This window comes from Cryptomeria japonica, chromosome 11 (genome assembly GCF_030272615.1).
Source record: "Cryptomeria japonica chromosome 11, Sugi_1.0, whole genome shotgun sequence".
NCBI classification, from domain to species: Eukaryota; Viridiplantae; Streptophyta; class Pinopsida; order Cupressales; family Cupressaceae; genus Cryptomeria; species Cryptomeria japonica.
In genome coordinates, this window is record NC_081415.1 from 623,255,631 (window position 1) to 623,543,988 (window position 288,358).

The following is a 288,358-nucleotide window of genomic DNA, read 5'->3' on the forward strand; positions in this document are numbered from 1 at the left end:
ACATTCTGCATTGCATTTCTCCTTAAGCACTTAATTAATCAAATTAATTAGGTCTAAGGTCCTATTTCATCATTCCTTACATCATAAAATTGGGCCCTTTTTACTAAAGCGTGCCCTTCGCATTTTATTCCTCCAATACACCACTTAATCAAAAACCCTAATTAAGTCCTATTTCAAACTTGGGGCCTTGGTTTTGGGGTCAAAACATCTTGAAATCACCTGTAACTTCGGGATTCTCTCTAAAATCATCATATCCGACGGCCCTGAAAATTTGGTGAAAAGTTGTTGGGACCGTGGCACCTGGAGTGCAACATGGTCCCGGACATTTTTCCCAAAATTTTAGGAGCGCGATCCAATCATAAAATAAAGCTTAACCCCAAGAAATTGCCAGGATATTCAATCTCTAGGTCGGCCAAAATACGAATTTACGACCTAGGGTTTCATACATAAAAGCTCTCTTTCCTCATTTGAAGGGATCCGATTTTTGTTTTCTAGGAACTTCATATGCAGTGAAAGAGCAGATCTTTGAAGACTTCAACATCTTACAACATCCTTCTATCAAGAATCTATCAAATTCATTCATCCACTTAGGGCTTGGAAGACATTGAAGAACAATAGGAGATTACCGACTGAAGATTGGCTTGTACTCCTCCCTTGAGGGTTGGGTATGATTTCATGTTGTTTTCATATCTTTACATAAGCTTTAATACATCATTTATTCATTCTTTAGATCACATTGCATCTTGATTTAGAGCATTTACACTATCATTTACAAGCAATTAGGGTTTACTTTCTACGTTGCTCTAGTTTGCTTTCTTGCATTTTTGGACCTTGCACACACACTAGGTCTGCACACACAATACATTATACAAAACAACTTGGCTATTCGTGGAGGTGGAAATCACCGAAGTGGGGGTTTGACTAAGGCAAAACCCTATATAGCCACCCCTCCCCCTTTTCAGATATTATTGCAGGTTTCGGGATTCGGACGACGCCGCGAGATACAGATCCGGAGAGAGAAGGTCGAGACAGCACTCTGTGTGAAGTTGCACAGCAGAAGACTGGGACAGGGGTGCTGGGCGCCTTGGTCCTGCTAGGACAGGGGCGCTGGGCGCCCTGGTCCCTGGGACAGAGGCACTGGGCGCCCTGGTCCTCTGGACAGACAGCTTTCAGACAGTTTCCAGACAATGTTTCAGGGTGGAGAACAGTGGTTTCCGGTGTAGTTTTCAGGACAGTGGCGCCCGCGCTCCCGTCCTGAACATTTTCAGTCCGATTTTGACTCCGGGTACATATCTACATTCTTATTTCATCTTTGTATTTACAGCTGTTCATTGTTTAATCTCAATTCTGCAATCTTGTTATTAGTTTATACTTGCATTTTGGGATTAGGGTTTGAACTTGTATTACTTGATCTTACAATTTCAACAAGGGAATAGAAATCCTAATAGATATCCCGTGGCTCTCTCTTTCACCAAAAGAAGTAGCCAATCGTGCGATATCTCTAGGCTCTTTCGTATTCCGTAATGTGTGTCAAAAGGTAGGATTAGGGCATGATTAACCTAGTCTCACTTTTTTCCCTCACACATTTTGGTGAACCCAACATGAATCTATCATTGCTTCCTCTTGCATTACATTTGTTAGATCTAGATCTAGATTTAGTGTGTTTTCATTTCATTTTCATTTTAAAAAAAAAAAAAAAAGAAAAAAAAAAAAAAGTGTGTTTCTTTGCATTGTGTGTTTAAATTTTATACAATCTTTTCAAAATGTCAGATTTTTATTTGCAAAATGTTCATGCTTTTGATGATTATTATGAGTATAGCCAAGATGAATTAGATGAAGCTTTAGATGAGTTTTTAAACCCTAAAGATGCCAAACCTTCATTTTACCAAAAACTCATAAACCTTGTTACTATGCCATTTAGGTGTGATGAGAAAGATAAGTTGAATGATTCCTCTCAAGGATACATTCCTATCAACTCTTCCCCTAAATCTAGTAACATGGTTGTTTTCGATAATCCCCTCTATGAGGAGATGTCTCCTTTTGAATCAAATGACAAACCTTTTAACCGATATGATCATGCTTTGTTGGATGATGCTCTTGATGACTTTGTGGCTTTATCGAAATCTTTAAACAAGAACAAGGCCTCTAAATTGGTTAACATGATAAACTTGAATGAACATAATAAGCCTCTCTTTGAAGTCCAAGGTGCTTATCCTTCTCCCACCTTTAAAGTTCTTAAATCACCTCTCCTTACTATCCAAGGAAGGTATGATCATGATTCCTTTCGTACCCCGAATAAACCAATCATCACCGTGCAAGGAAGAAAACCTGTAAGTCCTTACAGTTATTCTAAACAAATAACTAGAGAGAGTTATCATGTGGTTGCCCATACTTATCATACTAGAAATAATAGGCAACCTAATCCTCCTCCTGTTATTCCAGTTTCCCTTCCTAATCCTCAACCAATTCTTCCTCAAGCTCCCCGTATTTCGCAAGTTATGGGTAAGGAATATGATCTCATAGAACAACTTAAAGCTACCCCTGCTAAGATATCCCTTTGGGATTTGATTCAAACTTCTTCCGCTTATCATGGAATGTTACAAGATGCCTTGAAAGATTTGAATGTTCCTCCACCGAATACATCTAGTAATATAGCATCTTTTGTTAACTCTGTGATGAATCCTAAAGCTCAAATTGTGTTTACCCAAGATGAGTTGCCTACTAGTGAAATTCAACAACAATATGATCCCTTGATGATTGTGGTTATCATGAAAGACACTGCTATAAGACGAACACTAGTAGATAATGGCTCTGGCCTTAATGTGTGTAGCATTAATTTATTGCATAAGATGAATGTGGATACATCTCTTATTGAGCCTGACTCTCGTCCCATTCGTGGCTTTGACAATGTGGCTAAGACTTCATTAGGTATCATCACCTTACCTCTCATAGTGGGACCTGTTACTTTGCCTACTCCTATCCATGTTATGCCGGGAAATTTAACATATAACTTGTTATTAGGGAGGCCTTGGATTCACAGCATGCAAGCTGTCCCCTCTACATTGCATAGACAAGTTAAATTCATTTATAACAATAAGACATACACTTTGATGGGTGATACTAATTTTCAAGCTTGTCTACAAACATCTACTTCCAAAGGGAGTTCTTCTAAGCCATCCTTGTCTAGTGATGACTCTTTAAACAAGAAACCTATCGATGAATCCTCACTCTCCGATGATCGGAATTCTTTGGATGAGTCTAGAGCTCCTGAAGAAGATCCTTCTCGACTTGAAACTACACATAAAAAGGATTTTGATCCTAAGAAGGTTCTCGCAGAGGATGATTGGGGATCCCTTGATTTTAACCCTACCTTTGTAGGTGAATATAAGGTTCCTTCTGGAGAAATTAAAATTGAAAAGAGGGAATAAGCTGAAAATCATAAAGTTGAAAAGAAAGAAGAAGTTAAAAATCAATCAACCTTACCTGAATCTATGAGTAATAATTTTGTGGCCACCTCTCAAACTTCTTCTCCTCACATCTATAATTATGAAGGGTTTGATTCTTTGTCTTATGAAAAACCACCTTCTCTTCCTGAAATGGCTGATCGTTATGGTCGTGGTTTTCGCAGTTTTGCTAAGCATGGGTATCATGGAAAAGGTTGTGGTGCTCATGAACAAGGGATAAGAGTTGCTCTAGAGACTAATTTTCACAATTATGCCTTTGGACTTGGCTATAATCCCTGCAGACGTACTAAAGCTTTTAAAAGACCATGCATTAGTGTTAATGCTATTTCTACATCTCTATCAATGCAGAACCCTGAGTATATTGATGGGGATCCTTCGGGTGACTGTGCTTTGGATATCTTCCCTACCGATGATGCTTTAGCTGAGTTCTTGGGAGCCTATGACACTCTTCCTCGTTATCATCACAATAGGGGACTCCCTTATTGTTTGAACACCAAAGCCTATTTTGGAAAAGAGATTGATAATGATGAGATTGTGAAAGAATTCCCTCAGTTAAAGGACACTCCTCAACAAAGTAATCTTCTCATAAGTGATACCACTGATGTTAAGATAGACCTTTGCAATAAAGAGAAAGTTATTAAAATTGGAAAGTATTTGGATGAAGAGGAACAGAAACAATATGAAGAACTATTGCATGAATTCCCTGAGATCTTTGCTTGGACATATTCTGACATGCCTTGTATAGATCCTAAGATTGTTACTCATAATATTGTCTTAGTTCCTGATGGTAAGCCCGTGAAACAAAAAATTCAAAAAATGAATCCTAAGGTGGCTCTGCTTGTTAAGGCTGAGATTGAAAAATTATTGGACGCTGGATTTATCCACCCTATTGACTATTCCCCATGGATTTCAAATATTGTCGCTGTGGCTAAACCAGATAACAAAATAAGAATGTGTACTGACTTTCGAGATTTGAATAAAGCTTCCTTGAAAGATGATTTCCCTCTTCCAAACATTGACATGATAGTTGATTCTACGGCAGGACATGCCTTGTTAACCTTCATGGATGGTTTTTCAGGTTACAATCAAATTTTTATTAACCCTCAAGATCAATTCAAAACTGCTTTCACCACTCCTTGGGGTACGTTTTGTTGGATAATGATGCCTTTTGGACTTAAAAATGCCGGTGCAACTTATCAACGAGCGATGACCCTTATCTTTCATGATTATATGCATAAGATTTTAGAGGATTATGTTGATGATATTTTGGCCAAATCCTTTCTTCGCATGGATCATGTTAAAGTCCTTCGTCAAATCTTTGAAAGAATTCATAAATATCACATGCGCTTGAATCCTCGAAAATGTGTTTTTGGTGTGGATAGTGGAAAACTATTAGGGTTCATAGTTTCGCATCGTGGGATTGAGGTGGATACTAAGAAAATAGATGCTATTGTCAACATGCCACCTCCTAGAAATGTGTCTCAACTTAAAAGCTTACAAGGAAAGATTCAAGCTATTCGTAGGTTTGTGTCTCAGCTTGCGGATTGTCCCTTTCCTTTTACTCAACTTCTTAAAAAGGATATCACTTTTCAATGGAATGAGGATTGTCAGCAAGCATTTGAAGATTTAAAAGTGTATTTGGCTAGTCCTCCTATTCTTCAACCTGCCGAACCTTCTAAACCCTTCCTTCTGTATACAACTGCTTCCTCTCATGCTCTCGCAGCATTGTTGGCACAACATGATAAAGATGGTAAGGAATGTCCGGTTTATTACATAAGTCGTACCTTACTTGATTATGAGACCCGATATTCTGCGATAGAAAGACAATGCTTGGCCTTGGTATTTGCGACTCAAAAATTGAGACATTATCTTTTGAATTCAGAAGTCCATGTCATGGTAAAGTTTGATCCTTTGAAGCATCTTTTCTCTAAAACTGATTTATCAGGACGTCTAGCTAAGTGGGTTATGATGTTAACTGAATTTGACCTTAAATTTGTTTCACAAAGAGCAATTAAAGGACAAGCGTTGACCGATCACTTAGTTGAGGCCCCTTCACCTTTTTCCTTCCCTAACCCTGAGTCCTTTCCTGACGACTTCATTCTTTCTATAGAGAAAGATGAAACTTGGGAGTTATACTTTGATGGCTCTAAGTGTCGTACGGGATCGGGGGCAGGTGTTGTTCTGATTTCTCCTACAAAGAAGTCCATTCCTTTATCATATCGTCTAAATTTCTTGTGTACCAATAACATTGCTGAGTATGAGGCTCTTATAGTGGGAATAAAAGAAGCCTTAGCTCTGAATATAAAACACATACATATCTATGGAGATTCACAATTGATTATAAGACAAGTAACCGGAATATATCAAGCAAAACAAGACAAATTATCACAATATAAAGACCTTGCTGTCTCTTTATTACAAAATTTCGATTCTTATACTATGGAACCCGTTCCTCGAAAAGATAATCGACATGCGGATGCAATGGCATGTGTGGCTTCTCTGGTATCTTTAGAGGACCCTGTGGTCGATCTTAAATTTGTTATTCACAATCTTATTTCTCCAGCTATTGTAGATGATTCTAGCCTAGTAACATGTTGTGACTTTGTAGACTCAGACGAATGGTACTCGCATATCGTAAGATATTTGATTGATGGTACCTTTCTTGATTCCGCTAATAGGAACACTAGGGCTAGAATCCACAAGCTGTCTGCTAGGTATATCATTCTTTCTAATGTCCTATACCGGAGGGGTTATGATGGTCTTCTCCTTCATTGTCTTAACAAGTCGGAAATCCCTGTTGCTCTTGAAGAGGCACATTCAGGTGCCTGTGGGGGGCATTTTGGGGGCAAATCCTTGGTTCATAGATTGCTTCGTATGGGATACTATTGGCAAACTATGCAGAAGGATTCCTTTTCATTTGTTAAAAAATGTCATCAATGTCAACAACACAATAATCTGATTCATGCTCCTGCCCAAGAACTCCGTTCTCAAGTAGCTTCTTGGCCTTTCTCCGCATGGGGTTTGGATCTTATTGGAAAAATATCTCCTCCTTCATCTCAAGGACACACCTTCATTATAACCACAACAGATTACTTTACAAAGTGGGTAGAAGCTATTCCCCTTCGCTCTACTACTGCTGAGGTGATTTGTCAATTTCTTCTAGAAAACATTATTTCTCGATTCGGGATACCTTCCACTATAATCTCAGATAATGGGACATCATTTAAGAACAAGGACGTGAAGAAATTCCTCGAGAAGTATCATATCAAACATCGATTTTCTACACCATACTATCCTCAATCAAATGGCCAAGTCGAATCATCCAATAAGATAATTGAACAAATTCTATGCAAAACCGTGAACAAGCATGGTAAGGATTGGAGTAACCAGCTGATCTATGCTCTTTGGGCTTACCGAACGAGTGTACAAATTGCTACGGGAACTACTCCTTATAATCTTGTTTATGGTGCTGATGCTATTATGCCCTTAGAATTAGAGATTCCATCACTTAGGGTTTCTCTCAAAGGTGTAGTAGATGATGACTCTTATAGAGAACAACGACTTCAACAGCTTGAGATGCTTGATGAACAGCACATAAACGCTCTTGAGCATATTCAAGCGTATCACAAAACTCTACAACGAAGCTATAATGATAAGGTCATTCAACATTCCTTCTCAGTAGGCGACTTAGTCCTTTATGAGAATCAGTGCAATGTGAGTGCCTTACCTGCAGAAAAGGGAAAATTTAGTCCTAATTGGCTTGGACCATATATCGTTATTGAGGATTATGGATCAGGTGCTTACAAAATAGCGGATGTAGACGGTGCGCCTCTTAAAGAACCTATTAATGCTATGCACTTGCGTAGATATTATGCTTAATTCTTCATTCTTCATCTATCTTCTTTTTTTCAATTCTTCAACATTGGATAATATGTTAGTATCTCTTAATTAAAGCAAAATAGAATTAAATGTTATGTTGTTTGATCTATATTGCTTCGTTCCTGACAAGCGTGTCTTCTTACCTTATGGTTTGTCTTGAATTCATTTATGTAAATTGTGAAAGATTTACATTCCTATTATGCTAGCATATTATACAGTGTCTTTATGTGTTAAGTAGAATCGTATCATGTTGTGTTTAAATTCAGAATTAAATCACATTAGTTATATGATTCTTAGACTTAATGCATATGTCTTCCTTATCATCAATGTAGTACTTGATTAAATATTTAATTAAGTCACACATGTATCAATTTAATCATGGGGCATTGAGAAATTAATCACATGGAAATTAAATTCTGAACATACATGTACATTTACCAAATGAATTAGATTTAATCAAAACAAAATATACATTGTTTTAAGCATTAAAGATAACACATTTGAGACAAAGAGAAGCATGTATATATACATATATATATGTGGATCGTATACAAAAAATAGGTCACTGTATATCCAAAATGTGACCTCTCTTTTACATCATAAAATCATCTCCTGTCCCTAGGGCTAGTGGCTGGAGAGTGTCGACTGGATGCTCCCTCCTGATCTGGCCATGAAGGTGGACCCATGGGTGTGTAGCGTGATACAGACCGTGAGTGACTCCGAGAGGAACTCCTACGATCCCTATCCATAAGGATCGCGCGATAGGTGGTAGCCTCGGCCTGAGCTGCTACTAGATCTCACCGCGCCTACTAGAGGTCCTCTGATAGGACTCTCTCTCTCTGCTACGCCCGCTGGACGTCCTCTGATAGGACTCTCTCTCTCCCCCTCCATATATCTACCTATACTCGAAATGGGGAAAACAAGTCCTCATGCCGACCCGCATTCCCCTGAGGCCTATAGGCAATCTGTGAGGAACTGGGGATCTATGCTATCATGGAAATATCTGTCATTGCCTGCTGAATCAGGGAACGCCATTCCTGCACATTAGCTATGGTAGTAGAACAAATTTTTGTTAGTACCATTCTATATCATCAAAACATTAATCAATCAATATAAAATTACTATACCTGGATCTCCCTCACGCCAGTAGGGATCATGATATGGTACTATCTGTGCCTGGGCACCACTAGGCTCCCCTCGCTCAAATAATCTGTGCACCATGGGTGTAGGCTGGATGGTACTAGGAACAGGTCTCCGTATCGCCTCATGTTCCCCCCATTGGGGAATAAGAGGTGGATCCAGAGCTATGGTATCATCTCCTGAATGGTGGGGAGCTGCATCCGATTCCTCCTCATCATCTCTATCCTCCTCCTCGTCATCCTCATCCTCATCTGCATCATCACCTGCATCTCCCTCATCCTCCTCTCTATCTGTATCCTCCTCCTCCTCCTCCTCGGCACTGGATTGATCGCCTGTAGGTGGATCAGGATCTCCCGCCTCCTCATGATCCTCTCCCTCCTCTGGCTCCTCTGACCTGGATCCCTGGTCCTCGTCTTGGTCTCCATGTCTCCATGGGCTTGGATAGCCTGTCGGATGATCTAGTGAAAAGATAGGACCTGGATATGATCTCATAAACCATGAGACGTACCTGCGCTGTGCTCCAGGCTCTGCAGAGTAGTCAGTGACTACATCCTGATCAGATCCCTCTAAGTCTGTAGTCTCAATGTCATCTACCGTCGGCCTCGCTACTGCTCTAGGTCTGGGAAGGACCCGCGAGTGTCGAGTATAGATGGGCACATCGGCTGGAACACACTGCTCTAGCCCGAACTGCCTCCGTACTCGGTCGAAGTAGAAAGGGACTATGATGTGTGCATATCGTCCTCGCAGTAGGTGGTTCCTCTGTAGGCATGCCAACTGTCTCTCCATACCATCCCATCTGTGCATCTGTAGGTAAGGTCTCCACACTATCACCTCGGCTGTCAATCTATCAAAAATCACTCTCCAATATAACAAATCTCCAAATCTCCACTCACTGGTAAGTGGATAAGTGAACACCCTAGGTCGCTCGCTCGCTGTACTCAGCGGAAAGCCGACGGGCCTGGTGCATGTGAAGTGCTCTAAAATCCACACCTGTAGAAGTGTGCATGTCATCAAACTGAACCCCTGTCCGAATACATACTCCTCAAGGTCATGATAGAGATGTGCAAGCATACTCCGACCCCAAGCATACACTCTCCTATGTCTCTCCATCACTCTGATACACCATGTGAGACCCCCATGCATGTGTGTCCCTCACCCATTAGGGCAGACGGCTAGTGCTATGATGGCTATCATAAGGCGTCTCAGAAGGGGGACCTCCCCTGTAGGATGTAAGAGCCAGCTGACCATGATGCGACCTCTCGTCTCGCTCGGCATGACTCTCCCTATGCAATACACCTGCTTTCTCTGATGATCCTCCACTGATCGATCGATCGTGTATATAACTGTCGCTCCTCTGATAGGAAGATGAAGTATACGGTATACATCCTTGAGTGTGACCGTCAGCTCTCCTACTGGAAGGTGAAAAGTGCATGTGTCAGGATCCCATCGCTCCATCAAGGCCATCAGCATCGTAGGATGAAATCGAATGGCCGGCATGAGAATCACAGACCACAATCCCACAATCGATAGTGTGTCTCTCTCTGACTGAGTCAGCCGTGGAATCTGATCTCGCAAAGTGCGAAGAATATGTCCCGCTGTATGCTCTCTCATGTACGGGAGACACTGCAACATCAAAACATGACTGTAATCAGTACTCGATCATCAAAAACGCTAATGCAAACTGTCGTACATTGTATGCTAGCCTTGTAACCCCTCACCAGGCCCTGATTAGGGACCATGGCGCCCTGTCAGGGACCATGGAGCCCTATCAGGGACCATGGCACCCTGAGGGGACCATGGCGCCCTGTCAGGGACCATGGCGCCCCTGTCAGGGACCATGGCGCCCTGGGGGGACCAGGGCACCCCACAGGGACCATGGCGCCCTAGGTGGGCCCCGGTCAGCCTTCAAGGCCCGCATACGATCACAAAAAATTCAAACATGCGAAAAATCAAAAGTCAAACGTTCAGTCAACTCACCTCGTCTAGTGGCTCGTCGTCGACCACGGCCTGGCGCAGGATCTCGATCCTCGTGGGACGCTCCGGTCATCGTGAAGGCATGATGATGGCTATGTGGGCTCCATTGCACTGAATAGTATTCTGAAATCAACAAAGTGACGAATACAAGTGTCACTTTCGAGGTATATACTCTCGTTTGCTTATTCTTACTTTTTGAAACCCTAATTCTCCTCTGTCATTCATTTTATCATAACTTGAGTTTGGGAGATGCGATTTTCGAACCGTTTGTTGCGTTGGAATCGTATTTTCCTTCCCTTACTCTCGGGATGTTCCAAAAAGTGCTCTAATGAAGCCTATTTAGTGAACACCCCTCATCAATACTCTCTTACATAATTTGTCACAAGTAAACATGCTAGCCTATTTCACCTCCCTAATAAGCAAGTCGAAACAGGGGGGGACATATAGCTACTCACAGATTTCATCACTTTCCCTAGTAAGCATTAGGTGATTTTGTGATCTAACGTGTGTTTTGTAGGGTGCGGTTCCTAACTGTGTACTGCAGATATCGCTGGGGGCTTCGTCGGACAACTTATGGATATATCCTTTTTCAAATAATGTTTACTTTTTTGTACTTTAGCTTGCATATGCACGTAGTACTCATATGACCGCTAAAGTGGGGGCTAAATGTAGCGTCGTAAATTGTACACACTTGCTAGGGTGGTACAATTTCACACCTAGTTTAGCACCCGCCTTAGTGCATTTTACATTCTGCATTGCATTTCTCCTTAAGCACTTAATTAATCAAATTAATTAGGTCTAAGGTCCTATTTCATCATTCCTTCCATCATAAAATTGGGCCCTTTTCACTAAAGCGTGCCCTTCGCATTTTATTCCTCCAATACACCACTTAATCAAAAACCCTAATTAAGTCCTATTTCAAACTTGGGGGCTTGGTTTCGGGGTCAAAACATCTCAAAATCACCTGTAACTTCAGGATTCTCTCTAAAATCATCATATCCGACGGCCCTAAAAATTTGGTGAAAAGTTGTCGGGACCGTGGCAACATGGTCCCGGACATTTTTCCCAAAATTTTAGGAGTGCGTTCCAATCATAAAATAAAGCTTAACACCAAGAAATTGGCGGGATATTCAATCTCTAGGTCGGCCAAAATACGAATTTACGACCTAGGGTTTCATACATAAAAACTCTCTTTCCTCATTTGAAGGGATCTGATTTTTGTTTTCCAGGAACTTCATATGCAGCGAAAGAGCAGATCTTTGAAGACTTCAACATCTTACAACATCCTTCTATCAAGCATCTATCAAATTCATTCATCCACTTAGGGCTTGGAAGACATTGAAGAACAATAGGAGATTACCGACTGAAGATTGGCTTGTACTCCTCCCTTGAGGGTTGGGTATGATTTCATGTTGTTTTCATGTCTTTACATAAGCTTTAATACATCATTTATTCATGCTTTAGATCACATTTCATCTTGATTTAGAGCATTTACACTATCATTTACAAGCAATTAGGGTTTACTTTCTAGGTTGCTCTAGTTTGCTTTCTTGCATTTTTGGACCTTGCACACACACTAGGTCTGCACACACAATACATTATACAAAACAACTTGGCTATTCGTGGAGGTGGAAATCACCGAAGTGGGGGTTTGACTAAGGCAAAACCCTATATAGCTGCCCCTCCCCCTTTTCAGATATTATTGCAGGTTTCGGGATTCGGATGACGCCGCGGGATACAGTTCCGGAGAGAGAAGGTCAAGACAGCACTCTGTGTGAAGTTGCAGAGCAGAAGACTGGGACAGGGGCGCTGGGTGCCCTGGTCCTACCAGGACAGGGGCGCTGGGTGCCCTGGTCCTGCCAGGACAAGGGCGCTGGGTGCCCTGGTTCCTGGGATAGAGGCGCTGGGCGCCCTGGTCCTCCGGACAGACAGCTTTCAGACAATTTCCAGACAGTGTTTCAGGGTGCAGAACAGTGGTTTCCGGTGCAGTTTTCAGGACAGTGGCACCCGCGCTCCCGTCCCGAACATTTTTAGTCCGATTTTGACTCCGGGTACATATCTACATTCTTATTTCATCTTTGTATTTACAGCTGTTCATTGTTTAATCTCAATTCTGCAATCTTGTTATTAGTTTATACTTGCATTTTGGGATTAGGGTTTGAACTTGTATTACTTGATCTTACAATTTCAACAAGGGAATAGAAATCCTAATAGATATCCCATGGCTCTCTCTTTCACCAAAAGAAGTAGCCAATCGTGCGATATCTCTAGGCTCTTTCGTATTCCGTAATGTGTGTCAAAAGGTAGGATTAGGGCATGATTAACCTAGTCTCGCTTTTTCCCCTACACACTGACGTGATTCTCTAGTCCTTAGGTGCAAAAGAGAATTCTCCACTGCAGTGTCAATTATTATCTGCACTAAAACATAAACAATATACAAGGAAATGCATATGTATCTTACTTAACTAATACATTCATTAACTTACATATGAAATCATCCTAAATAATCTGCATATCACAGGGACAAACCATTTGGCGAATAAATTGGCATGGCTGCAGGAATTAACAAACAAGGTTCAAACACGATTTCTTAAGTTTAGTTTTAAAACATGGATTACATATAGACAATTCACAATATTTTACTATCACAATGCAACCCAAAAGATACCAAAAACCTAAGAGTCCTGATAAAAAACATGTCAATACACCGACTTATCACTAAGTATGCTAGGGAATTGTTGAAGAAATTTGGTATGGTAGGCTCTAAATTGGTAAGTACTCCTATGGTTACAAGTGAAAAATTGACAACAAAAGATGAATCTGCACTAGTAAATCCTACAAGATATAAGTCTATGATTCGAGGTTTTCTATATTTGACTCAGACTAGGCCTAATATAATGAATGTTGTTTGTATTGCATAAAGATACCAAAGTGATCCTAGAGAAAATCATGAGTGTAGTGAAAAAGAGCTTAGATGCTTGCAAGGTATAGCTGAATATGGTTTGTGGTACCCTAAGGATGATGACTTTACTTCATGTATATATACCAATGCAAATTGGGCAGGTGATGTTGATGAGTGAAAAAGTACTTTCGGTGGAGCTTTCTTTCTTCGAAAGAAGTTGGTTTCATAGATCAACAAGAAAAAATCATCTAACTCTTTATCTACTACTGAAGATTAGTATGTTGCTGATGCTACTAACTGTACACAAGTCTTATGGATGAATAAAATGTTAAAGGACATTAAAGTCCATTGCATTGGACCAGTAGTTATTCACTGTGATAACTCTGCTTCTATTGACATATCAAAGAATCCGGTATTTCACTTGAAGACAAAACACATATCTTTCAAGTATAACTTTTTGAAGGAGAAGGTGGAAGAAAATGAGGTTAAACTAGTTTATGTGAACATTAAAGAGAAGATTACAAACATTTTCACTAAACCTTTGCCTAAAGAATCATTTGAGTACCTGAGAGACAGATTAGAGTTTTTTGCCCTGTTGGTAGAGAATTGATTGATATTATTTAGAATCAGCCCAGTATGTATTATCAGAGATATCATTCTTTCTGGATTGATGTGGGGATGCTACTACTCAAGGGGAGTAGTTAGCTTTGTGATGCAATGGTTTTTGTTTTTTCTTTGATATTATTGTTAGATTTCTGGCATTGATGTCAAAGGGGGAGAGATATATGTGAAAAAACAGAGCTTTACAAAGATATCATTCATAGGGGGAGTTTGGTCTTTATTTCAGAACTTCATTGCTATATCTTTGTGTGGGAGATTGTTGGTTGTCTTCCATTGGGGGAGACTTGTTTGACATTTCTTGGCACTTGGATTTTTTTCACATCTAGTGTTGCCATCAATGCCAAAAGGGGAGATTGTTGGCCATTTGGAGGAGTTGATTATGTGTTGCATTGATGTTTTGTCATTGATGTCAACACTAGCTATTTTGGCTACTTCACTGGTATCCTTCTGGTCCCAGTAGATTGTTTGGTTTCTGGTTGGATTAGATCATGATGATCTGGTATGCTCCAGTATGTTTGGGTTATGGAATTGGCATATTCATGCTACTCAGATTCAAGTTCACTTAGTTAGTTTTGATCGAGTGGTTGGATGTTATCTTGTATACTGGAAAGCTTGGTTTGTTGTTCTGGTGAGGGTTTCACCAGTAGAGCTTTGTTGAAGATATTTGATGATATGCATAAGTGGTGTTGATGCGGCTTCTATTGGAGATTCAAGATGCTGATGGTGATCATTTTTGAGACTTAGTAGATTGGAATCATTGCTTTAGTGTGTGTGGACCTAAATTGGGTCCCGGTTTATCTAGGTTATGGACCGACTTAATTTAATGTGTGCATTGGACCTCTTGATGTGTTTTTGGGATGTCTTATGGGTTGGATATTATTTGTTTGTTCTTTGGACAACATATTTTATAATTATGTAATTATTTTATTGTCTAGTGGCCGAGCTTATTGTTTGTGGTCGAGGGTTTGTATATCTATGATGTAAGATCTCATTGTAGATCATAGGTATAGGATAAGGATATGTATGGAGAAAATAATATAATAATCATTCAAGAAGAGGATTTGGTTTATCATTGATGATCAAGTTGGGTTTATGTAAGAGGTTTTAGTCCTTCGGTATTGAGCTTAACTGGAACTGTAGTCAGGCATAAGAGATGCTATCTTTGTAGTTCATTCTTTCCTCCAGATTATAGTCTAGATTTCTATGTAGTTAGTGAGACTCCTTTTGTGATGAGTAGTGTGTTGTAGGTTGTTAGCCTTCCTGCAAATGCAAGCCCCTAAATTGTAATCACATACTTACTGCAAAATTATTATCTGACTGTGGGTAGGCTTCCCACCATGGTTTTTCCCTTTACCGATTTTTCCACGTACAAATCTTGGTGTCATGTGGATGGTATTTATTCTTTGATTGTTGTTTATGCTTAATTGGTTTATCTGATATTTTGGTATTTGGTTTATGCATTTCAGTATTGATCTTTTGGGTTATGGTATTAAAGTTTTAATTACTTAAGGTTCCAGTAATCTAGTCACAAATCCCACCTCTCAGTTGTCTTCGGGTTATTTGAACTGTCTAACAATAGCTAATGATGAAAAATCATGTGTGCATATTCATTCATGGATGTCACATGCAAGTGTAATGGTAATTTTGTGTATGCAATACATGGAAATATTGATGATCATTATGTGTCTACAGTGTAATGGTTGTTTATCTATATTTTTCATTGAATGAGTCTGACGATTTTTTCATCTATTGAAAAATTACCACTTTAATAAAACCTTAGGGAATCTTGAAAAACCATGATAGGATTTTGTAGGGACCCCTCTCATGGCCCCATAGGTTCAAACAAATTGTTTGTAGGTTCCATGGATTTCGAGTTAGGGCCCGTCAAAGTTTGACAATTTTTAACACTTAGGGCACTCAAAGGACGACATCGGTAGGGTATGACCCCAAGAGTTCAACCAAGTGGAGGGGAAAAATAGGAGCATTCATAGGGTAATAATGCCTAAGTAGACATGTAAAAACCAACGGTTTGTGATCATGATGAGCAGAACAAGAAATTGGGCATGCGACAACATTTGATTGAATGAGACTAACGATTTTTTGCCTACTGAAAAAATGTTGCCCCAATAAAACCAGAGGGAATCTTGAGAAAATGAGATAGGATTTTGTATGGACCCCTCTCATGGCCCCGTAGGTTCAAACATATCATTCACAGGTTCCACGAATTCTAGGTTAGGGCTCATCAAAGTTTGACAATTTTTAGCACTTCGGGTGCTCAAGGGATGACACTAGTAGGGTATGACCTCGAGCGTTCAACCAAGTGGGGTGGAAAAATATGAGCATGCATAGGTTAAGAATGCCTAACTGGACATGTCAGAACTAATAGTTCATGATCATGATGAGAAGCATGATGAGAAGAATGAGAAATTAGCCACACGACAACATTTGATTGAATGAGACTGACGATTTTTATCCCTACTGAAAAAATGTTGCCCTAATAAAACCATAGGGAATATGAAAAAAATGAGATAGGAGTTTTTATGGACCCCTCTCATGGCCTTGTAGGTTCAAACAGATCATTCACAGGTGACATGGATTCTGAGTTACGGTCTGTCAAAGGTTGATAATTTTTAGCACTTAGGGAGCTCAAGGGACGACGTCAGTAAGGTATGACCCTGAGCGTTTGACCAAGTGTGGGGGAAAAATAAGAGAATGCATATGATAAGAATTCCTATCTAGACATGTCAGAACTAACAGTTTGTGATCACAATGAGCAGAACAAGAAATTGGCGACACGACAACATTTGATTGAATGAGATTGAAAATTTTTTCGCCAACTGAAAAAATGCTTCCCTAATAAAACTATAGGGAATCTTGAAAAAATGAGATAGGATTTTTTAGGAACCCCTCTCATGGCCTCGTATCTTCAAACAGATCCTTCAGAGATGCCACGGATTCTAAATTAAGGCTCCTCAAAGTTTGACAATTTTAAGCACTTAGAATGCTCAAGGGACGATGCCGGTAGGGTATGACCGCGAGTGTTCGACTGAGTGGGGGGGGGGGAGGGAAATAGGAGCATGCATAGGGTAAGAATGCATAAATTGACTTGTCAGAGCCAATAGTTCATGATCACAACGAGAAAAATGAGAAATTGGCCACACAACAATATTTGATTGAATGAGACTAATGATTTTTTTGCCAACTGAAAAAATGCTGCCCTAATAAAACCATAGGGAATCATAAAAAATAGAGATAGTATTTTGTAGGGACCCCACTCATGGCCCATAGGTTCAAATAGATCATTCGCAGGTGCCACAGATTCTGAGTTAGTCCCTGTCAAAGTTTGACAATTTTTAGCACTTAGGGTGCTCAATGGACGATGTTAGTAGGGTATGACCTCGAGCATCCAATTGAGTGGGGAGAGGGGGGGAAATAGGAGCATGAATAGTGTAATAATTTCTAACTAGACATGTCAGAATTGATGGTTCATGATTATGATGAGAAAAGTAAGAAATTGATCATGCGACAACAATTGATTGAATAAGATTGGCGATTTTTGCACCAACTGAAAAAATGCTTCCCTAATAAAATCATAGGGAATATTGAAAAATGAAGATAGTATTTTGTAGGGACCTCTCTCATGGCCCCGTAGGTTCAAACAGATCATTCGGAGGTGCCACATATTTTGAGTTAGGGCCCATCGAAGTTTGACAATTTTTAGCACTTAGGGCACTCAAGGGACGATGTCGGTAGGGTATGAACCCAAGTGTTTGACCAAGTGGAGAGGGGGGGGGGAGCATGCATAGGGTAATAATTCCTAACTGGACATGTTGAAATTGATGGTTTGTGATCATGACGAGCAAAACGTGAAATTGGCCATGCGACAACATGTGATTGAATGAGGCTAATGATTTTTTCACCAACTGAAAAAATGTTGCCCTGGTAAAACTGTAGGGAATATTGAGAAAATGAGATAGAAATTTTTAGGGACCCTTCTCATGGCCTCATAGGTTCAAACCAATCATTCACATGTGCCACAAATTCTGAGTTAGGGCCCATCAAAGTTTGACAATTTTAGCACTTAGGGCGGTCAAGGGACGATGTTGGTAGGGTATGACCCTGAGCGTTCGATCGAGTGGGGTGGGAAAAATAGGAGAATTCATAGGGTAAGAATACCTAATTGTACATGTTGGAACTGATAGTTCATGATCACAACGAGAAAAATAATAAATTGGCCATGGGACAACATTTGATTGAATGAGACTGGTGATTTTTCACCAACTGAAAAAATGCTACCATAATAAAACCATAGGGAATATTTAAAACCCAAGATGAATAATTTCTACACATGAATCCCCCATTGACAAATTTTTACAACTTTTCAGCAATCTTGAGCAATTTTGCCAATATGAGTAACCTATGACTGGACATAACAAATATTGGTCTAGATGACCTTATTATATAAAAAATGATTATATTTCACCTTATTTACATTGAGAATCCATAAAAACACTTTTCTTCCAAATTTGACCTTGTGGAGGCCTAATGAGAAAGGAGGTCATTAAATTTTGTGAAGTTTCCAAACACAACCAAATTTAACACTCATGATTTAGATGAAATGAATTATATATAATTTGAAGATTGTACAAACAACACTTACCATGAAATGAAATGAATTCTATTGTACATTAAATAACCATTATTAACCATTGTTAATTATTGGATTGAAGATTAAAGTTTAAAATGATAACACCACACATGAGCAACAATTTATATGATCAAATATCAACTTCTGTATATATATGAAAATGTCAAATGATTACAAGTGTATGTCTATACATAAATATGGTATAAACGCCAACTCAAAAAAAATGTATATCTATATATGTGAATGTATGTTCATATACAAAATATACATGCCAACTAGACATGTAAGCATCCCAAAACTATCTATAACATCCTAAGTTACTAACGGATTATCAAAATCGACCCTCTTTTCTGCATTTCTCGACTTTGAAGGATCCTGCACAAGAAAAAACAAACCACAATTAATATTAGCTATATTACATAACTCACATTTGAAAAGTTAACATAAAAATGAACTATAATTGGAATATTCTTGTTTGCCTCATCTCCATGTTTTCTCTTCAACTTTGGAGGACTCTTGATGCATGTCTTTGGTAGAGGAGGTATGTTTTCAATATTTTCATACACAACCTACATATGTTCACAAACATGACATTGATACAAGTTAGCATATAATTGTCACTCATAATAATGAATTATATCTACTAAAAAAAAACAAAAAACACATGTACCTGAGGCATCTCTTCTTCTTCTTCTTCATCTTCATGTATAGTGGGTGTAGTGAACAAGGATGTGAAGCCAATAATTTTCTATATATATACACAACAAGTATGTGAAACTATCAATCTATGTCTAGACGTGTATAATCATTATAAGTTATTTAAACTATTTATTCAATCATATTTGCATTTAATTACGTTTCCCTTGTCCCCAACTACACTACTAGATCCTGAATCAAACAACCCCACACTCGTGCTACTTGTGCCTTACAAGAGTAAAATAAGATATACATGCAAGTCACTACATAATCTAATTAATGCCAATATAAATGATGAGCATGTGTGTACAATAAAATACAAACGACTAGGTACAATACTATATGTACCATAAAGCTATCAAGGCCAAATGAAATGGCTATCAAGGTACCCTCCTGGATCCGAATCAACTCTTCCTCTGTCATCAATTGTATGTAAATAAACATTAGTACTTAATATTATCTAAATTATAAATATTCAATTAAAGTATAGAATGAACTGTGAAAATACAAATCTTACCACTACATCGTGAACATATGATGAAGGTCCCTCCTCACCACTTGTATGCAAGGACTCTCCAGGGTATCCTCCAGTCCTTGTCATAACATTTGGTGCATCGTGCATCTCATGCACCTCATAATCTATAGTGTGTGTAGGAGGATCAACAGGTTGTCCAACTAGAGCCAACAATAGGTGCCCACACATGACACAACTATGGGGAATGGAAATGTGTGGAGCTGAGAAGGACATGTCACCACCATCAGATACACTCCTACCATCAAAAGAAGGTTGAGCTATTGCCCTAGCCTAAGAAACCAAAAGGCTACTCAAAGAGTGAATAGTTGATATGGTCTGTGATGCTGCTTCACAGATGATATCTGGATGCTGCACTGGACGTGAGGGATAAATAGGAGGAGGGGGGACATATGGGCATTAGAATACTTTGATTTCCCCAGGTCTATTTTGGGGCATTACCTAAACCAACACCCTGGAAATGTTTGATGTCAAAGTAGTTCACATGTTTTCCTAAAACAAACTCAGGATACAATTTTTCAATGAAGTAGAAGGGGACATCAAGATTGTTGTTGGGTGGTTTATCTAAAACCATCAACGAACGATCCCAAAAGTTTGTCACAATATCATCATTTGTGCACCATTTAATAGAAAGTTTTATTTTTTGGGGGTCTATGGGTTGACCAGTGCGGGGATTCACAAACAATGCGGCGATAACGACTTTGGATATCTTGTTATCCTTGATCTCCTTATAGGACAAGCCATTCACATATATTTCCCTCATATAATCTCACCACAAAAGAGAGGCATTGGGCTCCTCAATGACAATTTCTATACTCTTTATGATGGATGTGAGGAGATCAAACGTTAGGTTTAGGCGAGGGATCCTACAATATAAATTTACTATCCCCCTCAATTTGTTCAAATTTTATGCAATTAAATCCTAAATTAAGGTGGGGTTTGGTTGTTATGGTTGTGGTTGATTAATGTTTTCACTATTATCCCCCATTTTTAACCTAATTGAATGTAAACAAATGAATTTAGTTAACTAATTTGAACAATTTTGTATTTGATTTAAAAAACCTAGTTTTCATGAAAAAAACATATTTTGAATGAAAAAATAAATAAGCATTAAAAAAAAAGTAAAAATTTGAATGAAAATGATGAAAAACAATAAAAATCCTACCTTTTATAAATTTGGGTCACAAAATTGGATATCGGGTCCAACCGGATATAATATTTCCTTGAATTCGTGCACCTCATGGGTAAAAAATAACCCACGGGGTGTCACAGTCCTCTTTTATTGTCTGAGAGAAATCGGATATCCAATTTTTATAGTTAAATTATTTTAAAATAATAATATATTGTATAATATATATATAATTTTTTTTATATGTAAAATATATATTTAATTTAATTGAGATATAAGCATTACAACTTCAGAAATATAATGAACTATCAAAAAACTCCCAAAACAAGACATCCATGACATTGCCATCACAACCCTTCCAAAAGATGGATTTCAAAGTGAGTAGCCAACACCCACTCATCCACCCCTCATACTTAAAAGTACGAAAAAACTTATTACATCTTACCTATCAAAAAATAGGCATTTCAACTTGAAGTTTAAAGTTCAATTGTAAAATTTAACTGCAAAGAGAGAAAAGAAAAATGGCACCTATGGGTACCATGCCTATAATAACCTATTCATGATTCCTCTTCACGACTCTTACAACTAAGGCACTCGATTCACCAACCACCCAATTATGGTTAGAGCCTCCTCTTCCGGCAATTTTTTGCCTCCTTCCTCCTGCTTTCTTACTCTCTGCACCTTGTTGGCTCGAAGAAACCACCCTGCCATCCCGTCTACCTTCTGCATCATCTCCTGCCTGTTTAGCTAGTTTTGCGGATAGTCTCCTTTTTATTTTCCTCCTAGGGCTCATGTTCTCCACCACTCCCCTGCCACCCTCGTGCCTGATCATATCTCCTATCTCCATAATCTGGACAAAGATTAAAATCCCTTCCCAACCTCTCTTCACGTCATCCTTGAAACACAATTTAACTTCCTCACGACATCGAAGAAAATGAATGCATGAGTGATGCTCCCTCATCTCCTCATTTTCCTCTAGGACACCTTCTACAAGATTAAATCCCCATCCTGACACCACCCACTCTAGCAGAGATTCCAAATTTAATAGACATTCTCCTGGAATTAGTCTCTGCAACACATTTTGCACCTCTTCAACTGTGTGTCCCATCTCTAGACCCCAAGCCATGAGCATTGAGTAGATTTATGCTTTACACCTGTAACGGTGACCAATGAGAACCACCTCTTCTCTTAAAACTAGGTGAACTGCTTTTAAAAGCTGTGGGTCTTTAACAAGAAACATTCTCTCAAGTTTCTTTGATGGAATAGGACCACAAAATGCCGACATTAGTTGGGAAGATTCCAAGGTGAAATTAGATTCCATTTCTGAGCTTTATGAAAATTTATAGATATATCTGATAAAACAAGATTTGAAACTAGTTTCACCAACTTGCCAGATCTATTCATTATTAGTGCGGGCATTACGAAATTGGCATTTAATGCACGGCTCTCCACCATCACCACCAATTCAGAGCATGTTGCAATAACTGCTCATTAACTCACACTTGTGTGGAAAAAAACCATCTTTTGAAAAGGGATTTGAATTTAATGTCATACCAACTTGGCAATGCATCTTAACTCCATTTAACAGTTTCATTTCTGTCATTCCACCACCTCACCTCCCCTGGCTCGAGTCCACATGCTTCATTTGATAGCTCATCTACAAGAGTGTTTCCCTCTCTTTTCACATGTGAGATGCAATAATTATTGAACATTTTCAATTTTTCACTTATTATATTTACATATTTATTTAATTTCCAACACCAAGTATGTCCATTAACCAAATCCTAGACAAAAATTTGGGAATCACCCTCTAAATGTTATTTTGACACCTTCAGATTAGCTTCTAAATCAACTGCAAGAAGAGTCGCCTGAACTTCCACCTCATTATTAGTGTCATCCTAAAGTCTTCTAGCTCCCTTACACATGACCTTTTCTTCATCATCACAAGCCACACATCCCACTCTTGAGATCTGTGGATTTCCTTTTGAAGCTCCATCAAAATATATTTTCACTCACCCCTTCTCTGGTTTTGACCATTTAAACATCTCTCTCTATCCAAATGGTCACTAGCCAGATTAACCCTGGGGAACCCATAAACAGGTCTGGGAGTGATAAGAGGCCACCTAGCAAGAATTAAACTATTTGTCAAACTATATGGATGTTTCACAAAATTGTGGTTGTGTGTTGCCAATGAGACAATTTTAGAAAATACCTCATTCAATTCTCCCATAGAGTTTGTCTAATCCTTCCCACTTATCTTGAAATATTTGTTTGTTTCTTTCCTTCCACAATTCCCAAATTACCATAGAGGGCGAGATTGTCCATACACTCGAAAGAACAGATTTGCCCTTTTCTTCAAACTAGCTTCGGAGGAGGTCAGTACAATTATCTGGAAGAGGTAATCACCATCTTAATTTATTCAAGACAAACCTCCACATTGTTGGCATTATAATAGACAAGAAGATGATTGGCATTCCAATTACAATGAGAGATTGTTAGCATTTCAATAAGGATATTGAGAAGGTTGTTGATGACTATGGATATAACTAATTAAGGATGATTACTATCTTAATATTATTATTTTGTCATTGATGTCAAGAAATTGATTTTCTAATTTACTATGATCTTGCCATATCTTAAGAAGTATGATTTGATGAGTATAAAGATGTCGGTAAAAGAAACAGAAAGATTATGATGAATAAGGGGATAAGTTACTCAATGGGCAACTATTACCGAGTTAGACAATGATGAGATCATGATGTTTAGATTGTTTTGATATCCTAAATATGCTATTGTTTGAAAGGTTAATACTATACTATGTTACCAAGCAAAGAACCTAGTCGATAAACCCTAAGGTTATCGCTATCAGTTAATGAAGGAAGAATGTCTACCGAGTGAAGTTTAGTATTTACCGAGTTACAACCGAGATATAAAAGAATGCATTAAATGTTTACATGTGATATTTAAATGAAGGAAGCTGATGAGCTGGATCAAATTAAATGATTGGTAAGCTATGTATGAAGATTGTTAAAGAATCTATGGTAAAGAAAGATCGGTGGGAAGATCTATAGCTCCGATTGAACCGCAATACCCTATGCAAGTTCCAAGGTGAATATGCAAGTTCCAAGGCAGGGTAAAACATTTTCAGATCAAAGGATACAATGAACCTAGACAAGATTGAAGATCTGATGGCTATGATTGATCATGGGAAATGTGATCAAGGAGATTAAGCGGTTAGAAGATTGTTTATAAATAGGAAATTGTTGATAAACAATGTATGTGGGCAAGTGTATGCACAAGGATGCTACATAGTGATTATCGAGCATAGAAGCTTGAAGACATGTTTTGATAACAGAGTATAGAGACTGATAGAGGGACAAGATAAGTCCTATGAATTGATTGTATTGAGAAAATAAGAATCTGCTTTAGCATTTTTAGATGTGAAGTTGCAAACATATTTTTATTACTGTTATTTTGAGAAGTAGCAGAAAATCTCTTAACCGAGTGGACTTAACAGTCTTATATGTAAATCCTCTAGCAAGGTGACATTCTTATTGAGTGTTTGAAATCCTTTATCAAGGTCACTTCTAACAAAGTGAAGATCCTAACAGATCTGAGGGAAATCCCTTAACCAGGTCACATCTAGCAATGTGTTTGTAATCTTTAACATGATTTGCTTTTAACCGAGCATACTCTAGAAGAGTATATTTCTTAGTGGGTCCGAAATCCCACAGTGGTTTTTCCCTATTTGGGTTTCCACGTTAAATCTGGTGTTATGAGGTTTATATTGTTCATATGCTTTTGATTTTTCATGTTTGATAGTTTTGGTTATATGACTAATATATATGTTACCGAGGTTGAATCTGATGTTTTTATGGATGATTAAGTTTGTATGATTCACCCCCCCCACCCCTCTTATCTTGTTGGCTATTGGATCTATACTTACATTAAGTATCAGAACTATCAATTAGTATCAGAGCTTTGGACTTTGGAAGAATTTTAAAGGCACTTGAGTTAAAGATCCAAAGATGTATAAGAGGGATGCACCGAAGCTGAATAAGTCAAGTTTCTCTACATGGCATAAAAGGATGAAGCTGCATCTATCAAGAATTGGAAAATATGTTGTCTATTATCTAGAGAATGATTTCATCACACTGAGCACCTATCTATTGACAATGGAAGAGATAAAGGCAAAGCAAGAACATATTCAAGCAATGATTGAAATAACATCTGCATTGACTGACTCAGAGTTTAATGATCTAGAAGGTTGCAATGATGCAAAGGCAATGTGGACTAAGCTCATATTTGTATATGGAGGAGATGAACATGTTCAAAGAGAAAAAGTGGATAGTTTAAGAGGAAAACTTGAATCTATGAGGATGAATGAAGGTGAGAACATAACCCAGTATAGTACAAAACTAAAGGAGATTGTAAATCAAATCAAAGGAGCAGGAGGAACTATTGAAGAAAAGGATGTAACAAGTAAGTTGTTAAGAACCCTTCTACTTGCCTATGCAATCTAAGTCTCTGCAATCAATGAATTGAGGTCTGTACCCAATATGCCAGTTTCTTTAGATGCTACTATTGGTAAGCTACATGCATTTGAGTTAAGTAGCTTTGATAACAGCGGGTCATCAGTAAATAAAGTGGAACCTACATTCAGTTCTTTTCATATTGATGAAACTGATGATTACAATGATAGAAAGTATAAGTACTCTGAAGGGAATCATAGTGGAGCAAGTGAAAGATTTCACAAAAACATGGAGGAGGTACACAAACTGTATGAGGAAATCAGAAAGCAAGAAGAATTTGAAGCACTATTAGCCAAAAGGCTACCGAGAGGAAAAGGTAAGTATAAAGGAAAGCTACCTTTAAAATGTTTCAATTGTGATAAGATAGGACATATGGCTTCTAACTGTCCTAACAAAGAATCTAGTGAAAAGAGAGATTACTGAGATGACAGACAGAAAGATAATCATTACAGAGGACATCGAGACTTCAAGAGAAGAGATAAAAAGACATGCCTAATAGCTGATGAGGAATCTAATGATGATTAATTAGATGAAACTGATACAAAGGAAGTTGTTTATGTGGCTATTAAAGATGGATCAGATGAAGAAAGGTATGAAGAAAAAGTTTTAATATCTCATATAAATACTAATGATTCTTGGATCATATATAGTGGTTTCTCACATCACATGATAGGTGATAAACAAAAGTTTATTAATTTAGATGATTATGATGGAGGCTATGTAAGATTTGGTAATGATGCACCATGTTCAATAAGAGGTAAAGGATCCATAACACTTCTTGACAATGCTAAATGTAATGATGTTTATTGGGTTGAAGGTTTTAAATACAATTTGTTGAGTGTAGCACAACTAAACAACATAGGTTACTGAATAGAGTTTGAAAAAGGAATTGTCAAAGTTCATGACAAGCATGGAAAGTCAGCTGCTACCGGGACACAAACAAGAGGTAATACATTTCATCTTGACTCAACTCGGAATAAATGCCTTTATGCAAGGATAGATGATACCTGGTTATGGCATAAAAGGTTTTGTCATGTTAATTTTGATAATCTGATCAAAATAAGTAAGAAGCACCGAGTAAGAGGTCTACCAAGTCTTGAAAAACCTAAGAATGCTATGTGTCGAGGATGCTATATGGGTAAGATGACAAGATCAAGCTTTACAAGTAAGTGCTACACTTCTAAGGGAATTTTAGATCTTGTGCATACTGATCTTTGTGGTCCTATGAAAGTTTAGAGTTATTATGGTGATAAATATTTCATATTATTTGTGCATAATTACTCAAGGATGATGTCAGTAATGTTTTTAAAAGAAAAATCAGAAGCTTTTCAAATGTTTAAATGGTACAAGGCTAGAGTTGAAAATGAAATAGGAAGACAACTGAAATGTCTCAGATCAGATAGAGGAGGAGAGTTTACATCTGATGAGTTCAACTTATTTTGCAATGATCATGGTATAAAAAGACAAGTCTCTGCACTGAGAACTCTACAACAGAATGGGATAGCTGAGAGAAGGAATAGATCTATTGTGGATTGTGCTAGAACCTTGATGATTGAAAAGAAAGTTCCACAAATATTTTGGAGAGAAGCAATAAGAATAGCTATTTACACCTTGAACCGAGTTCAATTGAAGAAAGGTACTTTGAAGACACCTTATGAAATCTGGTATGACAAGAAACCTAATGTAAGTTATTTTAAAATCTTTGGGAGTAGATGCTATGTTCATAAAGATGATAGAAATGGTAAGTTTGATCAAAAAAGTGAAGAAGGAATGTTTCTACGTTATTCTTCTAGAAGCAAAGCATTTAAATGTTTGATCAAATCATCTAACAAAATAGTAGAAAGTGCAAATGTGAAAATTAATGAATTTGCAGAAAGAAATGATGAAGGAAACTCCAAACAACCAGAAGATTATGAAGGATTTGTCTATGTGCAACTGAGAAGTCCTACCAAGATAACTATTGAAGAAAATGAAGAAAACATCCCGTTACCAAGTGATGAAGAAGATCATACAGAGCCTACCAAGCCTATATTAGCCAAGTATGTCAGAAGACATCATGCACCAAGTCAGATTATAGGAGATAAGGATGATCCAGTGATGACAAGGAACAAATTGAGATAGAACACATGTTTGATATCTAAATTTGAACTGAGAATAGTGAAAGAGGCATTTAACAGTGAAGATTGGATAAATACTATGACAGAAGAGATTGATCAAATCAAGAAGAATGACTCATGGACACTGCTCCCAAGACCAAAGAACAAAAAAGTAATCAGTACAAAGTGGATCTTTAGAAACAAGCTAAATGAAAAGGGTGAGGTCATTCAGAATAAAGCAAGATTAGTTTGCAAAGGTTATGCCCAAGAAGAAGGAATTGATTATGGTGAGACTTTTGCACCTGTGGCAAGACTTGAAGGAGTAAGAACATTGTTGGCATATGCTGCTTACAAGAATTTCAAGGCATATCAAATGGATGTCAAATCTGCATTTCTGAATGGTATATTAGAAGAAGAAGTTTTCATTGAACAACCTGAAGGATTTGTTGAAGGAGAAAATAATGATCAGGTATGTAAATTGAGCAAAGCTTTATATGGTCTGAAACAAGCACCTAGAGCATGGTATGAGAGATTGAACTCATATTTGATCGAAATTGGTTTTATAAGAATAAGTGAAAACAACAATATGTATATGAAGAATGAAGAAAATGGAATACTAATCTCAGCCATATTTGTTGATGATATTATCTTTAGTGGAAATGACTCTCTATGCAAGAACTTTGGAAATGAAATGAGTAAAGAATTTGAGATGTCATTAATTGGTGAGATAAAATATTTTATAGGTCTGTAGATACTGCAAATGAAAGATGAGACTTTCATTACCCAATCTAAGCACATAAAGGAAATCTTGAAGAAATTTGGAATGGAGGATTCAAAACCAGTAAGTACTCCTATGACTACCAACTGTAAACTATCAAAGAATGATGAATCTACATCTGTTGATGAGACACTTTACTGATCTATGATTGGAAAGTTGCAATATGTTGTTCACAGCAGGCTAGATATAGCACATGCAGTAGGTATTGTTGCAAGATTTTCTGCAGATCCTAAGGAAACACACATGATGGCAATCAAAATAATTTTCAGATACTTAAAAGGCACTGAAGATTATAGTTTAGTATATCAAAAAGGAAATGAGTTTGATTTAAAAGTTTATACTGATGCTGACTGGGTAGGCAGCATTGATGACAGGAAAAGCACAAGCGGAGGAGCTTTCTTTTTAGGAGAAAGACTAGTGAGTTGGCTTAGCAAGAAACAAGGATGTGTTTCTCAGTCAACAGTAGAAGCTGAATATGTTGCTGCAACACTAAATCGCACCAATATAGCATGGATCAAACAACTGTTGGAAGGGATAAATGAGCAAGTTACCGAGCCAGTAACTATATTTTGTGATAACACTAGTGCCATTAACATTTCAAAGAATCATGTTATGCACTCTAAGACAAAGCACATCTCTATCAAATATCATTATCTTAGAGAAGAAGTTCAAGAGAAGAAAATGGTGTTGGAATATGTTAGTACAAAGGAGAAAATAGTAGATATCTTCACGAAGCCACTGCCAAAGGACACTTTTGAATATCTCAGAAGTTAGTTAAGGGTCCTACCCCTATCTTCCATTCATTGACCGAGTTCGGTGAAAGCATCAATTTGATGACTCTACAGAATATCTTTTAGGAGTTGATGCTGATTTACACACTCTAGGAGGTTTTCTAAAGGTGTGCAGGAAACAATAAATAGGGAATAGGAATTGAAGACAAATGCTTTGACCGAGACTCAGTTGATACACAATAGCATCAAATAACTTCTTACATGAAAGAAATTATGTTTTTTAGTTATTTTCTTTTTGGCATTGTTGTCAAAGGGGGAGAATACCTATGAAAGGGGGAGAATACATAAGAAGCCCAGACTAAAGATTGGAAAGAAGACTGAGAAAACATGAGAAGTCTAATGTATGGGGGAGAGCATTTCAGCATTTCAGAATCACAACAATCTGAATCTATTGAGGTCAAATCAATTGGTTTTGCCATCAATGCCAAAGGGGGAGATTGTTGGCATTATAACAGACAAGAAGATGATTAGCATTCCAATTACAATGAGAGATTGTTGGTATTTCAATAAGGATATTGAGAAGGTTGTTGATGACTATGGATATAACTGATTAAGGATGATTACTGTCTTAATATTATTATTTTGTCATTGATGTCAAGAAATTGATTTTCTAATTCAGTATGATGTTGCCATATCTTAAGAAGTATGATTTGATGAGTATAAAGATGTCAGTAAAAGACACAGATAGATTATGATGAATAAGGGGATAAGTTATTCAATGGGCAACTATTACCGAGTTAGACAATGATGAGATCATGATGTTTAGATTGTTTTGATATACTACATATGCTATTGTTTGAAAGGTTAATACTATACTATGTTACCGAGCAAAGAACCTAGTTGGTAAACCCTAAGGAACCTAGTCGGTAAACCCTAAGGTTATCACTATCGGTTAATGAAGGCAGAATGTCTATCGAGTGAAGTTTAGTATTTACTTAATTACAACCGAGCTATAACAGAATGCATTAAATGTTTACATGTGATATTTAAATGAAGGAAGCTGATGAGCTGGAGCGAATTAAATGATTGGTAAGCCATGTATGAAGATTGTTAAAGAATCTATGGTAAAGAAAGATCGGTAGGAAGATCTATAGCTCAGACTGAACTGCAATACCCTATGCAAGTTCCAAGCTGAATATGCAAGTTCCAAGGTGGGGTTAAACATTTTTAGATTGAAGGATACATTGAACCTGGACAAGATTGAAGATCTGATGGCTATGATTGATCATGGGAAATGTGATCAAGGAGATTAAATGGTTAGAAAATTGTTTATAAAAAGGAAACTATTGATAAACAATGTATGTGGGCAAGTGTATGCACAGGGATGCTACATAGTGATTACCGAGCATAGAAGCTTGAAGACATGCTTTGATAATAGAGTATAGAGCACAACAAAGGGACAAGATAAGTCCTATGAATTGATTGTATTGAGAAAATAAGAATTTTCTTTAGCATTTTTAGATGTGAAGCTGCAAACATATTTTTATTACTGTTATTTTGAGAAGTAGCAGAAAATCTCTTAACCGAGTGGACTTAACAGTTTTATATGTAAATCCTCTAGCAAGGTGACATTCTTATTGAGTGTTTGAAATCCTTTAACAAGGTCACTTCTAAAAAAGTTAAGATCCTAACAGATCTGAGGGAAATCGCTTAACGGAGTCACATCTAGCAATGTGTTTGTAATCTTTAACAGGACTTGCTTTTAACCAAGCATACTCTAGAAGAGTATATTTCTTAGTGGGTGCAAAATCCCACAGTGGTTTTTCCCTATTTGGGTTTCCACGTTAAATCTGGTGTTATGAGGTTTATATTGTTCATATGCTTTTGAGTTTGCATGTTTGATAGTTTTGGTTATATGACTGATATATATGTTATCGAGGTTGAATTTGATGTTTTTATGGATGATTAAGTTTGTATGATTCACCCCCCCCTTCTCATCTTGTTGGCTATTAGATCTGTACTTACATTAAGTATCAGAACTATCACACACTCCTTGAGCCACATCACAGTTTAATAAAAGATGATCTAAGGATTCCTCATTCTTTTTGCATGTGACACATTGAAAAGGCCTGTTGAAACCCAGGCGCACCATCCTATCTCTTGTCAAGATCCTCCTTTTAAAGACCAACCAAGTGAAGACTCCTGCCTTTGGGAAGCACTTGGAACTCTAACATAGTTGAGTAGGCCAGTTCATCTAAAGATTTGCATTCTCAATAAGATTATATCCAATTTTTACTGAATATCCACTTGATTTTGACCCACACCAATTGATAGATTCTTCCTTTGAAGTGAGAACTAGGGAGTATTCTTCTAGAATATTTTTAAAACATTTCTTTTGCTGAGGAGATAGAGGCAGCTCCTCCATATTTTTCCATTGCCAAACCTCAATTCCATTGGATCTCTCTACCTATACATAATCCTTAACTATAGTCCCCCAACAATCCTCATTGATCTATTTGATACTTTCAATATTTTCCCTCAAATTTAGAGTTGGTCGGCAATCCTAAGAGTCTATCAAAAATTTATCTTTCTCCCCATTTTCCACTTTCCAAGTTATATGTTCTGTAATCAATTTCCTATAATATAATAAGAAATTCTAGATTACAGAGCCATGGGGGGGTTCTCGAATAGTAAAAATCCTCTCCGCCTCTGATGAATCCAGATATTTAAGTTTTAGGATCTGCACCCATTTTTGGTATGGTTTTGCATACATCTGCCAGACCAACTTTATTCCCAAAGCTTCATTTAAAGAGGACCACTTTCTCAGGCTAGCCCCTCCCGCCTGATGAGGTTGACATATTTTATCCCAAGAAACCAAGGGAATTTTTTCCTGGTTCCTTTTTCCCATTCCAGAATAATTTTTGCATCAATTGGTTAATATTGCTAGAGATCTTATTTGGAATTTTAAAACATGTCATGGAGTATATGGGAATTGCTGACAAGACTGATTTTAAAAGTAAAAGTCTACCCGCAGAAGTGAGCCATTTAATTTTCTAGTCCTCTAACTAGTTAACACAACTATCAAATAATATTTGTCACAAATGAGTCCTATTGGGCCCCCCAAATAAAGGCGTTCTCAGAAATCTCCCAAGAAGGGTGCCAACTTTCACACCCAAAATTTTGATAATTTCTCTCTATTTCGTAGGATCTGTATTAAAGAAGAAAATATCAGATTTTTTCTAGTTTACTTGTTCCCCAAAAATTACAAAAATTGCCCAAAGTTCTTTTAATAGTGCAGGCCTCTTGCAAGGAAGAGTCTCCAAATAGAATTGAATCATCTACAAACTATTGATGTGTAATTGGGTCCACACCCTTAGCTACCCAAACACTCTTCCATTTATCCTCACTTTTTAGATTTTGAATGTATCATCCCAAGGCTTCCTCCAGGATTATAAAAACAAAAGGGGACAGTGGATCTCCCTACCTTAATCCCCTAGAGTCTTGAAAGAATCCTTCAGGACTACCATTGACGAGAATTGATAACCAAGGTCCATCTATGCAAGCTTTTACCCATTTTATCCAATAGGATGAGAAACCAAAATTTTCCAGGACACGAAACAAAAATTCCCTATCTACCATGTCATATGCGTTCCAGATATCTAATTTGATGAGCATTCGATCCACCTTTGCTTTCCTGATTGAATCACTGGCTTCATGTGCTATAATAATTCCTTCCACAATTGACCTCCCAGGAACAAAACCACTTTGCTCTTCTGACACTATATATTTGAGCAAGGGTTTCAAACCACTCACAATAACTTTGGTAATTACCTTGTAGATCACATTGCAAAGAGAAATTGGCCTAAAGTCACCAAAGGAGGAAGGCTTCTCCACTTTATGAATTAGAGTGAGGAATGCACAGTTCAACTCTTTCTCCACTTTAAGACTTGCTCTCACTTCTTCCACCACTTGCCATAGTTCCTAACCCACAATGCCCCAGAATTGTTGATAAAAAAGGGTGGGGAAACCATATGGTCCTAGAGCTTTATCATCACCCAGTGAAAAAACAACTTGTTTTACTTCCTCCATAGAGACAGGCTTGCACAAAAACTGATTTTAGTTTTTTGAAATAATATTTGGAATGTTTGTTAGAAGAGTTTATTGATTTTGAGAATATAAGTCCCGATTCTTTGATAATAGCTCAATGAAGAAATCCACTTCTTTGTTGATATCCTCCAAGTCATTTAAGACCTCATTATTCCTATTCTTAATACTCATCACCTTATTCCAAGACCTTCTAACTTTGACTGAATTGCTGAAGAATTTTGTGTTCTTGTCAGCTTAATTTAACCAACCTTCTCTTGATTTCTACTTCCACTAGACTTCTTCCCTTGCTAACATTTCATTTAATTTTAATTTTAAGCTCTTCTCCTTATTAAAAGCATCCAGTGTCATTCCATGATTCAAAATCAAACACTCCTGGTCTTTTAACTCTGCTTCAACCCTACTTCTACTATCAAAGATGTTCCTAAACTTAATTTTGTTCCATTCCTTTAACTTGCTTTTGAGGTATTGAAGATTTTTTAAAAATATGAAAGCCTCCAAGCCTGATCTCACAGGAGCCTCCCCCCATGTTGACACAACAAACTCTTTCAAAGAAGGGTCCCTTAACCACATTTTCTTGAACTTGAATGGACACTGAATCATAGCACAATCTAAACAAATGAGAATTTCAATTGGAAAATGATCAGATCCTGCCAAGGGTAAAACCATGGCTTCAAAAAGGAGGGGTCTAGCAAGCTAGTTCCACCCAGAAAAAATCTATCCAACTTCTCAACAATGTGTTCTCTGCCAATCCTCCTATTCGACCAAGTATAAGATCCTTTATTAGTCTTAACTTCTTGTAAGCCATTATCAGAAATGAAATTTTGAAAGCTCAGTTGGGATGCCATGATACCCAAGCTTCCCCCTATCTTGTCACTAGAATCTTCTTCATCAAAAAAACACCAATCTTCTTCCTCTTCTTCCACATCCCAAGAGCTGTCTGTATTCTCTTCTTCCAAATTATCTGCCTCAGTGTTCCTGACTTCAAAATTCTCCTGCATATGTAGTTCCTTTCACTCTAAAGGACTAAGCCCCTTTGAGCCCCCCATACTTGCATCTATTACATTCATAGTAGCCTCCATCTTATTTCATGCTTCCTCCACTAACTATGTAGCATCCAAATAGGTTGTTTGGATTGCACCTCCCAAAATATCATCCATCTTTGCATTCTCTACTGGAGGTGCCAGATTCACCACCTCTATCAGAAGTTTATGTAGTTCCCCTGCATTGGAATAGTTTGATTGTTCATCCTCTCACTTTATCTTAACAAAGTGTTTAACTCTCACTTCCAAAGGATCATCGATCTGTTTTCCTTTTGGGCCTATCAAAAAAACCTCTTTCGAATGGTCGTCTTTATTGCAGATTGAACATTTCTCCATATTTTTCTCAACCTCCACCTTCTGCATCTAGCTCCCCGCATTTGTGTTGATTTCAATCCATGTTGGGAGTTTTATATCTGGTAAAATCCTCTTTAGAAATAGGTTCATCCAACTTAAGGTAAAAACTTATTTTGTTCCCAATCAAATAGAAAAAAAACTCATTCCAATACTCCCTGGGAAGATTATATAAATGTAACTAGTCCAGGACCTCCTTCATTGAGGCTTTGATAGGGTTAAAATTTGGTTTCCCAATCCCTTATTGACACTCCTTGTCATCCCAAGAAAAATGGGCCATTTTGAAAGACCCATTTCTTGTCATTGTTCTTTATCTCCATCTTGAAGGGCCACATTTCTTTACACCACTTCTTCACATGACTAAAGGCCGAGTAATCTCCAAAAAATTTCAAGAAAAAAACTTTGTCTTTGAAAAAAGCCACTAAATCACTCCAACTTTTACTGTCCAGAAAAAATGACACCTTGTGTGTGTCATCCGGTTTGGGTTTCAGTTTTACAATCGGTCCAGATCTTGAAATCTACTTAGGTCGCCATTCTTTCTCCCACACCCTTTGCTAGTCCTTGTTTGCCCTAAAATTTGTAGTGTTGCGTTCTCTAGGGTATAGTCAAAAGTCCCCTTTGGGTCTTGGGAAATATCTCTGCCATTTTTCTTGGTTTCTTAAATCCAACTCAAAACCTACGGGTATGTTCTGATCCTCCCATAGCCATTTCGGTTTCAACCACGATCTGAAAACCTGGGTTCATGAAGAGTTTTGGTCTGTCATTTTGCCTGAAATCCCTAAACTCCCTGGTTGCAGACCCAATCTCCTTCGTGATGACATTTTTTCACAAAAAACCATTTATATTGTTATATTATATAATATTATAATATATTATATAATATATAATATAATATAATAATATATTATATAATATATAATATAATAATATATTATATAATATATAATATAATATAGTAATATATTATATAATACGTATTATATAATATATAATATAATATTATAATATATTATATATTACATATTATATAATATATAAATTATTTTTTAATTTAAGATTACCTATAAAAATCGGATATCTGATTTTCCTAGGTGAAGCAAAAAGTCAACCTGGATTTTCGCATTTTTAGGCGAATGGAAAAGGATATTTTTTCACATCACCACTTTTTGGCCCCCATGATCCTGCACTAACCCAATAGGTCTAGGTGAAATGAGTAGGTCATAATAGGAATTTGTAGAGCAAATAAAATGGGTTTCACGTCTTAGTTTGTTGCAAGTTCTTGAAGGAGTTATATGTAATATAATTTGTAACAAAAATAGCTTATCAAATGAATGAAAGTATTGTTCGAGTTCATTTTCTCTAGTGTATGACTCTATTATGATTTTGAATTAGTAAGATCAAAGGTTTTTCTTGTTCATTGCATTGTTGTGATGCATATTTCTTCTATCTTATGCTTTGACCTAAGGGGTCGGTTAAACTAATTAGATAGGACATGCAGACTAATGCGGCTTATACAGGGATTCTGATAAGTATTTTGGGTTGGGATAGACAGATGAGATACATTGTAAGGCAGTGTTATCTTGAGATCTTTAGCTATTAGATTAAGGTTTTTGTTGCATTTTTATTTTGCATTCTATAAATTATAGTTGCCCAATGGATAAAACAATAATTTCTACTTATAGTGATTTTTCTATAAAATTTATTTACTCATAACTCATCGACAACTTGGTATAGCATTGATAGTATTAGAGTATCTTTTCATTTTCTATGTATAATTATATTTGTCAAAAAGTCATCTCGCACTCCAAAGGAGGTTGACGATCATTGAGAGCTAGCCACTCTATAGCATTATCCATCTTTGTTGAGCCCCCTCTTAGGAGTAAGACCATCTACTTTGTTTTAATGTCACTTGCAAGTGTGGTGCAGAGATTGTAGAAGCATTAAGGGAACACCCTCACGGGTTTTGCAGAGCTCGAAATGTAGAACGATAATCAAAACACCCTTTTTATATTGATGGTCCAAGTCCCTTGATAGTTTTGATACTAAATGTAAGTACAAATCCAATAGCCAACAAGATGAGAGTGGGGGGGGGGGGTGAATCATACAAACTTAATCTTCATAAAAACAATAGATTCAACCTCGGTAATATATATTTCAGTAATATAACCAAAACTGTTAAACATGCAAACTCAAAAGCATAGAAACATTATAAACCTCATAACACCAGATTTAACGTGGAAACCCAAATAGGGAATGTTGTCTTCAAAATCTGATTCCCTTTAACATCCTTAAGATAATATGATTAAACTTGGAGCAGAAGAGACATCAAAGATAAGGAAATTCTCAAGACAACATATGACCAGGTTTGATTGAACCTTCTACACTTCGGACTTACTCAGAGCCTAGGTGGGTATACCTTTGTGAATTGAATTCACACTTTCAAACATAAACCCACAACAAACAAGTACAGAAAACTAGTGGATCTATTCACCTTGAAATCAACTGAAAACAAAGAATGGAAACTATACTTAAATTCAGCATTTCGATCAACAAAACATGCAATAAACCACTTCAATCAATACCAGTGCCTTATCCAAGATAAAAGAGTCATCTAAACTCAGATAATACTCCTCAAACAAAACATCTTTATGTGTCCTGTTGGCTTGGTTTCTATTAGTCCTTGTATATGCCTGACACCTACAAGAATTTATGCATTCCAAATTAAGCTATGATCATCAAAATTCAAAGTCTCTTCCAAAGAGTATACTAGTATGAGTGATCCCCACATCTTTAATTTCCCTCCTAAAGAGAAAAGCTAACGAACACTTCTACTAAAATTGCTTTGCAATTCCATTCAAAAAGAACAACCCTGGATTATTCAGAATGAAAATAGTAAACAAATTTGTAAACACACTTGAAGACAACATAAAGCTTCACTCAAAACCGATGGTCTATATATTGATATTTAGTTCAAGAAATATTACAAGAAATTTTGAGTATTCTCCATTAGACTTAGAAAAGCTCAGATAAATTTCTGCAGCATTTTCTTATAATTCTTTGCGATCCCTTTTCCTGTAGTCCTAGTATCCATTTATAACAACATGGATGCACAAAGCTTCAGACTTCTCGACGAGAGTTTGTTACAATCATTTCTTTCAAAATAAAGAGGTTACAAGCTTTTTGTAAAAACAGTTACAAGCTCTTTTCGGCCTCTGCAGTTTCTTCAACAAGTTGTTCAGTTGCAACCTCTTGTACCTTTTCAGGGGCACTTTCCAACTATTCCGGATCATGGGTGGCATATTTAGTTGACCACTCACCATACACCTCTTCTATCGGCCATGAGAAATTAATCACTTTATCCCTGGTCTTAGTCAACCTTTTCCAAGAATTTCTCATTTTGTTGACTTCTGAATTGAGAAAACCATAATGTGACTTAATTTTCTCTATCTCTTGTATTGTCAAAACAAAGAAAGAAGCATCATCTAGATCAATAATTCCGTTAACTCTTGCTGACAATTTAGCTTCTATCTCCTTAAGCCACATTTATTTGTCCTTTAATTGATTCGGGCTAGCAAAAACTCCTGGGAGCAACTAAAAAACTTGATCAGTGTACTCCTTTTCGCACAAACTAACCTTCCTATCCACATTATCCACCTTTGCTACTAATTCTACTAAGACTTTAGCGACATCGGAAGTAGATTTGATGATGGGATTGGCCCTTGCTTCATCGCAGGATACACACATAAACTCTAAATCTTGCTCCTTAGGCCTCCATTTGTCAAAAATAGGTGTCAAAATGGTGTTGTCTCTCATGAGCTCATTCCATATATCCATAATTTTACCTACATTGTTGTGGAGCAATAAGGCATAATCTAGAAATTGTAGCCCTTACTCTCTCCTCATACTTCATTGCATATAAGGCCTGAGCCTGTTTCAAGTTTTCTAATTCTTGAGGAGTAATTTCAACCATTTGAGAACTGGAGGGTGCCGGAGATGGTGGAAAATGAATGATAGGGCTAGTAGGTGGAGGTCTTGCAGGAGAAGAGGAGATCATCAGTTTTGAAGACTCACCTTGATGGTATTGTCGAGTCAACTGGCTCTGCAACTTGGCAATGATGCTATCCTAACCTCTTACCTCCTCCTTGGCATTGTTATAGGCCTTCAAAACTGTCTCCAACTTAACTTGGAGGGCCTCTTTCTCTTTATCTTGTTTCTCTGCTACTGCAACACTAAATTTTGTAGTCTCTAACACAGTGCTAGCAACCTCCACTACCATTGTACTCTACACTCTCTTCACCATCATCCCACCAAGGTAACTTGACCCTGGGGTGTCTTTTCTTTTCTTACTCTCATTTCTCTTGAGAGACCACATGATGAGTGCAACATTATCCTTATTGAAAGTAATCACTTCCATGGGTTTAGTCTCTTTTCTCACTGCATCTAGTACCAGGGCGTCTGCTATATCCCATTCGGGTAAAATAAACACTCCAGCTTGTGCTACCATATCTCTTCCTTACTTAGGGGTGATGGTTTTGAATTCTTCCATCATCTCTTGCTTTATTTCCTCTTCTACCATGGCTGGATCTTTATTGGGTTGCTCAGCCTTTCTCTTTTCACATCTAGCATTATATTTATCTATGTGTTGTTTCCATATAAACTGCATAAATGCTTCTAATGTGACATAATTGTTATTAGCTAAGAAGGCATTACTTGCCTGCTTTATCTCAGGATCCCACTCCTGGCCTTTGAGTTCAGTGGTAGTGGTATCCATTTCAGCAGCAATGGGTTCTTCTGGCATTCCTTCCTCAACTTCATTATAAGTGGAGGCAATTTCCCCTAGGCTACCTAACTGTAGGAGTTGCTTAGCTGCTGCTTGCTCATTTCCTATATGGATAGGGGATTGGGATGGGGAATACAAAGGTGTATCTAATTGTGCTTCTTTCCTAACCCTTTGCTTCTTTGGGCTTTCTTGGATGTCAATGACATCTTGGATCTTCCTCTTTCCTTTGGAGGTAGAGGGCTCCCCTGTTTTAGGCATCAACACACTATAACTAGATTTCTTATGCAGTGTATAATCACCAGGAGGGATTGCTTTACTAGAAGCTGACCTACTTAGGATCATTCTTGCCTTCTTAGGGTTGCTTTTGATTACAACTTCCCTCTTCTCCTTCAGGGTCTGCATCACATCTTCAAAACAAAAAATCAAAAACTTTATTTTCTCCTGCAGAGGGAAAAAGCTAGACAATGAGTCATAGCTAGCATCAAACTGATGCACAAAATCCAAAGCTTTCTTATAAGCCACCCACTTCTCTTTCCTTAGCTCCTACTCATCTAGGTCAAAACCATTTCTGATGAGGTCTTCAAGAAATTGGAATTGATGAGGCCTACCTCTACATGCTACCTTCTTTTTAAACATACCGTTGAAGAAGTCTTTTGGATCAGCACACCTAGACACTGCAATGGACAAATGATAAGGCTTGAGGAAATCTTCAAAGCAATTCCAGCCTCCCTTTGTTATTACAAACTGGTGGGCTATGGTAGTTGTAGGGAAAATAGTCGCTTTACCCCTGCCTGTCAACTCTGCCTCTTTTAAGCCACCAATTTGTCTAAGGATCTCTGCAATTCTCACTTTGAGAGGGACTTGATAAGGTAGCAAAAATGGGGTGCCTCTGAAACCAAACACTCTGAAAACTGTGGAGACTGGATACAAGTAAATGTCACCCTAGTTATGGACAATTTTTATGTTCTGTGCGAATTCTTTTGGTCTTATGAATTCCAGAAGAACTTTGGGGATTCTTGGGTTCTCAGAGTAGAGGAGAGTCCTTATCTTGGATGCAAAATATTTATCAAACTTCAAAAAACTGGCATCCTCTCTATCGTATGACAACACAGTACTCCATAATTGTACCAACATTTTTTCTCCTTCTTTCTCCTTAACAAGGTCCAGTCCACTAGCAAAGTAATCACCACCTTTGAAGAGAAAAAGATGCATCAGGAGTGAGTACCATCCAAAAGGCCTATCCACCTTTCCATTCTTGATTCCTATTAAACCTCCATCAATAGCATCAGCAACGAAAGAGGCATAATCAAATGTAATTGCAAGAGAAGGATTCAAAATCTGAGCAATCATTAGTAGGTAATGATTTGGCATATTTGCTTCAGCATCTTCTCCCAAAACTTGGCAAAGTGTCCAATACATTCCTTTAGCCCTCAAGGTGAACATACTGAATTAAAAGGGCTCTTGTGTGTTGGGTCCTACAACTGTTAACCCTCCTATCTTCACAAAAAACTCCTTGAGAGTCCCGTTCCTGAGATGACTCCTCTGTGCACCGTAAATTTGGGCTAATGATGTGAAATTTATAGGTTCTATAAAATTGGTGAACTCATTAAGCCCAAAAGATTTCCTGAATTCTTAAGCATTAATCTCAACAAGGGTTTTCCCATTTATATCCCAAATGCTTCTTGTGACTGGATCATAGTTGAGCGCAATTTGGGTCAATAAATCTATGTCCATAAATACCCCTGGGACTACTAATTTTCCTAACATCTAATTCCCAGATACTGTTTTGCGGGGTAGGAGAATTTTTCATTCCGAATCCAATTTTAAACAACCCCAACCCAAACAATCCAATCTGTGGGTCTCTCAACTAGTTACCCTTGTCATATAGTCCTTCTCCTATCTTTAAACGGGGAGCCTTGGGCACTAATTCTTTTGCCTTTGATGCTTGATTAGTTGACAACGTCAACTGTTCTAAAAAATCATCATAGACACTCCTTTCTGAATAGTTAACTTTGCCAGAAAATTCTCTTTAAGGAGCCATTTTGAAAATGTAAGAAATGAATACCAGTCTTAAACAATTCTGTGATGAATCAATTATCTTATGTAAAACAAGGATTGCTACACAAGAATACGAGAGAACCTGTTCTTCACTTGAAGGAATTTTCTCTGCAACTGAACTGACTTGCTCTGTACCTGAAGAAAAACACTCTGCATCCGCTATTCTACAAAATTCTTTAAAAGATATCTTCACCTAGTTGATAGGAAATCAAATATTGTACTCAGGGCCTTAACTACAACATTGATTCTGCATGCTTTGGCCATCCCTTCAAAATTGAATTCATATGAGAATTCATATTTTTCGCTCCAACGGGTCACAACATTCCTGCAAGTGTTTTATTTTGCTCTTTCACGACTTCGTGAAGCATAACTATTAGGCAGCTTGGTCCTGCAAAATAGCGCCGACTGTCCGATCAAAAGAAACTTGATCGAGCGTTAGATTAAATAATAGCTTTGGCTCCATGCTGGGTCCCGCTTCTTTATTGGCTACATGATACCATGTGGCGCCCAACCACTGACCTTGAAGTTTCCTTCGCATTCCACTTGATACTGGCCACGTGTCTTTCCTTGATTCCATCGGTTCCACCTTGGTGGGCCCACAACTTTCTTCTTAGACCATGTGTTGCCGGACACGTGGATGGCTCTCATTCACTCTCACTATTTCATGGGGTATAAAGAATGAGCATCTTACCCTTGCGAAATAGCGTAGGCCGTCGGATGATCTTTTAAGTTGATCGGCATTTAACCGTCTGAAAAGGCTTTCAGGAGGGGTGGGCTTGCTGACTCACTGTGAACACCTGGCGTCCAGTCATCATTGGAGCTGGCTTGTCACTTTGTTATACGCCGAAAGGAAACCACGAGGCCTCAATTTATTCTTGATAGCTATATCCACCAGGCTATCTATCAGAACATGTGGACAGCTCTCATTCACTCTTGCTATTTTGTGGGGTATAAAGAACGAGCAACTTACCCTTGCGAAATAGCACGAGCCGTCGGATCATCTTTTAAGTTGATCGACATTTAACCATCTGAAAAAGGCTTTCGGGAGGGGCGGGCCCTCTGACTCACTATGAACACCTAGCGTCCAGTCATCTACAGTGCTGACATGTCACTTTTTTATACGTTGAAAGAAACCGTAGGGCCCCAACAAACTCTTGATAGCTGTACCCGCTAGGTCATCTCCTAACTGCGACCTGACTCACCTCTAGGGCCTGCCTTTTAGCCTTTAATCCTGACCCACTGACTGTTGTGACTTGTGCCACGTGCCACCATTTTAATCTCTATCATCAACCAGCTGGACCATCTATGTGGCATGCCATGTCATTTTTGCAACTTCGCTGGTTTTAAACTATGCGCAACTTCGCCTAGCGAAATAGCGAAAGCCGTAGATCCATCCGCGAGATGCGCACTAGTTACTGGGCCCGACAACTTTAAGAGAAAAACATATAAGGCATAAATTTTTTGATTAATTAACATAACCGCCCAGGCAAACAACAAGGGGGGACACTTCCTACGACCCCATGACCCATTACTTAAGTGAATAAAGTAACGAAAGATTAGAAACCAAAGGGTTTAAAAAAAACACAAGAGGATCTAAAATCAAAAACCCTTAAACCCTTGAGGTCTAAAACAAAGCTGAAGCATTTGAAACTGCATCCTATTCAAAAATTCAACAAACCATAGCCAATCATGGGGAAGAAAAACCCATTTTTAATCAATGATAACAGCGGCTCTGACTGGGGATGGTTGATCGCAAGGTCAACACAAGAAAACTCAGAAACTCTGGAGAAACAGACCAAAACATAGACCAAAATAGGAAGGCAGGAAAGGAATAAAATATGTACAAACAAAGGACCTACCGAGCATGGACATTAAGAGAAATAATGCTTCAGGAATTGTCCATGCACTAGAAATTCCTGCATTTCATCATCCATATTCTTCAAGAAATATGAATTCTTGCCATTTAAGTCACAAACCACAAAAGGGCCAATCCATAGTGATTCAAATTTCTTATGCTTTCCCTTATCTTGTCCTTTAGCATTCCATTGAAGAACCATGTCATCAATTTGAAAGTTCCTTAGTGATGTCCTTTTGTCAAAAAGATACTTTGACTGCAACTGGATCTTCTGATTTTTCTTATGGGTAGAAGTCCTAAGCTCCTCCATTTCTACAATTTGGATCATTCTGTTTTCCATTGGTTCAGATACCTCCATGTTCTCATTTTGCAAAAACTTATACACTGGAAGAAGGTTATTTATCGGCAATCTGGCTTGGGTACCATAAACTAATTCAAAAGGTGACATTCCAATGGATTTCTTAATTGTTATTCTATCTGCCCATAGAGCTAACTTCAGCTTTTGATCCCAAGATCTCTTATTCTCTTTTATGATTTTCTTGATGATATTCAACAAGCTTTTATTACTGGATTCTGCTTGTCCATTCCCCTGAGGGTGATAAGGTGAAGAGTATGACATGAGTATACCATGACTAGTACAAAAGCCTACAAATTCTTTTGTTCTGAAACACATGGCATTATCCATCACCAATTTTGCAGGTGTTCTAAATCTAGTTACAATATTATCCATTAGGAAATCAATGACAACTTTACTAGTAGCTCTTCTTGTAGGGATGGCTTCTATCCATTTGGTGAAATAATCAGTGGCCACTATGATCCATCCATGACCTCTCCCTGACTTCTCAACAATTTCTCCAATAAAATCAATGCCCCACTAGACAAAAGGAGCTTCTATAGAGACTGGATTTAGGGGTAAGGCTCCTTCATACTTGAGCTTGGATGAGAATCTCTGACATGGGTCACATCTCCAAACATATGCATGGGTATCTTTAAATAAGGTGGGCCAATAATACCCAGTCTGGATTATCTTACCAGTAGTAGTCTTAGCAAAATAGCGACCTCCACATACTCCATCATGCATTTCAATCAACACCTATTTAGCTTTAAATTCATCCAAACACATTAGTAACTCTCCATCTCTTTTCCTCCAGAAAAGATCACCCTAAATGAGCACATATTTTTGGGACTTGAGTTTCAGAGTTCTTTACTGATTGTATGTCATTTCTTCTGGGAGTGTATCACCTCTCAAAATTTGGATTATCTCTATGTACCAGGGTTGCCTCTCAATACTAGTGACCAAAGCATCTCTAACCTCAACATTGTGTATTTCTACATTCATGAGATTAGACTTAGTCATGAGCTTAGCCAAACTTAAACCTCTCACCAATTTGGTGATCTTTATCTCCAAGTTGAATTCCTGAATTCTATTAATCCATCTGCATCTCTTCCCATTAACCTTAGACTGAGACAAAATATCTTTAACTACAGCATGTGAGACATAGGCAATGATATTTGGACTCACTAAATATGGCCTAAAAAACTTAACAGCTTTAACTAGGGCATAAGCTTGTTTCTCCATGGTTTCATATTTTAGTTCTGCCTCCTGCAAAGACTTACTGTAGAAGGCTATGGGATGTTCATATCTTTCATTGTCCTTTTGTAGTAATACTGCAGCCACCATATGATATGAAGCAAAAGAAAATAGAGAAAAAGGCTTACTATAATCAGGAGATTTCAACACTGGTGCCTCCTGGATTGCCTTCTTAATCTCAACAAAATCTTTTGAAGCTTCTTGATCCCAATAAAATTTTGTATCCTTCTTAAGCAATTTGACGATAAGCTTCACTATCTCTACGAAGTTTGCAATGAATCTCCTGACAAAATTTACTTTACCTAAAAAGGATTGGATACCTTTCACATTTTTAGGTTCAGACACCTTATTGATTGCTTCAATTCTCTCAGGGTCTATTCTTCCCCCCTCCTTGGAAACTATGTGTCCTAGTAACTTTCCCTCAGTGACCCCAAAATGACATTTCTTGGGATTTGGTGATACACCAAATTCCAAGGCTTTATTGAACACCTTCTCTAGATGTCCACAATGATCATCATCTTTCTTAGAGAAACAAATTAGATCATCTTGATAAACCACCATGATGATGTTTATGAATTCTTTGAAAGCTACATCCATAGCTCTCTGAAATGTAGCTCCTGCATTTTTTAATCCAAATGGCATTCTCACATATACATAGGTTCCCCATGGAGTAGTGAAAGTTGTCTTAAAATTTTCAGACTCCTTTACCAACACTTGATTATATCCTAAGAAACCATCCATCATGGATAAAAGATCACATCCTATCACTCTTTGTAGCATGGCTTCCATATTTGGGGATGAGTAGTTATCTTTCAAGGAAGCAACATTTAGATTCCTAAAATCTACACACAATCTGATGTCTCCATTCTTCTTCCTCACTGGGACCAAATTGGAGACCCATGAAGAATGCCTTATTGGTTTGATAATCCCCCCTTCTCTCAATTTGGTCAACTCTTGTTGCATTTTAGTTTCTAACAAGGGATTGATAGGCCTCTGTTTCTGTTTGAAAGGCTTAGCATCTGGAAGTAAACGAACTTCATGCTGAAAAAGATCTTGTCTATATACATTTAGGTCTTCATAAGACCAAGCAAAGACATGCTTATACCTTTTCAATAAATTAATAAGGTTAGTCCTGACATGAGGGGGTAGTTTCTTTCCAATATATACCAACTTAGGGGATGATTCTGTCCCCAGGTTTACCTCCTCTAACTCTTCCAACTTGGTGGTAGACTGCTGATGTAAATGACTATCATTATAACTAAACATGCTCTCCAGCTCCACCAACCCTTTAGGTATTTCATTGGTTTCCAACTGGACCACATCATTTCCAAACATTGTCTCTCTGTTGTCTACCACTTCCACCAATGCATTACAATCAATATTTTGTCCATCATAATCATCAACACATTGGATAAACCTAAGAATGTCTTCATCATCAGCAAAAACTTGCCAATTGTACACATTATCAGGAATAGCAGGCCTAGATTTTATTTCCACAGTGGAAATACCGGTTAGCATTGCATCATCATTTTTCAAAACAACATTAGCTAGGAAATCTGCCATAATATTTTTTGCTCGCTCTATCCAATTAATAGAAAATGCATCAAAATGCTCAATAACATCCCAAATAGCATGCTTATACTACTTTAATCTATCATTCTTGGATGCATATTTAGATCTCACTTGAGAAACAACCAATTCTGAATCCCCCATTACTTTCAGCAGTTGGATTCCATGCTTTTTTGCAACCTCAAGTCCTAGAAATAGGGCTTCATACTCTGCAGTATTATTTGTGCACTAGAACGCCAATAAAAATGAGTATTTAAAAGTTATACCTGATGGGGACACAAGAACAACCCCCACTCCAGATCCTTCTTTGGAGCAAGCTCCATCAAAATACATCTGCCACAACCCATACTGTTGTGCCTGTAGCTCAACCACAATAGGGTTAGTATTCTTCAATTGAGGTGAAATTGGTTGAAGTCTAAAGTTATCTAAATCTACATCGATCATACAATTAAGCATACTAGGGTCTACATTTTCAATTACCCTAGGAGCTCATGGCTCTCTGTATAATTTGACCTAATTTCCACTAATAGGAATGGTAGCATAAGATTAGTCCAGTTGAACATTTCCCCCTACTGTTGCTGCCCACTACCTAGAAAGTAACATACCATAGTGGGGTTTAGTGTTAGTAACAATAACATCCATTTTGTAAGTGGCTTCAGGGAATGCTGCTATTTTTACTTCTACATCTTTCATTGTACCTATCACAGGTACTTCTTTGTTATCCATGGCATAGCATTTCCCATACACAGTGGTTATTGATAACCCTAATTCTTTCATAACACCATAGGGCATTACATTAGCAGTGGCTCCTGAATCTATCATGTAGTTTTTAATCAACCGGTTATTGGCTAACAAGGTAACATAGAAGGGATCTACCTAAGAAGGCTCTTGAGTGATAGTGGTTCCAACATAAACCTCTGGGGTTTGGAACTCTTGATCCTTTCCAACTTTAGCTAAACCGGTGGGTAATACTGTGTCACTATCAGATATACTAGAGAATAAAGACTAAGCTGCATCCTTATGTTATTTAATCTTTAGCAATTCTACTAATGGAACAGTGACCTTCATTTGAGTTAAAGCTTGGGCCATTTCAAATGTAGAACTATTGCATTTTTTAGTATTAACCCTAACCTTTTGCGTTTTGAATTGACTTGCCCTTTTCACCATCTCTGCTCCTTATACATCACCAACATTTTTATCATATTTGCCTTTATGTACATCCTTAACTTGTTCCCCCTTTTCTTGACTGACCTTAGGGATAGTAGTAGCACTACTTGATGCCCCCCTTTTTGTAACTTTCTTTACAAACATAGAACTCAGCTCACCCTGATCAGTGTCTCTCTTAGTGCTTCTTAGATTATAGTTATGCTTTGCTTTGGCATTTGCAGCCTTAGTGAGATTTCTAACTTCTTCCTCACTAGGCCTCCTAAGATGAACCTCTTCATCTTCAATTGTTACCACATTCAATGTAGGATCCCAACCTAAGGCTAACTGTCCTTGCACTAGCGTTTCACTATCCAGCACATCACTGTATTCACTTTGCACAGATTTCTCATCACTTTCTACGATGGTTTCAAACATATTAATGTCAGGCTCTGCTTCTGGTCTCATAGATTCTTTAAGAGCTTGAGCCACTGCACACTGATGAGGAGAATGTGGTCCATCACAAGCAATACACCAAGGAGTTTTTTCTATATTGTGAATAGTTTTCCCTTTCAAAGGATCTGGTGTGTCTTGACTTTGGATAATTTTGGGCTTCTCAATTTGGGGTTTACCATCCTTCCAATTGGTATTATATGGCATATCATGTAATCTAGGGGGTCTATCTTACCAGTTATAATGAGGTTTATCATTTTTGTTAACCTTGGCAGTCAAATCTTTCATAGTAGTAACCAATTTCTCTATTTTATCATCCTCTTTAGCAACATTATTAGGTTGTTGTTTGGTTTCTTGCCATAATCTACCATATGTCCTTCCTAATTTTCCAGATGCTTTTCTGTTACTTTCTACATTTATGAAAATTCTAAAAGCATCTCTCAAGTTATGGGGATTTTTATCTCTCAAGATATAGGCCATTTTGGAATCAAATGCATTGTAATATGTATTAAGACACGTCTTATCATCTAGCCTCATCACTTGATACAATCTGTGCATGGCTTTCTGGATTCTGGCATTGAAATCAGTGACCATTTCATTTTCAGATTTTATAATATTGTTGAACTCTTTAGCATGAAACTCACATTAGTCTTGTCACCATACTGCTCTTGAAAACAATTTTTAAAATCTTCCCATGAACCTATGCTATTGACTGGAAGACCTTTGTACCAATCTCTTGCATCATCAACCAGGGATTGAACAAACAGTTTCATAATAACATCTTCATCTACTATCTCATAATCATTTATTAGATCCCCAAAAGATTTCAGATGTTCCTCAGCACTAATTGCATTGTTCCCAGCAAATTTATGAAGTCTGTCTCTTAACTCAGTGGGAACATGATTTGGATATCCTGAGATCCCATCAAAGAACAATTGTCTATATTGTTCTAGATTGATTGGTCTTCTTTGAAAATGGGTAATAGCACTATTATTTCCCATGGTCATTTTAGCTTTTGGGATTGGAGATTGAGGTGCTTGGGTGTACTGTTTATTCATGGGTATTTGGCTTACTGAGGCAATATTAGCTTGTATTGCAGGCTGAGTATTAACCTGAGGAAAGGAAATGTGTTGGGGATTAGGCTTGCTAAGATCTTCTGATGGGAATGTAATAGGGGGAGCCTTTAGGTAATTAATATTTCTGTTTACTTCCTAATTCGCTGCTTCTAACTCAGCCTTTTCCAGTTCCATTTGGAGATCTTCCTTTTCCTTCCTCATCCTTTCCATCTCTCTTTCATGTGCTAGAATCCTATGAGAGATCTCTTCTGCAGTTTTAGATTCTATTCCATCATCTACCCATTTCTATTTTCCTTTATCTAGATTGGCTTTAGGAAACAGGGAGTCATTAAATACTTCCCTAGTTGGCTGGGCTACTGACTTACAAGCTTGTTTAGTTTTGGGGATTAGAATTTCTCTAATCACAGGGCCTTCCTCATCACTTTTTTCTTTCTCTTTAGCAAGTACTTCAAGATCAGCTATTTGTCTAAGAAGCCTATCTCTTTCCATTAGTTTGGCTTTAACTTCCTTCTCCTTATTTGCCTCCTTTTGGGCTCTTAGGGATATTAAATGATGGACTCTTCTATTTAAATCTTCAATCTCTCGAGACACTTTATCCTCATCAGGGAAGTTTTCTTTAGAGTCTGAGGCATTAACTTGATCTATGTCAATCAGACTAATGTTCCCATCAATTGTCCTAGGAATAGAGTGCCTAATTGCGTTTGAACTGGTTCTATCTTTTGCAGAAACACTAACATGAGATAGATCTTGATTTAAAATAGGTGCATCATTAATATTTCCAAACAATCCCGAATGGAAACCTAAAATATCATGCTCTGAATCTCTGGAAGATGAATTAGACTTTGCATAAACAGGTCGATCAGGCATCTTACCAGCACTATTGTTTTTGTGCACCCAAGCAGCATTTGCTGGCTCATGCAACAAAGATCTCTTCTAGCCTCTCCGTGACTATTCTGGCAGACCTTCTTGCAAAGTTTCGCGAGGATGTTTCTTCATGAATGATCTTGTGTTTTTTTTTCCTTGCATCTCGCTTGTCTTCCTTTTAGAAAAAATTGTATCTCACAAGGACTGGTTAAAAAGTAACAGAGTCACCACCCACAAAACTATGGGAATTATGAAAACAAGCAGTCTTATCCATAAACACACAATAATTTTCTTTACAAGCCTCAACACAGATCTGTGTTTATATCTTTATTGTAACTTTCCCTAGTAGAGTTGCCACTTTTATTGTCTTCAAAATCCAATTCCCTTTAACATCCTTAAAATAATATGATTAAACTCGGTGCAGAAGAGACATCAAAGATAAGGAAATTCTCAAGACAACATATGACAAGGTTTGATTGAACCTTCTACACTTCGGACTTACTTAGAGCCCAGGTGGGTATACCTTTGTGAATTGAATTCACACTTTCAAACATAAACCCACAACAAACCAGTCCAGAAAATCAGTGGATCTATTCACCTTGAAATCAATTGAAAACCAAGAATGGAAACTATACTTAAATTCAGCATTTCGATCAACAAAACATGCAATAAACCACTTCAATCAATACCAGTTCCTTATCCAAGGTCACAGAGTCATCTAAACTCAGATAATACTCCTCAAACAAAACATCTTTATGCATCCCATTGGCTTGGTTTCTATTAGTCCTTGTATATGCCTGACACCTACAAGAATTTATGCATTCCAAATTAAGCTATGATCATCAAAATTCAAAGTCTCTTCCAAAGAGATTACTGGTATGAGTGATCCTCGCATCTTTAATTTCCCTCCTAAAGAGAAAAGCTAATGAGCACTTCTACTAAAATTGGTTTGCAATTCCATTCAAAAAGGACAACCCTGGATTATTCAGAATGAAAATAGTAAACAAATTTGTAAACACACTTGAAGACAACACAAAGCTTCACTCAAAACCGATGGTTTGTATAATGATATTTAGTTCAAGAAATATTACAAGAAATTTTGAGTGTTCTCCATTAGACTTAGAAAAGCTCAGATAAATTTCTGCAGCGTTTTCTTACAATTCTTTGTGATCCCTTTTCCTCTAGTCCTGGTATCCATTTATAACAACATGGATGCACAAAGCTTCGGACTTCTTGACGAGAGTTTGTTACAATCATTTCTTTCAAAAAAAAGAGGTTACAAGCTTTTCACAAAAACAGTTACAAGCTCTTTTCGGCCTCTGCAGTTTCTTCAACAAGTTGTTCAGTTGCAACCTCTTCTACCTTTTCAGGGGCACTTTCCAACTGTTCCGGATCATGGGTGGCATATTTAGTTGTCCACTCACCATACACCTCTTCTATCGGCCATGAGAAATTAATCACTTTATCCTTGGTCTTAGTCAACCTTTTCCAAGAATTTCTCATTTTGTTGACTTCTGAATTGAGAAAACCATAATGTGACTTAATTTTCTCTATCTCTTGTATTATCAAAACAAAGAAAGAAGCATCATCTAGATCAATAATTCCTTTAACTCTTGCTAACAATTTAGCTTCTATCTCCTTAAGCCACATTTGTTTGTCCTTTAATTTATCCGGGCTAGCAAAAACTCCTAGGAGAAACTCAAAAACTTGATCAGTGTACTCCTTTTTGCACAAACTAACCTTCCTATCCACATTATCCACCTCTGCTACTAATTGTACTAAGAATTTAGCGACATCGGAAGTAGATTTGATGATGGGATTGGCCCTTGCTTCATCGCAGGATACACACATAAACTCTAAATCTTGCTCCCTAGGCCTCCATTTGTCAAAAATAGGTGTGAAAATGGCCTTGTCTCTCCTGAGCTCATTCCATATATCCATAATTTTACCTACATTGTTGTGGAGCAATGAGGCATTTATTGTATCTACAAAACTGGAAATTGTATCCCTTACTCTATACTCATACTTCTTTGCATATAAGGCTTGAGCCTATTTCAAGTTTTCTAATTCTTGAGGAGTAATTTCAACCATTTGAGAACTGGAGGGTGCTGGAGATGGTGGAAACTGAATGATAGGGCTAGTAGGTGGAGGTCTTGTAGGAGAAGAGGAGATCATCAGTATTGAAGACTCACCTTGATGGTATTGTCTAGTCAACTGGCTCTGCAACTTGGCAATGATGCTATTCTAACCTCTTACCTCCTCCTTGGCATTGTTATAGGCCTTCAAAACTATCTCCAACTTAACTTGGAGGGCCTCTTTCTCTTTATCTTGTTTCTCTACTACTGCAACACTAAATTTTGCAGTCTCTAACATAGTGCTAGCAACCTCCACTACCATTGTAATCTACCAAGTTAACTTGACCCTGGGGTGTCTTTTCTTTTCTTACTCTCATTTCTCTTGAGAGACCACATGACGAGTGCAACATTATCCTTATTGAAAGTAATCCCCTCCATGGGTTTAGTCTCTTTTCTCACTACATCTATTACCAGGGCATCTGCTATATCCCATTCGGGTAAAATAAACACTCCAGCTTGTGCTACCATATCTCTTCCTTGCTTAGGGGTGATGGTTTTGAATTCTTCCATCATCTCTTGCTTTATTTCCTCTTCTACCATGGCTGGATCTTTATTGGGCTGCTCAGCCTTTCTCTTTTCACATCTAGCATTATATTTATCTATGTGTTGTTTCCATATAAACTGCATAAATGCTTCTGATGTGACATAATTTTTATCAGCTAAGAAGGCATTACTTGCCTGCTTTATCTCAGGATCCCAGTCCTGGCCTTTGAGTTCAGTGGTAGTGGTATCCATTTCAGCAGCAATGGGTTCTTCTGGCATTTGTTCCTCCACTTCATCATAAGTGTAGGCAATTTCCCCTAGGCTACCTAACTGTAGGAGTTGCTCAGCTGCTGCTTGCTCATTTCCTTTATGGATAGGGGATTGTGATGGGGAATACAAAGGTGTATCTGATTGTGCTTCTTTCCCCACCCTTTGCTTCTTTGGGCTTTCTTGGATGTCAATGACATCTTGTATCTTCCTCTTTCCTTTGGAGGTAGAGGGCTCCCCTGTTGTAGGCATCAACACACTATAACTGGATTTCTTATGCAGTGTATAATCACCAGGTGGGACTGCTTTGCTGGAAGCTGACCTACTTAGGATCATTCTTGCCTTCTTAGGGTTGCTTTTTATTACAGCTTCCCTCTTCTCCTTTAGGGTCTGTATCACATCTTCAAAACAAACATTCAAAAACTTTATTTTCTCCTCCAAAGGGAAAAATCTAGACAATGGGTCATAGCTAGCATCAAACTGATGCACAAAATCCAAGGCTTTCTTATAAGCCACCCACTTGTCTTTCCTTAGCTCCTACTCATCTAGGTCAAACTCATTTCTGATGAGGTCTTTAGGAAATTGGAATTGATGAGGCCTACCTCTACATGCTACCTTCTTTCTAAACATACCATTAAAGAAGTCTTCTGGATCAACACATCTGGACACTGTAGTGGACAAATGATAAGGCTTGAGGAAATTCTCAAAGCTATTCCAGCCTCCCTTTGTTATTACAAATTGGTGGGCTATGGTAGCAAGAGGGAAAATAGTCCCTTTACCCCTGTCTGTCAACTTTGCCTCTTGTAAGCCACCAATTTGTCTAAGGATCTCTGCGAATCCCACTTTGAGAGGGACCTAGTAAGGTAGCAAAAATGGGGTGCCTCTCAAACCAAATAGTTTGAAAACTGTGGAGACTGGATACAAGTAAATGTCAACCTAGTTATGGACAATTTTTATGTTCTCTACGAATTCTTTTGCTCTTATGAATTCCAGAAGAACTTTGGGGATTCTTGGGTCGTTAGAGCAGAGGAGAGTCCTTATCTTGGATGCAAAATATTTATCAAACTTAAAAAAACTGGCATCCTCTCTATCCCATGACAACATAGTACTCCATAATTGTACCGGCATTTTTTCTCCTCCTTTCTCCTTAACAAGGTCCAGTCCACTAGCAAAGTAATCACCACCTTTGAAGAGAAAAAGATGCATCAGGAGTGAGTACCATCCAAAAGGCCTATCCACCTTTCCATTCTTGATTCCTATTAACCCTCCATGAATAGCATCAGCAATGAAAGAGGCATAATCAAATGTAATTGCAAGAGAAGGATTCAAAATCTGAACAATCATTAATAGGTAATGATTTGGCATATTTGCTTCAGCATCTTCTCCCAAAACTTGGCAAAGTGCCCAATACATTCCTTTAGCCCTCAAGGTGAACATACTTAATGAAAAGGGCTCTTGTGTCTTGGGTCCTACAACTGTTAACCCTCCTATCTTCACAAAAAACTCCTTGAGAGGCCCGTTCCTAAGATGACTCCTCTGTGCACCATAAATTTGGGTTAATGATGTGAAATTTATAGGTTCTAGAAAATTGGTGAACTCATTAAGCCCAAAAGCTTTCCTAAATTCTTCAGCCTTAATCTCAACAAGGGTTTTCCCATTTATATCCCGAATGCTTCTTGTGACTGGATCATAGTTGAGCGCAATTTGGGTCAACAGATCTATGTCCATAAATACCCTTGGGACTACTAATTTCCCGACATCTAATTCTCAGATACTGTTTTGCGGGGCAGGAGAATTTCTCATTCCGAATCCAATTTTAAACAACCCCAACCCAGACAATCCAACTTGTGGGTCTCTCAACCAGTTACCCTTGTCATATAGTCCTTCTCCTATCTTTAAATGGGGAGCCTTGGGCACTAATTCTTTTGCCTTTGATTCCTGATTAGCTGACAATGTCAACTATTCTAAAAAATCATCACAAACACTCCTTTTTGAATAGTTAACTTTGCCAAAAAATTCTCTTTAAGGAGCCATTTTGAAAATGTAAGAAATGAATACCACTCTTTAACAATTCTATGACAAATCAATTATCTTATCTAAAACACTACACATGAATTGCTACACAAGAATATGAGAGAACCTGTTCTTCACTTGAAGGAATTTTCTCTGCAACTGAACCGACTTGCTTTGTACCTAAAGAAAATAACTCTGCATCCGCTCTTCTACAAAATTCTTTAAAAGATATCTTCACCCGGTTGATAGGAAATCAAATATTGTACTCAGGGCCTTAACTACAACATTGATTCCGCATGCTTCGGTCATCCCTTGAAAATTGAATTCATATGAGAATTCATATTTTTTGCTCCAATGGGTCACAACGTTCCTGCAAGTGTTTCATTTTTCTCTTTCGCAACTTTGTGAAGCATAACTATCGGGCAGTTTGGTCCTGAGAAATAGCGCTGACCGTCTGATCAAAAGAAACTTGATCGAGCGTTAGATTAACTAACAGCTTTGGCTCCGTGCTGGGTCCCACTTCTTTATTGGCTACATGATACCATGTGGCACCCAACCATTGGCCTTGAAATTTCCTTTGCATTCCACTTGATACTGGCCGCGTGTCTTTCCTTCATACCGCTGGTTCCACCTTGGCAGGACCACAACTTTCTTCTTAGACCACGTGTCGCCAGACACGTGGACGGCTCTCATTCACTCTCACTATTTCATGGGGTATAAGGAAGGAGCATCTTACCCTTATGGAATAGCACGGGTCATCAGAAGATCTTTTAAGTTGATCGGCATTTAACCATCTAAAAAGGCTTTCGGGAGGGGTGGGCCCGCTGACTCACTATGAACACTTGGCATCCAGTCATCATCGGAGCTGACTTGTCACTTTGTTATATGCTGAAAGAAAACCACAGGGCCTCAATTTATTCTTAAGAGCTGTTTCCGCTAGGCTATCTGTCATGACACGTGGATGGCTCTCATTCACTCTCGCTATTTCGCGAGGTATAAAGAACGAGTATCTTACCCTTGCGAAATAGCGAGGGTCATCGGATCATCTTTTAAGTTGATCGAGAATTAACCATCTGAAAAGGCTTTCAGGAGGGGTGGGCCCGCTGAGTCACTGTGAACACCTGGCGTCCAGTCATCTGCAACACTGACATGTCACTTTTTTATATGTTGAAAGAAACCGCAGGGCCCCAACAAACTCTTGATAGCTGTACTCGCCAGGTCATCTCCTCTTTAATCTTGACCCACTAACTGTTGTGACTTGTGCCGTGTGCCACCATTTTACTCGCTATCATCAACCAGCTGGACCGTCTATGTGGCATGCCATGTCATTTTCACAACTTTGCTGGTTTTAAACTACGCACAACTTCGCCTAGTGAAATAGTGAAAGCCGTAGATCCATCTGCGAGATGTGCACTAGTTATTGGGCTTGACAACTTTAAGAGAAAAACATATAAGGCATAAATTTTTTGATTAATTAACATAACCGCCTAGGTAAACAACAAGGGGGGACACTTCCTATGACCCCATGACCCATTACTTAAGTGAATAAAGTAACAAAAGATTAGAAACTAGAGGGTTTAAAACAAACACAAGAGGATCTAAAATCAAAAACCCTTAAACCCTTGAGGTCTAAAACAAAGCTAAAGCATTTGAAACTGCATCCTATTCAAAAATTCAACAAACCATAGCCAATCATGGGAAAGAAAAACCCATTTTTAATTAGTGATAACAGGGAAAAACCACTGTGGGATTTCAAACCCACTAAGAAATATACTCTTCTAGTGTATGCTCGGTTAAAAGCAAATCCTGTTAAAGATTACAAACACATTGCTAGATGTGACCCGGTTAAGGGATTTCCCTTAGATCTGTTAGGATGTTCACCTTGTTAGAAGTGACCTTGTTAAAGGATTTCAAACACTCAATCAAAATGTCACCTTGCTAGAGGGTTTTACAAATAAGACTGTTAAGTCCACTCGGTTAAGAGATTTTCTGTCACTTTCACAAAATAATAGTAATAAAATCTATCTGCAACTTCACATCTCAAATGCTAAAGCAGATTCTTATCTATACAATACAATCTAGACATAGAACTAATCTTGTCTATCTGCTGGGCTTCTATACTCTATTATTCAAACAGGTCTTCAAGCTTATGTGCTCGGTAATCATTATGTAGCATCCCTATGCATACACTTGCCCGCATACATTGTTTATCAATAGTTTCCTATTTATAAACAATTAGGTAATCGTATCAGATCTTTGATCTTGTCCAGGTTCAATGCATCTTTCGATCTGAAAACATTTTACACCACCTAGGAACTTGCATATATTTCTTGGAAATTGTGCTAGGGTATTGTAGTTCAATCTGCACTGTAGATCTTCATGTTGACTTTCTATTGCCGTAGATTCATTAACAAACTTCATGCATGGCATACCAATCATTTAATCAATTCTAGCTCATCAGCTTCCTTCATTAAATAACACATGCAAACATTTAATGCATTCTGTTATAGCTTGGTTACAACTCGGTAACAACTCGATAAATACTAAACTTCACTTGGTAGACATTCCACCTTCATTAACCGATAGTGATAACCTTAGGGTTTACCGACTAGGTTCTTTGCTTGATAACATAGTATAGTATTAACCTTTACAATTTACAACATATGTATGATGTTAAAACATTCTAAAACATCATGATCTCACCATTGTCTGACTCAGTAATAGTTGCCCATTGAATATCTTATTCATCCCCTTATTCATCATATTCTTTCCTGTGTCTTTTACTGATATTGTTATATTCTTCAAATCATACTTCTCAAGATATGGCAACATCATACTAAATTAGAAAATCAATTTCTTGACATCAATGACAAAATAATAATATCAAGATAGTAAACATCCTTAATCAGTTATATCCATAATCATCAACAACCTTCTCAATATCCTTATGAAATGCCAATAATCTTTCATTGTCTATTATAATGCTATATTGCCAACATCCTTGAGTATTCTAAATGGTCTAGAGGTTGGGCTCTCCATGCATTATTCAAGGGCCCGACTTGGTTTCTATCCTTGGGGCAGTGCGAAAACCCCGCCAAGTGCGTTTTGGGCAGCCAACAAAAACTGGCAACTTTGCTATGGAAAGTCATCTATAATTTTAGGTTAGTAAAAGGTGATGTGGTCATAGTGGTTGAGATTACCCTATCCAAGCCAATAACAAAAAATATCCCCTATCCACTAGAGAATGTTTGCACAAAAGTCATGAGCATATAGTAATCCAAATCTTTGTCATTAGAGTCAATTCTCATAAATGTTTCTTGGGAACTTATTGTAATTTGTCTTTCAATGTAAGTTTTGTCAAGATTTATCCATATTACAAGAAAATACCTCACAAATTGTGGGTGGTGACTCTGAGATCTTTGTACCAATGTGCATTATTTGAAGAAGAACTAGGAAGAACTAAGGAGTTTGCAGTAGAGGTGAAGCAGATTTGAGCTCTTATGATGAAGTAGCTTGACAAGATGAGGAAAGAATTCACATGACAAAGAGGAAGTCGTTGTAATACTGGATCAGATTTGACCTCAAAACCTAGAAAGGATGCACAAATTATTCAGATCTATCAATATAGCAAACCAGTAAAGCTGATTTCTAGCCATTACACTACTTCCAAATACTTTAGATTTTCATGAGTCAAGTGTATTTTCATGAAGGTCATTTGTAGGAAATACTTCCCTATTAAGTGAGATAAGCACTGAGGAAGGGACTAATAGTAATCTTGTTACATACTTCTGAAAATTAATTTACAAATTTTGTAATAAGTTGAGTGAAGTATGTTTCTAACTCATACATTGTAATATTGTAAAACTGTTGAATAAATGAATTGTTTCTTGCATATCCCTAAGAATTATTTAGTATAAATATGCAACATATGCAGTCATTGTCAAGCCATAACATAATGTTTTTTGTTGGAAGATATAGACCATTAATTTTTAATGGTATCCAAGGTTTCCCAAACTATTTTCCTGCTAATGTTAGGGAGAATTTACCAAGTTTTAATGGGAAAGGATCATAATCAACACGTCAACACCAGTAGAGGTTTTATAATTTGATAGGAGATTTTGAGATAAGTTAGGAAGATGTTTGCATGAAGATTTTTGTTCAATCTTTGAAAGGAAATGCTAGCAATTGGTTTTCATATTTGTCAATAGGTTTTATCTCTTCATGGGATGAGTAGAGTGCATTCTTTTGGAGCAATTTGGTGAAAAGGATAATATCAGTTCATCTATAAAGGGATTCATGGCTACTAAAAGAACATAGGATGAATTGCTCCTTGTTTTCAATCTCTGATTTGCAAGAACATTGGATGACATTCCTAGAAGTTATAGGCCAAATAATGTAGCATGCTTGGTTGTTTACTTAGCTGCATTTGATGAAGAAATGGGTTACATAATAAGGGATAAGGATCCTCTAACCCTATACTAGGCCTATAGGATAGTAATGGATATTGGGAAAAAATTGAAATATGGAATCCCTAAGGGTTATTTCGCTACAAGAGCTTGATATCCAGAGATACCAGATATTGAAGAGATGTGTGAGTCAAGAGTTGAAGATCAACATAAAAGCACTGACACTTTTGTTGACCATAGAAGATATGTTAAAACCTATGGTTCAGATCAAAATGTGACTAAAGAGAACTTGTCTCAGACAGTGGTTATTCCTCAAATTAATGAAGACAAGGTTAAAGAAAATTTATATGATACAAATGATACAAAGATGGAAGTAATTTTAGTGGCTACACCAGGTGATAGAATTAATACTCCTTTCAGTAAGGATGCCACACAAAGGGTCTATCTTCAATCTTATGGTTCAGATGGATCTGATAGCTTCTATCAAGAAGAATTGGAAGGTTGTACATCTGATGAAGATAATGATAAGATGGAAGGTTTTGGTGAGATAGATTCATTTTCTCAGGGATTAGCTATGTGTAATGATGAAACCTTGAACATTGTCACACCATTCTTTATTAATTATGTTTATAAACCAGAGAATTCCATGGTATGTTCCAATGAAGAAAATATGCTTCAGTCTGTGCTTATGCCATGTCAATATATTCATAGTGATGAATGTGAAGAGCTAGTATTGGTAGATATGCTTGAAACATATATTATAAGGAATAATATACTACCTATCCCATTACAAGTAACACTCTATGCAGTTGATCAAATTGTTCCTGAACTCTCTAATCATGAGGACACATGTAAGCTAGCAGATGCGGTTGGAAAAGATGAAGGAAAGGGCCAGTGCAGTCATGATGATTTTTGTTGAAGCCTATGAGAGTTACAACATTGAATATTATGATGCTGAAGGTTGTTATAGCTCAAATTATGATTAGCTTATGCCTAATAAGGGTCAGCGTGAATTCGAGGTGGGCGATAGTTTTAATGAAGTTTTTAATACACTATTTGATGAGGATACAAATATAGATCAACCTATGCTCTGCCTAAATATTTATGAGGAAGGTTTTCATATGATTTCCAATCCTTTGTATGAGGAGGAGGTTGAAAACCAAGAAATGGTGAAGATTGACCAAAATGTGAATGCTGAATTAATTTCCTGTAATGAAGATCATTTTCCTTCCATGACTATTTATGATGGTAATGTTGAAGGTGTCTCTGATGCCTATGTGGATGGTATTTGTAATAAGGAAGGGGCCATCCAAGCTGATCAAGGAATTTTATTTCTCTGTCAATACTGGTGTGCAAAATCCTAGGTCATAATTTCTGGTTTCATATCAATTGAGTGAATATTTGATTAGAGAAGGCTTGGCTAATATCAAATGCAGGGATAGCCCACAGTCTATAAATATTTCTATTGGTGGTCAACATGTATAGGTAATATTTTTAATTCATTGATTACATGTGTGGATGAGAATCAAATTTTTGATAAGGGAAAACACTGATGCTTCTTTAATTATGGCCTTGGGCCATTAGTCAAAGTTTTACTTCTTCAGAATGCAATATAGGGTGCAGGGAAAGGGGATTAACTTTACAATCCAATGGACATGTACAAGTGTTTTCTTAGTTGTGCAGGTAACATAAAAACTAAATACAGTTGAGGGTTGAAGCTTTGGTGAGTTAGAATGGACTTGGAAAATAAGTTAATACCAAAATGATGAATTACAAATGTAGGTTATGAAACTTGTACAAGGAGTAATTCTAATGAGTTTTTAGATAAAGTTTTTGATCATGATATGGAGTGACATGAAGGAAGACTAAGGAAGGCATGGTAAGTTGATGTCATCTGCTTAAGATCGTATCTTATACAAGACAAGAGGGGAGATAATTTTCATTTGATAACCTCTCCAAGAAATGATAGATGTATTCCTTGAACAACCTATTCATGGAGAATTCTTGGAATTTTATTTCTTTGTGAAGTATTTTTATTCCATGAGCAGTAGATTAGGCCTTGTACTTATCATAATAGGTTTCTTTTTCTATTTTGGGCTAACTTGTCTAGGTAGTTTTCTTTTGGTTTGCTTTGTAGTTGGTCTACTCCACCTAAGATTCTAGATCCTTGTATCATCCCAGAGTGATGATCGTCTCCAATTAGAGTCACTGATAGTCTTGAAAATGACTTTGCAAAAATGTCATGTTCTTGACATGATTTTGGTAATTCTGAATCACTATTGCTCTCTATTTTTTCCCTTAGGGTTTAGGGTTTTTAAGTTTTTATGTTCCCAGATGAGATTTTTGTTTTAAAAATACCTAGACCTATTATAAACTCACGTTAGCTTTTTATTTTAAGCATTAGGGTCTATTCCATTGTCAAAAGGGGGCTACATTCTTTTCCTAGGTGTTATCTTCTATCAACCTTTCTAGGCCTTTTCTATTATGGTTGGTTCCCCTTCTTTACGTTTCTGTGGGTTTTCATTTTCCCTAAGTGTGGCTTTAATATTTTGGCTTATATTTCCATAATTAAATATTGAGCAACTAAAAGTCTCATAAATTTGTATGTGTTTCAAATAGACAGAGATATTATGACCCAAGCGGAAAAGATGTTTGATGGATAATGAAAAGTATTGCATGGAATTTGTAAGCTACACATAATGATCGAGAAGATCAAACTATCCTCACAGTCTCATGATGAAAGATGCAAGGAGGTTAAGGACCAAAACATCATGACATGATGCCACGTGTCCCAAGCAGGTTGAACAAGTCTGATAGAAAGGCAACTTAAAGAGAAAGTACTCAAGGATGATTTGGCAGTGCTTTGTCAAGTTTTAACAGGCCCACTTGCTATGTTGGAAGGTCAATATCAGTATTGACTAATGGTGATCATGTGATATGCCAGGCTAGACAAATCAATGGTGGAAGCATAATTTTTTTTCAAAAGGAGTCTTTCAAATTGTTTCATTGTTGTTCATGTGGGAAAGTAAAGGAAGAAGGAAATAGGCCTATTGACATGGAATAAACAGAGACAAGTGGATGTTGACCGACTCTCAAAATGCCAATTTGAGAGGTGTTGTATTAGGTTGAGTCATATTTGCAAGACAAAACTAGTAATACCTGAGGTGGCAACATCTACAAGTTTTCATTTCCACCATGGAAAGAAATTCAGATCCTCAGAGAGATGAAATGGATAAGGATGATTTATGAGCTAGAAGCAAGGTGATCAAGGACTTGTCAACAAAATCATAGGATGCATATTGTCAGAGATTCTCATAATGAGGCAAAAAATTAAGAAATCAAGAACAAAATCGTCACGTAAGGTTAACTTGGTCAGAAGGTAGTGAATTGGCAATTTGAGTCTGATGATGTTCTTGATTCGATGGATATGTTTTTATAAATCCATTTGTTGTAAGGATGAGTAGAAAATAATTGGAATGATGAATTTTTCCCATGCATGAACACTACCAAGAGAGGTATTTTTATTATAAATATAGTTGTGTGGTGTCTTCAATTGGTAGAAAGAATAGAGAATTCATTATCTTCTTAGAAGGTTTTGATCCAGATGGAAATGATCTTTGAGCAGTATTGTGCCAGGAATTACACTAAGCTTTAGGATATTGAGTGGAATTCCTTTGGTAGTGAATATGCTTATAGTCGATGTATTCTTGAAAATGGGGAGGATAGTCGACGGAGGCTTGAAACCAATTTCTTATCAGAACAAGCCCTTCATGACTCATCCTTCATCTCTCCTCTACCACTCATTGGTAGAGGGTTAAAGAAGGATCCATATAGAGGAAAATGAGCAGAACAAAGTTGGGATTGGGGTGACAACCTATCATCTCAGCATGGGCATGGAAGATGCAACACCTTCCCTTCACTTTATATTCCTCTATGAGATCCTCTTTCCATTTTCTCTAATTCTCGGCATGAAGGTTTAATCTATTCCTCTAGTTTAGGGGTGATTTTAATTCTTGTTAGGATCTAATTCCACTTCTTGTAGGGGAATGCTCTGCAGAACAAAGATGATGTATCTCACGATCCATTTGGAAGCATCTACAATGATAATGGCATGGCTCAAAATGTTTTTGTTTATACCAAAATACAGTTGGGAATGTTGGTTCTACTTCATAATGACTGTCAGCATGGATAGTCTTTTGGGAGACTGAGGAATATTTTCTAACAAAGTAACAAGTGATCTTATAAGCTTGTGACAGGTGTCTCCTCTGGCCTGAATCTTTTTTCTCCCTTGTTTCTATAAAAGGGAAATCAAGGCCATGAGACAAAGGTCGAGAAATTTGGTCCAGAAGTTTGGATCCAAATCCTTGGTCATGTATAGTAGGTCTAGGTGGAATGAGTAGGCTGTAATAGTAATTTGCAGAGAAAATAAAATTGGTTTTACATCTTAGTTTGCTGTAGGTTACTAAAGGAGTTATATGTAATATAATTTGTAATAGAAAATAGCTGATAAAATGAATGAAAGTATTGTTCAAATTTATTTTCTCCAATGTATGACTTTGTTATGGTTTTGAATGAGTAAGATCAACGGTTTTTCTCTTTTGTTGCATTGTTGTGATGCATGTTTCTTCTATCTTACACCCTGACTTAAGGGGTCAGTTCAACTACTTAGATAGGACTTGTAGACTAATGGGGCTTATACAAGGATTTTGATAAGTATTTTTGGGTTGGGATAGACAGATGAGATACATTATATGATAGTGTTATCTTAAGCTCTTTAGCTATTAGATTAAGGTTTTTGTTGCATTCTACAATTTCAGCTGCCCAATGGATAAGACATTGACTGCTACTTACAGTCATTTTTCTATAATATTTCTTTACTCATAACTCATCGACAAATTTCTATATCTCTAATAATATCATAATATATATTCATTTTCTGTGTATAATATTGTGTGTCAAAAAGTCATCTCGCACTCCAACGCAAGTTGAGGATCACTAAGAGCTAGCCACTCTGTAGAATTATCCCACTTTGTTGAGCCCTCTTTTAGGAGTGAGACCATCTGATTTGTTTTAAGGTCACCTGCAAGTGTGGTACAAAGATTGCAGAAGAATTAAGGGAACACCCTCTCAGGTTTTGCAGAGCCTGAAGTGTAGAAGGATAATAAAAAAAACCCTTGTTATATTATTGGTCCAAGTCCCTAAGTATTCTAAATGGTCTGGAGGTTGTCCTCTCCATGCATGATTTGAGGGCCCTACTTGGTTTATATCCCTTGGGTAGTGCAAAAACCTTGCCGAGTGTGTTTTGGGGAACCAACATGATCATGGAATAATATTATAGCTACATATTTTACCTTCAATAAAGTAAAACTTTAGTGTATTGCCTCCCTATATAACCTTCATTTTATTTGTTACTTCTATTAATTTGATGGTTGAAATTATTTAAAACTACCTTGGAATGGTTGTCACTTTAATATAAAGAGACATGTTATCTAAGTTAAAAACTATAAAATAACAAAAAATATTTAAATACAATAAGTGTTGGAATCCAAGAACACTGAGAGGGGGGTGAATCAGTGTTCTACCAGTGTGATCAATTTTAACCTTATTAAAACATGCATACACCAATTGATATACTAGTACATATAGAATTGAATGAACTAAAGCAACGAATAAGCCAATCACATAAATGAGAACCATAACACACAAAATTATACGTGGAAAAACCCTAAGAGGAAAAATCATGTTGGGATTTGTGACCCACAATGTCATTTCACTAGCCATATAAAGAGGTATTACAAAATATAAGGGGACTGCACTTGCAGGAAGCCTTATAGCCTAGAGCACAATGATCAATCACAAAATGAGCCTCATTGACTACATATAAATCCATACTACAATCCAAAGAAATGAGTGAACTTCTAAGATAACATCTTCTATGCCAGAATATAGTTCCGGTTAAGCTTTCTCTGTTTCGGTCTGAAACTCTTAACTCTTTACAAAAACATACTCACACACATGATCTCTCTGATATGTTTCGCATCTCGTTTATTATTTCCTTCCAATTACATATTCACATGATGATATCAGAAATGATCTAACCAAGTGACCTATATACCCTATACAATTTATCATGTCTTATGTCGGCTTACAAAGATAATTACAATATCAATATACATGTCAACTAGATAACATAAACACATGAATATCAAAAACAATTGTCGATGATGGATCCAAAAGATGTTGGCCTCCAATATCGATAACCTTTTTCTCAACCATGTGGGCTTGCATTGCCGATAAGAAAAGAAATCCTTCCATCCCGTCATTGTTGGTGTAGTGCCTGTCAGTACACAACTAACCCAAAACATGAAGCCAGAATAAGCTACCATGTTTCCATGTTACCATGAATGAAAACATAGTGAAACCAACCAATTGAGTGTCAATTTCCAACAATCTCCCCCTTTGGTATTGATGCCAACACTCATGTGAAAAAATGATCATGGTTTCATCGACCGGTTTCATCCTGCCTACTCCCCCTTAGCTGAATATTCATCAATACACAATACTCCATACTCCCCATAATGTATACAACTCTCTCTTTTCTTTTTCACATCTATATCACTCCCCTTTTGAGATCAATACCATCAAAATTTCCAAAATGCCAAAAGTCCAAAATCGGGACAAAGAATGAAAGATATTGTACAATGAATATCCTAAAAATATCTTATGAGAGCTTAATATAATTTAAAATATCTGGGTATGCCTTCTCCAAAAGCTCAAGATAAGTATCCCAATTGGATTTGAAAGTGCCTGAAATAGATGCAAGTCTATTTAGCATATCGGCAAAAGTCTCTTTCTCATTTAGCTCTATGGGTGTGCGCTTACCAACCATATCCATACACTCCTTATGTACACTGAGTGAATCCAACTGGGGACTCACCAAACCTCTTAGACTTCTGGCTCTTCTTATGATTTTATCTTTTTATTTCTCAAGAACATAAATTTGAGCTTCCAAAACTAAAATTTGACCATCAATGGATGTAGTCAATGAATTCAATCCATCAAAAGAATTAGCTATACTTGCAATTTTCTCTTGAAATTCCTTAATCTTGTAATCTAAATTAAATGTAAGAGCATCTATGTTACAACATAATTGGTATATATTTGTACATTGCTTCAAATAATTATCTATCAATTTCAATTTCTCATCAATTTCCTTTCTCTCAGACTCAATCATCTGATCAAATGCAACTCATTTAGCCTATGTGAACCTCTCCAGTGCTTGTCGGTTTGAAATATGCTACAAGGATTGAAAATCCTTTGAAATATGCTCTGTAATTGTCTTAAGCTTGCTAGATGGGTTCGCTTCTCTGTCAAAATTGTAATCTGGGACTAGTTTGTACAAAACAGTGATAGACTGATCAATAATCCCTTTATCAATAGATCCCTCCTTCATTAATTTATGTGCAACCATCATCATGAGTTTAGTAGAACTCATCTCGGTTATGTTTTTCTTTACATCCTATGAGGTGTCAATTGACGACAATGATGGACTCACTACTGGTTCCCTGTTAGATTCCCCTTTCTTCTCCTTTGATGATTTATCCTTTATAGCTTCCTTACTTGCATGGATGGCATTGCCATTTGGTGCAGTCTCAGCAATTGTCAGTTCCTCCCTAGGAATTGTAACCTCGTCATGTACATTTGTACCTGGAGGACTATTGTCCTCAATATTAGTATCCTATACATTATCAGCCTTTACACTCTCAATATTTGTTGGTATCTCAATATTTTCATGTACATTTGTATCTACCGAGGGTTTAATTTCCACTATCTTAATGTTTTTCAAAATTGAGGGTGAAGTACCCATAATACCCTTTCCTTTCCCTTCAACCAGGATTTTTGTAGTGTTTGTTTTCGATTCTGGTGAAGTAAAGAAACCTTAGTTCTGTTAAAAAAACTTAACCCATGCCTTGTGGGTCTCTTTGATTATCTCATTTACTCTACCTAACATAAGACTAGTTATTTTATGTTTGTTGTTAAAGACTTTTTTGTCTGCCACCTCAACTATCTTATCCATTTCCTTTGGAGTAATAGAAACACAAACAGATAACAACTCTTGTATCTTTATATGCATGTCTTCTTCCATTTCTAATAGTCTCTTAGCATCTGAAATATTATACAATTCTTTTGGTATTTGGTTTTCAATCTCTATTAAGGATTTCTTATAAATATCCAAATATAACAAAACTGCTTCCTCTATTTCTCTTTGTTCGTCATCCTTTAAATTTTCAAAATAAAACTGTACATTCTTTAACATGCCATCGTTAGTGATCTCATCAACTAATTCTACACAAGTTTTTGGTGGAATTATAGTTACATTACCAGATTCAATTGCTAGATCAATGACAACCTTCTTCTTCCCTCTTGTAGTATCGGATGGAGCTGAAGGTGTTACTTTTGGTGCTTGTTTATGTGTCGGTAACTTGAATGTAACTTTCCTAACCGGTTACTTTTTAGCCTCTACCTTGGTTTCCTCTATTTTCTTCCTTATAACCCTTTTGAAATCTAGGGGTGTGTCATCCTTAGATGTAGACTTTGCTGCAATAGGCTTAATGAACACTTCCAATTCTTTTCTCTTCTTACCTTTATCTGAGACAACATCAATCAATGCTTTAATGTCTTGTGATATTTTCTCAACAAACTTACTTTCCCTTCCTTCCCACTTCTCTCTTTTCTTCTGGTTGAACTCTATTCAACCTCTTGTGTCTTTTGCTTTGCAATACCAAAGGTTTCGACAGTTTCATCTCCCAGTGCATCAATTAACATTTTTGCATAAGCATCTAAAATATATCCATCAACTTCATAGCCCATTTCCTTAATCCATATTTTTCGAGGCTTAACCACTTCCATAAGTGTTTCATCCTTCTTCACCATGAAGCATATGTCAGTTGAGTATTTCTCAAGAATCTTCTTAGGAACCCTTTCTCTAGACTTGAGAGAGTTCTGGAATGCTTTAAAATATCCCCATACTTTATCATCTCTCTAATTGCCTAATGTAGAAATAGACTATTTTAATTGCCTCCCTACCGAGATATCAAATGCCCATTGCTTCTTCCCAAAACCAGGAGTCTCATTCATGAAAAATAGCATTAAACAAACAATTAGGTTTCCATACTAGAAATTTCCTTGCTTTTCTCCTTTAATATTCCCTAGGTTTATCAATAATTCATCTAACATCCAACCACATAGATCCAATTTTTCATTTTCTCTCATCATATTATAAGCTACAAAAATGCAGGAGCTAGAAACAAAATTCAGTTGGTTTGACTGAGTTACTTTATAACCAATGACCATGCTATTGAATTTGATGTTTGTGTTGGTAATAGTGCTGATTCTCATGGATCACCTGTTTGATGTTGTGTCAGTGATTTTATTTACATAATCATTAGAAATCTTCTTATCTAGACATTACCCAACCTATGGTAAATCAGTGAGCTCCCTAATGGCTTCCTTGGTGATCTTGTATGGTCTGTCCAACTAGATAAACTCCCCATGTACTCTACTTAAAACATACCTAACAATTACATCTTCAAATTTTGAAATGTCCAAAATGTTGGTAAACCCTAAGTCTTCATTGTGCTGGTATTCAAGTTTGATCTCTCCAAAATTTCCCATTAGCTCGCTCATTTACATGTCCTTTGTATCAGATGTCCCCAAATCCTCATTGTGATAGTGTATGTATGTCCTAACATCTTCATCATATAGAACACCTTCTGGAACATAGGAAAATGCTGCAACTAAGTCATCCAGGGTAGCCACATGTGGATATTGCTTGAAAGTTGGCTTGGGATAGTCCTTGACTTCAACAACAATCAGGTTTGCAACAAATCTAGGTACAGATGATGATCCTGCTTCCATGATTAAAGAAAAATACATGTTAATCAATGCCGGTGAAACCCTAAAAAACTCTTTTAGTCACCAGAAGATATTCGATCGCACTGAATCACCTTTAATCACTCTAAATCGCTCTTAATTGCTCTAATTTTGTCTGAATGCAAGTTGATCTAAAAGGAAGTAGATTCAACCTTTTTCCTCCAAGAAAAACCCTAATATGTTATTGACATCAATGACTTCTAGTGAAAGATACCGCATCTCCAATGTATAGAGCATATTCCAGAACCTCTTCTTGGGGCATATGTAATATCTTATGATTTTTTCCTACCCCTATGTCATCTGCCTTAGTTATCGGATGAGCTCCTTGCCGGTGCAGGAGAAACCTCCTTTGCTAGATCAGTAACCAGTACATTCCCATCTACATATTTATCTTCATTCTTCCTGACCCATCTCTGGGTATGATCTTATCAGATTTCATTAACCTTCTCTTTCCCTTTCTCATTTGATCCTCTATTACCAACCAGTGGATTTTTGCTTCTACAAAATTTAGCAATATGTCCAACCTCATTACATGCATAACATGTAACATTGTTCCTTTTAATTGCCTTGCTAAAACCAGTGAAATTGTTTGACTTGCATTGATTAGCCATATGTCCAAATTTTCCACATACATAACATTTTACATCCATTCTGCAATGTTCTGTCTTATGACCATACTTATTACATTTTGAACATTGACCAGGACCAGAATCAGGGTTCTGATTTTCTCTGTTTCTACATTGCCTAGCCATGTGACCAAATTTATTGCAAACAAAACATCCACCATTAAATTTATAAGCATTTAACTGCCTTACCGATGCCTTATGGTTTTTATCTTCATTAGCAGTACTGGAACTCTGCACTTTCTCAAATCCAAGTCCATTAGAATCTCCATTCTACCTTTGTCTCTTCAATAACTCATCTAGTTGTGCTGAACTAATCTTGAATTTTTCTTTATACTCACTAGCAATAGTCATATATTCTCTTAGAATTATCATTTATCTCTCAAGCTCTTGTTCATTACTCTAGGATTGTACTAAATCAGTTCTCAACATATCATTCTCATGAACCAACCTACCACATTCTTCAAATTTGTTCTTCAAAGATATAGCAAGATGTTTTTCCTTTTTCTTCTAGTCCTCAATCTCTTTAGACATTCTCATAGTTATAGCTTTCATTTCATTTTTCATGACCATGTTCTCCTGACTCAAGTTTTGACATTGTTCCTTAAGTGCATCTTTCTCTTCATCATCCTAATTTTGTAAAAGTTCCTTCCTCCTAGGCTAAACAAATAACAACCTCTCATGTAGGACAAGAATGAATTCCTTACAAGAATTCAATTCATCCCGTAGTGTTAAGTTCTTCATCCTTTCAACATCATAATCTTCAAGTGTCATCTCAATTTCCAAACCCATATCCATGCATTTTAGATTCGGGATCTCCCTCAAGTTGTTAAACTTCCTCCAAGGAAAAAGGCTCTGATACCAATTGTTGGAATCCAAGAACATTGAGGGGGGGGGGGGGGGGGGGAGGTGAATCAATGTTCTACCAGTGTGATCAATTTTAACCTTATTAAAACATGCATACACTAACCAGTATACCGATACATACAAGATTGAAAGAAGTAAAACAACCAATTAGACAATCACATAAATGAGAACTATAACAAATATAATTATACATGGAAAACCTCAAAGAGTAAAAACCACGGTGGGATTTGTGACCCAAAATATCAATTCACTGGCCATATGAAGAGATGTTACAAAATATAAGGGGTATGCACTTGCAGGAAGGCTTACAGTCTAGAGAACACTGCTCAATCACAAAAGGAGCCTCACTGACTACATATAAATCCAGACTAGAATCTAGAGAAATGAGTGAACTGATAAGATAACATCTTCTATGGTAGAATACAATTCTGGTTAAGCTTTGTCTATTCCGGTCTGAAACCCTAAACCCTTTACTAGAATAACCCTTAATAAAAACATCCTCACATACATGATCTCTCTGATATATTTCGCATCTCATTCATTATTTCCTTCCAATTACATATTCACATGATGATATCTTAAATGATTTAACCAACTCACTTATATACCCTATATAATTTATCATGCTTTATGTCGGCTTAGAAAGATAATTACAATTACAATATACATGTTAGCTCGATAAAATAAACACATGAATATTGAAAACAATTGCCGATGCTGGATCCAAAAGATGTTAGCCTTCAATATCGATAACCTTATTCTAAACCATGTTGGCTTGCATTGCTGATAACAAAAGAAATCCTTCTATCTTGTCGGTGTCGGTGTCGGTGTCGGTGTCGGTGTCGGTGTCAGTGTCGGTGTCGGTGTTGGTGTCAGTGTCGGTGTCAGTGTCGGTGTTGGTGTTGGTGCCAGTGTAGTGCCTACCAGTACACAACTAACCTAAAACATGAAGCCAAAATAATCTACCATGTTTCCATGTTGCCATCAATGACAACATAGTGAAACCAACCATTTGAGTGTATTGCATTGGATATTGATTTCCCCCACACACTTTGGAATAGAATTTAGGAGATCCATGGAGACCCCAATATCTCTCCCTTCCTAGAGGATCCTATTGTAGATTATTTCATTCCCTTTGTAGATGAAGATCACATACCCTTCGATGGTGATACTTAAGAGGAAATTTATTATATCATAGGTCTTGCATGTTTTGACAATTTAGAGGCTTGTCTCATTCTTCAAGGTCTCATCCTATCAAGACCTAATATCCATCTTAAATGATTTTTATTATTTTAGATTATTATCACCAATTCCATAAACCCAATTGATTTAGTCTACATGGCATTAATCACCTTCTAAACATGACCACTTGGGATTCATATCTTTTGAATATATTATCCTTGTTTAAGGAGTTTAGAATTACATATGTTAAACATTATTTTGAGGATATTGATATCCTCTTTCATGATTGGGCTAAGTTAGGAAGTAGTGAGTATTATCAAATTTAAGAACCCTATTTTTCACACACAAAAAAAACCATATTCATATTCATTATTATTTTAAAGTTCAATTTAAACATAAATTAAACATCTAACTTTTACAAAAGAATCCTATAATTAAATACAACATTTAGAAATATAAATTTAAACATTCAGACTTTTATGCATGATTAAAATAGAGAGAGAGAGAGAGAGAGAGAGAGAGAGAGAGAGAGAGAGAGAGAGAGAGAGAGAGAGCGAGAGAGAGAGAGTAGGTAATTTGAGATACAATGAGTTAGAGAGAGAATAGATAAGTTGAGAGATCAAGAGTAGGTAATGATAGAGAGAGCGTAACATGTGAAAGAAAGAGAGGGGGGCAATGTGTGTGTGTGTGTGAGAGAGAGAGAGAGGGAGAGGGGGTAATGTGTGTGTTAAAGAAAGAGAGGGGGGGGAGAGAGAGAGAGAGAGAGAGAGAGAGAGAGAGAGAGAGAGAGAGAGAGAGAGAGAGAGAGAGCGTAATGACAGAGATGGTAATGTGTAAATGTGTTTGAGAGGGAGAAGGGGGGTTTATTGTTGATTTTCATCTAGGGTTTATTGTGTGTTAATTTTTTAGGGTTTGTTGTTCGTTTATTTTCTATGCTTTATCGTTCATTTTTTTCTATTTAGGGTTTAGTGTTCATTTTTCTGTTGAGGGTTTATTGTCTATTTTTTGTGTCTAATGTTTCTTGTTTGTTTACGTTTTTGTTTTTTGTTTTTTTCCTACAGTTTAAATACTATTCATGTTTATTGTTTTTTCCTACGGTTTTTACTATTCATGTTTTTTACAATATCTAAAAACCAAAAACTATTTTAAACATGAAATAAAATAAAATAAAAGACGATTTTCAAACTTTAAAACATTAAAATTAAAAAATAACAATACATTAACATTTTTTTATGAAAAATAATATAAATAAATAAAACTGAATATAAAAAATAAAACTAAATACCTGGAAGGAGGTAAAAATGGTCTAGGGGGTCAGCTAGGGTGAAAAAAATGGTTACCCATGCTCCTCTAAAACATCTACCCATTTTCCAAATAGTGAAAATGATAGAAAATGGTCTTAAAAAAAAAAAATACATTTCAAAAACGGGCACCCATTTTTTTCGAATCGGGTGCTCGGTTTGAAAGAAATGGGTGCCCGTTGCTAAATAGGCACTCGTTTCTTAATGGCTCAAGCACCAGAAGCTAAATGGGTGCCTGTTTCTAGCAAATTCTTTTCCGAACCCATGGACTTCCACGGGATTGGGACCCAACTTTGTGTGTTACCCTTGTTACTTATTTTATAAAGTCCAATCAAAGTATATCATTATTAATTAGTCAATTAATTCTTAATTTAAAAGAATAATTCTTGAGAAAAGATAGGCGGTGAAATGAATGCAATTTTATTTATACAAATCTTAACACATAAAAGTATATATTTTATAAATTAATAGATGTTTGTCTTGTTGCTTATATGGCTTATAAATATACACTTCTTCTAGCTCCACCCCCCTTATTATGGACTTGGAAGATTTTTTTTTAAGAAATGAGGATCTATTCTCATTAAGGTTCCAATTTATTGAATTGAAAGAATTTTTCCTTGATTTAGAGTTTCAAATTTGTAAATCTCTTACCAACAACTTCCGATTTTAAAGGGGAGACAAAAATTTACCCTTATGGAAAATGTTTCTTTTTTTGTTTTCTTTGATTCATTCTCTAATTGAAGGACTATTTTTAATGCGCATTCTTGATTATGAGGCCAAAATGTCATCCTATTCAGTCCTTGGGTTTCTTCATATAATCATTTTATTGATTTTTGCAATTAACTTCTAGTTTGTATTTTCTTCTGAAATTTTTGCCTCTTTTTTGTTGGAGCTATGCTCCCAAGCTAGGATCAACAACTACTGCAGCTTCCATGAACAAACAAAGAAATATTGATCACTAGGAAAATGATGTATTTATGAAATATTTATAAATGTACAAGCCCTTTCTTAAATAGGCAAGGGGCTAGAGAATTGCGTGTACATAAAGAGACATCTGTTTCAATGAAATGAGAGAGTGGGTAGGTTAGGTAGAAACCAACCATTACCAACTCATGTACAAAAAATAATGTAATATAACTAATATAAAGGTTACCTTAGTTGGACTTAAGTGTCGTAAATAGTTGAAAACCAATTTACTTCAACACTTTTTTCATGAAATTCTTACTATATTATTATTGGTGACTCCTTTGGATATTTCATTATAGTTGATCCTATGACTACTTTGTTCTCTCATACAATCTATGCTTGAATATTATTGAAGAGTTTGAGTTCTATTTGATTGTCTTGGTGGAGGTTTCTTTCATTGTTTGTTGATAGATCTTGGAGTCAAAATTCTGATTATGGGGGAACTCACTTTTAGTCTAGGTATTATTCTAGTATTGGTCATTTGGAATCCATTTTCCATGCTCAAAGGTCACACATTCTTCCTCTTGGTTGAAGAATACTTTGATAAACATATCACTATGAAGGTGATTGAGGTTGTTTCAAGTTCAAATTTCTCTTATTTCTATTGATGATAGTTCCTAACACTCTTAAATTTTGTATTGTTACTTTTCCCATTTTGGTTCATAGAAGAAATATTGGCATGGATTCTTCTCAATGATTTTTCTACTTGAATAGCATTTTTCTTTTGTTGTCCCTAATTTGTACCTTAGAGAAGGGATTCTCTTCCATACTATCCTCTTTATGTGGATGATCTTATTGAATTTTGTTAGTTTGAAATGTATTGTGAAACACATTTCATCATCCCATGCTTAGAATAAGGTTGTCCATGTTACTAAAACTAGTAATTGAATTATCTAATTCTTTTTTAATAGTTTATTTTTTTTAGTTTTAGCATATATACCATTTATTCATTTTTTATCACTAACTACTTTGTTAATTTATTTATTCATTTTTTATCACTTGAAAGTTTTGATGCAAATGAATAGTCTTGAAAACTATTGCAGAGGATCAATCCTCTAAACCTCTTATAGATAATTTTCTCTAGATTAGATTCTTATTTCTGGGCATTTGCTATATTAAACTTTTTTTTCTAAGACACTAAAATGAAATTTTGAAATTTTAAAATTAGACTTGGACAGTGTTGGTTGATTGGGTCAGTAATACAATTAAATCTCATTGAAATAATGCATTTAATAATTATGTATAGATATTATATTACAAGCTAAATACAAAAATTTAATTAATTTTAAGGTAATAGAAATAAATGACACTAAATTTTCATAAAATATTCTATTCATTTGGTATATTTTCTAATTAGATTATGATTTTTCTTTTTAGTTAAATCATATTTTAATGATGGACCATGTATATTATGTAATGAATCAAGCCAAAAAAATATTGCAAATTTGATTTTCAACACTCCACAAACTCTTATTATTTAATTAACAACACTACTAGCCCTAGCATTGTATCAAATCTTGGATAATGTAGATTTAAATTTGTATGTACCAATAACATCATTATATTTTTAGAAACAAATGATAGAAATGATTCCTCATTTTTATTACTATGATGAACATCAAATAATAGATGAAATCATGATCTCTATCTTATTACATTATAACGGTCTTACAAAATAAATAAATAGAACGACAAACCCATACCAATTGCAATGATAATTTGGATGATATGATTTGGCTAGAGTTCTTTTCTAACAAAACTCAAAATATAACCTTTGTATGAGATCATACTCTTAAATTGATAAAGAGCTTGTCTTATAGTCTAGCACTTGAACGTAAGTACCCAAAATGGATTTTGAATGAAATTTATTATGCTTAGATGATGATATAGAATGAAAATAGTTTATTTGTTATATCCACCACAAACAAAATATGTTAGCCACCAACCATACCCATAGATCCAAAGATTGACTACTAGAAACTGTTGGTATTTTGGTATGGTTTTGTCATTGATGTCAACACCTACTAAACACTTATCAACTCTAGCACTTTGGAGAATCAACAACATTCACTGGCAAACAAGTGACTTAAGCACAATCACCAGTATTTGGTACACCGACAGGATATAATGATCACTGACACTTCGAAGGGCATGGAAAACACTTGGTTATGTCGAAGACATCGTGTGGACACCATGTCTTGGAGTTTTGTTTATTGGTATATTCGTATTTGCATATTTGTTGTTACTGGCAAATAGGTCCAGTTTATACACATGTAGGTTATTCTTTTCCAGATCAGCATGGCATGCTATGGAGATGAATTATTGTTGTTGTAAATGCATTAAGTCGACATGTTGAATCGGTTATTGTATTGGGCATTACTTTATTTGGAAAATGATTTTATTGTAATATGTTGTAGAGCCGACCTACTAAAATTGGTTTTAGATTATGATATAAATGTAAGATCTTATTTGTAAGATCAAAAAGGAATGCGAAGAAAATTTGTGTGAAGGTACATGCGAGAATAAGCAAAGATATACACGCAGACATAATTTGAAGGTGAATGAAGGTTTTGTGAAAGCATATCAAAACTACATTGGTACTAAATCCAGCATATGAAGATGTTATTTTGAGCAGTACATCCTTATTGGATTTAACCATCCAACTGTAGTCAGTGTGACTCCTATTTTGTGTTTGAGCAGTGAGCTCTAGGCGCTTGGCCTTTTTGCATGTGTAGACCCCATATGTATACACTTACTATCTGTAGTGGTATCATCTGATTATGGGTAAGGTTTCCCATCGTGGTTTTTCCCTTTACAGGGTTTCCACTTACAAATATTGGTGTTATGTGTTGTGGATGACTTTGTCTTTTTGTTTCATGCATTAACATTTACGGTATTACAATTATCTAATAAAACTATCCACCGATATAAAAGATTGTTTCATCGGTATTAAGTAGAAAGTTGATTAAGTTAGTTTTGGTTTAAATTTATTAGACAACTGATTCACCCCCCCTCTTAGTTGTCTTCGGGACATAACAATTGGTATCAGAGCCTAAGTCATCTTTTGCAGAAGTTTAACAGCTTGAGGAGATCCAATGTCTACTAACTATTTTAGGAAGGACAATTCTAAACTTGATGGAACCAACTATGGCATATGGAGGATCAGAATGGAGACACATCTAAATTACATTGGAAAAGACATCTGGGATGTTACAAAGAATGGCTATACTACTCCTACTCAAAGTCAACCTAATCCACCTAACTTGACTAAAGATGAGGAAAATGATTGCAAAGCAAGAGAAGCACTTTTGAGCACATTAACAGATCAACAAATCATGGGAATATCAGATAGGTCTACTGCTAAAGCTATTTGGGATCATCTAGAAACACTGAATGAAGGAGATTCCACAGTCAAAATTGCAAAACTTGAAATCTTCCGGATCGGGTATGAAAATCTGAAAATAGAAGAAGATGAAAGGATTTCTGCTTTTATGGAAAGAGTTAATGAAATTGTTTTGGGTATTAAATGTTGTGGAGTCACCTTAAGTGAGGATGAAATTGTTTCAAAAGTTTTAAGAGGATTTCCACCGGTATATAAAATGAAGGTTACTGCTATAGATGAATTAAGAATAATGCCTAACACATCAGTAACTACAGATACATTGATTGGAAAACTTTTAGCCTTTGAAATTGAGCAATTTGGTCCTATTACTACTATAAAGATAGATTTAGTCTTTAAAGCATCAACATCATCTACATCATCATTTGACAAATCTGATTGGAAAGCCTTTTATGCAAGAGAGCTTGAACAAAGCAGGAAAGAAAATGAAGAACTTGAAGAGCTTGAAGCACTATTTGCAAGGAAAATGCCTAAAGGTCCAGTTGGAAGTAAGTATGAAAGTAAAGCACCCTTTAAATGTTTTAACTATAATAAGATTGGTCATATGGCCTCAAGATGCCCTAATAGACATGCTAGACTAAGAGAAGAAGCTAGAAGAACATACAAGCCTAACCCTAAATATCAGAGATAGAGATTTAAGAAGAATAAAGATAAATCTTGTTATCTTGCTAATGGAGTGATTGATGATTCTGATGACGATCCGGTAGACAATGGATGGTTTTTTGTTGCTATAATAGAAGATCAACCGACACCTATAGTCCAACCGGTAGAGCAGGCCTTAGCAGCTAAAATTGAAGTAAAGGATGAGTGGATCATTGATTCGGGATGCTCACATCATATGACAGGAGATAAAGGTAAATTATTGAACTTTCAAGAATATAATGGAGGCTTAGTGAGATTTGGAGATGACAAAGCTTGTTTGATCAAAGGTAAGGGTACAATATCTCTTGATGGTAAGCATAACACTGACAATGTTTACTATGTTGAAGGTTTAAAGCATAATCTTTTGAGTGTTGGTCAATTAGTTGAGAAAGGATTTCAATTACAATTCAAAAATGGAAAATGCAAAATCATGAATAGAACTAGTTTGGAAATTGCAACCAGTAATCAAACTAGAGGTCACATCTTTCATTTGAATAACAGTGAAAAGATGTGCTTGATTGCACATATTGATGAAATTTGGCTATGGCATAATAGACTCTATCATGTAAACTTTGATTGCATGGTGAAAATCAGTACTACTAAGGCAGTTAGAGATTTACCTAAAATTGTCAAACTTCACAATACAGTATGTAAGGAATGTCAATTTGGAAAACAAGTTAGTGCTAGCTTCAAAAGTATTTTAGAAAAATCCAATAATGCTCTTGATTTAATTCATACTGATTTATGTGCTCCAGCTAGAACTAAAAGCTTACAAGGTGATAGATATTTCATGCTAATCATTGATGACTATTCTAGAATGTGTTGGGTTACTTTTCTCAAAGAAAAATTAGAAGCACTTGGAAAGTTCAAACTATTCAAAGCAATGGTAGAAAATGAAATTGGTAAGAAAATCAAATGTCTAAGATCAGATCAAGGAGGAGAATTTACATCTAAGGAATTTAATGCATTCTATGAAGTAAATGGAATCAGAAGATAGCTATCAGCACCTCGGACACCATAACAGAATGGAGTTATTGAAAGGAAAAATAAAACTATCTTGGATGTAGCAAGAAGTATGTTATCATAAGAAAACCTACCACATGTATATTGGAGAGAGGCAGTAAGTACAATGGTCTATACATTCAACAAAGTTCACATCAAAGGTGAAACTGGTAAGACCCTTCATAAACTATGGTTTGGTATTACTCCTCTTAAATATTTCAGAATTTTTGGAAGTAAATGCTATATTAGAAGAGATGAGTACATTGGGAAATTTGATCCTAGAAGTGACGAAGGAATATTTCTTGGTTATTCATCTAAGAGTAAAGCATATAGATGTTTTAACAAAAGATTGCAGAAAATTGTTGAAAGTACAGATGTGAAGATTGATGAACAATTTAGAGGAACCTCAAGGTATATAGATTTTGAACCAACAACAAAAATTATAACAAATGAACTTACACTGAATTCACTAGTATAGAATGAAGATCCAGTTACACCAGTATCATCTGAAAATTCCATAGTAACTGAGGAACAACAACAAACAAAGACACCCCGGTATGTAAGACTGAATCATTCTGAAGATCAGATAATTGGAAACAAGTATAAAGGAGTTATGACAAGAGGAAGATTGGCAAATGAAGAGGTATGTATTATTTCTCAAATTGAACCATCATTAGTTAATGAGGCATGTGAAGATAAATATTGGATTAAATCTATGGAAGAAGAATTAGAACAAATTGAGAAGAATAACTCTTGGACATTAGTTCCCTGGCCTAAAGATAAAAATGTAATTGGAACCAAATGGGTATTCAGAAACAAACCTAATGAAGATGGTAAGGTTATTAGAAATAAAGCAAGACTAGTGTGTAAGGGATAATCTTAGAAAGAAGGAATTGATTACAATGAGACCTTTGCACCGGTAGCTAGAATTGAGGCAATCAGATTATTTTTGGCTTTTGCAGCACACAAGAACTACAAAGTATATCAAATGGATATTAAATGTGCATTTTTGAATGGAGATCTTGAAGAAGAAGTTTACATTGAACAACTTGATGGATTTTCTTTGACAAATAACAAAGATATGGTTTGCAGGTTAAGAAAAGCTTTATATGGATTGAAACAAGCTCCAAGAGCTTGGTATGCAAGATTGGATAAGTATCATTTGAAGATTGGTTTTTCTAAAGGTAATGCTAACAACAACTTATATTATAAAGTGACTAATGATGACATCTTGGTTATAGAAGTTTTTGTTGATGATATAATCTTTGGAGGAGAAGATGGATTATGTAAAGAATTTTCTATTAAAATGTAGCAAGAATTTGAAATGCCTATGATTGGAGAAATAAAATTCTTTTTAGGATTGCAGATTTCATAGACTGATAAAGGTATATTCTTGAGTCAATCCAAATACTTAAAGGAGTTACTAAAGAAATTTGGGATGGAGAACTTTAAACTGGTAAGCAAACCTATGACTACAAATGACAAACTATCACTAAGGGATGAATCTACACCTGTTAATCCAACTAGATACAAATCTATGATAGGAGGTTTACTGTATTTGACATATACCAAAACTAATATCATGAATGCAGTATGTATTCTTTCAATATTTCAGAGTAATCCCAGAGAAAATCAGGATTTAGTAGTAAAAAGGATTTTCCGGTACTTACAAGGCACTATAAATCTTGGATTATGGTATCCTAGAGATGAAAACTTTGAATTATGTGCATACACAGATGTAAATTGGGTAGGAGATGTAAATGATAGAAAAAGAACCACCGACGGAGCATTCTTTCTTGGAAGCAGACGGGTTTCTTGGTTGAGTAAGAAACAAAGTTGTACATCTTTATCAACAGTAGAATCAGAATATGTTGCAGCAACAACTAACTGTACATAGGTACTATGGCTTAAACAAATGTTGAAAGACATAAAGATAAAATGCAAGGAACCTATAACGATATATTGTGATAACACTATAGCAATTGATATATCTAAGAATTCGGTACTACATTCTAAAACCAAACATGTTTCCATCAAACTAAATTTCCTAAGGGAAAATGTTGAAGCAAAGGAAATAAAATTGGTTTATGTGAATACTAAAGAGCAGATTACAGATATCTTCACTAAACTTCTACCTAAGGAGACTTTTGAATATCTCAGAGACCAGCTTGGGGTCATACCTCCACCGGTAGAGACTTAGGAAGTTGATGTTTGTCATCAACTGACAGAATTAATAGAGAAATATTTTACTCCAACTTTGATAAGGAAGCTACTTCTCAGGGGGAATAGTTGGTATAGTAAATTGATTGCTATTTTGTATATGAACTTGGCTTGGTAATAACTTTGGCATTTGATGTCAAAGGGGGAGAGATTGGTATGGAAAAACACAAGGAAACACATGTTACTTTTAGGGGGAGAGATTGATTACTTTGGGAGATTGTTGGCTTTTGGTATTTGGCATTTCTGTTTTGGCACTTTGATGGTTTTTTCCATCTTGTGTTACCATCAATGCAAAAGGGGGAGATTGTTGTTATTTTGGTATGATTTTTTCATTGATGTCAACACCTACTAAACACTTATCAACTCTGGCACTTCAGAGAATCATCAACATTCACCGGCAAGCGACTTATGCACAGTCACCGGTATCTAGTACACAGTAGGATATAATGATCATCGACACTTGGGAGGGCATGGAAAACACTTGTTTATGTCAAAGACATCGTGTGGACACCATGTTTTGGAGTTTTGTTTATTGGTATATTCGTATTTGCATATTTGCTGTTACCGGCAAATAGGTCTAGGTTATACACCAGTAGGTTTATCTTTTCTAGATCTACATGGCATGCTATGGAGATGACTTATTGTTGTTGTAAATGCATTAAGTTGACACAATGAATCGATTATTGCATCGAGCATTAATTTATTTGTAAAATGATTTTATTGTAATATCTTGTAGAGCCAACCTACTAAAATTGGTCTTAGGTTATGATATAAATGTAAGATCTTATTTGTAAGATCAAAAAGGAATGCGAAGAAAATTTGTGCGAAGGTACATGTGAGAATAAGCATAGCTATACATGCAGACATCATTCGAAGGTGAAGGAAGGCTTTGTGAAAGCATATCATAACTACACCATTACTGAATCTAGCATATGAAGATGCTATTTTGAGCAGTACATCCTTATTGGATTTAACCATCCAATTATAGTTAGTGTGACTCCTATTTTTTGTTTGAGGAGTGAGCTCTAGGTGCTTGGACTTTCTGCATGTGCAAACCCCATATGTATACACTTACTATCTACAGTAGTATCATGTAATTGTGGGTAAGGTTTCCCACCGTGGTTTTTCCCTTTACAGGGTTTCCACATACAAATATTGGTGTTATGTGTTGTGGATGACTTTGTCTTTTTGTTTCATGCATTAACATTTACCAGTATTACAATTATCTAATAAAACTATCCACCAATATAAAAGACTGTTTCACCAGTATTAAGCAGAAAGTTGATTAAGTTATTTTTGGTTTAAATTTATTAGACAACTGATTCACCCCCCCCTCCCCCCCTCTTAGTTATCTCTGGGACCTAACAAAAACAATACAACATGTGTTGAGAAGTTAGGAGAGAAGCAATAACATAAGAAAAAATATTGACGATTGGTGGTTAGCCATAAATCAAGAGTCAATTAAAGGACAAGGTGTTAGGAGTCAACCAATGAGAATTATAGGTTGAAATAGTCTTAAAATTCGAAACAAGAAGAAGGGAAGAGAAAGGTTAAAATAAAAAGTATACTCAAGATAGGAAAAAAACACACAAAAAAAATGTAAGACACAAGTAAATACTAATGTGTACAGACTTAAAAAAAGAAGAAAAAGAGACATGACAAGTTTTTCGTACTTAAAATTTCTCTCTTGAGAAATTTTAGGTTCATATATTCTAATATATATGGGCCTTCTCACATTGAATGATCTAATGAAATATCATTCCATTGAATTAGACACTCCTTGAGAATATTTCCCAATTTCCTCTCCTTTACATCCATGGTTACTTTTGGGAATCAAACTCATATTTTCATATTCATCAATAAGAGGTAATTGTTTTGCACGGGGGCTTCACCTAATGAACCTAGGTTATAGCACATGCAGTCATGGCACACTAAACAATCACCTATTTTCAAAAAATATTATTGTAAACTCCTTTTCTATTACCCCTCCCAATACACAGGTTGAATTAAAATCCCCCTATTTTCACCAAATATTGCTACTTTTCAAATCTCGAATTAAAAATCCCCTATTTTTACCAATAGGCAATATATTGTACCCTCATTTTTGGGATATTAAACCCGCCAATAGGAATGCACATGATATAATATTGCCTAGCTAGTGAATTCCCCATGCTCTTTTGATGATACATACATTTTCCAAGTATCCTTTTAAGACAAGATACATGGAAGACACTATGAATCTTACTTCACTCTAGTAGCTCATACTCATAGGCTTTAAAGAATATTTTGAATCTAGGGATGCAATATTACAAAAACTATGTTTCTAATATTAAATGTTCTCTCAATCTTAAGATGATCTACATACACCTTTTATGAGTTTTAAGCCTATTAAAGTGTATTCTTGAATGACATTAGAGTATGTTGGCTATATGTTTGATCATAACACCTGTTATCAATACCTTGTTATTCACCAACATGATATTATTTAAGCTTTGAGATTTGTAAGCATATAAAGAAATGAATGGTCTCACCTTGATTAACAAGGATAGATGGTATTGAAATAATTTTCGATGAAAAGCCAATTGATCCAAGTCTTGTGATGAGAAAAATAATTTCTTAAGTAACATTCAACCCATTAGTTGACAATCTTAGTTTGGTGACATACTTGTGGGTAGTATCTAGTTCAAGGAGTTACCTTAGGTTCTATGAAAAGAAAAAGATCTTACAAAGAAATAAATTGAAGAAACTATATTCATTGAGAAAGCTTCTAATTTGTACTTTGGGATGGAAAAGTGTTAAAAAATACATGCTAGAACGTGTGTTCTATTTTATAATTTTAACCAATTGTCATAACCCTGTTTCTCTATCTTGATAAAAACTCGCTACTATTGTTATTATATTTCATATCATTTTATGAATATTGTTAGAAGTGTTTTATTTATTAAGGTTGAAACTATTTTTAATAAAAGGAATTAAATGATGGACACACACACACACTTGAATATCATAAATTATATAAGAAAATTAATTATTTATGCCAAATTCCAATTGAGCACATGTCGTAGGTGAACATGAGAAGCTTCTAGAAGTAAATTTCAAAATTTTACTTTCTTGCATGTAACCCCCACTTTATCAATAATTAATTTTGCATGGATCAATTTTCGGAAAAGAATCTTTAAAATGCATTAATTCTCTTGAAAGCGGAAAATGATGCATCATTATATATAATGTATGTTAACTTTCGAAAAGGGGGCTATATCATTTTTGATGGAAAGTAATTTCTTGAGTTCTTGAAAAAAAAAACATGCTAGAAGTAGGAAGAATTTTGTAGACAATTGTATTTTAGGAGACAATTTTTTTTTTCAAGATTTGAGGAGATCTTACCAAGATTGAAGGAAGGATTGAAGACGGATACTTGGGAAGATTTGGAGGTGATTCAACATCAAGAGATTACATCAATCCAGGTTCCCTTCTTGTCTATTTCTTGTTTTGAAGAAAAGGAAATTTTATGTACTTAAAAGAAAAAGAGAAAGAATTCTGCTTTCATGGATTTTTCTATAGTAGATTTGTATAGGTTTTGATAGTGAAAATTTATATACAATAAGGGGATAAAAATTTGAAACTGAGAAACATCTTTAAAATGCTCCTATTTTCTTCACTTTGGATTCTATTCTTTGCAAGAATTTTTTTTTTACTTTATTTTATATATATATATCTATATAGAAGAATGAGATTTATTAGGAATATATGTATATTACTTTTTTTTTCAAAAAAAAAAATTAATAATTAAATAATAAAAAAGAAAGATTTAGATAGATTAATCAAATAAGAAAATCTATTATCAATAGAAAAATACATTTGATAAAGGTTCTTTTCAATGTTGCATACACAAACTTTTATTTTTGTGGAAAAGAAAGAAAAACAGATCTCTTTTTTTACTTAAGCATCTATTTGATATTTATTTCCAATATGTTGAATAAATATTATTTATTTATCTAATCAATTCTTCTCTCTATGATTGCTCATTAAATTTATTTCTCCAACATTTCATTTTGTGTGATATTTTTTTAGTCCTCTCTGAATAGTTTCCCTATAGAAACTTATTTCTCCAAACAATTTATTCCCTAAGAAGTAATTATCTATCCGTAAATTCATATCTATTTCCGAGGATATCTCTTTGTGTTTAACCAATTTCCAGGAATATCTCTTTGTGTTTAACATGAGAAAAATTGTTTTTTTTTTATAACATATCGACAGTTGTGTCTTTATTTAAAAATTGCTATTAATGGGGGGGCGTGGTCCACTTTCCCCACTCCCTCCCCTTTATTAAAACATTACGGCCACCATGCAAAGCCATTTTTTGGAAACTATGATAGTTAATTTAAAGTTGTAGGTTAAGAATTTTAGTAATACAAAATTTATTAATTAGTTATAATTAAATTAAGAGTTAATTCTACTTTGTTTACTAATATTTTCTTTGTCTATCAAAATTCTTTCTTAGCTAGTTTATATTTAGATTAACTTACGAAAAGGAATTAGCTAATACTTTCTAATCTAAATTTTAGTTTGGTAAAAAATATATTTAGATTAATTTATAATCAGATTTATAATTTGGAATCATTGTTATCTAATACTTTCTAATTAAACTTTTAGTTGGTAAAATTATATTTGTAGATTACTAATTTGGAATTAAATTTTAGTTGGGTTATAATTTAGATTTATTATGATTAAATTTTGATTGGGTAAAATAATATTTGTACATTAATTTAAAATTAAGTTTTAATTTGGTAAAATAATATTTGTAGTATATTTTAGAAAGTAAATCATAGATTAATTTAGGTTAAATTTCAGTTTGGTAAACTTACAATTGAAATTTTCATTTAATTGAATTTTAGATTGATAAATTTATAGATTAATTTGTAACTAAATTATAATTTGGGATCATTGGGTTATATTTATTGGTAATTTCAATTCATTATGAATGATTAAACTTATAGTTATAAACATCGATTTAACTTATTTTAATTTCAAATTGTCTAAAGTTTTAAAGGAACTTATTTCCAAATAATCATGTTTAGAGTCTCCTTATCAAATAGTTTATTGGGGTTCTGGGTCACTCTTATATAGTACCGAGAATGACTACATAACCTTAAGGGCGACAATCTTCCAACTCTATGGTATGATTTATGTTGGGAACATAAAACATAAGTTTTCCATGCCCAGGGAATGGATAGGTTCAAGCCATAAATAAGACATGACTAGCCATCCTTAAACACACTATTATCAAAGAAAATGATATAATATTTTATTTAAAATTACCCTCATTTAAGATTATTTGCTAATCTTTCATAAAAGTTATGCATTTATTGTTATCATGCAAGTTACATAATTGTTGTTATCATGTGATTTATATTTAAAAAGATAGATATTGTAGACATCAAAAAATGGTCAACGCTTGCGGAGTCATACTTTAACATTTGCGTATTGCCTTATTTTAGGGTTTTTGCATTGCATTAATATTTTTTCTATGTTGCGCACTTGGTCTTTATCATTTGCGAGCATCGAGTCCTTCTTCTGCATTCCTCATTTTTCTCGCTTTCGAATTAGGTCTTGTCGATAACAATTTTCAGTCATGATTTTGGTCGATCCTTATCAACTTGTCAATCTTGTCATTTTGCGATCGATTTGTCATCGATCGTCGTCCTTCTCAATCATATCAATTTGGATCAATTAGTCATTGTTCCTCGTCAATTGGCGCATTTATCAATCAAATCATTTATCAGCATTGATCCTCTGCCAATTAAAATCATGATTGAATCGACATCAATTATCTTTTGTCAAGACCTAATTGTCGTCCTTGCATTTCTAATTCATCTTCTAAGGTTTTATGATTTATTCATTTAATCTTGTTTGGCATTTTCCTTCTAGGTTAAATAATTTATTTATTTATCATAAGTCTTCTTGTCACAATTAAATATTTATTTAATTGGCTAATTAATTCCCTCTCTTTTTGTGAATTAATTAATGAATGAAAAATTGTTAATTAATTCACTTAATTTTCTAATTTCATCAATTTCTAATTTTCCTAATTCCTAATTTCCACCTAATTTTCTAATTTGTCAAATTCAATTTCCACCTAATCAATTCCTCTCTAGTCTCTCCCTATTTTTTGTGCTTCGGTGGAAGCATGAATTTCTCATGCATCATACTATTGGCATAGCAAGATGTCATAAGCTTTTAGTCCTCTAACCTTTGCATTGGCAATATATCATAATTCATGACATAGAAGGTGTCATAACCTTCTTCCTTGAACTCAATTGTGCCATTTTTGAAATCAATTGCCTCTAATATCAATGTCATGCTAATCTTGTCTTTTCTCCAATTTATCTATAAATTGGATGAATTTATTCAATCAAGAGGTCGAATCAATCAAACCTCTTGTACCCTTATGCTCTCATGCTATCTTATCAATCTTGCTTTCATCTCATGCATATGCACTTGTAGGTGAGATCCACAAAATAAAAGCTATTTGAAGGAGAAAGAAGGACAACGGAGCCACATGAAGGAGACATCTGCATTTGGTTTGCTTAGATTTCATTTTGAATGTCTTGTTTTCATGTTTTCATTGAATGTTTTTAGGATTGTTATCACTGCATTTTAGTTTTCATGATTGAACTAGGCTAATGTTTATATTGCTTTGATGATTTTCTAAATTCCTATCTACATTAATTGGTGAACCCAACATTATGTGGATCCTAATGAATTGTTAGATGCTATCAAATGAAAATTGAAGATACATGACCAAGGATGTGGAGTGTATTCAATGGCTCAAACATTCCTCATCGAGAATTTACCAATATCTCCAAAATCATATGGCAAACCACATTTGTTGCAAAAGGAACCTAAGGTAGTTATTCAATATCATCCCCCCACTACATTTACAAGATGGGGTGAACTTGACAAAGAAACTTTGGATGATGATGTCATAGATTGGCTTTATAAGGATCCAACTGAGACCCCACCTATCAGGTTGCCAGTGGAGCGATATGGCAAAGGATTTACTATGCTACAGAAGAAAGGATATGACGGCTGTAGTAGCTTAGGCCTTGACAAGAAAGGAAGGCTAGAACCTATTATACCCAAGATGCGACCTCCAACTTTAGGGTTAGGTTTTGTACCATTGCGAATTGGACCCTCATCTACCAAAATGACCACATGTGGAAAGGGGTGTGACTCTGATGATGAAACAACACCTGAGGATACCCGACCCAAAACTGATTCCAATGAATGGGAGTGGAGTTCTTTTTCTTCTAGCTCCTATGCCCTTGACAATGTTTTCCTTGACCTTGATGATTTGCCCATGGAAGACAAACATGAAATAACTCCCCCTCCTAAAACATGTCCTAATACTTGGATAGAGTCATTCTGGGATCCAAGCTCTAAATCAGATGCGAGCAGTTCAGACAATGATACCATGAACGTTTACATCTTTACCATCTTAGCCCTCTCCCTCCTTAAAACCAATGATGACATGCCCCTTGTCTATCCATAGCTTATCCAACATGACCAACAAGAACCAATCACATTGGATTGTTTCAAAATGACGAAGCAATTGTAGAATTCCTTGGACTATGGGAAGGCATCCCACAAGGTGATCATAAGGCAAGATTTGCTATTGATCTGGATTCCACAACATATTTTGGGGAGTCAACTCCATCTTCCAGTCATCAAAATGAAAAAAGAAAAGAAAAAGTACAAAATCAAAAAGATAGGTCTTTGAGTGAAAACCGTAAGGCAATCTCTGATCATGAAAAAGTAAAAATAAAAGACGTACCTGCGAGTGAAAACCTCTTTGAGGCGCCCAAAGGTGGAAGAGTGGACATACCCCTATCAAGTCAGGATAAATCAAATTTGCTTGTGGAAATGACCGAAGAAATCAATTTGGGTACACCTGACAACCCTAAGGTCATTCATTTCACTGCTTCTTTATCAAAACAGGAAAAGATAGATTTTTTCAATTTCTTTCTAGAGACGAAGATTAACTTTGCATGGTCCTATGCAGATATGGCTAGCCTTGATCCAGAATTAGTCCTTTATCACTTACCATTAAAAGCAGATGCCAAGCCTGTCAAACAGAAGCTCAAAAAGATGCATCCCTAGGTAGCTCTCTTGGTCAAGATAGAACTAAAAAAATTACTAGATGTGGGCTTTATCAAACCCATCGATTATGTAGACTGGATTTCCAATTTGGTACCAGTTAGCACGGTAACTGGGGGCATCAAAATCTGTACAGATTTTAGGGATCTTAATAAAGCATGCCCTAAAGATGATTTTCCACTGCCAAATATCGACATCATAGTTGACATGACTGTTGAATATGAGATGCTCTCATTGATGGATGGTTTCTCTGGCTATAACCAAATTCACATTGCTCCTAAAGATCAACATAAGACAACATTCACCTGTGCTTGGGGTACCTACTATTGGAATGTGATGCCCTTTGGTCTTAAAAATGCTGGTGCAACATATCAAAGAGCTATGACGACAATTTTCCATGATTTCATGCATACTTTGATGGAGGACTATGTTGATGACTTATTATGCAAATCTGTCACTAGAGATAGTCATCTAGCCATCTTGGGCCCAATCTTTGACCAAATGGCGACGTACAAGCTCAGACTCAATCCAAAGAAGTGTGTCTTTGGTGTCATAGCCGGCAAATTACTAGGGTACATTGTTTCTCACAGAGGCATCGAAGTCGACCCTGCCAAGGTTAAAGCAATAATGGATATGCCTCCTCCTAATCTCTGTCAACTAAGAAGTCTGTAAGGAAAGCTACAGTCAATCCGCCAGTTTATAGCTCAATTGGCAAACAAATGTCATCCATTCCAGCATCTATTGCATAAAGGAGTCACTTTTAAATGGACTGAGCAATGTCAATTAGCCTTTCAAACTCTTAAGGACTATTTGTTGTCACCGCCTATTCTAATGCCTCCTATAGAAGGAAAGCCATTTATATTGTATATTTCTGCAACTGAAATGGCACTAGGAGTTCTCTTGGCCCAACAGGATGAGAACGGCAAAGAGCGAGCTATTTATTATATCAGCCAGACACTAGTAGGCTATGAGCTGAATTATTCAACTATTGAATGGGCATGCTTAGCAGTGGTCTTTGCAACATAGAAACTCTAACACTATATGTTAAATCACCAGACATTGCAGGTTGCAAAAATTGATCCCTTGAAATACTTGCTTAGCAGAGCATCTTTGACGGGTCACCTAGCAAAGTGGGTTATGATCCTTAGTGAATTTGATATTGAGTATATGGAGAAAAAGGAAATAAAAGGACAAGTCAAAGTGGATCAACTTGCAGAGGCTCCTCTTTATGATGATCATCCCATGTTGATCGATTTTCCGGATGAATCAGTCTTTGCTCTCACATCTTCTAATGAATGGAAGTTATACTTTGATGGATCCCATACCAAGTTCGGGTTCGGAGCAGACATATTGTTTATCACCCCTCAAGGTGATGCTATTCCCAAGTCCCATAGAATAACTTTCCATTGTACCAATAACATTGCAGAGTATGAAGCACTGGTCATAGGACTCTGAGTAGCAGTCCACTAGAACATCACACATTTACAAGTCTATGGAGATTCTCAGTTAGTCATCCGACAAGTGAATGATGACTATGAAACAAAAGATGAAAAGCTTATTCCCTACAAGCATATGGTAGATTTCTTCAAGACAAAATTCACGGCTATCCATTTCAGTCAAGTTCCAAGAATGCAAAACAAGTCGGCAGATGCGATGGCTATGATTGCTTCCATGTTAAATATGCCCCACAATATGGACAAATGTGAATTTTTGGTCAAATAGTTGCTTGTCCCTTCTTTTGACATTCCGACAGCAGATGTGATGTGTGTTCTTGTTGGTCCTAACTCCCCATGGTACAATGACGTCTATCAATATTTGAAATCCCAAACCCTACCACCTAACCTTTCCGCTAACCAATGTCGAGCCTTCATTCGACAGATTGCCAAATATGTCATCATTGCCGACACCCTTTACCGTCATTCCTTTGACCATACCCTCTTCAAATGTTTGGATTTTGATGAAGCACAAATGGCTTTACACAAGGTTCACGATGGTATATGTGGGGGCCATTTCAATGGTCTGAGCTTAGCCAAAAAGTTGATTCGTGCTGGGTATTATTGGCCCACTCTGGAAAATGATGTTCATGATTTTGTTAAGAAGTGCTACAAATGCCAGATCCATGGAAATTACATTCATGCACTAGCCCAAGAGCTTCATTCTGTCATATCTCCATGGCCCTTTTCTCAATGGGGATTGGATGTTATTGGCAAGATTCACCTGACATCTGCAAATGGACACAAGTTCATCATTACAGCCACAAAGTATTTTACAAAATGGATCAAGGCTATCCCCATGACCTATATCACTGGTGTGCAAATTTTAAAATTCCTATTGAATTGTATCATATGCCAATATGGGGTTCCCCTTACCATAGTCATAGATAATGGTCGTCCCTTCAAGAATAAAGATGTCAAGGAACTCTGTGATAAGTTTCATATCCAACACCGTTTCTCTAGTCCATACTATCCGCAGGGTAATGGTCAAGCTAAAGCATCAAATAAAACCATTATCAAGATCCTGAAAAAGGTTGTCAATGATGCTAGTCGAGATTGGCATGTATAGTTGAATTCAGCACTATGGGCTTATCACACCTCTATCCGCACACCTACTGGCGCAACACCTTATTCCTTGGTGTATGGTGCGGAAGCCATTTTACCCTTAGAGGTGGAGATTCCTTCTTTGTGTGTTTCCTTGCAACATCTAATTGATGATGAGATGCACAGAGTCTCTCGGTTGCATCAGCTTGAGATGTTGGATGAGAAACGTCAGACAGCCCTGACACATTTGCAAGCATATCAAAACCATCTCCGTCACTCTTATAATAAGAAGGTCAAAGGGCGACACTTCGAAGTGGGAGATCTGGTTTTAAAGGCAAACCCCAAGAATGCACAATCTACTGACGTCATCAAAGGTAAATTTGAACCTAATTGGGTTGGGTCTTTCATAGTGACTATAGCCTATGGCTCGAGGGCATATCAGCTTGCCACCCCAGAAGGTAAACCTTTGTCCGATCCTGTAAATAGCATGCACCTTTGCAAGTATTGGGCATAATTTTCTATCAGCACCTTTTCAAATATGATCCTAAAAAATACAAAAAAAAAAAAAGCTCCAAAAATACAAAAAAAAGAAAAAAAGTGAAAAACAAAGAAAAAAGAAAAAAGAATAAAAAAGTCAAGAAAAATGATTCGCCCTCTAGTGAAAACCTGGCAAACAGGTGCTTTGGGCAAGTACCATGGTGAAAACCTGGCAAATAGGCACCATGTGTAAAACGATCATTGCTCTATCATCTATCATGACCTCTAGCTATGCTTATTCTCTAAAGGTTTACCGTGCCTATCCTTGTCCTGACCCAATGTTCTGTTTCAGGCCTGTGATTGGTCAACATCATTGTCTTGCATACTTCGTTTCTTGTGCATATGTCTCGATCCTAGTTTCTATATATGTCTTTCAGATGTGCATTGGGTGCGTCCCCCTTGTCATGATCAATCACTGGAACTTTCGAATTGAAAAATGTCCCATAAAAATCATAAAAATTGAAAAATGTCCTTAAAAAATCCAAAAAAAATTGAAAAATGTCCTGAAATAATCCAAAAAAATTGAAAAATGTCTTTAAAAAAAAAGTATTGAAAAGAATGAACAAAAAAAAAATTGTAAACACTCAACAAGCAAAACACAAAATATCCCCTTTGTGCATAGATAGATCGCTGAGCATGCATCCAACAACAATTAATCACAACATCGTGCTTTAATGAAATCATGCATAAACAGATGAACTTTTTCAATCAAACCAGACATTCAAACTAATTAAAATTGTCTTATCAATCGCACATCAACATCAATATCACTCATCCTTGGCACACTATCATGGGTCTTATATAGGGTGTGGTATACTCAAAATGAAATTGTGTCCTATCTTAGACAGGGTACCGCATTCTCTGAAACGAGATAGCATGATCGTCCTATCAACACTTTCAACTTTTGACAATGAAGATCAAGATGTTTGTTTGACTTGTTGGAATTAGCGAGTCTTATCATTTATTGATTTATCTTCGATCATGTTCCTATGTTGCTCAATGATGTCACTGAGTGATTTAGAGTGACCGGGATGGTTCATGGTCCCTTTCTTTTTTGTTGTGATTGTTGTTTGTGGAATGTTTGTTACAAACTAGGGCAACTATATCATTGGGTGTCTATGATAAGTACGTTCACTTTGTGAATGCTGCACATACCTCAACCCTTGATGTATGCACCCTAGGATGCCTCACTCATTCCTTGTGTGCGATATGTCTATCTTTTGCAAAAAAGGTTGTGTTTCAGTTCTGGCCTTCAATGCCATGATGCTATGCATCCATTTTGCTACATTAAATAAAGGTTCTCACCTACAAAGTGCATTAGTGAAAGCAAGTTTTCTTCGTCTCTAACTATCCTTTGTCTCATTTCTTCTTACTAACATTTCTTCTGTCAGTTCAGGTAGTCAGTTTGGTCTTGTTCTCCGATCTCCACATTAATATGCTGCATCCTGCATCCATTTGGTTAGTACATTTGCATTACATCAAGCATCACATCAAGCATTTTATCCATTTCATATTATAAATGCATCACAAACACATCAAAATGTATCCATACATGTTCCACAATAAACAGTGCATAAGATATCCATACATGGAAAACAACTATAAGTCATAACACATTACATCCCATCTTATTGATGCATATCATATCATATATCACAATAATATCGGAGTACAAAATTGGACTGTCTATCCTAAGTATGGCCCGCAGGCTGACTATATAATATCGCACTACATAATGTCAATTGTTTGTCATAAGGAGCACGTGCCTCTATTACTGGGTGCTCCCTCTATCCTCCTCATCTCTACCATGTCTCATGGATGATGTCCCTCCTGCCCCTGGTCCTGGCTATGGTGGTCTCATAGGTCCACTCACCCCCATGTTACTCACTGACCTCCGAGAACGTGCCCTGCTCTCTGTTCTTGATCGTGCATGATATGATGCTACTCTCTACTCTAGTGGAATTGCACTCTCATATAGTGTCCTCCAATGGTGTATCTCCTCTCTAGTCTCGACCAACATCTGTGCCATCTCATGTGCACTAGCATCCCTAATTGACCCAATATACTTGGTGACTCTCTATTCTTCTCGCTGTGCCTGAGCTATTGTTGTATCTCGAGCCACTGTAAGTCTGGCCATCTCTGCTCTGAAATTGATCATGCTCTATCCTCAAGATAGCATTCTATCTCTCTAATGTCACAATGTGATCATGCTGACTCACTATGGTAGCCCTGCACATCTCCATCTCCTCTATGCTAGCTGTCTCCGGCTCTATGGGTATATCTTGCAATGACTCCTGATTGGCTGAATCTGGCTCATAATCATCATCCCCCTCATCATCTTCATCCTTGTCATCCCCTTCATCCTCATCACCACCCTTACCCTCCTTGTCCTCATCATCTCCCTCCTCCTCTCCAGCGAGTGGGAAGTCCTCCTGTCTCCTAGGTACTGGAATATCAAGATCTGTCAATGGCACTGGTCATCATTGTGCAAACCATCACTCATACTCCTTTATCATCCTGGTGTCCACCACATCTGATCTCCAATCCCACTATCTCCACTGTAGCTGTGTGAAGTCGACATATGCTATGTGTGGCTGAATCATCCTCCCCCATTGACTTGTCTCTCTGTGAGATTGGGCAAAGTGTGTAGTCCCTCTCGATACATCCTACCTCTCTCCAAACTGTCGTCTGACTCTCTCTGGCAGGTACATCTCAATCACTCTCTAGCAATTCACTATTTTCCCAATAAGGTACCTCTCCTATCTACAATACGATAGCTCATCACTATCATCTGACCATCCAGGGCAATCAAGATATGGCCTCCATGTGAACTCTCTCAATTTGTCTAGCTCATGTTGCCAATACAATATGTATCCAAATGAACCCTATCTTAGTGCTCCCCCATAGCAGTACACATATGGTCAGTGTGGTACTACCTGTCTCTCTACAATCGGTCGACATATGGCTATGTGCTCAAATGCCCATACCTGTAAAAATGTGACTCCACAGCTCAAAGTCTGAACTCCCTGATATGCTATTTGATGCAACTGAAAATATAGCATAGCTAGTACACATGGTCCCCATGCATACACTGTACCCTCTATCACCATCCGCTCTAGCACTCTTCCCCATCCAATAGGGAATCCATGTCCTTGTCTATCTCCTACTAGTAGGCATGCTATAACCACTGCTATCACCACATATCGCCGATCATACTTTGGTGCCATGGTCTCCCAACCAATCTCCCTCTCTATGATATCCAAATCATCTATGTCACACTCAAATAATCTACACAATGTGTCTCTCCCTGTCACTGGGTCATATTCTATCATCTCCCCATGAATCAGAATGCAAAGGATACACCATACATCCTCTAGTGTCACAGTCGCCTCTCCAGTCGCCAGATGGAATGAGGAAGTCTCTAAATGCCATTGCTCTACCAATGCGGTAAGCAGTCTTGTGTTTGCCCTAATCTTGGGCATGAATGTGATATAGTATATTCCAAGTCCTGCTAGTGTATCTCTATCCATGCTCCTAAGTCTATGTCGTAACATGAAGTAGTCTGGTCGGTTCTCCCGCGTGATCAATGGATACTGTCAACTTTGCATCATAATTGGGGCACATTTTGTTAGTTTTAGGGTTTGCTCCTACGGGCTGCATTTCCTTGTTTCATGTCCAAATCAAGGTGTTTCTAATCTATTTCGACCTATCCTATCCTTATCCCCCCTTTTCGAATCATTCGCATGCTGTTTTTGACCAAAATTGAGTTCCCAATGAACAACTATGCCTAAGGTGTTGTATCCTGCGCTTGTGTTGCATCAACTTGCACCTGTATACCCTACACAAGCACAGGATACCCTACACAAGCACATGATGCACTCACACAGGCATAGAAGTCACTTTCTGCATCCCCTGTGGGCCCTGCAATGTCCCGCAAGCGATCAAAATTCATAAAATTGACAATACGGGTTTTTGAGATACATACTGCTGCTCCCGCATCATCCGGTCATCTGTAGGTGCGTACACGTTCTTCGAGGTGATCTTCCATTGGAATGTTTGCCATCTCTCTGCACGTGTCCTTTTCCAGAGCAACAAATTTTCCTCTTTGGCTAGTGCAAATGAGCTCTTTTCACTCTCTATCTCATTTATAGATCTTTGCCAGTGCCTAGATGGACATGCGCTCTCTCTATCTCATGCTAGTCACGGTCTTTTGTGCTTTCATTTGCTTGTCCTTCATGCATCTGATCTCTGATTGTCAATCTGTTTGATCCTATCATCTTTTGTCATTCTTATCAATCAATTGGCCTCTTTTCTGGATATTTCCAGCCAATTCCTCAAGGGGGCATGCATATGTCATCGTTATTGTCTAGGGCATTTTCATTATTATTCTTTGAAATAATGCTTAAAATCACATTGTCTCAAAGAGGTGCAAAATGTAGACGTCTAAAAATGGTTGACGCTTGCGGAGTCATACTTTAACATTTGCGCGTTGCCTTATTTTAGGGTTTTGCATCGCAGTAACATTTCTTCTATGTTACGCACTTGGTCCTTATCATTTGCGAGCATTGAGTCCTTCTTCTGCATTCCTCATTTTTCTTGCTTTCGAATTAGGACTTGTTGATAACAATTTTCAGTCATGATTTTGGTCGATCCTTATCAACTTGTCAATCTTGTCATTTTGCGATCAATTTGTCATCGATTGTCGTCCTTCTCAATCATATCAATTTGGATCAATTAGTCATTGTTCCTCGTCAATTGGCGCATTTATCAATCAAATCATTTATCAGCATTGATCCTCTGCCAATTAAAATCATGATTGAATCGACATCAATTATCTTTTGTCAAGACCTAATTGTCATCCTTGCATTTCTAATTCATCTTCTAAGGTTTTATGATTTATTCATTTAATCTTGTTTGGCATTTTCCTTCTAGGTTAAATAATTTATTTATTTATCATAAGTCTTCTTGTCACAGTTAAATATTTATTTAATTGGCTAATTAATTCCCTCTCTTTTTGTGAATTAATTAATGAATGAAAAATTGTTAATTAATTCACTTAATTTTCTAATTTCATCAATTTCTAATTTTCCTAATTCCTAATTTCCACCTAATTTCCTAATTTGTCAAATTCAATTTCCACCTAATCAATTCCTCTCTAGTCTCTCCCTATTTTTTGTGCTTCGGTGGAAGCATGAATTTCTCATGCGTCATACTATTGGCATAGCAAGATGTCATAAGCTTTTAGTCCTCTAACCTTTGCATTGGCAATATGTCATAAATCATGACATAGAAGGTGTCATAGCCTTCTTCCTTGAACTCAATTGTGCCATTTTTGAAATCAATTGCCTCTAATATCAATGTCATGCTAATCTTGTCTTTTCTCCAATTTATCTATAAATTGGATGAATTTCTTTGATCAAGAGGTCGAATCAATCATGCTTCTAGTACCCTTATGCTATCATGCTATCTTGTCAATCTTGCTTTCATCTCATGCGTATGCACTTGTAGGTGAGATCCACAAAATAAAAGCTATTTGAAGGAGAAAGGAGGACAATTGAGCCACATGAAGGAGACATCTGCATTTGGTTTGCTTAGATTTCATTTTGAATGTCTTGTTTTCATGTTTTCATTGAATGTTTTTAGGATTGTTATCACTGCATTTTAGTTTTCATGATTGAACTAGGCTAATGTTTATATTGCTTTGATGATTTTCTAGATTCCTATCTGTAGATATAATAGCCCTTCTCAAATTTAATATTAATCTTCTAGAAGTAATAGTGATTCTCCATTTTTATAGAATTAGTTTTTTTTTTGTTTTTTTTTTAAAATTTATAAGTCCTTGTAAATAATGTTCTCAAATTTCAAGTTGCAATAGGATAATGATTATTTAAGTTTTCAATAGAATAATAGTTTCTTTCATAAGTTGTTTTAAGCTGAGTGATAGCTAAGGTTTTTTGAGTTATGTAGTTAGATAACTAAACAAAGAGGAGTTGGAAAACAAAAACCTTAGCAGCGTTGGGTACCTAGTGTGCCTCTGGGTCATCCTTATGGCTAATGTCATCATGTTGAAATACTACACTTAACACTCAATAAAGCTACAACAATGACGTCTATAGTATCATCCCTATAAATTCCCAAGGAGTAATAAGGGTCACATGGAAGTTAAAATCCAAGGGGTGGGTAATACCCTTAGATGGATAATCTAAAAAGATAATTTTTAAATGAATTTACATCCACTCAGTTAAAACTTGGAAAACCCCATTAGGGATGGTTGAGTGCGATGCTTTTAGAATTTTATTTTATCTTGATGATTTTTGACATTTGATAATCGGGTAAGGGTGACACTTTTGATAGGATATAGGACCTAGATGTTTTAGGCCACAAGCAATAGGCCAAGTTTAGCCCTTTTCTTAAAGATATCATTGTGAGTAGGAACTGCAGAGAAACTGTCTAGGACATTGATGCTAGAAAGGGTTGCGTACCCACTAAAACAGTTTACATTAAATCCATATATTAGAAAGTAGAACTATATACTTTATGCCTTGATCTCGTGCCAAAATGAGTATGAAGGCAATTTAGGGACATAGTTGTGCCTAGTACTCAGGTGTTTGGGGATGGGGTATAGGTTGTTGATCAAAGTGAGTAGATGGTCTTTGAAGTTCCTCAACCTCTCAATCAAAGGGGATATAATTATTAATTGGAAGTTTCAAGGAAAAAAAATAGGGTAATCCAACGCATATTCAGAAGGAATCCCATATGGATTTTCTTGACTTCCTGAGGCTTTAGGCCAAATTTTGAGGTAGAAGTCAAGCTTGTATTACATTATTTTATTTACTCCTAAGGACGGCGACCTTGGTGCACTTCTATTAGAGGAGTGTAGCTCTTTGAGAGTGACTTAGGATGTTGATGGTCCCGATGAGTCTATGTCTCTGGCCAAAGAACCTCCTATCCTAAGTTGGATATATGCCTACCGCATTTGGGTAGATGCCTATCCCGCATTGGATAGATAAAACTTCTTGACCCATATGGGCAGATGCCTAACCTGCATGGTTAGATTCTCATACTAGATGGATGAATTCCTATTCTATTTGGATAGATCCAAGAGTATGTGATTGAATCAAACATCAAATAAGAATAAATAAAAATAAATAAAAAAATAGTCAAAATTTTTGGGTCAAGTAGAGTGGGTTATTACATGTGGTATCAAAGGGAAGGTTCAAGCCTAGGCCTTGAGATCACTTCAACTTACACAACTAAAGGAGTGTATTGTAATTAGTAGAGATAAATTGTCATATCTTAAAATCAAGAACTAAGTAAGAAATTTAATTTCAAGGGAAAAAATAACTAGATGGCAGGAGGAAGAGGAAGAGGAAGGGGAAGAGGATGTACTACCACTACTATAAGACAAAGGGAACCTAACCATGAAGAAAAACATGAAGGAAATCAACAAGACCAAAGGAATAATGAATATGGGGTTGAAGCTATAATCAACTTGCTAACCAAACAAAGGGATAAGATCAACTTCTTGGAGAAATCTATGCAGAAGCTTAGGACAAGATAGAATGACATTGAAAATAGAAGTGAAATTGAAAATGGGAACCTTGGAAACAATTGAGGGAATGTGATAGATAATAGGAGGGAAAACAACATGTTGGAGCTATCTAAGGATTTGAAGAAAATAACCCCACCTAAGTTTGATGGAAAGAAAATTTGTGAAGGAGCTAAAATTTGGTTGAATGAAATGGAAAATTAGTTTGAACTAAGGGACTTCAACGAAACAACCAAGCCCTTATGGGGTTCCTATCAAATCACAGGAGAGGCAACTAGTTGGTAGACTAACACAAAGGAGCGAAATGGGTATAGTAGGGATATGATCACATGGGATTAATTTGTTTACCATTTTCATAAAAGGTAGTTACCACAATTGTTCTTTGATGAGAAGGTGACAAAATTCCATAATCTTTGACAAGGGTCCTTAATAGTCCAACAATATTGGGATAAGTTTACTTAATTGTTTAAGTATGTACCGATGTATCAAAAGGATGAAAAAGGTGAGGCTAGGAAGTTAATTTGATGGCTAAATACCAACATAGGAGCAAAAGTTGACATGCATGGACTTGAAAACATGAATGATGTACTTGAGAAATCTTTAAAGTAGGAAAGAAAGATTCAAGCCCTAGAAGAAACAAGACAAAACTTTAATTGGAATCATTCATTTAAAAGAAAACAAGAATTCAAGGGTAACACGTACTTCAAAAAAAGACTAATAATTCATCTGAAGGAAGGCCACCCCTTGATCAATATCAAAGGAATGGAAATAATAATAATAATAGGGACAATTATAACAGGAATGACTAGCATAATAGGTTAACTAATCTACAAAGGTATAATGAAATGAGGAATGATCCTTCTAGGAATCAAGTAAGGCAAGGGCCACTAGGTGAGTGTTATATATAAGGAGGGAACCATTTTGCTAGAGAATGCCCAAGAATGCAAAGTTAGATCAAGGCCAACCAACCACAACAAGGACCTCAACAAAGAATTCATGCAGTAGTTAGAAACTAAAAAAAACAAGATTTTAGAATGTTCCCGTGGAAACTACGGGTACACTATTTGAACAACCAATTTCAATTCTAATTGACACTAGCTCATCTAAATGTTTCATTTCACCTTAATTAGTAAGAAAAATTGAATTAAGAGTTAAACAAATGGATTCATCATGGACAGTTCAGTATGGGGATAAAGCAACTAGGGAAGTAACAGAGTGTTTACCAAAAACAAGGGTACAATTTCTTGAGATTTGAAACAAGGGTAGATCTCTATGATGTAGTTATTGTAATGAGCTGGTTAACAGATCATCAAGCTAATGTGGATTGCTACGACAAAGTGGTTTCAGTGTTTGGATGAGGGAGGAAGGAAAACTAAGGAAATTAGGCAAAGGTTGAAGGAAGCTTCAAATAGGTAGAAAATTTATGTAGACAAGAATAGGACACCAAGGGAATTTGAGGTGGGATAAAAAGTCTTCTTGAGGGTTAGACCACATAAGCATTCCATAAGGTTTGGGAAAAATACTAAGCTATCACCTCAATATGTTGGACCTTTTGAGATGTTGGAAAAGATTAGTCCAGTTGCGTACTGGTTGACCTTACCTCCCCAGTTGAGCTGAATCCATTATATCTTCCATGTGTCACTTCTTAAAAAGTATGTGCCTGATGAGAAACATATTTTGAATTGGGCTGCCTTATAGGTCAAGGAAACAGGGAGAATAATGATAGAGCCATTCAAAATCTTGGAGAGGTACTAGTACCAATTGCGCCATAGAGAGGTTTAACAATGCAAGGTATAATGCAATCGGTATGACAAAGAAGAATGCTAAATGGGAGGACACTAAGGAGATGAAACCATTGTTTCCTCTTTTTGTTTTAGACTTATCATGAACTATAAAATCTTATATGGTTATATTAAATAAGTGCATTGGGATGATGCACAATTTAAGGGGGGAAGGATGTCATAACTCTATTTCTCTATCTTGATAAAAACTCGCTACTATTCCTAATATATTTCATATCATTTTGTGAATATTGTTAGACATGTTTTATTTATTAAGGTTGAAACTATTTTTAATAAAAGGAATTAAATGGTGGACACACACAAACACTTGAAAATCATAAATTCTATGGGCAAATTAATTATTTATGCAAAATTCCAATTGAGCACATGTCATAGGAGAAAATGAGAAGCTTCTAGAAGTAGATTTCAAAATTTCACTTTCTTGCATGTAACCCCCAGTTTGTCAATAATTAATTTTGCGTGGATCAATTTTTTGAAAACAATCTTAAACTGCATTAATTCTCTTGATCTAGTGGAAAATGATGCATCTTTCTATATAATGTATGATAACTTTTTAAAACGGGGCTATGGAATTTTTGATGAAAAGTAATTTATTGAGTTCTTGAAAAAAAAAACATGTTAGAAGTAGGAAGATTTTTGTAGACAATTGTATTATAGGAGATTGTTTTTTTTTTCAAGTTTTGAAGAGATCTTACCAAAATTGAAGGAAAGTTTGAAGAAGGATACTTAGGGAGATTTGGAGGTGATTCAACATCAAGCGATTACATCAATCCAGGTTCCCTTCTTGTCTATTTCTTGTTTTGAAAAAAAAAAAAAAAGTACTTAAAAGAAAAAGAGAAAAAATTCTACTTGCATGGATTTTTCTACAGTAGATTTGTATAGGTTTTGATAGTGAAAATTTATATACAATAAGAGGATAAAAATTTGAAAATGAGAAACATGTATTTAAAACACTCTTATTTTCTTCGCTTTGAATTCTACTCTTTTTAAAAAAAAATTATAGTTAATATATATATATATACATACATATATATATATATACATACATATATATATATATACATACATATATATATATATACATATATATATATATATATATATAATAATAATAATAATAAAAGAATGGGATTAATGAGGAATATATGTATATTACTTTTCTTTTCAAAAAAGAAAATAATAAAAAGAAAGATTTAGATATATTAATCAAACAAGAAAATATATTATCAATAGACAAATGCAAGAAATCATCTCTTAATTAATTAGGTAGATTAATCAAATAAGAAAATCTATTATCAATAGAAAAATGCATTTTATAGAGGTTCCTTTAAATGTTGCATACACAGATTTTTATTTTTGTGGAAAAGAAAGAAAAACAGATCCTTTTTTACTTTTTTCTTTTCTGGAAATTTTAAGAAAAAGGATTAAAAAATCGCTTTTTGGAAATAGATTAAGCATCTATATGATATTTATTTCCAATATCTTGAATAAATGTTATTCACCTCTCTTGAAGTCTACCTCTAAGAAGTCTCAATAAATATTTTTATCTCTCTGAGAAATTTACCTTTCATGAACCTTTTTTTTATCCAACACTTATTCTATTAAACTCTCTAAGAATATCTCTCTGTAACTGGGTGAACATGCAAAATTAACTCTCTATGAAATACTTGTCCAACTCTCTAGTTACTGAATAAATTATTTCCCTAATCAATTCTTTTCTGTGTGATTGTTCATCTTTTAGAATAAATGTTTCTCTTTGTAAATTAATTTTCCTTTAAAATGTTTTACCTCCTTAAGATTATTTATCCCTCAATAATTAATCCTCTGTGAATAATCCTCTGAGTAAATTTATTTCTCCAACAATTTATTTCGTGTGATTATTTTTCAATCCTCTTGTGAATAGTTTCTTTGTGTAAACTTATTTCTCCAAATAATTTAATTTGTATCTATTTCCAGGGATATCTCTCCATGTTTAACTTGAGAAGTTCCATCTTAAAAAAAAAAAAATCCCTATGAATACTTAACTCTGTGTAATTTGGATAATCAAAATTTAGCATTAGGGGATAAATTGGTCTGGAAACTTTATGATAGGCCAAAGCCTTTGTGGGCTCAAATTATGTTTGCTAAGTATCTGAAGAATGGTCCCAAAGATAGTATTTTTAAATTTTGTAATCTGTCTTTTGGATCTGTCATATGGAATTTTTAATGTAAATGCAGACCAGTTATTATTCCCCATCTCTGATGGGTTGTGCATAATGGAAGGAAAGCTAGGTTTTGGGATGAAGCATGGAATGGACATTGTTCCTTGATTAGCATTAGAGATTGGTCTCCCTTGATTGCAATCCTTACTTCTCTTTGGGGTGTGTATGTGGTGGACTATTTTGATATTGTTCAGAATGGTCGTCTAAAAATGGTGAAATGAAGTTGATTGATTTTGTTGATGTGGATTTGTATTTGAAAGTATAGTTTGATAAGATTATGGGTGAGAGGATTGCCACTCTCTCGGATTTCGTGGATGAACATATTTGGACTAGGAATGACTCTAGAAAGTAATTTGTTATGATGTTTTACTTGATGCTGAATTGGTTCACATCATGATCTCCACTTTCATGTTTCCAACAATGTGTAATTGGGATATGGTTTTTCCTTCTTTGGATAGTTATCATTTTTATGTGGGGGCTTTCTATTAGGGTGGTTTTTTTCCTCGTCATTTTCTTTTGGGTAATGGTTGGTATGGTCAATTATTGTTTGAGTTAAGAATGGGGCTGCTATGTGATACTTTGGATGATACCCTAGCATGTATGAAATTTCTTATGAATTGGGTACCTGCTTAGATTGTGAATAAGGCTTTGGTTGTTTTTGTAGCTTTGCACTCACTACTTTCTTTGAGCTTTCAGTTTTCTGATCTTGCACGACTAAAATTTCTTCCAAGGGTTGTTCCTCCTCCGGATGCAGCTAATGATCCCCAAGCTGAAGGCACTAGCACTTAGTTTTTTAATGTCTGATACTTTTCTATGATATCTTGGAGATGTGGTATGGTTTTTTGATGCAAGTATGGGAAAATTTGGTATAGAATTTAGTTTTGACAAGCCAGGCTGAAGAATTTTTTTGCTCCCCAAATGGTAAAAGCATACGGACATCTTGGTGCCTTTGCATGATTTTCTCAAGGATATATTTGTTGACATCCAACTCTTCATTTTGTAATCAGTTGAGCTTATGTTTTGTTGGATATAACCATATGATGAACTATTCTATCAAGAGAATTCCTAAGGGACCTCATTTCATCTCTCAAATGAATGGGTTTGGGTGAGATATATGATCAATTAGATATATAACAACTATTTTGTAAGGGTAGAATAGTTTAGTTTATATAAGGTGATAACCAAAGGTTTTCTTGTGGGTTCCTTCCTACTGGTATGTCTTTTTGAACCCGTTACATAAAAAATTATAAAATATAATAAAAAAGTTTAGTGGCTTGCCCACTTTTATTGAAAAAAACTACAACTCTGTGTATATCTATACCTTTGAGAAAATTTGTCTCTACTGTATTAATTTTGTTTTCCCCTTAAATGTATTCCCTAAATTTAATCATCTCTTAGATTAACTTCCTATGTTTAATTAGTTCTCTCAAAAAATTTCATTCCTTTGTGTTTAATTGATTCTCAAATTATTTATCCTCTCTATAATTAAATTAGGCGAAATTAATAAAACATTATATATATATATATATATATATATATATATATATATATATATATATATATATATTCATTTTTTTATAACTTATCGGCAATTGTTTCTTTATTTAAAAATTGATATTAATGGGGGGGCATGGTCCACTTTCCCCACTCCCTCTCCTTTATTAAAACATTATCGCTACCATGCAAAGACATTTTTTGGAAACTATGATAGTTAATTTAAAATTGTAGGTTAAGAATTTTATTAATGTAAAAAATTTTAATTAGTTATAATTAAATTACGATTTCATTCTATTTTGTTTATTAATATTTTCTTTGTCAATTAAAATTCTTTGTTAGGTAATTTATATTTAGATGAACTAACAAAAAGGAATTAGTTAATACTTTCTAATCTAAATTTTAGTTTGGCAAAAAATATATTTAGATTAATTTATAATCAGATTTATAATTTGGAATCATTGTGTAGACGTATAAAAATGACCATATTCCTAAATGAATATTTTATGTTCATTTCTCTATTTAATTAAATCCAATTTAATTAATTTACCCACACTCCTCTATTTAATTAAGTAAATTACTCAATTTATTTAAATTAAATTCACTATACCCATTTAATGAATAAATCATTTTATTCAATAAAACCCCCCTATCTACTTTTAATTAAATTCAAATTTAATTTAATAGTTATCCTAAATTGAATAAATCTAATTTATTTATTTTCTCCAAATTGCAACCAAATTGAATTAAATTACTTTATTTCAATTAAATCCTATTATCCCTCCATCCACTTGCAAAATCCTAAACCCCTTTCTAATCTCTTCTAGAATCTTCTAATCGCTTCTAATTAGCCTAACCCATCATTCTAAACTTTGTCACATCCCTAAGCAAAGGGAAGTCACTTCTCTAACCCTCAAAGTCTTTGATAACCATTAAAGGCTTCCAACCTTCAACCACTTAATTCCTCAAAGTCTTTGATAACCATTGAAGGCTTCAAGTCTTCAACCACTTAATTCCCCAAAGTCTCCAATAACCATTAATGGTTAGCTCAAACCCTCTTACATGGTTAAAGAATTTGTTTTAACTCAACCTTCACCCAACCCAAGGGTCTCATCAGGCCTTTAATGCTTTGACCATGATTATCTCTTAATCATTTGCACAAAGGTTTATCCTTGGATTAAGTCTTAATCCATTGGGTAAACCTAACTTAAGTTTGACCCTTACCCTCTAGATAACCATGAGGTCTTCTCAGGAATTTAATGCCTCCAACCCCTTCTCTCAACCCAACCCTATGTTGACACTTGTAACATTTCATTGGTGCAAATTGCAAACATGGATTCCTAACTTTCAAAATCAACCCTTGATCAACTCTTTCAATCCTGACCATCCATTGCCCTGTTTTTGCTATAAATAGAGCTCTCATTCCTCCATTTTAAATCATCCAAATTTGTAGTATCACACTTATGCTAAAATACATTCAAGCTTTCATGTCTCATTTTATGCTCATCATTTTAGCCTCTCTTTAGAATAGAAATTAGTCTAAATATGCATGTTTAGAATACTTTCTTTATCATCTTAGCTCAATCATAGACTAAATATATCATGTTAGGATAGTACTCATACTAATCTTGTCCTCTTATCATTTAGTTTATTGCATTTCAAAATCATACATAGTTTAGCATACCTTTCATACTAAAATCCATCAAAACATCCCTCGTTCTTGCATTTACCATCCCTAAACCATTTTGCTCAATGATCTGAGAGCAAAAATATTGGTTTGAGGGACATTGTGAGATAGAGAACCATGAGACCCACCTTGGGAAGCTGAGTAATACTTTGTTACTCCATAGCTTGCACCAAGAAGTCATGTGTGTGTGTGTGTGGACTAGTATTTAGCAATATTTTTATATATTGAGTTTTATCAGCCCACTTTTCCCGCATACATTTCTCGCACCCACCATGGGGCCCGACCCCAAATATCACATCGGTTTTTGAAACTAATCACTTTTGCAGGTCTGCGGGAAACAGGAATGAGCACGTGGGAAATATTCCCTAGCGCATCTAGTTAACATTCTAGCGCATCCCGCTTACTGTTTAGTGCATGGGGTCTATACTCTAGCGCGTGAAGACCTTTCCTCAGTGCATGACTCTCTCTAATATTTTCCTGTAGGTCTTAGCGTGGAAGAAAACTAGAGCAGCACCTTCGGCGCATAGTGTAGCGCATCCAGTAAACAACATAGCACATCTAGTCCACTATTTAGCGCATGGAGTCCATCATCTAGCACTTGCCGTGAATAGATTAGCACGTCAAATCACTAATTTTCAGAAGAGAACCAGAGTAGCGCCTTCGGTGCACAGAGTAGTGCATCCAATAAACAGTGTAGCGCGTTGATACTTAATTTTAGCACATCGAGGGTATATTGTAGTGCATCAAAGACAGAAACAAAAATTGTAACCGAAAATTAAATTTTAGACTGGTTGAAGTCCACAAAATCTTCTGTTTTTCTAACTACTGTGGTGGTATTTTGCAGGATTTCTAACATTTTATTGTAGGGAGGAGCTTAGTGTTCTTTTTTTTTAGAACTATAAATTGTTTAAATTTTACTAGCTTGTTCAAGTTAGTTAAAATTTAAAGTCTTTTTAATTCTAGTTAAATAAAATTGAACTCGCCTTATTTGGGCTATAAAACAAACCACAAAAAAAACAAAAAAAAAACAATCTTTTCATGCTTTTCCTAGGAGGGTAAAATTTTCATTTTGGACTTTAAAAGGAACAAGTAGAATTTTCAGTTTTTCAAACAAAGGGATTTAAAACGAACTTCACCATCCTTTGGTGCATAAAAGGATTCACTTCAAATTTTTGCAAAGTCAAAGAATCACACATGTCCAGAGTCATTTACAACTAAAGAGGGAAGATCTTCCCCTTTTGATCGATTTCTTTTGTCGACAAAACATCGAATTTACTTTGTTGACCACTTCCTTTTCATAGATCAGAAAATAATTGCCTTGAAAGGATAAAATAAATACCATGTTTTTGTGGAGCAACATCTCCACATAGATTTTTAGCAAATCACTGAATTGAAAGGCTAAAAAGAACCAACTTGATTACTTTATCTCGAAAGTGGAAGGAATATACTCTCCCCTTAACTGGGTGATAAAAAATCCAGACCACTCTTACAACTTTCTTTACTTCAAGCAATAAAACCTTTAGCAGGCCTGCCTTCCTGAAGAGTTGGAATCAACTCTTAAAGCCATTTATGGCCGGTGTGAAGGGAACGACCTAAGTGGGGAATGACTTTGACGCCAAGAATTCCGACCCACTATAATCAAATGTGGAAAGTGACAAAAGTCCTTTTCAATGGTTGCGCATAGTGATTAGCCTTCCCCCAGTATCCTCGAAATACGTAAAGCCTTTGTTCTAAAGGTTGGGAAGCCTCCTGAGGGAGTTTATCACTGATGGCTGAATAGGAAGTCTGATTACGAACCATAGAAATAGAAGCTTTGAACCGAGTCAGTAACCAGACATTTATAACATCATAGTGCAAGGGTGGGGAAGAATTCGCCCCCAAGATTACTCACCATATATCTCCCAAGATAACTACTCAACTGTGAAGCAATTCACTTTGAGTTAATTTCTGGCAAAAGGCAAAAAAACGGGCGCCCTCTAGGGGGTGACACAGCTGTTTGAGCTAATGGAGTATCGAGACTAGTGGGCTATGAAGTTATGACCCTTGACTAAAGAGTCTTTCTGAAGTGTATTATTTGTATCCAAACCTATTAAAACATTGGGGATTTGAACACATCCTCACAGAAAATACACTTTTTGTTAGATTAGGCAAAATGGTTGTACTTTTTATGTCGCGCTTACATTTATTACTTCAGAAAATCATCCATCAAACTTGTAAATTCACAACAAAAAAATTCAAAATTCACAAAAACCAAACCAAAGTAAAAATCAGGGTAGTTTAGCGCATAAGAGCAACTTCTTAGTGCATAGAGTACTTTTGTTAGCGCATCCAAACCTCAAGTTAGCGCGTCGGTTCCAAACAATAGCATTTTATCCTAGGACAAAACAGTGTTGAAATGTTTTAGCGCATCAGAAAAATAGTCTAGCGCGTGGAAGTAACAGCTTAGCGCGTGGAAACGAAACATTAGCACATAAAGTCCAAAAGATAGCGCGTGACAGACCCAGGATAGCGCATAGGTTTTTCAACTGCTAGACAATAATTTTTTGAACAGTCAAAACTTTAGTGCATGTCTAGGGGCAGCCTAGCGTGTGTGGTTATTATTTTAGCGCATAGAGGAATTTCAATAGTGCATGTAGACTCTTTTCTAGTGCGTGATCCAAAAATAGAAAAACAAAGAGCAAAACCAAGAAAATTTTTGAAATTTTCAAAAACATTTTTTAAAGCCTTTTTCCATCAACATCATCTTTCATCAAAATGAAGTGACAAACAAACCATTAAAACTATTTCTCAAGCTAAATTTGTGTCAAAACGAAAGTTGTCAGAATCCTAAATGAATCGCGCAATCGAGGATGTCTCTCCTATCATAATCCAGAAACTTCATCATCAGTATCAACAAAATCCTTTACCATCTTGCGAATTTTTATCTCAAAACACTTGTTAAAATTTTCAAATTGTCAAATCAAGTTTCCATATCGGGAGGCTTCTATCCATATCATTTGACACGCTTTGTCATGAAGGGACATCTAAACCTTCACTTTGATAGAGTAAGATTTGAAATTTTCAAAAACAAGAATCAACTGAATCCAAACCAATCAAAGGAAACCATTGATCACTCATGCATGACTAATCCCCTTATTCTGAGAAGAAAGAACCTTTATCGTAACATCACGTTGAAGAAACAACAACCTAGTTTTTCCAAATTCATCAAAAGAAATAAGTTTTTATATATCAATCGTCAACTCTTCAAATCTCATCGGGTATTCCTTCATCACATCAAACGGTATATCCAAAACAAATCTAGTGAATTTGACAAAGAACATTTGAAGACAAGAGCATACTATCAAAAGTTTGCTTTTAATCAAACCATAAACTGGAATGGAAAAATCAATCTAGCATTCTTGCCCGACGAGTGTATCACTTATAACACATCTCGACTAGAACCACCCACCCCCGAACAACATATCAATGAGGCCTTTGCCCCTTTCATCACTGAATGTTTCTACTAAAATGCCTGTTACTCGCTCTCAAAGAGACAAACAAAGTGAGGCACACACTAAGTCTAGTATGAATCGAAGATTATCAAATCCTTTTGAAGTTCCACCTGTAGAAGAACCTGAAATTACTAAAGCACTTCTTCGAGAATGTTAAGAAAACCCTTCATTCCAAAAGCTTGTAGAAAAGCTTATGGAAAATGACAAAGAAAAATATTTGCTCATGCTTACAAGTAAAGACATTAAACTTCCCGAAGATTTAGACCCAAACATCTTTAAAACTAGATCTCGACAATATGCATATCAAGAACAACAAAGAGAAGAAGAAACCCGTAACTTTGAACAACATATACCTGAGCAACACATTCCAGAACAACGCATACCAAAAATGCATATACCTAAGCTAGAAACACCAGAGAAAAATATACCATTTACTACACCTTTTCAGCTAAGAACAAATACAAGGGAAGAACTTTTCCCTCGACAAAAACATATACCTTTGGCAGCCCTTACTCAACAAATGCAAATGTTGCAAAGGCAAATACAGGATATGCAATAAGGGACAATCGTGCGGTACTCTTTAAATGAAATCTGTCCTTACCCATTTGACAGAAGATTGAACATGGTGCCTTTTCCTCTAAACTCAGACATTCCCAAATTTGATAAATATGATGGGAAGAGTGATCCTTGAGATCATGTTTGAGAATTTTGTACACTGAGCCTTGAATTTGCTCATGATGACACCTATTTGATGAGGTTATTCCCCAGAAGCTTGGGAGGGCAAACCATGGAATGGTTATCCAAAATTTCACCACCTGTCAAATCATTTGATGAATTGGTTAACAAATTCATAACCCACTATTCCTACAACATCCAACATGCCATAACCATGCTAGAAGTTTGCAACACCAAACAAAAGAACAATGAAATGTTCATGATATTCCTTCAACGCTGGCGACGTATGGTATCCAGATATCCTCGAGATATTCCCGAGAAGGAGAAAATGGAAATCTTCATCGATAACTTGAATGGCGAAATGAGTTACAGACTGAAACTTCAATGTGTACCATCTTTCGCTAAATTAATTGAGAATGGAATTCAAGTAGAGGAAGCATGTGTCAAAAAGGGAACACTCAAATTTTACAAAGAGGGAACAAACTCATCAAACTACAATAACCAGAACAACACCAACCTTGACAAATCTTGATTTTGGACTCGAAAAAAAAATGAAGGCAACAATGAAACACATGATCCCAAATCTAAACAACCAGTGCTTTCATTATCTAGAAATCCTCAAAACACGAAAAAACTTAAAAATGCTAATACAAATGCTAACATATATACACCAAACACTGATCAAGGACAACTCAACACAAACAACACCAATGATACTCAAAGCAAAAACATGAATCCAGGACCTAACAACAATTCATGCAACAACACAAACAATTTCCAAAAGCGTATCTTCACACCACTTGGACAATCATTAGACTCCGCATTCAGAGAACTTTTGGCAAACAAGATTCTTTCTTTGCCTCCAATCAGCATCTATGAACCCCCAATCAAACCACCTTGGTGGAATGATTCACACTATTGTGATTTCCATCGCAACAAGGGTCATAAAACAAACGAGTGCATGAGATTGAAACACATAGTACAGGACATGATTGATCGAGGTGACTTAATGGTGGATGGTCTCAAAACAAATGGTGATCACAGAGCCTTCAAAAATCCTCTCCCAAATTACAACAAAGATGGAGCATCAACTTCGGATGATACATGCGGAGCTCGTATTAATCACATCTGTAACAACACCATCAACCACATATCAACTGAAAATCATCAAGTCAATGTCATCACCGTTTGAGATCGACATGATCATGAATCTATCAATGTAACAACTTGAACTCAGAAATATGTCTTGAAGGGACATACTGCACCTACAACTACCACACCAAAAATCCAATATGACTTGGTTAGCCAACTACGCAAGACTCCAGCTCAGATATCTATCTTAGAATTATTGAAACTATCACCAAAGCACAAAGACATATTGGAACAAGCACTATTGGAAACCAATGTACCTCAAAATTTGGATACAGACAGATTTCAAGCCATGGTCACCCATATGACAAGACCTTATAACCTCACCTTCTCAGAGCATGACAATACTTCCTTGAGTCATCCGCATAATACTCCTCTCCATATTGAAGTCATTGTTTGCAAACACCGAGTAAAAAAAGTCCTAATAGATAGAGGACCCAATCTTAATATATGTACTTTAAAGCTTATCCGTGCATTAGGCTTCTCAGAAGAATCTATTGATCCTTGCAAGAAGATTACCATAAAAGCATATGATGATGAGGAAAGGTCCTCTAAAGGAACAGTGATATTACCTATTCAAGTAGGACCAGTACAGAAGGATACTATATGTCAGGTCTTAGATATTGATCTCACCTACAATATCTTGTTAGGATGACCTTGGATACATGAAATGCAAGCAGTACCTTCTATGTATCACCAGTGTGTCAAGTTTCCTTGTGATGGACAAGAAGTATCCATATCTGCTAGTCACAATCCATTTCAACATTGCAATGCAATGGGGGTAGCTCAAGATAGTTTGGTTCCTCATAAAAGAGAAAAGCAGCGATCCTTAACATCCTTAACATCAGATATACAAACAGCAAAGCCCAACTCCTTATGGGGAGAATTCAAACAAAAAATGCAAATCAAAGACCAAGGTATGGGGGAATACTCTTTAGAGCCTTTATGTTTGGCCAAATTACCAACATCACCTAGATCTCATGGCTTGCCTACTACATCAACACATCTGGTCACTCAGCCCATCACCAAATTTTATGGTACCTTCATCCAATTGGGCACTCTGGCACATGAATCAGAAGACAAGGACGTTCTTAGCTAGTTATACAAAGATGAGGAAGAAGATCATAGAGAAGCCACTCTGGACATTGTTCTACCAACACACCTGTATGGAAAAGGCTACTTAATCATGAAGCAAATGGGATATGGCGGTAAAGGACCTATTGGGAAATGCAAAGATGGAATCACTGAACCTATAGATCTTCCTTCACAACCTAGTAGAAACAAAGCAGGATTGGGTTCTAAACTCAAGTTCCTATTGAAACAGCCACCACACACAACTACAAAACCTCAATGGAAGGTAAAGAAGAAGTACAAAGAAGAATCCTGGTAGGAAGCACTCTTTGAATCAGCAGAAACAATCTGCAAGACACAGGAATGTCAGGATCAGAAGTTACATCAGGAAAAGCTTCTAAAACACAAAAGGGCCATATCTGCAACAGTAGCTCATATTCAAACACTAATGTCTCAAAAACAAATCATGTCATCTCCAGATACCATTATTCCTCCCCGAGGAAGCACAGTCTATGAACAAATACAGAAAATAGAAGACGACTCTGACATAGAATCAACAAAAACTATCAAAATGGTATCTATCGTAAAAAATCTGTTTTCACCATATAACATACTTGTTTACAGCATAGATAGAATCTGGGATGATGCCTATGAGACAAATTCCAATGAATATGAATGGGGTACCTGCTCCAATGCTACTATAGATATCCCTAATGATACTGATTCCATATCTCTTTCTCAAGAAGAACATAACGCAAAAGATAGACCTCTTGAATTTGGACTGCAGAATATCTATGACGCCAAGAAAAGCGAACAGAAACATTATGAGCAAGTCTACATAGAAGATAATACCATCGAAGACCTTGACGAAATCCTGGACTTCTTTAAAACCAAGAACAATTATGATGAAAACTCTGCCCTAACACTCACAGTAATTGAACTTGATCCACCCAACGATTCCTTACCGCTTGTCTTTCCTGACCTCATCGACTGGGATGAACCTGAAATCCATGATATACCAATTTTCCCAAATGATGAATCTATTATCCATTACGTATGTACTGTAAATCCAGAAATAGGCTCTACTAGTAAACAAAATAATGATGTCAACAAACCAGGGAGTGCCAAGTCTCTCAGTCGCAAAAATGAACCAAATAAAGGATCTGATGCTGAAAACCAGTCAATGGTAGCTCTAGATCACAAAAAAGTAAAAATAAAGGACGCATCTGAGGGTGAAAACCTTTTTAAGGCACCTAACGATGGGAGACTTGACACTCTTCCTGAGCACTTTCATGAGTGATCGCCCATTTTGATTGAGCCCACTCAATCAATCAACATTGGTACCACAGAAGCAACCAGAAACATACACCTGGCAGAATCCCTCAGAGAGGAAGAAAGATTAGCATTCATCATTTTTTTTAAAGAATAACAAATTAACTTTGCTTGGTCATATGTTGATATGCCCGGAGTAGATCCACACTTAATCATGGATCACTTGTCTATTTCTATAGGAGTTAAGCCAGTCAAGAAAAAGCGACGAAAGATGAATCCACAGGTGGCACTCATGGTCAAAACTGAACTAAAGAAACTATTAGATGTCGGATTCATTTGATCCATTGACTATGCAGAATGGATTTCCAACATTGTTCTAGTATCAAAACCAGATGGTACTATTAGAATATGCACTGACTTCAGAGACGTCAACAAAGCTTGTCCAAAGGATGACTTTCCTCTACCAAGTATCGACATCATTGTAGATCTCATAGCAGGCCATGCAATGCTCTCACTAATGGATGGTTTCTTAGGCTATAATCAAATCAAAATAGCTCCTCAAGATCAAGATAAAACAGTATTCACCTATCCTTGGGGAACGTACTATTGGAATGTTATGCCTTTTGGCTTGAAGAATGTAGGGGCCACTTATCAAAGAGCAATGACGACAATATTCCATGACATGATGCATACATTTATGGAAGACTATGTGGATGATTTACTCACTAAGTCCTTCACTAGAGCCGAACATCTCAACATCCTAAAAAAGACGTTTGTTCGGTTGGAGAAATTCCAAGTCAGGCTCAACCCTAAGAAGTGTGTCTTTGGGGTTACATCAGGCAAGTTACTAGGCTACATAGTCTCAGCTAAAGGTATTGAAGTAGATCCAGCAAAGGTACAAGCCATTATGGACATGCCACCACCAAAGAATATCAGTCAACTTAGATCTCTACAGGGACGACTTCAATCAATCAGGTGATTCATCGCTCAGCTAGCAGATAAAAGTCTACCATTTAACCATTTACCACACAAAAATGTACCATTCAAATGGGAGGCCAAGTGTGCGGAATCTTTTTACCAAATCAAACAGTACCTGATGAATCCACCAGTTCTGGTACCACCAGTCACAGGAAAGCCTCGTATCTTATATATCTCAACAACAGATATATCACTGGGGGCACTATTGGCACAAGAAGATCAACAAGGGAAGGAACGCGCAATATATTATATCAGTAGGACATTGAATGGCTATGAACTCAACTATACATTCATTGAAAAGGCTTGCCTAACAGTGGTCTTTGCATCTCAGAAGTTCTGACATTATATGCTAGCACATACCATTAAGCTAGTCGCAAAAATTGATCCTCTCAAATATCTACTCAACAAGACAGCTCTTATAGGCCGATTGGCTAAATGGGTCATGATTCTCAGTGAATTTGACATCCAATACATAGAAAGATGAGCCATCAAGGGACAAGCAATTGCAAATCAGTTGGCTAAAGCACCACTCCCAGGCAAACACACCATGAAGATCAAATTTCCAGATAGGGATGTTCTTTCTCTTTCTACTAAACAATGGACCCTATACTCTGACGGATCCTATACACAACATGGTTCCGGTGCTAGCATTCTGTTCATCACTCCTGAAGGACACACTATCCCAAAGTCATATAGGCTTATGTTTCCATGCACAAATAATGTGGCTGAATATGAGGCACTGGTCATAGGCATCAAAACGGCCGTCAAATGGAAAATCATAGAGTTAAAAGTTTATGGAGACTCACAACTAGCCATCAATCAAATCAACAACAACTATCACACCAAGGATGACAAGCTACTACCCTACAAGCGAATGGTGGATGACTTCAAACAGTATTTTGTGCACATCACCTTCGAGCAAATATCAAGATTAAACAACAAAGCAGCCGATGCAATGGCTACTATCACTTCACTACTACAAATTCCAGAGCAACAGAGTCATTACGAGTTCTTGGTAGAGCAACTGTTCTCCCCCGCCTATGACCACTCTGAGTCCCAGGTTATCTATGCCTTGACTGGTTCAGATTCTCCGTTATATGGACCAATATACGACTACCTCAAGCACAATATCTTACCAATTGACCAATCCTGTAACCAAAAACATAACTTTATCCGACAAGCTACCCGTTACACCCTTACCGCTGATACTTTATATCGTCGAGGTCTAGATGGTACTCTTCTTCGTTGCCTTGATCGTAATGATTCCGATTCTGCTTTACACGAGCTACGAAGGTATTTGTGGCACACATTCAAGTGGTACTACTCTTGCTAAAAATCTTTTAAGGATGGGATACTACTAGCCTACAATGGAGAAAGACTCATATCACTTCGCTAAAAAATGTCCTAAATACCAAATTCATGGTAATCTCATACATGTACTAGCATAGGAACTACAGCCATTTACAACATCGTGGCCCTTTTGTCAGTGGGGACTAGACTTGGTTGGCAAAATTCATCCTTCATCTTCAAATGGACACAAGTTCATTATAACAACAACAAAATATTTTACCAAATGGATCGAAGCAGTTCCCATGACCACACTGACTAGGAAACAAATTGCCTCTTTTATCCTAAATTATCTGATCTGCAGATATGGTATTCCAAGTTCAATCATCACAGATAATGGACAGCCTTTCAAGAATCAAGATGTCCAAGAACTATGTGAAAAATTCAAAATCCAACATAGGTTTTCTACACCATACTACCCACAGGGCAATGGTCAACCAGAAGCATCTAACAAGACAATCTTGAAAATCCTAAAGAAAATAGTAAATGATGCAGGCAAAGATTGGCACGTACAACTCAATCCAGCACTTTGGGCATACAGAACCAGCATCCGTACACCTACAGGAGCAACACCATACTCATTGGTATATGGATCAGAAGCCATTTTACCCTTGGAGGTAGAAATCCCATCTCTCAGAGTCTCTTTGAAAGGTTTAATCCTAGATGAAGAATATCGAGTTAACCGACTGCAAGAAATTGAACTATTAGATGAAAGATGCCAACATGCTTATACTCATCTCAAATCATATCAACAACGCATGTGTAGGAGCTACAATCACAAGGTCATTCCCCACAACTTCAAGGTTGGTGACCTAGTCCTCAAAGAAAATCCAAGAAATCAGCAAGATCGAGAAAAGAAAGGGAAATTTGAACCTAACTGGTTGGATCCCTATGTTATCATATCAGTCTATGGATCAGGTGCCTATCAGCTAACAAATTCTAAAGGAGATGTGCTTGACAAACCAACTAACAACATCCATCTAAAGAGGTACTACACTTAAGTGGCCTAGTGCACGAAAAAAGCCAAAAAAAAAAAAAATAAATAAAAAAAAATCAAAAAGTCCAGAAAAAGCAAAAACATAAAGTACAAATAAAAACAAATGGTGAAAACCTGGTAAACAGGCGCTCTTGTGAAAGAATGGCTCCTCCATCTATATCAATACCATTTTATCCATACAAACACTATCGACCATCGCCCAACACTTAGCAAAAATCCATTCAGGACATACTTAGCGTAGTCACTATCCTGATTTATCTATATATATCCTCTTACCACATCCCACCATGGCTTGGAAATCACTGTACATGATCATATCAAGAGGCACACTCAGTTAGGGGCATTAACTTGTTCAAAAACTTGCAAACATTCAAGACATCACAACTATTACAAAACTCAGACGCATGACATCCAACAACCAAAACTATGCTTCATCACAAAAACCAAAACAAAACAATCACAAAAATACCAAGAATGGATGATTTTTTGAAGTACTAAATGTTGCATTCTTGCATAAAAATCTTGACTAATTTTGCATTTTGAACTTTTTCAAATTTGGATTTTCTTTCTTATCTCACGAAATGCTTCAAAGCTAGAGATCAAGGGGAACTTCCTATATTTTTTTAGTCTTCTGTTTGTGAGGCGATCACTTGTACTGTGTGAATACATGCTTCAAGACGTGATACATCGAATATCACTGAAGGCCTGATTCCACTTCACGCATACAAATGATTTAATCTTGTCTGTTTATGCAATACACACTCAGGTCATCCTGGTTCAATTATACCTTGACGCTTGTGCTATCTTGCAAAATCAAAAATCATGTAAATTTTTCTCAGGTCATTATGGTTCAATTATACCATTATGCTTCTATAAATTTTCAACATATCCTAAACAAATCAATGCTCAATGATGATATCTACAAAGAAAGCAAACGAATGGCTATATCGGATGGCAAATACAGAATGAGGATGCTTCCAAAAACATAGTTGCATATCATTTTACAATTAGTTGCATATCATTTTACATTAATTGCATATCATTTAACCATAGTTGCATATCAAATCATACATCTCATTTTCAAGATACATCTCATAGCATATAAAAGCATACACCCTGCATCATACATTATATCATCTATTTAAAGCATTACATCACATAAACAAAATAACCCAAATAAATGCATCCATATAAACACCCCACATGATCAACAAAAATGGTGTTGTAGATATATATATCTCAAAAATAATCAAAATGTACAAAATGTGTCAACACTGTGTCCAGTACAAAGAATAACAATGATCCAAAAATACAACAGAGACCATGTCTCTCAAGTATGACTATCCCCTGACGGAGATGGTCTCGCTCCAGATGTCCCTGCTCCTGGATCTCCAGGAGGGTCCTATCTCGGTGGCCCTGTGACACCTCAGCTCTCAGATCGCGACCCAGTATCTCGAGATCGACTAGATCTCGACTATGCAAAGCTCTGTACTAGGCGATCCCTGGGTACTGTAGCCTCATAGTGCCACTGATAATACTTTGCCTCCTGGGCTCTCAACACAAGCTCTCTCAGGGTGTCTCTCATCAGACCACCCACCGCTGCTCTCTGCATACTCAACACCACCTCCTCTGCTTGTCCCCTCTGCTCTATCTCAGTATCTTGCTCAGTGGTCAACTAAGAAATCTACCGCTGATAGGTCAAAATCTGTGCCTGCAGCTGCTGTACAGTAATCTGTAGGGTCCGCATCTGAGCATCGTCCATATGACCTGGGACCCGAACCCATAGCGTTACCTGTGCTGGAAGAAACCCTCCCACTCGGCCTGTCCTCGGTGCTGGAGGTGGCAGTATATCCGTCCTCCTCCTCTGCGCTGGTCACCTAGCCTCCTCTGTACCACCCACTACAGCTAACACCTCCCCCACTCTCCCCTCTCCAGCGACTCCAATAGCCAATCCACCTCTCCCCCTGTCTATCACCGCCTGTCTCACCGCTCTATCCACACCTCTATCCCCTCTCCTCCCTCTATTTCCCTACCTCCCTCTGGCTCCTCTCCCTCATCCTCCACCTCCATTATCCCCATCATCTCTGTCGTCTCCCCCATCTCCGTCCTCCTCATCCAAATCAAAGACTGGCCTCATCTCCTCAAGATCAGATATCCTGGCCACCGCCCGCACAGCAAACAATCGAGCAAACTCATCCATCATGCCCGCATCCTAAATCTCAGGGACATAATCCCATATCTGCTCTGCTAACCCCACAAAATCCTCCACCGCCACTGCACTATCAATGGTTGGCCCCCAATCTGCCACATCCTGCTGCCGCTGTGCATATAGGCACGCTCCTTGTGGAATACCCTGCTGGCGCCCAAACTGCCTCAAAACTCAGGTCACCACAAACCTCTCAATCACGAATGGGGTCCTCCGGATTAGGTACCTGGTCATGAATACAAAGAGCATCTCCAGTCCATCCTCGGCCCACACCTCACATCCTGTGTACAGTCGCCAAGTGACCGTATCTATATCATCTAGTACTCTCCTCCAATGCTCTAGTTTTCCCAACTTACATTGGACAACTAGCCCCCTATATCCATAGGCATATGCCACACCTATAGGCCTGTCTCTGTCTACTAGTGGCCTCGCCACTGGAATGAGCTCCTAGCACCATACCTGTAATAATGTCACGCCAGCTGACAAACTGCCATAACCGAGGTATACTACCTCATGCAGACCCCTGTATAGATGGGCCAGCATAGCTGACCCCCATGAAAACCTCTGGCCCTGTGTAACCATCTCCTCCAACACCAGCCCCCATCCCACCGAAAATCCCTTTGACCTCCGATCAGGACAAAGGAATCCACCAATGAACCTTGCTAGTATGGATGGCAGTGGCATGTAATCCAGGTCTAGAAACTCCTACCATGGGATCTCATAGCCACAGACTGTATCATCCTGGAAAATGTGGCGGAGTGCCTCTGTCCCACCCTCCTCCGATAGCTCATATGGCAGTAGTGCCCCTACTACAGGGATGCGCAGGATCCTGTAACAGTCCTCTAGTGTGACTGTCATCTCTCCAGTGGCAAAATGGAAGGTGTTCGTATCATTGTGCCACCTCTCTGCAAGTGCTGTCAATAGCCTCTAGTTCACAGTGAACCGAGGCATATCTAAGAGGGAAGTCAACCCACATCTCTCGATAATATCAAGATCAGTCTACGACAACCGCGGTATCAATGTCCACGGTCTGGGAAATCTCTCCCGCAACTGCACCACACCCAATTGCTCCTATCAACAAGAAAAACAAATCCAATATTAGTTTCCACATAAAAACAATGATATCAAAATCAAACTTACATCAACAACATGAATCCATTTGCTCATCTACATCAAGTTCAAAATCCTATCATTTCATATCAACTTGTAAAACAACTCAAGTTATCAAAAACCATATCAAAACTTGTAACACAACTCAAGTCTCCACAATCACAAAAACTTGTAAAACAACTCAAGTTTCCCACCCATATCAGCTTGTAACACAACTCAAGTTTCCAACCCATATCAGCTTGTAACACAAATTAGGCTTCACACATTGAACTTGAAACACAGTAAGCACACAAATCATATTTTGATCAAAACACCACATTGATATCTATACATAACTTGAAAAAATCGCAAATCAAAACAAGTTATACCGCCGCTCATATTGGATAAATCTATAAAATCATGATAGACAAGCACAACAAATTTATAAATCGGCTTATCTCGCAAAATTTTTCCAGATGTGCTAAAACAGACTCCTGCTGTGCTAAAACTCCCCCACGTGCTAGGCTGTTTTTCCTACACACTAATCTATTTACACTATGCATTAGATTGATTCTACGTACTAAAATCTTTCCCCCATGCGCCACCTAACCCACTCTATGTGCTAAACCCTACCCACGCACTAATCTACACTTCCTAGGTGTTACCTGTTTGACCCTATGCACTAAACCCCCTTACCTATGCGAACCCCTACGACCCCTATGCACTAGGTCTACCCTATGCGCTAAACTGTTGACCTGATGCGCTACCTGATGGTTGCCATGCGCTATTCTACATATATGTGCTAACCTATTTCTTTTATGCGCTATCCTATCTATTTCAGACGCGACCCCTAATATTCGACATGATGCGCTACTTAAAACTTCGTATGTGCTAATCTATGCCCTAGATGCGCTAAATCGTTAAACCCGAACTTTGAAAATAAAAAAATGACTAAAAATGACCAAATGAAAAGTCAAAAAAGGGTAAAAAATGTTGATTTACTGGTGGTCCATGCGCTGCAGGTCTCCAGTACCTCCAAACGCCCTCAAAACGGTGTCTATGATACGGAATAGGCATTTTTCTCTATAGACCAAATTCTCTTTCTCCAAAGTCAACAAAGCACAAATGAATCTAATTCAAGCCCTTTTCCCCTTTTATAGGAGGAAAATGAAATTAGGGTTAGCCGAACGGGCCTATAATATGGTCGTGGTCTCCCCTATACCATAACATTTGTAACTTATCGGGAGATGAATCAATTTCCCCACATTTCACATGCATGAAATCATACACATCATACGCAACTCATCAAATTAAATCAAAAATTTTCAAAATATTGATTCATCTCCCGAGGGGGCATCACCATCAAATATCGAATCTGGGGCATCACACATCAAATCAAATCTAGGGCACGACTGGCAAATCATAAGAGCGACACAAAAATTGCATTTGATCATAAATCACAAAAACCCATCATTTTATTTGAAATAACATGTGCACACATGTCACTTCAAAGAGGGGCAAAATGTAGACGTATAAAAATGACCATATTCCTAAATGAATATTTCATGTTCATTTCTCTATTTAATTAAATCCAATTTAATTAATTTACCCACATTCTTCTATTTTATTAAGTAAATTACTCAATTTATTTAAATTAAATTCACTATACCCATTTAATGAATAAATCATTTTATTCAATAAAACCCCCCTATCCATTTTTAATTAAATTCAAATTTAATTAAATAGTTATCCTAAATTGAATAAATCTAATTTATTTAATTTCTCCAAATTGCAACCAAATTGAATTAAATTACTTTATTTCAATTAAATCCTATTATCCCTCCATCCACTTGCAAAATCCTAAACCCCTTTCTAATCCCTTCTAGAATCTTCTAATCACTTCTAATTAGCCTAACCCATCATTCTAAACTTTGTCACATCCCTAAGCAAAGGGAAGTCACTTCTCTAACCCTCAAAGTCTTTGATAACCATTAAAGGCTTCCAACCTTCAACCACTTATTTCCTCAAAGTCTTTGATAACCATTAAAGGCTTCAAGTCTTCAACCACTTAATTCCCCAAAGTCTCCAATAACCATTAATGGTTAACTCAAACCCTCTTACATGGTTAAAGAATTTGTTTTAACTCAACCTTCACCCAACCCAAGGGTCTCATCAGGCCTTTAATGCTTTGACCATGATTATCTCTTAATCATTTGCACAAAGGTTTATCTTTGGATTAAGTCTTAATCCATTGGGTAAACCTAACTTAAGCTTGACCCTTACCTTCTAGATAACCATGAGGTCTTCTCAGGCATTTAATGCATCCAACCCCTTCTCTCAACCCAACCCTATGTTGACACTTGTCACCATTTCATTGGTACAAATTGTAAACATGGATCCCCAACTTTCAAAAACAACCCTTGGTCGACTCATTCAATCCTGACCATCCATTGCCCTGTTTTTGCTATAAATAGAGCTCTCATTCCTCCATTTTAAATCATCCAAATTTGTAGTATCACACTTATGCTCAAATACATTCAAGCTTTCATGTCTCATTTTATGTTCATCATTTTAGCCTCTCTTTAGAATAGAAATTAGTCTAAATATGCATGTTTAGAATACTTTCTTTATCATCTTAGCTCAATCATAGACTAAATCTATTATGTTAGGATAGTACTCATACTAATCTTGTCATCTTATCATTTAGTTTATTGCATTTCAAAATCATACATAGTTTAGCATACCTTTCATACTAAAATCCATCAAAGCATCCCTCGTTGTTGCATTTGCCATCCCTAAACCATTTTGCTCAGTGATCTGAGAGCAAAAACATTGGTTTGAGGGACATTGTGAGATAGAGAACCATGGGACCCACCTTGGGAAGCTGAGTAATACTTTGTTACTCCATAGCTTGCACCAAGAAGTCCTTTGTGTGTGTGTGGACTAGTATTTAGCAATATTTTCATATATTGAGTTTTATCAGCCCACTTTTCCCGCATACACATTGTTATCTAATACTTTCTAATTAAACTTTTAGTTGGTAAAATTATATTTGTAGATTAATAATTTGGAATTAAATTTTAGTAGGGTTAAAATTTAGATTTATTATGATAAATTTTGATAGGGTAAAATAATATTTGTAGATTAATTTAAAATTAAATTTTAATTTGGTAAAATAATATTTCTAGTATAATTTAAAAGGTAAATACTATTCATAGATTAGTTTAGGTTAAATTTCAGTATGGTAAACTTACAAATTGGAATGTTCATTTAATTGAATTTTGGCCTGGTAAATTTATAGATTAATTTGTAACTAAATTATAATTTGGGATCGTTGGATTATATTAATTGGTAATTTTAATTCATTATGAATTATTAAACTTATAGTTATAAACATCAATTTAACTTCATTTAATTCCAAATTGTCTAAATATTTAAAGGAACTTCTTTCCAAATAATCATGCTTATAGTCTCCTCATCTAATAGTTTATTTAAAGCAAATGATATAATATTTAATTTAAAATTGCCCTCATTTAAGTTTATTTGGTAATCTTTCATAAAAGTTACGCATTTATTTTTATCGTGGAAGTTACATATTTATTTTATTGTGCAAATTATATAGTTGTTGTTAACATGTGATTTATATTTAAAAAGATAGATATAATATCCCTTCTCAAATTGAATATTAATCTTCTAGAATTAATAGTGATTCTCCATTTTCATAGAATTATTATTTGTTTTTCAATTTATAAGTCCTTGTAAATAATGTTCTCAAATTTCAAGTTGCAATAGGATAATGGTTATTTAAGCTTTCAATATAATAATACTTTCTTTCATAAGTTGTTTTACGTTGAGTGATACTTAAGCTTTCTGAGTTCTTTAGCTAGATAAGTAAACAAAGAGGAGTTGGAAAACAGAAACCTTAGCAGCATTGGGTATCTATGGTGCCTTTGGGTCACGCTTAGGTGGGTAAAGTCATTGTGTTGAACTCCTACCTTTAACACCTAATAAAGATACAACAACGACGTTTGTGGCATCATCCCTATAAATCACCGAGGAGTAATAAGGGTCACATGGAAGTTAAAATCAAAGGGGTGGGTAATCCCCAATGGACCGATAATCTAAAAAGATAATTTTTAAATGAATTTACATGCACTCAGTTAAACCTTGGAAAACCCAATTAGGGATGGTTGAGTGAGATGCTTTTATAATTTTACTTTATCTTGATGATTTTTTACATTTGATAATGGGGTAAGGGTGACGCTTTTGAGAGGATATAGGACCAATATGTTTTAGGCCACAAGCTATATAGGCCACCTTGAGCCCTTTGTTTAATGCTACCATTGTGAGTAGCAACCACAAAGAAATTGTCTTCGACATTGACCCTAAAAAGGGTTGTGTACCCATTGAAAAATTTACATTAAACCCATAGATTAAAAAATAGAACTACATACTTTACACCTTGATCCTGTGCAGAAATGGGTATGTAGGTAGTCTAAGGATGGAGTTGTCCCTAGTACTCAAGTGATCAGGGTTGGGGTCTAGGATATTGATCAAAGTGAATAGATGGTCTGTGAAGTTCCTTTGTTCTCAATCAAAGGGGATATAATTACTAATTGGAAGTCGAAAGGAAATAAAATGGGTATTCCAATGCATACTCAAAATGAATCCCATATGGATTCACTTGACTTCCCAAGGCTGTAGGCTAAATTCTGAGGTGGAACTCAAGCTTGTATTATGTTATTTTATTTACTCCTAGGGACGATGACCTCAGTGCACTCCTATTAGAGGAGTTTATTTCTTAGAGAGTGACTCAGGACCTGAATGGTCCCGATGAGTCTAAGTCTCTAGCTAGAGCACCTCCTATCCCATGTTGGATAGATGCCTACCCCATTTGGGTGGATGTGTATCCAGTATTGGATAGATGAAACCTCCTTTCCTATATGGACAAATGCCTAACCTATATCATTAGATGCTCATCCCAGATGGATGAATGCCTATTCTATTTGGATAGATGCCCAGAGTATGAGATTTAATCAAAAACCAAATAAGAATAAATAAGTAAATAAAAATAAATAAATAAACAGTCAAATTTTTTGGGTCGAGTAGAGTGGGTTATTACACAAATGACACATTATTTAGTGTAGGCAAGGACACTATTTTTTAGTCTCTTTAATTTAAATCTTCACTAAATCTATTTGTTTTATTTGGAATACATAGGGTGGTGTACGAAGGGAGCCTCATCAACTTCCTACAAAATATTTCCCTTTACACTTGATTCTGACACTAAGAAGACTTTTCCCTTATATAGAATGAATTTATTATAGATCACACACATATGAATTGTTAGTTTTCTTTTACTATGTTAGCTACAAATGTATTCTTGGTATACTTTGTAATAATTTTATTCATATAATTTGAAGATATTTGAGATATTAAATATAGATTTGGGCTTCACAATACTGGTTCATCATTAACATTCTTCTCTGTTTTGACATACTTAATATTGTAATTATTGTTTTTTGCTTAGCCACATTTGGGGCCACTCATTTAGATCCTTCTCATTAACAAAATATGTCAAACTTTTGTGATTTTTTTTGGCAAAACCTAACCATGCATCATTACATACTGCTTGAAGTTTACCATACATGGATCAGTAGAACATTTGGGTGCATTTTCCGACAAAGATTTCAGACAAACTATAGGATTTATTTTTCTTTGTCAGATTTTACAACGTAACTTTTGTCAAATTTCCTTTTTTTTAAAACATTACCCACGTTCATCAGAATTCCAATGACAATGGTGTTCTTAGAAAGTCCTCATCGAATTTGGAGTGATTTTTCGACGAGCATTTCCGACGAGCATTTTTTACGAGCTATGGGATTTATTTTGCTTTGTCAGATTTTTTTTTTAAAAAAAAAACATTACCCCATGTTATTTGTAATTCCGATGTGTTAAAATTTCAAGGATTTTACCTATTGATTGGCATATGTTGGTCCGATGATTTTTATAGCCTCTTGATTTCTTCTTACTCATCAGGATAACATAAGTCGATGACCTATCTTGTTGTTGATCAATGCGAGTTATCTCGCTAGTCTCATCGGGCATTAGGATAGTTTAAAATTTATTCAAGTGATGGGCATAATCTCCCTGATTTCTTTTCCCTCGGTGTAGCTCCTCGCGATATGTTATGTCTCTTGAGAATAAGCTTTGACCCTTTATTGATGTAACCTTTGTCGATGCATTTTACTTTTGCCAGTATCCATCAAGACAAGTCTTACCAATAGCATCATCGGTTATCGGCAATACAAGATTTCTCCATTGCTGCTAGTGTGCATTCTGCCAATAGACTTCATCGGTTTATTATATCCTGATCACATGCTTCTACTTGTGTGTTACTATCGGGTTGACTTTTGTCGATAGTGTAGATTTTGTATTTCACATCAGAATTCTGACAAACATGTTTACCTGTTGATCGACATATGTTGGTTCAATGATTTTGATAGCCTCTTGATTTGTTCTTACTCATCAGGATAACATAAGCCTATGACCTCTCTTCCTACTAATCAGTGTGAGTTATCCCACTAGTCTCATCAGGCATTAGAATAGCTTAAAATGTATTCAGGCAATGGGCATAATTTCCCCGCTGTCTTTTCCCTCGGCGTAGCTCCTCCCAATACATTATGTCTCCTCAGCATAAGCTTTGACCCATTATCACTGTAACCTTTGCCAATGCATTTTACTTTTTCCAATGTCCATTGGGATAAGTCTTACTGATAGCATCATCAACTATCGGCAATACAAGATTTATCCATTGCCACTAGTGTATGTTTTGTCGATAAACTTCATCAGTGTATTCTATCCCAATCACATCCTTCTACTTGTGTGTTACTATCAGGTTGACTTTTGTCGATAGTTCAGATTTCATATTTCATGTCCAAATTCTGAAGAACACGTGGTATTTTAGGAAAAAACTAATTACATGGGCTCAGGGTACAAAAATTGGGAGGAAGGGGGCACAATTGTTGTAGATAGATGCTCGATAGCAAGTGTACAAGAGGTTGGTCCTTTCATTCTTGTCATCAAGATTTTTTTGCAAGTTACTTTGCTTTCCTTGCATTCTCTTGTTCACTTTGTTTAATGGTATCCACTTTGGAAAAATCTCCAGGAATCGATTATATCAGATAGCTCAACAACAACATAACAACTTGAAGATTGAGGGCATCGATGGGGCCGTAACAAGAGTATGAAGGTTTCAAATAAAATCTTAGAATATAGGTGTCCTTATTCCTCTACTCTCACTTGTTTTCATCTTTTAAGAAGGGTTTGCTTAGTTTGAGGATTTTTATATGTTTTCTTTGTTGTTATTGGTATTAGTTATTTTAGCACTTTGTTTTCTAACCCTAGTTGGGGTCTTAACTAGAGTACAGGGTTTTCTTGTTTGTTAACTACCTCATCAAAGAGTGCTTTCATATGTTGATTTTGTGCATTTGTTTTCTTCTAGCTTCAAACCCTTATCCCTAGTATTTTATTAAGGGTTTGTATAATTGTCATCCTAGGGTTTTTAACTATCACAGTAGTTTGAGATTCGTCTTTTTGTTAAGAATTTGTTCTAACCCTAGTTGAAGTTTTAGAAGTTCGTATTTAGTTATTCTCTACTTTGAGTATGTGTATCTCACAACATTATTGTTAACCCAAATTCATGATGTGATTTTCCATATGCAATGATCTAAATATCAACAATGTTACTGATATGCATATTGATGATGCATTGATGCATTGATCTAAATATATCATAAATTATTGATACTTAATATTATCAGTATTAATTGCAGTATCCTGGTGGATATTATAGAAAGTAGAAAGCATAAATAGGAAGATTGAAAGATGAATGAAATGATATTTTTTTTTAAATTTGAAGTATAGAACATCAGTTGGAAACATATAATATATAGTGGTTTGTTCTTATTCATTCATCATGGCACATATGTGATATTTAGTTTGTATGGGGAACACTTCCTATTATATTTTGAAGTAAACATTTATTAAATCTTAATGCTTGATTAGTTTCTGTCTTCTTTTCATAAAAGATGAATATACTTGAGACTTTGTTCAATCTCTTGATGATGAAACCTAAGAACAATGCAGAATAGAAGTATCTAACCTATTGAATAGACATTATTCAGCTAGAATGATTTGGGTTCTCCCAACATGGAGATTTTGTGGCTTCAGTTCTTTTGGTATTTATCAATCATATGTTTGTGCTCAACTATACAATGTGTCTCTTCAATTGAGTGGTTAGTGCTTAAATAATTATTCTATATTCCTTCTGATTAGTTTTATGCATTGGCTGGAAAGACAACTTGGCTTATGTACATCACTTCTCTGAAGACATACACTTGTTTTAGTTTTTTTTATCAGTAATTATTTAACTATAATTCAATAATACAATAATATGATTAGGTGTGATCAACATATGACATTCTTAGTTCTTTTGGCACGGTTATCTTCTTGTTATTTGTTCAATATTTGGAAAACAATTTACATTCTGTTAAAAAATGTAGTGTAGTTTTATACTATGATTGAAGGTATTCAAATTATGCAAATTGATCATCTTATATCACAATGACCTCTTTTAGGAAGAGCTATTGATTACCATGAGCATCTTCATATTCCTTGGACTACCGATGTACATTTTTCTCTCATTGAGAAGTCAATGGATATATTAGCTCGAACATTAAATTTATATCAAATTTATCAACTAGAGAGAGCCACCAATTTGAATTAAGGCAATTCACAAGGTTATTTGCAAATTAATCTCCATGCACATAGCAAACTAATCCTAGACACATCAATTTATGTTTCACAGTCAATAAATTTGGTAAGGGCGATTTTGGTTCTATAATTAGCGATCTATGACACAACCTAAGTTCAAATTGTATATAGTCACTCACCTCAAAGCTGTCAAGTTGTATGAGAAAACAACCAAATATCAATGCAATCAGGATGAAATGCATGACTACTAGTAGATGATGTGTGATGAAAAGGGTCAAAGGCCATGCTGCCATTGGAGATCCATGGGCTTGAAAATGGAACAACTTAAGAACGTTGGTGGATTGTGTGGAAGACTAGCCAATAAAGAGATATGTTCTTTTATATTTGAATAATGCTCATGAATTTTCATGTTATTATTAATTCATTATATTGGGATGTTGAATCATGTTTGATTCTAACATTGATGTTTCTCTTCAAGATAGTATTGAACTATTATGCTTCGAGCTTCAGAGGGAGCTTGGGAGTAGACATGAGAGCCTATACAAGCTTTCAGCTCATTCCTTCACTTGAGAAGATGGCTGAAGGTGTGCCATGTTCATAATGATTGTGTTATGGGTTCCTTTTGTAGAAAGTGAAAGTAAGGGAAAAGGAAATTAGCATTTCTCATTCTGATGGTTGCTTTCCTTAGTGGAATCTTATATTTTGTAATCATCAAAAGATTTGGTTGTCACAATTTATATTAAGGATTAAGAGGGAGTTTTATGTTCCCTACAATCCTTAGTAAAATGCTTTGATGAAAGAATTGACAATATTTTATAAGCTTGGGATTTTGTAAGCATGATGTTGATCCTAATAGTTTAATGTTGAAATGTTAAGTTAGTTTCAAAATTTGAAATAAAAATAGGCCTAATACATTACTCTCTAGAGTTAGAAGTATGCCAAGGATCCAATGAATTGATATCTTGAATGATGGACTGTAGTGCTTCTACATCTAACTCTGATTTTTGTAGATCTAACTGAGTTCTGGTAATTGATGGGATTCTTGGTGTATCTAGTTAAAGTCTAGATAGATATTATGCACTAGCTATAAATTCATAAAGTAGAAATTTGTCACCATGTTGGTTGGGCCCTATTTTGGTGATTTATGTTAAATACATATGTAACGTGATGTGACTTGCATGTATAATGTGTAAACATTATGTAAAATATGGCTTGACAGCAAAATTATGTCGCTTGTAAATAGGTCATGACCTATACTTGTATCTTGTAAAATGAAATTACTTGTTTATATTTTGGCGGGAATTTCCAAATGGCCGACCTAGCAAGGTTAAGGCATTGTAACTCATATAAAGTCAAGGCAAGTTGAAGACTTTCACATAGATTCGAATTATCTTGAAGATCAGCAAGTCCTTCTACAATATCAGTGAATCTTCCTTGGAGGTCAGCAAATCTATCCAAGGCTCACCAAATACATATTGAAGGACATCAACCATATCTTTAGATCTATGAAATCCTTAAGAAGACAAGTGATCAACAGAGTAGCGATCAGACATTGGACATCAACAGCGAGTGTCATCTCAGTTGAGTAATTTCATCCAATGTGCAACTCAGGAGACCTCTGATCAAGTATTCCCTACTTGGTGGTGAATTCTGAGTAAAGGATATCTTCCCTAGAGACTGACCTATATGTGATTGGGATTTGGTCAACTTTTGATTAGAACTTATAATTCAGATAAGTTGATTTTCTCAAGGCCTAGGTGGGTGTACTTGTAATTAGTTACATTATGACATTAATATAATTAGATCTGAATAGTGTTGCTAGGTTTTTCCTCCAACAGGGAGGTTTTCCCAGGGTATTGTTATGTTCTTGTGTGTTGCTCTTATGCTATGATGTGTTACATTCTTAGTTTCTGTTATTTACTCTTAGTCTGATTACTAAAATTAACATGGTATTAGAGCCTACTAAGGGTTGTGATTTGACTTAAACTACTATTCAAATTGCAATTGTCATAAATACACAGCCTGTCATCATTGGTCCAATCTGATCTTTATTTCTATTTTTGTTGATTTCTTCATATTGTCATAAGGATGTGAAACTGCTATTAGTGATTTCTTATTGGTCAACTGGTTATCATATTGATTAGTTCTCATCTTGGAGATGTTCCAATAGTTATAGTGGCCTTATTTATCACTAGATTTTACCGTCCCACTATCTTTATGACTAGATCTGGTATTGTCAATATTTTCTGAGGGTTTCAAGACCTAATTGAGCATCATTAATCAACATAGTTTTTGCATCTATGCAATTCCTTGTATGAGTGTTTACATTGATTTAATTTCAATGTGCCATAAACTAAATAAATTCAATATTACATTTGATCTCAGCTACTTTTATATCATTGGAGTAGATTTTATGTCATATATGTATGTGTGTGTGTGTACGAATATACCCATACCCCTACCCAACTATTTTTTTTTGCCAATTCCATGAATCTATACCCAATTCTGTATCCATATGCATACCCAAATAGGTAACTTAGCTGTTAAATTGTCTAAAATCCATCTTGTCTCATGTATGACCTATGAGGGGCTTCTAACTAATGTAGAACTAATGAAATTTTCCTCATTTCCACCTTTTTAGGTCTCAAATTGATGATGAACTTAGAAATCCATATTTTCTCTAAAAACTAATGCCTGAAATGATGAATGATACTAAGAACTTGCATTCTAAGTTGATGTTCAGTTAACTGAAACTCCCACCCTTTATTCATTTCCATGTACATGTTTATGACAGTCCAATCTACTAAAAATTATTATCATGACTACACTTTCATTTCTCATAGAAGTTGATCATATCTCCATGTTGCATTGTCTAATCTAAAAATTACTATCATGTGCCTCTGTATTTAGAACCTGATTTCTATCAAAATCCTTATTCTTCACTCCTCATTACTAGTCTGCAACATTGTATCACCATTGTATTGAGCCTCTGTGCATGCCTTGTAACTATTACATCTTTGAATGCCTTTGAGTTTTTCTTTTCTTTGATATACTTTATCTTCTTATCTCTTTATGACTATGCTTTGTCAATTATTTGCTTTGCGACAAGGATTTTATGGACTATAATTGGTACTGATGGAATCTCCTTGTATTTCCCTTAAGTTTGGAGCCTTTAAATGGAGTGTACATCTTATGATGGCACTATCTACTTTGTGCTCTATAATATTCTCATGTCTCCAACACAGATGATTATCTCTTATGACTAGATATATCTTTGTAAGTGCTTTCTTTGCTAATGATTATCTCCTTGAGTTGTGTATGTCTAAGACTAAAATAATGTTCTTGATAGTCTTGTTGCTCACTATTTTATAGAGTTTTCCTTAGGCACATGCACTATCACATGTTTCCCTTTAAACAAGGTCTAGGACTATACCTAACCCTACACTATTATCTATGACTGCATATTGAGTTCTAAGTCTTTAATTTTATAATATCCTCCTTTGATAGTATTTTTAAACAATAATACGACTATCTATATGACTATTTATGAATGCTTTGTGTACTAGCTACAAGACATTTTTTGCATTTACCATTATGATTCCTTATGATAAGTCTTCTCATGTATTCTTGTAGCTATTTCATCTTTATATTCCTGATAATCAAGTACCTATTGTGCTTAACCCTTTAATTCCATCAGCAGAACACACACTAGCGACAATGGAGAAATCTTGTCTTTTCGATAGCCAATGAGGCTATTGGTAAGACTTATCTCGATGGACATTGCCAAAAAGTAAAATGCATCGGCAAAGGTTACGGTGATAAAGGGTCATTGCTGTAGACAAAAGTAGTCAAATTTTTTTTTTAAAATATTGGGGAAGCTCAGAATTCCGATGAACACCACAAGACAACTAGCGATGTTTCCATACCTGCGATGACAAAAAAATCACAAGATGCATCCTCATCCATCATCATAATCATCAAAATTCCAACATCTCCTTGAAGATGGTCCATCGGTAGAACACACACTAGTGACAATGGAGAAATCATGTCTTGCCAATAGCTGATGAGGCTATCAATAAGACTTATCTTGATGCACATTGGCAAAAGTAAAATACATCGACAAAGGTTATGGTAATAAAAGGTCATCGAAAAAGGTTACAACAATAAAGGATGCAATGAGGTTAGAATTTTGATGTCTCATCAAAAAAACATGGCGCGGGTGCATAGAAATTTCCGACATGGTGGCATCAGAATTTCAACGTCAATCTCGTCATCGGAATCACCAAAGCGACGAGGATTTTCTACCCAAATACATCCGAGTCTCGACATTTAGTTGTCTAAGTTCTGATGAATGGTCATCAGAAAACTGCTCCAAATGTACTAGTGGATGATGGCTAGCATTTCTAATATGACATTAACCTTGGGACTAAAAATCTATCTTCTATGTCTACCTAGTGTTGGCAATATTACACTATAAGGATATTGAGAAGGTTGTTGATGATTATGGACATAACTGATTAAAGATGTTTTACTATCTTGATATTATTATTTTGTCATTGATGTCAAGAAATTGATTTTCTAATTTAGTATGATGTTGCCATATCTTGAGAAATATGATATGAAGATTATAAAGGAGTCGGTAAAGACAAAGGAAAGAATATGATGAATAAGGGGATAAGTTATTCAGTGGGCAACTCTACCGAGTCAGACAATGATGAGATCTTGATGTTTTAGATTGTTTTAACATCATAAATATGTTATAAAATGTAAAGGTTAATACTATACTATGTTATCAAGCAAAGAACCTAGTCGGTAAACCCTAAGGAACCTAGTCGGTAAACCCTAAGGTTATCACAGTTGGTTAATGAAGACAGAATGTCTACCGAGTGAAGTTTAGTATTCACTGAGTTCTAATTGAGCTATAACAAAATGCATTAAATGTTTAAATGTGATATTTAATGAAAGAAGCTGATGAGCTAGAGCGGATCAATGATTGGCAAGTCATGGAAGAAGTTTGTTAAATGAATCTAAGGCAATGGAAAGTTGGCAAGAGGATCTATAGCTCAGATTGAACCGCATTACCCTAACATAAGTTCCAAGGTGAATGTGCAAGTTTCAAGGTGGGGTAAAATGTTTTCAGATCAAAAGATACAATGAACCTAGACAAGATTGAAGATCTGATGGCTATGATTGATCAAGGGAAATGTGATCAAGGAGATTAAGCGGTTAGAAGATTGTTTATAAATAGGAAACTGTTGATAAATAATGTGTGTGGGCAAGTGTATGCACAGGGATGCTACATAGTGATTACTAAGCACAAAAGCTTGAAGACCTATTAGAATAACAAAGTATTGATGCCCAACAGATAGACAAGATTAGTTCTATGTCTAGATTGTATTGAACAAATAGGAATCTGCTTTAGCATTTTAGATGTGAAGTTGCAGATAGATTGTATTACTATTATTTTGTGAAAGTGACAGGAAATCTCTTAACCGAGTGGACTTAATAGTCTTATATGTAAATCCTCTAACAAGGTGGCATTCTGATTGAGTGTTTGAAATCCTTTGACAAGGTCACTTCTAACAAAGTGAAGATCCTAACAGATCTGAGGGAAATCCCTTAATCGGGTCACATCTTGCAATGTGTTTGTAATCTTTAACAGGATTTTCTTTTAACCGAGCATACTCTAGAAGAGTATATTTCTTAGTAAGTCTGAAATCCCACAGTGGTTTTTCCCTATTTGGGTTTCCACGTTAAATCTAGTGTTATGAGGTTTATATTGTTCATATGCTTTTGAGTTTGCATGTTTGACAGTTTTTGGTTATATGAATGATATATATGTTACTGAGGTTGAATCTGATGGTTTTCTAGATGATTAAGTTTGTATGATTCACCCCCCCTCTCATCGTGTTGGCAAGTGAATGCTATATTCATAACGATGATAGAAATGGCAAGTTTGATCAGAAAAGTGAAGAAGGAACATTTCTAGGATATTCTTCTAGAAGCAAAGCATTTAAATGTCTGATCAAATCATCTAACAAAATAGTAGAAAGTGCAAATGTGAAAATTAATGAATTTGCAGAAAGAACTGATGAAGGGAATTCCAAAGAACTGGAAGACTATGATGAATTTGTCTATGTGCAACTAAGAAGTCCTACCGAGATAGCTGTTGAAGAAAATGTAGAAAATATCCAATTATCGAGTGATGAAGAAGATCATACAGAACCTATCGAGCCTGTATTAGCGAAGTATGTCAGAAGACACCATGCACCAAGTCAGAATATAGGAGATAAGGATGATCCAGTGATGACAAGGAACAAACTGAGATAGAACACATGTTTGATATCTGAATTTGAACTGAGAATTATGAAAGAGGCATTTAACAGTGAAGATTGAATAAATGCTATGACTGAAGAGATTGATCAAATCAAGAAGAATGACACATGGACATTGGTCCCAAGATCGAAGGACAAAAATGTAATTGGTACAAAGTGGATCTTCAGAAACAAGCTAAATGAAAAAGGTGAGGTCATTCAGAACAAAGCAAGATTAGTTTGCAAAGGTTATGCCCAAGAAGAAGGAATTGATTATGGTGAGACTTTTGCACCTGATGCTAGACTTGAAGGAGTTAGAACATTGTTGGCATATGCTATTTTCAAAAACTTCAAGGTATATCAATTGGATGCCAAATCTGGATTTCTGAATGGAATATTAGAAGAAGAAGCTTTCATTGAACAACCTGAAGGATTTGTTGAAGACAATGATAAAGATTAGGTATGTAAATTGAACAAAGCTTTATATGGTCTGAAACAAGCACTGAGAGCATGGTATGAGAGATTGCACTCTTATTTGATTAAGATTGGTTTTATAAGGACAAGTGAGAACAACAACATGTACATGAAGAATGATGAAAATGGAATACTAATCTCAGCCATATTTGTTGATGATATTATATTTTGTGGAAATGAATCTTTATGCAAGAACTTTGGAAATGAAATGAGCAAAGAATTTGAGATGTCATTAATCAGTGAGATAAAGTATTTTATAGGCTAAGAGATACAGCAAATAAAAAATGAGATTTTCATTACTCAATCCAAGTACATAAAGGAAATCTTGAAGAAATTTGGAATGGAGGATTCAAAACCAGTAAGTACTCCTATGACTACCAACTGCAAACTATCAAAGAATGATGAATCTGCATCTGTTGATGAGACACTTTACTGATCTATGATTGGAAAGTTGCAATATGTTGTTCATAGCAGGCCAGATATAGCACATGCAGTAGGTATTGTTGCAAGATTCTCTGTAGATCCTAAGGAAATCCACATGACTGCAATCAAAAGAATTTTTAGATACTTGAAAGGCACTAAAGATTATGGCTTAGTATATCAGAAAGGAAATGATTTTGATTTAAAAGTTTATACTGATGCTGATTGGGCAGGCAACATTGATGATAGAAAAAGCACAAGTGGAGGAGCTTTCTTCTTCGAAGAAAGACTAGTGAGTTGGCTTAGCAAGAAACAAGGATGTGTTTCTCAATCAATAGTCGAAGCTGAATATGTTGCAGTAGCATTGAATTGTACCAACATTGCGTGGATCAAACAACTGTTGGAAGGTATAAATGAGAAAGTTACCAAGCTAGTAACTATATTCTGTGACAATAGTAGTGCCATTAATATTTCAAATAATCCTATTATGCACTCTAAGACAAAGCGCATATCTATCAAAAATCATTATCTTAGAGAAGAAGCTCAAGAGAAGAAAGTAGTGTTGGAATATGTTAACAAAAAGGAGCAAATAGCTTATATCTTCACCAAGCCACTACCAAAGGACACTTTTGAATATCTTAGAAGTAAGTTAGGGGTCCTACCCCTATCTTTTACTCACTGACTAAGTTTGGTGAAAGCATCACTTCGATGACTCTATTAAATATCTTTCAGGGAGCTGATGCTGGATTGATACACTTTAGAATGTTTTTCTGAAAGTGTATTGGAATTAATAATGGATAATACAGAGAATGATCCAAGGAATAGGAATTGAAGACAAATGCTCTGACCGAGACTCAGTTGATACACAACAACAAGAAATAACTTCTTATAGAAAGAAATTATGTTTTAGTTCTTTTTTCTTTTTGGCATTGTTGTCAAAGGGAGAGAAGACCTACCCAAGGAGAAGACCTACCTAGGGGGAGAAGACCTAAAGGGGAGAAGACCTACAAAAGGGGAGAAGACTGAGAAAAGACTACAGATTGAAATAAAGACTGAAAACAGAAGAAAAAAACATAAGAGAAGTCTAATGAATGGGGGAGAGCATTTCAGCATTTTAGAATCATAGCAATCCAATTTTTTTAAAAGATCAAATCAATTGGTTTTGCCATCAATGCCAAAGGGGGAGATTGTTGGCAATATTACATTATAAGGATATTGAGAAGGTTTTTGATGATTATGGACATAATTTATTAAAGATGTTTTACTATCTTGATATTATTATTTTGTCATTGATATCAAGAAATTGATTTTCTAATTCAGTATGATGTTGCCATATCTTGAGAAATATGATATGAAGATTATAAAGGAGTCGGTAAAGACACATGAAAGAATATGATGAATAAGGGGATAAGTTATTCAATGGGCAACTCTACCGAGTCAGACAATGATGAGATCTTGATATTTTAGATTGTTTTAACATCATACATATGTTATAAAATGTAATGGTTAATACTATATTATGTTATCAAGCAAAGAAACTAGTCGATAAACCCTAAGGTTATCGCAGTTGGTTAATGAAGACAAAATGTCTACCGAGTGAAGTTTAGTATTCACTGAGTTGTAACTGAGCTATAACAGAATGCATTAAATGTTTACATGTGATATTTAATAAAAGAAGCTGATGAGCTAGAGCGGATCAATGATTGGCAAGCCGTGGAAGAAGTTTGTTAAACGAATCTAAGGCAATGGAAAGTCGGCAAGAAGATCTACAGCTTAGATTGAACCGCATTACCCTAACACAATTTCTAAGGTGAATGTGCAAGTTCCAAGGCAGGGTAAAATATTTTCAGATCGAAAGATACAATGAACCTAGACAAGATTGAAGATCTGATGGCTATGATTGATCATGGGAAATGTGATCAAGGAGATTAAGCAGTTAGAAGATTGTTTATAAATAGGAAACTGTTGATAAACAATGTATGTGGGCAAGTGTATGCACATGGATGCTACATAGTGATTACCAAGCACAGAAGCTTGAAGACTTATTAGAATAATAGAGTATTGATGCCTAGCAGATAGACAAGATTAGTTGTATGTCTAGATTGTACTGAACAAATAGGAATCTGCTTTAGCATTTTAGATGTGAAGTTGCAGATATATTGTATTACTATTATTTTGTGAAAGTGACAGGAAATCTCTTAACCAAGTGGACTTAATAGTCTTATATGTAAATCCTCTAACAAGGTGAAATTCTGATTGAGTGTTTGAAATCCTTTGACAAGGTCACTTGTAACAAAGTGAAGATCCTAACAGATCTGAGGGAAATCCATTAACCAAGTCACATCTTGCAATGTGTTTGTAATCTTTAACAGGATTTGCTTTTAACCGAGCATACTCTAGAAGAGTATATTTCTTAGTGGGTTTGAAATCCCAAAGTGGTTTTTCTCTATTTAGGTTTCCATGTTAAATATGGTGTTATGAGGTTTATATTGTTCATATGCTTTTGAGTTTGCATGTTTGACAGTTTTTGGTTATATGACTGATATATATGTTACCGAGGTTGAATCTGATGTTTCTATGGATGATTAAGTTTGTATGATTCACCTCCCCCTCTCATCTTGTTGGCTATTGGATCTGTACTTATATTAAGTATTAGAACTATCACCTAGGTTCTATACTCTTGAAGAGAAATAATATGTTAGGGTCCAAAAATAATGTATAGCAAGGATTGGGGCTATTGATGACTTGGGACTACAAGACATAGCTCCTTAGTCCTAAGTTCACATCTATACTTGAGACAGGTAGAATGAGTTAAATATGGAGATAAGTGAACTTTCTATGGTGTTACATAGATTTTACCTTACACAACAAAAAGTGTCAAGGTCCAAATTTGTCCTTAAGGCCTATGGCCTAGCAAATAACATGGTAATTTGTGACCATGGACCTAAGACATAGTTCATTGGTCCCAATTTTATCTACACACCAAAGGTGTATGTAAGTACAAGCTTAGAGGTAATGAGGTGAGAGAAAGGGAGAGCATATAGGTTTATATGGGAAAAATACAGCCCTAGGTACTATTATGCCTTCCATACCTAACCCCACCAGTTTCCTTGTCTTGAAAATATGGGTCCCATCTCTTTTGCTTTTTGTAGATTTTCTTTTCTTAGTTTTTGCCTTTTGCACCTCAGAACCCTGGAGTTTCAAGGTGTCCTTTGCTTTGTTTTGAGTCCTACCTTGGAACCCTAGAGTCTCAAGGTAGGATCCTTGTTTCTTGTCTTTGGTGTAGACCTCAGAACCCCAGAATCATGAGGTCTTGACTTGTTCATTTGTTTTTTAATCCTTGGAATCCCAAAACTATGAGTTCTTCATGTTTTGTTCCATGTTTGTTTGTGAATATTCGAATTCCGAAACCCCAGGATCCCAAAGTTGTTTTACGCTTGCACCTCAAAACCTTGGAGTCCCAAGGCACCTTGCTTGTTGTTCAAACACACCCCAAAACCCCAGAACCTTGAAGTTTCGAGGTGTGTTTGTGGTTTTTTTTGTTTGTCACCTCAGAAGTTCGAGGTTTTGGACTCCCGAGGTCATGTTTAAGGCAATCGTACGAACGACTTATCATGAGAATATAAATAGGGGAAAGTTCATTTTTGCACTCAAGCTTTCAAATTTTCCAGCTCTGACCTCTCAAGTTCAGCCCTCCGTGCTTCCAAGATTTCATGCGTTTTCTCCCATCAGGTTGGTGATTTTATAGTTTTCTAGTGTAGATTTTATTTGGCTTTTTTCTTTTTTTCTTTTTTTGTTTCTCATTTTGCGTGTTGATGTTTTTATGTGCCCTAGGTTTGGGATTCTAGGCCTTGAAATCCCAAAGTCTGTGTTTCACCTATCATAACCTTGGAACCCCAGATCCTTGAAGTTTTGAAGTTGTTCCCCTTTGGCCATATTGTTGATATTTTGGATATGTTGATATGGTTTTGTCATTGATGTCAACACTTGTCATCACTTGTCAACACTTATCATCACTTGGAGATCTTTGATTATGTTCACCGGGAATTGAGAGACTTATGCATAGTCACTGGTATTTAGTTCATCGGCAAGTTATATTGTTCACCGGCACTTGGAATGACTTGGAGACTATGTGGTTATGTTGAAGACATTATCTGGTCACTTGGTTTTGGTGATTTGGTTATTGGTTTATTTCGGTTTGCATTTTTGTTGTTACCGACAAATAGGTCCAAGATATACACCGGTAGGCACATCTATTCTAGATCAGCACGATATGTTATGGAGATGATTTATTATTATTGCAAATGCATTGAGACGACATCATGCATCACATAATGATTTATTTGTAATTGATTTTATTGTAATATCTTTTAGTGAGATGACCTATTCAATTGGTCTTAGGTTATGGTATAAATGTAAGATCTCATTTGTGAGATTGATATGCAATTGGATAAACAATTGTAATAAGTTATATGTGAAAATAAGTAGAGCTATACACACAGACATCATTTGAAGGTTAAAGTAAGGTTTTTGTGAAGGCAATCAAAATTAAACTGGTACTGAATCCAGCATATGAAGATGCTATTTTATGCATTACATTATCATTGGATTTAACCATCCAATTGTAGTCAGTGTGACTCTCATTTTGTGATTGATTAGTGAGCTCTAGGCAGCTGGCCTTTCTGCATGTACAGAATCCATATTGTACACACATACTATTTGCAATAGTATCATTTTATTGTGGTTAAGGCTTCCCATCATGGTTTTTCCCCTTACAGGGTTTCCATGTATAAATATTTGTGTTATGTGTTGTGGATGTTATTTTCTTTCTCCTTCATGCATTAATCTTTATCGGTACTGTAATTAAATGATAAAATTGTCCACCGACATAAATTTTGGTTTATCTGCATTAAGCATTAAGTTTTGGTTAAGTTAATTTTGGCTAAATTAATTGGACAACTGATTCACCCCCCCACCCCTCTCAGTTGTCTTCGGGACCTAACAATTGGTATCAGAGCCTAGTCCTCTTTTTGTAGAAGTTTAATAGCTTGAAGAGATCCAATGTCTTCTAACTATTTCAAGAAGGACAATCTGAAACTTGATGGAACTAACTATGGCATATGGAAGATCAGGATGGAGACACATTTGAATTGCATTAGAAAGGACATATGGGATGTTACAAAGAATGATTATATTGCTCCTACTCAAGGTCAACCTAATCCACCTAACTTGGCTAAAGATGAGGAAAATGATTGCAAAGCAAGAGAAGCACTTTTGAGCGCACCATCAGATCAACAAGTCATGGGATTGTCAGACAGATCTAGTGCTAAAGCTATTTGGAACAAACTGGAAATATTGAATGAAGGAGATTCCAAATTCAAAATTGCAAAACTTGAATGCTTTCGGATCAAGTATGAAAGTCTAAAAATGGAAGAAGATGAAAAAATTTCTGCTTTTATGGAAAGAGTAAATGAAATTGTTTTGGGTATACAATATTGTGGAGGAACCTTATGTGAAGATGAGATTGTTTCTAAAGTTTTAAGAGCTTTGCCACTAACAAATAAAATGAAAGTTACTAGTATAAATGAATTTAGAGCAATGCCTAATGCATCGGTATCTAGAGACACCTTGGTTGCAAAAATTTCAGCTTTTCAACTTGAGGAATTTGGTCATGTTACTACTATTAAGACAGATCTAGCTTTCAAGGCATCATCATCAACTGCAACATCATCATCATCATCATCATCATCATCATCATCATCATCATCATCATCATCATCATCAAATAAATCTGATTGGAAAGCCTTCTATGCAAGAGAACTTGAAGAAAGCAAGAGAGAAAATGAAGAACTTGAAGAACATGAAGTACTATTTGTAAGGAAAATGCCTAAAGGTCCAATCGGAAGTAAGTATGAAGGTAAAACACCCTTTAAATGTTTTAACTGTAATAAGATTGGTCACATGGCTTCTAGATGTCCTAATAGACATGCAATATTAAGAGAAGAAGATAAGAGAACATATAAGACTAACCTAGATTATAAGAAATACAAGTTTAAGAAGAATAGAGACAAATCTTGTTATTATGCTCATGAAGGAGTTACTGAGGATTCTGATGAGGATCTGACAAACAATGGATGGGCTTTTGTTGCTATAACAAAAGATCAATCGGTACCTACTGTTCAACAAGTAGAGCAGGCCTTGGTAGCTAAAGTTGAAGATAAAGATGAATGGATTATTGATTCAGGATGTTCACATCACATGATGGGTGATAATAGTAAATTATTAACCTTTCAGGAATACAATGGAGGTTTAATAAGATTTGGAGACGATAAAGCTTGTTTGATCAAAGGAAAAGGCACTATATCTTTTGATGGTAAGCACAATATTGATAATGTTTACTATGTTGAAGGTTTGAAGATGTTACCTTGTCATTCGTTCCTCATAACAAGAGTGAGTCACCTTGTAAAATTTTTAGTTGAGTCCTTGTCTTGTTTAAAATTGAGTGGTTCAATCCCTAATCTACTCGTAAATCATTTCTAAATCCTTAGCATTACGTTTCAATGGTATGTTTGAACCTTATGAACCCCTCGAACCATCTTGAAAAGAGTTCATAGTGTTCATTTAGGTACCGCAGGTTCTAATTTGTGTCTAAGACATTTTCAAGCTAACGTTCCCTTAATTGTTTTGTAGCAGCTCTATTTCATGGTTGCGGGTGATGTTTCATTTATTCTTTCTCCAAGCTATGAACTATTTGAACTTAGTTCAAACAGGTCAGTGATGTTCAACATGTTCAATGTAGTTCAAAGGGCCAGTGGCAATCAACAAAGTTAATCTTTTCAAAAGGAAACTCTCCTTCGCACAACGTATGCTTTGAACAACTTGAACTCTCATGATGTTAGTTCAAATTGTTCATGCATGTTCGAATTAGGTGGGTTCCATAGACTAAACAATGTGATGGCGCATCTATTGCCAAGTGTGATGAAGATCTGACCATATCTCAAGTGACGTCAACTTGTCGATTTTTTAAGGCAAGTAATCATTTTTGGGAATTAGCAGTTATGCCGAGAGAACCATCGTGCATTCAATACGCACATGTGATGTCAAATCCCAATGCTCGGCACATTTGAGTTGACAACCAAAATTAATGCACTAAATGAGCTTTTGGCGCTTCATTTGCTATAAGGTATGAAGTGATTAATTTTTGAAACATGATCTCCATTGTTGTGGAGTGTTTGATAGAAGGTTTATCCACTGGTAGTCGTTCGATTGGTTTCACTATGAAGGTGAGTTTTGATTCCTATCTTCTCCAATGATTTTTAGTTATTTTTTGTCTCTTGTCAAAGAATTGGTGGGAGAAATAAGGGTTTTTGTTTATGAATTATGAAGTCCACTCTGCATCTTTTCGAAAATATTTTCAGTCTTGCTTGCATAGAACCCATTGTCAGTGACATAGACCTGAAAGGAGAGAATTTGGAGGTCTTGAAGGAAAGGGCGTTTAAAAAAATTGATGGTTCTTTTGGTTTAGAAATTCTAAGTAGTGGCCTGATAGAGGCCACAACCTTTGCTCCTGCTATTCCTTGCCCATAATTAGTTAGGGAGTGCATTGAGAGATATGACCCTATTTCTAAAACTATCAAGAGGGATAATGGTGAAACCCTCCTTGCAATAAATAGGGAAGTCATTTCTTCTATTTTCAAACTGCTTGATTATAACTTCTCAAAATTTTCCCTTGCCCAATTAGTCACCCAGTTCAATACAGACAATACTAGACACCGAAAAATATAGCGAAGCATTGGTTGAGAGTTCATCAGAGGGGTGGCTTCAAGTTACCTAAATATCCCAACAAAAATCATATGATTCCCCACATCCATGATGTTATGTTGTTGTTACACTGAGATAGAGGTTCAACTAAGGCCTACAACTTTGATGACTGGATTTACTGTTATGTGCAACTAGTGTTGGAAGGAAAGTAGTTCTTTGATTGGGTAGAGCTTATTGCTGACTCCATGAGGGAACGACTGAGCATGGAAAAGAAGTTCAAGAAAAATTTCTTTATGTCTTCGTATTTGATATATTATCTGGCATGTGTCAAAGAAATAATGGGAATTCGTAGGCAACGTGTTGAAGGGGATGTTTCTATATACAACTTTTACCCCATGCTGCAAAAAGATAATGCATTGCAAGATTTTAGGAGAGTGCATAATGCTTTCTGGGAGACTTATGTTATGAATTGAAGAACATGAAATCTAAGAGGATGTACAAAGATACCCAAGCCTTAGTAAAAAGATATGGTAGCTTCTTTGTTCAGTTTCCTCATTTATGTTATATAAGGGTAGGTGGTTTCAAAGAAGAGCCTTTCAGACTTCCTCATTTTTGTTCAGATTATTTTGTCCTTGCTGAGATTTGTAGGAAATTGTCTACTGTAATTAAGAAAGCTCAACCCAGGGAGAAATTGGTGGATCATTTCCCTATTCAATTGGGAACTTTATCTTGTAGTTCAATGTCAAATGCGTTGAGCATAGGAGCTGACTTGAATAATTTTAATTTTCAACTGTATTATGAAAGGAATGGTTTTGATAATAAAGGATTCTCACAGAGTCTTGGTTTGATGCCGCACCTTCCTATCCCACACTTGGAAGACTTTTAGGAAGATTGTTGTGATGAGCTTGAAGTGTTCAAAAGAGAAAATATGAGAATGTTTCTGGAATAGGTAGTTTCATTGCAGGTGAAACTTGATATAAATGAGATTGAAGAGGATTATCTGGAGCTATTTAAACCCAGGTATCTAGATCAAACTGAACCTGAAACATCCTACATTAACTAGGATGTGGAAGAGGAAGATGATATACAGCTCAGAACGAAAAGAGTCTTAGAGAGAACTACAAATTGGGTTAATAAGAAAAGAGCAATGAAATCAGGCATCAAGATTGGTCCTGCAAGAGATAATGTGGTTTCTCTACATTCCCCAAAATGCTTTTATAACCTCACTTCTATGCCTGTTCATGCAGGTAAAAATAAGAAGTCATTCCACAACAAGTAAGAGCCTAATCCTGCTTTGAACTTTCTAGCTCCTCGATACAAAAGGTCATAGAGTGTTGCACAAAAGAAAATGGACTAGGTCAAAGACACAAAGGTGAAAGAAAAGATTCTTGACACTTAGATTTTTGAGGTCAAGGACCTTGATAGTGACATTGTCAACACCATGGATTCTCATGCAATCATTGTAGCCATGACACCACCACCTAAAGTAACTAGAGGAATAGCTAGTTCAAGCACAACTGCTAAATGGTTAACTACTTCAGTAAGTAAAAAGTGGAGCTTGATCCTAGTGTCTATCCCAATTGAAGACATGTTGGTGAAATACGTGGAGAAAGGGCCTAAATAGAAGAAGTTCAAAACAACCACTAGGTTGGACGCTGATGAAAAGTCTTGGAGATGGGTTACCGAAATCGCTTCCTATAAACCCAAGGAAGAAAGTGAAGAAATAAAAGCAGAAGATTTTGAGGTCACCAAAGTAGATCTCAGAAACATGAGTAGGGACTCTGATAACCATCTTTTCAATATGACAGCTAAGAAGATACTCACCAGGTCAGAAAAAGATGAACAAGAGAAAAGGGAACTGAAACGACATATCAAGGTTCTAGCCCAATTCATTGATAGCTTAGGCTATTTTAGAGCACTTCCCATATCCCAAGCTTCAGAAAGTTTCGATCCCACTTCACCAAAGAATAAGAAACTAATGAATCAAGTTAAGCAAGCCAAGAGCATCATAGGGGTCATAGAGAAATGGATTGAAGGGGTGATTAGAGATGGCAGAAAATATATTATAGATTCTAGGAAGCTATGCGAAGAAATGCAAAACCTCACTGCAGAGATCCAGAATCAGATTGTGCCATGGGAAAAGGAAGAGCATAAATGCGAAAATGTATTACCCATGTTCACCAAGATAGAAAAATATGTAGCCATGAAGTTTTTAGCAGAAAATTCAATTAAATTGGTAACTGATGAGTGCGAGCTCTTCGTATTGATGAAAACTATAGCGCGGTGGGTAATTACATCCAGGTCTGTGATCTCTGATGTCAAGGCCTTTGTTTACAAGCTTCAGGAACTTCAGTGTAGCTTTCGTCAATGACAATAAAGTGGTTAACCCAGACCATTATTGGCAACTAGGACTTTGTGGGCTGAATACACAAGACACGGTTAAGGCATTGAAGTTGCACATGGAGAATGTTAAGGCCAAAGGAAACTTTACTTCTCAAGATATAACACAGATCGCCCGAATTGAGTCTATGACGTTCATTGGTAATGATTAGTTACCTAAGCATGCCGAGAAAATGGTAAAACACAGGTGGGAAAATGAAGCCACAAAAGTGAAGATCAATGCCATGAAGAATCTGAGTCAATCTATAATTAAGGAGCTTGCAACTGCCCACAATGCCTAGAAAACTGGAGGAGATGATGCTGGAGATGAGGTATAATATAATTCTTATGCTTTGTTTTTATTTTTATATGCTTTTCAAAACCTTGCAATGACTTTGGGACATCTATCCCCTAAATACTCTATTGGTTTTATAACTGTTTTAGAGGAGGTTGGGTTTTCAGGGAGACCTCCTCTATTCTTCAAGAGACTACTATAAGTTAGATGAAAAAGTTTTAGAATGGGTTAGAATGGTATACTTAGATTTTAGAAAATTCTATTTTGTCTGAAGGAAGTGATGAGTTTTTTCAGAATCTGAAATTGGAAAGAACTTATGCATGCATCTTTATGTCTTTGTTGCATAGAATATACATATAAGGATCATATGCATTCTGAGGTGGAAAATCCTTTGGTTTGGATCCATGGAGTAGTGTTTCTTTGCAAATATTAATCCAGTCAAAATGTCTGTGATTATCTTTTGGATGGTGAATGTTGTTATTAGTCTGGGGCTTCTTTCTATGTTGTTTAGAAGGATTTTTGTTTGAAAAGAGACTTTATTTCTCTTGTTTATTTTTATGAAGTGTTGAGTCGGTGTTATTGAACTTTATTTTGATTACTTCTAATTTTCATGGTGAAGCATCGTGAAGGATGGTTTTTCTGAAATATTTGTAAATTACTAGCCTCTCATCTACGAATGAAGTAGGTAGCCTTACCTACTTTCAGGTTAAAAGCATGCCAGTTTTATTTAGTTAGATTATTCCCTGAATAACTAATGGAGGGAGTTGTGCCTATCTAAAATTTAGAGGGAAGTGATGTGTCACACTTACCCAATTGTTTAGTTGAACTTTTGTCTTTCAAAGATGGTAACAAAGTTTCAAATCAATTCAATTGAAACAAAGACAAAATCTGTTCACTAACAGAAGCATAATCTTTTGAGTGTTGGTCAATTAGTTGAGAAAGGATTTTAGTTACAATTCAAGAATGGTAAATGCAAAATCATAAACATAACTTGTTTGGAAATTACCACCAATAATTAGACTAGAGCCAAATCTTTCATTTGAACAACAATGAGAAAGCATGTTTGATTGCACATATTGATGAAAGTTGGTTATGGCATAAGAGACTTTGTCATGTAAATTTTTATTGCATTGTGAAAATCAATATAGCTAAGGCAATAAGAGATTTACCTAAGATTGTTAAACCTCACAATCAAGTATGTAAGGAATGTCAATTTGGAAAGCAAGTTAGAGAAACTTTCAAGAGTATTCTAGAGAAGTCTAACAATTTTCTTGATTTAATTCATACTAATTTATGTGGTCCAACAAGAACCAAAAGTATACAAGGAGATAGGTATTTTATGCTAATCATTGATGACTATTCTAGAATGTGTTGGGTTACTTTTCTCAAGGAGAAATCTAAAGCATTTGAGAAATTCAAACTATTCAAGGTGATGGTAGAAAATGAAACTGATAAGAAAATCAAATGTTCGAGATTAGATCAAGGAGGTGAATTCACATCTAAGGAATTTAATACATTCTATGAAGTGAATGGGATTAGAAGACAGTTATCAGCACCCCAGACACCCCAGTAGAATGGACTTGTGGAAAGGAAAAACATAACTATCTTGGCTACAACCAGAAGTATGATATCAAAAGCAAATATACCTCATATATACTAGAGAGAAGTAGTCAATACAACAGTTTATACATTCAACAGAGTTCACATCAGAGTTGAAACCAGTAAGACCCCTCATGAACTATGGTTTGGTAATACTCCTACTCTTAAATATTTCAAAATATTTGGACGTAAATGCTATATTAGAAGAGATGAGTATATTGGAAAATTTGATCCTAGAAGTGATGAAGGAACATTTCTTCGTTATTCATCTAAGAGAAAGGCATATAGATGTTTTAGCAAGAGATTTCATAAAATTGTTGAGAGTGCAAATAAGAAGATTGAAGAACAATTTAGAGGAAATTCAAGGTACATAGACTCTGAACCGGAAATAGAGATAATCACAAATGAACCTACTGTGAATACACCTGTATATAATGGTGATCTAGTTACACCGGCATCATCTGAGGATTCAACAGTCACTAAAGAATAGCAGCAAGGAAAAACACCCTAGTATGTAAGATTAAATCATTCTGAAGATTAGATAATTGGAAACAAATTTCAAGAAGTTATGACTAGAGGAAGATTGACAAATGAAGAGGTATGTCTTATTTCTCAAATTGAACCTACATCAATTAATGAGGCATTAGAAGATAAATATTGGATTAAAGCTATGGAAGATGAATTGGAACAAATTGAAAGAAATAACACTTGGTCATTAGTTCCCCGGCCTAAAGACAAAAATGTAATTGGAGCTAAATGGGTTTTCAAAAATAAACTTAATGAAGATGGTAAGGTAATCATAAATAAAGCAAGATTAGCATGTAAGGGATATTCACAGAAAGAAGGAATTGATTACAATGAAACCTTTGCACTGGTAGCTAGAATTGACTCAGTCAGACTTTTATTAGCTTTTGTAGCACACAAGAACTATAAAGTATATCAAACGGATGTTAAATGTGCATTTCTGAATGAAGATCTTGAAGAAGAAGTTTATATTGAACAACCTGGTGTATTTTCTTTGACAGATAACAAAGAAATTTTTTGCAGGTTAAGGAAAGCTTTATATGGTCTAAAACAAGCTCCTAGAGCTTGGTATGCTAGATTGGACAAATATCTCTAAAAGCTTGGATACACTAAAGGTAATGCTGACAACAATCTATACTAAAAAGTGACTAATGATGTCATCTTGGTTATTGAATTTTTTTTTAATGATATAATCTTTGGAGGAGAAGATGGATTGTGTAAAGACTTTTCTAACAAAATGCAACAAGAATTTGAAATGTCTATGGTTGGAGAGATTAAATTATTTTTAGGATTGCAGATTTCACAGACTAATAAAGGTATATTCCTATGTCAATCTAAGTACTTAAAGGAATTACTAAAGAAATTTGGCATGGAAAACTGTAAACCGATAAGCACACCTATGACTACAACTGATAAATTATCTTTGAAGGATGAATCAACACCTATTAATCCGACTAGATACAAGTCTATGATAGGAGGTTTACTATATTTGACACAAACAAGACCTGATATTATGGATGTAGTATGTATTGTTTCAAGATTTCAAAGTAATCCTAAAGAAAATAATGAATCAGCAGTGAAAAAGATTTTCCAATACCTACAAGGCACTACAAATCTTGGTTTATGGTATCCTAGAGATGAAAATTTTGACCTATGTGCATACACAAATGCTAAGTGGACAGGAGATGTGGATGACAGAAGAACCACCAGCGGAGCATTTTTTCTTGGTAGCTGACTAATTTCATGGTTGAGCAAGAAACAAAGCTATACAAGTCTATAAATAGCAGAATCAAAATATTTTATAGCAGCAACAAATTGTACACAGGTATTATGAATCAAACAAATGTTGAAGGACATAAAGGTAAAATGCAAGGAACCTATAACTATTTACTGTGATAATATGACATCAATTGATATATCAAAGAACCTGGTATTTCACTCTAAGACTAAACATGTTTCTATCAAATTCAATTTTCTAAAAGAGAATGTTGAAGCAAAAGAAGTGAAATTGGTTTATGTGAATAATAAAGAGTAGATTGCAGATATTTTTACAAAGCCTTTGACTAAGGAAACTTTTCAATATCTCAGAGAGCAACTTGGAGTCCTACCCCCACTGGTAGAGACTTAGACAGTTGATGTTTGTCATCAACCGACAAAATTAACAAAGAAATCTTTTATTCCGGCTTTGATGAGGAGAGCTACTTCTCAGTGGGGTAGTTGGTATAATAAGTTGGTATTTTGTATTTGAAACTGGTTTTTGTAATGGTTTGGCATTTGATGTCAAAGGGGGAGAGATATTATGGAAAAAAATTTGAAAAAAACTTTGGGGAAAGATATCTTTTGGGAGAAATTATTCCTAGGGGAGAGAAATTATGTATTTTGATTTCTAGTTAATGATCTCTTTGGGAGATTGTTGGTTTTTGGTTTTTGGCATTTCTATTTTGACACTTTCATGGTTTTTCCATTTTGTGTTGCCATCAATGCCAAAGGGGGAGATTGTTAGTATTTTGTATATGTTGATATGGTTTTGTCATTGATGTCAACACCTGTCATCACTTGTCAACACTTATCAGCACTTGGAGATCTTTGATTATGTTCACCGGCAAGTGAGAGACTTATGCACAGTCACCAGTATTTAGTTCACCAGAAGGTTATATTATTCACCGGTACTTGGAATGACTTGGAGACTACTTGGTTATGTCGAAGACATTATTTGATCACTTGGTTTTGGTGATTTGGTTATTGGTTTATTCAGGTTTGCATATTTGTTGCTATCGGCAAATAGGTCCAAGATATACACCGGCAGGCACATCTATTCCAGATCAACACGACACATTATGGAGATGATTTATTATTATTGTAAATGCATTGAGTCGACATCATGCATCGCATAATGATTTATTTGTAATTGATTTTATTGTAATATCTTTTAGTGAGCCGACCTATTCAATTCATCTTAGGTTATGGTATAGATGTAAGATCTCATTTGTGAGATTGATATGCGATTGGAAAAAGAATTGTAATAAGGTATATGCGAAAATAAGCAGAGTTATATGTGGAGAAGTCATTTGAAGGTTGAAGGAAGGTTTTTGTGAAGGCAATCATAACTAAACTAGTATTGAATCTAGCATATGAAGATGCTATTTTATGCAATACATTATCATTGGATTTAACCATCCAATTGTAGTTAGTGTGACTCTCATTTTGTGATTGAGCAATGAGCTCTAGGCAGATGGCCTTTCTGCATGTACAAAATCCATATTGTACACACATACTATCTGCAGTAGTATCATTTGATTGTGGGTAAGGCTTCCCACTGTATTTTTTCCCCTTACAGGATTTCCATGTACAAATATTTGTGTTATGTGTTGTGGTTGTTGTTGTCTTTCCGTTTCATGCATTAATCTTTACCGTTACTGCAATTAAGTGATAAAACTGTCTACCGACATAAAGTTTGGTTTATCGGTACTAAGCATTAAGTTTTGGTTATGTTAATTTTGGTTGAATTTATTGGACAACTGATTCACCCCCCCTCTCAGTTGTCTTCGGGACCTAACAACCGAGAACATAGGAACCCTTAAGTTCTAGGCCATATTCTTTAATATTACTTGAGAACCTGAGTTTCGAACTTCATCATTTTAGCTTTTCCTTACCTCAGAACCCCAGAACCCTAAAGTTCCAAAGTTAAATTTCTTTTGAATTAGTTTTCCACCTCAGAACCCTTGAACTGCAAAGTCCCGAAGTGGGTGATAAAATTGATATTTTGACCATGTGATAAGCTAATTTTTTGTTCTTTCTTGCAGATTAGAGAAATTAAATGGACCCAACCTCCAACAAGAAAGTTAAGGAATTGGATAAGCTACTTGAAACCATGAAGTACCACTACCAAGGTTAGAACTTTTGCTTCCAAATTGGAAGACCAGATCAAATGGGTGACCAATACTGAAGTGGGAAATATTGAACTAGACAATATCATAATATAGTTGGACAAGCCAAGGTTGGATGCTCCTTATAGGAGGATTAGGAGGTCGGGGCTAGTGGAGGCAACCATTTTTCTACAATCTGTCCAGGCCCCATAATTTATTATGACTATTACATAGCTTTATAATGCAGACACGAGGAAGTGCACAAATGATAAAGGCGGGAGAGTAATAGATCTGTCAACAGATATGGGATAAGGATACCACTTCCTGCAAAAGACACATGAATGAACACTGACTCGAAGAGGAGAAAAAGATAGGTCTAAAGGCCAGTGACATTCTAAGGGCTGATTTAAAAGAGCCGCAAGGAGACCTAATAATCATGTTGAGCAAGGTCTTCAATAAGCCATATTGCTGATATTTTCAACCCTAGATGTTTCAATATATGACTACTATTTTGATTGGGCCCGAACATTATGGGATAACATACATAATCAACTACTTGATCTGCATAAAATGAAGAAAATTTCTTCTTTACTTCTTATGTTATCTAGGTAGTTTCTCGGGTAGGCAAGTTTCTAGGGTTGCAAATAGAGGGCCAACTTGGCGATGAAGAGGGGAAGAAGAAGGTATGGGAGAATTATACTCAATTCCCTCTGAGCAATGAAAAGATACATTTTAAAAGGATAAATGATGCCTTCCTCTTCCTTGTTATTATAAAGCTCACAGGTGATGAGGGTTACAGAATAAGCCCAAAGGAAATGGAAATAATAAGGGAATGGAGATGTTGGTTCATCCAGAATCAACATTCCACATATATTAGAGTTAGTGGCTTTACAGGAAACCCCATCCTCCTGCCCAGATATTGTAATGACCGAGTGATACTCTTAGAGTATGTAAGGAAGATGGTTGGGTTACAATCACTACTGTCTTCAAAGCACAAAACAAAATTAATTTATATGATCAAGAATTATAGGACTTACATGTAAAAGAATTTAATTATGATCAAGAACATTATGATCCATATGGAAAACTGAATCAAATGGTGTCAAAACCTTATGATGGGCATAAACCAAGGCTAGAAGACTTTTGGGCCAATCTCCAAGACAATTTTGAAGTTAGAGAGAAAAAATATTCTCGGCTCTGAGTCCCACAAATAATAAATTTTGAAATAGAGATGAATCTTCCTAAGGAATTGAGGGATGATGGTGAGTTATTAGATCAAACATATAAAGAACAAGGAATTGATAAGAAGCCCTTCTCCCCAATAACATTGTGAGGACATGAAGATGTAAATATAGATTCAATAACTCAAAACGTTATAAAAAGAACTAAACAATGATTTCATTTCAAGATTAGGCCAAGTGATACAAAAGGAAAACAAAAAGAATTAGCCATTGATAATCCTTAAGAAAAGGTACATAGGGAATATGCTTAAAGAATAAGGTCTAGTTCTAGAAAGAACACATGCACAGAACTAGATAAAGCTACTGGATCTGAGCCAACCACAAAGGAGCTTATGGAATAAGTCAAGAAATAGATGCAAAAAGTTGAGTTGTTGAAGAAGGCAACAGATTTTGGAATAAGGGAGGGGTCAGGAGTTGTGCCACTTATGTAAATACATCCCGTTAGGGTTTCTATTTGTCAAACACCAATAGAAGGTGCCATGGAGAAAGATGAGCAAGGAAAACCTAAAGAAAGAACATCCACATCCACTCAACCTCCTCCTGATACAACATCAACATCAACTCAACCCCCACCTACTGGAACAACACAAGCTCCCATTTCCACATCGTCGACTACTACAATCCCTATAACAATGTCGGTGTCTGCACCAACCGATATTTTTGCTACAACATCGGTAACATCACCTCCTGTAATACAAGGAATAACTCCTACCACTGAAAAGGTGACTATTCATAATATTGAATTTGATTCTGATAAGGAAGACGATTATACAATTGGCATGAAAGAAAGTTGAGAAAAAAGAAAATAAGAAAATTAGTTTGACTTGAGAAACACTCACTGGTAGATCCTATGGATGTAGATGAGCAGAATCTACCAAAGAAGCAACCAACTGAAGAAGAGAGAGAACAAGATGGGCCTGAGAATGAGCATGATAAAATATTGGTTCTAACTCCTGAGACCAAGAAAAATTGTTAAAAGAAATAGCAGTTGAAGGAGAATTGAAAGAAATAGATAAAGCTGATAAAGAGTTTGAAAAAGAAGTAAGTGACAGGTTAGGAGAATTACACAAACAACAATAGCTGAATATTAATATTTCTCTCCAAACCAGCCAAGTTAAACCGAGTACTTAAACCCAAGATATTCAAATTCCTAAGAAAGAAGAGGAAGAGAAAGATGAAGGAGAAGAACAGTTACAAAAGGTATGCAAGGTGACTGTGGAGATCATACCACACAAAGTTCATATGGATGAAGAAACACCATAATGGTTGAGCTTCACTTTTGAGAAGAAGAAGAAGAAAGTAGTTTTGCCAAAAGTCACCTTGCAATAAGCACTCACTAAAGAACCAAGGAAAATGAAGAAGGTGAATACCATACATCATTTGTCTAGAACTAGTTTTGATGAGGTGATTGCTGATATTGAAGCTCCTATACAAGTTGAAGGCCAAAGCTCCCTAAAATACCAAGTTTCACAGGTAACATTGGGTAAACAAATCAAGTGGGGAGGAGATAGTATTGAAAATTTGCAGTCTTCTATATATATATATATATATATATATATTAGAATTGAAGATTGAGATGTTGCCGCAGGATGGAGATGACATAACAGATTCCTATCTTCCTCTCCTTGGGTCAATAAAGAAATGTGAAATTTTTTTAGAGAAGTTAGGCATTTTTGGGCTTGGTATTCTCGGTGCTGGATGTTTGGAGGTGGACAATGTACTCCATTAGTGGGACACATATGTGGCACACTATTTTACAACTTCTACTGAGTTTAATGTTGAGTTAATGGATAGATACACATACTTGATAACTCAGTGTCAATAGGATTTAGAGATAATAGAGAAATTAGAGAATAGAAGTAAGAATGCAGAGGATATTTTGAAGAAGTTCAAGTTCAGAATCAAACATGTTGTTGATCCTCCTGCTGAGGTAGTTGCATTCTTCATTAGCAACTAGAAGACCTATAAAAAGAAGTAGAAGATGAACATACAATTGCTAATGATAGAATCGTATTTTTGAAGAATTTTGCATGAAACTAGTACTAGGACTTCAACTGCTACTCCAACATGTACCTTGATTATTGAGCAAGTTTTGCATGATTACAAAGTGTTGGCTCATGCAACATCATTTTCGTAATGCTCACCCAGTCATAGTTTCGTAGTAGTTAACTAGAGCTCAAGGCAGAGACTTCCATGTCAACTGTGACTCCTTGCTTTTTTACTACTTAATTTATATAGGTTTATTTCCTAGAAAGTAGGATAATAAACTTTATAAATTAGATATTTTTATTCATTGTAAGGGTCTGCAAATTGATGAATTGAGGCCCAATTAGAGATTCTTTTAGAGATTTTTATGCAAATTTTATGAGTTTGAGTAGATGTTATAATATATTCTTTGGAGTTAATACAAGAAGCATCTTATAGATTTTTTGATCTATGCATATGTGCCATGAATTTGTTCTTTGAAATATGGTAATGTCTATTATTTGAAATCAGTAACTTGTTTTGATCTTATATTTTATTGCTTACTGAATCATATTGCACATGTAAGTGGTGTATGAGAATTGATGTGATAAAAAAATATTGTGGTGGTATTCATTTCCTTGAATTTGTGAGGTTGCATGACTTTGCATGTTTATTGGAGGTGCATTACTAAATGTTTGTTTGAATGATATTGATGATATTTAGATTATGGGGTGCTAATTATGTAGTTCATTAAGTTGTTATTGTATTGGTTTCATTATTTTTTTCTTATTTCCCTGATCTATCTTTTGCTGTTTATTTTGAAAAGAGAATCTAAATCATTAAAATACAAAAAAATAAATAAGTTAAGCTATTGGAAGTTGTTTCAACCAGCGGGCCCCTTTAACAGGTACGACTGCATTAACCATTGAGCTTCCCATCACCATCGAGAACCGACTATAGAGACTTTGGAGTGGTTAGTTCCCAAAAACTTATTGCTTTTCAAGAGAGATGGGAAGTGTTAACATTAGCTACCTAACTATTGGAGAGTGTGTCAAAACACCCATCAATAGGTACTAATACAATGGCCTCAATTTTTCAAAAAATATTATGACACAAGGAGAAGAAAAAATTCCCCATAACAAACAAATATAAAAATATAAATTCATTGAAACCTAGGAACCAAAAAATGGGAAACCTCTTATAATTTATCTAATTGAGTATTGATAATGATTAAACAAGGAAATTGCAACAAAGTGCAAAATGATGTAGGATCTTAAGAAATTTGAGATATAAAAATTAGGAGTTCAACATAGTTTATGAGTGTAAGGATATTCTTATGTGTTTATATCCCATACTCATAGTTGAACATGTCAAAATCTACTAGAAAAACCCCATCACCATTATTAGTCCTCAAAATAGTAATCCTTTTTTCTAGCTTGAATCTATACAAGATCCTTGAACACTTTCATATGAATTAAGAATTTAGATTTACTTGTAAGGAAAAATTAACCTATAATTGTATTAAAATCATTAGTGAATGAATAGATTTTAAAATCAAGAGAAAATTAAGAAAACCAAAAATATCAAGTCAAATACTTTTATAAATATATACAAAACTAGAAATAAAAATGAACATTTTTTAATTTTCATAAAAAAAATTTCACCAAAATTGAAGTCTAATTTACAATCATTTACCTAGTTAGCAAAAAAATTATTTCCCCTGCTCAACAATAAAGCAATAATGATCCATCCTCTATTTCAATAGCATATTTTTCTCTAAAAGAAATATAATGTCAAAAGTGTGGGAATGTTTAGGTTTTGAAAATATATGATCATCAAAACTGGATGAAAATCTCAACTCTCCTAGCTAATCCTCTTGCTTAAATTGAATATCCTATACATATATTTACTATAGGAATAAAATAACTATTGCAACAAATCATTCATACATTAAGTTTAAAAAAAAAAAAAATCTTGTTCAAGCACCGTTAATTATCATTATAATACCTGTGACCACCTTGCATCTTTCACTTGATAAAGCAATCTACACACCTAAATATATTAATTTATTGATAAAAAATTATAATTTGCTCCAAACCATGGATATGAAACATAATATGATCCCCTTTAATTATCCATTAGAGAGTAATTGGTGAAAAGTATTTAGATCAGAATAAACTCTACTGAATAACTCCCCATTCGTATCTTGTAAACCAATCCCAATACAAGGTCATGTATATAGATGCATCCGAGTTAATTAGCCACCACCTTTTGATGCGTGGGAAATCAACCTCATTACAAAGGTTTCACCAATCCATAGATTAAACATTCTGTATTTTTCTTATTATGAAATTTGGACTCCCCAAAAGATTTAGATGTAGCCATGATTTCTTCTTTCTTTTTACTTTCTATCTACCATAAATAGCTATTGTCACTTTTGCTAATTCAGAATTATGTGTATAAAAATCTCTTTGTAAGTAGCAGTATAGCTACAAAATCAATTTGAGTTTTGAGCTGGTACTCCAATGCCCATAACTATAACAAGGACAAAAAAATTATGCAGTGATCTTCCCTCTCTATCTTTCCACAAACAAAATGAAAATATGGAAGAATAATGTTAACAAAATATGGGTATTCAATTATAAAGCATCCATCTCTTAAGGGTATAAACTTTTCTATAAAGAAAAAGCTGTTTACTAAGGGTTTATCTTTTTCAAAAAGTTTACTATAGAAGTGTCTTTATGCATATTCTTCAATACTAAATAAATAAATTGGATTCTAATGAGATCCTTATCTTTTCTATCAATTATTACCTATTATTCTTGTGACTTGAAAAGGGGTTGTATCTAAATACTGAAACCCATTGATCACTATCCATTAGCATATCCTCCATTTGATGTTCTAGCTGTTAAGATATGTTTTTGAAAATTTCACCGTTTTTTACTATAGATTTTTTCCATCTCTTTTCATAATATTATAAAAAAAAATTTATGCAAATTCTCACTCAAATGACGACTAATACAAAACCACTATAATATACACCTAAAATCAAAAGTGATCAATTTTTGACACAAAATAAGAGCAAGTTAGATACATGGAAATGCTCCCCAAACATATGTTAGATGAGAGTAATGTACATGGTTGATCTTTACAACTATAGAATAACATGTACATAAAATACAAATAAAAATTACACAACATCAGTGTACATGAAAAAATAACTTTAAAAAAAAAATCACATTTGAAAACATGAACAAATTATATCATTAATAAAAAGGTTACAATACAATCAAACATAAATACCATTATAGGAGTATCATCAACATATAGCTCTAGAATAAATCTAGTAGCCTAACAATGTCTGCATCCAATAAATAAGATAAACATTACATAAAATCATCAAAAGGTAATTCTGAAACCTTGAGCTAAAACCATGTAATTGTGGCTTCCAAATCCCTAGTTTGAAATCCAACACCTAAATGAAGCCATTAAGACATTTTTACAAATATTAGAACTAGAAAAGATATATTTAATACAAACCCCTATAAACATTAACAAGCAACTGTTTAACTACTGTTTAGAGTCTACTTTAACTCTGGTTATGTTTTGATGGATTTGGGTTTCGAGTCCCTCTAAAACCCATTTATCTTAATAAAAAACAAGCAACATGAAATTCATATTTTAACCAAAACCCAACTCTATAATATATATATTACATTTTATACTTAATTTTTTTCATCTTAACATCTCCTAATAAATAGAAGAGTGCCCTTGAGATTTGGGACACTATACACAAAAGTAATCCTATCCGTTGAGATTTTGGACAATATACACAAAAGTAATGCTATCTCATGTAGTGACTTCACCAAATGTGACTCCAATGGTTCACTATCAATTGCCACCAACGTCTATGCTAACTTTGAGTTTACTCTATTTCTACTTGAATTTTGTCAAATTTTAGTTTGAAGCAAAACTTTGGATATTTAAAAATCAGCTGGCAGGCGGTCAGAAAAGCAAAGATGATCCAACTAACAGCGCGATATGGACTAATAGTTAATAGTTATGGGCAATTCTGTAATACCATTAATGGTTATGGTGCACCATGACGGCCGAATTAGAGGTAGCTCAGAAGTGCCTCGTGTAAACTGTACAGGGATATGTCGATATATCTGCGTGCATGAAAACCATCCTGTTAACCATAATCAACCTTAGCTTGTAAGCTTTCATATCAGTAGATCAGTATCTGAACCATCCTTGTCTGGAGAGTGTCTAGATGCTGTATGACCTCTTTTGGCTTCTTTGGAAGAGCCTACAATGCTACGACAACATAGTTTTGCAATATATGACACAAACAACTCAAATTGATATAAAAAAGTGTTTTGACCTACGAAGGCTTAGTTTGCACTGCCTAGGAAATATCTCCGTGAAATTTTCTAATTCATGAGATTTGTAGTGAACATACTGCAAACCCTAATTATTCAATAACTTCCCTATATATTCTCAGTAGTCCTTCAAATTTGAGATTGCAGTGTATAAATTCACACTTTTTCAATTGGTATATGTCATACTAATTTTATAATAAATTCTTAAATTTTGTAATATTTTACGTCAAATTTTATCTATAGTAAATCTAATATTATTTTGAGAGACATTTTTAATTTTTATTTTTATTTTTATGAATAAGCTTCTAATCTATATTAATAAAGAGATTAAATACAAATTCACAAAAAAAGGGTTGGGTGGTAAGAAAGCACACTCCGAGAGTCACATGGGCATAGCCTAGAAAGTCAGAGAGTCACGGGCCAAGCCCAGAAATCTACAATAACAAATAGTTAAAAAAAGGCCATCAAGCGACCAAGGCAGTGCCAGCAGAGCCAGGAGGGGCTCTGTCATCCTTCGTACCCCATACATCAGCAGGGTCAAGATTGACGTTAGGAGGAGCCCAAACATCATCATCTTCTTTATCTTTGATATCTTCCTCGCGCTGGGGCGAGATTGCAAGGGCCAGCCACGGAAAGACTTTATCCAAAACTGGCCAATCCAAACTAGAAGTAGTACCAGGAGCAGGAGCACCATCAGGAGGCCAACCACCCCCACTCCCCGTTGGCCCACCAGCACACCAACCCTGGCTAGCCCGCGGCAGAGGACAGCGAGCACGCCGAGAGGGGCGGGAGTCGCACCGAGGCGGAGGCTGAGAGCGGGGGTGCACAGAACCACCCCACCACCGGCCCCGAGAGGGCGACCGGTGGCGGGAGGAGGAGGACGAGTCGGGGACCCGGGCCATAGTGCACGGGGCATTGCCCCAATGGTCTAGGAGGACCTAGAGGTGAGCCACTTCAAGTACCACTTTATTGGCCTGCACCTGTATCTGAAATAATACATTAGAGCAAATAGTAGCTTTAGAATACATAGAAATTTGACAATCCATATGAGAATGAGCAAATATGTAGGCATTTCTATCTTTCCAAATAGTAAAGAGGATTTCCACCCTGAAAGTGTGCCAAAGCTAGGTATATTTAGCTGGGAAGCTGGGCGAATCCCCAAGAAGAATCATGTACCAAGAGAACGGCTCCGGTCGAAATGGCCGGAAAAAATCATGTATCCAGTTCCAATACTGCTGGGCCCTAGGGCAAAACCAAAAGAGATGCTTAAAAGTCTCAGACTGCCCACAAAATGGGCAAGCTTCAGCTCAACACTTGCAGACCAAGTGTTGGCAAATATTTTACGCCAAATAGGCTCAGGAGATTGAAGTAACCACCTCTGATTCAGACTTTGGATCATGGGAAAGTGGGGCGATAGGCACCTGTAACCAAGCCGAGGCTTGTAGTTTCTCAAAGGAGTATCTGGGTACCATTTCCAGTCTTTCCACCAAGGCTTGGGCCCGTGAATACCAATTTTATGAAGCATCTCATATGGGATAGCACTCACCAGACCATCAAAGTAGCCTGGTCTTGGTTTTGAAAACTATACAAAGCACAGAACTCGTCTCACTTCATGATGTGCATGGCAGGTCTAAAAAAAAGCTGATGAAGAGTATGAATACCCCTTCTTATTAAATCTGAAAGCTTTGAGCCAGGGCACTTTGGCCAGGGGCTGGTCGTTTCTGGCAAACAGGGGCGACCACCACACATTGTGGTGGTTCAATGAGAGCCCATCCCAAAAGCCAAAGCCAGACCACATAGCCAGGGTTTAACAGACTCTCAGGCACGCCAAATGCTTTTGGCAACAAACATACCAACTATCTGAACCGGTTCTTTCATAACCAGAAGGGTCTGAAGGCCAATTCCTTTCCAATTTTTTTTATAATATTAGAGACATGCACTTCCCAAAATAACCACCAAAAAATTAAAAAACTCTCTCTTTCCTTCATGATGTTAAGATCGCGCTCTTATACCACTTATAGTGGAACAACTTATACAATAGATGAATATAATAGTAAATATGTTTCAAATACTTGATAATAATATGTGAATTCAAAAATATGAATGCAAATCCTACTGCTAGATGTTTTATAGTTGGTAAATGGTTAATGTTGTAACGTTGTATCTCTCTTTTTGGTCAGGGTCGTCTCCCTGCTAATCTAAGAAAAAATATGTGAATTCAAGACGTTAACCTCCTAGTCCACTTGGAGGGTGTTGCCTGACATGATGACAATAACTAGACAATAACTCTTATATACTAGCTAGTAACTCAAGCGAACTTAAGTAACTGCAACCCCTAATGTACGATGGGAAGAGTGGGAGGAGAGAAAACGAGAGGCGCGAGGGTTTCTGTAGGGGGAAGCACTATGGATGGCAAGGGAGAAGATGCTAAGGAAGATGACAGAGTCCCCCTCCACCTTTATCCCTTTGTTGTGGCTTCTTGCCTATGAGAGGTGCTAGTTGGAGGTTCATACAACGGTTGTAGAGTGTTTTGCGGGAGTGGTGGGAGAAGAGTTGCGGGCTCTGTTGCTGAGCGTTCTATTAAAGATGTTATTCTTGTGTTTGATCCTCAACCATATGTAGGTTTTGATATTGACATGGTTGAGGGAGATGGGTCTCTTGGCCCTCATTTTGGGTCTCTCTCCATTTCGGGGTATTTCAGCAGCACGACTCTTCATAGGGTTTGTGAGCTTTTCTTTCCCCTTGGTTTGTCTTCTATCCTTAAGGTGGGGTGTTTTGTACACTATCACTTCGTTCCTTCTCATGGTGTCGGTGTTCTTTATGTAACCCTAGCTTAAGGCCATGAAGGTGGGGGTGCACTATTTTCTTCAAGGGCCCTTTCCCCTCTTTTTGTTGCTTGATCTAGTAGGCCTTTTGGGGTTGCTTTTGATTCTTTTGGTGCCTTCATTTCCCTAGAGTTTTTTTGAAGATTGGTTGGTGGGCTATCTTCTTGGGTCTAGCCATGGTTTTTCTTGCAATATCTCTTGGCCTTCCCTCTGTCTATAGCATGGGTTTTATTGGAGACAATCTCCCTCCTATTGAGGCAGATTTGTGTTTTATGGTGCAATCTAGGTGGTGCTAGTGGGTGGCTGGTGATGACCTATTTCTCGAGGCTAGATGGTTGTTTGTTGCTATCCCCTAGCTAAAGAGTTTCTACCCCTTTTCTCCTATAGAGATGGAGATTTTGTTTATGCTTTCATGCTTGGAGTTGGACTAGTTTAGGCCTCTTCTTTATCATTTGGTTCTGGAAGCCTTTAAACCTTGTTGTCCAACAAAGCGTTGTGATTCCATCTCTTGGTGGCTAGACTTTGGTTCATAGTTTGAATCTTTGTTCTCTTTGATGATGGTTTCCTACCTTTCTATCCCTATTGAGGTGGGTTCCTATCCTATTGAGGTGGATAGATGCTTTGCTATTACAAGTGCAACTATCAACAACTTTGAGGTTGTTGGCTTCATCTGAGTGGTTCTAGGAGCCATATCATAGCCCATTTTGAAGGTTAGGGGAGTCTTTCAAAACCCCCATGTTTTGGTTCAACTTATAATGCCTCTTTTATGTAATCTTGTCTGGCTGGACACTGATATTTTTCAAGGGCCTAATATATATTGCAGTTGTTTTTGGTTAAGGTCTAGGGTATCTTTTTACTGCTTTGAGTTTTTGTTATAGGTTAAGGGAGCCGAGAATATCCCTGTTGTTTGGTTGAGGGTGCATGTTAGACCCTCATCATTTACTTTTAACTGCTATAGCTTGAGGTTCTATCCTTGTTGGTGTGGCTATCATACTTTGTATTGTCTATATCTTGCTTGTTTGGTTGGCACTTTCTGCTTATGACTGTACTGGTATTTGACTAGCGTTAGTCAGCTCAGCTGTGTTTGGGCTACTAGTTTTCATGGTTTGTTATCTTTGGCAGTGTTGTATTGTGGTTTCTAGATCCTGATAAAATCTGAGGGTTTTGGGTCCCTTCAAAAACTGTTGTACGGGGTTTTGGTTCCCCTCAAAACCTATTTATCCTTAATCAAAAACTACAACCCCTAGGGTAACCTAAATATCTAGGCACATGATTATGTAAGTTATTTAATATTAAAGGTAGCTACAAATTTACTACTCATAACCAAATGCAATTTATTGCATTAGGAACCTAATACATGAAAGATTGGGATACATTATTGGTTAAAAATACATTGTTTGAAACATCTATAGAACCCAAATAATGGTGGTATGGGTAGTAATATCCTTGTCGATTATATTTAGAATTAAATTGCATATATTAATTGAAACGAGATATTTTATGTTTGAAAATACCTTTTAGAGATTTCAGTAGTAACTAATAGCATTAACAATGACCTAGTAGCTATTGGTGTGGTAGAAATAAATCTTAAGGTATTTTGGAGCATTATAAGCCTTGGTATGAAATTGGGATATCCTAGTGCTTGGTAGGGATCCATGTCTAAAACTGAATTGATAGCTTCTATAGGAGTACATGATCTAGGTAAAACTAGTCAAGATCTAAGAACTATGAGTAAATAATAAATTGGTACCATGCCAAGAAAACCAATTATTAAGTTTATAAGGAATATGGTACTAAGGATAAAGGAGGAAGGTAGAGGACAAGAATTAGAAGATATTTCTAGCTTAGGACCTATAGAATTTAGAGAGAGATAAGCTTGTGATTAGAATCTAGATTGATTCTAGGAAATAACTTAGTTAAATGACCAATTCATAAGAGTAGGGAGGGAAATAGGATTAAGACCAAAGGGATAAAGTGAATAGGAAGTATAGGGAGGGGGTGCTAGGTTGGACCTTGTACTTTGGACATGGTATAAAGGTGCATGATTCTTTTTGAAGTGTGGGATTTTAAATGAAAAATACATATGGGTAATTATTAGTGGTCTCAAGATGAATCAAAACCTTGGGGCTAAAAACCTATCTTCCATGTCAAACTAGGTCCTACATTCTTGTAGAATAATAGTATGTTAGGGTCCAAAAATAATTTATAGCAAGGATTGGGGCTATTGAAGATTGGGAATACAAGACGTGTTTCCTTACTCCTAAGTTCACACATGCACTTGGAACATAGAATGAGGAAACAAGGAGATAAGAGAACCTTTTGTGGTGTTAGATAGATTGTACCTTACATAATAGAAAGTGCTAATATCCAAATTTCTCTTAGAGGTGTATCATCTAGTCGAGAACATGAGAAGTTACGACCAACGACCTAAGACATAGTTCATTGGTCCCAATTCTATCTACACACCTATGTTATAGGGAAGAACAAGCCAAGAAGGAATGTAAGAGGGAAGAACAACATAAGGAGAATAAAAGAGGCCCCATAACAAAAAAACATAAAAACATATAAATTAATTGAAACCTAGCAACAGAAAAATGGGAATCCACTTATAATTTCTCTAATTGAGTATTAATAATTTCTGAACAAGAAAATTGCAAAAAAAATAAGAAAAATGATGTAGGATCTTAGGAAATTTCAGATATAAAAAATAGGGCCCAACATAGTTGAAGAGTGTAAGGTGATTCTTATGTGATTCTATGCAATGATCCTAATAGAACTTCTTAGAATCTATTAGACAAATATTATCAATATTATTAGTCCTCAAGATATTAATCCTTTTCCTAGGTATCTTGAATCTATACAAGATCTTAAACACTTTAATGTGAATTAAGATTTATAAACATGTCATTTTCTTACAATAATTATTGAATGAAAAAGTACAAATGGATTTTAAAATCAAAGGAACATTAGCAAACCTTGCAAAATCTAATGGAAAGTCGGGTCTGGTGAAATTGTAAGATTTTGGACTGACACCTAACTTAAGGATGAGCCTCTCTCTTCTTCTCCAAATTTCAACCCATTCATGGAGAAATGTATTGACAGGTTTGGCTCTTCGGTTAAAGATTATTGGTCTAATGGATCTTGGATTGATCTTTCGGTGGTGGATGGACTGCTTGGGATCCTTAACAGTATTCTTAATTCTATTTTTTTATCCCAGTCTGATGAAATTTGTGTGTTGTATACTTCTCCTTCAAGTTATTTCAATTCTACATATGCTTTATACTTTCTCAGATTGCCCCTTCATGCCCTCCCCTTTTTGCGCTTATGTGTGGGATTCTAAGTTGGTCCCTAAATTATTTTTTAATTTTTTTTGGGTGTTTATTCAAAGTAACGCCCTTACTCTCGAGAGCTTATGTAAGTGGGGCTTTCATCTGGCTAATAGATGTTTCCTTTGTCAAGCTCAGTGTGAAAGATCCCTTCATAAATTCTTGGAATGTTCGTATGTTAGGGATATTTAGGCTTTTTCTTTGAACTTGTAGGTTGTGGATTGGATTTTCTCCTCTTCTTTAGAAGATCTTATGATCCAATGGGTTTCTCCTTCTTCAAATTCTTTCCTTTCCTTTTTATAGACAATTATTATCCCCCATCTTGCTTCAAAGGGGGCTTGGAAAGAGAGAAATAATGAAATTTTTAGAGATGCTTACCTTGGGGAAGATGTGGCCTCTTTGAAAAATTGTAGGGCTATCAAATAGAATTTGTAATTTATTTCTTTTGATCAATGTGGATGTCTTTCTATCTCTAATTATGACTCTTAGGTGGCCCTAATTTGGTAGCTTCATGTTGATATTTCTAAGCCTATCAAGAAAATTAAGAATCCCAGAGTTAATATCACTTGGCAATCTCCTCCTCAAGGTTGGCCGAATGTGAATTTTGATGGGTTGGCGAAGGGTAACCCTGATCTAGCTAGTTGTGGTGGAGTGTTAAGAGATGAGTATGGTGGGTTCATTGCGGTGGTGGCACTCGCATTGGGTATCCATAATAATCACCTAGCTAAAGTGGTGATAGCCTACCATGGGCTTTTATTAGCCTTTGAATTGAACTTTTAAAAAGTTTGGTTAGGAGACTTAGAGATTATAATTAATTTCCTCAAAAAGAAATATAAGCCAAGTTAGTCAATTGAGAATTTGATTAAGGGGTCTATGGATATTATCTCATCCTTTGATAATTGTTATATCTCCCATAAATTTAGGGAGGCCAATGGGCTTGTCGACCTATTGGCCAATATGGGAGTTTATAGTAATAATAAACTTGAATGGGGTGAAGTGATGATTTTCCAACTAAGCTAAAATATTTGGTGGTCTATGACAAGATCCACACTAGAACTATTAATCCCTTGCTATTTTATGATCACTACAGTTATTTTTTTTGTGTCCGCCTTGTTGTTGGCATATTTTATGGGAACTTTTTTAATCCTCGTTAAGAGTGAGTGGGGTTTCTTTGAGGGTACTTTGTTTCTTGATTCTTCCAGTTATAGGGATCTTAAAGGTTCGCTCTTGATTTTGTAGGTGTCTTGAGCTATGGGGGGAGATAGGATTAAGCTTGAGCCCCTTAAATGTGAGAAAATCAAGAAAAAAAACACTTTATAGAGAATTTTGGAGAAAAGGGGGGGTTATGCCTTACCTTGAAAGGCTTCATTGCTGCAATCATAATCTTTCTAGGGATTTTTCTAAAGTGTAGAATAAATTATAGGTTACAATTTATGAGAATAATTTTAAACTCACAGAGGAACCTAGTGCTAAAGTTTTTGGCTTGAGAATGGAGGGGAAAAAGTTTTTTTGAAGCAGTCACCAATGAGGAGGGACTTGAAGGGGATTAGTCCAAACCGGTCAGCAAGAGTAAAAACAATAGACTCACACAGATATGATGGAGGAAATGTAGAACAAAAAGTTTTATTGCATGAAAGTCAATTACATCCAATCAGTAACAACCAGGGTACAAAATACCGACACACAGGCTTGGTAGACTAGGTCACACTGGGACCTTGAATCGAAAGATCTATCTTCTAGGCACATTCTACCTATCTTATACTTCTTGATTCTCTAATTAATTCCATTCTAAAGCATGATTACAAATATATATATCGATCCAAAGGATCTGGTCGGCCCAAAAGGGATAAAAACCCGAAGAACAAGACCTAACATGCAAAATGAACAAGGTTGCCCTCCGCCAAGAGATTCCTCCAAAAAATCCAAAGGATGAAACGTAGAAGGTCGGCCACATGCCAAGAAACATCAAGATCAATGTCCAAGGCTCTGCCAACTTTGGAAAGGGTTTTGATAGATCACCAGATTAGGTCTCAGGAAATCGGTAACAAAGGATGACCAGGAACAAGAAATTGTCATGGAAATCGGAAGCGATATCTTACCGGAAAGTGATCCAAAAGAGATGTAGTTTGAAAGAAAGAAAGATGATCAACTCTTCAAGTAGAATCCAACTCCACAAGATCCGGTGAGCCAAAATTGGGACATGCAAAAAGGAAAACTGAAATTATAAATAGAAAACAAAATAGGAAATACAATGTTTTTTTGGTTGATGGAAGATCATTGTGAATGGGGAATGCTCCTGCATCATTTTTAAAGACATAAATTCAGCTGATGAAGAGGTGCATGATTTTGTCAAGGGTAAAGAGGGAAAGTGGTTTCTCAAGTACAAAGGCGACTACAAGATAAAATCCATCGAATCTTTATGGGCCAAAGTTCTAAAGGTAATTATACAAGTTTTTCACTCTCAATGGTCGCTATTCACTTCTGTATAACTATAATTTTTCCCTCCTCAATCATTTCAGGTATAAGGATAGGGTTTCATTCCTTTTTTCCTACAATCTTATTTAGAATTGGGCATTAGGGAATGTAAAAAGGATAAGAAAACCCCATTTTGCTTGAAGGTTTGATCTTACTATTAATGGAGCATTTCAAAAATTCCTCGAGGGAAGGTAAATCTATTAATGATGGGGATTTTTCTAATCTGGAAGGTTATGGTTCTCCTTTCTTTGAGGGTGGTGGATGGAATAGTAAGAAGTTGGATTATTCTGATGAGGATTGGGGAAGAATGCCCGTGAAAGAATTCCTAAAGGCAGAAATGCTTCCCCTATTTCAGTTTCACAAGATATTATTTCTAAAGGTGAAGAGGGGAAAGGTATTAAGAAAAGGAAAAATAATGATGGGACTAGCAAAAATTATTCATTGGATTCTTCCCTTAAGGTAGATAATCAGGAGGGTTTGAGGGTTTTAAAGGAATCTCACCCCGAGACAAGTCATGATGGGAGGCTCCCTTTCCCTCATGACCTAAACCATGACTCCCCCATGTTAAATCTTGATAGAGAGCATCCTTCAGACCTCTTTTTAGTGGGTAGGAATGTTGTTGTTGATAATTGTAAAATGCAAAAAAAATCTTTCACGAGATTAATATTACTATTCTTGGGGTCAAGAATTAATCAGATAATCTAAAGGACTCAAAATTGAATTGGCTAGAGAAGGAAGTATGTAACGTTGTTGTTTCCTTGCAAAATTAGTTAGGATATTGAACGTATGAAGAAATATTTTGAAGGGAGAATCATGAGACTATAGACAAACTACAAAAGGATAACTAATAATTTCATTACCGTAGTCAAATTCAACTACAAGGTTATGATAGAGAAGTTTGAGGGGGTTCAAGAGGATAAATCACACTTCATTGATATGGATGTGATTGAGAAAGGAAAGAAGGATACTCAAGAGGAGGGTAGAGGCCCTTGTACTCATACTAGAGCGAGCAACAATAAGATAATGGATGAAGTTGATGTTAGAGATATGAAGAGGTTGTCCATGAACCTTTCTTAGCTTGAAGTGGAAGCAACAAAAGCTTTAAAGAATTTTAATTAGTTGTTTTTTCTTGTTTTGTTGGGTTGTGTTCTATTTTGGTTTTTGTGTGAGTTGGCTGCCTGTTTGTTGATGGTATGCTAATGGTTATCTAATGGAAACATTAAGTAAATAGTATTTTAAGTCCCTTCAAAACCTACTTGACCCCTTTAATAAAAAAAAAATCAAAAGTATTTGAATATATCAAGTCAAGTACCTTTAAAAATATATTAGAACTAGAGAAAAAACCATGGTTTATATTCCATAAAGAAAATATTCACAAAAAATGAACTCTAATTTATTATAATTTACCCTATCAACAAAGAATTTATTTCAAGGTATGTAGATCCTCCTGAACAATATGATCCATCCTATATTTCCATAACTTTTTTTTTCTCTTCAATAATTATGGTCGCAAAAGTGTGGGGATGCTTAGCTTATCAAAATGCATGACCATCAAAAGTGGATGATTTACTCAACTTTCCTACTAATCCTTGCCGTTAAGTTTAATATTCTATAAATATATGTAGTATAGGAATAAAATAACTAGTGCAATAAACTATTTTCCCATTAAGATGGAAAAGGTTCTTGTTCAAACACCCTTAATTGCCATTATCATACCTTTGGCCATCTTGCATCCTTCACTTAATAAACCAATCTACACACTTAAACATATTAATTTACTTATTAAAATGCTCTAAAACATGGATTTTCAACACAATATGATTTCCTTCAATTACCCATTAAGGACTCAAATAGCCAAAAGTATTTAGATGGGAATAAACTATAACGTATAATTGACCATAATCATATTATTCATATTTTGTAAACCAACCCCACTACAAGATCATGTCTAAAGATGCATCATAGTCCATTAGCCATCACCTTGCAATGCATGTGTAGTCAACCTGATTACAAAGGTCTCACTAAGATAACTTCTTAATCCCATCATAAAAGTGTCATTTTATTATTATTTTCCTCCTTACCATCTCTTTGGAAATTGTTATTCTCCCATATATATTGAACATTTTTTGTTTGTCTTATCAGGAGATTTGTATTCCCTACAAGATTTAGATTTAGCCATGACGTAACTTTTTTCTTTCTTTTTTTCATTCCTATCTACCATCAATAGGTATGGCCACCTTTGCTAATTTATAATTATGTGAATACATCTCTTTGAAAGTAGTAATATAAGTACATAATCTATTTCGAGTATTGAGGTGGCACTCCAATGGCCATGACTAATTAATCCCATAAATGTAGCAAAAAAATAAATTAAATTTTATGTAGTAATCCTCCCTCTCCAGCTTCCCTCCAAATAAATGCATTTATGCAAGAATCATGTAAACAAAATAAGGTTTCTCAATTATAGAGCAACCATTTCTTAAGGATATAAACTTCTTAATTAGGAAAAACATATGTACCCATGATTTAGCCTATCAAATCTCATGTAGCTTCTTCCAAAGATTCACTATAGTAGTATCCTTGTGCATATTCACTATACTAAATAAAACAATCAGAGTCTAATGACACCCTTAACTTTTCTATCAATTATTTCCTACTATTCTTGTGACATAAAAAAGGGCTTGTATCTTAATACTGAATTTCATTGATCACTATCCATTAGCTTATCCTTCATCTGATGAACTCTAACTCCCAAGATATTTTTTTGAAAATTTCATCATTTCTACTATAGATTTTTTTCCATCTTTTTTTTGTAATATGATCAAAATTCTTCTATGCAAGTTCTCAATCAAATGAAGGCACCCCTTTAATATAAAACTAAAATCAAAGGTGATCAATACTTGACACAAAATAAGAGGAAGTTTGGTACATGGAAAGGATTCCCAAACTAATGTTATATGACAGTAATGTGCGTGGTTGATCTTTACAAGTATTGAATATCATGTACAAAATACAAATAAAATTATACCACAACACTAATCTACATCGAAAAAAACCTCAATTGAAAAATCACACACTTGAAAACATGAATAAATTATATTGTAGATAAAAATATTACAACAAAATCTTAGAGAAATATCTATATAGGAGTATCACCAACATAAATCTTTGAAATAACTCCAGTAGCCTAGCAATGTCTACAAATCAACTATGAAAACCTCCATCTCAAACATCCAATAAATAAGAGATGTATTACATAAAATCATCACTAGGTAATTAAGAAACCTTGAGCTAAAACCATGCAAATGATGGTTTCCAAATCTTTAGTTTGAAATGTAACACCTAAATTCAAGATGAATCAATAATCTAAAAATAACATATCCAGTGGACCTATCATGAAATAAGCATAGTCTATTCACCAACTAAAAAATTAATTTTGGCTGCATTGTTTCTATTCAAGGATGCTTTATGACATGTCATAAGTCCAACAATTATAACTCCATCTTACAACATTTATATCTATTTATAATGCTTTAAGATTTCAATTTGTGAGGCCATTAGAACCCTTTTTTCAAACTCTAAAATTAAAAAATATATATTTAATAGACATCTATAAACATTGCCAAACAACATTAAATCTATATTTTAAACAAAACCCAACTCTATAATCCAAAAATTGTACTAAATCTACAATTTTACATTGTTAACATTTCCTAGCAAGAGAGTGCCCTTGAGATTTTGGACAATAGACACAAAACTAATGCTATCTCATGTAGTGACTGCACCCAATGTGATTCCAATGCTTTACTATCAATTGCTTCCAACATCTATGCAAAATTTGAGTTTACTCAAACAATTTAATTTGTATAAGAGGATTTCTACTTCTATTTTGTTAAGTTTTCGTTCGAATCAAAACTTTTGGTATTTAAAAATCAGCTGTCAGGCAGTCAGAAAAGCAATGATGATCCAACTAGCATCACGATATGGACTAGTAGATAGGCAATAATAGACATGGTATGGGCCCGTCTTTAACACCATTAATGGTTATGGTGCACCATGAAGGCTGCATTAGAGGTGGCTCAGCTCTTCTTCTTGCGTGAAAACCAGCTATAAATATCTCCCATTTCAGCGTGGATTTCATTGTATACTTGAAATATTTGTCCACCATGGGATTTCCAGTGGGTTTCGGCAGCATTGCTATTCCCAGAGTGCTGTTATACACAGCATCAGCCATGGACTATTTAAACAACCTCATATGTTGTTTTCTTTCAGCTCTCCAACTGAGCAGGACGCAACAAGTTGAGAGCTATTCGTGGCAAGAATTGTCAGAATTTTCCTCTACCATTTCTTCCACATCAGGTGAGATGATAAAACACAAGTTGCCTCTTATTATGTTTCGAAATGTTGCAGGCAAATTGACTGAGATTGAGAAGGACATTGTGTGCGCTGTCTGCTTGAGCCCCTTCGAAGAAGAAGACGAAATCCGAGAGCTGTGCAATTGCAGTCACATATTTCATAGGGATTGTTTGGATAAATGGATTGATAACCATAAGGATTCCTGCCCTTTCTGCAGATGTCCTCTGCTTGAACCAACTGTTTTTTTTTCAATTTAACAGTCTTGATATTTAATTTTTTAGGTTGTTGAGGGAGAGAATAGTAGAAAGCTTTCCATTTCTTTATGAAAGACCAGGTAGCCTGGCCTAGTATATATATATAAATAAAATACAAAAGTTGCATTTTGCAGAAACAGTAAAAGTCTGCATCTGTATATTACGGATCTTGTATTTAGATATCCATAACGTGTATCTACGATAATAGTACTCAGATTCATCACCTTTGGTGATATATTATTCAATACAGTTAATTATTACACATCCTTTCATTCTTCATTGTGTTTTTATAAATTAATTTGCTTCTATTTTTAGAAATATTTTACATCATTTTATATTTCTGTAACGTAATTTTCCTACACAATTTCTTATCATTCTAGTAAATGTTTTCTTAATAGAGTGTATTAAAAATAAATAAATAAATTTAAATTGAAAGATGGGTTGGGGTTTAGCTTGATTGATGAGAGGTTCTAGTAGTGAAGAATGACGTCACAAGGTCTAGTCTCCCCTAGGTCACGTGGTTTTATTTATTAAGAGAAAATTTGGATTAAAACTTCTTAACAAATCACTTAAGCATATTTTAGAAAATTTCTATCAAGAATGTTTCTATACAAAATAGTTTTATTACTATTCTTAAGTACAATAAAACCACTTGATCTCATTGATAGTATTAATATTAATATTTTGAATACAACTTAATAAGAACACAATTGACCCACAGACAACTTTCATATCATCTTGTTGTACTTACTTAAACATAAAAAATGTTAAAAGTGGTTCAATTATTCTAACAAACTTAGATGGACCAACTCATTTTTTTACACACATGCTTTAAACCTCACTCCGCCTATCAGCATAACTAGCATGGTAAAAAAGTGTCCCCTTGTTAGTTTTGTAGCATGATGGCAACCTAGCCTTGCCAACCATTTTGTGTTCCCCTCACTATGAAATTTAACTCTAGTCAATAATAAGAAGTCAACATCTTCTTTATTGTTGAGTTTCTCCTATGTTGTTATGGTCCCTTAATGTACAAAATAATGGAAATCTAGAAAACTCAAGATACACCTCACTATAAACCTCATGATCGAGTGTATTGTAGCAACTTTTTTATCAAGGGATGTCGTTGTAACTTAGTAGTATGTTGTTTTGATAATGAACTTTGAAATAGTAAACTTGCATAAAGGCTTCATTTGTTGAAGTGATAAGAGAATGAGGGTGTTTATAATTTTCGTATGTCCAAAAAACATTTGTGTCCCATCCGCACATTTTTCTTCTACTTATATTGAAAATCTTATAAAAGAGAATATTATGATTTGATCGTGGTTAGGGTGGTCAGACAAACACCTGCTTCTTATCATTTTCTTGAAATTTTAGCACTACTACATTCAAATTTCAATTTTTTGTCAAATTAAATATTTTTTTTTAGAAAACAACTAGTAGCTTAGAAACTACATTCAATTTTCTACATATTCTATTCTTACATATTTTTTAAACAAGTTTCCTAACTTTGCTTTTATGATTTTCATTGTCACTAAGGCCCTGTTTGGCTCATCATGATCCTGCAAATAGCTGATAATAAAATAATAAATAATTGAATTTTAATTAACTAACCACAGAGTTAACTGAAGAGAATGGAGAAGATAAGTCAACTAGTAATAGAAAGTTATCAATTTGACCCCCAATGAGAAAAATAAAGAATCAACTTATTTATAAAATGGATAAATGGAAAGAAAAAAATATTAGAAGATGGAGTTAACTTGTGAGGAGATAGTTATGAGTTGATTAATTTATTTAATTATTTTGTTTAATGAGGAAGTTTCTAAGTTGAATGATTTAACTCTGAAGGGATATTAGTGGAATTTATTAATTTATTGAAATAAATAATCAGTTCATCTTAATTAAATAATAGAGCATCATTTAATCAAACAATTATTAATGGATAATTATAATAATAATGTGAGTAATAATAAGATAATTAAAGATAATAAAAAATTAATGATAAAAGATAATTAATTAAAAAAGTAATTATAGGTGGATGATAATGTGAATAATTAGTATGCTTATAATAAGAGGAATTATTTTAACATCTATATTTTATCTAGATTTGACATAACTATTCACGTAGAGAATTGGAAAGTGAAATGATTGATACTCGATTTAGAAGTTATCCACACAACATATTGCATGAGTGAGTTGTTAAAGAACAAGATGAAAAAATTAGATGCAAGATGAAAAATAATGGGACATAAAAGAAGGAAAAGATGGAGAAAAATGAAAAGATGGATGTAAGTATCATGATTATGGAAGTAATGATGATTAAAAGATTTCATGTGAATAGGGGTTTTACTTATCTGATTTCTTCTTTTGTAATGTGAATAAGGTATGCCATATAACTAGTTATTGATTAGGTTATATCCGCACTTGTTCACATGATAATTTTACTTAGGGAATTATAAATATTTATAGAAATCATTATTAGACATGTTTTCATAAGCCTTAGTTGTCACATGACATAAGTTTAAGACACTTGTCATCATATTGGTTATCCCTTTCTCTCAAGCTTTCCTACAAAAGTAAGGCCTCTCATTATATATATTGAAGATGGGGTATTCACTATAATATATTTTATACCATAATAAATAAATACTTCTATTTATTCTCTCTTGTAGAATGTAGACTTCTATTTTGTAGGTGATCCTAAGATCTTGAGCCTATTTGTGATTTTAAATTGATGGTAAATCTTGAAATCTACATGCATATTCTCAAATCTAGGATGTAGTCAAGTGGGATCATTTTATAGTTGCACTTCAAGAAAAGAAAACATCATCATTGAGTTCAAAAGGCTAAAAAATTATGCCTATTTTTATATATGGAGCTCTGTTTTCTTTATAGAAAATTTTTGGCCACTTTTTAGAGTTTAAAGGAATGTTAAAATAACTTTTTTGTATTATCAAATGTAATTCATATAGTAAAAATGTATTCTATTTATAGCATCGAATCATAGTCTATAGTTATAAATATTACTTTCAATATACTATATGCATTATGTGAATATTCAAGTACTTTATTCGGATAATGTTTGCATCATTTATAGCATGTCAAGTACCAATTTTTACCCCTTCAACAAAAAAATTGTTGAAAGTTAAGAAGGCATAACTTTAAAAGAATCAATCTTACAATAAATAGTCATAGCTACACACTAACTACTAGATTTTAGTTGGTTGCATGGATCTCACAACCTTGTCATGCTACTAGGTGTAGTGCCCTAAATTATACCCCCTTACAATTTAACACCATATATTGTCCTCTCTTAGTTCATTTTAGTTCTATTTTGGGCTTTATCACATCCCACTATTATCATATGCAATATTGAGACTAGACCCTAGGTCCTAGGTCCTAACACTTTCTCATCATCCTTTCTAGTCCCTTTTTTTAGTGGACTATGGTACCTCGCACCCTAGTCACTCCAAAAGGGGCCAAACTTTGATCATGTTCAAGTGTCAATTCTCACTATTTGTGACCTGATCATGATATTTTCATTTGGCCATTAGAATTCAACCTAAATTGAGAAATACTTTGAGAACCCTAGATAAGGAAATTGTTTCTCATTGGAAAATTATAATTTGCAAGATACAATTAAAGAACTCATAACTCCTTCAAGAGTAGATCTAAGTAGAAGGAGGAACAAGCTATAATAATCTATCTTCAAGTTTGAGTTCATGAGTAATTATGTTATTATTTTTTCATGGTAATCAATCTACACTTACAGGACTTATCTAAAGAGAATTGTATCAACACCATTATCAATCCTATGGTATCATCTAGTCAATTCAACATTTTTTTTATGATTTAGCCTCTTATCTACCAAAGGTAAGCTATTTTTATACATCATCATTGTGATAGTGAAGGTGGAAACTCCAACATATGATTTGAATTAGGAGAGCCCCTATATATTAAAATATTTTTCCCTCTTCTATGTGTTTAGGTTATAGATCTAACAACCAATATTTGTGGAATTTCATAGAGAAGACTAACACACATAGGCCTAGACTTTGAATAAGAAAAAACATGTAGAGTATGCCAATTAGATTACTTGATTGATACATTTAGGCTAAATTTTAGTGAGAAAAATATACATAGAATCCTGATCCAGAATTTGAAGCTACAGTTGACAAGGACATCTCCAAGTTTAGGGTGCATATGACCATAGATCAACACATTCAATTTCATATTTTAGTTATAGGTTCCTCTCTACATTTTATTTCCAAATCTATTCTTTTATGTTGCCTTCTAGTTTTGTATCTATCTATTTATGTTGAATCTTTCAAATTTTATATCATGTTTGATCATATCAAACACAACCCTTCAAAAAGGGAATAGTTAATGAAAGCATTTATATATCTCTTTAGACTAAAGTTGAACCTTATTGGTTGTTCCCCAATGAAAGAATCAATTAATGTAGAAAGTAGTGAATAGATAAGACCTTAGTTTTCATTCCTAGGATAATACCCTATTTTGAACATTAAATTTTTGGTGGACCTTACATGTCTTACACTTGCATATTTTCTTATCATAAATTATCAATATGAGTTTTCTTTAACTTAATTTTTAAATATAGATGTATTAATTTTTGAAAAATATTGTTTAAGTTCTTAAATTGGTTATTTTACCATAAAATTTATCATTGCTATTGCTTACATAATTTATCTCTTTTTGATTACCATGGGATGTCCATTTTTATTAAAATAAGTGGGGAATGTCCCCAATCTAATATATATTAGAAATATGAACCATCAAGACTAGATTGAAATAATCTTGTTAGAAAAATAGCAAAATAGACCAACCAATAAATTAAGAACAGAGTTGGAGACAAAGAAAAATAGATCTATAGGGATACATAAGTAACATCTAAACCAGATAAATACTTGGCTTACATAAAAGTTAACTAGAACACAACACAACCCAACTACATAGAACCATAACAAATATAAACAATCTATTGATGATTAGAGTTGGGACCTAATATGAGTCTTCTAGGTTTAGAGGTATTCACTCCTCTTCTTGTGCCAAACAAAAATCCAAGAAGAAACATATTTCTCTAGAAATTCAAAAGGATAAATGGTGGAGGATCCATCAGAGATAGTAGATGAGTCCAACAAGTAACCCATTGAGCCCATAAGGAGAACATGAAAATCTAGAGAAAGGGACAATAAAACCATGGATGGGATGAGTCCCAAACGTAGAGGATCACTAGAAGGAGCCAAAGGAACAATAGCAACATGAGTCAATAAAATGGCACTATAGAAGTAATGACAATTAGATAAGGAACAAGATGAACCATTTAAATAGCTTGGGCTTCTTGAGTAAAGGCAACAAGAGCAAAGATATCATTATCTACTAGTGTAGGTATAAAAGTTAGAGAGGGAGATGTACAATTAGTAAGAGAAACTGACTTAGAGCTCAAAATTGTAGGAAACATTGTAATATGACATCGTTCAATGCCCTTCCACTAGGTTGGAGAGGAATGAAGCTGGGATCCATGGGGGCATGCTAAGAATAAATTCCTAGTAGTGAAACAATGTTTGGATTTGAAATGGGTTTATTTTAGTCCAGGATCTATCCCCAAGACAAATCACTGACCTTATGTGTACTTTGAGCATGAAGAGTCTCATAAAACTCTAGGTCTACGAAAATACTAGCAAAGGAAGTACAAGAGAAAACATCGGTATTAGGGTCTACTTTGATGAAATGGTCCAATGTGTTTCTAATAGCTTCATAGGTAGAATTGCGCCAAAAGTGGAGGGAACTATGTGTATACCTTACCTAGGTAGAGAAAAACTCAATATGATCCACTAAAGGGTTGAACGGGGAAAACCAAAGGTAGAGGGAAAGGGCATGAGAATACCAATTATATATACCCATAGATAGCACATCATTTGTATCACTAGTAGAGTCAAAATAAATAGTTGAAAGTGGTCATTTAAATTTTTTAAGACAACCCCAATACAAGGTCATGTATATAGATGCATCAGAGTTCATTATCCATCACGACATGTGAAATCACGCTCATTACAAAGGTTTCACTAACATCCAAGGAGGAATTTTTAATCCCATCATAAAAATGCAATTTTATGATTCTTTTCCTCTTTTCCATATCTTTTTAAATTTTTATTATATCAATCAATTAAATATTTTATGTTTGTCTTATTAGGAGATTTGGATTCCGGGTACAAGATTTAGATTTAACCATGACATAGGTTTTTTTTTTCTTTCATTATTTTCTTTATAGCTAACATGAATAGCTATGCCCACCTTCACTAATTTAGAATTATGTGAATACATCTCTTTGTAAGTAGCAATATAACTACAAAATTGGTTTTGAGTTTTGAGGTGGTGCTCCAATGCCCATCACTAATTAATCTTATAAATTGAGCAAAGAAAAAAATAATTTATTCAATTATCCCACCCCTCATCTTCCCTCAAACAAAATTCAAATATGCAAGAATTATTTTAACAAAATATGGGCATTTAATGATAGAGAGACCATCTGTTAAGGGTATAAAGTTCTTTATGTGGAGAAACTTATCTATCAAGGATTTGGCCTATCAAATCCCACGCAACTTCTTTGAAAGGTTCACTATAGTAGTGTTGTTATATGCATATTCGCCAATACTAAATAAACCAATTAGAGTCTAATGAGACCCTTAGCTATTCGATCAATTATTTTCTACTATTCATGTGACATTAAAAAGTGCTTGATTCTTAATATTGAAACCCATTGATCAGTATCCATTAGCATATTCTCCATCTGATATTCTAAATATCAAGGCATGTTTTTGAGAATTTCACCATTTGTACTATATATTTTTTCCATCTTTTTTCACAATATGATCAAAATCATTCTATTTAATTTCTCACTCAAATGAACACTAATACATAACCCCTATAATATAAACCTAAAATCAAATGTGATCAATATTTGACACAAAATAAGAGGAAGTTAGGTACATGGAAATTCTTCCCAAGCTTATGTTAGACGAGAGTAATGTACATGGTTGATCTTTACAACTATCGGATAACACATATACAACACAAATAGAACTATACCACAATAGTAATGTACCTAGAAAATTTAACCTCAAGATAAAAAACACATGCTTGAAGTTAAAAACATGAACAAATTATATTATCGGTAAAAAAATTACAATGCAATCAAACATAAATATCTTTATACGAGTATTGCCAACATAGAGCTCTAGAATAAATCTAGTAGCTTAACAATCTATGCAAACCAACTACCAAAACCTCCATCTCAAGCATCTAATAAATTAGAGAAACATTACATAAAATCATCAAAAGGTAGTTATGAAACCTTGAGTTAAAACCATGTAAATTGTGGCTTCCAAATCCTTAGTTTAAAATCCAACGCCTAAATTCAAGATAAGTCAATGAGCTAAAAATAGCATATTCAATGGACCTATGTTGAAATTATCATAGTTTACTCACCAACTTGCAAAATTAATTTTTGCTCCCTTATATCTATTCAAAGATGCCTTTATATCGTGGCAAAAGTTGATCAACAATTATAACTCCATCTTACAACATCGGAAAAGATGCCACTATTTTTCCATCGTTAACATTTGCTAATAGGAGAGTGCCGTTGACATTTTAGACAGTATACACAAAATTAATCCAATCCATTGAGATTTTGGACAATATACACAAAAGTAATGCTGACTCCAATGCTTTACTATCTATTACCATCAACGTCAATGCTAACTTTGAGCTTACTCCTCAAACAAGTTAATTATGTATAAGAGAATTTATACTTCAATTTTGTCAACCTTTTTGTTTGAAGTAAAACTTTTGATATTTAAAAATCATTTTTCAGAGAGTCAGAAAAGCAATGATGATCCACATAACAGCGCGATATTGACTAATAGCTAGGCAATAATAGACATGGTATGGGCACGTCTGTAACACCATTAATGCTTATGGTGCACCAATAATAGACGAAATATGAGAGCTGTGCAATTGCAGTCACATATTTCATAGGGATTGTTTGGATAAATGGATTGATAACCATAAGGATTCGTGCCCTTTCTGCAAGTGTCCTCTGCTTCAACCAACTGTTATTTTTTTGAATTTAACAGTCTTGATATTCTGTTTTTAAGTTGTCGAGGAAGAGAATAGTAGAAAGCTTTCCATTTCTTTATGAAAGACAAGGCCAAAAAACCACAGAAAAACAAACAAAAGTTGCATTTTGGAGAAACAATAAAATCTACACCTGTATCTTGTTAATTTCTATAAGTGCTCAACAAATATCACAGAGAAAAAACAAGATTGGTGTTTATCTATCTGATTTGTAACAATTAATACATTGGGTTAATTACCAAAATGAATAATGGAAGTAAATTTGCATGAAACCAAACACATAAACAAAATAACACAGATAACACCTATATACCCCAGAAACTCTAATGTGGGAAAAACTTGCAAATGTTAAATCTTATATTCAACGTCAAGAGCAAATTTTCTTTCAAGAATACAATCCTAGTTGCTTCAATGATCTTACATATATAGCCCACTTGATGAAACATCAATCATGCAAGACAAGAGAAACTTTCCTCACATGACACAACCTAAGAGAAACATTCCTTACATGATGAAAAATAGAACTTTCCTTACATGATGCAAGAGAAAGGAAAATTGTCTCACATAACTTAGACTAACTCACACATAAAACCACTCTTCGTTTTAACCTCACAACTCTAAGAAACGTTCTATTTACAGAATAGAAAACATTCTCTTGCTAAACATTCAACTTGAGTTGCACTTAAGAAACTTCCACACTTAACACCTTCTAAACTATAGAAAAATCAACATTGTCTCTTAGCAAGGAAGGTGTTCAGCACAACACCCAGCTGATCCCTAAAGAAAAACTTACTCTTCATCAGGGTCTTCATCACGATGTCTGCTATCTGCTCATCCATAGGAATTACTGTAGCTTCACTACCCCCTTCTCCACACAATCTTTAATGAAGTGATACTTGATCTCAATGTGCTTTGATTTGTCATGAAGCACTGGAATCTCAAAGAGTTTGATACAACTCTGATTATCATAGTAAATGATCGTAGGATCTAGCTCTTGATCAAATAGCCTAGATAGAAGTTTTTGAAGCTAGATAGCCTCACATGTAGCCATACTAACTGCCATGTACTCAGCCTCCATAGAACTCAGTGCAAATGAATTTTGTTTTCTGTTGTACCAAGAGACTCCTCTTGATTCCAAGCTGAAACAACACCTTGAAGTGCTCTTCCTGTCAGTTGTACTACCTGGCCAATCTGCATCTGTGAGCCCATCGAGCTTCACTCCATCCTATTGAATATACTCTAGCCCATAATCAATTGTTCCTTGGAGATACCTTAAAACATGCTCCACAACTATCCAGTGCGCACATTTAGGTTCCACAATAAACTAAATGAGTGAATTCACTACAAAACAAAATGTCTAGCCTTATGTTGACTAGATACATAAGAGAGCCTATCAACTTTGTATATAAAGTTGGGTCCACTGGCTTTGATTTAGAAGCATCAAGTTGGTCACAAGTGGCGTGGACATCAGCTTATAGTTTTCCATCCAGATCACTTCAAGATATAAATTATATACTTCCTCTATCCAAGGAAGATTTCTCCATCTTTCTATCACAACTCCAATCCTAGAAAGTAGTGCATCAAACCCATGTTCTTCATCACAAACTCTCTTGCAAGATCCCACTTGTAGTGGGCTATGAGCTGTCAAAAATAGGACATCAACATACAACACCAATATGAGAAGCTCACCCTTCACCTAAACATAGTACAAGTTTTGGTTAACCTCTCTTGGTGAAGCCCATGCTCTGCAAGTAGCCATCAATATGTAGATATCATGGGAATCCCTCTCATGCACCTCAAAACACTCTAGTTGTGATATGTAAATCTTTTCCTGAATCACTCCATTGAGGAAGGTCGTCTTCACATCCATCTAGTGAATCCTTCAACCCATTTGTGCTGCTACAGAAATGATAGTCCTTATGGATGAGTACCTAGCTATTGGAGTAAAGGTCTCGTCATAGTTGATACCTTCATTATGAGAAAACCCCCTAGCCACAAACTAGGCTTTGAACTTTTCTGCACTACCATCTTTAGCATGCTTGATCTTATACAACCATCTTGACCCCACCACTAACTTGTTTTCAGGTTGTGGCACTACCTCCCACATGCTATTCTTTATGATGGAAAAATACTCTTGCACCATGGCATCCCTCCATACCTTGTAATTGGGTGCCTCCTGAAAGATGGAAGGCTCCACCTCAATCAGTTCACTCATAAGTGCCATATAATCAGAATAAGTTTTGGGAGCCTTTCTCTGTCTAACAGGATTATGGGGATCACCAACATACTCTTGGGCCTCTCTTATTTTCTTCTCATTTTCACTATTTCTCCTCCTCCCTATGATATGAGTTTGAGAATGAGGAATCCTTAGTTTTTCCTCTTGATCAACTTTCTCAACCTTCCTGCTCTATTCTCTAGCTTGCATGATTCAAGTTTTAGGAATTTGTGCGACCTCAACCTTGGGTTCCTACTCCTTCTGCCGAACCTCCATCAAGATTCCATATTTCTAAAGAGCCCTTTCCTCCTCGAACTTCACATCTTTGTGAATAACTATTTTGTTAAGGGCAAGAATATAAACATGATAGGCCTTAGAATTGTAACTGCACCCAACTAGGATACCCTTCTCTACAGTTGGTTCCAACTTCATTCTCTTCTCCATGGGAATATGGCAATACATAATTCATCTAAAGATGTGAGTGTCCCTTGAATTTGGTTTCTTCCTGATGAACGCCTCTTCTACACTCAATTTGCGGAACACTTTATGTGGGCTCCTATTCTAGAAATACATGACTATATTGCAAGCTTCTACCCATAAAAACCAAGGAAAATCCTAATCATAAAGCATGGCCTTGGTTGCTCTAGCTAAACCCATGTTTTTCCATTTAACAACCCTATTCTATTGAGGGTTGTACAAAACTGTCAACTCTTTCTTGATACCTTCCTAAGTACAAAAATCTTTGAAGGCATTCAAGGTATCTTGGCCTCCATTATTAGACCTTAGTATCTTGATCTTCATCCATATTTGGTTCTACACAAGAGCCTTAAACTCTTTGAGCCTATTGAAGACTTTTCATCTTTATTTTTTAGAAAATATATCCATGTCTTCTTCGAGAAATAATCAATGAAAGTAAGATAATACTCATTACCCATTCAAGGATTCTATTGACATGGTTCAACATACATCTGAGTGTATAAGATCCAAAATCCCTTTGGATCTAGTGTTGCTATTTGGAAAATTGGTCTTGGCATATTTCCCAACAGTACAACCCTTGCACATGTCATGATTTTTGACCTTCATCTTAGGAAACCCTGTCATTATTTCCTTGAGCTCATTAAGTGCTCCATGGTAAAGATGAGCCATCCTGTTGTTCCACAATTCTCCTAGCCCTCTACAACTGCTCACCAATGCATGTGCTGGCTCAAACTGTAACCAAAACAAGCCACCATGCCTGAATCCAATCACTTTTTCTACCTAGGAATTCTTTAGACAGATATAGAATTTTCCCTATTCAAAGGTTACGATGTAACCCTTGTTCTCCAAAGTAGAAACAAAGATTAAATTATTTGTCATGCAAGGGACATACAACCTATCCTCCACCAACAATGATTTGCCACTCCCTTTGAAATTTGATTGTGCCAACACCAATTGCATGGTACTTAGCATCGTCTCAAATCTCAATACAAAAATCCAACTTCTTCTCCTCCAATTTAGTGAAACATTATTTGACTCCCATCATGTAGCAAGAAGCACCACTATCAATATAGAAAACACTATTGCCAATTGAGCTTGAGAGACACAAAATGAGTGAAAACTCATTCTCAAATGGTGTTGCAAAATCCACCTCTGTAATAGTCACAACTTGGTTCTTCAACTTACCCTTGGTTTTTCTTATTTGGACACTCACTAGCATACTAACCCATCTGATGGTAGCATAAACAATTTATCTTACTCTAATCTTTCTTCTTCCCATTCTTGGAACAAGACCCTTTAGTTTTCCCTTTATTGAACTTCTCCTTACCCTTGCTTGCAAGAGCAAGATTTTCTTCATCATTTACCTTCTTTGTCTAACCTCCCTGATGAGAATTTTCATGGATCTCTTCCTAGACAAAATCATCCCAAAGCCTCGCTTAGTCGGGTAGGTGATATTTGTTGGCAACACAGTTGATAAACACTTCCTAGTGCTTTGAAAAACCATTCTAGGCTATCCGCACCAGCTCGTCATCAACAATTGTCTCTCTAACAACAACCAACTCGTCCCTTACCTATGTCAACCTATACAAGTAAGAGGTTACACTATATCCCTTGGAAATCTTGATGTTATATGCAATTTGTCATTAAGCATCATCTTATTACTCTAATAGTCACTCCAGGATAAAGTTTTGTGAGCATTTCCCACATTTACTTGGTGGTGTCTGTTGTTCTCAAATTCTGATTTCCCTATGTCCTCTGTAAGAAAATTAGAGCCTCTATTGCATATGGAGAGAACGATAAGAAAATCAAATTCCAGAATAACATATAACAAGGTTTATACTAAACCTTCTACACTTTAAGCTTATCCTAAGCTTAGGTGGATATACCTCTTGTGAATATTTTCACAATTATAATATAAGATTTACAGTAAACCAGTGTTAGAAATTTGTAAACCTTATCACCTCAACAATACTGAAACATAAAAGAAAACTTGTGTTCATTTTCAGTCTTGACTCCAAGGAAGATAGAAAAACTCCACAAATGATATCAGTGCCTTATCCGGGCTACAGAGTCACCCAAACTAAACAAGAATTCAAAATCTGGATATTCACATACATCTCATCACTTCGGCTTTATTAACCTAACATATGCCTGACATATATATAAGTCTCTTCTTTATGCTAGAATTAGTCATCAAATTCAAGCAGAAAACTATTTATTTATATACTAACAGAAAGGTTTCACGTATATTTAATTCCCCTCCTTGAGAGAAAAACCTAAAACATCTCTGTAAGATTTCCTTGCAAACCCTATTCAATCAAATAACCCTAGATTATTTAAAAGAAACCAGTAAATCAATGAATGCACACAAGAAGACAACAGAGATCTAGGCTCAAAATGCTTTGATCTGTATATTCATATTTATTTTCAAAATTGTACATAACTCAAGGTGATTTCTTAAAGAACCCGAAAACCTTAGATATATTTCCATAGAGTTTCTTTACAAATTCTTGTGATGATCTTTTTTAATAGTCTTGCTATCCATTTATAAATATATGGATGTGAACAAGCTTCAGACTTTCCTAGAAATAGTTTGTTAGAGCTATATTTCCCTCTTAAAAGAGGTTACAATCATTTTCATTCCTAACTTCTTGAAAATTGTTATAATGCTACAACATCAATTGATTATCCTTGATCCTCCACTTCTTGCACCATATACTTGTCTTTCCATTCTCTAAACATGTCATCACTAGGCCAAGAGTAAGTAACAATTTTCTTCTTCAACTTATTTAACCTTTTCCAAGTTCTCCTCAGCTGCTTGACTTCTCTCTCCAAAAAACCGTAATGTGACCTCATCTTTTCAATTTCTTCAATTGTTCGAATGAATAAAGATGTATCATCGGAATTGATGACTTCATTTATCCATTGTGACAATTTATGTCCTAACTCACCAAGCCATACTTCATCTTTCAACTAATTTGAACTAACAAAACCTCCATGAAATAATTCAAACTTTTGGTTAGCATATTCCTTCCTATATAGGGTTTCTTTTCTCTCTAGACCAGCTCTTCCTTCTACTAACCTAGGCATACCTTTACCCAACCCACATGTGGATTTAATAGTGGCATCAACCTCTACCTTTTCATAGGATGAGCACATAAGATCCAAGTTTTCTTCCCTTACCATCCATTTATTTAAAATTGGCTCCAGAGTAGCCTTGTCTTCCATCAAATCAGTCAACATGCTTAACACTCTTTTCATATATATATACACAATAGATGCCCCTATTGTGTCAGCAAACTTTAAAATTATTCCCCTGACCTTCTCCTCATATTTACTCGTAAACATAGCCTGAGCTTGCTTCAATTTTTCCATTTCATCTTGAAAAGATTCACTAGATTGGAAATTAGGATTTACAGTGGATAAGGGAAACTCAATGATTGGACTAGTAGATGGTGGTTTAGCTAGAAAAGAGGCAATCATCAAGGTAGAAGACTCACCTTGATGGTGTTGCCCTGCTATTTGATTCTTCAATTTGGCAATTGTACTGTCCCTTTGAGCTATTTCAGCTTTGGCTTCATTGTACGCTTTTAGGAACCTGGAGATCAGCCTATTCCTTGGCCTCTTTCTCAGCTACAGCCATGTTGAATTTTGCTGATTCCAAAATCATGCTAGTAACCTCCACTACCCTTGTGTCCTTCACTCTCTTCACAATCATGCCTCCGAGATAACGGGACTCTGAAGTGTCCTTCCTCCTTTTGTTCTCCTCCCTCCTTAGTGACCACATGACTAAGGTAGCATGATCATTGCTATAATTCTATCCTTCCAAGGGCTTTGTTTCTTTCCTTACTACCTCAAGGACTAATGCATCTGCTATATCCCATTCAGGCATAATCAAAATTCCCGCTTCTCCAACCATCTTCCTTCCTTGCTCTGGGGTGATTGTCCCAAATTCTATCAACATTTATTGCTTTATATCTTCCTCAACTGCAGATGCATCTTTGTGAGGACACTCACGTTTCCTTCTCTCACATCTTGCCTTAAACTGGTCTATATTTTTTCTCCTAACAAATTGCATGAAGGAACCTATTTTGATGAAACTATCATCTGCCAAAAACTCCTCACTAGCCTGCTTAATGACAGAATCCAGTTCTTTTCCTATAAAGTCCTCTGCCGTTAGGTCCATTTGGGCACTTGTTGGTTCTTTAGGCATTCCTTCTTGCAACTCCTCATAAGTGAGAGAAATTTCCCCAAGGCTTCCTAATTGAAATAGTTGCTCTGCTACTACATGTTCATCCCCTATGTGTGTTGGGGATTGGGAGGGGGAATACAAGGGCTCATCTGTCTCTACTTCTGCCCCTACTTTCTGCCTCTTAGGGGAGTCTAGAATCTCCATAATATATTCTAATGCCCTTTTACCTTTTGAAGTAGAAGGCTCTTCCCTTATTGGCAGTAGTACACAGTACTTTGACCTATTCTACACTGTATATTTCCCTGGTGAGATTACCTTGACATAGGAAGGGTTAGCTAAAGACAATTTGGCCTTTTTAGGATTGGCTTTCATCACAACCTCCTTCTTTTCCTTTAGGGTTTGCATCAGATCCTCAAGATAACGTACCAAAAACTTAATGTTTTCCTGAAAAGGATGAAAACTAACCAAAGTATCATAATTACTGTCAAAATAATGAATGAAATCCAAAATCTTCTTAAAGGCTAACCATTTTTCCTTCCTAACTTCTTGCTCAGCCAAATTGAACTCATTCCTTATTAAATACTCAGGGAAGTGAAACTGGTGTGCTTTACCTTAACATACAGCCCTCTTCTTGAACATACCATTAAAAAAATCATCTGGATCGACAAATCTTGCCGCTGTAGTAGACAACGTGTAAGGCTGAAAGAAATCATCAAAATGTGTTCGACCACCCTTGGTGATTACAAACTGATGTGCTATGGTAACAGTTGGAAAAATTGTTCCTTTACCCCTATTCATCAATTCTGCTTCTTCCAAACCTCCAATTTGCCTCAAGATATCAGCAATTCATATCTTCAATGGGACTTGATAGGGGAGAAAATATGGAGTTCCTCTAAAACCATAAACTTTGAAAATAGTAGAGACAAGGTATAGATATATACCACCCCAGTTGTGCACAATGTTGATGCCCTTAGCAAACTCTTTAGGCCTAAGGAATTCAAGGAGAGTTTTAGGAGTCCTAGGGCTCTGTGGGCATAAGAGGATTCTAAGCCTAGATGCAAAACATCTATCAAAATTCAAGTAGCTTGCATCTTACCTATCCCAAGATAGAACTATGCTACATAATTGAACATACATCTCCTCTCCATCCTTTTCCTTGAGCAGGTCCATTTCATTAGAAAAATATTCAACACCTTTAAATAAAAACATGTGCATAAGGAGAGAATACCACCCAAAAGGTCTATCCACCTTAGGATTCTTTATCCCTATCAATCCCTCATGAATGGCATCAGTGAGATAAGGTGCAAAATCAAAAATTACTGCTAGATATGGGTTCAAAATCAGTGCTATCATGAGCATATAGTGGGTTGGCATAGTAGTTTCTGTAACTTCCCCAAGAATCTGACATAAGGACCAATACATCCCTTTAGCCCTCAAAGTAAATAGGTTTAAAGAGAAGGGTTCCATCGTTCTAGGGCCTACAACTGTCAATCCTCCTATTTTGGCGAAGAAGTCCTTCAAGGGGCCATTTCTGAGGTGGTCTCTCTGTGTGTCATAGACCTTTGCAAGTGTTTCAAAATTGATGGGCTCTAAATAATTTGATACCTCACTAAGTATGAAAACTCTCTTGAACTCATCATCATTTATTTCAATTAGAGACCCACCATTACATTCTTTATAGTCCTTGATGATTTAATGATGAATAGTTAGTACCAAACCAGTACTAAGAGGGGGGGGTGAATCAGTACTAAGAAAAAAACTTTTCCTTGAACCAGTTTGACTTTAAACACTGCACTTGACTGGCAAGCAATAACACTAGTCTAAACCAGATTACTACCGGTTAAACACAGTAAGAATATGAAAGACATAAACCGGTAACTCTTAGCTTTCCACACAATCTAACATCTTATTTCCACTTCACCCATATGCATACACTAGTAATACATTAACAGAAATGTAAAGACTTACTGGTTCGACATGCTTTAGTGCTTGATAGAAAATAAAAAAGCATCACATGAAAAGAATCACCCATAACACACATATTTTTCACGTGGAAACCCAACTGGGAAAAACCACGATGGGGATGAATACCCACAAGTTGTTCTTTGAACCCTTTTGAAGTCCGCTCTATTAGGAGCCTAGTCCGGTTAAAGACTTTACAATAGGTTCTGTTAGGAACTGATCTTGCTAGGGATCACCCAGTTAAGGGATGGCTAAAATACCCGGTTAAGGGTTAAACCCTGTTAAAGGTTACCTTTTTAGAGGATTTTAAGAACTCATTGATTTTGAGTCACCCTGTTAAAGGATTTATAGCAAGCTGCTTAAAGCTACCCTATTAAGGGATTTTCCAACTGTTGAAGTGGTTAGAGGTCAATAGGTATTACAATGATCTAGTAACAACACCTCAATGCCAATGCAACTTCGCTTTAGTTCCTTCCTTCTGCAATCACACTCTGCAGGCATCTATTCTCTTATCTGGTCTAGCAAGAATCATGTAACTCTACACTTAGATACACACACAACATTTGCCAACAACCTCAACATGAAAAACAACATAGACCTTATAGGAAACATATAGGTCGATAGCATAAACCTTGAACCCTAAACATTTAGGTTAAGCAATTCAGTCGGTTCAATCCTAACCATTGAACATATTGCATTGATTACAATAGTCTTGAACAGATCCCAAAACATTCTCCAAGATTCGTTCTTCACTTCTTCTTGGAGGTTGATAACCCATCACGCATTCTCCACTATTTACAGAGACTTTGCACATTCCCGAGGTAGATAGGACCAATCTCCTTCATGCAAGATCCTTCATACGCACAACGCTGATGTGGCAACACAATCTATTTTTCATTACAATGCAAACTCATCACACGATGTCATCGGTTGAATCACATAGGCTTGGGATACTTTGACCAGAAACCCTGAAGCTAAGACTACCAACCGGTAGTCATACCATATGAAACCTTGATACAAAACATTCCATATACCAGTTCACATTCCAACATACTGGTTCACTTGGATAGACACACTACTTCACTTTTTCACATATACCAGTTCACTCTTTAGCATATTGACATCAATGACAACATACAATATCATCATGTCATCATACTCTGCACATATGCCAACAATCTCCCCCTTTGGCATTCATGGGAATGTACAAAGATATCTCTCTGCTTCACATCTTCTCCCCCAATACTAGAGATATCTTCTCTGCTTCACATCTTCTCCCCCTTTGACAACAATGCCAAAGTGAAGGCATAAACATCTATGTTCTACTATGTTGCTCCCCCTAAGGAGTAGCATCCTTCAACACACCAATCCTAAAAAAGATATATCAATGTAAGTCCAGAATGATGTGGAGCACACACCTTTAGTTCACCTCTTGAAGGGGCAGCACCCCTAATTCACCTCTCAAATAGGTAAAGGTAGCCTTCGGTAGAGGCTTGGTGAATATGTCTGCTAACTGCTCCTTGCTGGAAACATGTTCCAGTACAACTTCTTTTTTTAGAACCTTCTCCCTCAAGAAATGATACTTGAGCTCGAAGTGCTTGGTTCTAGCATGTAAAACTAGATTCTTGGAGATGTTAATTGCACTTGTGCTGTCACAAAATATACTTACTGGTTCAGATATAGGAACTTTGAAGCCATTTAATACATGCTTCATCTAGATTGTCTGGGTGCAATTCATAAATGTTGAAACATACTTTACTTCTACTGTAGACTGAGAGATACAACTCTACTTCTTACTCATCCATGAGACTAGTCTCCCACTAAGAAAGAATGCACCACCGGTTGTGCTCTTCCAGTCGTCCACATTACTAGCCCAGTCAACATCTATAAACACTTTTAAGTTGAAATCATTACTATATGGATATCATAATCCATAGTCAATAGTTACCTTCAGATATCCCAGAATCCACTTGACTGCTACCAAGTGGGATTTTCTTGGGCTTTTCTGGAACCGTGCAGTAATGCCCACTGCATGTGCAATGTCCAGTTTGCTATGTACTACATAGTGCAATTTACCAATCATTGATCAGTATTCCTTCTCATTTACCAACCCTGAGTCATCCTCTTTTGATAATTTACAACCGGTCACCATTGGTGTACCAACCGGTTTGTTGTCTTCCATACCAAAGGTCTTGAACACCTCTTTGACATATTTGGACTGAGTGACAAAGATTCCATCTTTAATTTGTTGAATCTGTAGTCCAATGAATAACTTAAGCTCCCCTATAAGTGACATCTCAAATTCTTTTTTCATCTCATTTGCAAAGTCATGACTCATCTTGTGATCTCCTCCAAAAATTATGTCATCAACAAATACCTCACAGATTAGAATCAGATCTCCTTCTGACTTCAGGTAGATATTACTATCCTCACTTGTTCTCTCAAATCCAATCTTCATAGGATGGGAGTGCAAGCATTCATACCATGCTCTAGGTGCCTGCTTTAGACCATACAAGGCTTTATGTAGCCTACACACCATGTCACTATCTTCTGATAGGGTAAACCCATCTGGTTGCTCTATATACACCTCCTCTTCTAGTATTCCATTCAGGAATGCAGAATTTACATCCATTTGATATAATTTGAATCCCTTGAATGCTACATATGCAAGAAGCATACGAACTCCTTCCAATCTGGCTACTGGAGCAAAGGTTTCTCCATAGTCTTCTTCTTCTTCTTGGGCATATCCTTTACACACTAGTCTGGCTTTTTTTCTAACCACTGAGCCGTCTTCATTCATCTTATTTCTGAAAACCCATTTGGTGCCAATGACATTTTTATGCTCCGATCTAGGTACCAAAGACCATGTACCATTCTTTTCTATCTGGTCAAGTTCCTCTTCCATTTCCTTGATCCAATCTTCATCTTTATGTGCCTCTTTGAATGTTTTAGGCTCGAATTCAGAGATCATGCAAGAGTTTTCTTTGACTTTTCTTCTTGTAGGAATTCTTGCATCCTTGTCTCCTATCTTGCTTTTCTTCTTCATCCTCATCTTCATCAACATCAACATCTACTAGTGTAGGAGCACTGTTACTGGTGCTAGGCTATTTTGTAACCGATTCCCAGAAGGTTACTACCCGTTCATCTCCTACTTGCTCACTACCGGTTTCCTCAGATTTCTCAGAGGTTTCATCAACTCTAACATTGATGCTTTCAACAATTCTGCAAGTCCTATTGTTGAAACATTTGAGAGCTTTTCTCTTTGTGGAATATGCTAGGAATATTCCCTCATCACATTTAGCATCAAACATGCTTTGATGTTCACTCCTCTTGATATAACATTTGCTACCAAACACTCTAAAGTAGCTTACCACTAGTGTCATATCGGTCCAATACTCATAAGGTGTTTTATCCTTATCCTTTATGATGAGTACCTGGTTCATTGTGTAGACTGTAGTGCTCACCGCTTCTCTCCAAAAGGTGTGATTAACTTTTCCTTGAATCAACATAGTTCTAGCTACTTCAACCACAGTCCAATTTTTCCTCTCTGCTAGGCCATTCTGCTATGAAGTTCGGGAGGCAGACAATTGCCTCTTGATGCCATTCTCTTCACAGTATTTGTTGAATTCACCAGAAATGAATTCTCCTCCTTGATCAGTTCTTAAGCACTTAATCCTCTTACCGCTTTCTTTTTCAACCAGTGCTCTGAAGGATTTGAACTTTCCAAAAGCTTCAGATTTGTCCTTCAAGAATGTGACCCACATCATTCTTCAGCAATCATTAGTAAGAATCATAAAATACCTATCTCCCTGCACACTCCTAGTTTTCATAGGACCACACAAATCAGTATGCACAAGATCAAGTACATTGTCTGCAATGAAAGATTTACCTTTCAAGGTTGTGGAAGACATTTTCCCTAGTTGACACTCTCTGCACAGGGGATTTTTTGGTTTGCTCAGCATAGGCAATCCTCTAACTATCTTGATCTTATTGGCCTTCACAATATTATCAAAGTTTACATGGTAGAGTCTCCTATGCCATATCCAGTTATCATCAAACTTAGCCATTAGACATGTACTGACATTAGCATTCAGCTGAAATAGGTTACCCTTGGTCTGCATACCAGTGGCCATCTGTTCACCACTCTTAACTTTTATTTTGCACACTCCATCTTTGAATTCTAGAGTGAGTCCATTATCATTCAGCTAGGCAACACTCAAAAGGTTGTGTCTGAGACCTTCTATCCAATACACATTATCAGCACTACTTCTTCCATTCAGAAAGATGGACCCTCTTCCTTTGACCATACAGGGTGCATCATTACCAAAAATAAACCACACCACCATCATACTCTTCCAGAGATAGAAACTTACTCCGGTCACCAGTTATATGGTGAGAATAGCCAGTGTCAATAATCCACTCATTGGAATTATCAAAGCAGGAGACAAGAGCCTTCTTGTCTGACACATCTTCCTTGACTATTACAAACACAATATCTTCACTTTCTTCATCTTCTGATTCCTCATCAATGACACCTTCATCAACTGCTACAAAACAGTTTCTCTAGTTTCCTCCTTTGAGCTTCTTGAACCTCTCTGGTTTGTCCTTGTTATCACCATTAGGGTAGTTTACAACAATGTGTCCTATCTGGTTACAAGAAAAGCATTTCAAAAGAATGTTACCTTTGTATTTACCGGTTCCATTGGGAATTCTTTTGGCAAGAAGAGCTTCAAATTCCATCAGGATCTCCTCATCATCCATTTTTCTACTTTGTCTTGGTTCACCATTGGTACTAGCTTCTTTGCCTTTTCTAGATGGTGCAACAGATGCTCTAAAGCCTGATTCAGTCTTTAGAATACTGCCATCATAATTATTTAGCTCATAAGTTGTTAACTTTGCAATGATGGAGTCCAGGGATACCTTTATCTTGTCTACAGACCTCAACTCTTGAATAGCATCAACCCTTATTGCATAGGCCAATAATAAGGATCTCAAAACTTTGCTAACAATAGTTGAATCTTCCTTTTTACCACCTGCACTCTTGATATCTCCAACAACAGTTTTGATTCTTATTCTATATTGTTGAATGGTCTCTCCTTCAACCATCCACATGTCTTCAAACTTTCCCCTATGACTTTCTTCCTTAGCTTGTTCCTCATGCTCATCACCGCCCAAGATATTCTCAAGGGCATCCCATACTTCTTTGGGATTCTCTTTATCCTGAACATCAATAACCTCAATGTCAAATAAACTATTGATTAGGGCTTCCATGACTTTCCCATTCTCTGGAATCTCTCTCTTTTGATCATCGATGAGAGTACCGACAGGGATAACATAATAATTCTCAATATAGCTCCAGTGTTGAGCACCCATGCTTCTGATGTATATCTTCATTCTGTGCTTCCATATTTTAAAGTTGTCACTCTTCAACTTTGGACCTTCCCACTTCATCATTAGAGTAGGATCTTTACCTCAAGCAGTTAAGCTTACAACACAGAGGACCTGGAAGACGCTCTGATACCAATTAATGATTTAATGATGAACAGTTAGTACCAAACTAGTACTGAGAGGCAGGGTGAATCAGTATTGAGAAAAACACTTTTCCATGAACCGGTTTGACTGAAAATACTGCACTTGACTGGCAAGCAATAACATCGGTCTAAAACAGATTACTATTAGTTAAACACAGTAAGAATGTGAAAGACATAAATTGGTAACTCTTAGCTTTCCACACAATCTAATATCTTATTTCCACTTCACCCATATGCATACACTAGTAATACATCAGCAGAAATGTAAAGACTTACTGGTTCAACATGCTTTATTGCTTGACAGAGAATAACAAAGCATCACATGAAAAGAATCACCCATAACACACATATTTTTCATGTGGAAACCCAACTGGGAAAAACCACGGTGGGGATGAATACCCACAAGTTGTTTTTTGAACCCTTTTGAAGTCCGCTCTATTAGGACCCTAGTCCAGTTAAAGACTTTACAATAGGTTCTATTATGAACCGATCCTGCTAGGGATCACCTGGTTAAGGGTTAAACCCTGTTAAAGGTTACCTTGTTAGAGGATTTTAAGAACTCAATGCTTTTGAGTCACCCTGTTAAAGGATTTACTACAAGTCAGTTAAAGTTACCCTATTAAGGGATTTTCCAACTATTGAAGTGGTTAGAGGTCAACGGGTATTACAATGATTTGGTAACAACACTTCAATGCCAATGCAGATCTGCTTTAGTTCCTTCCTTCTGCAATCACACTCTGCAGGTATCTATTCTCTTATCTGGTCTGGCAAGAATCACGTATCTCTACACTTAGATACACACACAACATTTGCCAACAACCTCAACATGAAAAACAACATCAACCTTATAGGAAACAGATAGGTCGATAGCATAAACCCTAAACCCTAAACATTTAGGTTAAGCAATTCAGTTGGTTCAATCCTAACCGTTGAACATATTGCATTGATTATAACAGTCCTGAACAAATCTCAAGATGTTCTCCAATGTTCATTCTTTACCGCTTCTTGGAGGCTGATAACCCATCACGCATTCTCCACCATTTACAGAGACTTCGCACATTCCCGAGGTAGATAGGATTAATCTCCTTCATGCAAGATCCTTCATGCGCACAAGGATGACATGGCAAGACAATATGTTCTTCATTACAATGCAAAATCATCACATGATGTCATCAGTTGAATCACATAGGCTTGGGATACTTCAATCGGAAACCCTAAAGCTAAGACTACTAATTGGTAGTCATACCATATGAAACCTTGATACAAAACATTCCATATACCTATTCACATTCCAACATATCGGTTCACTTAGACAGACATACCGCTTCACTTTTTCACATATACCGATTCACTGTTCAGCATATTGACATCAATGACAACATACAATATCATCATGTCATCATACTCTGCACATATGCCAACAGTCCTGGTATTGGGATCATAATTATTGGCAATTTGGGTTAACAGGTCCATGTCCATGAAAACCCCAGGGACTATGAGCTTCCCAACATCCAGTTCCCATATACTATTCATAGGAGCAGGGGAATTTCTCTAGCTGAAACCCACTTTCAAAAGTCCCAAACCTGATATTCCTATCTGGGGATCCCTCAAGCAATTCCCTTTATCATATAGGCCATCGTCAATTCTCAGGTGGGAAGCTTTAGGCACCAATTCTTTCATTTTAACTGGACTATTAGTGGACCTAGCTAATTGATCTAAAAAGTCATCACAAATGGCTCTCTCCTAGTCTCTCCTAGTAATTAACCTTCCCTGTGAAATCTCTTCGTGGTGGCATCTCAGAATTACAATTATTTCAATTAAATCTTAGACAAATTTTTTGAGAAATCAAACACCGAGTGATACCAATTCAGCTATAACTATTAAGCAATTTGCAGAAACTTACTTGTTGCTTGAAAAAAATTTCTCTTTGCACTGATTCCTCTACAAGATTCTTGGAATTGATGCCAAAGTTTCAACTGATGTGAAGATTACTATGGCAAATGAGCATTGATTAGAAACAATTAAGCCACATGCTTCGGCAATTAATTCATAATTGAATTCAAAAAATGTCTCCAACAGACCACATAAATTTTCTGAGTGTTTTGCCTTTTTGCTATTTCACAGAGAGTAAATTTCATGCATCTTTACAATGCAAAACAATGGCTTTCGTAGATCATGCAAGATGTTCACGTTCTTTACCTTACTTGAGTCATCCTTCTTTAGAAATGGGCCCCACGATCCTTTCGCCATTTTGTGAAGAGTAAAATTCACGCATCTCCGCAATGCGAAGTAGCATGCATTGTTAGATCAACTTCAAGTTCCTTGGCCTTTAGCCTTCACCCTAGCTACTTGTCCTTATAACCATGTGAAACCGCCACCGCTAGTGGTTTTTCGCTGTTTCATGAAGAGTAAACATCTTGCACCTTCGCATTGTGAAACAGTGCGCGATGTCTGATGAACTTCAAGATGATTGGCCATTAACTCCTTTAGCCTTCAAAGTGAGCCCTTTTGTGCAAATCCACTCATCTGCAAACTACCGATTAATATCTCCACATGGCCATCACTTATTAGCTCAAGAATTATGTCAGGATCCACATTTGAACTGCCACATGCCTCACTAAACTATGAATTTCATCAACACTACCACTTTATCAAGTGAACCAACCCATAATCTAGTCGGAGCCATGTGTCCTGTTGACAAATCATTTTCCTTCATAGTCGTACATCTAGGTGTATCGCCACCTAATCTACCATGTCACAACTAGCTCTTTTTCATTGTTTCATGAAGGATAAACATCGTGTTACTTTTTATTGTGAAACAACACGTGGGGTCTGATCAACTTCAAGTTGATCGGTCTTTAACTCAGGAGCCACTTACCTGTCTGACCCATTACCTTTTTGCTGCTTCAAGAAAGGTAAACATCTTGAACCTTTTCAATGTGAAATAACACATACTGTTAGATCATGTCGAAGATGCATGTTCTTTATTCTGGGAAGCTACCGGGCCCACCACCCTTTCGCTGCTGTGTGAAAGATAAACTTCTCGTTATTTCACAATGCGAAACCACATGCACCGTCAAATCATCTTGGAGATGCACGTTCTTTAACTCGCAAGACAATCTATCTGTCAGGCCCACCACCCTTTCGCTGCTTCACAAAAGGTAAATAGCATGCATATCTACATAGCAAAACAAAGCCAATCATTAGATCAACAATAAGATGCACGTTCTTTACAACACCCGACAAACAAAAATAAAACAAAATAAGACTTAGGAAAAGGGCATTAATCAAAAGAATTTTATATCCCGCCAAGGCAAAGACCTAAAAAGGGAGCCCTTCTCTAACGATGGATTGACCCTTCCACTTAAGTGGAAAAAGATAACAATAAAATAGAATGTAGGGCCTACAAGATGGAAAAAGGGTGAAATTGCAAAAACCCCTCAGAGCCAGAATGAAGTACTAAACCCCTATAGATGTTAGTGGATTGAAAGAAGAAAAATACCAATACTCAAAATACAAACAACAACGGCTTTGATTGGGGATGGTTGGATGCGAGACCAACACAAGAACACAGAAAACTCTAGAGAACAGATCAAGAACAAGCCCGAAATAGATAACAGAAACAAACCTAATTATGTACAGACTACAACTTACTATGCATGGACTTGTAATAAAACTTAAGAGAAGTAATACTTTAGGAATTGTCCACGCACTGGAAATTCTTTTACCTCACAATTCATTTTCTGCAAGAATTATGAGTCTTTTCCATTAATATCACAGACAATAGAAGGGCCTATCCATAGTGACTTAATTTTTTTGTGCGTGCCCTTATCTTATCCTCTTGCATTCCATTGGAGAACCATGTCACCAATTTGAAACTTCCTTGATGAGGTTCTTTTGTCAAAAAGATACTTGACTGCAACTAAATCTTTAAGTTACTTTTGATGAGCCAGAGTCCTGATTTCTTCCACTTCCACCATCTAAACCATTCTCTCTTCCATACGTTTTGACAACTCCAACTCCTCATATTGTAGGAATTTATATACAGGGAGAAGGTTATTAACTAGCACCCTAGTTTGTGTACCATAGACCAATTCAAACGGTGACACAGCGATTGCTTTCTTAACAGTAATCTTGTTTGCCCATAAGGCCAATTTTAGTTTCTGATCCCAAGACCTTTTGTTCACTTCAAGAATTTTCTTGATAATATTCAAAAGGATTTTATTGCTGGATTCTACTTGGACATTGCCTTGTGGATGGTATGGTAAAGAATAAGACATGATTATTCCATGGCTAGTATAAAATTCAATGAACTCCTCTGATCTTAAACTCTTGGCATTATCCATTATAAGTTTTACAGGAACACCAAATTGTGTTATGACATTATCCATCAGAAATTCAATGAAAAATTTACTAGTGGCTCTTTTAGTAGGTATAGCCTCAATCTGCTTAGTAAAGTAATTAGTGGCCACTATGATCCATTTGTGACCTCTTCCTCACTTCTTAGTTATCTCCCCAATAAAATCAATGCCCCATTGGACAAAAGGGGCTTCCACTATAACTGGGTTAAGGGGTAAAGCTCCTTCATACTTTAACTTGGAAGAAATTTTTTGGCATGGGCCACACCTCTGAACATGCTCATGGGCATCTTTAAACAAAGTGGGCCAATAGTATCCATCCTGAACTATTTTTTTAGTTGTGGTCTTGGCCGATTAATGGCCTCCACATACTCCATTATGTATTTCAGTTAACATACTTGGAGCTTGGGATTTATCTAGGCACATTAGCAATACCCCATCTCTATTTTGCCAATATAGATCACCCTGAATAAGGACATACTTTTGAGACTTTAGTTTCAATGTCCTTCTCTGATTAGGAGTCATTCCCTCCGAGTATGTTGCATCCCTTAGAAAATGTACTACTTCTGAGTACGAGGGTTGTGTCTCAATACTTGTGACCAGGACATTCTCAATTTCAACATTGTTAACTTCAACATCAAAGAAATTTGATTTAGCCATTAACTTAGCAAGACCTAACCCTCTTACCAATTTGGTAATCTTGATTTCTAGATCAAACTCTTGAATCCGAGTTATCCATTTGCACCTTTTGCTAGTGACCTCGGACTGTGATAAGATGTCCTTAACAGCCGCATGTGGTACATAAGCAACTATTTTTGCATTTACAAGATATCACCTAAATGATTTTACATCTTTAACTAGAGCATACGCTTTCTTTTCCATGATTTCATATTTGAGCTCTGTAGCTTGTAGAGATTTTCTATAAAAAGAAATAAGGTGTTCATATCCCTTAGCATCCTTTTGAAGCAAGATTGTTGCCACTGTGTGATAGGAAGCAAAAGGGAATAATGAAAAGGGCTTACTATAATCAGGGGACTTCAACACTGGTGCCTCATGAGTAGCCTTTTTAACTTTATCAAAATCTTTTGTAGCTTCTTCATCCCAAGAAAACTTTGCATCTTTCTTAAGCAACTTAACAATAGGTTTAACCATTTCAGTAAAGTTAGCAATGAATCGTCTGACAAAATTTACCTTGCCTAAGAAAGACTGAATACCTTTGACATTCTTTGGCTCAGGTACATTTTTTATGTCTTTGATCCTTTCAAAGTCTATTCTAACCCCTTCCTTGGAGACAATATGTCCAAGCAACTTCCCTTCAGTGATTGCAAAATGAAACTTTTTTGGGTTTAGGGAAACACCAAACTCTTGAGCTTGGCTAAAAACTTTTTCCAAATGACCGCAGTGGTCATCTACCCTTTTAGAGAAACATGTTAAATCATCCTGGTACACAACCATGATGATTTTGATAAATTCCTTGAAAACTACATCCATTTCTCTCTGAAAAGTAGCTCCAGCATTGTTTAGACCAAACAACATTCTCACATATACATACATCCCCCAAGGGGTGGTAAAAGAAGTCTTAAACTATTCAGGCTCTTTTACCAAAACCTAATTGTATCCTAAGAATCCATCCATCATGAACAATAGATCACAACCAGTTACTCTTTGCAACAATACCTCCATATTGGGGGAAGAATAGTTGTCTTTCAAAGAAGCAACATTTAAGTTTCTAAAATCAACACAAAGCCTTATGTCCCCATTCTTTTTTCTAATAGGGACTAAATTGGACACCCATGAAGAATGTCTTATAGGCTTAATAATCCCCCCTTCTCTCAACTTGATTAGTTCTTGTTGCATCTTAGTCTCTAAAAGGGGATTGATAGGTCTTTTCTTCTGTCTAAAAGGCTTAGCATCTGAATGCAGAGGAATTTCATGTTGAAATAGGTCCTGTCTATATGCCTTTAGGTCCTCATAAGATAAAGCAAAAACATGTTTATATTTTCTTAATAAATTAATAAGGTTAGTCTTAATATGGGGAGAAAGGCTCTTTCCAATATATACCAACTTAGGGAGTGATTGAGTTCCCAAGTTCACCTCCTCCAATTCCTCTAACTTGGTGGTTGACTATTAATGCAAATGACTATCATTGTGACTGAACATACCTTTCGATTCTACTAATCCTTTGGGGATTTCATTGGTTTCCAACTGGACCATGTCATTTCCAAACACCGTTTCTCTATCATCCACTACTTCTACTAATGCATTTCAATCGATTTTCTATCCATCATATTCATCAATGCACTGTATGAATCTAAGAATATCTTCATCATCTACAAACACTTGCCAGTTATATACATTATCAGGAATAGCAGGCCTAGCTTTTATCTCAACTGTAGACACACCGGTTAATGTTACATCATCATTCTTTAATCCAACATTAGCTAAAAAATCAGCCATGATGTTCTTTGATCTTTCTATCCACTTAATAGAAAACACACAAAAATGCTCAATCACATCCCAAACAACATGTTTATATCAATTCAAATGATCATTTTTTGATGCATATTTAAACCTTATCTAAGAGACCACCAACTCTAAATCCCCAAATAGTTTTAACAACTGAATGCCATGTTTCTTAGCAATTTCTAGTCCCAATAACAAGGCCTCATATTTAGGTGTGTTATTTGTACATTTGAAATCCAATAGAAAAGAATACTTGAAAGTTATACCTGATGGAGACACAAAAATCACTCCTACTCTAGAACCTTCCTTCGAGCAAGCTCCATCAAAGTACATATGCCACAAGACTTCTTGTTGAGATTCCAATTCATTGACAATAGGATCAGTATTTCTCAATTGAGGTTGAATTTGTTGTACTCTGAAATTGTCAAGATCCACATCAATCATAGAATTCAACATATTAGGGTCTATCTTCTCAATTACCCTAGGAGCACATGGTTCTCTATATAACCTAACCTAGCTTCCATTTACTAGGATTCTTGCATATGAAAGATCTAATTGCACGTTTCATCCAACTGCTGCAGCCCATTGTCTAGATAATAGCATGCCATAATGGGTTTTGTGTCAGTTACTATGACATCCATTTTATAGGTTGCTTCAGGAAATGCTGCTATCTTTACCTCCACATCCTTCATTGTACCTACCATAGGTACTTATCTATTGTCCATAGCATAACATTTCCCATACATAATACTTACTGATAGTCCCAATTCTTTCATGACACCATATGGCATCACATTTGCAGTAGCACCAGAGTCTATCATACAATTCTTGATTAGCTTATTATTGACTATTAAAGTCACATAAAATGGATCCACCTGAGAATGTTTTTGAGTAATTATTGTTCCGACATATATTTCTGGAGTCTGAAGCTCATGATCATTTTCATCCTTCATGGTATATATAGGTAAAGCTGCATTATTATCTGATATATTAGAAAATAAAGAGAGAGCAGCTTCCCCTCACTCCTTTATTTTCAATAGTTCTACCAATGGGACTGTAACCTTCATTTGGGTCAAAGCCCGAGTCATTTCAAAAGTGGAATGGATAATTGACTAATTACTAATTTTAGCCTTTTTTATTTTTGGCTGGCTTGCCCTTTTAGCTGTAGCAGTCCCTTGTAAATCGCCAGTAGTATTGTTATCTGCACTCTTTGCCACATCATTGGATCTATCTTCTTTTGCAGGGTCACCTTTAGGTGAAGTGTTATTGCCTGCCATCCTTTTCTGAGACACTTCTTTCATGAACATAGAAGCGGGGTCCCCATAATCTCCATCTCTTTTGTTGCTTCTCAAATTATAATTATGTTTAGCTTTGGCTATAGCAACCTTAGTGAGATTCTTGACCTCTTCTTCACTAGGCCTTCTGAGATGAACTTATTCTTCTTTGATGGTCACCACATTCAAGGTGGGGTGCCAGTTAATTGTTAGTTGGCCTTGATAACCCTCATTGTCACTCAGTACATCATACCCGCTAGCTTCACTTTTTAAGGACTCATCATCAATTTTGACAATGGTTTCAAACATATTGACAATAGGCTTGTCCTCATTTTGATATCTCAATTCACCATCACCTTTCATAGATTCATTTAATGCCTGTGCCACAAAACACTGATAAGGAGAATGTGGCCCATCACAAGCTGTACACCAGGGAGTATTTTCCATATTATGCACATTCCCACCTTTCAAGGGGTCAGGTGTATCTTGGTTATGTGTGTTCTTGGGCTTATCTTGGACAAGATTATCATCCTTCCAAGTGGTATTGTAAGGCATATCATGTAGTCTAGGAGACCTATCTTGCCAATTGTAATGAGGTTTGTCATTTTTACTGACTTTGGCAGTAAGATCTTTCATGGAAATCACAAGCTTTTCAATCTTATCCACTTCCTTAGGAGTTTTATTTTGGTTAGGCTTTGGCTCTTGCCATAGTCTACCATCATTCCTCCTTCTTACCTTCCCAGATGCTTTCCTATTACTTTCTACATTTATAGCAATTCTAATGGCATCTCTTAAACTATGTGGGTTTTTATCCCTAAGGATATAAGCCATTTTAGGGTCAAAAGCATTGTAATAAGTAAGTAAACACACATTCTCATCTAACCTCATTATTTGGAAGAGCCTGTGTATTGCCTTCTGAAACCTTGCATTGAAGTCTTTAACAACTTCATTATCACACTTCCTGATGTTGTTGAATTCATTTAGGATAAAACTCATTGGTTTTATCACCATATTGCTCTTGGAAGTAGTTTTTAAACTCTTCCCAAGAACTAATACTATTTATAGGTAAGCCTCTTTACCAATCCCTTGCATCATCCACCAGAGACTATACAAACAATTTCATGATAACATCTTCGTTGGCAATCTCATAATCATTTATCATATCCCCTACACTTAAATGCTCCTTTGTACTTATGGTATTGTTACCAGCAAGTTTCTAAAGCCTATCCCTCTACTGGCGATTTACAAGTTAGGAAGAGGTCACAAATGGATCATAGTGGCCACTGATTGCTTTACTAAGTGGATTGAGACTATACCTACTAAAAGAGCCACTAGTAAAGTTGTCATTGAATTTCTAATGGATAATATCATAACATGATTTGGTGTTCCTGTAAAACTGATAATGGATAATGCCATGAGTTTTAGATCAGAGAAATTCACTAAATTTTGTACTAGCCATGGAATAATCATGTCTTATTCTTCACCATACCATCCACAAGGCAATGGCTAGGCAGAATCCAGCAATAAAATCCTTTTGAATATTATCAAGAAAATTCTTGAAGAGAACAAAAGGTCTTGGGACCAGAAACTAAAATTGGCCTTATGGGCAGACAGGATTACTGTTAAGAAAGCAATCGTTGTGTCACCGTTTGAATTGGTCTATGGTACACAAACTAGGGTGCCAATCAATAACCTTCTCCTTGTATATAAATTCTTGCAAGTTGAGGAGTTTGAGTTGTCAAAACCCATGGAAGACAGAATGGTTCAGATGGTGGAAGTGGAAGAAATCAAGACTTTGGCTCATAAAAGAAACTTAAAGATTCATTTGCAGGTCAAGTATCTTTTTGACAAAAGAACCACATCAAGGAAGTTTTAAATTGGTCACATGGTTCTTCAATGGAATGCAAGAGGACAAGATAAGGGCAAGCACAAAAAAATTGAGTCACTATGGATAGGCCCTTCTATTGTCTGTGATATTAATGGAGAAGACTCATACTTCTTACAGAAAATGAATTGTGAGGTACAGGAATTTCCAATGCAAGGACAATTCCTGAAGTATTACTTCTCTTAAGTTTTATTACAAGTCCATGCACAGTAGGTTGTAGTTTGTACATAATTAGGTTTTCTTTTGTTATCTCTTTCGGGCTTGTTCTTGGTCTAGTCTCCAGAGTTTTTTGTGTTCTTGTGTTGGTCTCACATCCAACCATCCCCAATTAGAGCTGTTGTTGTCTGTATTTTGAGTAATGAGATTTTTCTTCTTTCAATCAGCTAAAGTCTGCAAGGGTTTAGTACTTCATTCTGCCTCTGAGGGGTTTTTTGTCTAATGGTTTAGGGTTTTTGCAATTTCACCCTTTTTCCATCTTGTAGGCCATGTGTTCTATTTTCTTGTTATCTTTTTCCACTTAAGTGGAAGGGTCGGTCCATTGTTAGAGAAGGGTCCCCTTTTTAGATCTTTGGCTTGGCGGGATATAAAATTCTTTTGATTAATGCCCTTTTCCTAAGTCTTATTTCATTTTATTTTTGTCTGTCGGGTGTCGTAAATAAAGTGCATCTTATTGTTGATCTAATGCTTGGTGTTGTTTTTCTATGCAAAGATGCGTGCTATTTACCTTTTGCCAAGTAGCGAAAGGGTGGGGGCCCAACAGATAGATTGGCTTGCAAGTTAAAGATTGTGCATCTCCAAGATGATCTAACGGTCCACCTGGTTTCACATTGTGAAATAACAAGAAGTTTATCTTTCACGAAGCAGCGAAAGGGTGGTGGGCTCGGCAGGTAAGTTGCTTCCAAGAATAAAGAACATGCATCTTCGGCATGATCTAACAGTAGGCACTGTTTCACATTGAAAAGGTGCAAGATGTTTACCTTTCGCGAAGCAGCGAAAAGGTAATGGGCCTGACAAGTAAGTGGCTCTCGAGTTAAAGACCAATCAGCTTGAAGTTGATCAGACGCCGCACGTTGTTTTGCAATGAAAAGTAACATGATGTTTATCCTTCACAAAACAATGAAAAAGAGCTAGCTATGATGTGGTGGATTAGGTGGCGATACACCTAGATGTACGAATACGAAGGAAAATGATATGTCAATAGGACACGTGGCTCTCACGGTGAAGGCTAAAGGCCGAGCAACTTGAAGTTCATCTGACGATGCGTGCTGCTTCACATTGCGGAGATGTGTGAAGTTTACTTTTCATGAAATGGCGAAAGGATCATGGGGCCCATTTCTAAAGAAGGATGACTCAAGTAAGGTAAAGAACGTGCACATCTTGCACGATCTAACGACAGGCGTTGTTTCACATTGTGGAGATGTACAAAGTTTACTCTTCGTGAAACAGCGAAAAGGCAAAACACTCAGAAAATTTATGTTGTCTGTTGGAGCCATTTTTCAAATTCAATTATGAATTAATTGCCAAAGAATGTGGCTTAATTGTTTTGAATAAATGCTCAGTTGCTATAATAATCTTCACATTAGTTGAAACTTTAGTGTCAATTTGAAGAATCTTGTAGAGGAACGAGTGCATAGAGCAAAATTTTTAAAAAAACAAGTAAGTTTCTGCAAATTGCTTAACAGTTAGAGTTGAATTGGTATCATTGGGTGTTTGATTTTTCAAGAAATTTGTCTAAAATTTAATTGAAATAATTGTAATTCTGAGATGGCACCATGAATAGATTTCACGAGGAAGGCTAATTACTAGGAGAGATCCATTTGTGATGACTTTTTAGAGAAATTAACTAGGTCCACTAATGCTCTAGATAAAATGAAAGAATTGGTGCCTAAAGCTTCTTGCCTGAGAATTGGCGATGGCCTATATGATAAAGGGAATTGGTTGAGGGATTCCTAGATAATGACTGAGCATCTCGAAGTTTATCACACGTCATGCGTTGTTTCGTAATGCAAAGGTTCAAGATGTTTACTCTTCGCGAAACAACGAAAAAACACTAGCGGTGGCAGTTACACACGATTATAAGGACAAGCAGTCATGGTGAAGGCTAAAGGCTGAGCAACTTGAAGTTCATCTGACGATGCATGCTGCTTCACATTGTGGAGATGCGTGAAGTTTACTCTTCATGAAATGGCGAAAGGATCATGGGGCCCATTTCTAAAGAAGGATGACTCAAGTAAGGTAAAGAATGTGCACGTCTTGCATGATCTAACGGCAGGCATTGTTTCACATTGTGGAGATGTGCAAAGTTTACTCTTCATGAAACAGCAAAAAGGCAAAACACTCAAAAAAATTTTGTCGTCTATTGGAGCCATTTTTCAAATTCAATTATGAATTAATTGCCAAAGAATGTGGCTTAATTTTTTTGAATCAATGCTCAGTTGCCATAATAATCTTCACATCAGTTGAAACTTTAGCATCAATTCGAAGAATCTTGCAGAGGAACGAGTGCACAGAGCAAAATTTTTAAAGCAACAAGTAAGTTTTTGCAAATTTCTTAATAGTTAGAGTTGAACTGGTATCATTGGGTGTTTGATTTTTCAAGAAATTTGTCTAAAATTTAATTGAAATAATTGTAATTCTAAGATGGCACCACGAATAGATTTCACGGGGAAGGTTAATTACTAGGAGAGATCCATTTGTGATGACTTTTTAGAGCAATTAACTAGGTCCACTAATGCTCCAGATAAAATGAAAGAAGTGGTGCCTAAAGCTTCTTTCCTGAGAATTGGCGATGGCCTATACGATAAAGGGAATTGGTTGAGGGATTCCTAGATAGGAATATCAGGTTTGGGACTTTTCAAAGTGGGTTTTAGCCAGAGAAATTCCCTTGCTCCTATGATTAGTATATGGGAACTGGATGTTGGGAAGCTCATAGTCCCTGGGGTTTTCATGGACGTGGACCTGTTAACCCAAATTGCCAATAATTATGATCCCAATACAAGGACTATAAAGAATGTAAATGGCGGGTCTCTAATTAAAATAAATCATGATGAGTTCAGGAGAGTTTTTAGACTCAGTGAGGCATCAAATTATTTAGAGCCCATCAATTTTGAAACACTTGCAAAGGTCTATGATGCACAAAGAGACCGCCTCAAAAATGGCCCCTTGAAGGAATTCTTCGTTAAAATAGGAGGATTAATAGTTGTAGGACCTAGCACTATAGAACCCTTCTCTTTAAACCTATTTACTTTGAGGGATAAAGGGATGTATTTGTCCTTATGTTAGATTCTTGGGGAAGATGCAAAAACTACTATGCCAACCTACTATATGCTCATGATAGCATAGATTTTGAACCCATCTCTGGTAGTAACTTTCTATTTTGCACCTTATCTCACTTATGTCATTCATGAGGGATTGATAGGGATAAATAATGCTAAGCTAGACAAACCTTTTGGGTGGTATTCTCTCCTTATGCACATGTTTTTATTTAAAGGTGCTGAATATTTTGCTAATGAGATGGACCTGCTCAAGGAAAAGGATGGAGAGGAGATGCATGTTAAATTATGGAGCACAATTCTGTCTTGGGATAGGGAAGATGCAAGTTACTTGAAGTTTGATAGATATTTTGCATCTAGGCTTAGAATCCTCTTATGCCCACAGAACCCTAGGATTCCTAAAACTCTCCTTCAATTTCTTAGGCCTAAGGAGTTTGTTGTGGGCATCAACATTGTGCACAACTAGGGTGATATATATCTATACACTGTCTCTACTATATTCAGAGTTTAGGGTTTCAGAGGAACTCCATATTTGCTCCCCTATCAAGTCCCATTGAAGATAGGAATTGTTGAGATCTTGAGGCAGCAAGAAGCAGAATTGACAAATAGGGGTAAAGGAACAATTTTTCCAACTGTTACCATAGCACATCAGTTTGTAATCACCAAGGGTGGTTGGACACATTTTCATGATTTCTTTCAGCCTTACAGGTTGTCTACTGTAGTGGCAAGATTTGTCGATCCAAAGGATTTCTTTAATGGTATGTTTAAGAAGAGGGTTGTATGTAAAGGTAAAACACACCAGTTTCACTTCCCTGAGGATTCAATAAGGAATGAGTTCAATTTAGCTAAGCAAGAAGTTAGGAAGGAAAAATGGTTAGCCTTTAAGAAGATTTTGGATTTCATTCATTATTTTGACAGTAATTATGATCCTTTGGTTAGTTTTCATCCTTTTTAGGAAAAGATTAAGTTTTTGGTAGGTTACTTTGAGGATCTGATGCAAACCTTGAAGGAAAGGAAGGAGGCTGTGATGAAGGCCAATCTTGAAAAGGCCAAGTTGGCTTTAGCTAACCCTTCCTATGCCAAGGTAATCTCCCCAAGGAAATATGCAGTGCAGAAAAGGTCAAAGTATAGTGTATTGCTGCTAATAAGGGAAGAGCCTTCTACTTCAAAAGGTAAAAGGGAATTAGAAGTTAGGATTCCCAAAGATACTAAGAGGGGGGGTGAATCGGTATCTAATCGGTTTATAAATTTACTTGACTTAAAACATGAAAAGCATATTAAAACTATGTATCGGTAAACAAGAAATAATGCAGTAAACAAGAATAATAACAACTACATGAGAAGCACACCATAACACAGTATTTTAACGAGGAAACCCAGTGTGGGAAAACCTCAATGGGATTTGTGACCCACAATATTCGCTTATAGGCCAATAAGGGAATATTACTCTTACAATAGGGGCCTGCACATGCAGGAAGGCCAAGTGCCTAGAGCTCACTGCTCAATTACAAAAGAAGTCACACTGACTTACAAAATGGATTATATTAATCCAATGTCTTGTACTACTTCAGATTAGCATTTGCTATGCCAGATCTAGTACTAATTTAATCTTTGGTACATACATAGACCCTTAACCTATAATTCGCATATTAGGTCTGCTTATCTCACATCCTATCCCATATATTTCCTATTAAAAAATGATCATACATATATGAGTCATATTACAACTTGCCATATTGGCTTACAATGATTTTACAATTAATTACAAAATACATTTCAAACAAAATTTCTATCAGCCAGGGTACCGGTATCCTTCCTTTTCACTGCCGATGTTCTGTGTGCCAGTGTAGAGTTTATTGTTCCTGGTGTCGGTATCCTGTCTTATTGGCATCATATGATTGCAAGGTTTCCATAAATGACAAAACCTTCAATCACCTACAATTTCTCATTGGAGTGTGCATTTGCTAATAGTGGAGATTCTAGACTCCCCAAAAAGGCAGATAGTAGCGATAGAAGTAGAGACAGATGAGCCCTTCTATTCCCCCTCCCAATCCCCAACACATGTAGGGGATGAACATGTAGTAGCAGAGCAATTGTTTCAATTAGGAAGGCTTGGGAAAATCACTCTCACTTATGACGAGTTGCAAGAAGGAATGCCTGAAGAACCAACAAGTGCCCAAATGGACCTAACTGCAGAGGATTTTATAGGAAAAGAACTGGACCCTGTCATTGAGTAGGCCAGTGAGGAGTTTTTGGTAGATGATAGTTTCATCAAAACAAGGTCCTTCTTGCAGTTTTTTTGGAGAAAAAATATAGACCAATTTAAGACAAGAGGTGAGAGAAGGAAACATGAGTGTCCTCACAAATATGCATCTGCAATTGAGGCAAATATAAAGCAAGAAATGTTGATAGAATTTGGGACCATCATCTCAGAGCAAGGAAAGAAAATGGTTGCAGAAGCGAGAAATTTGATTCTACCTGAATGGGATATAGCAGATGCATTAGTCCTTGAGGCAGTAAGGAAATAAACAAAGCCCCTAGAAGGGGTGACTTATAGCAATGATCATGCTGCCTTAGTCATGTGGTCACTAAGGAGGGAGGAGAAAAAAAGGAGGAAGGACACTTTAGAGTCCAGCTATCTCAGAGGCATGATTGTGAAGAGAGTGAAGGACACAAGGGTAGTGGAGGTTTCTAGCATGATTTTGGAATTAGCAAAATTCAACATGGCTATAGCTAAGAAAGAGGCCAAGGAAAAGACTGATCTGCAGGTTAAGTTGGAGGTAATTCTAAAAGCCTACAATGAAGCCAAAGATGAAATAGCTCAAAGGGATAGTACAATTTCCAAATTGAAGAATCAAAGAGTAGGGCAACACCATCAAGGTGAGTCTTCTACCTTGATGATTGCCTCTTCTCCAGCTAAACCACCATCTATTAGTCCAATTATTGAGTTTCCCTTGCCCCTGTAAATCCTGGTTTCCGATCTACTGAATCTATTCAAGATGAAATGGAAAAATTGGAGCAATCTTAGGCTATGTTTGTGAGTAAATATGAGGAGAAGGTCAGGGGAACAATTTTAAAGTTTGCTGACACAATAGGGGCTTCTATTGTGTGTATATATATGAAAAGAGTTTTGAGCATGTTGACTAATTTGAAGGAAGACAAGGCTACTCTGGAGCCAATTTTAAATAAATGGATGCCAAGGGAAGAAGACTTGGAACTTATTTGCTCATCCTATGAAGAGGTAGAGGTTGACGCCACTATTAAATCCACATGTGAGTTGGTTAAAGGTATGTCTAGGTTAGTAGAAGGAAGAGTTGGTCTAGAGTGAAAAGCAAACCTATATAGGAAGGAATATGCTAACCAAAAGTTTGAATTATTTCCTGGAGGTTTTGTTAGTTCAAGTCAGTTGAAAGATGAAGAAGTATGGCTTGGTGAGTTAGGACATAAATTGTCACAAAGGATAAATGAAGTCATCAATTCAGATGATGAATCTTTATTCATTCGAACAATTGAAGAAATTGAAAAGATGAGGTCACATTACAGTTTTTTGGAGACAGAAGTCAACCAGCTGAGGAGCACTTGGAAAAGGTTAAATAAGTTGAAGAAGAAAATTGTTACTTACTCTTGGCCCTATGATGATGTGTTTATAGAATGGAAAGACAAGTATATGGTGCAAGAAGTGGAGGATCAGGGATAATCAATTGATGTTGTAGCGTTATAACAATTTTCAAGAAGTTAGGAATGAAAATGATTGTAACCTCTTTTAAGAGGGAAATATAGTTGTAACAAACTATTTATAGGAAAGTACGAAGCTTGTTCACATCCATATCATTATAAATGGATACTAGGACTATTAAAAAATATCATCACAAGAATTTATAAAGAAATTCTACCGAAATATATCTAAGATTTTTTGGTTCTTTCAGAAATCACCTTGAATTAATATACATATCAAAGTATTTCGAGCATAGATCTCTATTGTCCTCTTATGTGCATTCATTGATTTACTCATTTATTTTAAATAATCTAGGGTTATTTGATGAATAGGGTTTGCAAGGCAATCTTATAGACATGTTTTAGGTTTTTCTCTCAAGGAGGGGAATTAAATATACGTGAAACCGTTTTGTTAGTAAATCAATAATTTTCTACTTAAATTTGATGACTGGGTCTAGCATAAAGAAAAGACTTATATATATGTCAGGCATATATTAGGTTGATAAAGCCAAAGTGATGAGGGATTGGTATAGAGGCTTACCTATAAATAGTATCAGTTCTTGGGAAGAGCTTAAAAACTGCTTCCAAGAGCAATATAGTGATAAAACAAATGTTAGTTTTATGCTAAATGAATTCAACAACATCAAGAAGTGTGATAATGAAGCTGTCACGGACTTCAATGCAAGGCTTCAGAAGGCAATACATAGGCTCTCCCAAATAATCAGGTTAGATGAGAATGTGTGTTTACTTACTTATTACAATGCTTTTGACCCTAAAATGGCCTATATCCTTAGGGATAAAAACCCACATAGTTTAAGAGATTCTTTTAGAATTGCTATAAATGTAGAAAGTAATAGGAAAGCAATAGGAAACCCACATAGTTCATGGTAAGGATTTTATATGCAATTTGTCATTAAGCATCATCTTATGACTCTAATAGTCACTCCGGGATAAAGTTTTGTGATCATTTCCCACATTTCCTTGGTGGTGTCTTTCTTAGATAGATGAGGAATTAAATTATCTCTTACCCCATCAAGGATAATCCTCTGAGTCTTGGCCTCCTTGACTTCATGCTAATCTAGGGCCATAGGATTACTTGTGGGTGGATTTACTTTTATACTAGCATAGATCAATAACATGTTCTCCTTGAGAATGGATGTAATCTGAGTTCCTTCCACTATACGAAGTTAGATGCACACTCAAGCCTATCCTCATAGTGAACACTAGTTTCCATAGTCACAAAAGAAACCATATATTGAATTCTAATTTTTATCTTGAAATATACATATAAAATCTTGGCTTCGTATTTAGAGTTTAGAGCTCAGATACTATGTTAATTTATATAAACCTACTTATAGATTAACTACTCAACAAATATCATAGAAAAGAAATAAGAATAATGTTTACCTATAGCTAATTTGTAGCAATTAATACATTGGGTTAATTAATAGAATGAACAATAAAAGAAAATTCACACAAAACTAAATAGATAAACAAAACAACATAGATAACAGTGTTATACCCAAGAAACCCCATTGTGGGGAAACATCTACAAATGTTGAATCTTCTATTAAGCCTTAAGAGAAAAAATTCCTTCAAGACAATCCTAGTTGCTAAAACGATATTAGATATATAGCTCTCTTAATGAAACATCAATCATACAAGACAAGATAAAATTTCCTCACACAACATGTGATGGTATGATGAAAGAATAAGTATCCGGTAGAATACTGAGTGGGGGGTGGGGGTGAATTAGTATATTAAAAAACTCATACAAAGTTCCCAAACTCAAATACAATCACACAAAGTAAACATATCTTAGTCAAGATCAATATTCATAAGAATACTTGACATCAACCAGATTAACTGTAATGACAACTTAAGAGTAAACAACTTTAATCTTGTAAACATCAACAATGCTTAATCATAACTCAACATATTCATCTCTCAATGCTTCTAGTTATCATGCCTTATCAGAAGTTAACCGAATCAACAAATAAGATCATAACCACAAAAATGTTCACCACTTGACACAAATGTATATACATGGAAAACCCAAATAGGTAAAAATCATAGTTAGATGAGACTCACAAGGATAGCTATCTAAACTCTTCTGAAGTTTTCCCTATTAGGAGCCAACCCTATTAAAGCTTTACAATAAGTCCTATTAAGAACTAATTCTGGTTAGGAATCACCCGGTTAAGGGATTTACAAGTATGCCTTGATAAAAAGCACAATACCCTGTTAGGAGTAACCTCACTGGAGGATTTAAGAATCCAAGGTAATGGACCACCTTGTTAGAGGATTTAATGAGTAACCAATCTTGTTAGAGCTTACCCAGATAAGGGAATTCACTTTTGCTATAATTGTTAGAAAACAACAGCTTTTCTTGATCAGATCCTTCTAAGCTTCAATCTTCCTTCACTCAGACTGCAGATCCATTCACTAGTTAGGCAACAACACACTTAACAGGTTTCTATCAATCTTGCCAACAACCTTTACAAACAACTTCATCTACCTTAAATACAAATCAATTAGGTCGGCAACATAACAAAACCTAATTCTCATCATCAAGATTACAAACAAGTCGGTACAATCTTGACCATTATAAATCATGATAATCTCTTCACATTCTTCAAGAAAATTCCAACCTCTCCATGATTACCGTGTCATCGAACTTTTTAACTCATCACACATTGTGTATTAGATGCAATCCACTTTTCTCCTTCCCTAGACAAAAACAAACGTGCCAAAACAATTTGAACTTATCCTCATACAATGATCACACGTGTCTCCATCATTACCACTCATCAGTTAATAAACCAACAAAATTGATTGGTTAGGGTTTAACAACTGATAGGGTTTACTGGTTACATTACATAGAAAGGTTAACCCTTTATAGCAGTTTATTGGTTCAGCTTACAAACTTTACATACCGGCTTACAACATCTTCCATAAAGCTTTTCTTTATGGTTACTGACCAATATCAAAAACAACAATATCAACAATAACATGAATACCATTACTAGTTATATTAACATCAATGATAACATATCATTAATGCAATCTCTATGCAAAATGCCAACAAACTTAAAATGCCAACAATGTTCCTCTTTGGCATTGATGGCAATACAAATATCAATGCCAATGATTACTGTTGAGATTGGTGAATAGGAATCCTAGTTTACATTACCAAGTAATCACCTTGCTTTGACTATCTTCACCCTACCACTGGTTCACCTAATCAGACAAATAATTCTTGTCCCCCTTTGACAGTAATGCCAAAGTGAGTAAAAAAAAATGGAATTCTACTCTCATTGTGCATCAACATCATTCTACAACTTGATGCTCCCCCTATGGAATATATCCACTTCTTCAGCAATCCATGTAAAATTATGCAAGTGGTTCAGGGACTGATGTAATCAACATCTCTCAACTAACTTCATGAAGAGGAACAACCCCCAATTGACTTCTAAGATACTCAAAAGTGGTCTTTGGCAAAGGTTTGGTAAAGATATCTGCAAGTTGCTCCTTGGTAGAACCATTCTCCAAGATAACATCTTTACTTTGAAATTTTTCCCTCAAGAAGTGATATTTCAATTCAATGTTCTTAGTCCTTCCATGCAAAACTGGATTTTTTTAAATTTTTATTGCACTTGTATTATCACACAAAATCTTTATTGGTTCTAAGGTTTCCATCTTTAAACCTTCCAAAATATGCCTCATCCACATAGCTTGTGTGCAATTTACATAAGCTTCTACATACTCAGCTTCAGCAGTAGATTGTGAAGTACAACTCTTCTTTTTACTACTCCATGAAACTAGCCTTCCTCCTAGAAAGCATGCTCCACCAGTAGTACTCTTTTGGTCTTAAATATTTCCTACCCAATCAACATCTGTGTATGCTTTCAAATCAAAATTTCCACCATATGGACACCATAACCCATAGTCAACAGTATCTTTCAGATATCTAAAAATTCTCTAGGTTGCCATCAAATGTGCCTCCTTTAGATTCTTTTGAAATCTATCAACAATACCAGTTGCATGGGCAATATCTAGTTGAATGTGAACAACATAGTGTAATTTGCCAATCATTGACCTGTATTCCTGTTCATCTACAGACTTAGATGCATCTTCCTTTGACAATTTACAACCTATAACCATTGGGGTTCCAGCTGGTTTACAATCACTCATACCAAAAGTCTTCAAAACCTCTTTCACATACTTGGATTGAGTAATGAAAATACCATTCTTCATCTGCTGTATCTATAAGCCTATGAAATTTTTTATATCCCCTACTAATGACATCTCAAATTCATTATTCACTTCATCTGCAAAACAATTACTCATGTCATCATTACCTCCAAATATAATGTCATCAACAAATACTTCACTAACAAGTATTTCATCTCCTTCAAACTTGAGATAAATTTTGTTGTCATCACTAGTTCTAGCAAAGCCTATATTCATCAGATGAGTATGAAGTCATTCATACCATGCTCTAGGTGCCTGCTTTAATGCAATTTACATACAATGTCTTCTTTATCTATCAATGCATAACAATCATGCTGCTCTATATAAACCTCTTCTTCTAGTATCCCATTCAAGAATGCAGACTTAACATCCATCTGGTATACCTTGAACTTCTAATGAGCTGCAAATGTAAATAATGTTCTGACACCTTACAGTCTTACTACTGGTGCAAAATTTTCTCCATAATCTTCTCCTCCTTCTTGCGCATAACCTTTCCATACTAATCTTTCCTTGTAGCGAACTACAACACCATCTTCATTTAACTTGTTTCTAAACACCCATTTCGTACCTATTAAATTCTTGTTTACCGATCGGGGTACCAATGTCCAAGTGTTGTTCTTCTCAATTTGATTCAACTGCTGCTCCATAGCTTTCACCCAATCTTCATCACCAAATGCCTCCTTAGAACTTCTTGGTCCAAAGGTGGAGATCACGCAAGATTTTTCTCTTATTCTCCTTCTACTTAGTACACCGGCATCCTTATCTCCAATTATCTTTTTAGGACTATGATTTAGTCTCACATACCTAGGAATAACATGATCATTCTCTTCAGGTTCAGCTTCCCCATTATCATCTTCTTCAGAATTTATTTATTTCCGTTGAACAAGTACATCAGTATTTGCTTTACTAGTTTCTGATTTAATAGTTTCAGGTTCCAAAAGTAAAATGCAAGGATCTTCATCCTTCTTCTCAGAACTAGTTCCATCTGAAACTTCAGGACATTCATCTACACGAACATCAACACTCTCAATAATTTTCTATGTCTAGTTGTTGAAGCATTTATAGGCCTTACTCTTGGTGAAATATCCAAGAAATATGCCTTCATCACTCTTAGCTTCAAACTTGCTTATGTAATCACCTCTTTTAATAAAACATTTTCTTCCAAATATCTTAAAATAGCCAACATCAGGTGATCACCCATACCAATATTCATATGGGGTCTTGTCCTTACCTCTTTTCACCAGAACTCGATTCATTGTGTAGACAGTTGTACTTACTGATTCTTTTCAAAATGTTTTTGCTACACCTCATTGTATCAACATAGTCCTAGCAGCTTCAACCACTGACTGGTTGTTTCTCTGTACTAAACCATTCTGTTGTGGTGTCCTTGGTACAAAAAGTTGCCGCTTGATACCATTATCATCACAATACTTAGTGAACTCCATAGAAGTGAATTCACCACCTTGATCTATTCTTGGACATTTTATCATTTTGCCACTCTCTTTCTCAGCTAAGGCTTTGAATTCCTTGAATTTACCAAAATCTTCAATCTTATCCTTCAAGAATATTTGTCACCTTGAATTCTTCTTGTTCTTATTGGTCCACATAGATCTGTATGAACCAAATCTAACAAGTTCTTTGCTGAGAAGGACCTGCTCTTGAAATTTGAAGAAGTCATCTTTCCTAGATGACATTTTTTACAAAGAGCATTAACCGGTTTGTCTAGCTGAGGCAAACCTCTTACTAGCTTAGACTTTCTTACTTTAAAAATATTGTCAAAATTTATATGATAAAATCTCCTATGCCAAAGCCAATTATCATCTAATTTTGCAATCAAATAGTTTCTAACTTTAAGATTGAGATGAAATAGATTACCTTTGTTTTGTTTCCTAGTTGCAATCAATTCATCTTTGTTGTCAAAGATTTTGCACATTTCGTTTCTAAATTCTAGTGGGTATACTCTTTCATTAAGTTGTGCCACACTTACAAGATTGTGCTTTAGGCCTTCAACCCAATAGACATCGTCAGCACTACTCTTCCCATTAAGAGAAATAACTCCCTTACCTTTATGTAATAGCCCACTTAACTTAATCCAAAAACTCAACTTTTTTTTTTTTTTTAATGTATAAAAATATTGATTTCTTATTCTTACTTATACTTATTTGTTTTTTTATTCAATCACATACTCAGGTACATCTATCCAAATGAGATAGGCATCCATCCAACCAGGATGGGCATCGTACCATACGGGTTAGGCATCTATCCATATGGGACTAGGCATCTAACCATACGAGTTAGGCATCTAACCATACGGTTTAGGAATCTATCCATACGAGATATGAGGTTTCATCTATCCAATCCAGGATAGGCATCTACCCAAATGGGGTAGGAATCTATTCATAAGAATAGGATATGCTCTGGCCAGAGACTAGACTCATCGGGACCATCCGAGTCCTGAGCCACTCTCTAAAGACTACATTCCCCTACTAGGAGTGCACTGAGGTCGCTGTCCTTAGGAGTATTTAAATAATTACATAAACAAGCTTGAGTTTTGCCTCAGAATTCGGCCTAAAGCATCAACAAGTCAAGCAAATCAATACGGGATTCCTTCTGAGTATGCATTGAATTAATTTTAACCTTTCAATTAGTATTTGCACCATTTGATTAAAAGACCAAGGAACTTCAAGAACCAACTAATCACCCAAAACTAAATCCTAATCCCCATCCCCAAATGCTTGAGTACAAGGGACAACTCTGTCCCTAGACTGCCTACATACCTGTTTCGGCACGAGATCAAGGCGTAAAGTATGTAGTTCTGGTTTCTAACTATGATTTAATGTAAACTGCTTGGTGGGTACGCAACCCTTTCTAGGGTCAATGTCCTAGACAGTTTCTCTATGGTTGCTACCCACGATGGTAGCTCTATAGCAAAAAGGCTTAAGGTGGCCTTCTACTCGTGTCCTAAAATAAATAAGTCCTATTTTCTATCAAATATGTCACCCTTATTCCATTATCATCCGTTGAATTCATCAAGATAAAAAATAAAATTTTGAAGATCTTCACACACATCCAAACCCTAATGGGGTTATCTAAAGTTCAACTAATCGGATGTAAATTCATTTAAAAATTAATCTTTTTAGATTATCGATCCAAGGGGGATTACCCGTCCCTTGGATTTTAACTTCCAAATGACCCTTATTTCTCCTCGGTGATTTAGAGGGATGATGCCATAGACGCCGTTATTGCGGATTTATTAGGTGTTAAGTGCAGTACTTCAACATCATGACATTACCCATAAGTGTGACCCAGAGGCACCATAGATACCGAACGCTACTAATTTTTGGTTTCAACTCCTCTTGTTTAGTTATGTAACTAGGAATTTAACTTTGAATTCATGAATCTTAAATGAAGCAATATACCAATACAATTATGAAAAAGAAACTATTATATACAAGGAATTATCTCTTGAATTTAAAAAACTAAAGTATGAATTTTACGTAATTGAAAGGAACATAAACAAATCGACTACTTGGAATAGTATTTTCTTCGAAGGTAAGTTATGATAATTAAAAGTTTGAAAACTTGAACTAAATACATGAAATTAATAATTGCTTGGAAACCATGATACTTTCAAAGATAACTTATGAAAATGATTTGAATTACTAGCAAGATATAATGGTTTTGGACAAACCATTACACAATAAGTATGAATCCTATTACTAATTTGCTTGAAAGAAAATTAAATGATTGAATAGCAAGAATTTGGAAATGAATTTTAACACCTACTTGTTTGAAGTGAAAAGTACTTAATAATAATCCCAACTAATTCTTCCATATGAAGTAATACAAATTTCATCTATAAATGATAACACTACTTTAAATGTGAATCCTAATACTTTAAAGGTACTAAATTGCTTGAAATAGAATTTAAATTATCAAATAATTATACTTTGTAAATGAATTTAATACTCACTTGTTGAAGGGAAAAGGAAACAAGTATTTAACAATAAGCTTCAAATTAACCCCATTATTCTTAGTTACTAATTGTTTGAAAAAGAGATTAGACAAGAGTATAAACACTTGCTAGTTAACCAAGTAAATAATACTAAGTCTCCTAATAAACAATTCTAATCAATAAACTTCTAGTTGCCTTTGAACTAATACCTTTGCAAGATTATAAAGTGATAACTAATTACTCCTTCCACTTGAAGTAACATTAACTTTATTGTTGGATACATTCTACAAATAATAACTTTATCAATTTCAAATACTTCAAAGGGAGCTAATGTAGTCTCCTTAAATTACCCTCAATTAGAATTGTTACTTAATTTTCTAAGTGATCACGGAATAGGCCGTTTCTTGAAACTCATTTGATAAAACAATTTCGGCTTTGAATAAACTCTCTTTGCATCCTAATTAATACTATTACCATATGAATATTTAACTATGCAATTTACCTCTAATTTTAATGTTAATTAATTTATCCTTACTAATTACTTGTATTATTAAGTGTAACTTTTCCTTTTTACTAGTCTTATGTTTCTTTTAGCTAGAAGGTAAATGATTTTAACTATTAAAAGAAGTGACTATTCACAATGCCTTATATACTCATATCTTGGCATCTAATAAAGAAATAAACCAAATAATCAACCTTTCGAATTGAGGAAAAACTTTGTTTAACATTAACTCATATTGCTGAAATACCTAAAAGGGTTACTATGAATCTAAACACATTTACTTGTTAGGTAAATTCATTTAACATTTGATACTTGTACTAATTGAAATATACAATAGATAGTTTTGAAATCCAATAATTAAAGAACTTAAATATTTGAAATGTATTGAATGTCTTGAGGGAACCCACTTACTATTAGGATTTAATTATTTGATGAAAAGATCCAAATCTATGGAATAAGTGTATCATTAGTGCAATAACATTTTCCTTTGCTTTTCTTTTCCTCAGTCAAACTAATTTGTTTAATAAGAAGATTTAACTATTATATCTACATCCTAAGAAGGATTAATTCAAGATGATAGATCTCTTAATGCTCGATTATCTATTGAAATTATCAAGTGTTAATTGACCCTTTTGCCTTATGCAATATTTATCTTTTCAAAACCCAAGTGGTTCTATTCCCATCATTGAGGAGATACTAACTCTTTAGAATTTAAAAAGAGTTCAAATTTGCAACGTAATTCTCCATAATAAAACTCCAATAAGGTATCCATTAATATGGGTTAGACTCTTTTCGCTTAAATTTTCCTTTAATATTTTAATAATCTAATTCCTAAAACTTAGAGATGATATTTTAAACATATTTCCATTAATTTTAATAAGGTTAGATTATAAATAGGTCTCATTAATCCTTTTTAAATAGATATCAATAAATAAAACCATTTTTCATTAAATAGACCTCAATAAATAAATCCATCACTAAATTTGATTAATTTTCAATTATTAAAATTTATAATTATAAACTAATCCCAAGTGCATAATTAAATTTCAAAGAACTATAAGCTTATTAATTTTAATCATTCAAAATAACTTTCAATATTCTAAAACATTTTTATTTATTTTAAATTAAAATAAAATAAAAATAAATTTGAACTACTTATTTTAATGATGCAAATAAATTTCAATTACCTAAACAACTTAGAATATATATAATTTTTTCAATTATTTGAATAACACATAAAATTTAATTACAAACTCTAAAGTATAATTCAATTTTAATAAAACAATTCCTAACTCAAAATATATATATGTTTGTTTTTAAATAATTGATAATTAACTCAAAATATTTTAATAATATAATAATTATATTTATTTAATCTTAAATAAATAAACTAAATAAAAAAAAAAAAAAAACTTAAATCTACAAACAAATTTAGAACATAAATTTAAATAAATTATATATATATATAATATATATTTGAAGGGAAAGTTACTAATTTATTAGTCAAGGCAAGATTTACTTTTTTATTTATTTATTTTTATTTCATACATGCACAGAGAATAATATCTTCTTTTTTTAAAAATCTAAAGAGATGAATATGTTTCTAAAAAGTACAAAGATGAACTTTCTTTTCTATAATGCACAAAGATGAATGTTTTCCTAAAATCTACAGACATGAATATTTTCCTAAAATCCACAAAGATGGGTATTTATCTAAAATACATAGACATGAATATATTTCTATTTTTGTTTTCTTTATTATGATTTTAGATTACTTTGGCAATAGATTTATTTTTGTTCAAGTTATTCTAATATATATATTCCATTCTTAAAAAAATCTATTTTTTTTTGTAAAATAAAGAAAGTTGACTGAGGAAAAGATTTAAACAATATTTGAATATGTATATGCATATTTTGAAAGAAATCAATTAACCAATTTATTTCCTACATGCAGAATAAAAAAGAAGATTTTTTTCTTTTCTTTTTTGGATAGAAAAACAATTCATTACATGTATTTGATTAAATCAATCAACAAAAACTGAAAAAGATTTCCTTGCAAAAATCTGAAATGCATAAAACAGATTTTTTTTTTTTTTTTTATATATTAGAAATCAAGAGAATCCACCACAAGGAGGGTAGGCCTCAGCAAAACAAAGTTGTCATTGCCATAGGACAACAAAAACCAAAGTAACAATAGGGTGCGTAATCTGCACAAATGAGTACTAACAAACTAACTGCATCATGAGAAGTCAACAAAAGCATCAAGAGAGGGTGTCATCAAGGGGTTCAACCCATGCCACCCATCCTTGAGGTCCTTCCATCCAAACAATGGTCTTTTGACTCTGAATATGTGCCAGCATCTCAACTTGGGCAGAGGAGGGCTTCCTATTATCTTTAATTTCATTGTTCAGCTTCTTGAGAACCTCCTCAAAGGAGGATAGGTTGTCCTCATTGCACCTCCATTCATAACCATCCTTCATCTCATTGATGAACATGGTGGCGTGACCATCCTTGAGGAACCTTAGGAGCTTGTGCCTCTCAGCGTTCATAGTAGAGGCAACCTACATGACATTTTTGAAGAATGTGAGTCTTTGAAAGGATTCAGTAAGGGCTCTGGCTTGGCCTTCAAACCTATCAGCATTCCTAATTTTCCAAATATACCAAAGAATATTGGCAGATAAATTAAACCAAAAGATATTAGCATCCTTTTTCAATCCTTTAATGTGCCCAAAAATAATTTCCATAGTATTCACAAGATTAGAGATAGAAAAGCCAAACATTAACCAGATTTCCTTAGCAATAGAGCAATCAAAGAAAATATGCCTGCTAGTCTCAAGAAGTTTACAAATAGAGCACAAATCATTATTATCATAATTCCTTCGAAGAGGAAGTCTATTAAGTATCATAAGCCATTTAAAGCACTTGATTTTTGGCTCGATCGAGCTTTTCCATTGCATGTTGAAGGTCTTTTGCCACTGCATAACAGGCAGATTAGAATACCATAAGATGTTAACATGCTTAATTATGGAAGCCTCATAAGCTAGGATAGATTAAATGTTACGAGCCTTAATTTTAGCCAAAATAGTACCATCAGCCCATTTAAAAGACAAAAATCTATGAGAATCGACATCACAATCTTTAGGAAGACCGAAATCAATACAAGCTTGCTTAATCATGTTGTAGGTTCTTTTTTGAGTGGGGGGGAGGTTAAATTCTGAGCTAAGATCTTCCCACGTGATAAGAGTATCATGTTCCAAAATGTCTATAAGATATTTGATCCCTTTGCTGGCCCAGGCTCTAGCCGAGCATCCTTGAGTAAGGGCCAAGGGTTTGCCAGCATGGAAGAGTTTCCACCATAAGGATCTCTCACCATGAATCAGGCTACCATTGTTGACACTAGTGTTGACCAAAAACCCCCTAACATGTTCCTAGGCTTTCAAAATAGACTTGAACACACAAGTGCCCTAGATAGAAACAGGAAAACCACAAGGTCGGTGAGAGGTAAGCCCTTCCAAGACTTAGCATTCTTAGGGACAACCCTCTCAATATTGTGTCTGATTAAAACCTTCGAAGGTTCCTGACCTTCTAGAGAATGGAAGATCCATTTAGCCGCAAGGGCAATACCTTGTATCCTAAGATCCTTTAATCCGAGGCCATCAATAGATTTCTTAGTATGGCACCACTTCCAGTTAACAGCATGTAATTTGTTATTACCTTTGCCATCAGACCAAAGGAAGTGTCTAACAGCGTTTTGAATTTCTAAGATCTGATAGTTGCTAAACATTCAAGCAGAGGAGTAGTAGATATTATAGGAGGAGAGGATTTTTTGGCACACTTGAACCCTGCCAGCTAGGGAGAGGAATCTATTGTTCCATTTACTAAGTTTCTTATCAATTTTCTCCTTAACCTAGAGCCACATATCTTTGAGGGAAGGGGACACTGAGAAAGGAACTCCAAGGTATCTAATGATTTTGTTAGGACCACCCCACTGGTAGCCAAGGTGTCCAAACCAGTCAGGGGGGTGATCCATCCAGCTAAGGAAGGTAGACTTGGTCTGGGAGATCTGAGCTCCTGAAATTGACCCAAAGCATTGTATTTTAAGGTTAAGGTTATCCATGTTTTTCTTGGTGAGCTCAAGAAAAAGAGTCGTGTCATCGGTAAACTGAATATTCATCAATTCATTATCATCAGGGAGCCTAATCCCATTAACCTTTGGGGAGAGGGAGTTATCCCTAAGGAGGTAGAATAAAGTGTCAGAGGCAATAACAAAGAGAGAAGGGGCCAAGGGGCATCCCTGTCTAATGGACCAAGAGAGCATAATGGAAGAGGAGAGGGAACCATTAACATCAATATGAGAAGAGGCATCTTGAAGGAGGCATCTTAAACAAATTTCTTTTAAAAAAAAAATTAAAATATAAACTTTCTTATGTGCAAAATTCTAAAAGAGACGAGAAGAAGATTTTCTTTGAAAAGAAAAAGCAAGCAATGAATATGCAAGAGGGGAACCTAGATTTGAATGAAGAAACTTGTTGACCTCCTTCAATTCCTCCTTGAATCTTGGTAATGATCTTCCCCAAAATTCTACGACACATGTACAAAATTTCTCCTACAACTAACATGGTATTGAAAATAAATTCATAAGAATTTCAAGACTAATTTATCATCCAAAAAAAACAATGAACTCCCTTTTTTAAAGATTTGCCTACATTATATAGAAAAGATGCATCAATTCCACTATCAAGATAATTGAAAATGGAGGTTCTTTTTCTAAAATTGGTTTCATGCCAAATTGATTGATCACTTGGTGGAGGAGTTACATGTAAGAATATGCAATTTGAATTTTACCTCTAGAATCTTCTATTTCCTCCTACAACATGTGCTAAATTAACATATCGACAAAATAAGAATTTTCAAAATTAATTTCATGCAAAATGATTTTTGTCATAGTGGGGGTTACACTTGACCATGTATTTGAAATTCAAATTTGAATTCTCCCCCAAAAATGCATTTTGTAACTCCTTTGTCATAAAAATGCCATGAATAGAATTATTCTTGTCATAGAATAATTTTGTAACTCCCATGTCATATATTTGCTAAATATAATATTTATTCTTTAGTATTTTAAATTTTAAATTTATTTTCTAGAATCTTCTTATTTCTCCTACACCATGTGCTCAATTACGATATTGAGAAAATAGGCAATTTTCAAATAAATTATGACCTCATGTGTGTGCGATCAATTAAATTTCTTTTTATTTAAAAACTTCAACCTCATTTCAATTTATCTTTTCTTTCTAACATTACTGATAAAATTAATATTATAATAGTATTAATAATAATAATAATAATTATTATTATTATTATAATAATAATAATAATAATAATTATTATTATTATTATTATAATAATAATAATAATAATAATAATAATAATAATAATAATAATAATAACAAGTCATATCAAGGTCCAAAAAGAGGGTTATGACACTTTAACCATACAGGGTGAGTCATTGCCAAATCTGACAACACTGCCATCAAATTCCTTTAGGGAAAGAAATTTGCTTCGATCACCAGTCATGTGATGCGAACAACCACTATCAATGATCCAATCATCAAAGTTATCCATTATGGATACTAGTACATTCTGATATGATATTTCTTCCTTAATAGCTACAAACACAATATCTTCACTAGCATCATCATTATATTCTTCATCACTAATACCACCGTCAATATCTACAAGAAAATTTCTCTATCCTTTACCCTTATACTTCTTAAACTTGTCTCTCTTGTATTCATTTTCACCATTAGGGCAATTATATGCTATATGACCAATCTTGTTGCATGCAAAACATTTTAAAGGTAGCTTACCTCTATATTTACCAGTGCCTCTAGGGAGTTGTTTCTCCAACAATGCTTCAAGTTCCACTAAGTTGTCTTCATCTTCAACATCTCTACTAGATCTAGATTCATAGCTATGGCCGATATCTCTACTTATTCTCATAGATGAGTTAGAAACAGAAGCTTTGAATGCAGATTCTGATTTCTATACACTACCTTCATAGCCATTTAGTTAAAAAGAAGTAAGTTTGCCAATAATAGAGTCAAGAGTTACCTTTGTCTTGTCAATGGATTTCAGCTCCTGAATAGCTGCAACTCGGATAGCATAGACCAGTAGCAGGGTTCTCAGTACCTTACTGATTACCATGGCATCTTCCACTTTCCCTCCTGCACTCTTTATCTCACCAACTATCTCTTTAACCCTTTGACCATACTACTAGATATTCTCACCTTTAGACATTCTCATGTCATCAAACTTTCCTCTTAAACTCTCCTCTTTGGCAATCTTAACATCATCATCACTGCTATAAATCTCTTCAACTTTTTTCCATACTTCATGTGTAGTTTCAAGACCATGAACATCTACATATTCAACATCAGAAAAATAAATGATAATAGCCTCTAATGCTTGGTGATTTTCTTGTTGTTTTTTGTTCTGATCATCAGTCAGGATTCCACTAGGTTTAATATACTTAGTTCCTATATGATCCCAATACTAACTACCAAGACTCTTAATGTGAATCTTCATTCTTTCAGTCCATATTGTATAGTTATCTTTGTTGAACTTTGGACCTTCTTTCTTCATCATGATCTACAAGATCTTTTCCTCAAGCTGTTAGGCTTTTAGATTAAGAGGACCTGAGGTGCTCTGATATCAATTGATGGTATGATGAAAGAATAAGTATCTGATAGAATGCTGAGAGGGGGAGTGGTGAATCAGTATATTAAAAAACTGATACAAAGTTCCCAAACTCAAATTGAATCACACAAAGTAAACATATCTCAGTCAAGATCAATATTCATAAGAATACTTGACATCAACCGGTTTAACTATTATGACAACTTACCAATAAACAACTTTAATCTTGTAAACATCAACAATTCTTAATCATAACTCAACATATTCATCTCTTAATGCTTCTAGTTATCATGCCTTATCAGAAGTTAACCAAATCAACAAATAAGATCATAACCACCAAAACATTCACCACTTGACACAAATGTTTATACGTGGAAAACCTAAATAGCTAAAAACCATGATGAGATGAGATTCACAAGGATAGCTATCTGAACTCTTTTGAAGTTCTCCCACTTAGGAGCCAATCCTGATAAAGCTTTACAATAAGTCTTGTTAAGAACTAATTCCAGCTAGGAATCACCCGGTTAAGGGATTTACAAGTATGCCTTGATAAAAAGCACAATACCCTATTAGGAGTAACCTCGCCAGAGGATTTAAGAATCCAAGCTAATGGACCACCTTGTTAGAGAATTTAATGAGTAACCAAGCTTGTTACAACTTACCTAGTTAAGGGATTTCACTTTTGCTATAATTGTTAGAAGACAACATCTTTTCTTGATCTGTCTAAGTAGCACTATATTTGCTTGATCAAATCCTTCTAGGCTCTAATCTGCCTACACTCAAAGTGCAGATCCATTCACTAGTTAGGAAAGAACACACTCAACAGGTTTTTATCAATCTTTCCAACAACCTTTACAAACAACTTCATCTACCTTAAATACAAATCAATTAGGTCGGTAACACAAAAAAAACCTAATTCTCATCATAGAGATTACAAACAAGTCGGTACAATCTTGACCATTATAAATCATGATAATCTCTTCACATTCTTCAAGAAAATTCCAATTGCTCCATGATCACCACTTCATCGGACTTTGTAACTCATCAAACGTTGTGCATTAGATACAATCCACTTTTCTCCTTCCCTAGACAAAAACAAATGCGCCAAACCAATTTGATCTTATCCTCATACAATGATCACGTGTCTCCATCATTATGGCTCATTAGATAATAAACCAACAAACTTGATCAGTTAGGGTTTAATAACTGATAGGGTTTACTGGTTACATTACATAGAAAGGTTTACCCCTTTACACCGATTTACCAGTTTAACTTACAAACTTTACATACCGGTTTACAACATCTTCCATAAAGATTTTCTTACGGGTTACTAGCCAATATCAAAAACAACAATATCAACAATAACATGAATACCATTACTGGTTCTATTGACATCAATGACAACATATCATTAATACAATCTCTATGCAAAATCCCAACAACATGGCCTAAGAAGATCCTCTGAATGTAGATCTTATAAATGTCCTGTCCACTTTACACCTCAAATTTCCCACATAATTCTATGTTTGTAATCTTATATTTGACCAACAAATAAAAACCACCACTTTCCAAAAAATTATGTTATCTATTTATGCTACAAAATTATAATTTTATACTTTTATATAGAAACATATGCTTTTTTTGCTAGGTAAAAGGTCATAGCCAAAGCATTTTATTAATATAAAACTAAGTACATCTTTGTCCAGTGCGGGCACCGATAGGAAAGAACAGATTCAAGAAAACCTTTGGTCTTGCTTGGGACCCATAGGGTCTAGAAATTTAGAAGTAAATACAAGATTATCACAAAGCTGAACCTTACGACCAATTTCCCCCAGTAAACAAATGGCTTGATACAATTAAGCCTTGCAACTCATAATCACAAAATCCCAAGACTAAGCCTAAAATATAGTAATCCCATTTGTATGAACCAATTTTTCTTTCATCAAGTTCTCCTTTGCAGAGTTGCTTGGATGCACCTGCATCAAACAAAGATAACAACCTTTGTCAAATATAGAAACATATGTTGTATGGTATAAATGACACTTTTAAAAAACACTATTAACTATAAAAAAGTTATTAAAAATTATAGGAAATCAAATGATTAGTTTATTTAAAATTGTTAAACTTTACATTTAAAATCTATGCATGAAGTCTCAAAAATATGGATTTGACATTATTGTTAAATTCTTAATGTGTAACTTTCTATAAGTGTTAAAAAGTTATTTTTTTCTTAAAAATGTTTATTTCAATGTCCCACTTTGGACAAGAAGTGAAACATCCTATTTTTGGATCACCTATACATAATATAGATCACAAAAAATAATCCTTACCAACATAGATAATCAATGAAAAAAGAAAAAAATTATTATTATATTGAGGTGACGTTTCTTATTATACATGAATTTGATTCTAGAATGTATATTTTTAGCAAACATTTTTTGGCCATAGCTAAGCACACCCCACTTTTTAATTGATTATCCTAGTTTATATATATAATAATAATAAAATTGTCTTGCTATCATTTAGTAATTTATGTTTATTTGTGTTGATGGACTAGGTTAGCAATAATGAAAGTATATTTTCCTCTACATTTTTAGTGAATGTATTCAATCTTACACAGCATGATTTTCTTCTAGTTTTTCCTATTCTTATAGTGGATTTGTAGATCTCCACTTTCCTAATATTTTCATATCCTATTAGATCTAAAAACATATATTTGAATTTTCCTAAATTAACAAATATTTTTAATATGTTTTATATTAGAATTTATGAGAATTATTATGATCTCCCTTTTACACATCATATACACAATTAAAAGTATTACATTAGATTCTACTTCTCAATTTGATATGCGATTAATATTGTTTAGGTTTTCAATATAAATGTATGTGTTTCTAGATTCATTTTATTATCTTTTGTTCATAATATGAGCTACTAAAGATCTCAATATTTCATTGGAAATAAGTATTTTCCTAAAATATAACATATCCTAAACCAAAACAATAAAATATGTTTTGATATTCATAATGATAACAACAAGAAGTGTGACCATGATGCTTATTTGAACAACCAATACTTTGGAAAAGAGTTAGCTATTTCAGCAAATCTAAATTATTAGGAGTAGATAAGAAATATGCTTCATAATTTTCTTTTAACAAAACATGTCAATTAGAGACTTTCCAGGCAGTTTACACTTATCCTACTTCATCTATAGTGACCAGTGCATATACTTCTACCCCTACCTCTACCATAGATCTCTCCTCAAACATTTCATCTTTCACCATCAAAACCCTTCCCCACAACACAATTTCTACTAGTTTAAAACCCTTTACTATTTATCCATTCCACCTTTACATCTCATTTACGAATTTGCATCTAATTACAAATCATGACTCAAGAACATGTTCATGCTTGTTTCCTCCACCAATACTAGACCTACTATTACATCACTTATTGATGCAGCAGCATCCTCGAACGATGAGAAATCTTGCATCAACCAAAAACATTTCCTTTCTTGTTTAGTTCTTTGTGCATTTTTTAGTATTCTTATTGGTATGCACTGGTAGTTGCTTGTTCTTCATGGTAGATCTTGTTTTTAGTATCCTAGCCATTTCATGTGGTTGATTCAATATTTCTAGTTCATTTGGGTTATTCTCTGGATAGTTATCACTTCCGATTGGTTCTTCTTGGGTTTTCGGGATAGCTGTTGTATTTATCGGCTGGTTTTTCTTCATTACCGACATGATTCTTGGCATATGGATCCATCTTGGGTCTTGTCTGATGTTATTTGGCATGTGTCCAACCTTCTTGCTTATCTGCATCACTTGGTTTTTATTTTCCGGAAGGATTTCTTAAATCTTAGGGCTAACCTATTTACATGTTTTATTTTCTTGCATTGGTGAATGCAATCTTTTGAGGCCAACCCGGATATGTTTCGATGGGTATAAATATGATGTTATGTAATCATTTGTAAGGGAAGAGGAGAGTGAAATTTAGAATAAGGATTGAGATTTTCATATTATCATCTGGTTGATCTTTAGAGTCTCGGTTGGGTTGTTTCTTGCTTGAAGCTTGCATGTAACCAATTAACTATGAGATGTTCTTTGATGATAATCTGATGATTACTGGATGATTGCCAAAAGTTCTATGGATTTGATATGATCTGTTTATATGAGCTGGTTATGTTTTCTTACTTCTTTTGTTGTGTCACTCTTGGTGCATAAGTCATTTGACTCTTTTCAGGGTTCTTACTGGTTATGGTTGCATCAATTGGTATTTGAGCTAGTTATGGACTGGCTAGTGGAAGAATCATTTGCCAACATTGAGGCATTCCTTGGGGTGGACAGATCACCAATTGGATGCAAGTTGCGTGTGTGTTCAATAGATCATCAAGGGGAGGCAATTGAAACTGGTAGTTAGATTGTCGAGTTAAGGCATTTTGCCAGAGTGGAAGGAGAGATGTCATCGAGGAGAACAAACCCTTGGAGGGTAGAGAAGATGATGGAAAACTTCAAGAATGAAGTGAGGAATGAAATCCAAAATGCTTTGGTTGGTTTGTGAAGAAACCCTAGCTCTGAGGATGAGTGTGAGGCTGTCAGTGAAGAGCTTGAGGAAGTTGAAGGACTAGAATATGAGAGAGAGGAAAGATTCCTAATAGTAGTGGCACAAGCAAGAAAAGTGCATAAAGTTGAGGTTTCTAACTTTTCTCAAACACTGAACCTGAAGGATCTGATCGATTGGATCAGAAAGTTGGATGACTACTTTGAGTTTGAGGATGTCAAGGACCTAGAGAGAGTTTGGTTGGGATAAACCAAGTTGAAAGGGCATGCTACCTTGTGGTAGAAAGAGTTGTAGAAAGACAGAATTGAGAATGGTGAATTGGAGATCACCCGGTGGAGATAGATGGTTGTAATGTTGAAGGCCAAGTTCATATTGGGAGACTATGAACTGGAGTTGTTCAAGAAGTTGCAAAACATGAAACAGAGAAAAATGACTATGAAGGAATATAGTGAGGAGTTCTACAAGGTGGTAGTCAAATCTAGACATAGAGAGATGGACAGAGAAAAGGTGCCAAGGTACATCAATGGACTTGATTTTAACATTCAAGATGAGATAAGTATGTTGAAGGCTTCAACAATTGAAGAAGCTTACTAGTATGTTTTGAAGGCTAAGGAGAAGGTGAGAAGAAGACAACTGAATAGGGGAAAGGAGAAATTCAAAATGAATGATTGTATGAATAAACCGGTTGAAGAAGAGGAGGCAAAACCTAAGTGGAGTAAGGAACTAGAACAAAAGACACCAAAGAAGGGTAGCAATAGTACCATTAGAGAGAATTTCTTGGCAAACATTTCAAGTGTGGAGAAACCAGACATAGATCCCATGAATGTAAGCAAGGAATGTCAAGAAGTTGTATGACAAGTGAATAATCAGATGGTACCGAATCTGACTATACACCAAAGAAAGGAGAATCCCTTATGTTCAGAAGAAAGGATACCAGATCTACTCAGAGGAAGAATCTTTTCTGGACTGTATGTAAATCAGGTGATAAGTGTTGCAAGGTCATTGTAGTTAGTAGAAGTACTATTAATTTAGTATCTGAGGAGATGGTTGATGAGCTTGGGTTGAAGAGCCTTGAGAATCCTTTTCCTTATGTGGTGAGTTGGTTACAAGATGATCAAAAGGTAGAGATAAAAGATCAATGTTGGGTGAGTTTCAATATCGGGCCTTTCAGAGATGAAGTTTTATGTGATATTGTGTCAATGAATGTTTGTCATGTCTTGTTGGGAAAACCATGGTAGTATGATAGAGGACATATTTATGACTGTAGAAGGAACCTAGTTACTATTGAAAAGTATGGGGAGAAGTTCAAAATGATTTCTTTGAAGGAGAAAGAGAAGGATTTGAAGAATGTGAGTCCTAAGAAAATCTACAAGAAACCGGTAGTAGAGGTTATACCGGAAGGTTTGATAGAACCGGTTGCAAGGGTTATACCGAAGGATTTGAAGAAATGTCTGATAGAACCCATTTCAAAGATTATACCGGAAGGTGATATTAGTTGGTAGAAGGATCTGACAAATGAGTCTGATGGACAGATGGAACCGGTCGATAGAGAGTTGATGGTGACAAATCGGATGAAGTCTTGTGGCAAAATAAATCCTGAGTTGCAGAAGAAAGAAGATAGTACACAAGGAGAATGTGCAAATATGAAGCAAAGAAAGAAAACCAAGGGGAGTCAAAGGCTAGAGAAGTTGGTTGAAGCATTGGAAGAGATAGAGCGGAGATTGGCAGATGCAGGAGCATGGGATGTTCATTCAAAATCCTTTTAGATGTTTATGAGTTTCCTCTCATGGAATATATTTTTCTACCTAGGTTGTCTAATGCAGGAAAATCCCCAGTCGATGAGCAATCTTGCATCAACCAAAAACATTTCCTTTCTTGTTTAGTTCTTTGTGCAGTTTCAGTATTCTTACTGGTATGTACCAGTAGTTGCTTGTTTTGTATGCTAGATCTTGTTTTCAATATCTTGGCAATTTCATGTGGTTGATTCCAAATTTCTAGTTCATTTGGTTTCTTCTCCAGTTAGTTATCACTTCTGGTTGGCTATTTTTGGGTTTCCAGGATAGTTCTTATATTTATCGGTTGGTTTTCCTTCATTACCGACGTGATTCTTTGCATATGGATCCATATTGGGTCTTGTCTGATGTTATTTGGCATGTGGCCGACCTTCCTTTTGATCCACATCATTTGGTTGTTATTTTCTGAAAATATTTCTTAAATCTTAGGGCCGACCTATTTACACGTTTCATTTTCCTGCATTGGTGAATGTAATCTTTTGAGGCTAACCTAGATACATTTTGGTGGGTATAAATATGATGTTATGTAATAATTTGTAAGGGTAGACAAGAGTGGAATTTAGAATAAGGATTAAGATTCACATATTTTGATCTGGTTGATCTTTAGAGTCCTATTTCTGGCTTGAAGCCTACATTGAACCGGTTAACTACTGGATGTTCTTTGATCATAATATGATGACTACCAGATGAGTTTCAGAAGTTATATGGCTTTGATATGATATTTTTATATGAATTTGTTATGTCACTCTTGCTACATAAGCCAGTTGACTCTTTCCAGGGTTCTTACTTGTTATACCTACATCACTTATCCAAGTCACTTTAACACACAACAATGCATCCCATACATTGAATACAATCAAGATTATATCCTGTTACTTGTCATTAATTCAATTAATTACTCCACCCACCCCTCTTAACTCCCACACTTATACTCACACACCTTGTTGTGGTTGTAAAACCTCATTAGTCATCATCCCTTCATCTACCCCGAATGCATTGTCTCATAGAATAGATCAAGTAGAAATAGATTAGATGCAAAGGTATGTCGCCAACCTAGGTTCATCTACTATTTTGGACTGATCAATACTCCCCTTAATGCCCACGAGGGGTATTGTTAGCCTATTTTCATTGATCTCATTGATGTAATTTTATCCAGCAAGTATGTTTTGGCTTGGTTCAGTTGTGTATTTCAGTATATGTTATTGACATGTTTCTTTGGCTCCTTTATTATGCAAGGTCCGGTATCTACTTTACTGGAAGGTATTTTGGGTCTAGTCCCATCAAGATATGATGAAGGGTAAATTGAAAAGGCAAGCTTGGATCTAGTCCCATCCAGATATGATGAAGGGGAAATTGACAAGGCAAGTTTGGATCCAGTCCTATCTGCATATATTGGAGGCATGTTCTACAAAGCGTTTTTGGGATCAAGATTGAATTCAACATCTTATGAATATATTTTTCTGTTGTTATATCAGTCTCAACCCATTTCTAGTTGAGCCAACTTATTATAATATTTGATGCAGATATATATAACCATCAATTTTACAAGTCAAAGATATGGTTGTTGAAAAACAACTATTGTGTACATATTGTATATGTGAAAAAATTTGTGGATGTGAATGCTATTATGCATTATATGTACAGTGGATATAAAAGTTGTGTGTGTACTTCAATGGAACTATATTTCATGCATATGTTAGATGCAATTATAGTAATTTATTTTTGTATTCTAACTATAAGCCTATTATCCGACAATGAGCCTTTTGTACTTGGGCAGTGAGCCCCCACTGACAATGAGCCACCCCTTTGTACTATGCAACTAGTTACATATTACACTATACTTGAGAGATATCTCTCTCTGTGATTTTTCCCATGTTGATTTTTCTACCTATAAATTTTTGTTGTGTTTTGTTTTAATTTCCTTTATTGCATTTAAATTAGGTTATGCAATTAGAATTTTTAATAAGTTCAAAGGAATATTGATTCACCCCTCATCTCTCAATATTCCAAATATTCAAAAGGTCTTACCCCTTGTTCCCATCATTGGTTATTTCTCTCAAGCCCTTTCTCTAGCATTATAAAAAATAAATGAACATATAAGAAGATTGAGTGAACCAACTATGTGGATATTGATCGACCCACAAATTTTATTTTTATTTTACTTTATTTTATTTTTGAATAAAGGGGGTAAGAACTTTATTGAAAATAAGACACAAGAATTACAAAGAGAACAAGAGCCCCAAGGCCCCAAAAATGAACCACAAACCCATCCCAAGATCAGCCAGCTTCATAACTATCCATATCCTCAGCAAAAATCTTTTGCAAGACCTAACAGTAATCTGAGGAGAGATGCTCCCAACCTTCAACTTTCCAATCACTACCATGTTCCGAGGCCCACTTAACTAAACAATCAACTGCTCTATTCTATTCACGAGGAATATGGATGAAATACACCTACTCCATTAGAGAACTAATTTGAATAATCTGATGAAAAATCCCTACCATTTTCCAATGAATCCCACTCACCTTCCACTCTGTCAACAAGTTAACAATAATTTGTGAATCTGATTCACAAATAACCTTCCTTCATTCCAACTCCCAAGCACACTCTAGGGCATAGAGAATTTAAAATCCCTCCATAAAATTATTAGATTGCCACCCTTTATGCACCGAAAAGAAGAAAACCACCTCCCCCATACAATTCCTACCAACACCACCAACCCCAACAGGGCCTAGGTTACCCCTAGAGGAGCCATCAGTATTAATCTTGATAAACTCATCCTGAGGGGGTATCCACCTTCCCACCCTTTCAACCTTCTTCATAGCACGTCTACCTCTCTTGACACAAGATGAGGTGGGAGACAACTCCTGCTAGTGAAACCTACTCACAATATCTAGTTCATCTCTATCCAGAGGAAAATTCACCTCACATTTAGCTTCCATTGTCTCCCGAATCATAACAATGATTCTATTCCAAACTTGTTGAACTAATAGTCTGACCTCATGAAAGATCCTTCTATTCCTCTCGAGCTAGATCTACCACAGTATGAAAATGGGCCCAATATTCTAGACAATCTAGAAGAAGGAGGACAAGATGGGAGGTCTGCCCAAACTGCTCCAAAACTCCACCAAAGAATCCGCGTGAACACAAGGGTGCTTCCACACCACCCACCAGTAATGCCAAATAAGCAAAGAGAAGGGACATCTGAAGAAAAGGTGTGAGGAATATTCCTCCCCACTACCACACAAAGTAGAAATAGAAGGCCCCAAGAATCCCCACTTGTGAATATTGTCCCAAGTTAGGCATCTATTCAATTCCAAAGTCAAAGTAAAGAAGTTACACTTCGCCCAAGAAAAATTATTCCACACCTGTTTCCACCAATGCACCTCTCTTCCCTCTAGTCTTCAGTTAACTAGTTCTTAGTATCCACTAGCCACAGTAAAGATGCCCTTAGGATTCAAAAACCAAGCAATTCCATCCCTACCCTTAAGGGAACTACAGTGTCTACTCGCCAGAATGCCATGCAACTCAGCACACTCTTCCTCCATCCCAGCAACTGGCCACTCATTAGGAGCCTTCCACCTCTCCAACTCCAACTGCCCACACCTATAAACAACCTTGAAGTCATTCACCCTTGACCACACTACCTCCAAAAACCTCTGGCAAAGATTCCCAAGGTTAGGAAACTGATCAAGGATGGGGGGGTATCTGGTGCAGAGCACCTAGCTCAAAGTTGTCTTTTCTTGCATTTTAGAATTTTGTGTGATTTCAAGTTATTTTATGTTGTAATAAGGTGAAATAAATCCTATGATTCTTTTTTAAGCCATAGTTTGGTTGTCCACACTTTTGTTGTGCTCAGGATCCAAAATTGTCATTATCCTGAAATATTGTCAAAATGTCAATTTTTGGTTTGTACTAGGTGGATGCCTAGAAAGTTGCTAGAATGTTTGGAAATGGTTTAAATCCATTGTAGGATACCATTTGAGTGATTTTTAAGTCCTTGAGAGCCTTGGAGTGTGTTTTTGCACTCATAGGTAAAAGTTGTCAAAATTGTCATGACAACTTTTGCATTTTTTAGGCAAAAGTTGTCCATGAAGGAAATGGCATTGGAAGTTGGTTGGAACCAAATTGAAATTGTGTATAAAAACTTCTAAACATATCCAATATGAGGTTAATCAACTTTTGGTTTGCATTCAATTCATTTGCCAAGGGTTTCCTATGCTTTTTCTCACTTTTGGATTGTTTTTGCTTTGAATTTCTGATTTTGTACAACCTGTATGGTCTGCTACGGTGCTCATAGTAGCATAGGAAGTTATAAATTTGTTTTAACTTTCCATAAAGTATAATATGAAGATCTGAAGTGCTTTGAATCAAAAGTTATCACTATTTTTGTAAAAAATTGCTCACAAACCCTTGAAATTTGGGGTTTTGATTGTAAATATGCATTTTACCTGAGCATCCATGAATGGAAAAAGTTTCAATCCATTGGATGGCTTGTGTAGGACTTTTAAATAGTTTTAGAGTATGCATTTTGTGTTTTTTAATGTCACAAGAAGGAGAATGGATGAGATGAATAACACACAAGCTTGTAGCTAGTATGTGGGAGCAGTAGAGATTGCTCATTTTCAATGCCATGGAGAAGTGATACCCCAGCAAGTCATAATGTTTTGGAAAGGTCTATGGGTGTACCAAAATAATCCAATATTTTTCTTGTTGTAGATTTTGAATGGTGAAGATTTTGGAGCAAATCTTTCAAAACTGTCTGGAAGCCCTAAACCCCTTTAAAATAGCTCGTTTTGAGTTACCCTAGTTGTACAACAAAAATAGATGGGAAAATTTGTGATCTTTTTTAACTTCCAAATTGGTATCTGAATATGTAAAATATCTGGGGGTTGTTAGGAAATGTTTGGGGAAAAGACCAAAAAATAGTTCTGGAAGGGCTAGTCATTTAGGCCTTATAGCAGCCGATAGAAGCAAGTTGAAAGTCTAGGGCTCGGGAGGAAGGTGCAGACCTTTATAATGAATAAAATGACCTTGAAAATACCTGAAAAAACATAACCACAAACGTTAAATATGGTTAGAGTGAAGATCCTTGGTGGAGGTCTTTGGAGCCTAGAGTGAGCCTAGCTGGAGTTTTGGGAAACTAGTAGGAGACCATGTCAAAATCAGAGATTTGGGGTCAGAACCAACAAGAAACCTCAAGAGGCTATACCTAGGAGGCAAGCCAATATATTTTAGGCCTTGGAGCTCTAAGGAGTGTACCCTAACAAGTTACCTTGGAAGAGCTTGAGTAGAAGGGTGAGTTGAGGAGTTGGGGTGAGTAAGGGTGAATTGGAGAGCTAGGCACAAGACCTCTGCATCAGAGTGGTATCAGAGCCATTCTTTGAAATATTTGGTGTATGTCGAATTGTGAAGAATCAGAAGCAAGTTCAATGCCTCCAAAGGCAATGACTCCAAAAGCCATATGGCAGATGGTTGCAGAGATGATAGAAGGATTGAAGGATACAGAAGGAAGCAGAGGAACCAGAGAGGCAAAGAAGGAGAAAGGAAAGGTTAAGACAAAATGGGGTGATGAGACTGATGAAGAAGTGGAAGATGGAGAGGAACTAGTAGCAGTAGCTATGCCTCAAGACCAAAAGTTATTCCTAGATGTAGTCAAATCCATTTCTAAGGACAATCGGGATGGATTACCCACATATGGAGGAAACCTCAATGAAGAAGAGTTGCTAGATTGGATAGAAGCTCTCAATAATCATTTTGATTATAAAGAGGTAGCAGAAGAGAAAAGAGTTAATTTGGCCAAATCAAGAATGAGAGGATTAGCATTGGTTTGGTGGAATATGATGCAAGAAGAAAGGATACAAGAAGGCAAAAAGAAGATAACTTCATGGCAGCGTATGAAGATCAGACTTAAGGCACAATTCCTTCTAGGAGATTATGAAGTTCAAATTCATAAGAGACTTCAAAATCTGAAACAAAGGGAGCTAGATGTCAATGCTTACACAGAGGACTTCCATAAGCTAAGCCTCAGAGCAAAGAAGCATGAGAATGAGGTGGAGAAATTGGCTAGATACATGAATGGATTGAGACAAGATATACAAGATGAAATCAGTATCCTTACTTCTGATATTGGTCATAAGTGTTTTCAGTTAGCATTAAGGGCAGAAGACAAAATCAAGAGGAGGAGTGAACAAAATCAAAAGTTTAGAGGTGGAAAATCCTTTAGAGGAAGGGGCACTTTTAGTAGAGGACAACAAACATCAAGGAATGAAGAAAACTCTAGGAAAGAAGGTGGTGGAGACTCTTCAAGGGGGCCATTTAGAGGATCCTTCAGAGGAAGAAACAATTCTAGGGGCAGATTTGGAAGCTCGAGAAGAGGAAATTTAGTTTTTACTGGTAGATGTTACAATTGTAATCAAGTTGGCCACACAATGGGAAGGTGTCCGGAGAAAGAAACCAGCTCTTCACACTCATACATGGGTGAGAGAAGAACACAATTAGTGCAGGAAGAAGACAATCAAAGTGTGTCTTCCCCTCTCAACAAGGCAGGCCTAGTGACAGATGGTGAAAGTCTAATGCTAAGGAGGTCTTTGTTGAAGATTCCTCAAGCTCAAGAGCCACCACAAAGGAAGAGTTTGTTTAGAACAACTTGTAAGTCTCAAGGAAATATTTTCAAAGTGATTGTAGACTCGGGTTCAACTAAGAATATAGTTTCAACTGAAATGGTGGATAAATTCAAGTTAAAGAGGCTACCACATCTCACTCCCTACAAGGTGTCATGGCTCAACCAGGGCCAACATGTCTTAGTTTATGAGCAAGCATGGGTAGAATATGAGATTGGTGAGTATAAGGACAATATTTTATGTGATATATTGCCTATGGATGCTTTCCATTTGTTGTTGGGATGTCCATGGCAATTTGATGTAAAGGTTCAACATGATGGAGAAAAGAATAGCTATATCATTATCAAGAATGGTAAGAGGTATCAAATGGATCCATTACCTAATCCAAATGAGGAAACAAAAGTGGGATCAAGTATGATGATGATGAGTGGAAAATATTTTCTTAAGGTGATGAAACAAGAAGGAGATCAAGGGTATGCTATTGTGCTCAAACCTAGTGAAGAAGGTAAGGTAGATCCAATGGAAGAAGTGCCACAAGAGGTGAAGGGTCTACTCAAACAATATGTAGAAGTAATAGGAGAAGATCTACCTGACTCTTTGCCACCAATGAGGGATGCAAATCACTAGATAGATCTGATTCTAGGGGCAAATTTGCCTAACAAGGCTGCCTACAAAATGACACCTACTCAAAATGAAGAAATTGCCAAACAAGTGCAGGAGCTCTTGGACAAAGGATTCATCAAAAAGAGTTTGAGTACATGTCTTGTACCTACTATCTTAGCACCCAAGAAAGGGGAAAAATGGAAAATGTGTACAGGTTCCAGAGCAATCAATAAGATCACTATAAGGTACCGGTTCCCTATGCCAAGGATAGAAGACTTGTTGGACAATCTTGGCGGTGAAAGCTACTTCACAAATGTGGATTTAAAATTAGGTTATCATTAGATAAGAATTAGACCAGGGGATGAATGGAAGACATCCTTTAGGACCACTGCTGACCTCTATGAGTGGTTGGTCATGCCATTTGGCCTTACCAATACACCTAGCACCTTTCAAAGGCTCATGAATGAAGTTTTGGCTGAGTTCATAGGTAAATTTGTGATTGTATATCTTGATGATATTCTAATATTTATCAGGTCCAAAGAATAACATCTCAAGGATGTGGAGATGGTCTTGAAGAAGCTAAAAATGGCACAACTCAAAATCAACCTTGAAAAGTGTGAGTTTCTCAAGACTGAACTTGTATATCTTGGTTTTGTCATTTCACAAGGTTGTCTAAAAATGGATCCTAGTAAGGTTGAGGAAATCCTTAGTTATCCTACACCCAAGAATATCAGTGATGTTAGGAGTTTACATGGGTTAGCATCCTTTTATAGGAAGTTTGTAAGAAACTTTAGTCATGTGTGTGCTCCTATGTTTAATACTATCAAAGCGGGAGTCAAGTGTCAATTTAGGTGGACAGAGGAGGCCCAAAAGGGATTTGACTTGTTGAAAAAGAAGATAGCTGAGTTGCCTACCCTAAGGTTACCTGATTTCAATTAGTTATTTAAAGTTGAGTGTGATGCTAGTCAAAGAGCAATAGGGGCTATTTTGAGTCAAGAGGGTCTTCCCATAACCTTTTTCTCTGAAAAGTTGAATGAAGCGAAAGAAAAGTACTCTATGTATTACTTGGAGTTGTATTCCATGGTGCAAGACTTGAAGAAGTGGCGTCATTACTTGTTGCCCAAAGAGTTTGTGGTCTATACTGACAACCATGCCCTTAGTTTTCTCAATGGACAAGAGAAGTTGAATTAGAAGCACCTCAAGTGGGTAAAATGTCTACAATCCTACACCTTCACTATCAAGCGTAAGAAGGGCACCTCAAATAAAGTTGCTGATGCACTCAGTAGGAGAGTCATGACCATACAAGAGATTAAATTGCACAGTGTGAGGTTGGAGGAGTTGAGAGACCTCTACAAAGAAGACAAAGATTTTGCTGATATATATGCTACATGTTCTGATTTTTCTAACACTTCTCATGTTTCCTACTCAGAGTATATGATACAGGAAGGTTTGTTGTTTAAAGGAAATCTCCTTTGTATACCCTAATGCTCTATGAGACAAAACATCATTCAAGAGAAACATCAAGGGGGTCTAGGAGGTCATTTTGGCAATGATAAAACAATGGAGCAGGTTAGTTGGTTCTACTACTGGCCCAAATTTCAATCAGAAGTAAGGAGATTTGTTGAAAAATGTGCCATATGTTAGAGAGAAAAAGGATCAGCAAGTAATGCAGGTTTATATCAGCCCTTAGTCATACCCCAAAGTCCTTGGGAATGTTTGAGCATGGACTTTGTGATGGGTTTACCAAGAACACCAAGAGGATTTGATAGTGTTTATGTAGTGGTAGATAGGTTCAGCAAAATGGCTCACTTCATCCCTTGTAAGAGTACCAATGATGCCACCTATATTGCAAGTCTTTTCTTTGAAGAAATAGTAAGAATCCATGGACTTCCAGTTAGCATTGTGAGTGATAGGGATGTTAAGTTTTTGAGTCACTTCTGGAGAACCTTATGGAAGAAAGTTGGGTACTAGACTCTCATTTTCATTTGCCTACCATCCACAATCAGGTGGTCAGACTGAGGTGGTCAATAGGTCCTTGGATAATCTCCTAAGGTGTCTCACTAAGTAGAATGGTCAGACTTGGGACTTGGTGATCAGCCAAGCAGAGTATGCATACAATGATTCAGTCATTCGGAGCACAGGTAGAAGTCCTTTTGAAATTTTTTATGCAATGCATCCTAGAGGTGTCTTAGAACCTAGTGATATCAGTACAATGACCCACAAGAGTGCTCAAGGAGAGAGTTTTGCTAAAGGTATTAAGGAAATTCATGACAAACTACGACAGTCCTTGCAACAAAAATCAGAAAAATATAAGGAACAAGTTGATCAATCAAGGAGGAACTTGCAATTTAGGGTTGGAGACTTAGTTTTGGCTTATCTCAGAAAGGAAATACTTCCAAAAGGACAGCCAACCAATTTGATGATGAAGAAGATTGGGCCACTCAAGATTGTGCATAAGTTTAGCCAAAATGCCTATGAGGTTGAACTACCTCCTTCTTTGGCCATATCTCCTATTTTCAATATTTGTGACTTGTATCCCTATAAAGGAGAATCTCAGACCTCTCAGATGGATACCACATTGCAATTTGAAGAGGATTGGGTGAAGGATTTACCAGTTAGTCAACCGGTTCAGTTTGAAAGCATCTTGGATACCAAGGTGATCAAGAAGATAAGAAAGGGCATCTACAAACATTATCTTGTGAAGTGGGAAGGTCTACCTGATTCAGAGGCTATGTGGATGTCAAAAGCTGACATAATTCATCATGGAGTGCAACTAGAAGACCTGATAACTCAAGGGACTTGAGTTCCTTGCCCCAGGGGAGTATGGTGTAGAGCACCTAGCTCAAAGTTGTCTTTTCTTGCATTTTAGAATTTTGTGTGATTTAAACTTATTTCATGTTGTAATAAGGTGGAAGAAATCTTATGATTCTTTTTGAAGACATAGTTTGGTTGTCCACACTTTTGTTGTGCTCAAGATCCAAAGTTGTCATTATCCTGAAATATTGTCAAAATGTCAATTTTTGGTTTGTACTAGGTGGATGCCTAGAATGTTTCTATAATTTTTGGAAATGGTTTAAATACATTTTAGGATGCAATTTTAGTGATTTTTAAGGCCTTGAGAGTCTTGGAGTGTGTTTTTGCAGTCATAGGGAAAAGTTGTCAAAATTGTCATGACAACTTTTGTATTTTTAGGCAAATGTTGTCCATGAAGGAAATGGCATTGGAAGTTGGTTGGAACCAAATTGAAATTGTGTATAAAACCTTATAAAAATCCTTAATACAAGGTTAATCAACTTTTGGTATGCATTCAATTCATTTGCCAAGGGTTTCCTATGCTTTTTCTCACATTTGGACTATTTTTGCTTTGAATTTTTGATTTTGTATGACTTGTACAGTCTGGTACGGTGCTCATAGTAGCATAGGAAGTTATAAATTTTTTCTACCTTTCCAACAAGTATAATATTAAGGTCTTAAGTTCTTTGAATCAAAAGTTATCACTATTTTTGTAAAAAATTGCTCACAAACCCTTGAAATTTGGGGTTTTGATTGTAAAAATATATTTTACCTAAGCATCCATGAATAGCACAAGCTGAAATCCATTGGATGGATTGTGTAGGATTTTTAAATAGTTTTAGAGTAGGCATTTTGTGTTTTTTCAGACCACAAGGAGGAGAATGGGTGAGATGAATAACACACAAGCTTGTAGCTAGTGTGGCAGGGGCAGCAGAGATTGCTCATTTTCAATGCCATGGAGAAGTGATACCCCAGAAATCCATAGTGTTTTGGAAAGTTCTATGGGTGTACCAAAATAGTCCAAGATTTTTCTAGTTTTAGATTTTGACTGGTGAAGAGTTTGGAGCACATCTTCCAAAATTGCCTAGAAGCCCTAAACCCGTTTAAAATAGCTCATTTTGATTTACCCTAGTTGTACAACAAACCCAGACGGGAAAATTTGTGATATTGTTTAGCTTCCAAATGGGTATCTAAATATGTAAAAATATCTAGGGGTTGTTAGGAAATTGTTGGGGAAAAAGACCAAACAATAGTCCAAGAAGGGCTAGTCATTTAGGCCTAATAGCAACCAGTAGAAGCAAGTTGAAAGCCTAGGGCTTGGGAGGAAGGTGAAGACCTTTATAGAAAATAAAATGACCTTGAAAATACCTGAAAAACATAACCACAAACTTTAAACATGGTTAGAGTGAAGATCCTTGGCGGAGGTCTTTGGAGCCTAGCTGGAGCCTAGCTGGAGTTTTGGGAAACTAGTAGGAGACCATCTCAAAATCTAAGATTTGGGGTCAAAACCAACAAGAAACCTCAAGAGGATATACCTAGGAGGCAAGCCAATATATTTTATGCCTTGGAGGTCTAAGGAGTGTACCCTAACAAGTTACCTTGGAGGAGCTTGAGTAGAAGGGTGAGTTGAGGAGTTGGGGTGAGTAAGGGTGAATTGGAGAGCTAGGCACAAGACCTCTACATCAGTATCCATCCCAAGAGTCATTCCAAAAAAGGACCTCTTCCCCCCTCCTACAAATCTAGAAGAGTCCTTCCTTAATGAGAGAATCCCCCTTCTTGAGAGTATACCAAATTGTTGAGCCTTTTCCCTCAAGCGGATATCTTGGAATTTCCTCCATCGAGATCCTCTGCATATATTTGTAGGCCAAAATCTTAGCCCATCCTTGATCCTGCTCAACACACCACCTCTAGTACAATTTAGCCACCAGAACCTCCCCAAATATAATAGATTACCTTAAACCAAGCCCCCCCTATTGCTTCAGCCTACACACCAAGTCCCAATTGACAAGATTCCATTTGGATGAGGATAGATTGCCTGCCCATAAGAATTGCCTTGCCAGAGAGTCCAAACCCTTCAAGAACCACTTAGGAGCCACTTGAATCATACATCAATAAATTGGAAGATCCTAAACCACCGAATGAATTAGTTGAACCCTCCTAGCAAAATATAACCATATGTGTGTCCAGTGTTCAACCTTTGAGAAAACTTTATCCAAGATACCCTGCCATGACTCCCTAGGAGGGTTACTAGGAGAAATAGGAATACCCAAATAAGTCAAGGGTAGAGAGCCAACTTGGAATCTCAAGATAAGAGCAAGCCTCCTTTGAATAGTTCTAGGAGAGTTGAAGAAGAGGATAGAAGATTTATCCTCGTTGATCAACTGGATAAACATCCAAAACCTTATGTAGATTAGTAGCTTCTTTGATCTGAGCAAGTACCATCAGGGTCGTGTCATCAACAAACTACAAATGATACTGTGGCTACAAGTCATTACACCAACTCCAACCCTGAATAATACCCAGACCCACATTATGCTTAATCATCCTCCCCAGAACCTCAACCAAAAGAATGAATAAGTAAGGGGAAAGGGGGTCCCCCTGGCGAAGACCCCTAGAAGCTCCAAATAGTTCAGTATGATCTCCATTGATTAGCATAGAGAAAGAGGTAGATGTAACACAACTCATAACCCATTGGATCCATTCATCAACAAAGCCAAAATCCCCGAGGATCTTTTGGAGGAAGGACCAACGAACTCTATCATAAACCTTAACCATATCTATCTTGATAAACATAGATTTTTCCTTGGAGGTTGCCATAGAATGAATGGTCTCCATAGCAATGACCACACCATCCAAAATTTGGTGCCCTTCCACAAACCCACTCTGCTCCTCAGAGATAACATCCCCCAGACACTTCTTCAACTTATCTGCTATCATCTTAGAGATGATCTTATAAATCACATTGTAGAGAGAGATAGGGCAGAATTGGCCTAACCGGTTAGCCCCATTAGACTTGGGGATTAGCACAATGAAATTCACATTCAAATCCCAAAGCATCTTCTTATTCCTCTGGGACTCCTGGACTATTTCTAGTAAGTCCAGTTTGATGATATCCCAGAAATCTTGAAAGAATTCAACTAGGAACCCATTCGGTCTAGGAGCTTTTACCTTCCTCATGTGAAAAACAATCCTCTCAAGTTCTTCCAGCAAAATAGGACCCATAATTTGTTCATTCATCTCCGCAGTAACAAGAGAAGGAATGCAAGCGAGAACCTAATTCTCCTCCACTAATTCCCCTTGAGAATCCTTACTGAAGAGGGACCGGAAATACTGTAAAGACTCCCTAGAGATCTCCTATAAGGATACTAACTGCTCACCTCTATCATTGACCAAAGTAGGAATGGAATTTCCATGTCTTCTTTCTTTCACTGAGTTGAAGAAGAAAGTAGTGTTCTTATCCCCCGCTTGAAGCCAATCAATACGAGCTCTCTGTTTCCAGTATATTTCTTCCCTAAGCTCCCATTCCTTTAAAGCCTTGATAGCCCTATCCTCCTCCCTAAGCAAGGCTTCAAACAAACCATGCTCTCTGATTTCCCCGGTGATTCCATTCAACACTATTTGAGTAGCTTTCTTAGCATGAAAAATGTTCTCGAAACCCTGACGGTTGCTTTGTTCAAGCTGAAACTTAACAAATTGCAGTTGCTTGGCAAAAGTGTACATAGCAGTGTTAAAGGCTGGCCTCCCCTTCCTCCACCACTCCACTACAAGATCCTGTGAAGAAGGATCCTGAAGCCACATAAGTTGGAATTAGAAAGAAGGAGAGAGATTGACCTGACCAGAAGAAGAAACTAGCTTGATGGGCCAATGGTCTGACCCTCTCCAGTCAAGAATCTCATTAATTGTGGACTAGCCCCCACAAACCCAAAAATTGGAAACTAGAAATTGATCCAACCTCTCAGCAATCCAATACTCCCCCACCTTCCTATTGTTCCAAGTGAAGAAACCATTACCAAGCTTAATGGCAACAAGATGCAACGAAGATATGCTATCCCAAAAAGGAAAGAAGAAGGTTACAATCGCATAACTCCTCCCTTGTTCTCACTCAACTCAAGGAAGGCATTGAAATCTCCTGCCATAATCCAAGGATGAAAAGGGACCAGCCTTCACATACAAGAAATGTGAGACCATAAGTTTTGCTTACCGTGAAGATCAATGTGGGCATAGATGTTAGTAAACAAGATATAATCGCCAGTCTCAAAACTAGAGAAACCCCGGATAATGAAGATCTGGAGGCAACCCACTAGACACGGTGAATCTATAAAGGGTTCCAAAGATAGGCCACCCCTCTAGAGGAACCAGCTGCCCCAATAAACTAACACTCACCTCGCATCCAGAGCTTTGGCACTAGACCCATCATACTCTCCACCGAAAGTTTAGTTTCTTGCAAGAACGGGACATCAAGTGAGTGATTCCTAATCAATTTTTGAATAGCCTTTTGTCTAGGGCTATTGTTTAAGCCCCTCACATTCCATGAAAGTACAATCATTTTGGAGGATTGGAAAAGTGAGAATCCAGAGTCTTTATTGACCCTGACTCAACCAAATTCTCCCCCATCAATTTTATTTTATCCAAATCCTTCTTTCTACCAACCTTTGAGTTCTTCTCTTAAGCACTTTTCTTAATATCTTTCTAATGCAGACCCAGGTGAATGGAAGACTTATTACTTTTAGCCCTAGCCGGTTCCAATTTCAGAGCTGTCGAAGTCCCCAACCTAATTCACCTCTAAACTAGGAGTGAGTCCCAACTGGACCCCTATTGGCTGATCCATCTCCATTTGCTGGCTTCCAACCACTTGCAGAGCCTGGGTAAAGTCCTCAATTACTCTTTCTGGAACCCCCCTAATGCACCTTGATCCAAAGGCATTAACCCTAGATTCATTTCTTGTTGGCTAAGGTCATCCAAGGTCTCAAATCTATTAAAGGTATCATCCTCCTGTCTCTCCTATAAGGACCTCTTTTGTCCTTGATTCATGTTCTTTGTCTTAACTGAGACAAAACCATCAGGACCCACTACCTCGGCCGACATAGCAACTTTGCCTTTATCAGCCCCATCTAGGCTATGGGCCGGCTGCTGAGGTTGGTGCACCACCGGTTTATATCTAGGGAACTTACGTTGTAAATGACCATACTCATGACATAGACGACACTGAAATGGTAAAGTCTCATAATCTAACTACTGAACCCAAGAATAAGATCCCCCACACATATCTATAGCATCTGCCAAAGGTTTACTAAGATCAATTTCAACATAGATAAGTGCAAAGGTCATTACCTTTCTCCCTAGGGTTTGCATTGAAGATCCCACTAGCTTCCCAAGAAGTGTGGCAAGCATCCGTAGCACATCCTCCCGATAGAATTCGATTGGAAAACATGGTAAATGAACCCACACTAGAACCCTATTCGGGTGCTCCTCCGAAGGGTGAAACCCCACATGCCAAGATTTGATGAACAACCCCACCTGGTTGTAAAAATACGGGCCTCCTTCAAAAACCCTATTGCAATCTTCCATGCAGTTGAAAGTAACCATTAAGTAGTTGTTTGCCAGTAGCATACTCTACATTTCCCCTTCCGATGCCCAAGTCCACTATGCCCAATTTTCCAAAAACTGCAAAGAAACCCTCATTCCCAACAACTTGCAATATAGAAAGTGTTTTGAAAAGTATTCAACATCTTCAGCTATCATCTTAGGAGGAATAACTAGCTTTGGCCTCTCACTGCATCTCTCCAAACAACCATTAATCTTCATAATGTGAGAGATACTAGCACTCCCAGACCCCGATTCTGAGGAAAATAGATTATTGTTAAAAGTATTCATACTAAGGGATGGGGATTTTGAGCCCACCATAGCATGAAAATCAATGACAGGAGGTGCTTTGAGGCCTCACCACCATTACTCGATATTGGATCTCAAAAAAAAAGGAACCCACACCCTAAAGGGGCACGCAAGAAGGTACTACACCCAACACCCCACCCCTCCCAAACACCACCGAGAGGAAGAGCCAACTGTAGCCCCCTGCCCTACTGGAAACCCTCAGCCTGTAGAAAAACTGAACTCCAACCATGCACAACAAATGCCCCACTTGTAGACCACTGCTCCATCCCCCACACCCTCAGTTGCTCCTTGTCCTACACAGTCCTCCACTGCCCTCCCCCGATGCACCTGCAAGCACTTTTGCCCACAAGCTATGGCATTGGTGCCCTAGCTCGGCACCCCATGATCCCTCGCAAGAATGATGCCATCATTCTTTTTATTTGTTTCTAATTTTGTTTCGATGGACCCACAATTTAGATAACATTTGATTTGATGGTTTTTCTAGGTTAATTATTTATTTTCACTTCAAAGAAAAAAAAATATTCATTGTGGTAATTAGTATACTTTCCTAGCATTTCATATAAATATTTAGGGGTGCATAAATTCAATAAAAAAATTAATAGTTTTCTAATAAAGAATGATATCAATGAAAATTAAAGCACTTTGTTAAGATCTTCTAGGATTTTATAGAAAAAATAGGAGTGTTTCCTAAAATTATTATTGAATTAAAATTAAATGTGAGTTGTTAGTCACGTTCACACTCCACATGATCAAAAGAGAAATAATTATTGTAAAGACCTTTCAAATATGATAATCATATCTAACCCTTCCCTTTCTACTCATAATTTTTCACATAACTAAAAAATGGTCAAATGGTCAAATGGTCAAGATCCATACCATGACCACAAAAAGATTAGCTTCTTTACAACAATGAGAAAAATGAACTCTCACCAAAATCATGCATCAATGATTGATTTGGATTTATACCTAGACAATGTCCTTTCTACGTTAGTATCAAAGTATTCTGATTTCTTACTTTAAATTGCATCAAGAATAATTTCACTTCATTGTCATTAGTCCAAGCCATTAATTCAAGAGCCCCTCTTACCTCCCACACTTATATCTGTGATGCGGGGAAAAGTGAATGATGGAGAGATAAAGAGGAAATCTTTTCTTCCCTCCAAGGATAGATGAAAGTTTCACTGCGGATTTCCCTTCAAACACTTTACCCACATTACATTAAAAGAGGAGGGAAATTCACTAGATCCAATCTCTTAGGGAAGAGATTCAATACTAACTAAATTGATAATGGTGTTAAACTGACAAGCTAACCCCTCTTTTACAATGGAAAATGGTTGAAAAGTAGTAAAGAACTGATTATAACTTGAAATAGAAGTGTGAGATGAACCTTTACACATGGACTTGGCTATAATATGTCGAGATGAAGCCGCCCTACAAATTTGAGGAAACATTGTTGTGACTGTGTTGAAACTACCCATGATCCTCTGAAAAATCTGCAAAATGAAAACAATTTTTCCACCTCTGCAAATGGAGTCCAAATCTGTAAACACAATTGTGCACCTGCAACCTATACACAAAAAAGAGAGGAAAACGGTTTGGGATTGGGGGTTTCCCTTCAGTTCAAACCCTAGATTTGGAATTAACCATATGATGAAAGAAAGTACTTGCAAGTAAATGTAAATGAAAGACGGAAATCTAATTCACCTCAAGGGAGGTTGTAGATATAATTGCTTGTATGGATTTGAATGTTGAAAGGGATCTTCTCTTCAATGGTTGAATCCCTGACTTGAATGCAACACCTAGCCTTGAAGGGAGACTTGAGAATCCTTAATGTTTGAAAGGAATGCTTGAATTCTCTTGAATACTTGATCATTTGAACTTATTCCCACTCTTCTCTTATCCAACTTATAAAAATGAGAAGAGAAATGCGGCTTATATATTCGTCAATTAGGGTTAATTGACTGATTTTTCATCATAGGCTGACATAGGAAAGGTTTTCCCACTTTAAGTGCAAAGACCAATGCAAAGATAGAGAAAAGGGGCCCCCAAAATATGGCAGGGATAGGGGTCCCATTCCCCTATCTTACGAGGACAGGGGTGCCATGCCCCAATCCTAGGGGGGACAGGGATACCACACCTGAGTCCTAGGGGGGACAGGGGTGCCACGCCCCTTTCCTGCCCTTATCTTAGGATAGGAAGTAGGTTCAAGAAGTGTGAAGGGTATAAATAGTGCAGTTTTTGGGGATGAGCAAGTCTCGGGTCTCCAATCAGGCTTCAGGATTCAAATCATCAATGTGATGACCCTAATGTGGTCACAAATTGGAGGGGTCACAATTTTATGAGACTAAATTTAGCCCCCACTTTAGTGAGAGTATAAGCATATGACAATACTATCGGTAAAGTACAAGGAAACAAGATTGAAAGACTTCAACCACGTCAAGGAGGCAAGATGCACCAATCTCCTAGTGGACTAAGGATCTTACAACATCGATTAACAAAGCAAAAGGAAAGATCAAGAAGGGAAAACTAGGACTACAAGTAGCAAGGTTCCCCTCACTATGAGTCATGAAAATATATCAAAATTATAAAGAAAAGCTGAGTTCACTAAATAACTTTAAGTATCAAGAAGGAAAATATGAGAAGAGTGTATGCCCCCACATTAAACCAATCACGCACGCCTTATCGGGAGCGATTGTTTTAAGGTAGAATACACTCAAGAGAGACAAAAGAAAGGGAGCACGTTATCACAAGGATTTAGCCCCCATTCAAGGAATAATCCCAAGGATAATAAACACAAAACATGAGGTAGTTTTTCTTTCCTCAGGGTTCATATGTTGTATGATAACTCATGTATATCATATATGTATATGTGCATATAATAATTTCCATTCCCCAAGGAAAGGACACTACCTTGGAAGAAAGGGAATAATGATGTCTTTCAATTCAATATGAAAGAGACCAAAGGAGATCTCAATGCTTTACATCGTCCTTAAGTAGACATTAAGGGAAAAATAGCAGAACAGGGATACACATAGAGGAATAGTCACAAAAGAGAAAGAGAGGAGAGAAGGAGAAGATCTTCAGTGCTAATATTGCTAATCTAGCATGACATCCACCTCCTGATCTTTCTAATCACTATTTTGAGAAGGCGAACAACACGTGAGAGGAGTGATATTGAGCACAGCAAATGGAGCTAACACAAGATCCAAACAAGGACTATGCTCATGGGCTAAGTCACTTTGTTCGATTCTAGGAGCTAGGATTCGGGTTTTTGAAAATTCAGTTAATAAATGGTTGTCCACATCAACATATTCATAGTCACTATCAAAAGCATTAGGAGTTGTATTTCCATCATGAATAACATTTTCACTCATTTCTTCATCTAGATTTATAGACACATGAGTGCGAACATGAATAGGAGTAAAACCATCACTTGTTATTTGCAATTTATGATTTGGAGATGCAAGTTCAACATCTTTCTTAGGAGAAAAGGGAATCATGTCTACTGTTGGAGTCCTAGGAGATTGAATATTTTGAGGAGCAACTTCATGAGCTCGAACATGACATCTTCATTGGCGATCTCTCACAAAATGATTTTGGAAATTCTTAGTGGAAGGCTAACAATAAGGAGGAACATTTGTTCAAGGAGGAATATTCTCCTCTTTGATAATTGAAGGTTTAGGTTGAGTTCTTTTAGTTTGAACAACAGGAGAGGAAGGTCTCTTCTCTCTATAAGAGGAAGGAGGTGGAACTGTGCCATATAAAGGAGGAATATTTGGTGTAGTAAGGAGACCGGGTCCATCACAGGGAGGTGGTACAGGTCTAACCTTAGAAGAAATATTATTGTTCTTTAGAGGAGAAGGCATAGTCACGTCTATAGGAATAGGTTCAGGAAAATTAGTTCTATCCATTAGGGGAAGGATTTCATCTTTAAGAAGGATGGGGATATCAATTGTTGGGGATCTAGGTTGACTCAAGGATAAGATCATATCTTTCTTCCATTTTTTATAAGATTGGAAAAGAGCATCGCTCCTTTGTGGAAGAGATTGAAATTTCTTAGGCCAAACGAGATCAGTAGGAACACCTAGGCTTCTTCTGGATGGTAAAAATAAGTTGTGGTTAACAGTTATGATTTCTTCATTGTTGGGAAATTTCAAATACTTATGAATTGAAGAATAAATATCCTTCATGTAAGATAGCCAAAGGTACCCTAGCTTCACATGGAATTTATCGAAAGAAGAAATGATAACAATGTTCACATCCATAGATTTCGTGTGAACTTCAACAGGAAGGGTGATAGAACCAATGGTAGGATAAGAGAATCCATCAAATAACTTCACAACCATATTAGAGTCATCATAGATCATTTTGTGAAATCGTAAAGTGAAAAGATACTCCTTAGTGATGACATTAACCATGCAACAGGGATCAAAAAGAGCACCACGGCAAGGTATGTCCTTAACCTTCACAACTATGTATAAAGGGCCATCGGGTTCTTTAATGGTCTCACTAGGGTCAAATGTAATACAAGGGTCCTTAGGTATCACTTGTTTCTCCACCATATTCACTAAATTCAGAGTTGTGGTAGTAAGATTAGAGGGAGAGAAAGAGGTATGTTTAGTCTCAATCATGTTATAGGCATGAGAAGGAAAAGGATCAGTAAAAATATTAAGATTTTGATCAAGAGGAGCTACTAATTTTTTTCCCTTATCCTTCACACCTGCCACAGATATAGTATTATTATTAATCAAATCTTGAATTTTACTTTTCAATGCAAACCATTTCTCAGTATCATGACTAGGATGTCGATGAAATTGACAAAAGGAATTGTTATCAAAATAAGGGGATGCAAGCTTAGATGGATCAATTTGTTTTATAGGAGTAAGTTTGATAACATTTATTTGTAACAACTGACACATAATACTATGTAAAGATTCATTCAAAGGAGTAAATTGTCTTTCTCTTTTAAAGAATTTAGAATTAGGAGGCACACCTATTGTAGCATTCACATTGTTGTTGTTGATTGTATCATTGAACTTGATGAAGATTTTTGTTGGTTTGAACTTCGCAAATGGTTGTTGAACACTCTCCCCCTTATCACTCGGAGCCATACGAGTAGATTTCTCCATTTGACTCACAACTAGTTGATAATTGTGGAGTGTTGCACACAACTGCGGAAAGGAGGTAAACTCAGATAAAAGAAGCTTTTCCCTAATATATTTTTCTAAATTAAAAATGAAAATTATTTGAATATCATTAACAAGTACAGGAAAATAAATCTGAGCACATGAATGCTTATATCTTTCAATGAAATCGGTCACTTTTTCTGTAACACCTTGTTTATAATGCATTAAATTAGTCAAAGTGGTTGTAGGACCAATGTTGTTTTGAAAATGTTGTTTTGAAATTGTTGAATTAAATAATTTGTTAATTGTCAAAAAGAAGTGATAGAATAAGAACGCAAAGAGAAATACCATTGTAAAGACTTATCTCTTAGTGTTCTTGTAAATAGTTTTGCAAGCAATCTTTGATCATAAGCAAAATCAATATACAAGGTTTGAAATGTTTTAACATGTGTTAGAGGATCACCTTTTCTATTATGGAGTTCCAATTGAGGGACCTCAACATGCTTAGGTGGCACAACTTTAACATTATCAAGGGAAAGTGGGTTCGCAACATCAAATGTGGGCACACTAAACTTGAATTGACTCATGGAAGCAATTTGTTTTTGTAAGGAAGACACAATTTGAGCAAGAATGTTAATGGCCACTTTGGTAGAAGAATTGATGTTAGACATGGTTGATTGAGAAGGTGGTGTGATGATATTGAATAAAGAAATTGTTTGAGAATAAGGCGGTGGTATATTATGATAAGTAGGAATAGGTGATGATTGCGTAGGAAATGGGGCACTTAAAGGAGGAATAAAATTATTGAATGAATTGCCCCCTTGTGTCACATTGATTGGTTGAGGGATAATAGGAGTACTTATTGAAGACATAGGTAAAGATGGAGGATTAAATGAAGAATAGGGATTTACCACATGACTAGTGGTTGAAGGAATGACATTTTGAGTTGAATTAGCCATGATGTTTGAAGTAAAAGTAGGAACACTAGTCATAGGAGTAGTCAAAGGAATAGAAGAATTGATTTGGTTTGAAGGTTGTGAATAACCTAAGTTCTCAGCACAAATATTTATAGGTATAACATTAGAATTAACAATATGAGCAATGCCACACAATATATCAATTTCATTCTTATCACTTTGAATCATACGTTTAAAGCCTTCAATTAATGGAAGAGCTTCACTATTAGGGTACTCTTGTGACATCTATTGTTGAAAGTTATCAAATTGATTATCTAATTTTGAAATTTGATCTATATAAACTCTAGTCAAATCTTCTTCATGTTCATCATGGGATTCATCAATTGGATAGATAGGGACATGGTTAGGATGGGAAGATGGTGCAAGAGCACTTTCACATTTTGGCTTGTTTGATCTTGATGGGATCATGAATTGAATAAAGGACTATTGTAAGAGTCCAAGTGTGTGTTTTCGGTTTCATTATGGTTTAGGTTGACCTTAAAGTTGTTTAGATAATTTTTCACAAATTTTCTTTCCAATTTTGGCCCATAATGCCTTGTAAGCCAAAAAAGGCATTATAGTGAAAATGGGTTAAAAACCTTGTAACAAGCCTAGAAAGGATTTGGAGTAGGTGTATTTATTGATTTGACACCATCTCAAATGGTTAGGTGGAAGATATTTGTCTTGTAGGTCAAAAATGCACTAAGAGTAAAAAATTGCTAATGTTGTCAAGCAACATTTTGACAAAAAGTGAGAAAAGTTGAAAAATCACTCTACAAGGTAGTTATGGAAGCCATTATCATTGAAATGGTTTAAGTGTGCCTATATAAGGACACTTCAAACATTGTAAATGGTTGGTTTTTGTATTAGCAAGAGGAAGTTAATGAAATATGACTATTTTTCATGCTTTTTAAGTTTAAAACTGTTGCAACAGTCCGTACAAAGCACTGTTCCCATATTGTACTTTCATTGGAGTTTGTTTCATGGTTGTATGAAGGTTTTTCATTCTTTGTGTTAAGGTTTTTACTGTGTTGTGGTTTATCAAATAAAATCTTTTAGTTTTTGCCAGTTCACTACCTTGTCAAGAGTTTGTGGCTTAAAAATGCAACAACTTGACTAATCTAGGTTTGGGCTCTCAAAAATGGACTTGGTCAAGTTGGTATACATGTACATAGTGTATATATGTCTTATTTTGTGCCAAAGCTATGATTGGAAGAAGGATTTGAGTGAATACTAGCCAAGTAAGGGTTACTCGGCTAGTATCTTGGTCTAAAACTCAAAATTTGCACCCAAAACCAATTGGAGTGGACAAATGTGTGAGATAGAGGTCTAAGAATGTTCCCAAGGGTGTTGAGAGTCATTTTGGTTTGTTAGAGTAGGTTGTTTTATATAAAGCATTCTCAGTTTGGTTTCATAACAATGAGTTCACTATTTTTGTGAATTGAATGACATATTTCAGTTTGTATACCATGTCTTTGGACTAATGCCTGCAGGAAAGTAATAGAGGAAGGATCTACATGATGTGGAAGAAGGTTTATGTCAATTTGGAATCTTGGCTAGTAGAGTTGTAAAGACCTCCCAATGTGGTTTGGGTCTAAACCCTACCAAACCCTACTAAAATGCCTAAAACGGTGGACAGTCCCCAAACAACCTCCTCAGCAACTAAAACTACAAAAATCCTTGAGCCTTGACATTTTTAATAGCATACAAATAAACTCCTAAGGAAGAATTGGCCATCATTGGTCAATATGAGCAAAAATACCTAAAATTAGGCCTACTTGACTATTAGCCCTTTTTAGCCCTATTTTGCAAAAAGTGTGAACCTGTTTTGTGCAAGGTTGAATGGTCTCAAAGAACCATTGGAATCGATTTGAAAGCACCCAAAGAAACCTCCTAACACCTCAGTATGATTAGAGTTTCTATATTTTGGGTTTAGACCTATAGCAAGTGTTTGAGTAAGTCATGAGCAAGTGAGCTTGAACTAGGTCTTTGAGAACAAAACCAAAAGCAAGTCTTTAACTCCTTGTCTAAACCTTTTGAAGAAGCTAAATGCTACCAATAAATAGCATAAACAATGTATGGTGAGAAGGGGTATCCATATGTTGAAGTTGATGGGTTGAGGAATGAGAGCATGGTCGTTTGAGTTGATGGGTAAAGCTTGTGAACATTGAAAGTGGGCCTTATCAAGAAAACCAAAACCTTTCCTCTCTCATTTGAAGGAGTTTCTTAACAAGAAGATTATACTTATCCTTAATTGGTCCTCCTTTGGGTTGCTCCATATCAAATTGGTATCAGAGCAAGGAAGTAGATCCTTGTAGTTAGTTGTAAGTTGTGAGAGTTGAATAAAGAAGTTCCTAACAACATGGAGAGTAGATATGATCCAAGATAGGCCATTTTCAGAACCAAGTGCAAATGCAAGGGTAAAGTATGTAAAGTTGTAGTTCACAGTGGTTCTCTTGACAACATAGTCTCCTTAGAAATGGTGGAAAAGCTGAATCTACCAAGGATACCACATGAGTCACCTTACAGAGCATTTGGTTTGAGTGATGATCATTGGTTTTATGTCTTAGAGAAGTATGTTGTTCATTTCAATATTGGTCCTTACTATGAGATGGTGGAATGTGATATTATGCCCTTGAGAGATTTCCATTTGATTTTGGGAAGAGCATGGGAATATGACAATTGCACTATGTATGATGCTTATAGGAATGTTTATCAATTTTCTAAGGAAGGCATAAATTTTACCTTGAACCCTATGAGGGAAGAAGATGATCCTACATGGTGTATGACAAGAGCTCTAGGGTTGGTTGAGAGAATAGTTTTCCCTGAGCATAAGAATCACCAGGAGGAAGATGTTGAAGAAGCGGATGGTGAAGCAGTACACACTAGAGGTTTAGAGGAAGAAGTGACCCCAAATACCATAGAAGGTGAAGTTGAAGAGGTAGATAGTCCATGTAGTGACTTGGAGCAGCAGATGCATGTTGAATAGAAGAGTGAGCAGCAAAGATTTGAAGAGGAACCTTATATGGCAAAGGTTCTTGAGGATGAGCAATGGCTAGAGACCAATGTGGTTGGAGCACATAGTCTTTATCCTGATGATGGAGTTGTTGAGAAGATTGGACAAGAAGACGACATGGTACAAAGGGTCACATGCACTTGAGAAGCCTATTGGTAGGCCAGATACAAAGATAGTTCTTACTGGTCATTATGTTACTACAAAGACCTACATGCATGAACACTGTCAGATTGGTACTTGTCTTTATGAAGGTGTCATGACCTTTATGGGAGCACTGCTCTATCCTAGGTTATTGGTGCATGACACCAAGCCCCTATATTGGTCCCCACAAATGAGCACTTCTGCTCACTTTGAGATGAAGTTCATTGAGATTTCTCATATCTATTCATGGAATTTTTCTTGGACTGAGAGTTTACTGGGATGGCAGTTGATGGTGTCATTTACACCTTATGAGCAGCTGTAGCTATGATGGATGTTGATTTTTGCCCTGCATGATGAAGCCGAAGACAAGTACATGCCAAAGGTCAAGATGAATCCTATATGTTTTTTAGGTATCATTTATTTTTTAGGTATCATTTCCAAGAGTCCAAGTGTGTCTTTTAGGTTTCATTATGGTTTAGGTTTATCTTAGAGTTGTCTAGATAATTTTTCACAAGTTTTCTTTCCAGTTTTGGTCCATAATGCCTTGTAAGCCAAAAATGGCATTATAGTGAAAATGGGTTAAAAACCTTGTAACAAGCCTAGAAAGGAATTGGAGTAGCTGTATTTATTGATTTGACACCATCTCAAATGGTTAGGTGGAAGATATTTGTCTTGTATGCCAAAAATGCACTAAGAGTCAAAAATTGCTAATGTTGTCAAGCAACATTTTGACAAAAAGTGAGAAAAGTTGTAAAATCACTCTACAAGGTAGTTATGGATTCCATACTGATTGAAATGGTTTAAGTGTGCCTATATAAGGACACTTCAAACATTGTAAATGGTTGGTTTTTTTATTAGTAAGAGGAAGTTAATGAAATATGACTATTTTTCATGCTTTTTAAGTCTAAAACTATTACAACAGTACGTATAGAGCACTATTCCCATATTGTACTTTCATTGGATTTTTTTTCATGGTTGTATGAAGATTTTTCATTCTTTTTGTTAAGGTTTTTACTATGTTTTGGTTTATCAAATAAAATCTTTTAGTTTTTGCCAGTTCACTGCCCTGTCAAGGGTTTGTGGCTTAAAAATGCAACAACTTGACTAATCCAGGTCTGGGTTCCCAAAAATGGACTTGGTCAAGTTGGTATACATTTACATAGTATAGATATGTCTTATTTTGTGCTAGAGCTATGATGGGAAGAAGGATTTGAGTGAATACTAGGCAAGTAAGGGTTACTCAGTTAGTATCATGGTCTAATACTCAAAATTTGCACCCAAAACCAATTGGAGTGGAAAAATTTATGAGATAGAGGTCTAAGCATGTTCCCAAGGGTGTTGAGAGTCATTTTGGTTTGTTAGAGCAGGTTGCTTTCTATAAAGCATTCTCAGTTTTGTTGCATAACAATGAGTTCACTGTTTTTGTGAATTGAATGACAGATTTCAGTTTGTATACCACATGTTTGGACTAATGCCTACAGGACAGTAATAGAGGAAGGTTCTGCATGGTGTGGCAGAAGGTTTATGTTAGTTTGGAAGCTTGGTTAGTAGAGTTGTAAAGACCTCCCAATGTGGTTTGGGTCTAAACCCTACCAAACCCTACTAAAATGCCTAAAATGGTTGACAGTCCCCAAACAACATCCTCAGCAACTAAAACTACAAAAATCCTTGAGCCTTGACATTGTTGATAGCATCCAAATCAACTCCTAAGGCGAAATTGGCCATTGTTGGTCGGTATGAGCAAAAATACCTCAAATTAGGCCTTCTCGGCTAGTAGCCCTTTTTAGCCCTATTTTGCAAAAAGTGTGAACCCATTTTGTGCAAGGTTGAATGGTCTTGAAGAACCATTGGAATCCATTAGAGTTTCTATATTTGGGGTTTACACCTATAGCAAGGGTTTGAGTAAGTAATGAGCAAGTGAGCTTGAACTAGGTCTTTGAGAACAAAACCAAAAGCAAGTTTTTAACTCTTTGTCTATACCTTTTGAAGAAGTTAAATGCTACCAAAAAATAGCATAAACAATGTATGGTGAGTAGGGGTATCCATATGTTGAAGTTGATGGGTTGAGGAATGAGAGCATGGTAGTTTGAGTTGAGCAAGTGTATGAACAAATGATGGAAAGAGCTCAAGGAGGAAGTTTTTGGTTTAAGTAAAGCTTGTGAACATTGAAAGTGGGCCTTATCAAGAAAACCAAAATGTTTCCTCTCTCATTTGAAGGAGTCTCTTAACAAGAAGATTATACTTATCCTTAATTGGTTCTCCTTTCGGTTCCTCCCTATCAGAAGAATTAGTATGACCCTCATTAAAGAAGTCACCCAAATTATGCTCCATCTCCTCAGTAATTAAACCTTAGGAAGCCTTTACTCTAATGCTTATTCTAACAAGGATAGTGTAGGTAGAACTAATAGTGGCGAAACTCATGCACTAGAAGGAAAATTTGAAATTTTGAATTTGAATTTTGCATAATAGGAACAAAGTGTACAAAAATTGAATAATGCAAAATTTAAGAAAATAATGATTAAACAATTTGAACTTTGTTGAAAAAAGAAAATGACACAATTTACAACAATTATTTTATGATAAATTAAAGGAAATTGGAATTTAAAATTAGGGCCAATGGGATACCACTTAATTTTAAAATTGATAAAATTAGAATTTTTAAAATCAGGGCAGATTATAACTAACCCCTTAATTTTAAAAATTTCTTGAAATTTGAAATGTTGAATTTGAAAGCTATTTTTTATTTTAGAGGGATTAAAAATCGATAAAATCAGCCAATTTTCTAGATTTAAGCTATTAAATATGGTCATATCAGTCTCCCAAAATTTCGAGAAAATGGTCAAGGACCATGTTGAAAGTGCACACCGTCTAACCAACTATTTTCTAAATTTTGAGGGATGAAAGTTACGATGATTTTAATGCTAACCCCCCAAAATTGGTGGATTTTACGATATCTAGATAAGAAAAATGAAGGTTTGAATGTGAAAATAGGACCATTTTAGGGTTTTCAAAAAAAAAATGAATTGAATTGCAAATTTGAAAAGGGTCAAACCTAATGGATAGGGACACCTTGAAAAAAGTTTAGAAAACTGAAATTGATTGAAATTTGTACAAAATCCAATTTAATTTGAAAATTAGGGTTTTAGGACCTAACCACTTAATTTTTTTTGTATTAAGTATCATAGAATCACAAAGCTCATTTTTTGCTCATTCGAGCATCCACGTTACAAACTTATTACAAATACCAGCTCCTTTTGAGCAAACTTATTACAAATACTAGCTCCTTTAGAGCACCAAACTAGAAACAACAATTGGACAACCAAGGGTCACAACTTAGAAATCCACTTTAAACAACAATGGAAGACCAAGAGTCACAACTTAGAATTCTACACAAAGGTGTCCCTCATGGGAGTTGAACTTGGGTCTCCACATTGAGAACTCAATACTTTAACCAACTAAGCTCAACCCCTTGGACCTAACCACTTCATTTTTGAAATTTTGAACTTTGAAAAAGGAGGGAAATTGAAAATTTGAATTTTAGGGAAGAGGATAAGTCTAAAAACAGTCACAAATCTGAAAATTAAATGGAAATTCAATTTTTGCACAATGTTAACATGATTTTTGAAAATTAGGGTTTTGACAATTAACCTCTTAATTTTATGAATTTGATTTGCAAATTGATTTGGACAATGAAGAAATTGAGTTTGACAAACAAAACAATTTTTAGATCTAAGACAATAGCAAGCAATTTTTACAAAACACATGTTCAATTTAAATTTTAGAAACTAGGGGTTTGAATGAATTAACCACTAAGTTTGTAGAAAAATGAAACTTGCAAGTGAAAAATATGCAATGATTTTCAGAATAAAGAATGCTTCAGGTTAGGTTCACCAAAATATGATGTGGGGAAAAGTGAATGATGGAGAGATCAAGAGGAAAGCTTTTCTTCCCTGCGAGGAGAGATGAAAGTTTCACTGCGGATTTCCCTTCAAATACTTTATCCACATTACATTAAAAGAGGGTGGAAATTCACTAGATCCAATCTGTTAGGGAAGAGATTGAATACTAAATGAATTGATAATGGTGTTAAACTAACAAGCTAACCCCTCTTTTAGAATGAAAAATGGTTGAAAAAGTAGCACAAAACTAATTATAACTTGATTCAACACCCCCCTCTCTCAGTTGTTCACCAATTATTCTAACAGAACTTGACTTTTAAATTTGACAATTTTAAGAAATCATTCGATAAATATTTATTTTAATATTTGCATTGTTATATTATGTTCAAGACCCGAGCTCATTAAGATCTTAATATTTCAATCTGAAGTGTTTGATTAAACTCTAACATGCCAAAACTAGTAAAAGTGGAACCATTTTTATATGCTCATAATGAGTAAATCTGCAGTATGATCATGTTTCTAAAGTGAACAACCAGTATTTTAAAATTTGAATAGCTATTTTTGCTAATGTAAACCATCCTAGACAACTAACAATTATGTTTCACGATGTGTTTTCTAACAAGGCATATGGGTTAGAAACTTTATTTTTTTATGCTTATCCTATTTTTGGTATAGCAACTAGTGCATCTAATTCCACCCCTAGTTTTAACATAGTTACATCATCTACCATTTAATTCAACCATCGCTACTCATCCCATATTTTATCAATTATCCATTTTCAACTTTCCTTCACTTTATTATTTTTCATCTAGCTACACCCCTTCATTCTAGAAAACCTTTATGTTTGTTTTATTCAACACTACTAGACATGTTATATCACTTAACCAAGCTACTTTCATTGGAAACACTATTTCCTATATTCTAAATACCCTCAATTATCTTATTTATTCAATTTCATTATCCCAATTCATTATTCCATCCACCCCTCAAACCTTGTTACTCACCATACCATCTACTAATCTAGATGCATTCTCTCAAACAAATAGATCAAGTAGAAAATATATTAGATGTGTAGAGACAAATGTACATGATACTATTTAATTTGTGGATGCTAGACATATATCACTATACTTGATATCATTATGTTTTCATTCCTCCTAGTTATTTTAACACCTTCTCCTTTAATGTATTTTTGAAAAGTTGACCCTCACAATTATTTTAAATCTTGTAAGTAGATACATGTGTAAAATATATTCACGAGGATGAATTCTTACCAAATATAGTTTTATTCACATTGAAAAATTATTTTATTGAGTGGTTATTCTCACTTCCTCAAGGATATATGGGTTTTCTAACAATTATTGGGGGCCAAAAAGTTGTCATAACTACTTTTTGGTCCGTTCAAGATATAACACTAGTGTTTTAGTGATTAACCTTAGGTTGATAACTATTATATCATAACATGAGTGAAATATAATGCACTAAAATTATGACTATCAATTGATAAATAGAAAATAAAATCCTAGCCTATGTACTCAAACTAATATTTTAAATTTATCCATGGCTTATAATTGGAATCAGAAACCAAGTTCAAGTGCATTCCTAATTCAAAAGTTAAACACTAAAGGGTTTATGATTCCTTTCTTGCAATTGTTGAGAAACAAGGTGAAGAAAGCTTGAAATACTAACTTTCTTATGTGATTACAAATCTAAAAAAGATTACTAAATATGAAATGAATATGTAGTTGCACCATTTAACATAAATATAAAATGAACCATACCAAAAGAGACACCAAATTTATGTCAAGAAACCCTTTCGAGAAAAAAAAAATCCACTAGAGAATGAGGGCAAGTATATTATTATTCCTCAAAAGAGAGAACACCATAATAATATAATTCACTACGCTTGACCAAAAAATCCTTTAAATACTTGGAAACAATGAGCAACTAATGGGAGATGGCCCTTTGGTGAAATGGTGGGGCTTCTTGCATGTACTACCTACAACCTAGGTTTAAACCTCATCGGTTCATCTCTACTGTGTTAATAATGGAGCATGATTTAACATGGGGAGAACCTTGGAGAAATGGTAGGTCTTCTTGCTTGTAGATCCTATACCCATGGTTCAAATCATAAAAAAAATTAATTTTAAAATGAGCGGAAGTGGTAGAGGTGGGAGTGGAGTCCCTAGGGTTTCTTGAGGGGAGGAGGATGGAAACAAAGAATCTAAAGATTATGCATACGGTGAGGCATGGATTGCAGTAGGGATTCATGGAGAATTGGTCTATGGTGCCTATGTCATGTTGAGGGTGGTCCGGAAGCCCCTCCCTTTTGTTTGGTCACTGGCTTTGGTGCTTTCTCCTTTGGGTTCTATGGAGGTTTTTGATGTTCTCCCCTTCGGTCTTGGATTTAAAATTTCTTTTTGTTGTGCGTTGGGGGAAGGGTTTCTTTCTTTGGAGGCTCTGTGGCAGAGAAGTGGAAGTTTTTTATTTTGAAGGCTTCTCGTGCTTTCTTCCCTGCTTTTGAGGATCTATCTTGGGTTTGGGCTACCTATGCTCTCGGTTGTATGTTTTGTGGCAACATTTTGATGGGGACCCCTATTGGGAGCTTTGATGCTTCTTTGGGCCAATCTTTGGTGGTGAACCTGTTCCCTTTTTTATGGTGATAGGGTTGGGCCAATCTTATTGAAGCCTTTCAAAACCCTTTGGTCCCAGATTGTGATTGTATATTTATCAGCAATAGTCTGGTGCTTATGACTATGAGATCTTTGATCCATCTCAATGTTTAGGATATGAGTGCCTAGAAAAACCCTTGGTATCTGGTGAAGGTTAAGGGAGCCTTGATAAAACCCTTGTGCTAGTGAAAGGCTTTGGGCTTCTTCCTTTTCATCAAGGTACTTTTTTATTTCTTTGTTGCTAGATTGAGTTTGGGTTTTTGTTTATCCTTGATGTATTTTATTGCAACTGTTTGTTTTCAGTTTCAAATCTCTGTAAAATTTGAGGGTTTCGGGTCCCTTCAAAACCTATTGTAAGGAGTTTTTGGTCCCCTCAAAACCTGTTTTATCCTTAATCAAAAACAATGAGCAACTAATCAATTAAAAACTATACCTTGCCTCCAATTTATAGACAAATGGGAGAGGAAAAACCACTTCTATTTTACCAAAACAAGGGACCAAAACTACTAGCAAAAACACATGCCTTGGAGAATGAATAGACAATAGACATAATAAAATAATAAATAACTCTTCAAGTAACTTTCCATGGGTGCCAAACTTGATGACAATTACTCTTTACACATTTTGAGTGCTCTATAGCTTTCAGTGATTGTTAAGATCCCCAAATGGAGACTTTTTCTCCTCCCAAACTTGGTCTACTTATGCATGACCCTTCCTATCTCATTATGGACATGGGAAGGAATGAATTTTATCCATTATGATTCATATTTATCACCTCTTCATTTTAAACTCTTGAAAATGCAATTAAAAATAGCCTTAAAGTACAAATATTTAATATTTTTCTCACATGTTCTAGGGAACAACGTCCAAAAAACATGGAGACATATCAATGGCTTAGGATTGTAAGGTTAGTGTCACCTTATCCTAACATTCTCCCACTTGACATTATACATTGCAATTGCATCCAAGAGATGTATTAAAACATTATCAATTACAATGATCAAGGCCCATGGCCTTCCAGTACCAAGACAAATTTTATGTGGTCATTTGCTTCATAAGAGAATTTGCAACAATATCCAAAGTGCCAATTTTTTCTTTCAAGATCTTACCATTATAAACCATTTCTTAGACAAAGTGAAACTAAACATCAACATGCTTAGTACAAACATAATACATAGGATTCTTGACCAAACATATAGTACTCTGACTATCACATTCGATTGTCACAGTCTTGCAATCAAAACTGATGCCATTACCAAGACTTTGTAGCAATACTTCCTCCTTGGTTGCATGAGTAGAAACCATATACTATACTTTAGTGATGGATAAATAAATTATGGGTTGCCTCTTACTCATCCAAATCACTAGTTCTCCAAGCAAAGTAAATACATAGCCACTAGTGGAGCTTTATCTGTCCACCTCTCCTACCTAGTCTGTATCAATAAATCCCTATATGTCCAATTACCTAGAAACATCATTAGTACCATGATAAAACAAATAGTAATCAAAATTACTCATAAATTTCTGAGCACCCACATAACAAAATTTTGATTCGCTTTACAAAGATTATCTAAATAAACCTTCTGAGAACTCCCACTACTTGGGCTATATCGGGTCTAGTGCACAACAATGCATACAAGAAAATCCTAGCTATACTAGCATAAGAAACCTTAGACATAACCTCATAATCATTATTAGAACTTGGAAACATGTCTAAAATCAATTTAATACTAATTAGAAAATAAATATTAACTAGATTATAATCATACATATTAAACCACTATAAAATAGTATCAAATTTTACAACGTACTTACTCTTACTTGGTCCTAGTTTGCCTATTGTGGGGATATCTATGTTATGGGTTCCTTTGGTGTGGGAAAAGAAATTTCTTTTCCACTGTTTCTTTTGTTCCTAGTGGGTTCTCATGGTGACTTTTCTTCCCTACTTTTTTCTATTAGGGAAGGACTTTTTTGGGTTTCTTTACCATTGGTTTTTACGGCTTGCTTTGCATTCCATTCCCCCGTTCTAGATTGGTCTACTTTGGGGGATCCTCTCCCTTAAGAGTTTGAGTTTCACCTCTTCTGGTCTTTTGTGGTTGGTTTCTCTGTACCTATCGTGTTGAGGGGTGGGTAAAGAAACTCCTGTCATTCGAGTCGGTGAAGTGTTTCTTACAGGTGCTTTTCATTAATAATCCTCTTCTTTCTTGTAACGGGTTGTGGTGCTACACCTCCTGGTGCTGGGTTCATTGTGTGTAGCGTGACCTCCCATGGCTCTAATATCATGAGTCCCTTCGATGAGGCAGTGCTTGATGTTGGGATTCCCTCCTATAGGATCGTTGTTTTGCCCACTCTCCTTCACACCTACAACTACTGTGGTTTTGCATGGAACCTGTGTGTCCTTTGGTGGCTAAATTTATAGTTTGGGACTTTCCATTTTGGAGCTTATATTTTCATCGAGGTCTAGATACAATTGGTTAGTACGCACTTCTCTCCCTCTCTGCAATTTATAATGTTTTGCGTGTGCTCTATTGTGGAATGCTCTATTTCTTATGAGATATTAGGGAGCAGCGGTTTCAGCGATTGGAGAGTATTTGGTTGTGCCCTCTTTTTCTTTCAGGCTATTTTTTGATTCACTTCTCTCACTCACTGGTGGAGGTATTTGGCACTACTTTGGATTCCTCTGCCCCATTTTTTCTATTCTTATTGAGGTGGTACTTTGTGCTATTATGGGTAGTTCTCCTATGTACTGTGAATAAACAGGAAAAATGTCTCTAGATAAAAAGAAAAATAAAACCAATAAAGACATAGTTAAAAAGTGTTGATGCACTCAGGAGGCTGTGTTGCAAGTCAAAAACACAAACCCTTCACCAAAAAATGAGAATAAACCATAAGATATTTCATCAGTCAATGTTCATAATGCATTGATGAGAATGAGACATTTACAAATGTACAAACTCCATTTTTATAAAGCATAATTTGAGAAAGTAGTGTAGAGACAACAAGGACAAATGTCCCAATGCGGAAAAAAAGTAGGTATAAAAAATAAAGCACATAAAATGGTATAGCTAACCTGGTAGCTAATATACAACTATATATCTAAAAGATTACATATCCCTAAGTAAACTTAAGAAATTGTGTACAACCTAAATGCATAGACCAACACCTCCTTAAGTGCAACTTAGGGAAAAGATGTAAGAGATGCAATTAATGAATTGAAAAGAAATATGACAAGCTTTATGTGTCCCAACCACATCACCATAATAGGTACCCATGTACAACTACAATGCAATGAAATACAAATATCTCATAATTAGAGAAAAGGACAAAAGCCCCATGGGACAAAACTCCTCTCCAAAAGAGTGAACAAACAAATGATGAAAAAGAAAAAATGAAAGGAAGGAGGACTCCTCAAGACCCCCCAAGGACTACTTCCTTCAACCCTAATATTGATCACAATAAGAGATAGCAAGGAAATGCCAAAGTTTTAGTGAAGATATTTGGAACCTACTGGTCCGTGAGAAAATACTTCAAGGAAATAAAACCATCATGAATGTGCTTAGTGTGTGATGCTCAACTAGGCTGCAAGAAATATGTATTTGCTGCAGGAGCACCAGGACGTGTGTCTACTTCATGTTTTCATGTGTCTACATCATTTTGATTCATATTTATGTTTAGGAATATAAGCTGCAACGTGTGTGTAGTATGTTCATTCTTGACCTTTGGTGTGCAGGCAAGATCAATTTGTAAAAAGTTGTTTCAAGGTTACTCCAACCAACGGTTGGAGTAACCAGATTCTTGGTTGGTTGGTTTCTTGTATTCATTAAGGAAGTTGGAGGAGTTCCTTGGCATGATATAAGCTTGGAGGAATGACGCCTTCCAGTTATAGAAGTCAGAGAGATGATTTTGAATGAAATTATTGTCTTCAAACAAAACGATTACTGAGATTTTTTGCATTTTCCTTGAGTTTCCCGTTCTTGCATGATTTCTTGTGAATGGTGGGCATAAGTTAAGCATTTGAAAAGTTGTAGCAGAGGTTCACCGATCATTTGGAGTTATTTTGAGGTCTTGAAACATTCAGGTTTAAGAGAAAGAGGATTTCCATCCCACTGGCCTGGTAAAACTCTCAAATCAAGGGTTTGGATGCAAACAGTGGCACAAACCAACATCTCTCAATTGGATCACATTGAAACCTGGGAGTATGTTTATTTGGAATGTATTTTATCTATTCTTGGTGGCTATGAAGATAGGAAGTGTCATTTGACTTTCCTAAGATGATTCCCTAAGCTTGACATCGGTCATGTGGCAAGCTTGAGCAGTAGGAAAAGAAGGTAGATTGGTGGATGGTCAGACTAGGCATGAAATGGCTCCTTGGGTAGGTGCAGACCCTTGAAAAGTGTCATTATTTCATTCTTTTATGACTGGTGAAGATTTTGAGAACCTAAACCCTAATATTGGCTAGAAGAGGCAAAATAGGGTCAATAGGGTTTGACCATTCATAGTCAAAACTGAGATGCAGATGTTTGGAATCTTGTAGAAGACCCAAAAGGGTATCCAAATATTAAATTTATTCAAGGGGTTGTTAGGGTAGGTTCTGAGACAAATCAAGAAAACTAAGATTGGAGGGCTAATTGCTTGTAGCCCTACTTCCTAGGTGTAAAAGGGGAAACATTACAAAATGCTAATAAACACCCATCTGAGGGGTCAAGATTTATGAAAATAGCATATAACACATGTGTAAACATTCACATAGGCCAAATTCCACCTTGTGAGTAAATATATTATTTCTTGGGGTGTGGGGTTGTTAGGTGTCTTTGGTTGAAGGGTTGGAACCTAAGGGGTAAGAGACTCATTGTCAATTATGAGTTGTCCTGAGTGGAGAGGTCCTTGGGAAGGATCTAGGGTAGGATCTAATAACCTTGGGAAGGTTGAGGATATTTGTCCATTGGGTGACACCTATTGGAGACCCTTATTGAGAAAAAACCAAAGAAAGTGATTGAACATTCCATACCATCTGCATCATATTGGTATCAGAGCTATACCAAAGGTGGAATAGTGTATGTCAGACTCAAAATTGGGAGAAGAGGCCACTACAATTCCTCCTAAGGTGATGAACTTAGAGGCCATCAAGAAGATGGTAGAGGAGTTTCTAGAAGAGAAACTCAAAGAGACCGGACAGTCCAAGGGAAAGGACAAAATTGGTGATGATGAATTAGAAGAAGAGAGTTAAGAGTAGGATGCCATCCCTTCGAATATGGCACTTGATTAAAAGATGTTTTTTAGATGCCCTGAAATCAGTAAACAGGGATAATGTGGAAAGTTTACCTATCTATGGCAGTAGACTGAATGGAGAAGAAGTACTTGAATGGATAGAAGCACTCAATAATTATTTTGAGTACAAAGAGGTCCCAGAGGAGAAAAGAGTGAGTTTGGAAAAGTCTAGACTTAAGGGGTCTACCTTGTTGTGGTGGACAGTGTTGCAGGAAGAAAGAGTGAACTTAGGGAAGAAGAAGATATCCTCTTGGGAGAGAATGAAGAACAAAATTAAACACCAATTCCTAACAATAGACTATGAGGTTCAGATGTATAAGAAGTTGCAAAAGCTTAGACAGAGGGAGATGGATGTGAATACATATACTACAGAATTTCACATTTTAAGTCTTAGGTCCAACAAGCATGAAGAAGAGGTGGAGAAGGTGGGTAGATACCTGAATGGGTTAAGATAAAACATCCAAGATGATATCAACATCATGGCTCCGAACACTATACAGAAATGCTTTCAATTGGCATTGAGGGTGGAAGATAAGATTAGAACGAGAGGAGAACAAAATAATAAAGGAAGAGGTGGCAGAAATTTTAGAGGTAGAGGTGGCTTTGGAGGAAGGAATACTCCTTTTAGAAATGGTGACTCTAAACAACAAGAGTCTAATGGACAGTTCAATAATAAAAATGGAGGCTTCAGAGGAGGAAGAAGACCTTTTGGTAGGGGTGGGCAAGGTAACCAAGGCAGAGGACCTGGGGTTTTCATTGGTAAATGTTACAATTGCAACCAAGTGGGTCACACTATGAGTAGATGCCTGGAGAAAACTTCTAACTCACATGGATTGGAAAGAAGAACTCAACTTGTTCAAGAAGATGATGGACAAAGTGTCAATTCACCCATGGGAAATGCAGGTCCTATTTTGGATGGACAAATCCTTATGCTAAGGAGAACGTTGTTGAAGGTACCCCAATGCAAAGAGCCCCCACAAAGAAAATTTCTCTTGAAAACTACTTTTAAGTCTCATGGTAAGGTTTGCAAAGTGATTGTTGATTCTGCTTCTATAGAGAATATTGTTGCTTTAGAAATGGTAGAAAAGTTAAAACTAAAGAGGTTGCGTCATGTGAGTCCTTATAAGGTATCCTAGCTTAATAAGGGACAACATGTAGTGGTAGATGAACAAACGTGGGTAGAGTTTGAAACTGGGGATTATAAGGATAGGATCTTGTGTGAAATCCTTCTTATGGATGCTTGTTACCTATTGTTAGGTCATCCTTGGCAGTATGATGTCAAAGCATAACATGATGGTGCGAAAAATATGTATGTCATTACCAAGAATGGTAAGCAGTTTAGGATGGACCCTTTACCTGATCAAGGGCAAGAGAAGATTGTTACTCCATATGTCATGTTACTTAGTGGAAAAGAGTTTTTGGAAGTCGTCAAACTAGAAGAGACCCAAGGCTATGCTTTAGTCTTACACCCAAAAGATGAGTCCAAGCAAGAGAATGGTGAGAAAGGAGAGATTCCTAGGGAAGTAAAAATCATGTTGGATAGATACAAGGGAGTCGTGGCCAAAGACATGCCTGATAACCTACCTCCCATCAAAGAAAATAGTCATCAAATTGATTTGATACCCAGTGTGACCTTACCTAAATAAGCTACCTACAAGATGACTCCTAGTCAAAATGAGGAGATAGGAAGACAAGTGCAATATCTTATGGATAAGGGGTTGACTAGAAAGAGTTTAAGCCCATGTGTTGTACCTACTATCTTGGCACCAAAAAAATATGGAACATGGAGGATGTGCATTGATTCTAGAGCCATCAACAAGATCACAATTATGTACCGGTTTCCTATGCCTAGGATTGAAGACCTCATGGACAATCTTGGAGGGTCATGCTACTTTTCAAAGATTGATTTGAAGTCAAGTTACCATTAGATCATAATTAGATCTGGTGATGAGTGGAAGACAACCTTTAAAACCAATGAGGGTTTATATGAGTGGATGGTGATGCCATTTGGCCTCACAAATGCACCTAGTACTTTTATGTGCCTCATGAATGAGGTATTGGTAGAATTTATTGGAAAGTTTGTTATAGTTTATCTTGATGATATCTTGGTGTTTAGCAGGTCCAAGGAGGAGCATTTGAAGCATTTGGATTAGGTTTTAATGAAGCTTCATTAGGAGAAATTGGTAATCAATCTAGATAAGTGTGAATTCCTGAAAAATTGAGTTGGTGTATCTTGGATTTGTAGTTTGAAATGGATGTTTGAAAATGGATCTTTCTAATGTTGATACTATTGTAAATTGGCCTACACGTAGGAGAGTAGGTGATGTTAGGAGTTTTCATGGATTGGCTACTTTTTATAGGAAGTTCATCAAGGGTTTTAGTCATATTTGTGCTCCCATCCTTAACACTATAAAAGGAGGAATCAAATGCAGGTTTGAGTGGATAGAGAAAGTAGCCCAAAGCTTTGAGATTTTGAAGAGAAAGGTTGCAGAACTTCCCACCTTGAGACTCCCTAGTTTTGATCAACTTTTTATAGTTGAATGTGATGCAAGTATGCAGGCAATAGGTGCACTCCTTAGTCAAGAAGGACATCTGGTGGAATTCTTTTCAGAGAAGTTGAATAAGGCTAAGAAGAGGTATTCAACCTATGATTTGGAGCTTTATGCTATGGTGAAAGCACTCAAGAAGTGGCACCATTACCTTCTTCCAAAAGAGTATTGTTTATACTGACAACCATGTATTGAGTTTTCTAAATGGGAAAGAGAAGTTGAACCAAAGGCACCTCAAGTGGGTTGAACAACTCCAACCTTATACCTTCAATATCAAGCACAAGAAGGGTGTGACTAATAAGGTTGTAGATGCTTTGAGAAGGAGAACCCTTACTGTTCAAGAAATTCAGTTGCAAAGTGTTGGTGTTGATTCTCTCAAGGCCATGTATAAGGAGGATCATGATTTCAAAGATGCATATGATGTATGTACTAAGTTTGCTGACTCTTTTCATGCTAAGTTTTCTGATTTTGTGTTGCAGGATGGGTTTCTCTTCAAGGGGCATCAGTTATGCATTCCTCAATGTTCTATGAGGGAGAATATTATTAGAGAGAAACACTATGGTAGACTTTGAGGTCATTTTGATTTGGACAAAACCTTAGAGAAAGTATCAAGGTTTTATTTTTGGCCCAAGATGCAGGCAGAGGTAAGAAGATTTGTGGAGCATTTTCCTATTTGTCAGAGGTAAAAAGGTGTTTCAACCAATGCTGGTTTGTATCAGCCTTTACCGATTACTACTAGGCCTTGGGAAATCCTTAGTATGGATTTTGTACTTGGATTGCCCAAAACTCCTAAGGGGTTTGATAGTTTTTTTTAAATTATTGATAGGTTCATCAAGATGGCTCATTTTGTACCATGTAAATGCACGAATGATGCATCTCATATAGCAATTTTGTTTTTCAAAGAAGTTGTAAGGATCCATGGATTGCCTCTTACTATTGTCACTGATAGAAACTCCAAATTTGTTAGTGATGTTTGGAGAACTCTCTAGAAGAAAATGGGTACCAATTTTTCATTTTCATTGGCATATCATCCTTAAATTGATGGATAAACTAAAGTGGTTAACAGGTCCCGTTACAATCTCCTTAGGTGGCTTACCAAGCAGCATGGACAAAGTTGGGATTTACTGATTGGACAAGCTGAATATGCATACAATGATTCAGTCAATACGAGCACATGGAGAAGTCCATTTGAGGTTGTGTGTGGCCTCCACCCCAGGGGAATAATTGAACTCAGAGATCTTGGAGGCATGGATAAGAGGAGTGCCCAAGGAGAATATTTTGTTGGTGTATCTTGGATTTGTAGTTTGAAATGGTTGTTTGAAAATGGATCTTTCTAAGGTTGATACTATTGTAAATTGGCCTACATGTAGGAGAGTAGGTGATGTTAGGAGTTTTCATGGATTGGCTACTTTTTATAGGAAGTTCATCAAGGGTTTTAGTCATATTTGTGCTCCCATCCTTAACACTATAAAAGGAGGAATCAAATGCAGGTTTGAGTGGATAGAGAAAGTAGCCCAAAGCTTTGAGATTTTGAAGAGGAAGGTTGCAGAACTTCCCACCTTGAGACTCCCTAGTTTTGATCAACTTTTATAGTTGAATGTGATGCAAGTATGCAGGCAATAGGTGCACTCCTTAGTCAAGAAGGACATCTGGTGGAATTCTTTTCAGAGAAGTTGAATAAGGCTAAGAAGAGGTATTCAACCTATGATTTGGAGCTTTATGCTATGGTGAAAGCACTCAAGAAGTGGTGCCATTACTTCTTCCAAAAGAGTATTGTTTATACTGATAACCATGTATTGAGTTTTCTAAATGGGAAAGAGAAGTTGAACCAAAGGCACCTCAAGTGGGTTGAACAACTCCAACCTTATACCTTCAATATCAAGCACAAGAAGGGTGTGACTAATAAGGTTGCAGATGCTTTGAGAAGGAGAACCCTTACTGTTCAAGAAATTCAGTTGCAAAGTGTTGGTGTTGATTCTCTCAAGGCCATGTATAAGGAGGATCATGATTTCAAAGATGCATATGATGTATGTACTAAGTTTGCTGACTCTTTTCATGTTAAGTTTTCTGATTTTGTGTTGCAGGATGGGTTTCTCTTCAAGGGGCATCAGTTATGCATTCCTCAATGTTCTATGAGGGAGAATATTATTAGAGAGAAACACTATGGCAGACTTTGAGGTCATTTTGATTTGGACAAAACCTTAGAGAAAGTATCAAGGTTTTATTTTTGGCCCAAGATGCAGGCAGAGGTAAGAAGATTTGTGGAGCATTTTCCTATTTGTCAGAGGTAAAAAGGTGTTTCAACCAATGCTGGTTTGTATCAGCCTTTACCGATTACTACTAGGCCTTGGGAAAGCCTTAGTATGGATTTTGTACTTGGATTGCCCAAAACTCCTAAGGGGTTTGATAGTTTTTTTTAAATTATTGATAGGTTCATCAAGATGGCTCATTTTGTGCCATGTAAATGCACGAATGATGCATCTCATATAGCAATTTTGTTTTTCAAAGAAGTTGTAAGGATCCATGGATTGCCTCTTACTATTGTCACTGATAGAAACTCAAAATTTGTTAGTGATGTTTGGAGAACTCTCTAGAAGAAAATGGGTACCAATTTTTCATTTTCATTGGCATATCATCCTTAAATTGATGGATAAACTAAAGTGGTTAACAGGTCCCTTTACAATCTCCTTAGGTGGCTTACCAAGTAGCATGGACAAAGTTGGGATTTACTGATTGGACAAGCTGAATATGCATACAATGATTCAATCAATAGGAGCACATGGAGAAGTCCATTTGAGGTTGTGTGTGGCCTCCACCCAAGGGGAATAATTAAACTCAGAGATCTTGGAGGCATGGATAAGAGGAGTGGCCAAGGAGAATATTTTGTTGTCACCATGAAGGAGGTTCATGAACAAGTTAAAGCTTCCCTTCAACAAAGTGTTAATAAATACAAAATCAGAGAAGATGTTAAGAGGAGAGATGTTCAGTTCAAAGTAGGGGATTTAGTGATGGCTTATCTCAAGAAAGAAAGGTTACCTAAAGGTCAACCTTCTAAACTACTCATGAAGAAGATAGGTCCCCTCCTGGTGGTTCATAAATTTGGCAACAATGCATATGAAGTTGAACTTCCAACAGACTTGGGAATATCTCCCATCTTCAATGTATGTGATTTGATAGCCTTCAAAGGATCCTTGAAAGATGCAACACCTAATTCATTTCTTGAAGAAGAGGATGTCGAGTGGATGAAGGATCTACCGCCTAGCAAGCGATTAGAATTGGAGAGCATTCTTGACTCCAAGGTGATCAAACAAACAAGGAAAGGTTTTTATAAAGACTACCTGATCAAATGGAAGGAGATCCATTAATCTGAAGCTACTTGGATGAGTGAAAGTGATATTCTCAAGCATGGCACTACAATCAACTGGTTGGCAACTCAAGGGACTTGAGTTTTCTTGTCTAGGGGAGTATGGTGCAAGAGCACTAGGACATGTGTCTACTTCATTTTTGCATATGTCTACATCATTTTGGTTCATGTTTATGCTTAGGAATAGAAGGTGCACTGTGTTTGTAGTATGTTCATTCTTGACCTTTGGTGTGAAGGAAAGATCAATTTGTAAAAAGTTGTCAAAAGTTGCAAAAGTTGCCATTGTTGTCAAGCAACTTTTTTTGCAATATTTTAAAAATGTGGTTACTCCAATGGTTGGTTGCTTCTATGCATTGAGGAAGTTGGAAGAGTTCCTTGGAATGACATAATCCTAGAGGAATGATGCCTTCCAATTAGAGAAGTTGGAGAGATTATTTTGAATGAAATTCTTGTCTTGAAACAAAATGGTTATTGAGATTTTCTGCAGTTTCCTTGAGTTTCATGTTCTTGCATGATTCCTTGTGAATGGTGGGAATGATTTAATAATATGACAAGTTGTAATAGACGTTCATTGATCATTTGGATGTATTCTGAGGTCTTGAAGCATTCAAGTTGGATTTTTCATCCCACTGGCCTGGTAAAACCCTCAAATCAAGGGTTTGGATGCAAACAGTGGCACAAATCAACACCTCTCAATGGGATTTACCCCAAACCTGGGAGTATGTTGATTTGGCATGTTTATTAACTATTCCTGGTGGCTATGAAGACATGAAGTGTCATTTGACTTTCCTAATATGATGCCCTAGGCTTGACATCGTTCATGTGACAAGCTTGAGCAGTAGGAAAAGAAGGTAGAAACCCTAAACAACAGATTAGTGGATGGTAAAACTAGGTATGAGAAGGACCCTAGGGTAGGTTTAGACCCTTGAAAAGTGTCATTCTTTCATTACTTTATGACTGGTGAAGAATTTGAGAACCTAAACCCCAATACCGACTAGAAGAGGCAAAATAGGGTCAATAGGGTTTGACCATCCATACTCAAAATGGAGATGCCAAAGTTTTGAATCTTGTAGAAGGACCAAAAGGGTATCCAAATATCAAATTTATTAAAGGGTTTGTTCAACTAGGTTATGAGACGAATCAAGAAAACTAAGAATGGAGGGCTAATTGCTTGTAGCCCTACTTCCTAGGTCTAAAAGGGTAAACGTTACAAAAGGCTAATAAACACCCATCTGAGGGGTCAAGATTTTTGAAAATTCTATATAAAACATGTGTAAACATTCACATAGTCGAAATTCCACCTTGTGAGTAAAGATCATGTTGCTTGGGGTGTGGGGTTGTTAGGTGTCTTTGGTTGAAGGGTTGGAACCTAAGGGGTAGGAGACTCCTTGTCAATTGTGAGTTGTCTTGAGTGGAGAGGTCCTTGGGAAGGATCTAGGGCAGGCTCTAATAACCTTGTGAAGGTTAAGGACATTGGTGCATTGGGTGACACATAGTGGAGACCCTTGTTGAGCAAAAACCAAAGAAAGCGATTAAACATCCCATACCCTCTGCATCAATATGGCACTATGATTATCACACCAAAGAGTGGTAGGTTGATCAGTAGGAAATACAAACTTAGCAATAAACTATCTAAGCCAAATAAGGGATTTACTATCCAAAACTACTCTTTGATACTCATCCTTAGTTGACAATAAAGTAACGGAAGTTTTCTTCTTACAAGACCAAGAAACTAGACCAAAACCAAGATAAAATAAAAAAATAAGATTAGACTTTTGATCATCAACATCACCAGCCCTATTTGAGTCAATTAAGCTTGCAGTCTTTGTCACACCTAATGCATAGTTAATGCCAAATTGCATAGTGCCCTAAATGTACCTCAAGATACACTTGGTTGCCTTCAAATGACTCTCATGAGGATCTTTTGAGAAACAAAAGACATGACCAACTGTAAATGAAATATTACGATGACTATGTGTCAAGTACAAGAGGATACCAACCAACTATTGATACAAGGTAACATCAACTAATGGAGTAGTTAAACTAGAATACACAACACTTGACTGAAAAGAAGTAGAGGTTGGCTTGGAATCAGCCATCCCAAATCTCTAAAGAAAATAAAGAGTATACTTCTACTGCAAGATAGAAATACCAACAAAAGACAAATGAACTTGGGGACAGAGGAAGTAAGGCAATAGACCAAGGTCGATCATATCAAATGCTCCATCAAATATTGTTGAGTATCCTCAATCATGGTAGGAGAACTCCTAGTGATAATCAAATCATCCACATAGAGAACAAGAATTATAAGATCCCCCCCATGCCTCTGAATATAAACTTTAGGTTTAGAGTGACATCTAGTGAATCTAAAAGTAAGCAAAAAACTATCCACCTTCTCATACCAAGCTCTAGGACCTTGGTTGAGACCATACTATTGACCTAGAAGAGCTTGGGCCAAAAATAGATGGGGATGTTAAGAAATATCTTGGGTCAACGGTTAGCCCACTTAATTGAATAATATTCCAGGGGAAAAGTTATTCAAAAAGAGGAGAAAATAAGTGACACTACGATTGATGAAGAGTATGCCCCTTTAAATGAACTATCTAGTGAAAACTCTATAGATGAAGGTTAGAATGCAAAGGAAGATCACACTGAGGTTTGCAATGGGGACAACACTATTTTAAACAATGAGTGGAGGAAGGGGTGGATTTAATGGATCTAAGATTAGGTTCTCCTACCAAATTTGAGGAGGATAAAGTAAACACATATGCCACTAATAAAGAGTTTTCCCAGGATGATGATAATGATAGAATGTCTAGCCTAAAGGTTCAAATTGTTGATATGCAAGTTAGATTGAAATATATTGAGTCAAGAGCAAAAGAGTTTCAAAAATGAAAAACCTAGTTGGAAAGGGAAGTTTGCACACTCTATTTCATTAGCAATGACATTATAAGGAAGGCTTCCATGGGGTCTTTTTTGTGCAAGCTAAGGAGAAATATCAAGAAGTAGGGGAAAGGTTATAAAAATATGGAGAACAATTTAAACCAACATCTAGACCAAGATGTCTAGAAAGATGGCCTCCAAAACCTTTCAAGGAACCGGGGATTTCTTTGTGGCCCTAGTTAGTAGTTGTTTCTCCTACTGGTTTGTTGGGCTATGCGTCATTTTGTTTTTTATGTTATCGTTATGTTTCTTGTTTTCCCTAAGACTTATAGGCCTTGGTGCCTTCTAATGATGCTCTTATCTAAGACTAGTTTTAATCTTGTCTTTTGGTATACTAGTTTCAATGTGATGGCCTATGAGCATACCATGGTTATCTATATTGGTTTAGTCTTAGTGATAGGTAAAATTCATGGGTATGGGTTAATTAAGATTTTAAGTGATGTTTTTAACATGTCTCTATTATTCTTATTGATAGATATGATATGTGATTATGGGGTAGATATGGATCTTATTGATTTTGCTAAGATGTTTTTATTGTATTTTTGGCTACTATTTAGAGGGTTAGGATTTTGTGTGCTTCTATTTGTGTTGATGCTAGTTGTTGTTTACTAATATATTTGTTGAATTACCTTTGTGAGGAATTAGGACCGCCTTCCTGCTAATATAATAAATAAATAAAATTCCAATCAATTATAACTATTTATGGATTGAAAATAAAGTGATTCTATGCATATATCTATTGAATACATCCAAATAAAAAAGTTTCAAGAAAATCTATTAAGTAGAGTGAATGTAGCCATAACAAATTTGAGGCTCAAAAATACATTAAGTTGGAAAATTTGAACTTCTAACATGTGCTACAAATTTGGCATAACATGTTACTAAAATTTTAAAAATTTGTCTTGGCTAACATTAAGATACTATTTAGAAGTTTGTGGAAGATTTATACTTTATTAGAGGATAATTTTGCAAGTCTATGATAAATACATAGCCATAGATCTATACTTGAGCTTCATATTTGTCTTGGTGCTTCATATAAATAAGTTCACAATTGGAGACTCATCTTAGAATGACATGGTAATGAATCATAGCTGGAAAACATTTAAATTGAGGTAGGTCCATAAAAGGTATGATAAATGGAAAAACAACGTAAATGTCTAAGAGTGTGTTGGTGTCAATGAACAATTGATTAAAGGAATGAGCCTAGTTTCACACAAGATCATGATCTTTGTAAATCAAGATACTTAGAAATAAAAATAAAATATTAAATTAAATTAAAAAAGACATTAAATAATATAATTTTTACTAATACAATTTCATTAGCATTCAAAAATATAAAATTTTAATTATTTTTATTAATAAAAAATTACTTCTAATTTTTAAACCAAACTATTGACTATTAAATCATTTGATCTATGAAAATAACCTGCGCATTATTTAGTATAAGAGTTATTCAGTCCTCTCAAACAAATCTGATTTATATATTATGATACGTGCATTCCCCTACAAATTGGCAAACCACTATTTCTGTAACATCAAAAAACCATTAAAATAACCATTACATGAAAGTGATGGTACAGGGAAAACTGTTTCTGACTGATTTCGTATCATTTTATATATGAATGTGCATTTATTCCCTTTCAAAATGACAATATATTTTATAATTAATGTAGAGTAATGCTAGTATTCGAAAGCAATATTTTTGTAGGTAGGTCTGGATAATGAGAGAAACCCACTGGTCTTGTTTTAAAACAATACAAATTTTAAATGAAAAAGAGAAAAAATATTTTCTATTTTCTTGTAGGAAACTTTAATTCCTTGTTCATTTGTGCCACAACCATTGTCATTAAATTCACTCTTAGCTAGAATGTGAAAATCCAGGACCATAAAGGGATGCCAAATTAGAAAGAGATGGTTGCGCCTCATAGGTCTTAGTGCTATATGAATTAGAGGAAGGATTTGAAGAATTATTTGAATTAGAAGCAGCCACAAAGTTGTTACTTAGTTGTTTAGACAAAGTGAGTTTCTCTTTAGGTTCCTCCTTATATTTCTCCTTCTCAGTCTTAGATTATTTCCAAGATACTCTATACTCTCCTATTAAAGTAGGGTTAAAGTCTAGAGATCCCCAATCATCATCTGAGAGAACTCCTTCTGGAGAAAAGATATCTTTGGGAGAAGATTCTAATTGAATAGAAGAATCGAGAGTACTATAAGGAACAATATCATTAAAGGAAATAGATGTATTTGAAGAAGTAGGAGGATTGGGAGAAGAATGGGAAGTAGTTGAGCAAGAAGATCCATCTTTTAATGGAGCTTTAATATTGGTATCAACTAACAAGGTGTATGTCTTATTATCATAAATGAACTTGACTTGCCTATGCAAAGTTGAGGGGACAACTTGCATGCTATGAATCCATGGTCTCCCTAATAGAAGGTTATATTTTAAATTACCACGCATGACATGAATAGGTGTAGATAAAGTAAGAGGACCTACCTTAACAGGCAAGGTTATGATACCTAAAGATTGTTTAGCAACATTGTCAAAGTCTCAAATTGAAATAAAAGAAGGTTGGATGAGAAACCGATCCACATTAATCATCAAATAAGTCCACACTGCAAACTTTAAGGCCGGATCCATTATCCACAAGGGTTCATCTTATAGCATTATTGTTGATAATAACCACACTCATAACAGGATCATATTGATGTTGGATTTCATGAGAATGTAACTCATCTTGTGTGAATGCAATTTGAGCTTTGGGCTTGTATGTAGGATCAGTCAAAGAAGCCATGTTATTAGGTGTCACTGTAGGTGGGACATCTAGGTTTTTCAAAGCATCTTGTAACATCCCATGATAAGAAAGTGAAGTTTGAACCAAATCCCAAATAAAAATCTTGGCATGAGTAGCTTTATGTTGTTCAATGAGATCATACTCCTTACTAAGAGTCTATGATATACGAGGTTCTTATGGAAGAGTAGGTTGAGAGGGAGGAAGTGAAGTTGGGATAACAAGAAGAGTATTAGAATTCCTATTGTTTCTTGTGTTGTAGGTATGAGAAACCTCATGATAGCTCTCTTTAGTGATTTTATTAGCATACTCATAAGGGATCTTAGTAGGATAACCTCTTTGCATAGTAATTACAGGTTTCTTAGGAGTCCAAAAAGAATCATTAGCATAACCACCTTAAACCACTAAGATAGGCTTACATTAAGAACTTTGAGAAGGATGATCACCTTGAACTATGAAGAGGAGTTTATTAGTGTTTCATTCACATGTATCAAATTGATTGAATATGGTTTAGGAATATCAAAGGTGTCCTTATGAATTTTAGAAGAAGAATGGACAAGATTGTTGGAAGAATTATTCATAGTCTCTTCTTGCACTAAAATGTTATCATGGATAAGATAAATTTTAGGAGGTAGACTAAGAGTAGGCATTGATGTTTTAGAAGGAAGAGTATTAGTATAAAAGGTCATACCATCCTTTATCATCAAAGGATCTACATGGGGAATAGACTCTCTAGGAGAAGGATCAACATTACTCTCTAAAGTTTCACCTTTGAGAGGGAGACCTTTGAAAGAGATGTTAACAATCTCTTCTTGAACTGAGGTATCCTTATGAGTAGAACCTAGTTGGGGAGAAGGAGATGCCTTACCTTTAGAGAAAAAATGATTGAGATTCATGGAAGGTAAGATTCTATCAGGAGAGTTATCAATCATGATTTATCCTCTTTGGCTAGGGTTATCTCATGGGATAGAGAATAATCAACACCTTCTTCTAGTTGTTCTTCCCAAATAGTGAGGTCATTGAAAAAAGTATTATAAATATCTTGCAAAAAGACGTCCTTATTGTTATTGCCAATTTTGGGAGAAGGGATAACATTGTTCATTAATTCTTCATCCTTAGGAGGGAGAGCATCACTACATGTGTTTAAATCATCCTCTTGCCTTAAATTGTATTAAGTAGGATGTTTAGTGGAGAGAGAATTAAGGAAATTGATTATGATTTCATCTTATTTTTCTAAGGCATCTTTATGGGTAAGATAAGCTTCCAGGCAAGGAGAAGCATTTCTCATTAATGCATCATCTCTACTGGAAATTTTGTTGAAGTCAAAAGAGGAAATGCCATCACTAGGAAAAGTAGGGACAATACCATCTTCTTGCACAAAATGATCCTCATGAGGGGAGTATTCTTTAGGAGGTAGATGAGCATATTTCTCCAAAGAATCATGCTTGGGAAGGAGATCTTTGAAAGAAGTGCTCATAACCTCTTGTTGCACTAACATGCCCCCATTGGTAAGACCAAATTTAGGAGAAGATAAGTCAATGTCCATCAATACCTTTTCACTTAGAGAGACATCATGTAAAGAAGGTAAAGTAACACTAAAAAAAGTGTTTATGATATCATCCTCTTCCTCCAAGATAGCTAGATGGGAAGGGCACATTCTAGGAGAATTGTCAAGATCACTCTTCAAATATTCATCCTTAGAGCATGGGAGAGTTTTCAAATGATAACATATACAAAATAGATGGAAATGTTCAATTTTAACCAATGCAAGCACTCTAAATGTTGATTTAGAAAATGAAATTTATGAGTGAAATGTGTTCCTAAATCAGATCTGAAATTAATGATCCAAATTAAGCTACCCACAAGTTCAATTTTAATTGAAAAATTAGGGTTTTTACAAAATTGACCCCTAATTTTTTTAAATTTGCAAGGAATTGAAACTTGTAAATTTAAATTTGAATTTTAAATCATAAAAACACATAAATCAGAATGAAAGAAGATTGGATTCACACCGGGTTCACCAAAATGTGGAGGGAAGAAAAAGTGAGACCGTGTGACTAAGACCTAATCCCTCTTTTACCAACACATTGTGAATACAAAAGAACCTAAGGAGATAGCTCACTTTGGCTAATTCTTGTGAAAAGAGAGAGCCAAGTATTATCTCTTGGGTTTTATATTCCTCTTGTTGTATAAGAAGAGAAGATGTGAAAAATAGGGTGTGATTGATCAACTAGACTAGGCGATGAACAATGAAGCATATATGACCTAAAATTGCAGAAACTTGAAGGACTCAAACTGAGATACTGAAAGAAGATAAGGGGGAGGAATTTTATTGTGTACTTAGCACCAAAAATTGAGTCAAACTGCCTGGGACAGGGGTGCCATGCCCCTGTCCTGATTCTGCAAACAGGAAGCTGCAATTGAGAGACTACAATCTTGATGTTCTAGGCCCTGAACCTACCAAATTTCACTTGAAACTGGGAGGACCAGGGCACCATGCCCCTATCCTGGGAAGGACCAGGGTATCACACTCCTTTCCCAATGATTTCTTCTCCATTTTGATCCTCGGGATTGTGTCTCTATGCTCTATCGGACTTAAAATTTGTAGCAATGATCGGATCATGTACTTGTACCTTCAGCTAAAAATAGGGTTTTGGGGGGCTATATGGGGTTTTTCCATAGACAAATATTTTGGTGATTTCCACCTCAAAAAATAGCCGCTTTGTATAGTAAAATAGTGTGTGCATGAGGCTTGTGTGTGTGCAAGACCCTAAAATGATGAATGTAGACAATCTAGAGTAGCCCTATCCTTTAAAGAGTAAACCTTAAAAGCTTGTAATTTACAAAGTAAATGCTCTAAATCAATGATTCTAAGTGATCCAAACCATAGATGTAAATCTACAAATTGACGTAATGAAGCTCATACAAAGACATGAAAACAACATTTAATCATACCCAACCCCAAGGGAGGGGTACAAGCCAATATTCAATCGATGATTTGCTATTGATTTCCTACATCTTCAAAATCCCCCAATTGATGAAAGAATTCTTGATGAATATTTGGTAGATATTGTTGAATGTTGTTGAAGACTCCAAAGGACCTGCTCTTTCACTACATAGAAGGCTCCTTGTGATTTCTAGAAAACCTAGCCAAAAACTTCTTCTTGGCCTTCAAATGAAGAAAAATAGCTCTTATGTATGAAACCCTAGATCTTAATTTCATCTTTAGGCTAACTTAGAGATTGAATTTTCCACCAATTTATTGGGGTTAAGAATTATAATATCATATAACTATGCTCTCGAAATTTTGAAAAAATGTCGGGGACCATGCATAACTTACACACGATTTGACCAACTTTTCACCAAATTTTCAAGGCCATTAGATAGAATGATATTAGAGTGAATCCCAAAGTTACAGCTAATTTTGAGATGTTTTGATATGTGAAATTAGACCTTAAAGGTCAAAGAAAAACATAATTAGGGTTTATGATTTAATGATTTATTGGAGGAATAAAATAAAAAGGGGCACACTTAGGGTAAAGGGCCCAATTTTATGATGTGGGGAGTGATGAAATATGACTTTAGATTTAATTAAATTAATTAATTAAATTCTTAAAGGGAAACTACAATGCAAGATGGAAATACACTAAGGCAGGTGCTAAACTAAGTTTAGAATTGTACCACCCTAGCAAGGGTGTACAATTTACAATGATCCATTTCCAGCTAACATTTAATTTTTCCTGCATGTTCAGAGACTAGCTTCTCTGTGTTCCCATTTTTCTTTGATATTTTAAATGTAAATTTGGCTGATTGGCCTTAATTTTCTCTTTGTTGAGTGGTCAAATACATGTTTAAATATATAAATATATTATGCCTTAAAATATTTAAATATATTAATTTATATTATTTTAAAGAACTAAAGGACCATTCAATAATGGTGTATTAATATTTGGTGCTTTAAGAAAAGTAAATATTATGTACACATCATTTTACGCTCCTTGACTACAAGCTTTAAATATTTTCTAATCTATTAGAATATGTTTC

General features: G+C 35.9%; 1 protein-coding gene across 1 annotated transcript; it reads left to right on the forward strand.

Annotated features, from left to right (window-relative positions):
* The first annotated feature begins 173,975 nt into the window (after positions 1–173,975).
* On the forward strand, positions 173,976–174,422 carry LOC131860372 (brassinosteroid-responsive RING protein 1-like). Its single transcript, XM_059214774.1, has one exon. The coding sequence runs from the start codon at positions 173,976–173,978 to the stop codon at positions 174,420–174,422; it is 447 nt and encodes a 148-aa protein (XP_059070757.1).
* Positions 174,423–288,358: the final 113,936 nt, after the last annotated feature.

Excerpts from the sequence above, each read along its gene's own strand:
- LOC131860372 (XM_059214774.1), top strand. The coding sequence starts at position 173,976 with ATGGGATTTCCAGTGGGTTTCGGCAGCATTGCTATTCCCAGAGTGCTG.